Source organism: Drosophila kikkawai, chromosome 3L (genome assembly GCF_030179895.1).
Source record: "Drosophila kikkawai strain 14028-0561.14 chromosome 3L, DkikHiC1v2, whole genome shotgun sequence".
Taxonomy (NCBI): domain Eukaryota; kingdom Metazoa; phylum Arthropoda; class Insecta; order Diptera; family Drosophilidae; genus Drosophila; species Drosophila kikkawai.
Window position 1 is genome coordinate 17,635,091 of NC_091730.1, and position 276,907 is coordinate 17,911,997.

A 276,907-nucleotide genomic window follows, 5' to 3' on the forward strand; every position below is an offset into this window, starting at 1 on the left:
GGAGCTGGTGGGTGGGGAGGAGAGGGTGCATGCAACGTCAGTGTCAAGTTTACGCTAGGTTCACCACCTTCCACCAAAACCCACCTCCTGTGCAGCCCCTTTTCCACACACAACTCCATTTTCAATGGCAGCAGCACAAAAGCACTTTTATCTTTTATACGTTCAATTTGTGCAGTGAAAAGCGAGCGGGAAAAGCGCTGACAACAAGCGGGGGAGCTAGGGGGGGTTCGATACTACACTGATAAAAAATAAGGAAAAGCGATATAATTTTTGTAAAAAGCCCACAAAGATATTGTAAGAGAAAACTATTATTTGATATTCTTGGTGGCTTTGCCTTAATAAATACTAAAACTGGTTGGGAATTTTAGGGAAGAAACCTTGAAATTTATATAAATACACCTCTCTTTGTGCAGGGAATTAATGGTTACATAATTATTGTAACATTTTTAGTAATGTTAATGGGTAAATAACAAATTTACGTTAAATTGTCTTTAATAAATCCTAAAATTCTGCTGTAATTATTTTTTTATTTTTATAAATATTTATTCTTTGTTGCTCATCCTTGGTTTTAATCAAAAATCATCTATTAGGGTAAAATAATATTTTACTTAATTATGCGGTCAAAAATAGGTTGAAATATTTGCATATTATAGAATATATTTCAAATACAATATAAAGAATTTTTTTTATGTGTTCCCAAAATCTAGGAGGAGGTGGGTGGCATGCGAATGCGGCACCTAGCGGCCAAAAGCACCCACCGCCCCATGTCCCGCACAAAACAACAAAACAAACTCCACAACCATCTGCACTCATGCATCATTTATTCCGTCTTCCTCGCTCCCACTCTCTCCCTCTATCGCTCTCTTTATCTGCATTTGCTTTCGTGTGCCGCTTTGTGTGTGTGTGTGTCTGTGTGCTGGAGCTGCAGCAACAACAAAAAACGACAACAACAACGACAACTTGAACAACGCGGTGAAGGTCATTGCTACCAAAATTGTGTCTCCCTTTTGTCCTACTCTACTCTCGACTCGATTCGCTTCGTCTCACACGTACACACACACACACACATAACACACACTTGCAGACAGGAAAAGCAGCGTATCTGTGTGAGCTATCCATCCATCCTAGTGGTATACTCCACATCCCGAAACATAACTTGAGCGCGGAGTTGGGCCTTCGTTTCTGGAATGGGAGATGAAAATGGAGACAGAAAGAGAAAGAGAGAGAGAGAGAGTGAAGAAAGGAATGATGGAATGATGGAGAATGAAGGGAAAGGAGGAATATGGAAAAAAGAAAGAAGGGCAGAGGAGAACTGCAGTGGTCGTTCGGGGAGTTTTTCTTTATCACTTGGCATTTTCTTTTTTTTTTTTTTGTGCTTGCAATATGCACGCTTTTCGCTGTTTTCCAGCTCTTTCCTTATCATAAATATTTTATAAGGCATGGGTTAAGCGTAGCCAGATGGTGAGAGTATTGAAAAGCTTAAATGGAATGTTTTGATCATATAATTTCTATTAATAAAAATAAATTTGTTATTAAAGGTAACTTAAAATAAAGTTAAAAATTCCATAATATACTTTTAAGAGGCAAGGGTATTCAAGAGTAGAATCTATCACTATTATATTTCAAGGTAATAAAATGTACAACTATTAATTTACTTACTTAAAGAAAATGTACTAAAAAATATAATAACTAGAAAATATTTTAATGCCTAGTTGAATCTAGTCGTCACTGATTTTTTCATACTGATAGAAGTGGCAACCCTGTGTCGCCACTTGGCTTGCGATTACAAAATCGCAACTGCTTCCCCCATCCCCACCAAAACTCCACAATTGCAAACTCGTTCGCTTGCGCCCTCCCGTTCGCACCGCCCACCCGTCTCGCTCTGGCCGCAAACTGTGTCTGTGTCACTCAACCCACTAAACTAGCGTAAAATGCGACGATGACGACGACGACCACGACGATGCTAGGCAACGACCGAGCCGATGTTGTTTAGTTAATTCAGCACTTTTAATACTCCTTACTCCAACTCGATAAAAATTAAAATAAACGAAAAGTTGTTACCAATTATTAATAGTTTAATCAACATTAAATTATTAATAGTTTAATCAACATTTATGTGGTAATTACAACACTTAAACAATTTCTTCTTAAACCATTTATCCGGCTCGAAGTATTAAATACAAATAAATTACTTCTTTACAGGGTACTTGAAGAATCGTCACCGAGCTTTCCTGTTTGGTTTTCTCTTTCGCTCACCAAGGCAGACATTGCACTGCTTGTGCTTATTCTGTCTCCCTCTTACTGTTGTGCAAGTTACTCACGTGCTGCACGCTTTCTGCCCCAACCTCCACGATCCCCTTGACGAGCGGCTCTCTTTCTATTTCTCTCCGCATTTTCTCTGGTTAGCGCTCTCAACGGAAGTTTGCTTTGCTGTGTGTGTGTGTGTGTGTCTGTGTTTGTGCTGGGTTCAATGTCTGGTGGTTGACCTACCCCTACCGCTTGCTTTGGCCCCAGGAGTCGTCGTCGTCGGTTCTTGGCTCCCGCTGCACTCTGCTCTCACTCCTCCTATTGCCTTTCGCTCTTTTCCCTTTGGCTTATTTGCACTTTTGTTGTTGACTCATTTGATGGCTCCCCCACACTATTAGAAAGTGCCGCGCCCAGGAAAAAAGGGCACCGAAAGCCCCAACTCCAACTGCAAGTTAACCCCAAACACCCGCGTCTTCTGTGTGACAAGTGAAAACTAGAAAATTCTGCTGCTCACCACTGCTGCTCACTAAAGTAAAAGTTGTCTTATCAATGCGCCAGAGGACTTCTGGGTGGCTTTTGGGGGGTGGTAATTGGGGGGTAGTGGTTCGGTGCTGACAGCTCATTTGGCGTCATAGCGTCGAGACAAGGGCCCCATTAAGATGCCAACCAGAAATTGTATAGTTTTAATAACAAATTCGAAGCTTTTCTGGCAGCAATTGCATTGGACTTGACCAAGGGCATGGTTTTTGAGTTTTTTGGGAAAAGGAAAAATAAATGAAGGTCTTAGAGAAGTAATAAAAAAGATTATATTTTCGTAACTTTGAGCTTATAAACGGAGGTTAAATAATAGAGACTTATGTTAAGGACACTTTGTGAGCTGTAAAGCGCTAAACTAAGGGTAGCTTTGATCAACAAAGCACTTCTAATTATCTTTAATTAATTTCCCTTAATAAAAATATATACACAAAATTTGTGTAACTGAAATCTTTGGTGTACAAAAATTAAATAACATTATTCCCAAAATTATATTCATTTCCTAACAAGTGAAAAACTACATTTTCTAGCTTTGCCTCTGATCCACACCAACTGGTTTTTCATTCCACTTGCAGCAGATTCAAGGCTAAAAGCCTGTTGGGTCATTGCCATTGCAAGTTTTCCCCCTTGTTCTGGAAAAACTAGTTGCACTTTACCTGCAAGCGCAATATTTGCTTAGACAAATTTCCCGAGAGCCGGTTGGGCGGGTTTTCCTTAGACCGGCTTCATTTTCTTCTTCGTTCCAGAGAAAGTTCTGGAGCGAGAGAAGGTGTGTGTGTGTGTGTGCGCTAATACCGGGGAAATGGAGAAAGTTGCAAAGTGGCAAAAGACACTTCAGGCGGCCTATTGTGCAACTCCCTGCATTTCCACTCCATTTCCGCAGTGGAAACTAGGTGAGGTGAGTCACAGTTGCAGGTAGCAGGTTGCAACATGCAAGTTGCAACCCCCTTTTGCCACAATGGTGGGGGTGCTTTCAATGACAAATTATCCTTGTTGCAAAAATTACAGCTGGCAGGGGACTCACATTTATTTTTGGCAACAGAAATTGGAAAATAAATAGGGGAAAAGGGAAAAAGGAATGCTAGGAACAGGTGCACATTTTGCAAACGGAAAATATCTCTGTTTGATGGTAAATATGTGTGGCCAAAACCATTCTTAGGAATTGAAAATTGCTTAAAGAAAAGGTAGAAACTAAAAATTAGGTATATTAATAGTAGGAGTTTAGTAAACTCCTTTTAAAAATTTTAAATCATAAGATAAAAAGTTGATTAATAGACTTTATTTAAGGAAAATCGCTATATTTATTTTATAATTACATTAAGAGATGAATCACAATTTGTATTACTTTTTTAGATGATGAGAATATACCTTAGAAAACTATTTAATATATTATTTTTATTAATTTATATTTTATATATTTCTTTTTTTATATTTTTACTTTACTTACTTTTCCAATAGCTGCTTTTTTTTCTATATAAAAAAAATAAAATATATGCCAGTATTTTGTTTAAAATAATTTTGTTTTATTTTTATTTATTGCATTTGTAAATTTCCCACCTCCCCTTTGTTGCTGACGCTTTCCATGTGTCTGCTTTTGTGCTCAAAAACTCAAGTGCTATCCCTTGTGCAAGCTTTTCAACCCTTTTTTTGTGCAATTTAACGCCGATCCTACAAACATTCAGCATGGTTTATTGACCTCCATGCTGCACCGCATTGCGTCACCGTCTCATCTGGTCCGTCCTTATCACGCAACGGGCATCAAAAGTGTCAGCAAAACTGTACACATGAAGAAAATAGTATAAACTTGAAAGTTTTATATAAAAAATTGTGTTTATTCTTTTGTTTTTAACTTAATTTAAGAGTATTTAAACTAATATTAATATTAAACTTAATATTAATGGTTTTTTATTAAAACAAAAATATTCCAAAATTTGTTTTTGTGATCCCTTAACCCTGTACTCCTCCCTTAACCCGCTGCAGTTTACTGTTTGCCTGTGTAACATTACAAATTAGCGAAGTTTTTGGTTTGGGAAAGAAGGCCAAATTGTCTGGACTCAGACATGGTGGGTTGTTTGTTTGCAATTTTTTTGTCGCTGGCTCTAAGGTGTGGGTGTTGTCACAAGGGGTGGCTGCACAACAGGGGCATAATAACGGTAATCTACATTACTTTGCTTGATGTTTTTGGCCAAGTAAGTGGCCATAAAATGCAGTCATCAGCAAAAAAAAACTGTAATTAATAAGGCTGCAGTAAAAAATAAATACTCCGATTTCTTACAGGTTCAATTAATTAATAAATATATTTATTTTTTAAATAAAGCGAATATGTTTGGCATATTTGTTTGTCTTGGAAATCACCAAGAATTATGATGAAATCTTCGGTGCAACAGCACTTAAGCCTAAGAGCGAAGAAAGATTTCGTCTTACCTCACTCTTCTCTCTTTCTTTTTTTGTGTCTCTTAATTTCTGTGAGCTTCGGTCGAAGCAAAAGCTTTTCCGCCTCAGTTTGCATTGCACTCTCCGCCGAAGAGTACTACGATGGAGAGCCTACCGCTGGAAGTGCTCGATCTCATATATAAATACTGCCAAGTTTTAGCCGATAAAGTGAACTTGGCCCAGACCAATCGGTGTTTAGGCCAAGCCTTTGTCTACCACAGTCGGAATGACTTCAAGATAATACCAGCACTCAGTCCCATACGGTTGGAAAGCTGGCGCATTATACTGCCGCTCTGTGGTTGGAATGTGAATGAGCTCTCTGAATATATACACATTTCCAACGATCATGAGTTGAGAGATTTGGTGGCTTTGCATTGCTCCAATTTGCAAAGGATTAAATTGAGAATTTGCATGGAAAGTGTGGACTCTGTGATGTCATTTATTTGGTAGATGAAAGATAATCTGAGGTCTGTCTACTTGTGGTATGCCAGAGATCAGAAAATTCTACCAAAATTGGTTAAGGATATGCCGGAAATGTCCCTACTAAGAGTACTTAAACTAAGGAATATTCACATTGAAGATGGTAGGTCTGTGGGTTTAATAAAAATATATTTTCAAGTCTCAACTTGAATTTTAAAATAAACAAAAATCCTTATTTGTAATTGAATGTATAAGACTACATTTTTAATTTTATATTAATAATATTTATTAATTTAATATTGCTCTTTATTTTCTTAATAACAATTTCTAATATAGTTTTTATTGTTTCTCAGTTTTGCATTTACAGAAATTTATTAACTTAGAGGAGCTTGAATTTGAAGTTTTTAGACAATTCGACCCGAAAATCCCTCTGCGCCTTCAATATTTTCCCACTATTAATATTTTTCCATTTGTGCACCCCTAAATAAATTACGTTCTCTCAGTGTAGTTGCTGTTAGTATAGCCTCCGAGGACACCGACTTGAAGTCTCCCTTGATGGCCCTGGAAGAGCTGAAATTAGCGTATTGCGACATTGCCATGGACTTTCCAACTTGTCCCAAGTTGAAATCATTTACACTCAAAGAAAATTGGATATACGACAGTGAGGGTTCAGTTCGAAAATCGATCTTAAATCAGGGAGAATCTTTGGAAAGACTAGTCTTCTTTCGCCACTACACGCCATATGATAACCAGGGGTTTCTTGAGTTAATCCAAGGCTGTAGGAAATTAATATACCTGAAACTTGCCATTCGAAAGGTAAAGTTTACTCTAGATTTTGTGCGTGAAATTGTGGATATATTGAAAGAAAACGGTCTCCAACCTAATGATCCTTTGGAACTGGTGCTAGACCAGTATTTTAAGTTCAAATGGCTGCGACATTGGGTGAGTAAGGTTAGTCGAGGGCAAAAAGGGGTTTTCTAAACTTGGCTTTTTATTTATTTACAGCTCAGTCTAACAGCAAATTCGGAATTGATTAGGCTTCGACTTGAAAATGTAATATAAAATAAGATAAATAAATACATATTTTAAACAAGAAACTCAAAAGCAGATAACGACTTTTATTTGAATTTATTTACTTAAAAAGCCCAAGCTTTAGTATATAAAAGGTTCTATTTATTTTTGTTATCAGCTTTCTATTTATTTGATAAAATAATGTAGTTGACGCCATAAAAAGATTTTCTCTCTTTATATACCCTTGAAAAAGTTATTTAGCTGTGGAATTGATGTTTGTAAATAATTCTATTTATGAGAAATTTAAGAAATAAATGATCATCTCTATAGAATATTGATTTTTAATAAACCTAAGCAAAATCTTATAGTTTGCTGTTTTATAAAATCGAACGTTTACAATTTATATTATTTTTATTTATTCACTAATTTTTCAAGGGAGTTCACTAGTCGGTTCATTGCGGTTAGTTTAATTTCCATTCTCTCTATGACTCTCTATCTCTTCATTATATTTAAGTATATAGCCAGTTTATAACAAAATTTTTGTTTTTACAGCTTTAATTTATATCACATCCCGAATTAATAAAGGTTGAATATTTTATTCCAAAAAAGACTGAAGTAATAATATTAAATATTTAAAACATGAAATAAAATTAATGCCGAGTTGCATTTCTTATTTGAATTTATGTTTATTTTAAAAAGCCCAATTTGTAGTATTCTATTATTATATCTTATCAGCTTTTTTTTACTTGCCATTTTTGTTTTTGCTTAATTCCAGAGAATTGTATGTCCAGTGCCTATATATCGTTTCCTCTCTTAACATACACTACTAAAAGCTCTTTAGTTGTAGGATCAATGTTTGTAAATAATTAAATTTACGTTTTTTTTTTAAAACAATAACATTTTCGTCCCCGATATCAAATGAAGAATATTGCATATTAATTAACATAAACAGAAACTTGTAGTTTGCAGTATCATAAAATCGAAAACTTATCTAATATTTTCAATTTAATTTTAGTTTTATTATTGAAGGCAAGCAAGTGTATTGCCTCGTCGGCTTGCTTAATTTAAAAGAAACTCTCTCTAATTTAAAAAGACTTTTGTGTTTCGAGTAAGTCATGACCACATCAGTTCTCATTTCGCCAGCTCACAAGTGACACATTGAGGAAAAGTTCGGTGATTGAAATGGATTGTAAAAGAAATATTACGGACTTGCCAATAGAAATACTCGATATTCTATTTGAATGTTGTGGAGATATGACGAACAAACTCCATTTGGCCCAAGCTCATCCGTATTTGGCCCAGGCCTTTGCCTATCATTGTCGAAATTTATACAACCACATCTCAGAAGATGAAAAAAAAAGTTTGTGCTATTGGCGGCTGACTCTGCCAGGCTGTGGACCGAATATAAAAAAGATTGACAGAGTTATTCGGGAGAATGATCATGATGAAGTAGAGCTTGTCAATTTGATTGCACTACACTGCTCAAAATTGGAAAAAATTAAGCTCACCTTCGAAACGGACAGTGTGGCCTGTGTGAAATCTTTAATATGCCAGAGACAGAATTCTCTGAGGGCTATTAATCTTAGACTAACATCAGAATCTCCAGAAATTAATACTGTGATGCTTCATGAATTTCCAGAATTGCCCTTGCTGGAAGAGCTTAAGATTGTCAACATTCCCATTGAGAACTGTAAGAAAAATATAAATATATATATAAATGTCACATATTTTTATTTTTTTTTTCAACATAGATTATCACCTAAAGAAATTTGAAAATTTGGTTAAACTTAATATTGGATGTGATTATCCAATGTTTGACTGTGAGGGTCGAATACATATTGCTATTGATATTTTGGCCCTCTGTGCACCTCTAAAGAAACTGCGAATATTAACTTTGAGAGACGTAACCATTATCAGCTCTGAGAAAAATAATGTCCACATGACGGTATTACCAATGGAGAAGCTAAGCCTTATAAGATGTGTCATAGTTTATGAGCTTCCTGTGTGCTTTAATCTCAAAACCTTTATCATTAAGGAAAAAATGTCCAACGCAGTAGTTCACAGATTCATTTTGAGCCAAGGAAGTAGCCTGGAAAGCTTGTACCATATCTGTGACTATTATCCGGGTTATAATGAACGATTTCTAGAGGTTATTCGAGTATGCCACAACCTGCGATCCTTTCGGCCGCCATACTATAGTGTCTCCTTCAACCTTGACTTTGTTAAGGAATGCGTTGATATCCTGATTGAAAACGAGGTTACACCGAATAATCCTTTGGTACTTGAGGTAGACAGATATTTCAATTACGAGGATGTACTGAAATGGGTATGTTACACATTAATTGTGTGAACTCATTTTTAATGTAATATTTATTACAGCTCAAATTTACGCCATGCCCCGAAATAATAGGGCTCATATTAATAAACGAAACGGATGAAGATTGTTTAAATTAAGTTTAACATTGGCTTCCCTTAAGAGAAATTTTTAATAAGTGCTTTAATATGAATATTTATTACTTTAAATATACTTTGTTAAAATTTAATTATAATTATTATAAATTTACGGTTTATTCATACAATTTTTATTTGAAAAATTATAACTAATAATTATATATGACAGCTTTCTGTTTATTTTATGGAATAATACGTCAATATCAGATAAGACGCCAATAACACATATTTCCTCTCTCTATATACATACCCTTGAAAAAGTTATTTAGCTTTTGATGTTTGTAAATAATTACATTTATAAGAAATTTAAAAAATAAATGATCATCTCCTATAGAATATTGCTTTTTAATAAACCTAAGCAAAATCTTATAGTTTGCTGTTTTATAAAATCTAAAGTTTTCGATTTATATTTTTAGTTTTTCAAAATGTATTTTTATTTATTCATGAATTTTTCAAGGGTATTCACTGGTCGGTTCATTGAGGTTAGTTTAATTTCCAGTCTCTCTATTTCTCTCTTTATTATGTAAGAGTATATAGCAGTCTCTGTTGTGAGTATATGTATATGAAATATTAGATGCCGAGGAATGCAATTCAGTTCTCATTTCGCACAGTTCACAAGTGAAACGTTGAGGAAAAGTTCGGTTATTGAAATGGAGAGTAAAAGAAATATAACGGATTTGCCATTAGAAATACTTGATCTTCTATTTGGATATTGTGGAGATAGCACGAACAAAGTCTACTTGGCCGTAACACATCCGTATTTAGTCCAGGGGTTTGTCTATCATTGTCGGAATTCGATCGAATATTTATATTTCAATGCAGAAATAAGCTTGAGCTTTTGGCGGACTATTCTGCCAGTCTGCGGATCGTATATAAAAGGAATTGTCAGATGTATTGCAAACAATATTGATGATCACGCAGAGCTTTCAGACTTGATTTCACTACACTGTACAAAATTGGAGAAAATTAAGCTCTTTTTCGTTATGGACGATATATCCTGGGTGAAATCTTTAATATGCCAGGTACAAAGCACTCTTAGAGATATTGAACTAAAAGTACTCTTAAATAAAATGAATTCTAAGATGCTTCACGAGTTTCCTGAACTTCCCTTATTGGAGAGGCTTTGTATTTTCAACATTCCCGTTGATAACTGTAAGTCCTAAGAAAAATTATAATGTACTAAATTGGGATATATATTCATTTATATTTGTGTTACTTTCTTTATTTCCCTCGTACATAGATTATCACATACGGAAATTTGAAAATTTAGTGGAACTTCAAATTGGATGCTCTGATATTGGAATTGATATTGATATTTTGGTACTCTGTGCACCGCTAAAAAAACTGCGAATAATGCATTTGAGAGACGTAAGGATTATCGCCACCGAACAAAATGAAGTCCATCTGTCAGTTATACCTTTGGAGGAGCTACTCCTTTCGGGTTGTGAAATATTGATAGAATTTCCAGCGTGCTTCAAACTCAAAACCATAGATTTAATGGACAATGTGGAAAAAAATGTTGGAGCTTTGGAACAATTAATTTTCAGCCAAGAAAGAAGTCTGGAAAGCCTTAGCTTTGAACGCTTCCTTAATAATGAAATATTTATAGATATTATTCAATCATTCCCAAAATTGCGATACCTTTACCTACCTGTCCTAAATGTCAAGATAGACCTTGAATTTGTCAGGCAAATCGTTGATATCCTGCGGGGAAACGGGGTTACACCGAAAAATCCTTTCGTGCTCAAGGTAAACCAATATAACAGAAAGTATAAGCATCTACTACGCTGGGTATGTTATACTCTAATAGAATATATATAATTTTTAATTTAATATTTATTTTTACAGCTAAAATTTATATCACATCCCGAATTAATAAAGGTTGAGTATTTATAATTACAGAAGTAATGCAGTACGTTTTGCAGTAATAATAATAAGATAAATAAATTATTATGTAAAACATGAAATAAAATAAGTGCCCAGTTGCATTTCTTATTTGAATTTATATTCATTTTATTATTATTATTAATTATTTCTTATCAGCTTTTTTTACTTGCCTTTTTTTTTTTGCTTAATTCCAGAGAATTGTATGTTCAACGCCTATCTCTCGATTCCTCTCTTAACATACACTACTAAAAGCCTTTGGCTGTAGGATCAATGTTTGTAAATAATTCATTTTAAGTTTTTGTTAAAATCAACAACATTTTCGTCTCCAATATCAAATGAAGAATATTGCATATTAATTAACAAAAACAGATACTTGTAGTTTGCAGTATCACAAAATCGAAAACTTATCTAATATTTTCAATTTAAGTTCTATTATTTAAGGAAAGCAAGAGTATTACCTCGTCGGCTTGCTTAATTTACCTTCTGCCTCTCTCATTTCAAAAGACACTCTTTCTAATCTAAGTAGACTTTTGTGTTTCGAGTAAGTCATGACCAGTCCATCAGTTCTCAGTTTGCCAGCTCTCGAGTGATACATTGAGAAAAAGTTCAGTGATTGAAATGGAGTGTTCAAGAAATATAACAAATTTGCCGGTTGAAATTCTCGATCTTCTATTTAAATATTGTGGAGATATGACGAACAAACTCCACTTGGCCCAAACCCATCCGTATTTGGTAGAAGCCTTTGCCTATCATTGTCGGAATTTGTTCGAATGCATCTCAAACGATAAAGAAATAAGTTTGAGCTCTTGGCGGTTTATTTTGCCAGTCTGTGGATCAAATATAAAAACAATTCACAAAAATATTCGAGATAGTTCTGATGAGGAGCTTGTCAACTTGGTTGCACTACACTGCTCAAAATTGGAAAAAATTAAGCTCAGCTTCGAAACGGACAGTGTGGATTGTGTGAAATCTTTAATATGCCAGAGACAGAATTCTCTAAAGGCTATTAGGCTTATACTGATGTTAAGATCAGAATCTCGAGAATTGAATACTAAGATGCTTCATGAATTTCCAGAATTGCCCTTGCTGGAAGAGCTTAAAATTACCAACATTCCCATTGAGAACTGTAAGAAAAATATAAATATATATGTAAATATAGAATATTTTAATTGCTTTTCCACATAGATGATCACATACAGAAATTTAAAAATTTGGTAAAACTTGAAATTGGATGCTGGGGTTTAACGAAACATGTTATTGATGTTTTTGCACTCTGTGCACCTCTAAAGAAACTGCAGATTCTGTTCTTGAGGGGCGTGAGAATTATTGCCTCTGAACAAACTAAAATCCACCTGCCAGTATTACAATTGAAGAAGCTAAGCATTACGTGTGAGCAACATAACAGTCACGCTGAAGTTCAACGATTCATTTTGAGCCAAGGAAAGAGCCTGGAAAGCTTACGCTACGATTGTGAACTAGTATCATATAGTAATGAAGATTTTCTAGAGGTTATTCGAATATGCCGAAGCTTGAGAATCTGTATGCTGCCAGTGCAAGACTTCATCTTCGACCTTGAGTGTGTTGAGGAAATCCTTGTTATCCTGAGGCAAAACGGGGTCACAGAGGATAATCCTTTCCTACTTGTGCCATTAGATTTATTCGACAGATATGAAGAAGTAGTAGAATTGGTAAGTTAAGACTTAATTCCATAGATTTAAATGTTGATTAAATATTTATTACAGCTCAAATGTTCATCGAGTCCCGAGTTAATAATACCCTGTATACTTTCTTTACTGGACAACTAGTTAAACAAAGACATTCCTTAAGATGAATTATTATTTCTTGTTGCTTAACTATTGTCAAAGAATAATATAATCAAAATATGTAATATTTTAAATATTGTTTAATAACCTAAAAACAAATTAAAAGTTATTAATGCTGGATATCCTGAATTAATAAATATTATATTTATTCAAAACCATTCCTCACCCAAAAATAAACTTTTAAGTAATATTTAAACATTTTATATTTGAATTTTTCTAATAAACACGTGCTTTTATTATGTTGGAACCAGATATATACGACAGCTGCAAAGGAAAAACAAGTCAGAGTCATAAATATATATTTCCAAAAATATATATTAATCTTACCCAGTGATGCAGCCAATGTATTTTGCTAACTTCATCTAACACCAGCTCCAAAGGATCTTCTTTAGTTACTCCATTTTCCCTTAAAACATTCACCAGTTCAGTCGCATAGAGCAAATCAAATTTAATTTTCCGAATCGGTACATTAAAGTATCGAAGTTTACGAAATTTTTGTATCACTTCCAAAAGACTTTCATTATCAAATTGCGATGGTCGACTCTCAACGATCAATCTTTCCAGATCTTTGCCCTGTTTAAGAACCGATTTGCAGACCAGGCCTTCAATGTGGCACTTAGTGCATGATATATCAAGGATCTTGAGCTTGGGACAGCTTGGAAATTCCATCGATATTATACAAGAGCTCAGTTTAAAGTGTTCCAATGCGGGAAATTCTGGAATTGCCTCGTCCTCATCTGTCTCAGAAATGATGTGTACCCCAATCACCGTCAGTATTCGGAGTTTCTTCAGGGGAGCACACACCTTAAACAGATTTAATGTCTTGAGATCTTCTATATGGGAATAATGTGACTGCAAGAAGAGCTCTTCTATGCTCAAAAATCTTTGTATCTCATAAGCTGCACAAAAAAGAAGTATTGAAGTTTCTTAATATTTTAAGATTTAGGATAAATTAAAACACTCCTTTAACTTTAAGGACAAAAGATTGTTAAATTAAAAAAATAATTTTAAAAGTACTTTTTACCTTCGTCAACTCGAAAACTATCTAAGGTTAAGGTTTTTAGCAGCGGCAGCTCTGGTATTTTGTGCATTATATTCGAACCTATTCTTAGGGGGTCGTGGCTGGCATATCCAAAGTCCAGGCTTTTGATGGCATTCTTTGCCTTGTGTATCAGAGATATTAGGATGTCGCCATTGTCCAAGTACACTTGAAATCGAACCCTTTGCAAGTTGGGACAATACTGGCCCACTGCCTTGGCCACCTCAGCGCTCCAATTGCAACCCGGAGATCCGACATACTCCACTGCCGTCGAGCCGCAAAGAGAGACAATTACCGAATAGTCTCTTTCGGATATATACGGGGATGAACGGTCATATATAGCCTTCTTGTAAATATCGCGACTGTGATAGGCAAAAGCCTGGCCCAGATATTCGCAGGTTTCGGCCAAGCTTAGCTTGTCCTTTGAGTAATGGTAGACGGTATACGGTGGCCAGCGGCCGCGAAGGTCCTTATAGGCCAGAGCCTTGAATATCAGATCGAGGACCTCGAAGGGTAAGTCGGTCAAAGTCCTTTGCGGTTCCATCTTTCGTTGCGTGCGTCGAAGAGAGCCGGCCGAGAGCTTAACGACAACTGAGAAACTGCAGTGCAATGTGCGAATCCAAAGCGAGAAAGAGATAAAGAGCTTAAGAGTTTAAGAGTTTAAGAGAGCTTTTAAATAAAACAAAGAGAGAGAGAAAGATGAAGTAAATTCATATTTCATGCAGCTCAAGTCAATTAATTCAATTGATTTTTGATTAATTCTTTTTGGCAATAATATTTCATACAAAATATCAAAATATATTCAGGTTTAAAGGTATTTTAATGAAGACTTTAATCAATTAATTAATCTAAACACCATTTTTTTTCTATGATTTTTAAAATTTATAAAAAAATTTGTTGTGTTAAATAACCTATTTTAGATTAACTATTATTTCCTTAGCACAACTATTCTTGACAAACTTTTTACAAATTTGTAAAATAATTAAATTAATTAAGTTCATATATAAATAATTTGTAATTACTGAAATAATTTTGATACAAAATTTTTTAAATCAAGAAAGCCTAGGCCTTTGCCTCATTGATTTTAGAATCTGGAAGTACCAAGCGAATTGGCCACCTAAATCAAATCTAAAAGAAACTGATTATATGCCCAACGAGCCATTGAGAGAAATGTTTATTATTATAATAATCAGAAACCCCTTGTCTTATATTAAAAAAATACCTTAATCCGTTAGATATCCTATAATAACAAATATTATTATGCTTATTCCTTTGTCACTTAACAAAAAATATTTATTTTCAAAACTTTTAGGGTATTAACTCTTCGGCTAGTTTAATTACCCTCTCTGTCTCTCTCTTTTATCTACAGAGACTTTTGTGTTCCGAGAAAGTCGTGACCACATCAGTTCTTTGTTCGCCAGCTGTGAAGTGACACATTGAGGAAAAGTTCGGTGTTTGAAATGGAGTGTAAAACAAATATTACGGATTTGCCAATAGAAATACTCGATATTATATTTAAATGTTGTGGAGATATGACGGACAAACTCCATTTGGCCCAAGCTCATCCGTTTTTGGCCCAGGCCTTTGCCTATCATTGTCGGAATTTATACAACCACATCTCAGAAAATGAAAAAAAAAGATTGTGCTATTGGCGGCTTACTCTGCCAGGCTGTGGACCGAATATAAAAAAAATTAAAAAAAATTTTCGACATAGTTCTGATGAGGGGTTTATCAACTTGGTTGCATTACACTGCTCAAAATTGGAAAAAGTTAAGCTCGTCTTCGAGACGGACAATGTGGATTGTGTGAAATCTTTAATATGCCAGAGACAGAATACTCTGAGGGCTATTAATCTTACACTGAAGTTAAAATCAAAATCTCCAGAAATGAATATTAAGATGCTTCATGAGCTTCCAGAATTGCCCTTGCTGGAAAAGCTTAAGATTTTGAACATTCCCATTGAGAACTGTAAGAAAAATATAAATATGTATAAAAATATCGCATATTTTTATTTCTTTTCCACTTAGATTATCACATACACAAATTTAAAAATTTGGTAAAGCTTGAAATTCGGTGCTGGAGTTTAACGAAACATGTTATTGATGTTTTTGCACTCTGTGCACCTCTAAAGAAACTGCAGATTCTGGCCTTGCAGGGCGTGAGAATTATTGCCTCTGAAGAAACTAAAATCCACCTGCCAGTATTACAATTGAAGAAGCTAAGCATTATTTGTGCGCAATTTAACAGTCACGCTGAAGTTCAACGATTGATTTTGAGCCAAGGAAAGAGCCTGGAAAGCTTACTCTACGATTGTGAACTAGTAACATATAGAAATGAAGATTTTCTAGAGGTTATTCGAACGTGCCGAAACCTGCGATTCTTCGAGCTGCCAAGCCGAGGTGTCGTCTTCGACCTAGAGTTTGTTGAGGAAATCGTTGATATCCTAAGGCAAAACGGGGTCACACAGGATAATCCTTTTTTACTTGGGGCAAGCAATTATCACAGATATACAGAATTAGAAAAATGGGTAAGCTAAACTTAATTTCATAGATTTAAATGTTGATTAAATATTTATTACAGCTCAAATGTTCAACGAGTCCCAAGTTAATAAAGCCTGACTGCTTTCCGTCCCGATATAATTAAGCCTGAACTCTTTCATCTTTTCTTAAGATGAATTATTACTTTTTGTTGCTTTTTTGTCAAAGAATAATATAATCAAAATATTTAATATTTTAAATATTCTTTAATAACCTAAAAACAAAGTAAAAGTTACTATTACTTTAAAAGTTTTTATGAAAGTTTTATTCTTTCATTTAAACATTTTCCAAAAATATATCACTTTGAAATTAATAAAATCTCTAAAACTGAATAAATCAATAAGCATTCATTGTCTGCCTAAACCAAACTAATATTTCACACTAGCACGCACACGCCATCGAAATTACACAGACACATACACCTCTTCAGCCAGGACACTCGCTTCGAGGAGGTTCAACAAATTCCCTAGGCTTACTCATCTGGTGGGTTGATTTTTAGGGGGCTAAGGTAGCCAGTTTATGGAACAACGATTAACTTTTGCCATCTAACAGGATAAGCAGGGCTAAGAGAAATCCAACAAAGAATGTTTGAAATGTTGGATATCCTGTATTAATAAATATTATACTTACTCTAAACCATTCCTCACCAAAAAATAAACATTTAAATAATATTAAAAAATTTTATATTTCGTTTTTCTAATAAACACGTGTTTTTATTAAATTGGCATCAGAAATATTAGACAGCTGCAAAGGAAAACAAGTCTAAGACATAGATATCTCTTTCCAAAAATACATTAATCTTACCCAGTGATGCAGCCAGTGTATTTTACTAACTTCATCCAACTCCAGCTCCAAAGGATCTTCTTGAGTTACTCCATTTTCCCTTAAAACATTAACCAGTTCAGTCACAAACCCCATATCGAATTTTATTTTTCGAATCGGCACATCGAAGTGACGAAGTTTTCGAAATTTTCGAACCACTTCCAGGAAACTGTCATTATCAAATTGGGCTGGTCGACTGTTAACAATCAATCTTTCCAGATCTTTGCCCTGTTTTAGAACCGATCTACAGACCAGGCCTTCAATGTGGCACTTAGTGCATGATATATCAAGGATCTTGAGCTTGGGACAGCTTGGAAATTCCATCGATATTATACAAGAGCTCAGTTTAAAGTGTTCAAGAGCGGGAAATTCGGGAATTGCCTCGTCCTCATCTGTGTCAGAAATAATATTTATGCATACGACCGTCAGCAGGCGGAGTTTCTTCAGGGGAGCACACACCTTGAACAGATTTAGTGGCTTGGGATCTTCTCTAAGGGTGTAAACTGAACACAAGTAAAGCTCTTCTATGTTCAGAAATCTTTGTATCTCGTAAGCTGTTCAAAGAGAGGAATTGATGTTGCCTATGATTTAGGGCTAGCTTAAATTCAAGGATAAAAGGTTGTTTTTTAAAAAGTGTTTCATTCTTACCTTCTTCATTATAGCAACGATCGATGGTCAAGTTCCTTAGAAATGGCATATCTGGCATCTTATGCATTATAGGCGCACCCATTCTCGAGGGTCTACTGGAATCGTATCCAAATTTCAAAGTTCTAATGGAGTTCTTTGCCTTGTGTAAAATAGATAGTACAACTTCGCCATTGTCAAAGTACACTTGAAATTGAACCCTTTGCAAGTTGGGACAGTACTGGCCCACCGCCTTGGCCACCTCAACGCTCCAATGGCAACCCGGAGAGCCGACATACTCCACTGCCGTCAAGCCGCAAAGTGAGACAATAACAGAATATTCCCTTTTAGGTATATTAGTATAACAACTGTCATACATCACCTTCTTGTACACTTTGCGACTGTGATGGGCAAAAGCCCGGCCCAGATATTCACAGGTTTCGGCCAAGTTTAACTTGTCCTTTGAGTAACAATAGACGGTATACTCTGGCCAGTATTCGTAACGGGGCTTAAAAGCCAGAGCCTTGTATATCAGATCAAGGACCTCAAAAGGCAAGTCGGTCAAAGTGCGCTGCGGTTCCATCTTTCGTTGCGTGCGTCGAAGAGAGCCGGCCGAGGGCTGGGCGACAACTGAGAAACTGCAGTGCCATGTGCGAATCCAGAGCGAGGAAGAGATAAAGAGTTTAAGAGTTTTTAAGTGAGCTTTTAAATAAAACAAAATGAGAGAGAGATGAAGTAAATCTATATTACATGCAGCTGAAGTCATTCCAAGTGGATTGAACGTTTCACCAGAATCAAATACAAATGAAACTGATAATATGCCCAACGAGTCATTGAGAGAACGGTTTATTATTATACAAATGAGAAATCCCTAGTACTATATTAAAAAAATACCTTAATACGTTCCTCCTTATATAAAAAATACTATACTTTTTTTGTGTTACTTAAAAAATATAAATATACAAACCATTCCTTCCCCAAAACAACTTATAAATAATATTAAAACTTTTTATATTTAGATTTTTTCAATAAACACGTTTTTTTTGTTAAATTGGCATCTGAAATATAAGACAGCTACAAAGGAAAACAAGTCAGAGTTTTATACAGATCACATTTTAAAAACATATATTAAGCTTACCCAGTGATGCAGCCAGTGAATTTTACTAACTTCATCCAACACCAGCTCCAAAGGATCTTCTTGAGTTATCCCATTTTCCCTCAAAAAAATTCACCAGTTCAGTCACAAACCCCATATCGAATTTCAGATTACAAATTCCAGGCTAAATTGGTAAAGTAATTCCCGAAATTGTCCTTGCTTTAAAATTCCCATTGAGGATACTATTTCAATGGGTTTAAAAAAAGAAAACAATCTTCCAAGCCTGAACTAAAGTCTTATTAAACATATTATAATTAATATAAAAATAGATTATTCGAAAAGATTATACGTACTCGGTTATTGCAAGTTTACATTGCTGCGGTACTGGGTGAGTGATTCATCATTATAGTCAATTACCTTTTCTTATTTGATTTTATTTATTTTTATTTTATGAAGCCCAACTTTAAGTATTATAATATAAAATCTTATCAGCTTTCTCAACTTCCTATTATTTGTTCTTAATTTCAGCGATTTTTTTTCGCGAGTCTCTCGTTTCCTCTCTTATATAATATAATATAATCTCGTAAAAAATCTTAAGCTGTCGAATTAATATTTATAAAAAATGTATTAACCCTCATCGATATTAAATGATGAATATGTATGTTAATTAACATAGCAAAAACGAATAGTTTGCTGTTTAATAAAATTATAGAATTACTTAATTATTTATATTAATTTTCAAAACAATTAATCTTGTTAAGTTAGAAAGGGTATTAACTTTTCGGCTAGTTTAATTTCCCTTTGCTTCTCTCTCTCTTTTATCTACAGAGACTGTTGTGTTCCGAGTAAGTCCTGACCACATCAGTTCTTTGTTCGCCAGCTCTGAAGTGACACATTGAGGAAAAGTTCGGTGTTTGAAATGAAGTGTTCAAGAAATATTACGGATTTGCCGATAGAAATACTCGATATTCTATTTGAATGTTGTGGAAATATGACGAACAAACTCTATTTGGCCCAAGCTCATCCATATTTGGCCCAGGCCTTTGTCTATCATTGTCGGAATTTATTCAAACACATCCCAGTCTATGAAAAAAAAAGTTTATGCTTTTGGCGGCTGACTCTTCCAGGCTGTGGACCGAATATAAAAAAGATTGACAGAGTTATTCGGGAGAATGATCATGATGCAGTAGAGCTCGTCAATTTGATTGCCTTACACTGCTCAAAATTGGAAAAAATTAAGCTCATCTTCGAGACGGACAGTGTGAATTGTGTGAAATCTTTAATATGCCAGAGACAGAATTCTCTAAAGGCTATTAATCTTAGACTGAAGTTAAAATTAAAATCTCCAGAAATGAATACTAAGATCCTTCACGAACTTCCAGAATTGCCCTTGCTGGAAGAGCTTAAGATTTTCAACATTCCCATTGAGAACTGTAAGAAAAATATAAATATATATATAAATATCGCATATTTTTATTTCTTTATCACATAGTTTATCACATACAGAAATTCGAAAATTTGGTAAAACTTGCAATTAGATACAAGAATTCCAAGCCAGTTGTTATTGATATTTTGGCACTCTGTGCACCTTTAAAGAAACTGCAGATTCTGGCCTTGAAGGGCGTCAGAATTATTGCCTCTGAAGAAACTAAAATCCACCTGCCAGTAATACAATTGAAGAAGCTAAACATTGCGTGTGAGGAACATAACAGTCACGCTGAAGTTCAACGATTCATTTTGAGCCAAGGAAAGAGCCTGGAAAGCTTAAGCCATGACTGTCCACGAGAACCATATAGACATGAAGATTTTCTAGAGGTTATTCGAACGTGCCGAAACCTGCGATTCTTCGAGCTGCCAAGCGGAGGTGTCGTCTTCGACCTTGAGTTTGTTGAGGAAATCGTTGATATCCTGAGGCATAACGGGTTTACACCGGATAATCCTTTGGTAATTATGGCAAGGGATCGTCCCCGGTATACAAAATTAGTAAAATGGGTAAGTTAAGACTTAATTCCATAGATTTAAATGTTGATTAAATATTTATTACAGCTCAAAAATTCATCGAGTCCCGAGTTAATAAAGCCTGAATACTTTCGATACTGGCCAACTAGGTTAAACAATGACTTTCCCTAAGATGAATTATTACTTTTTGTTGCTTAACTATTATCAAAGAATAATATAATCAAAATATTTAATATATTAAATATTGTTTAATAACCTAATAACAAATTAAAAATTATTATTTTTTTTATTCATTCATTTTAATAATTTCAAAAAATATATCACTTTGAAATGAATAAAATCTCGAAAACTGAAAAAGCCAATATGCATTATTTGTCTGTCTAAACCAAGCTAATATTATAATCTAGCACAGGGCACTATGGTCCAGAATCCGTTTTTTTTGGCATAAAGTCGAAAAATGGAGCTACAGGGTTTAAACTTCGCAGATTTTATTGTTGTGGCATTAACAACTTGTGTACAAAAAATTGGGCCAGTACGACCACGCCCACTCTTGCCGCCCTTGCAAACTGATTGATATTTAATTTATAATTTTTATATATGTACATAATTACCATTTATTATATACATAATTAACGCATATATAATGAAAAAGTTGTTAAAAAAAGAGAGATATTTTTCCGAATTTATAATTAGAATTATTGGAAGAAATTAACCGTTCAAGATCGTATTTACATTTGGGAAGATATTTATGAATATCACTATAAAAATTACTGCATTTTTAATCTATTTCCTTCATTTTCTTGTATTTCACAGTGTCTTTATTAATTTTGGTGCATAGTCACTTCGATACAGATTGAATTTTTCGATTGTTGCTGCTCCATAATTTAAAAAGTTCGCTGTGAATAAACTATGTATATTACCAAAATATTAGAAAAGGGGGACGAACGGGGATGAGTTTTTTGTTTGTGGTTAAAGACAACATCCAGGAGTACAATCTGGACCAATTAGTTGCTGTCAGCATGGAGAAGCTTATTAGTTATACTCCACGAAACATGGAGAACGCATGATAGTTTTCTAACAACATACACATAAATTTGACATTACACAACACTAAATACGTAGAACTACACAAAAAATTACAATATACATTAAATAGTGCATACCTTGAAGATTATTTTCCATATTTTAGTTGATTTTTTTGAACCAAAATAACACGTCTGACACAACATAAAGTAACTAAATATTTTGGCGCGAATTTCTATTCGGAAATGAGCTGATCGCAATCGCATTTTTAAAAGCTCTCAATAGGCTTTGGTGGCACATTTAAAGCTTTTAGTTAACATTTTTATAACGTATGATGAATTTACTTTAAGATTAAAATAAGAAAACAACGATATATTAACATAAAAAAATCGACTTTATGCCAAAAAAAACGGATTCTGGACCATAGTGCAGGGGGTAAATATTCCAACAATTCGCACCAGGTGACAACTCAGCCAGCTGCAGAGATATGACTAATGCCCCGGCAGACCCAAATCCGGCACGAACTTTGAACTTGTTGCCATCGAAATTACACAGACGCACACACACACCTCTTTAGGCAGGACACTCGCCGCGAGGTGGTTCAACAATTCCCTAGGCTTACTCATCTGGTGGGTTGATTTTTAGGGGGCTAAGGTAGCCAGTTTATGGAACAATGATTCACCTTTGCCATCTAAAAGGATAAACAGGGCTAAAATCGAACATAAAATGTTTGAAATGCTGGATATCCTGTAATAATAAATATTATACTTATTCGAAACCATTTCTCACCAAAAAATAAACATTTAAATAATATTAAAAAATTTTATATTTCGTTTTTCTAATAAACACGTGTTTTTATTAAATTGGCATCTGAAATATTAGACAGCTGCAAAGGAAAACAAGTCTAAGACATAGATATCTCTTTCCAAAAATACATTAATCTTACCCAGTGTTTCAGCCAGTGTATTTTACTAACTTCATCCAACTCCAGCTCCAAGGGATCTTCTTGAGTTACTCCATTTTCCTTTAGAACATTCACCACTTCAGTCACAAACCCCAAATCGAATTTAATTTTCCGAATCGGCACATCGAAGTGTCGAAGTTTTCGAAATCTTCGAACCACTTCCAGGAAACTGTCATTATCGAACTGCGATGGTCGACTCTCAACGATCAATCTTTCCAGATCTTTGCCCTGTTTCAGAACCGATCTACAGACCAGGCCTTCAATGTGGCACTTGGAGTATCCTATATCAAGGATCTTGAGCTTGGGACAGCTTGGAAATTCCATCGAAATCATACAAGAGCTTAGTTTAAAGTGTTCAAGAGCGGGAAATTCGGGAATTGCCTCGTCCTCATCTGTGTCAGAAATAATATTTATGCATACGACCGTCAGCAGGCGGAGTTTCTTCAGGGGAGCACACACCTTGAACAGATTTAGTGGCTTGGGATCTTCTCTAAGGGTGTAAACTGAACACAAGTAAAGCTCTTCTATGTTCAGAAATCTTTGTATCTCGTAAGCTGTTCAAAGAGAAGAATTGATGTTGCCTATGATTTAGGGCTAGCTTAAATTCAAGGATAAAAGGTTGTTGTTTTTGTTTAACTATTTTGTTCTTACCTTCTTCATTATAGCAACGATCGACGGTCAAGTTCCTCAGCAATGGCATATCTGGAATCTTATGCATTATAGGCGCACCCATTCTCAAGGGTCTACCGGTTTCGTATCCAAATTTCAGAGTTCTAATGGAGTTCTTTGCCTTGTGTAAAATAGATAGTACAACTTCGCCATTGTCAAAGTACACTTGAAATTGAACCCTTTGCAAGTTGGGACAGTACTGGCCCACCGCCTGGGCCACCTCAGCGCTCCAATTGCAACCCGGAGAGCCGACATACTCCTCTGCCGTCGAGCCGCAAAGTGATATAATTAAAGAATAGTCTCTTTTGGATATAAATGGGTAAGAATTCTCATACATCGCCTTCTTGTACACATGGCGACTGTGATAGGCAAAAGCCCGGCCCAGATATTCGCAAGTTTCGGCCAAGTTTAGCTTGTCCTTTGAGTAACTATATACGGTATACCCTCGCCAGTATTCGTAACGATCCTTAAAAGCCAGAGCCTTGTATATCAGATCGAGGACCTCAAAAGGCAAGTCGGTCAAAGTGCGTTGCGGTTCCATCTTTCGTTGCGTGCGTCGAAGAGAGCTACCCGAGAGCTTAACGACAACTGAGAAACTGCAGTGCCATGTGCGAATCCAGAGCGAGGAAGAGATAAAGAGTTTAAGAGTTTAAGAGAGCTTTTAAATAAAACAAAGAAAGAGAGAGAGAGATAAAGTAAATCTATATTACATGCATCTCAAGTCAGTGATATTCATATAATTTTGATAAATTCACTTTGGGAATGATATTTTTTAACAAATCTTAATATATATTCAGGTTTAAAGGTATTTTAATTAAGTCCTTAATCAATTAATTAATTTATAAACAATTTTTATTTTTCAAAAATTGTTAAAATTTACCAAAAATTTTGTTATGCTAACCTTTTTTCGATTAACTATTATTTTAACTATTCTTGACAAACTTTACAAATTTTCTAAAATAATTAAATTAATTAGGTTTAAATATATTTTAGGCTAAATATATTTCAAAATTAAGAAAGCTTTAGCCTAACCTACTTTGATTTCCAAATTAAGAGGTACCAACCGGATAAGCGATAAGGAGCACAAAAGTGGATTGAACTTTTGGCCAGCCTCAAATCCAGAGGGAACCGAAAATATACCCACTGAGTCATTGACCGGGGACTGCTTTCCTCCACTGCCATAAATAAAGGAAAATGCCACAGCTCCTACTACACCCCTCAGTTAGTGTCCTTGTCCCGATGAAAATTAGTTTCAATGAACTCTCTCCGGAGGCGACTGACTTATAGCACACTTTGTGCTTGGCCAGTTTGGCTTTCTGGCCAGAATTGACCCAGTAATTGGTTCGAAGTCCTAACCCTCTTTTTGGTTATTTTCAAAATTGATATGTCATTAGGCGGAGGTGGGGCTTGTGCACATTTGCATATCTTATTCCAGATTGGTCTAGTCTGGCACTAAAATAATTGCTTGATTGTTTTTATATATTTGCCAAACCCAAGTACTGTTTTATAATGTCCTCGGTATGTCTTAATCCATATCTGGACAAGGACTTGTGTGTGTGCACTGGCTGACCTTTTCAATGGCCATCGAGGCAATGCCGAATTTCAGGGCTTGCGTGAGCGTGGGTGACACGTGTGTGCCATATATCCTTGCACTGCCATGGGGGGCGACTTTGGTTAAGCAATTGTCAAGGAAATGCAAAATATCCCTGAAATTAATCTGCTCTCACCTACGACCCCCCCACCACCAATGTCTGTCAACCATTATAAACATATATAAATATGTTTGTATATATATTCCAATGTCATTTGCAGGAGTTTTTGGCGGCTGCTTCATTAAACAGAATCCGCAGGACAGTGTTTTCAAGTTGGTTTGTATTTTAAGGATAATTTTATTTACTTTCTGTAATTATTTTAAAATTTTTATTATTCAAAAATATATATTAAAGATATATATTCTTATAATTTTAAAGAATTTACGAATTTTCTCTTATGTAAATATTTAAAACTTACTACTTCAATCTTTATAAATATCCTTATAATATAATATATATTTATTTAATTTAATTTAATTAATTTCCCAACTAAAAACCAGACTTCACACCACTATCTTGCTCCCCCACGCAGTCTAGGGACCTTGGCAATGAGGGACTTTGAGCCAAGGATCCGAATGCGAGACCGTGTCCGAGCCAAGGACCCGACTAGCGAATGCGGAAATGCGCATGCCTGCGTGTCCTTGCCCTTGGTCCTTGGTCTGCGCCGGCTAGTGCAGTTGTAATTCTCCTGGTGTTGTCGTAGTGCCCCTGAAATGCTTTTAACCTTCGTGCAGCCGTGTGGCATGTGCAACATTGCAGCTCCCAAACATGCGCTTTTGCACCTACGCTCTTTGCAGAGAGACTTCAAGAGATAGAGGGAGAAAGAGAGAGCTCAGGGCTTCCCTGCCCCCAGGACCTAGGGTAGTGGTGTTGTCTGGTTGCCCCTGCCACGTGCCGCCACGTTGCAAATTTCACGGCGCTGTCATTGACCATGATATTTGGCCGCTATATATGCATGTAGGAACCATAACCATATAGTTGGCTGCTGCCAGGGCCAGCGGCGTCTCAATGCAATGGCCTCAATGGAGAGGGAGGCTGCAACGTCTAGGGTTCGGCGAGGTTAAATGATATTAATTCAGGGATTCATTTGTTTACAATGAGTAAATATATCCCTACAAGGGTCTAAGCTGGGTAATTTTATGAAAATATATGTGACTTTGTTATGATTTTTTGTATTTTAACTTTAAAATGTTTTTTAATATGATAAAAATAATAAAAAATATATAATATTTAGAACGAGCTCAAGAAAAACGTACTTTCTTTAAATAAACTCGATTTTTTTTTTAATATTTTTCAGATAAAATAATACAAAATTCGAAATACTTTAAAAAAATCAAGTACTTCATTGTAAAAATCACGTAATAAACTTTCTCATACAGACATAATGGGGTGTTTTTCAAATCAGTTCTAATAAGTTTGTGAAAGCTTAAGCTTCTTCTGGCAAAAATGGCAAAAGAATCAAGGTTACAAGGCGCCTTATGCCTGCAAAACATACCCCAAACGGAATGGCAGACAAAGGAAGCCAACTCCATTAGAGTGCAACCCCCGTATGGAGTTGGCTAAAATCGAAGCTCGTGGAGGAAGTATCTCTGGCTCTCGGCCCGACCTTACCAAACAAAAATGTAGCCCAGCGAGTGTGTGTGTCTAGGAAACCACTCGTTCCCTTATTCCATTTCCGTCAGCGGCTCCTTCCTCCTTCCCCCGAATGAGAAAGAGTCTGGAAGTTTGCTTTCATTTCGCACTGCCCGAAGGGTTGCAACTCCAGGCAGACAGACAGACGAGGGCCAGAGATGCGGAGAAATCCACCCACTCGGCGTCTTTTTGCAATTATTTTTAATTTCTGTGCTACGTACAACTCCCGGAATGCCAAAAACTTTTTGCAACCCCAAAAAGGAAGCACTGAAAAAAAGGGGCAAACAACTCTAGACGGGAATGAGCGCAGAAACAGACCTGGGAAAATGAATGTTCGCTTTGCAAAAGTACAGAGTACAGTGGAATATCCTATGTTGTTACTGCTACTGTAAAATTTTAATTTCTCAGATTTTGTATAAAAAGTGTAAATATTAATTATTATTGTATTTAATTTTTTATATTTGTTTTAGAAATATTCTTTCCACCATAAAAAAAACCTTGTTCTGTAAGGCAACTGCTCGATGTAAAAAAATCGTTGCCTACATTTTGGCGCTAAACAGGTTTCCCTTTGCCTAGCTTTTAAAAATTAATTCTGCCTAGCTTTTAACAAATTAATTTGTACCTTTAGATATTAAATAATTTATATTTTTTCATAGAATATACTCACACCATAGCTGTCACTGTAACGGCGTCCATGTCCGCGTCTAAGTTCCACGGCCCACACGTCCATTGCACCCCCAATCGGCTTTGTACATTGACTTCTCTGGGCTACGCTTTGTTTTCTGCATTCGCTGCATGTTCAGCTCTCGCTCGGGTCGCTCTCTCTCCCTATCGCACTCACTTGCTCTCCTCTCAAGGTTCTGAGCTCTCTCTTTTTGTGGGCTGGCGCTCTCTCCCATACCACGACCTACCTTACCCACACCCACAGTGGGCTGCGTTTTCTGCAATCGCTTGTGCTGCTGCTTCTTCCTCTTCTTCTTTTGGTTCTGGCTTTGCCATGCACAACTCCCGTGCGGACAGCGCAGTCGGCGTAGACGCTGCAGTCGACAGCGCTGCTCGTTTTCATATTGAAAGTAGAATTTTTCACTTTTGCGAAAAATGTGGAAACTCAGAACGAGTCTGGTCGAACTCAGTCATTTTGACGACGTCATGTGGAACGCACCGTCGCGTTCCGTCTCCCAGTCGCGCTCTTCGTCTTCTTCTTAGTCTTAATCTGCGCAATCGTCTTAACTTTCGTTTGTTCAGAAAAAAAAAAAGAAGAAATCTTAGTGAACTTAATGTAAATCTTATTGTAAATCTTCGATCGGTCGAAATACGAGTAATCCCTCGGATGCAGATGCATCGCAAGTATCTGTGGAATGCGCGACGCGATTAAGTGGACTCTTTGTAAGTGAAAATTATATAGAAATGCCTTGGAAATCGGTGCGATATCTGTGTTGTGAGAGCTTTGAGTGCCAATTTAAATATTTAATTAAATAAGGAGATAGTGATCGTAAAATAATGATAAAAAATTTAAAATTTTGCCGACAAGTGATAACAATCTGGAATTTTTAGAGTTATGAAATAATTTTTCGAAAAAAAGATTGACCTAAGTTTAAGGTTAAATTAAACACATATAAAGGAAAAATTAAGCTGAAACTTGACTATTTGTGGGTCATATGAATAAAAACAAGTTGTGCTAAAAATGAATAGAATTTTCAATTTAAAACTAATACATAATTTAAAATAAATACCAAATTCGTAGTTATAATAAAAGTAACATTGAAAGTGGTTAAAATAGAGCACCCAAAAGGACTTTTTACACACTTTTTAAGTGAAAATTAGAAAATGTTAAAGAAAAAGAGTGAAAACCTAAAAAAAAATCATTAAAAAGAAAATGTTGAACAAAAAGTTGTGCCAAGTTCTATTTCAAAAAGTTAACATTCATTAAAAATTAGCTTTAAAATTTCTGACAAAAAATGCAAATAAAATAATATAAAGCTTCATAAAACAGTGTGGAAGTGCATACGGATTATGTTTTAAAATTTAATCAAAACCCAAAATAAATACAAAAATCACAATAGAAGCTTCATATCTAAGCCTAAAATCCGAATTAAAAAAAGATAAAACGAGGCTAATTCCGGTATATCTTCCTTCAAAGTCTTAGGATAAAAACGGTAACCCTCTTGACCTTTCACTCTCGGAATCGACTTGTAACTAAGCCTTCAATTAGATGCTGAAACTCATAATCATCACTATTAAAATCACAATCGAAACCTAGCTCCCAGCCCTTTATTGGCCCCCATTCCCCCGGCTGTCTGACTCATTCCACTTGGCCCGTAACTTCGTCTGGAGTTGCAACCCTCATTAGAGCTGGAGCCACACCCCCTGCAAGTGCCCCCCACCCGCTCCGCTATCGTGCAACTCCGCAAAAATGCAGATACCCCAAAAAAGCTGAGGGGAGACCAGTACATGGCGGCAGAGTATCTACAGAGCGATAACAGTGCGCTGCTTGCTCAGCTGTAGACACTCTGTTAGGTTGCTGCTGCGCTAGCTAGCCTTGCCTTGGTGTGGGTGAACTTGAACATGCACACGTGTGTGTGCTCTCGTTCTGTTTCTCTCTCGTCGTTGCTTGTGCTCTCCTTCTAATCGCACTCTGCTCTCTGCCTTTCTATCTTCCGCTCATTTCATTCTATTTCAAGTTCTTATTTTGCAATACAAGTACGAAAACCCGCCTGTGTGTTGGCGTTCAGTGTTAAGGTCAATACATTTGCCGCCTTTGAATGGGGTTGTGTGTGTGTGTGTTTGTACTTTTTTTTGAGGCCTATGTGTGCGTGCTGCACTTGGAATAATGAAGAGAGTGTTGGGAAATTAAGAATAGAATAGAAAGAAATATTAATGAATTATTTTAACTAAAAAAATAATTTAAATCTTGTCCAAATATTTGTTTATTAAATGGGAAAAATATAACTTTTTGGACCTTTAAAAAATATTTAATAATTTTATTTTTATTAACTTAAATTATATGTATTTAATTATATTATTTCTATTAGAGAAATCCTCTAGATTAACATATTAAGTTCCCATTTTGAAAACCTTTTAAATTTAATTTTTAATATTCATTATTGGGAGCAATATTTTGGGAATATATTTAATATTTTCCCCTGTAGATTTCCACGTGGTTGCCCCGCTTGTGAGGTTGCGTTTTGTTTGTTGATTAGTCTGCTATTGAGTGTTGTTGCCATGCACACTGAATGTCAGCGTTGCCTCTGCCGCTTTGCAAATAGCGGTTTATTTGGTGCACAATGTTATTGTAATGTTTGTTGTTGCTTTTATTTTGGAGGTCTTTCCACTGACGTTTGCGGAAGCTTCCACTTGGCACGATGCATCATCATCTATCTCATGGCCTTACGGAAAATGCATTTTGCTTTTCACTTGACTTTACGTACAAACAATGTCACATGTTTGCTCTGGTTTGCTTTTTACTGGGCAGGTGACCGAGTGAAAGTGAGTGAAATTATGCGATTTACATGACTATTAATGGGGGAGCAGGAAGGTCATTAAATGAGGCTGATGTTGTGGCTTTAAATCACTATTTTTACTTCCTTTTTAGAAAATAGAAAATAGTTAAAGGATCTCAATGAATGCTTGAGAAACTAAACTTTCAATATATACTAGTAACAAGATTTAATTAAATACAAATTTAAACCACTTCTAAGAAAACCAAGAAAACCCAAAAACCACAGTACTTCCTTCAGTTGCTCCAACTTTGAATATTTATGACTCTCTGCTTGACACTCCACCAGCTCCACTTGTTTCATCAATTACACACAGACCGAACCTACCTCAATGCGTAACCCTGCCCTAACCCAGGAAAACTCAACCCAAACCCAAGGGAAAACCCATTCCCCCGTCCAGCAATCTGCCCCGCACGCACATATTACTCATACGCACCCGAAACGCGGAAGTTGAGGCCCAAAAACGCAACCCCCAAAAAGCAAAGCAACAACCCTTAGAAACTCCATGAAAACTCCCCCATTGAAATGCCCCAGTCCAGAATTTGTTAACCCCCCCACAGTAAAAAAAAGAAAGAACAAGAAGAAACGCATAAAAGAAGCTGAAAAGCATTATTATGTGCGTCTTTTGCTTTTGCCTCATTCGCGTTTATTTTTGTTTATTTATGTTTTGCTTGTATTCTTCGCCTTCGCTTCCTAGTACGCAGTCGCCCTCTCTCTCTCTCATCGCTCATTTCCGCTCATTTCCGCTCATTCCTGCTTATTTCCTCTCATTTTTCACACGGTTTTCACTTTCGTTGTGCAGCTTTTTCAGCCAGAGAGAGAGAGACACAGAGAGAGCGTGAGAACTCGGTTCCTCTCCTCAGGTTCTGTTCTGTCTGGCTTTCGGAACCGAAGCTTTTGCAGTTTCAGTCGAGAAAGTACGGCCAACGGTTGCGATATATATTCCAGCCAGCCGCGATTTTAGCAAGACCACAATAAAAAAAAAAAAAAAAAAACAAAACACCAGCCCCAAACAACAGCTGAGGAAAGCAGAGTGAATTTTGCAACTGAGAATAGAAAATTGCCAAGGAAATAAGGAAATTGTGCTGTTAAATCGAAAAAATAAATAATGTGCAATAATTATGGGACAGCGCCGAGCTGCCTTACATAAGCCGTAAGCGGTAGCAGCCCATTGTCAAGGGCGCCAAAGTGTGGGCCACATTTGAGCCGTGACCGTGGCCGTAACCGTGTCCGTACTCGTGTCCGTGTATCGTCTCCGTCTCCGTATCGTATCGCATCGCCTGGCATCGGGAGCGTCCTTGTCCTTGTGCAGGCCGAGAACAGCTGCTTGGGTCCTTCTCCCGCGTCCTTGTTCTTGAACCGAAAGTCCTCCGCAGAAATAAAAAAAAATAACAAAATATCCGCAAATCCGCCTCCCAGCTGTTTCTCTCGCCACCCCCCAAACCGTCTAAACCGACCCTCAGCTGTTGGCCAATTATTCGAGTGAAAAAAGCGTTACAAATTTTGAGATATGAAAATGTGGGAAAATTGGTAAAACAGCTGTGGCATTCCAAGCGAGGAAATTATGTGCTTCACAATGTGTTTCAATAAGCTGTTCCTAATAAACAAATCTGGCAAGCGTTCGCCAGGCACAACGGTCAAAAGTCAGCAGAGACAGGTGTAAAGTCCTGCAAATCGTATAATAAAATATATAAAAAAACAACTGCAAATCAAATTTAAATCAAAGAAAATTAAAGTGAAGAAAATAATATTAAAATTGAATCCTTAAAACAAGTTGGCACTTGAAAAATTCTATCAAAGCTCCCACAACGCCCCCCAAAATATAAAAAAACCTAATTAACAACCATAAATATATATTTTTCTAGAGGTGTTTAAAACATAAAAAAGAAATAACCAACTAAGCCTACTTCCAAGGAAGAAGAAAAACGGAAATCTAAATTAAGAAAAGCTAAAAAAAATCACTGCTCAGGTTTAAAGAAAATAAAAAGTTTGTAACAACAAGTTTATAACAGCGTTGTGTTTCATGTGCAAAATCTATAAATAAATAACTCATATATATATATATATATTTTTGGAATATAATAATTAATAAATCTTGTGAATCGTGTAACTTGTAACTTAAATAAAAAATATAAAATAGTGTACGAAATCGATGGGTAAACAAACAAATTAAAGGTTTAAACTATATACACTCACACAAATACGATCATAAATATATATTCTTATACATATTATTCAACGATTTTAATCAATCAATACATCAATCAATCCAACAATCAATCGATATACTTCAATTTGCAAATAAAGTGAGTTACTCTTTCAAATGACTTTTATATTTAACGATTTTTTTAAAGGATTTTGAATATATTTTTTTTTTTCCATTCCCCAGCTACTTCAAGGAAAATACCTACAAACATACTCAGCCGCTGGTGGTGTGGATCGAACGGAGCATAAAATCAGCAAACAATAAACCATCAAGTATTATTAGCAACTAAAGCAAACTCAGACTCCAATAATTCATTCAACTCAACTCAGTCGAACTCATTGTCATTGTCAACGGAAGAAGCCTCAACCAGAATACAACAGAAACAGATAAAGATATATATATATTATATATTTATATGGATATATGGTAAGAATCGGGCAAACGCTAAGCTACAACTAAGGACAACAAAAAAACTCTCTAGGATACAATAGCATACAGAATACAAAATACAAAACGGAACTTGCAACTTTGAAGGCTGACGAAACAAATATTTTGATAATCCAAAAATCCAGAAGCAACAAAAACAAATTACAAATTACCACAACAACAGCAACAACAAAAGCGTTAAGAAGAAGAGACTGATTTTAAAATAAATAAAAGCAAGCAAAGGAAAGGATAACAAGGACAGCAGCAGTGAGGCAAAAGTGATTCAGGATCAAATCCACAAAAACAAAAAAAGAAAACCAAGGCAACAAGCAACAACTCTTTCCATACAAAGAAAAAAAACATATTTAGATTATATCTGAATATTAAATATTGATATTTTTGTGCGACTTTTCACGCTTTTTTTTTGGATACACATCATGTTGAAGAAACTCAAGTGCATGGAAGCGGTCCAGGCAGCAGCTGCCGCGGCCTCAGGCGCCTCCTCCGGAACCGGATCATCCTCAGTTTCCGGCTCCAAATTGATCAAAACCGAGCCCATCGACTTTGAGATGCTGCATCTCGAGGAGAGCGAGCGGCAGCAGCAGCAGCAGGATCTAGAGCGGGAGCGAGAGCCCAGCAGCAGTGCCCCCCAAATCCCCCAGAGATACACCCACGTCCAGGTGCAGACTGTGCCGCCACGCCAGCCCACGGGTCTGACCACTCCCGGTGGCACTCAGAAGGTCATTCTAACGCCTCGCGTGGAGTATGTGCAGCAAAGGGCCACCAGTTCCACGGCTGCTGCAGTAAAGCATATCTACACAACACAGCAACAGCAGCAGCAGCAATCACGTTCTGTGCCGCCCGAGGGAACAGCTTTGCTGACCACCGCCTCTGGATCTAGTGCTGGAACCCCACAGATCATCATCACCCGCACCCTGCCCTCCAGTCAGCACCTGTCGCGTCGCCATTCGGCGAGTCCTTCGGCCCTGCATCACTATCAACAGCAGCAGCAACAGCCACAGCAGCGGCAACAGGTGTCCCCGCCGCCGTTGCACCATCAGCAACAGCAGCAACATGTCCGAGTGATCCGCGATGGCCGCCTGTACGATGAGACCACTGTGGTGGTGGCCACCAGAAGACATTCAGTGTCGCCACCACCATTGCACCACCACTCCCGATCGGCGCCCGTTTCCCCGGTGATTGCCAGGCGAGGCGGCGGCAGCTACATGGAGCAGCAGTATCAGCAGAGGCAGACGCCACCGCTGGCGCCACCGCCGCCTCCTCCTCCGCCACCACCGCCGCCACCACCACCCCAACAACAGCAGCAGCAGCAACAGCAATATATCTCCACTGGAGTGCCACCACCCACGGCGGCGGCTCGCAAGTTTGTGGTCAGCACTAGCACGCGACATGTAAACGTGATTGCCGCCAATCACTTCCAGCAACAACAGCAGCAGCAACACCAACAGCAGCAGCAACATCACCAGCAGCATGTGATTGCCAGTGTTAGCTCTAGTAGTGGTTCCCCCAGTGGCTCCGCCAGCTCTTCTTCTGCCCACATCTTTCGCACGCCCGTGGTGTCCAGCTCTAGCTCTAGCTCCAGTTCGAGTTCCAGCAGCAATCTGCAACACCACCAGCAACATCAGCAGCAGCAGCAGCAACAGCCACAGAATCTGGGCAGCTCGGTGATGCGGCCACCACCGCCTCCGCCACCGCCCAAGGTCAAGCATGCCTCCAGTTCCAGCAACAATGGCAGCAGCTCCAACTCCAGCAGCAGCAGCAGCAATGGCGAGGAGCCTTCCAGCTCGATTCCTGATCTAGGTAAGTCTCTGTTTATTTTTTCTGCCAGCAACTCGAACTGTTAAACCAGCAACCCGTTGACCCTGACGGCACTTGCCGATTGCTATATGGTTGTATATATATGGATAAGTCGGTTGACAGGTTCCTACCATAGCCATACATAAATGTATAATATAATATGATATAGGGGGGCACTGAACAACAGAATTTTAAACTAAAACTTATATAAGGAATATATATTTCAGGTAATTTTATAGAAAATAATTTTGGACGGGTTTTTGGTGGGGATTTTTGACTTTGTTAAGGTTTCTTTTTGATGGTAAATGTGAGAGTTCCGACTTTAGAAGTATTTTACTGATTTTCAAGAACTATATACTTTTTAAAAACTTTTAAAACCAAATTATTCTATGATATATTTATAGGAATTATATTTCTTCATTAAGATAGAGCAAGCTTATTACTTGCTTATAACGTTTATTAATGATAAATAAATCGCAAAAATTAATTAAAATTAATAAATTAACAAATCTTAAACCCTCTCAACTGTAGCTTAGTGTAATAACTGGGCCCAGACAAAAACCTGGCGCATGTAGGAAATCAAAACAAATTCAGACACATGTGAGTCAGCAGTTAATAGAGCTGTTTGTACAGTTACACGTATCTACATAAATGCATATAAACTATAGTAAAAGTGAGAGAATAACGGTAAAGCTGCAAGCCAACTAAAAGGTCAAACTAAATATGAGTAATATAACTTTCTACAAAGATAAAGAACAAACACATGCAGCACGTTTTGAAAGTGGGGATTGGGTCAATGGGTAAAAGTCTGATTTAAGAACCGCGTTCCGTTGGGATTACCTCATAACTCTCAGATTGAAATGATATATACCCACTTATGTCCAGTCCCCCAATCAGATGCTGCACCTCAAAAGGCACAATTTTTATTTAAATTTAATTATCAATTTAAATTGAAATTGTTTTCGGGGGTTGGTCAACAATACACACAATGCCAAGGTTGTGCGTTATATGTTATATATACTTCTATATGTTTGTATTTCCTTTTTTGTGTTAATTTTTTGTGTGTGTTGAGCAATTGCTTGGCTGCTCTCTCACCTTGAACTTCAACTGGAATAAACTTGCCGCTCTGTCTGCTGCTTCTCAGCTCTTCTCTGACGTGATGTCTGACTTTTGTTGGTGATTCGGATACGAATTGGAATTAAATCTGCATATATGGGTGAAATGCGTATAAATGAAATACACTCTATATATATATTCAAAATCTACATCTGTTATGTGTTGTTTTCAATTTATTTATGAATAACTTTGGCTAGTTGCATCTGCATTGGTGATTTTACTTGGCTTACTTCCGTTGTGAAAATTTTAACTTGAAATGAAATAGAATTAATTGGGATTTTTATTAAAAATATTCTTGTTTAATAGCTTAATATTAAGTTTATTTTTGGTATAAGTTCCTGAAGAGTTATATAATCAATTGCGTTTTTATAACCACTTTTAATTTATGCTCTTTTTTAATAGATTTTTTCTTGCCATTTTTATGCAAATACTTGAAATTAATTTCTATGATTGTCCCCTAATTAAAAAATATTTTATTTTTTATTAATTCAAAGTTCTTAAAAATTGTTTTGTATTTCCATAAATTATACACTTTCAATTTTGTTTTGCTTTAAGCCTGTAATTAATCAAACTTTTGTTTATTTTTCCGCGTAGTGCGTTGATTATGTATTATAATTATTTTTAGTATGGATTAAATCATATGTTGGGTTTCCAGCTAAGCGAGGGAACCTGTTCCACGAATCCCCCCCGAGACTCGAGAATGAAAGTGACAGTTAAGAATGATTTTTTTTGGGGTCTGAGAACTCTTGGTATTCTAATGATTTCATAAGCTTGAGCTGTGTTATTTTTTTTATTTATTTTACTTTTTTCATTGATTTCTTTTATTTATTTTTTTTTTTTTTTGCACATTTCTCAAGATACTCTCTAAGCGTTATACAACATATAGACGAGCGTGTGTGTAGAACTGATTTCTTGGACTTGTCGGCTGTTGTTGTTCTTGTTGCCGTTCTCCTTTGTTGGCCTGGCTAATAAATAAACGAGTCTGCGAAATAAAAGTCAAGGCCAACCAGTGGCGGCGTGGATAGATTTATTTGCATTTTTCCAAGCCAAAAGAGAAGAAATCTGTGCGAGTGTGAAAGTGATTTTGAAGAGGGAGAGAGCTTACCAATTTGCTACCTGTTTTCTTGTTGTATTATTTCATTTTTTTTTTTGTGTATTGTGAGAGCCTCGAAGTTTTCAATGTCAATGCCAAACCGAACCATATAACAACATATCAGTAGCAATGGGTCAACAATTCGTATGTGTGTGTGTGTGTATACCACTCATAAACGTCTATATTCCCCATGAAATGTATTTATATTCCATTGTTATCATTTTGCGCAAGTGACAGGCAGCAATTGTCGCACAAAAATAAATACAAACATAGAAATACACAGAGGCACACACTTGAGGGAAAAATCAGGGGAAACGTGAGGAAATTAACACAAAAAGTTTAATGGGAAAATCAGTAATTATAGTAAAGAATATTTCTTATTTTTAATATGTGATATATTAATTATCTAAAGATAATAAACTACTTTTTTGAATGTCTGTGATTATAGGTTATAATTTTTATAATTTTTTATTTTATTTTTATTTATTTTTAATATCTTTATTATCCCTAAATAATTACTGATCAAAACACTTGACTTTCGTTCGCATTTCAGGGCAAAAAAATACATTGTTTATTTGGTTTTTATTTATTTACTTTGTTACCTCAAGCCCCTCTACTCTTGGTTGTGTAAAAATAAAAAAAAAAGTTAAGTAAGGAAAGGGGGCAGCTTACGCTTAGTGGGAAATAATTTGCATACGCTCGAGTTAGCCAACTGTTGTGTAAACCGTTCTACTAACTAGTATATAGAGTGTTACGCAAACTGTTATTTATGGTGGCAGTTTAAATGTAGAAGTCAAACTATTAATTCTGTGATTATACATTCCATAAATATTAATTCCTTTTAATTATTTCCTGTTATATATTTTTGTTTTCTATTGAGTTACCTAAACTTTTCTGATAAGTTATTACCTCAACTGTCATTAATTGTGTACGATTTTTATAAACTATTTAATCTAAAAAATCAATTGACTGCAAACTATAATATATCCCTTTCCCAAGAATTTCTTTCAGTTGCTTTTAAATATAATTTAGTGGCCATAATTTGATTAGCAGGCCAACTGATTGACAGGCTATACATACATATGTATGTATATGTAGGGTAAATGCATTTGGCTTATTGCGTTCTGGCCAACTTTCAATTGACTCATTAGCAGCGGTGTTTATTTTTTTTCGACTTATTTTTCCGGATTGCCTGGCCCAGTCCCGGTCATCCATACGACCTTGCCAGTGAAATCTCGCTCTCACTGGGCTTACATAACACCCATAAAGGGGGCGATACTAAATGCAATTGCCACTTGTACTTATTATTCAATAGAATAAAAATCAAACGCGTAATTTGTTAAGGTTTGGTTTGAACTATTTGCCATTGCAAAATATCAATTGATTATGGCCCATAAAAACCAACGATCGTTGGAGAGAGAATCAATCGAAAAGGTGAGAGAGAGCCAGGGCAGGGTGGTGCATTGGGGGTTCTACGACCTTGGGGTTATACAAAAACTAATAATAAATATACCTATGTATTTGCTGCTAATTTCCCATCAATCGCCATCGGAAAGTCAAGTGGCCCAGAGTGTGTTTCATAACCGAATTGAATATTGATAGAAAAGTCTAATGCATATTAATAGCAATGTAAATTGACTCGTCAAAATGTGGTACTATGTGACTTTCATTAAAGTTGGATGAACAAATATTAAGAAAATAAAATAACCTTGAATATAAACAAATGAAAAAGGTTTAAGGATAATTTAAATACTCCGAAAGCATTTAAAATTAAGAAAACCTTTCCTGTCTAGTTTATGATTTCTAAAAACATGCCTAGTCTTTTACTGTTTTAAAATATTAAATATAATAACTCATATTATTTATATTTATATTAATAATTCCCCTTAAATTGCAGCATTAAAGAATGTCTTAATGTTAATTACAAAGCAAACTGTTACAATTAGTAGTACATTCTTTTGACTAAACATGTACTAGGTACATTCTTATTGCCCTTCCCTTCCGGTTGAAATTCCTTTAAGCCAACTTGCTGGCCCTGAATGACATTCTTTATATATATTTTCGCGTAATTACCCAACAGTTGGATTGATTTATAACTGTTGTACTAACTGAACTATGCTCAATTCAATTCCTAAACCCCTCCCTCACCCAACAAATTAAATTTAAATCCGATTCTAAATCAACAAAACATTGACACAAAGTCACGCCAAGTCCAGTCTGGTTATAACTAATTTTTTCAGTTACTTAACTGAACGCCGATAAACTGGCTTAAATAAAAACAAAAACAGTTAACAAAAGTATCTAGCGGATAAAAAATGCCACATAAAGCCGTGCAAAACCTGTTCTAATAGCAAAAACAAAACAAAAACAGCAAAATAAAATGCAAATAAAATACAAATAATATTATACAATGTGCAATTGTATAAAAATGCGAATTACAAGTGGGCGAGAGAGCAATAAAAATGTTAGAAAAAAAGAGAGAGAAAAAAAAACTAGCAACAAGGTCACTTGGAAGCGGAAGAAAAATAGCAAAAGGCGAAAAGCAATAGCAAAATAGCAATAGAAACAAAAACAAAAACCAGAGAAAAAAATAACACAAAAAATGTGACACACTGAAAGCGAGAACACAATAATTACAAACACACACACACACTCAGATGACTGAGAGGCGGGTATGTGCGAGGGAGAGGCAGACAAGTGCAGGCGTAACGTGAATCTAGAACACTTCCTCAATGAGCGAGCGAGACCGGTGCCAACAATTAGCGAAAAGCGAATTTGATTACAGTTACAACGGGGCGTATGGGTGACGTACTTGAGAGCGTCGCATCGCATCGCATTGCCCATCTCGCTCACTCCCGGGCGCTCATCGCATCTGCTGCCCTCGCTGGCAGTACCGTTACGATCGCATTGAGACGGAGGCTGCCTAACGGTAATGCCACTAGGCCAACACACACAAACACACACACAAGGTCCCTTTGGTAATCCCAAACCCAAGATTTTGCATTTATGGATATGGATTTACAGAAAAATTTGAATAGCGGTATTTATGGCTATAGCCTTATTCCGTAAATAGAAAATAGTTGAAGGGATTAACGATTTGTTTGTTTTTAAGAAAGATTAAATCTGCAATGCCAAAGAAATCATAGCTAATTTAAAGGCTATTTCCTTGGTGTCAAAAAATCTACAAGGCATACAATTAAAAAAAAGTATAATAAGAACCTTATCCAATTATAGGACAGAACCACTTGGGAATTATAGAGAATTTTGGTGAATAAACACTTTTTTCATTACTTTTTTTTTTGCACTTCTACCAATATATTTATTATTTTATTTATACTTCTTATTAAGAAATATAAATATTATTATTTTTTTTAGTTTTAATATTATTAATATAATATATTTTTGTATTATATTATTAAAAAATGTATATAATCCATATAGAATCTCTAGCATATTCTACATAAATGCTTTTCTTTATATATAAATATTAATTTGTATAACATATATACACCCTAGATTTCAATAATTACTGCATTTGTTTGTAGTGTTTGGCCCTGCTCTTGAAGTCCGACTCTGACATTATTTCTATTCAGATATTTTTTTACATTGACACGTGCCGCTTTGTTGCGAAGGTTGCCCGGGTCTAAGTCTGAGTCAGTTGGTGGAAAGCTTTAAATTTCTTATAGCTGGCACCGAACTGAATCATGTTTGTTTGGATATTAGATGACGATGTTATAGAAAGCACCGATGGGCACGCAAATACTAAGATATAAATCCGAGTCTTCTTTCAAGGCAGCTTTATACTAAAGTGAAGGTCGGAAAATGCTACTCAAAGAGTGAATCATATTTTAGAAATCCGTCCAAAGTGGCTAATACTATATAACCTTTAACCCATTATAATCTGAAACTTTACTGTACTTCAGGATCATCCCCAACAAAATTTCATTAATTTGTGCCATTGTTTGGCGAACTTTTAATTCCCCCTGAGTCATAAGAGACACAATGACTTGCCTGTCGTCCCGTAGTATTTATGCAAATATCAACACCATCCACTCTTTGTTCCCTGCCCCCCAATGCCACCCTGGAGTTGCCCTAAATTGCACATTTAGGTCATGAACCGGAAACGTCTTAATTACATGGAATAAGTGAAGCTCAAAGTCAATTTAAATGCACCACAAAAGTGAAAAAAATGCAGAATGAACAAGAAAATCAAAAGTACAAAAATAAAAAAAAGGAGTGCAAAACAGGCGCAGACAGAAGAGAATTGCATACATATAAAACTCGAATCGAGAGTTAAATAATTAAGCTGGCCAGCAGAGCAGAACAACAGGAAGGGGGACACAGGAGGGGTACCTAAGGGAAGGGGAATCGGTGGACAAAGGGCCCGGCTGGACTCTTTAAAAATAAATAAAAAACAAATTGGAACGAAATCCGTGCAGACAGCGGTCACCAGCCAAAAAAAATAAGGGTAGGAGATAAAGAAAAGTAATTTCTTAAAAATATAAAAGTATTTTAAATATTTCAAAAATTTATAAATATAAAAATAAAATATATAAATTATATAAGTGGAAAATCAGTTATGAAAATTATCTTATACTGTTTATTATATTTAACTGATTTTATATTTGTTATAAAAAAAAGTTTTAAATATTTATACATACCTTCTTATCATTGATATATTCTCTGATTAAAAATATTTAAATATTTCAAGTTTAAAAATATATAAATATAAAAACAATATATACAAAATATTTAAGGAAATGTCAAATCAAATTCTTTATTATATTTAGCTGATTTATATTTATTTATTTTTTTTATTTATATTTTTAATAAAATATTTAAACATTCATTAAGTATGAAGGATATATTCTTTGATTAAAATGGCATCTTCCAATCTTAAAATGTACAAAATTCCTTTGCTGCCTTACGAATTCCCACTGTACCCTCATAAACCCAGGCTGAAACGATAAATCGAAGACCTTGAACTTTTGGTAACAACAACAGAATGCAGAACAGTTCAAAACGACGAAGAAATGAGCCTGGAAAAAATCAGAACCAAGCTGGCGAAGGAGCAGAAGCAGAAGCAGCACCATTAAATCAAGCAGACTATGGGTCCAAGTCCAATGTAGGGCAGACAGAAGAGAGCGGCACCATCCAGAGGGAGTATATATATTTATATACATATATACGTCTGGTTATTAGCAGGATCGGGGCAAAAAATACAAAACTGGTTGGCAAAAAGGGAGCGCGCGAAAAGAGCCCCTTTGCGCCTTTTGCCTCTGCTCAGGCTTCGGCAAGTGCCATTGACCTACAAGCAAAAGTCGTTGGCTTCTTGTGGATCGCGAAGAACGCAAGGAGAGACAGAAACAGAGAGAGGAAAAGAGAGGGAGGGAGTGAAAGAATAAGAGAGAGAGAGAGAGAGAGAGAGACAGACAGCACGTGAGACTGGGAAGGGAGAGGAAATCGACAGAGAAATACTATATTAAGAACTAACTCGGGGAATATTAGAAGGAAATTATGTTCTTGGATTGATCCTGATTCTTCTTGGTCCTGTTCTGAGCTAGATAGTATGTAATATTTTTATATATTTATAATTTTTAAAAACGAAATATAAAGGTCAAAGAGCTCAAAATTAAGAATCAATAATAAATTTTATTTTATTGTCCACATTTTTGAGCTTCAGAATAAAAAAAAAATATATACAATTTATAAACAAATATGCATATAAATATAAAAAAATATAAAAATATTTAAAATAAATTTTATTAACATTTAACAAGGATTTCATTAAATTTTGTTTTCAATACTACATAATTGAACTTTTAAAAATTTATATTACAAATAAAATCTTTAATTTAAACAATCCTAAACACCCACCTAATTATTTCAAGTGTAGTGTATCTTCTAGGGTTGATAGGTAGGTGGGCTTGGCCTTGATATTGTCAACGACATGACTTCACCCGAACAAAAAACAAAAGCAACAAGCAACTCCACGAACATCAACAGAGAATTTAAAAATACAATATCAAAAAAAGAGAGAGGGATATATAGGCCCTAAGGAAGGCGAAGGAGAGAGAAGGCCATAGAGCGTCACGCTTGGGAAGCTTGGGGGCGCTATTTATACCTTTTCTTCCTCCCTCCCTCTGAACCGCCTTTGTGATCCACCTTTTTGTTTATTTGCGCGCCTAAAAACGTTCACGGATTCTGCAGACTCCTCTCTGGCCCCCTCAAAACTCCTCCACTCCAACTCGCTGCGATTCGAATCGCGGCTGTACTCCGATCTGCAATCTGCATTCCCGTCTATATGTTGCTCTCTCACACTAGGGATAGGGGGATATATAGCCCAAGTGCAGTGCCCTTGACTGAGGTCAATAACATGCACGATCTTCTGGCTGGGTAATAATGCAGGGTTTCGTTGGGATAATGTGGATCAGGAGAGCGTTTTAAAGGATTTTCTTTAAGATTATAATTTGGTAAAAATGTTATTTGAAGGAGGAGGATAATAAGGGGTAATTATAGTGCAGGATCATAGGACAATTTGGTGTAGAACTAAATTCCTCTTTGAAACATATGTAACAAATTTCTGGGAATTTATGAAAATATTATTTTAAATCTCCTTCTTTTTTAGTTCCTTAAAATAAATTATATTAATAATAGACAATCCTTTAGCCTTTTTTAACAATCCTTGTTAATATTAAATAAAACAGTAAGACATTTAAAAGTTAAATAAGAACGATTTATATAGAAATATAGTATAAAGTTATATAAATTTATCCAATTAATCATTAAAACCCCCCTCAATAGACCACATTGATTGACTTTCCCCTCAAAAGCTAGTATATCCTTCCAGCGAGGACCTTATTAACCCAAAATAAATGCCAAAAATGCACACGTTGCCACTTTAAATAGCTTGCAACCAACGACGCCCGCTTATCCTTGGACATGCCATTGCCACTTGACAGTGACCTTACAACCGCCGAATGGCACCACCCAATTGGCCATCACCATCCCAAAAATTTTAGCCCCATCAAATTCCCTCCCCCTGCAACTGCTGCTGCTGCTGCTGCATAACCTTTGCCTTGCATTTGGAGGCGATGCGCATGAACCTGACATTGAACGTGAATGCGATGGCAATGAAATTTTCTTACACACTTCCGAGAGTAAAAGAGAGAGAGAGAGAGAGTGCACAAATATGGGGGTTTTCCTGTGGAAAAAAATAACACCACTCCGCCCCGTTGGCCGAGCATTTTTGATGGCATTCTGTACATTGTTGCTTTTGCCGGGTCTGCCAGTTAGGAGGGGCTGGGCCATAGAGGGGTTATAGCGTGGGCACCCGACGTTGTATCGGCGGAGGTCAGGTCAGGGCCAAAGCACTTGACATTTCTATCCCCCCACCACTGTTGCCGCCTCATAAATATTCAAGTGCAAAATAGTTTTCTTTTGCCTTTCACTAGCTATATATATGGGTTAGTGTGTCAGGCAAAAGTTTGATTGGTTATTTCTTATAAACAACATGGATTGTCGGGTTTCAGTTCCCAGTCCGTGTCATTGACCCATGCGGGGAAAGCATATATTCCAGAGAAATAGTTTGATCTAATTACAAAAACTCGAGTATTTCGTAGGAACAATCACATATTTACTTAGGTTTCGAGTAAGAACTCTTTTATTTGTTTATAAATGAAGCATGTGGTGGCTTTGGATTTCTTTGGCCTCAATAAAAATGTTTTTAACGGAATTTTTAGAGAATTGTAGTTTTTATGGTTATTATACAAGACGTTGTTTTAATTTCAATTGTAATATTTGATTTTTTACTCCACTTAAAACTCTTTTTAGTCTTACCAAACTTATCTATACTGCATCCCCTGTCAGCTACCGTTTCCCCATTGTCATATCAATAATATTAACAAATTATCCTTGATATCCTCAATATCTCCAGTGCAATTTTCTTTCATTAAAATCATTATAAATCTCCTATTAGGGGAATTTACCCCTTGAGCGGCCAATCAAGCCCTATTAAAATCACTTAATGGACAAGACAGAAGGGTTCGATCTCTATATCCTTTGAGAACGATTATTCTTGGTTTCATAATTCCTTGAACTCGAATTGCATCATCAATGAAGTACACAAAGTGTCACCAAAATAATAACTTTTCACTTGCCTAATGCAATTTTTCTTAATAAACTTTCCCAGAATCGGGGCTACTTTTAAAAATGTTGGGGGGAGCGGAAAAGCAAGGCAAAATATGTTCATAACAAAAAAATTAAATTACGTTGGCTACCCTCTCGCTCTCTACACTCACGTAACAAAAAAAAAAGGGTTCCTGCTGCTTTTTCGCGTTCTCATTCACTCTTCCATAGTCCTTTTTGGCTTAACAGCAGTTGCCACTGTAAAAAAACTTGTTTACATTTATTTTAGATGAATATAAATTGTTTATAAGATAAATATGATATATTTTAGATAAATATTCATAATTTTAGATAAATATTTATTTATAAAAATTGCTGTTCCTCTATTTAGGTTCAAAATAATAAGCTAGGAATTTTTTCTTTAAAATATTACTCATACGCAGTGTTGTCTTCGGCATAATATCTTTCAATTCCTGTAAGAATTTTACTTTGAAAAAGACAAGAACTTATATTTGAGAATAACAAATTCCAAAAATTTAGGAATTCATGGGATTAGGCTCAAATAATATCATTCATACGCACTGTTGCCATTAATAATTTGGATTATTAGAAGGAAATTCCGTTTTTCTTGATACTATTTTTTTTATAAAATTTATATTCTTGTAAAGTAAGAGTAAATTAAATATATTTCATTTTTTTAATTTATGACTTAAAGATAAATAAGTGATTTAATGCCAAATGTTCAAACTTTTATTACTCATACGCAGAGTGAACTTTTTATTAGGTGTAAATATGTAAATACTAAATATTATTTATTACTCTTATTCTTAACCTTTTAGCAAAATATTAAAAAATGGTTCATTTTCAATATTTTTTGTTAAAGAAAAATAATTAAACTTGAAAAGGGTCTCCTATTTTTTCGCAGTATATTGTTTCTGTTGAAATTGACAAGTTCTTGTTCATGGTCAGGGCCGTGCTGTGGGCCCTGTTTATGTGTGTGTGTTTGTGTGGACTTTGTGGACTGCAAGATGGCAATGAAATGTGCATGCGTTGACAACTACACACAAACACAAACACACACATATAAGGCAGGCAGCAACAGCGGGCTGAGCGCGTCGTGTGTCTCGGATTGTATAATGAACGCACAAGGACAAGGATAAGGACAAAAATGACAGGCTGCCTCGGTCGCTCTCTTTCTCTCTCCCCCTCCCTCTTTATCACTCCCTCCCCGGGTGTGTCCTGTGTGTGTGTGATAAGCAATGTCAATGCCAACTTATAATTGCCATTTTGGCTTCAATTACCAACACTCTTGATGTAATGAACATTGATTTACTTTATTTTCTGAGGCCAATTTGTCAGGATTTCCTTGTTGGTATACTAACCCAATTTTCGATACCATTGTCTCGCTGGCTTTTTGGCTTTCTCTATCCAGCTATATTTGGCCATTTCTCCTACATCAGTTTAGCTTAGTTATTATTTATTATATGGCGAAATTCGGTTCGGTTTGACGAGAAGCCTTGGCTCACTTCCGTGCCTTGGGTAATTTCCCTGGCATCTTGCCCACTGTGCTGGCAGAGTTGCCACCACAAGTCCACTCACTCACTCAATCATCAATTGTGCTTTGACGTAGCTCCCTCCCAGGTCTGGGGTCTGCATTGACCTCACCCACATTGCTCTGTTTCATAGGAACACTCACTCTATGTGCTTATATATATTTAGACTTCCCCACGCGTCTGTTTGGTTCTGTTCTGCTCTGTGACATTGAAAATGTGTATATATTTTCGTGTTTGAGTGCGAGACGGCATTATATATGGTACGTTTCGATATCGGTTAGTCGACCGCCAGTTTCCGCATTAAGTTTTCTAATGAACTTGCTCGTCGCACAGGTGGAATTACAGGTGCGCACATTTTTAGAGGAAGCAAAAACGAAATACGTATACAAAAGGGGGATTTAAATAAATTATTGACAGGTACAGCAAATGAGGAAATATTTATGGGTATTTAATTAAGTGATTAATCAGCTGTTGTAAGAAATGATAAAATAATTACAGGTATTTATTATTAAATATATTGTCCCTATAAATTCATTTTTAAAGATGTATTTCAATAGGAAGAACACTCTTAGAATACATTTATTTATTAAACATTTAAGCCTATATTATTTAATGTAGCATTTTTTTCTTTGTAAAAGTTAAAAATATTTAAAAAGATTAAATAAGAACTTTTTTGAATTTTTAAAACCATATTTAAGGAACAACTAAACAAAGGAAATTATGAAAATAAGTTTAAAAATATAAAAAAGCTTTTAAAAAGTATTTCTATTATTTTCCTTAAAATTTAAAACTTTCTAACAACTACATTTGTGTATTAAATATATAAAATAACATAAATCTTTAGCATAGCATTCACATATTTTATTTAATTTCCCATTTAATTTAATTATTAATAATCTTGGCTGAGCTAAGGACATTTTTAAGCCAAACTATTTCCCGATTATTATGTGCTCGATAGAAAATCACATTTAGAAGAATGCCACTCACACTCGCACAAAAAATTATAATAATAACGAAACAACCACAAAAAAAAAATATATATATAAAAAAAGCAGAGAGAGTGAGTGAGAGAGAGGCTGGCCTTGCCTGAGGTCTTGTGTAAGCGACTAAATGGGGACCTACGTAATGTGTGTCACTCGCTACACACACACACACAACCCGGAGAGGGAGGCAAAAAGTAAAATGAAAATAAATTGTGATGGTCAAGGTCGTTGGCATGTGCGCTCTGCGCAATAAAAAAAAACAACAACAAAAGTGGCAAAAAAAACTGTGCAAAGAAATGGGAGAAACGAAATGTGAAAAACAAACAAATAAAAGTTGCTGAAACTCTCGACACAAAGTCTGCAAATTACAAGAGATATTCCTATTACTATATACAAAATTATTATTAAATAAAAATATCTATAAATATTCTATAATATATTTTTCACTGTGCTTTCCCAAAGGTGACCCATATTTATAATTAATCTATTTTTTGTTCTCCCTCTTTCGTTGCAGGTATGTAAAGAAATACTTCTTGTTTCGGCTGTCAGGTCCAATTAAATGTAAGTCACTCTCGGATGCCAGTTAATGCCACTCAAAGTCAATTAACTGACAATTTAGCCGGGGCTTACCTTTTACCGCTTTTGGCCCCCACCAAACAAACCAATTACCCCCACACAAGGACCTATTCGATGTCCTTGCAGCCCTTGTTCTTGTTTCATTTTTTTCACAGTTTTGAGTTTCAAGCGAAAGCTTTCGCCTCTGCATGAAGGTTACTTGCGATCAAGGGCGGCTCAATGTCGGATCCTTGGTGCAGGATGTGACTGCAATGCAGGGAGAGAAAAAATTTATGGAACGGTGTGGAGTTAAAATTATAACGATTATTTATTAGAATAATATTTTAATCTTTCTTTAAGAAGTATGGAAAAGGTATACAATTATTTTTGAATGAAAGAAAGTTTGAAAGACGTTTTTAGTATTGAATCTTTGCTGTAAATTATTATTTTTAAAAATTAAAATTCACCTAGGAGTGTCACAAAATAATTTTATAGAAAAACTTGATTTATTTATCCATCTATATTTCTAATAATTAGTTTTTCTTTTTTTCCTTTAAGGCCTTCCTATATTTCCATCCCCCTTTTTGCAACAGCTGTTCGAGGATTCCTCTCTGCCGCTGCAACTGTTGCACTTCCCGGTGGCAACTTGTGGCTTTTCACCTGCAAGAAAACCTGAAAAGCTGTGCTTTGCTCACACTCTCTCTCTCTCTGAGTGCACTCTCTCACTTTCTCTCTCTCTCTATGTACAGGGTTGTCTATAATTTGTAAATTATACTTTTGCAATAGTTGCAACTAATTGCTAGAGCTTTTGGCCCCAAGTTTTAGCTGCAAATGCAACCGGAAAAGCGTAAAATGCATTTTACATAGCTTTACAATGCAATAACAGCTTTTTACAATTTTCCAGTAAAGAAAACTTTTGTCTAATGCAAGTGGAAAATGTATGAAAAAGCTTCTTAAAAGGTGCACTTTTTGCAATTTAAATTCAGTTTAATAAAAGGTGGCGCTGAGCCTTTTAATTATTTTAGAAACTTAATGGACAATTATTTAAATTAAAAAAATCATTAATAATACTTAACAAATGGATATATCTTTTATAAAAAAATATTTGAACTTTTTAAGCTACATAAAATTATAAATTTGCTGTTTAATATTTCGTGTTTAATTTGTTCCATTTTCAAATTATTTATATTACTGAAAAAACGTTTTTAAAATTATTTTTAAGCTTAAATAACACTTTTTTAAAATAAAAATTATAATAATAGTCAACAAATCATGTATACTATATAAAAAAAACTTGATCTTGTTAAAACTTTTAAAAATGTACATTTATATTTATTAATTCATGTTAGACCTTATTTATGTACAAATCATTTTTTTAACTGGCTCTCTGCTCTTTTCATAATTTATTTCCTGCACCTCTTTGTGTCTTTTTTTTATGCCTTTTATTATAAATCCTAAACTGAAACCTAAACAAATACCGCCGCAATTGCCTGGATACACACGCACACACACCCCCCTTAAAGGCGACCTTAACCTTGAGCAAATGAAACCATTAGTTTCTGTTGTTGTTTATTTTCAGCTTCTTTTCCATTTCCATTTTTTTTTCCTTTTTTTTTGTGGGAATTTGCGGGCAGCAACAAATTTAATTAAGCATTTCACCCAACAGTGAAAGAATATTTGAAATATTTCTGCCGAACTTCTCGGTCGTTTTGCCTCGGGCTTTTACGACCCGAAATGTTTCCTTTCCTTACAGCCATTAAGTTCGGTTTTCTGGGCGGGGGGTGGGGTGTGTTAGCCAAGTTGATTGCCGCCAACGCCAATACAGAGTGAGAGAGCCAAGAGCCTATAAATTTGGCACATAACTCTCACACGCATTAGCACTTTGTCAATGTGCCAGCTGGCCGTCTCTATCGCACTTGTGGCCTACTCTCTTTCTTTGCTTTTCTTTTGCCTTTTTTCTATCGCTTTCTGGCCCGAACCACGGGGCATGTGTCGAATTTCGTTCGGTGGCCTTGACTTTTAGTAACCTTTCGGTTAATTCTAGTGTTATTAATGGAGCAATTCGTGGAAATTGTGCTTGAGCTGGGCTCTGGCTCTCAATCTCTCTTTCGCCTGCTTAGTCTTTCCTTTTCTGTCGCATTATTAGGGGCTCTGTTTTCATGGTTTAATTGAATTTGCTGTTCGCATTGACAAGACCAAAAGCTGTTTAGCTTTTTGTTTCGAAATTATGATAAATGATTTTAAGCCGCCACTCGTGCTGATAAGCGGAAGGCATGGCCAAAAGCTGACAGGATATACAAATTTTCCGTTAGCACACCTGCAAACTTGGAGCATCTACAGAGGCACTGAAAATAATGGGGTGCTTTAAAAATACCATTTTCTATTTATTTTATAATTTTGTAATATAATATACATTTATTAACATTGTTTAGTTATATTTTTATAAAAGGTCTGAACCTTAAAGTTAAATATTTTAACGAAGAAATCATTCCAGATACTTAAAAATCATTTATTAAAACAAAAAATCAATCGAAAGACTTAAAAATAATTTATTTAATTGGTTTCAAAAGTAACTTATTTAAAATAAATTGTAGAAATATTATATAAATTTTATTTTGTAGAATTTAAAATTTTGTAATAAGCTTTAAGCTGTAATACAAATTTTTTCAGGTAAATTCATTCATACTTTACCCTATTTATTTGTAGCATTAATCTTTCAGTGTATTCATTTCCTCGCCTCTCCTTTCTCCTTTCTCCTCAACTTGTTCTGTTCCTAAAAGCAAATTCATGGTCAATGTGTCAAACCCCCTTGGGCAAAGTCGAAACCCCACACATAAGCTGCTTTGCAAGCTGTGGGGGAGGACCTGTCAACGCAGCTTCACCCCCACCGCACCAAAAACATCCCCAATGTGGCTACATCCCCCAAGAACTCCCCACTCAGCTGTGTTTGAATCTCTTGCAGCCTCAAGTTTGAGCCTGTTGTGCTAGGCCATCTCTCTCTTGGCTTGCGCTAAAAATAACTCATACGCCCCATTGGCCCACTCAGAATTTCCACGAAAGTTTCTTTTTTTTTCTCTCTCAAATGCAAAAGCACTTATCTTTCTCTAGTGAATTAATATAAAAAATTTGGTTGGTTTTTTTTATTTTGGCTTTTGAGAAATGTAAAAGTTTGTTCTATATAAATACAAGATCTAAGAGGAGAAGAGAGGAGGGGAACAAAGCAAATTATTGATTAATGCTGAGGGATGCTTAAAGTCAGCTAGGCACAAAGTATCCTGAAATGAATGCGTAGGTCCTGCGGGAATACTCATGTATGTATATTTTTTTCGGGATTTTTTTTGTGCCTATTTGCGATTTACTTTTAGGCCTTAAAAGAGAGATATGTCGTTTTGAGTACCGATTTTAGTGGAATTAAGTCATAATTTTGTTCTTAATAAATTCAAGGGAATGGATATTTCTTGGTTTCCTGTATTTTTAAAAAGACTATTGCAACAAGAATCAATTTTGATTTAAAACAAATTAATTTAAGCCAATAGTATATATAAAATTCGTCAAAATTCACACTTTGTTAATTCAAACAGAAAAAGAAAGCAATAAAATATATTCTGGTAATTGTTTATTAATTATTTCTTAAATATTATAAGTTTTTTCATTTTTTCTATTTTTTAACCACACTTTACCTTTCTCTGGCTTAAATACGATGCTTCCCGATTATATTACAGTCTGCTTTCACCCCTCTCTCTTTCCCCAGAGACCCTCCCCCCCCATCTCTCCCTGTCTCTCACTCACTCGTGACCTAATGACCTAACTGTATACAAGCTTTCGTCGTCGGCCTACTTTGCCAAATGAAAGAAGATACATAACCTCCCTCACTGTCATCTCTCAGAGCCACCCCCTCGCAATTTCCCACCACCTTGGCCCGTTACACTCAAAAATTGAATGTTCCACATATGTTTTAGCTTATTGAAAGCCAACAAATATATGCTGCCCCCCGCCCCCGCCATGCGTGTTTATTAACCTCTTAAGTATATTAGTATTTGTAAAGCGTTTGTTTATATTTCGCTGGCTCACCTAATGCGCATTAACACGACCGAGAGGAGCTCACAAAAATATAATGGCGAAAAGTCTTGGTGTATTTGGCGGACTGCCTCAATACTTCCTGCGAAAGCTTTTCCGTATAATTTTCTCGCTTCCTTTTCCGTGAGCTTTTCCCCCAATAAAAACACAGCAACAAATGTCGCACGCGCGCGCTCCTACCGCAATAAAAGCAACAACAGCCGTGAAAACTGCTGATTAAATATACACCTAATGTCAAAGACAGTGACTACAAACATATGTATGCACCTATATATGGGTGTTTATATATTATATAAAAAGCAATACGAATTGGGTACAGTAGAGACTCGAAATTAAATCAAAAATGTTTTCAGATAAGTAAATATTTTAATGTTTAAGAACAAACCAAAAGAGTGTTTTAAAAAATATTAAAAAATTGAGTATTTTATAATTTGTAATATTATTGAAAACATATTTTTATGAATAATATATCTTTTTTTGTATTTTTAATAAATTTTTAAATCAAATTGAACCCTTAAAACTCTTTCAAATAATTCCCAAAAAAACAGTCCTAGAAATCCTAGATTTACTGTATGTACAGGAATATTCATGAATTTACATACATCTTCACATAACTGCGTACATGTATAGAATATATGAACAAAACAGACTGAAAAGAAAGAGAGGAGAATGAAAGCAAAAGCCCAAAAAAAAAAAAAAAAACGAAAGGCAGAGCCCACCCGCAGTCGACGTCGCTGCCGCTGCTGTGTGTTGCCTTTGTTGTTGCCTGCCGAGTAAATAGGTGAACGACCGTCGATAATGCGCGACCTTCAAAATAATCTGGGCCAAGTGCTGTCCCAGTGTGTATCTGTGTGCGAGTGGCTGTGCCTGTAAGTGTGTGTGTCGAGCATTCACGCACTCTCACTCACTCTCTCTTACTCTCTCTCCCAGCTGCCACCAGCCCCCTCTGGGGGGCCCTCCCTTTTTTGTGTGAATTATTTTTTTATTGCCTCTTCTATTGTTGTCTGCTGATTGGGGAATACAAAATATATTTATGCGCTTTCTATCACACAATTTTTGTTAGAAAAATATATCCCAATAAATTGGTTTAGTCCCTGGAACAAAGGCATTATATTTATTATTTATTTACCTGAATAATTTGTGGGCAGTTAATAAGAATTTATGGATGTGAATTGATAGGATATTATTATATTTGTTACAAGTCTTAGGCAGATTGTTATTAAAATCTATTAAAGATAAGCATGAAAGAACTCAATAAAATAATAATAAATTGCTACCAAGTAAAACATAGAACATAAAACACAAACTTCACTTAAAAAATAATCATTAAGAAATATTTTTAATCATTGTTATATATTCCAAAGAAAATTAATTTCATATTAATTCAAATTAAACCCAAAGTTGGCCTATAAAACCATTTTTTAACAACGAAATTAAAGATCTACTAATTTTATAGCATACTTTCTAGCGCCCTTTTAATAGATTTCAAACGCTTAGCAATTTCTGTGGCATATCTGCATAGCTTTTCTCAACAGCAGAAAATCTTTAAGCTTTTTGCTCTTAAAAGCCCAGCTCAGTAGCTTTTCCTTTTAGCTTTTCACGCACTTTTCGTGACGTTCCATTTTGAAGGGCCAAAGTCGTTGCACTCTATCCAGGACAATGACACGGCACACATACGCAGGCCACAATACAAGTGCCCAACTATATGCTTACTATGTATATACGTACATAAATGCCGTTAGGTGGCCATTAGCCGAAAAGGAATTCCAATTCGATTGCTTTTATTTTTGGTTTTAATTAAAATTTCAAAATGTGTTTGTCTGAGTTTTTCTCTCTCGTTTATTTTTATTTGATAATTTTAAGAGATTGCAAGGTTGCCTAAAGGGGGCGGTGGTCTACATTTAGCGGCGCCTTCTGTTCCATTTACATGGAGCCGAATCGCGTCAGGGGTGAGCTAAGTTCATGTCCTTGGACGAATTTCCACGAGAGTTGAATAGACATTGAAGGTTATACCCACTATAAATGTATATGTATATGTTTGTGGAAGTTTGGTAAGAGTGTGAGGATACCACGTCAGCGGATCAAGCGATTTTTGAGTGTATATAAATGTTTATTATTCAAAAATGATATATACAGAAATTCAAAAGAAAACTGGGTTAACTAATTGTAATGTCTTAATGAATTTGTATATATTTCTTAATAATTAGGATTTAATAGAATTTTAAAGGGATATAAAAACAATGTAATAAATACTCTTAATTAACTCACTTTCCTTTTTCATAACAACCACTGGTCATCTCGCAGAATCAGTAACCTTGTTTCTTCTAACCAAATAAAGTGTCTCTCTTAACTTGGCCCATTCCCCTTGCCTGGCTTTGTGTAGTTTCCAGCTCTCAGCGGTGTGTGTTTGCCTAATCGAATCAGCGGCGAATTGCTGGTGGGTTAAGTGCTTTTTATTTTCACACCGTTTGGCGCCTAACACGTTTAATGGAGCACTGGTGGCAGCAGCAGCAAACCCAAGCAATGCGAGGAAAAATACAGAGAAAATAATCCAGCACACATTTAAAATTTTTTTATAAATTAAAATAGAGAAGTAATGATACCTAAATTATAGATAAATGTTGTAAATTACAGAAAAACAGGATGAATATAGTTTATGAAATATTTAGTGAATTTAATAGCTGAGAAACGACGATAGAAACTAGTAAGTTATCCTTAAGATATTGAATCCTTTATCAAATTATCTGTAATTTACATGACAAAGTAACCCCCCAATATTTCTGCAAGTGCATCCACCCAAGTGTTTCAACCCACACCCAGTTTTTAGCTGCTGGGCGCTGAGTGCAACGCCAACTGACCCTGAACTCGTGCAACGACACCGTGCTGCGACTGCTGCTGCTGCTGCTGGCCGGGATTGTGCAACATGGCAGCCGAATCCAAGTCCAAATCTGTATCCGAATCCGAATCGAGGGCAGACCCAGAGGCACGGCCGGCCTCTCAGTGGGCGGAGATGCCCATTCCCCCCTCCAGTTGCTAATTTTACGTGGGAAGTTTGGCTGCTGCTGCTGCTGCAACAGCAATGAAAAGTTCAAATGCGTTCGCTGACATTTTGCCACAGTGCGACATTGGGGCTCTTTGGGTTATAGAGAGAGGGTGCTTAGTTGTTGTTGCTACCAGCCAGGACAAACCCAATGTAGCTCAAGGATTCTGGCGCCACAGACGTTGACTTACCTAACAGAACACCAAGTCAAGGGGTTCTTCGAATGGAAGGGATTATATAGTTTTGCTTTTTTTATAGTTTTCTGTTGTATAATATTCTGTAACTGTGACTATTAAATCATAGTTGCTAGTATTAGATAAAATCAGAGCTCTACTTTATTGACTTCTGGTTTTCATTAATTTTTCTTTTAAGTTCCTTCCAGCTCCTTTTAAAATAATTTTCTAAAATTTCCTTAAAAGCTATAGGCTTCTTAACTATCCCCGAAGCCTTTCTTAAGCCTCGTTTTATTCCTCGTCTTGCTTTTCGTCACTGCGGCCTTGAATAATTCTTCTGTCATTGGCATTTTCACAGTTCATTTAACTTTGGCCCGCTCTGCTTTTGGGCCTTAATGTTTTTGTTGCCTTTGTTGCTTTTATTGCTTTCAGCTATTGGGCTCTCAGCTAGCAGGACATCGCTTTTGGAGCTTCTGTTGCCAAGCAGAGTGGCTATTGGAATTCGGCTAACAACATTTTTTTCTGTTTGCTGAGCTCCTTAATTCCCTCGTTGGTTTTGTTTTTGGCGGCCACAATCTGATAGTTTCCCATTTGTTAGAATGATTGGGCTTTAACCTGAAGCCAATCACTTTTGTCTGGGCCAACAATGAGCGGTTCAACTTGGCAACGAGTTCTGAGAGAAAGGAAAAATTGTTTACAACGAAGTACTTTGTACTTTGTAATTAGTTTAAAGGAACAAAAATAATTTCTTCTGGCTTATTACAAGTTAAAAAAATACTTAAAAATTATTCATAGTTCTTCTAGATTTTCCTTAGCTGAAATGATTATTTTTGAATCTAAAAATTTAATTTAAATACTAAAATGATGTGTAATGTAATGTGTGTTAAATATAAAACTTTATTTTCAGGGTATTTTTTACATTAATTTAGAGAAATTCTAAGAAAAATTTAAATCTAGAAATATTTTACTTATTAATTTTCCTTGAAATTATATTTTAGGAAGTCAAAACAGGCTTAGAACTAAAATCAAAAGGATATAAAAGAAGTAACATTTACATTTGTTAATGTAGTTTTTAGACTTTTTGGACTTCTAAAAAATTTAAATTACTCAGAAAAGTAGTCTAGAGCTTACGCTTAAATTTGTAAATTTCTTTTAACATTAATACTTTTAAGAGAAAATTTAATTATAAATAAAACACAAAAATTCCCTTATTAATTTCAAATCCCAGCGCTCTGGCAAAGCTCTACTTGCCAAAACCACTTGCAAGCAGTGCAAAGCTTCCGGCAAGCAGTTCATTGGCTACCCACATGGCCGGCCCCAAAAAAACAGCAAAAACAAAAACAAAGACAAAAGCAAAAACAAGAACAACCATAAGGCAAAGGCGAACAGCTGATAGAAACTTTTGCCATGCGATTTTTTGTTGTTTTTGGCTCAGCTTCTGGCATTTCGGCTTTGGCGCCCCGCTTTTGTTGTTTTGCTTATTATTCAGCGTTCTTCGCTCGCTGCGCGAATACCGAACGAACTCTGAACACTGTTTGCCCGGCGCTCAAAAAACCCAAAACCGATTGTCGTAATTTTCACGTGAATTCTGAAAAAAGCCAAACACACAAAATAAAACACAAATCAAAAGAATATATTTATATATTTTTTGAGTATTCCTGAAAGTGTCATAGAAATTAATGAGAGTGCAAAGTCTTTTCTAAATGTTAAATAGTTAAAAATGAGTAAACAAATTGTGGCATTTATTAGATGAAAATGCATAAAGACTTGGCCAAAAATAAAACACGTAAAAAATCCTCAAACATCATCGCTGCTGCTGCTGCTATCTTGTGATATTTCCCGTGTGCACACAAATATTTAAATAGTTAAATTCAAACAAATTAATTAACTAACTAAAGAACTTAGGCCATAATAGCTAGTGTAGTTAGCTCAAAAATAAATTCTAAACACTCACAAAAGGTGCCATACGAAAGAAAAGCCTTAAGTAAATAATATTAAGAAAAATATATAGAACAAACACTTTGTACAAATCTTAGCAAATCTATAGTTCAATCAAAACGAATTCCAATCAAACTATATAGTTGCATTAGGTTATATTCAAGTCCACGTCCTAGCTTCAATCCAGAATAATGACAGTCGGCAGTCGGGAGGATCTGTTTGCCCAGGCAAAACATATAGACGATACGGAACGTCTGATTGGACGTGTCTTAGCTGGTGAGTGAGTGAATCATGTTTATATATATGTACATACATATATAAAGTGGTTTTAGATATAGAGAAACACCTTCACAAGTATTAATCTTTGTTAAGGGGAAATGGGAATAACTAATGATCCTGATTTTCGGTTGGGTTTGGTAATTACATCATTAGTTTATTTAATAAATGGAAAAAAAAATAATATTAATAATTTTTAAATATTTTAAATTATGCCTTTTACCAGAAACAAAAAGTATTCATACGATTTTTTATTAATTCCCAAAAGTATGCTATGATTTACTTTGAATAAGTATTCCCTACAATTTGTTATTAAATATATTAGAATAACTAATTAACTAATACAAGAGTCTTCAGAAAAATAATATTTAATTACTAAAAAAAATGTGTTGATCCCTAAATATTTCTAATTCCAAATTTCTAATTCTAATTTTTTACTTTGCAATTCTATTGAATATCCCAAAATTCTGCACTTGCCCTATCCCCACCCACACACGCTCGTGTGCTTTTCCCTAAATTCCACTAAGCGCCGTAAAAATTTCCCCCGTCTCCTCAAATATGATTTCACTTTCTTTCTATCTCTTCTATTGGCTCCATGTACTGCGTGTGTATTTTTGGCGCTTCCTCGTCGGTCGTTGAACTCATTAACCTAAATTTTTCCTTTTTGTGCAAAAACAAGAAGCAAACGCAACAAGCCGCAGATAGAGGAGCGACGATGGCGGGGAAGGAAAAGCGAAGAAATTGGGGGGCGGCGGAAGGCACGTCATGACGACGATAGCAATAAGTTTTTTTTTTTGTATTTGTATTTGCTTGCTCTGTGTGGTTTTTGTGTTATCTCCGAGGAGGGATTTCTCGGCAATAAGAATTTTATTGGCGTATTGAAGGGACATATCCTGTGGATGTGAATGTGACTGTGTCTGTTCCTGGGGTAGTGAATATTTTATGGAAGTGCAAATTATGATTAATATTTGCCGCATAATTGAATTACATATTTATGTTTTTGGCAATCAAAGGAGGAGTAAGGAGTGCAGCATTTATGTTTAAGCGAGGCTTATTTTGGGTAAACTTTAATCTGATTGATTGATTCAAATATTTTTTAATTATAACCTTATGCAAAAAAATATTCAACTAAAAAAAAGTGGTTTTTATTTATATTTTATTCATTTATATTTCATTATTAATATTTGTTTTCGGTTTACCGGAATAATATTTGTTTAGCTTCATTATTATAAAATTTCATTAATCATTTTACTGCCCACTACATTAAATAATAGTTTCCGATAAATTATAAAGTACCTAAGTTATTTTATTTTATTTACTTATTAAATAATACATTTTTTATTGAAATGCTTATTTTTTTATTACCAAATATTTTTTAATATAAAACCATTTAAAAACTTTACCAAACAAAATTCTTTTAATAGTAATAAAATCCTTCAAAATTTTTATTTACAAGAAAATATTATAATTTAAATATAATTCTTCCTATAAAGTCTTTGATCAAAAAATGAAATTAAAATCATAAACGAATTTTGTATTTATTTATATTAATATTATATATGTTAATGTTACTTAATTTGGTTTTCTTTTCCCTGAACATATATTTTTTTAAATTTATTTATTCTTATTTTCTTTATAAACTATATTTTATCTTGGGCATTATTATCTTGAAGCTCGGTGGCATGAACTTCGTGTGCAAGAGAGCGGGTGCCCGAATCTAAGCACCAATCAAACCGAAGCCGAAGGCAGCGCCAAAAGCCGAAGTCGCAACGAAAGTAAAAGCACGAACGGCAATATCAGCAGCGTCTGTTGCTCTGCCGTTGTTGCTGTTGTAAAATCTAGGCCAGGGACTCGTGCGGTCGTTGAACTTGGCCAAATGTACGGGACGAATATTTCGGTTGCTTGGGTGAAAGGGGGGTTTCACAATTGAGGTCAGAATATTAGCAATTAAAATTAATATAAGCAAATGAAAAATTAAAAAAAAAATGTTAAAGCCTTGGGATCTTAATATTTTAGTAGAAAAATTTTAGATAAATAATTGTTTTATTTAAATTAATAGTTAGAGTTCAAATCTCACCACCTTTACCATACAAAATGGTCTTTACCAATTAAATAAAATACTTTAAAAAGAATATCTAAAAATCTAAAAATACAACAAATATTTTTTTTTAAATTTTAACCTATCTCTAAATATTATTTATTCATATATTATTTTTAATATATTTATTTCTTTTTATTATTCCTATTTACCCTTATTTTTATTACCCAAGATCTATTATTATTACCCCCACTGTACACAGCAATGATTATGTCGAGAGGGCGATGAAAGTGAATTTCGCTTTCAATTGATAGCGTTCATAGATGCCACAAAGATAGTGTCATGGAATTTAGTTTTTAGCTTCTTTTAGTTAATTTTTTTTTTTACCTAATTTTTTTCGTAGCTGTGGCAAGTGACGTGTTTCGGTCACACTCACACACTCTCACATGCACGTGCCCCAAGTATTTGGGGCATTTGTTGACATTTTGTGGCATTTACTCTGTTGTATTTATATTTTTCCGCTCTTTTTCTGGTTTGTCTGTTGCCAGTTAGAGATTTATGACCGACAATATTAGGTTTTTGCGTTTGAACAAAATGCTTTGGTGTCGTTTGAGTTTTTTTTTTGTGGATAAATGGGTTTGTCAGTTGTCAGATATATTTGTGGGAATTCTATTAATTTGTGGACCTTTTGAGAATTCTGTTTTTGGGAAATAAATAAGAGGAAATACTGAAAGTTTTTATGGGAATATGAAAAAGATAAGGATTAAGGTTAAAAATATCTAAGATTCTACTAAAGAATTTAATATAAATTTGGAGTAAGAAGAAAGGTTGTACTTTAGATAATGATTAGGTAAAAGGTTCTCCTTAAGTATTAAATATATATTTTAAAAATAAAACAAGATTATCTTATACTTCAGATCCTCAACCTGTAAAAGTGTCTACTAAGAAGCAACATAATAAAAAAGTTAATAGTATAACAAAACAGATTAATAGATTCCTTAATACTTCAGATCCTGATTAAGCATTCTAATACCTGTTATTTTCTCTGATTTTATTTGTAGTTAAAGCTGTATTTATTGGTTTTACTAATATTCTATCATTATTTATCAAAAAGAAAAGTAGATATCATAATTTACAAGACTATTTGAAAGGCTTTACTTTGATAATACGCATAACCAAAGCAGCTCTTTAGCTTTTCTGGAACTATTTTATTTTATTTAAGTTTTATTCATATCTAATTTTTTTATATTTTTTGCCATTTGTCCAAGTCTTTTTTCTGCTGGCAAAGCGATTAGATAAGCAAACCGACAGTTGCCGGCATTATAAAAGAAACCCATGATAGCCGCTCAGTTCATTTGGCCTTATTAAAGAGCCTTCTCTCTTTCTATTTCTGTTCTATTCTTTTCTCCAAACTACTTGAAAGTGTCCAAAAGTTGAGAGAGTTGGTAGGATTTTTAGGGGATTTTATTATGTCTTAAGGGTCCTTTTTGTAAGCCTTGCCACCTGAGATTAGGCGAAGGCAACATGAGCTTCCTCTGCCTCTCTCTCTCTCTCTTTGATTTCCCCATATCTTCCTCTCTGATTTCTGGCTTATCACACTCCCTCTCTCTCCCTCTCTATTTTTTTGTGTGTGTGAGTGCTTCTCTCCGGGGTTCTAGGCATTGTGGCTTTGGCCTTGGAATTGCCAGGGCGTTCATTGACCTGCCGCAGCTCGGGTTTGTTTTTTCATTGCTGCCCCCTATCTCTACGGGAGTGTGTATGTGTATGGGTGTGTGTGTGAGCGATTGTTGTGCGGCCGTGTGTGTGTTTATTTCTATTATCGCCATAGTCGATGTACGCGGCGATATGATGCCAGCCATATGACCTAATAAAATTTTTTTTTGTTCTGTTTTGCTTTATTTTTTGCCGCTCTGCTAACATTTGCGTTTTGCTAAGGGGAATGCAAAAAAAGGGGGTGGTTGAGGGGGCCAGGCGGTTTCGATTTCAATTTTGAATTTCATTCGTTTGGCATACAGTGCGTATACTTGATCAGGATCAATTCTATGAAATGTTTACTTTATTTTGGTGTGAAAATATAAATAATGATTTTAAAATTTTGTTTTATTTCTTTTTTGTTTACTTATCTAAGATTAGGAAAAGTTGGGGTGAAATATATTTTATTTATAATACAAATAATTAGAATGTTTACTTCAAATAAGATATAAGATATACAAATTGTATAAAATATATTTATTTAAAAAGAAAACAAGCTACAAATATTATCAAACATTGGTTATTAAATCAATTTAACAGCACACTTTAATTTGTTAATATCTTAGTTCAAAAAATAGCTTAATTAAATATTTTTAAATATTAAATCTAACCCACTGGAAGCTTTATTTGTGCATCCTTCCAAAGTGCATTTGTTTACGTCGTCTGAGAAATCACATTTGCCTGTCAGAGCCAGCAGACATATCAACATTTGCTGTTGACATAGACAGCCAGCGGGCGAGCGAGTGAGATAGAAACGTATATTACTCATACGCAACGTGGCCGCCATAGAGAAAAAAGCAAAGTGTGCGAGCAAGAGCGAGAGCCAGAGAAATATAACGTCAAAATCATGCACAGCGACTGCAGTTTTTTTCTGGGGTAAATGCATCAGTCGGTTTGGGCCAATGTCCGACCTTCAAATTGGCCCGGTTCTGGCGCCCAAACGAGGGGCTCCGCCGCAGCATGGAAGCTGCCAGCGAGTTGCCTTGATCCGCTCCTGGTCGAGTTGGATTGGATATATATGTATATAGTATGTGCCCCTGAATGAAAATTTGCTTAACTGTTTTATCGCCGTGCTGGGCCCCGAGTGAGCGGATGATGGCTTAAAAAAGTTGGTTATATGCTTGCCAAAGCGAAGGCTGAAAATGTTGGGAAATGCTTGATTTATGCCTTGCCTGCATTGAAGATCAAAGATTAATTGGTTTGGAAAAGTTTTTGGGGGCAGAAGTAATTGGTACTCTGGGTGGATTTTCATTGTTAAAGTTATATGACATAATTTTGGTGGAAGAAAAGGCCGCAAAAAGTATGCAATGGTATTTTTAGAAAGATTTCTTTATTCCTTTTTGGAAATGAACAATTTTAAAGCAAATCTTTCTTGAGCTTGTAATGGGATTTTAATTTATAAATTAAAAAAATATAATATAATTAAATTTATATATATTTAGGTTGTAATTTTGGCATTTTAATACAAAATAATTACCCGATTTTTAACCTGTCTGCTTAGCTATTTATCTTTTATATCTAAAAACTTATGGCTTTTATAAAAATAACTTTCAATTACTTATCAAATTTTTATTCTCCTTTCAGGTAAGTCAATTGCAATCGATCAATTCCCCGCCACGTAAGTCGCAAGTAATTAGCTAAGCAAAATCAAACTCAAATCTCAAGCTCACAATATCGAATGTCATTAAAGGTTTTTCACCTGGTTAAAGCATTTCTCGTGGGTTAGCAGCCTTGCCACCTGGCTGAAACTGAGTCAAATAACTCATAAAAATAAATGTGATTCTAAGCGAATGCAACTTTACGATTTGCATCGAGAGAGCGTTCTATGCAATAAATAAATTCAACATAATTTTTTTTAATTCAAGTTTTTTGTATTTGTTTTCTATATATTTCGCTCTCTGTCTGAACTGAACTCCGAGTTGAATGCACCGGCAGCATTGTGAAGCAATAACCTCGATCTAAATTTACACACAGATACACACGCACACAGCTGTAGGCCTATGGGTGTTGTGTGTGTTGTGAACTTGCACTCAATTTGTGTGCCACACACACACACACACAAGCATACTCTCAGGGGGCAAAGCTTTGAGCAGAAAGCTTTCAATTTTGGCGATGGCGAACGGAAATGACAGCGGTATGAGAGAGAGAGAGAACAAAGCTGGTTATCTGTCTCTGTTTCAGTCTGTCTCTGAGTTTCAAATTTATTAAATTTATTATTATTATTAAAAATTTATTAAATATAAATAATAAGGATTAAACTAGGTTCTCTACAAAAATGTACTTTATGGAATTTTTTTTTAAGAATTATTTCAACAATATAAAAGAATCGCACTCAAGATTTAGTACCAAAATAAAAGGGAATTGTAGTAGGATATATATTTTTTAAAATTATTATAGAAATTTTTAAATATTTCATGCATTTATTTTGGGTATTTATTAAACTAAAAACTTAAAAATAAATGCATTTAGAGAGTATAACAAAATTTCTTAAAAATGAAGCCGATATATATTTTTGTTCAACTAAAACCACCTAGGAAATCCAACTATAAATAGCAATATATAATTATTATTTACAATATATAACCAAGTCACTGAAATTCCAATTAATTCACTTCAAAATCAATGAACAAAAGACCGACCGCCCACACACACAGCCCCATCGCCTGTCGCTTTCAGTAGAAGGAATATCACGAGCAGTAGACAAAAAACAACAACAACAAAAACGTTGCACAAAACACTAACGCTCGCTGAGCATTTTTTTTAGAGGTTACACCGAAGCGGGTCAGTTCAGTTCATTCGCCCTGCCAGCCAGCGACAATGTCTCGCAAATGCATTGGCAACGGGGGGACGCGGCAGGGGGGCTGCAAAAAAAAGGGGGAGGTGCAACCTTGCCGGGCATTTTCATAGAGGAGCCCCCGAGAGCCCCCACTCGCTGCTAGTATCTTGCCTCTGTGTGTGTGTGTGTTTTTCTGCGAGTGTAGAGCAGCGCCATATTGCACTGCACGTGACCTCGTTGCATGTCTCTCTCTCTCTACCTCTCTATCTACCTCTTTATCTCTCACTCTATTTGCCTCTCTGTCACTCACTGCTGTGTGCATTTTATGCACATTTTCTTGCCTCTCGCTTAGCGCCTAGCCTAGCGCACAAATTGAAGTCGACAAACGTTCATGAACTCAATTTCGGATTTTTCCTTCAAAATCTGCAATGACGTCAAAGAGTGCAACTGTAAATTCTGTAGGCAAGTTTTTGTGGGTCCTCTTTTGGCCAGCCAGAAAGCTGTCATTAATAATTATTGTCTCTGAGATATAAAAGAATTAATTTTATTTTTTTCTTAAGATTTTAGATATTTATTAAGAGAAAAGATATTTTGGTTTTGAATTTAACGAACATTTTCGGTAGGGTTAAGTAGCGCCATCTAGCGGTTTTTTTGCGTCATTTTTAGGAAACTCAACGAAAGCTTTGAGTTTCTGGTGCTGCCCGCTAGGTGGCAACACAGTATATAACCTTTTTAAAAGCTTTAAAAATTGTATGATTTAAAAGAAAAATTGTTTATATATATTTTATTTATCGCTGGTTTTATATTGTTAATTTTAAATTATTAACAAATATTGGTTGCTGCAAAATAAAATATTTGTACTCTTTAAACTGGGAAATGCTGCTCCCAAATGAATTTTAAAAGAAAATAATTTACATGGTGCTTAAAAAATAAATTAAAAAATAAAACAGAATTATGCCTTTAAAATAGAACTATCTGCAAATATTTTATATTTTTTATTATGAAAAATAAGGAAAAATAATTGAAAACAAATATGTATATTTTGGATAATTGTACATTTTTCCTAAGAAATATTTTATACTTAATTTTGAAGAGTTTGAAATGTATTTTTTTTAACAAAATATGTTCTCCCACTTAAAAAAAATTTGGAAAATAAATGTATGTTTTCTAAAACATAGGCATCCTTTCATTATTATTATCTGCTATAATTTAAATCACAACAAAGTCTGCGCTGTGCAAATTCATATTAATATATCTTTACCAACATATTCCCAATTGTATATTCCCATTTCTCCTATTCAACTGCGCACTGGCCGGGGGTATCTAAGCGATCTCAAATTCAAATCGCTTTGGCTTTTTGATTGGCGGCCAAGCGAAACCCTTTATTATTGGTTTTGAATTTAAAGAATTTGTTTTTAGGGTGGGCTCTCAGAATCGGAATCGAAATCGGAATCAGAATCAGAATCTTATGCGCATTGCAAATTCCGCCACGGCTCTGGGCCCTTACACTTAAGTGATTCCCTACCTTTCGGGTCTCCTTCGGATTCAACCCTTTCCTCTCTCTTTATTTATTTTTTTTTTTTCGAGCGGCAGCGCTTTTCTCCTTTGGCTTCTTTCAAGGTTGTTCGGACATTGACATTTTCATTATTTTTGGTGGGTTCTTTTTTTTTGATACTGCCAAAAAAGTTTTGGTTTTTCGGCTTTGCTGCCGTCTTCTTTTTGTTCGCTTTTTGGTGCGTGTTCTTCACCCTCTGCTTCTTCTTCTTGTTCTTGTTCTTTGTGCTTCTTTTTTTTTATTGTATAAATTTTTTTTCTTTATTTTGTTAATGTTGCCCGCATAAAATTTGAGTTGATCCAAAGTGGTTTTATTCAGTGGTCGCACATTTCTCTTTCGTTTTCTTCGTCTTTTGGGGCTTCCTACAAAATGGCGCCCAACGTGACACGAGCCACGTAACTCCCCCGAACTTAAAAAAAAACACTTCTTATTTTCTAGGGCACTAATTTGTATACCCAATAATTGTAGGGTATATGAGGGTATATTATTTTTATATATGAAAATAAGAACTACGAAAAAAACAAGAGCTAAAGAGACATCCTCAAAAGACTAAGGCATTGCCAACATGAAGTAAATTTTTTACTTTCTAAAATAGTTTTTAATAGAACTTAAATTTGTGTATAAACTTGGGTATTTAAGCTTTAAAAATAGTAGGTATTTCTTAAGTAATTTAAAAGAAATTCTCTTGTAAATATGTACATTAAAACACTGATATGAATGTAAATTGTTTTTCTTACGGCATTGCCAGCTCTTAATAACTTTGGTACTTTTTAAAACTGTCTGCTATGTAATTTAAAATTTTACGTAAATTTAACTAAGTTTTGTTATTAGATTTACAAATAAAATCTAATTAAATTTTATATTTATTTTTGAATTTAATAAAGTCTAAATTAACCTAACCTAGGTATCTTAAAGTCGAGGCAATCCCTTGAAACCTTTTTACTAGCTCAAACTTATCTATTTAGGGTAATTCTGAATTTTGAACACGTTCGCCCCTTAGCCCTTGACTTTGAAATCGAGTTGGGCTGGGCTCGGTGTTTTTTTTTTAGGGTCGTCTTGGGTTTTGCTTGGATTGCGCTAGGTAGATAATTCGGGCCTACTTCCTCCTTCTTTTGTGCTGAAGTTCAAGATCGTTTTACGCATTTTAAATGCTGCCTGCGTTCGCGCCGTGTATAATCATTTAAATTTTGTATTTTTTTGCGCCCCTGAGGCAATTGTAATTGACACTTGAATATGCCAGACAGACGCAGAGAGGAGGGTGGGGTCTCTGTTTTTTTTTGGGCACCTGGCAACTGAGCCATGACATGGCCAAAACTAAGCACACTAAACAAAAGTTACTTGAACTCGCCTAATTACGCGAATTACGATTGTCTAACTTCGGCAACCAAAATATGACTCTGCGAAAATATTCTCATAAGTTTTTATAGGCTTTTTGCCAGTTTGTTGTCTTTAAAACTTGAAAAACTGTTGGCCAAAATGACATCACCAGTCATCAGTTCAAATTCTCTTAATCATATTAATCACGGCAAAGCCACGCACTCGCATTATTAACAAAAATAAAAACAAGAATAGCTTCTAACAATAATCATTAGAACAAAAAGCCGGGCAAAAGTCTAAACAAGATCCGCCAGCATTTTTTTTAAAGTAATTTTGAAGAAAAGATCATTATAAATATATAGATTTTGGGAGATTTTAGATAAGTGAAAAGAGCTAAGAATAGAATTTTAAGGAAGAACAAGGCAATTATAACAAAATAAATTAATAAATGGAAATGAAAATAAGCTACAAAAACAGCAAAGAAAATACCCTTAAAATTTCTATAATACAATTTCATAAGAATGATGCAGCATTAACCTTATAAATTCTGATCAAATCTAAAGAAAACAAATCTCAAAAATGCCTACCGAATGCACTTCAGAATAATTCTCCAAAAACCAGAGACCAAAACAAACAATCGTTGTAAAAAAATGCCCATTAACCCATTTCACTTGACCAACAGGCGGGCCAAATAAAGAAAGCAGGCCATGGCCATGGTCACAACCACATTACATAAACCGAGGAGAGCGAAGAAAGTAGCAAAAGAGAGACAGAACACACAAAACCAGAAGAAAGCAGAGAATTCCTAGAGAAAGAAGGAGAGAAAGGCGGCACTTACAGCGATCCCAACTTTTGATTTCAGCATCAGCTAAGAAGAACGCTTAGGAAATTTGTTTTTGTTTCTTGAGTTTCAAGGTGTGATTTCTGTTTTCCAGCTGAGCGGAGCGAGTGAGCCAGCATCAATTTGGATGAGGTAACTCTAATAAAAAACTAACAAAAGAGAAAAAGTTGTTCAACAACTTTCTGTTTTTTTGTGCCAGTAAACATACGAATTAGAATTCAAATTGGTTTTTTTGGGGAAAAAGAATGTGACTTCGTGATAGGAAATAGCCACAATCCAACCAGCAGTTAACTCTGACCTTCCCAGCGTGTTTTGACCCTTGGTTTTGCCAAATTATGATTCGGCCTTTGTCTCCGTGGTTCGATCATCGGTTAGAAGTTTGGCTTGAACACGTTTCAACCGATTATTTTTTTTTGTTAATTAACGAGAGTTGAAACTGGTTCTTCGGGGCATCAGATCATCAAGAGATCAGACCCAGGCTCAAACAAATCAAGTTGATATCTTTTTAACACCCGCACACACAGGTCTCAAATTGTTACCAACTATTTCCTAAACTCATTCCCAGGAAATACTCTTTCAAGGGGGATGGTTATAGAGCAAGGAGAGTTTTCGATTTATAAGAACTTTTTGTTATTAATGAGGTTAGTTTTTGATAGGAAATATCTTAGAAAATCAGCTTTGAAGAGGTGAAATATTGATTGGTTTATAAATGAATAATTAAGTATAGATTATATAGAGAAACAATATCTTCTATTGACTTGTGATTTGAGTAATTGTCAATCTAAATGCTCTAAAATATTTTAGTACATTTTTTCAAAAGGTTAGTTAAGAGTTTCCAAATATTTTCTGAACACTAATACATTCTAATCAGTAAACAAAATTTGTTAAAAATAGATTCATATAGTTTTTTAAATGGGTTTATTTCTTTAAATATTTTTAAAATATTTTCTGATTACAAAATAGTTTTAATAAGTTTATATAATACTTTAAAAATAGCTTTAGATAGTTTTTTATATAGATTAATTTCCTACAACATCAATCTCAAAAGAGTATATTAAATTTATAATATTGTTTTAAGATCTTTCCTTGTTCCAATGATTTCCTGAGTTCCTCTCACCTTCCAACCATTTGATCCCCTGCCTGTGCTGTCTCTCACACTCTCTCAGTATCTTTCAATCTCACTTCCTCAGAGCAGCTCTGAAATTCGTTCTAGTTTCACAGAAACCCAAAAGATACAAGAGAGCGAAAGAGAGCAAGAGAACAAGAGAGCGAGGTTCGTTGGTATTGGTGCTCGGCTGCCTTCGTGCTCGGCTGCCCGCACTTCGTGCCTCTGCTGCGCCGTCCGCCCCATTGTGCGTGTGCGTAGCAAGTTTACTGACCTTGAACTTCGAAATAATTTCTGTATTTCTGTGCATGTACACCGAAAATTGAGACCACCAGCCCGGCACGACGGCACACTGGCGCACACAAATATAAGGGCACCCAAAATATACAAAAAAAAAAAAAAAAAAAAACTCGCACACGCATTTTAAAATAGAGAACTTAATGTTTTTGTACTCGCACTTGAGGGCAGAACTTTGTCCGTCTGTGTACAAAATGTTCATTGTTTTTCTAGTGAACGCAAAACGCACACACGCAGCCCATCCATCTATTTGTGTGGCTAAAAATAGTTAAATGTATCTCATGGATACGCGATTAGTCGTTTGCCCCCGCTGCGCCATCTGTCGGGGGTTATACGCCATTATCCATTATCCAATAAAAGCAAGTTCAATGAGGTTCATGTGATTTTGGAGATAACCTTCGATGAGGAACGGCTGTCCTAACTGATTATTACGATCTGGCGAGAGATACTGTATTTTCAAATTGAAGAAGATATCTCTGGGAGAAGGGGTGATCAAGCAGTGAAGCCGGGGGTATCAGCAGCTCTCAAAAAGTGCCAAGAAATACGGCTTCTTCTTCAGAAAAGGGTTTAATTACTTGTATAATTTCGACTCTACATTTTAGAGTTAGAGTTTAAAAATCTTACTAAATTTATCTAGTAATTTAGTGTTATTATTTCTAAAATCTATCTAAAATCTTCTTCCGCCTTAGCTGTAATAACTAGAACATTTTCTTTTTATATTTCCCTAAACTATAGTTCCCCCATCCCACATGTTTCTTATTATGCTGCCTTGCTAACCATTATGTTTGTCCAGTCCATACACGTGCTCCTCAATGATAAGATAAGCCATATGCCTAAGGTTCCGACTATATACTACCTGTCGCTGAACTCTGGCAAGGGCCTTTTGCTACGCACTTGGTTCTCCCGCGTGTTGGTGGGTGCCCCTGGGGCGGTCATAAACCCAAGCCAAATCAGACGCAAAAAAAAGCAAACACGGAAGTGATCTAAAATAGGGAGGGAGGGCAAATGTTTGATTTGAGCATGTTTTTTTTATTATTGTTACATGCCATATATATGTATACTGGGTTGACTAATTTTGCTGATAATCTATTCTCTGCTTTTTTTCTGTCGTTCCAGGTGAGTTATACGAGACCCCGAAACTGAACCCTTGAGAGTCGAGGAACTCATTTGGTATGCCAACGAAATCGAGGAGTGGCCGAATCATTAAATTGTTCGGCCACAGGTGCCCTTGCCTGTACCGTTCTATTCTGATTGGAAATGTCTGTGGTATCCCTTAGAGCCTGTTTTTCTAAGTGCGTTAGGTTATGGTTGGTTCTTGTGGCAGGTAGAAGAGCGGGAAAAAAGGTTTCTGGTGATGAATGAACTGTCAAGACCATAGCATATAGCCTACCTTTTTTTTTTACTTTTATAGGTACCTGTTGTGGGAATAGGGAAATAAGGTGGTAAGAACTTGAAAGGGTTTGGGGTTTTGAAAAGTTGGTCAACGATTTTGGTTGGTTAATTTTCTAGGAATTTTGAGGAGGAGTTTCTTACATAATTGTTGAATTTGTACATTGTAGAATCTTAAATTTTCTGTAATATTTGAGGGGTTATACTTTGACTTTGTTATACTTTGACAAGCTGTCTGTAAGCCCCTAAAAAATTATCAAAAAAATACACAAAATTGCTTTATATAAGCAAAAGTGTCATTACACTCTACTTAAAAAAAAAGAACTTAAATAACCCAAGAAAATGGCGCTGCCCAAAATAAATAATAAGCGCAAAAACTCAGCCAAAGTCAAGCAAAAAATAAAAAAAAAAAGAAAAAGCTAAAGCTAAAGCAAAGAAAAACAAGCATAATGGTGTGTGAAAAGCCAGAAATTATATGGCCATCTCCCTTTGACGATCGACCAAGTGACTTGGAATCGGACTCGGACTCCGCCACCACCTTCTCCTCCTCCTCCTCCTTCTCCATTCGGACTACGAACCTCGGTTGTTGCCTGGTCGATGCCACGAATCTAGGTTATTACGCCGAAAATAATTAAAAATACAATAAACCCCGGGCAGAAAAAAACAAAAATAAAAAATAAATAAAGAAAGAAAATAAGAACCAAGAGAGACTCCCCGAAAATTTCGTAAATCATGCAAAAATATTACAAAAGAAGTCCCTACCTTACCGTCTCTTTCTTGGTTAACGTTAACGCTTTCTTGGCTCTGTCTTTGTCTTGGCCAAAAAAATTATTCATACCTCTTACACGTGTTTCAAGTTCATTGCCAAATTTCAGGCACAACCGAAAGAGATGGCCTCTGTGAAGTATATACATGTTTATAAGAGACGGAGATACTATATGGCACTTTTGTACAGAAATCTTTGTTGGCGGTTTCTCTTTGCCCGGTTTTCGCTTTTCTGGTTTGGCTTACCAATTCCCATTCCGTCGAGCTGAGTTGGCCGAAAGCAATTTCTGGTCTCCAGGTCTCCGGGACTGACTGACTGACTGACCGAGCTAGGGAAACTGCTGATCTGGCAAGAAGATATATATGTATGTATAGCAAGCAAAGTATTTCAACATCAGATGGCTTATGTAGATTCGCCAGTCCAAGAATTGGTTGCTAGTTCAAGTCAAAAGCGATTGGGTTAGGCAATAGCTGAGAGACTTGGAGAGATTGCAGAGAAGATTGGAGATTGTTGAAAGAAATTTATCGTAGAAATCTAATAATGGAAATATTTTGAATAAATATATCTTATTGATATTTTTAGTAAATCTTGAGCTGAAAATATTAAGAAATTTGTAAAGTCTATCTGTTTTATACTTCCTTTTTCTACCCTTCTTTTTTAAATCGATTTTTTAAACCCAAAGGCTTGCCCTGTCTCTTTAAAGCCCCACAGAATCCCACGCCTCGAGTGACGCATATTATTATTATTGTTATTTGTTGTTGTTTCTTTATTTGTTTATTTGTCGCACCGCCAACGTCATCGCCACTGCCCACCGAATCCGGCATTCACTGGGGAGGGAGACCCCCCCTTTACCCACTTTAACCCCTTCGTGAAACCACTCGATCTGCAGCCTCGTTGCGATCATTGCACTTTGCGTCTGCGGTCGTCGTGTTGCAAATTGTGTGTTGACTGTGAAACGAAACCAGTTTCGTTTGGTTTTTCTCTCTTTTGCTGAGTTTTGAACTCGCCAAACTGGTAACGATCGTGGCTAGCGATCTTCGTGTTGCAAGTTGCAATGTCGGTTTGCATTGGAGAGCTTCGGCATCGTCTGTCTTTCTCTGGTCGGTCAATGGTTCTCTGGTTCATTGCCATTGAGCTGGGGGTAACTAACCCAGCAACGAGGCATACCACACAGCAACAATAACAACATCAGCGACTACAACAACAGCAAGTTTTGCAGCGTCATTTTGCCAACAACTTTTTTTTTGCTTTTTATTTATACATTTTTTTTTTATTTTTACTGGCATCTTGTTAACTGAAGCAAGGACGTTGTCGTGGCTCTTGGTTGGTGTAAAAGTATTGCCATTGGTGTAAAAGTATTGGTGTTGGTGTAAATGTATTGGTGTTGGCTTTCAGGCCATGTTACTGATGCCGCTCGGGGGGGCCATTCACTCGCCCATGTGCGAAAATCAAATAAAATAAAATGAAATGAAATGAGATGACTAAACGATAGATAAATACTCCATGGCTGGAGTTGTTGGTAAAGTTGTTGGTGTTGTTGTTGGTGTTGCTGATCCTCTTGGTTCGTTGACTTACAAATGGTTGTCTCAAGTTGTTATTGTTGTTTTGTTGATTGCAGTTTGTTTCTTACTTATTTTTTTGGCATAGAGAAAACTGTTTAGCTGCCAGGAAAAATGGGAAAAGTGATAGGGAAAAAATGTAAAAATAGGCAAGCAAGAAAAGAGTGTTTTTTGCTATATTGTAAATGTAAATGAAGCCTTATAAAATAGTACTTTATTAGTATTAAAGTATTTAAAGTATTTGAATCGATCTTTCTTTTACTTTTCATCTGCATAACCCTGATTCAAGTTTACTCATCTTGGTAATCGCTTTAACTTAAAACTGAACTCAAAAAATGTCAACAACCTGCTCGACTTCCCATTGTGACTCACTTGCTTTATAAAAAAATATCTCCAGGCCCAAACTGTGTCGATCGATTTGTTTTTCTTTTTTCGCTAAACATTTCATAAGTTCTTCTTCCCAGAAAGCTTAATAAAATGTTTGCAAAATCAAATCGTTGAGGAGACATTAATCAGAGCTGAAAAAAGTACCCCCCCGCAAATACAATTATCGCTCTGGCTTACATTCATTCTCGATTGGAATTGTGGCCCCGTCACGATTATACAATCAGCTATATATGTTTGCTTTTTTTCGGATCGGCGGCATTCGTCAGCAGTTCCCAGTTCACGAATGAAATTTCACAAGTTACCCAAGAGGCAGTTGACCCGCGTGAAAAATGTATACAAAATACAATCACAATCCTGATGACATTCACCCCGTTTACGAGCCGCAACATGTGCCAGGCAGTCGAAGGAGAGCGCAACAGCAATAATAATCTCGCTGAATGCAATTTAAAAACAAACAGAGAAAGTCCAGAGACGGTGTGGGTTTAGAGTAGGATTTTAAGGGTTTATCTCTAAATAATAATAATAATGAGTTATAATAATTATCCTTGATAGATTGTAGAGATTTTTAAGGCCTAAAGGGAGTTATTTCACTTCATCTAACAAATATCCCTTTACCTTTCTTTGGGTGAGCCAAAAAGTAGGCTATGTTTGTTGGGCAAAGGTTTCCCAGGTACTTTATAGTCAGTTTTGTTCACAGAGCTATTTTATTTATTTGTAACACTATTTTTTTTTAATTTTCCTTTCTTACTAACAGAGAAATCCCCCTTTCCCAGCCCCTGCTGCATTTCCCCCAAGAGTCACTCCGCACTCTGTCTCAATTCCCGGAGTATTCGTCACTTGTTTAGCTGTGACGTTTTGCAACACAAATTTCTTTTTTTGTTTAAACGCTTTCCGTGTTGTTCTGAATGCAAAAAAGTAAGCGGGGAAAAAAGATAAAAAACCAAAGTAAAAAAAAAAGAAACAAAAGATTCTTTTGAACTTGTTGCGTCGCCTCACTGGAGATCACTGTTTTTTTCTGGTTTATTTTTTCTGCGGGCGTTGATGATAATGATACATAAAGCATATAAGGGAAGCAATATTTTTGGGAATTAACTTGACTCTTGGTTTGTTTGTTACTCCTGGCCCCGTTTGTTGTTGAATCTTAAAGGAGATTCATTCTTTTTTGTGCGTTTTTAGTGCACTTTTTGTGGAGGGAAGGGCAAACACGCGTCTTTACTTGGGTTGCTAAAAGCGCTGGCCCAGCGATAAGATCGAAATTGCATCCGCTTTGTATATATCTTTTCTTGAAAATGCAGCTGTCTTTATGGGAGTTGGAAAGAGTTTAAAGTTAATAAAGTTAATGAAGAGTTTATCGAGTGTTTACAGCGATTTTGTATACAAATTTTCATTTCAGATGTAATTCCAAATAAAAATTGGTTAACTAAATTTTAAAATTTTATATTAAATGTATATCTTCCTATTATTCAGTATAAATTAAGTTTGTTCTTAAAACCCTAATTAACCTCTACTTAATTTCTGGCCTTAAGTCAAAACAAAAATCACTTCTAAATATTTTTTGCTTAGTTTTTTTGTAAGCCTCTCTAGCTAAATACCGTTAATAGACAATTTCTTTTGGCCATCTCTTCTTTCTGGCCAAATTCTGTTTACCAAAGAATCGAGCGTGGAGAAACAACAAACATTCGGTCATAATAATTCCCCAAAAATGCCGAAGACAGCGGCAGTCAAAATAACAATAAAAGAATAGACCATTACATAAGCCCAATTCCCATTCCCCAAACTTTTCCAAAAACTACAAAAACAAAAACCAAAATAGGAGAAAAAAAAGTAGAAAGTCATTAAGTAAGCAAAAAAAAAGAGAAACAGAAACCGGAAAAAAGAAAGAACGAAAAAAAATCAAAAGTTGTAAACAAATATGAGCGTAAAAGAAAACGAAAATCAAGAGGGGTGTAGGAAAGGGGGGTACTCTCTCCCCGGATTCTTCTGGATTCTTCGGACTGCCAGTGAACTTGTCCCAAATAAACAAAATTCCAAACGGTCCAAACTCGGTTGGGCCACCTTTCCTCTCTTTCTTCGCCCTCCGCCCCCAGTCTCCAGTCTTCTGTCCCCCACCTTTCTCCCTTCTTCATCTGTCTTTCTTCGCTTTACTCTATTCTTATTGCGTAGTTTTCGTTTCTTTTGTTATTCTCTGGCTGTTTACATGCCAAAAAGGTGTCGGTGTCAATGGGAATAGCCAAAAAAAATACAAAAAAAATAGTTAAGGTTTTTTCTAGTTTTTATGCTATTGTCGTATGATTTTTCCTAGAATTTGAGGGTTCAACAAGTTCTTTGACCAGATTAAGTCACTTCAAAAGACACTTTTCATAATGTGTAATGTAAAGTGCGTAATAAAAATATTACTAGCTAAAAGATAGTTTAAAAAATTTAGGAAAAATACCTCAAATTAAGCTAGAATCATAAATTAACTTGACTATATTTTTTAGTCAAATAATAACTTATATTTTCCCTGACCTTTCTTGAATACAATTTACATTTCCCAGCTTATCTGCCTTCACAGATCTCGCTTTCCTTTCAACACCCACTCAAAGCGCCCACCCAGCTGGAGTTTTCCCTGAATTTTCCTCTCCCTTTTAGGCAGCTGCATACATATCTCTTCCTCTCGACAAGTCACTCAACCCTCTTGCCATTCCTTGCCAGCTTTAACCGACTTTCACTGCCACCCACGGCATTTAAATGACCTCCAAAAAAGTTTACAAAAAATAGTAAACAAAAAATACAAAAAAAAATTGATTTCGAGAGAGTGGCGTAGTTTTTCCCAGAGTCACTGCTCCCCCATTGATTTTCCAGTCAATGCACTCGCTCCATAAAGTTAATAAACTATAAATTACTATCAAAAAGCCATCGAAGGAAAATGCCGAAAAAAAAACTTTCACAAAATTTTCAGCTGAGCCAATTTCGTTGGCAATGCTCGTGCAACACGTGGAAAATCGAATTTCCCGACCCACCTCCTCCTTCATACGCTTCCCACTAATTTCAACTTCGACTCTGAATAGCAATTTCACTTTGTTTGGGTTGCTGTGGGTTAAAGTCCTGCCATCGAGGTGTCAGTCAACTTGCCTTGGCTGACGTTGCATGCTGCATGTTGCTAGTTGCAAGTTGCACGTTGCAAGTTGCCAGTCGCTGCTGCTGTGTATCACTAGCATAGTTGCCCACCAAACTCACTCGAATTGCTCCACTGAGTTTTAAGTACAGAGAGGATGATTAGGGGTGGGTTTAAGAACGTTATAAATGAATTATTTATTTTTTATGAGATCGTTTAAAAGCGTTTTTTATATTTTTAAAGCCATAAGATAATTATTATAAATATGTTTTCAAGTTGTAAATTAAATATACATAAATTATAAATATTTTAAAGATTTTTTAGGTAATTAAAAATGAAATTAAAACATTTTTAAAGCTTCTATTAAATTCATTTTGAAACCAGTTAGCTAAAGTAAAAAGTTTAGGGCTTAAAAAGCAACTTTAAAATTACATTTCCTGGCAATTTTATCCCCAATATATACACAAAATATTAATTTTTCATTTAGTCCAAAGTAAACCCCCACTTTCTCTCAGTGCTTAGCAAAAAGAGAGGTGCAGCAGACACAGAGAGAGAGATGGCAAGAGTGCAGCGACCTGCGATCGTCGACCGAGTCAACAACACTCACCGCATACTGAATCATGGATGGGAATTGCCAAAAGGGGGGTTAAAAGGGGGAGTCATGTGGAAGGGGGAGGGGGGGGTTTCTCTTTGACTTGGCAACGTCATCAGCTGTCGGGTACCTTACCCCTCCAATCCCCCTTTCCACGCCGCATTGCAGTTGCATACCAGTTTTTTTTCGCGCTATTTTGCATGCGATCGCTGCTGCTGCTGCTGGGAGGAAACGGGGGTAGAAAATTGAGGAAAAAGAGGGTTGAGGAGGGGAATTACAGAGGTGAGGTGGGATTGGGGGGGGGCCACATATGTGGTAGAAAGCGCCAATGCACTGCCAACTGCCATGCCATAGTATAATGAACTCTCCCGAACAATCTCGTCGTTGTCGTCGTCGTCGTTTGGGGTGTTTGACTTCTGTGCCAGGCACCACCGAACCACCGATGGGAGTTGGGGGAATACGACCTGGGGAATAACCAGGTAATTGCTAGAGGAAGATCACCTATTAAGGGGATAGAGTATGGAACTGGGAAATATTATTGGGTAAGGGGGAGAAGAGCTGGCTCTGGAGTCTACGAATTTCTGGGGGGGTTTCTTGAAGACCTATTAAGCCATTGATCATAAGTGATAATAAAGAATGCCAAGGAAGTTATAGAATACTTAATATTATATATATAATTTGTATTATATAAGCCTAAGCCTAATACTCAGAACACTATTTTAGAATTTTATAATCATATCTAAACCTTCTAATCAACTTGTCACACTTCCTTTTTCTGCTATCATCAATGATCGAAACCCCTTGAACTGCCTTGACTTCTAGTGATAATTGTCAGATTTCCTAACCACTTGACCTCAAAAGCCACGAGGGTCTCTGCCTTAGTCTCTGCCTTGGGTCTCTCGACCCCCCTCTATATCTTCCTGCTTTTGGCCTGGCTTTAGCTTTTGGGGGCGTCTCTAATCTAATCAGAAACCAGAAGCTCGGAGCTCGTCGATCGATTTGCCACCTGATTCCGATGGTTACTCTCGATAGCTTCATGTTCTATGGCCCTCAGATCGTGCATTAAACTCCACTTCCTTGTGTTTACCAGGGGAAGGGGGCACTGGCACTGGCACTGGCGCTCATCGCTTCGCATTCATAAATTATCAGACGCAAAAAAAAAAAAGACAAAAACAACAACAGAAAAATTATGCTAAACACGTTTAAAACTCAAGCAACTCAAACAGGTTTCAAATTCCCCGACGACCAACAGACCAATTTCGGGGGGCCTTTTATGCGTATGTACTCTCATCCAGGCCCCAGTTTCTTATTATATACATACTTGTATTTTTTGTCTCACTAATTATTATGCTAAGCCCCAAAAAGAGTAGTAGGGGAGCTAAAAAGGGTTGCGAATTTTTCAAAAGAAACGAGAAGAAACAGCAACGCGTTCGCGGCTGAGGAGAACGCACAATTCTACAGAAGACACACACAAGTCTCTTCGGTTAATGGAGGTCATTCACTTTCGCACGAATTGTTTCTCCAGCAGAGTCAAGTCCAAGTTTCGTCTTACCGCCATATATATATATATATATGTATATATAGGTATATCGCATAATCTTATTACGTTGCCAAAATATACATCGGCTTATATATCTTCTGACTTTTGATTTTCGCTGTTCTTTCGTTCAGTTCGGTACGGTTTGTTTTCTTTTCGCTTTTTCTTGCTTTTTTGATGGGTATTTTTATGGCTTTTCTGCACTTATTACCAACTGAGATATCAATCTGTTTGTGCCCCGACAGCTGTCAGCCTATTGACCAAAAAAGTGGTTTGAAATGGTTCGAAATTATGCGGTTTAAGTTCAGTTTGCTTTCTGTATCTTTTGTGTCTTTGATTCGCTTTGGTCAAGTGGCGAAAGCTTAAGGCTTAAAGCAGAGAGAATTGTTATAAACTTAAGGTTGAAAGTTGTGTAAAGAACAACTGGAAAGAACTAAAGGTTTATAATACATTCTAATAAGATAGAGTCTTCCTTAAACAGACTGAAAAAATTATTTTTAGAACCAAGAAGAACCCGATCTAGGCCTCTACTTTCTATTCTATTTCTTTAACTAGGTTTCTTCTTGGGGAAAAGGTTAATAAATTAATTTATTATTACATAGTTACTTACCCTAAACTAAAGTAGTTAGTTACAAGTTTTTATGATTATAGAAACCTTTCCCTCAGTTTCCCATTTAAAGACCTCAGTCATTCATAAATCATCATGATGATCATTTGCTGTGTGTGACTTAATATTCTCCAAACATATGTTAACCCTCCATTAGGCATCATCATCTTTCTGTAACTCTGTTGCCAACCAGCCCAAGTATCTATCCATCCCAATCAACTACCGTTTGAATCTATCTGTCCATCTATCTATCTATCGAATGCATAGCCATAATTCATGGCCCGTTCAGGTGCTTATTACCGACCCCGAACCAAGTGCAAATTGCCAATTAAACAGGTAGTACTTACAAGGAGAGTGAACAAGAGGTGCTGAGGGGCCTCGGGTTAAGGTATTGTGTCTCTGCTGGCATAATCATAGAAAGCACGTGTGGCAATTACCAATTTTCACAACAAAAACACAAAAAAAAAAAAGGAAAAACATGGCCAAAAGTGCATTCAACTTGGCCAACTGTGCACATGCGTGGCGGCAATAGAGAGCCTCATGGAGGGAGACAGGGAGCGAGACAAGTCAATAAACTGTGGAGCTTATCAGACAAACTAAGCACGATCGCAGAACTAAAACTGCAGCTGCGGAGTGCGAATTCAGTGCTGTTCATCTGGTAGTTTTCCCGCTAAAAAGGAGTTGAAAACTACGATAACTCATAGATAAAGATAGAACAATATTTAATTCAATTTATTTTAACAATTGAGAGTGTAAGCATTTAAAAAAGAGCTTGATAAATGCGAAGGCAATAAATTGATCGATTTTTTACGATAAGTTCAATTTGCACTTTATTAAAACAATATTTAATATTTTTTAAACATTTTTAAACATAAAGTATATACATTCATTTAAGCCTGATCTTAAGGGTCTTGTAATTTCCTAAATACAAAATATCGTAAAATAACGATTAATCGAATTTTATCGATGGAAACTTAATAAAATTAATTATACGTAATAGTAGTTCGATTTTTTTAGTATAACATTTTTATATGAGTCAAATTCGATATATTCTTTTTAAATAAATTAAAATAAAAGTGTGGGACATTTATAATTTTATTTATATAGAATTATTATTTATTAAAAATATTTTTATATTTAAAATCCTAGCTTGTCTGAAGCTCAGCATTGCTGAGTGCGAATAACCCTCAATAACAGTTACAAAACTGTAAGCAGTCGTAAAGCCATTCTCCTCCCAGCCCACCTCCTCACCCCCCCTTTCTATAGCCTACATATATGTGTATGTGCGTATCTGTGTGTAGAGTCAATGCACGCAACTAGGCATAGATACGCGAATGCAAGTGCGAATGCGACGACGACGACGACCAGAGAAGAATGTCCAAGAAAAATTGCACTTAAGACTGCGCCGGGAGAAACAGAGACAGAGTCAGAGAGAGAGAGAGTGAGGCAGAGACAGTGACTGAGACAGCAGGAGAGCGGAGTGCATTGCACTGAAATGAAGGGTTAAAGACCCTCGACGAGCTGCGATCCGCTGCGAGTGGAAAAATCCAAAAGATCCACGCACACCAACGGAAATTGGAATCTGTGCGGCGGGAAAGCAAAAGTGCAGCGCCAGCCTCAGCCTCCTTTTCCTCTCTCCTTCAAAATAGAAAGAAAAATACAAGAAAAGTAAAAGAAAAACATCAAACACAACAAAGCCACGCGAAACGAAACGAAACGAACCTACATCAACATCCATCGGATCGCAGCAATCTCCGTCTCAGTGCAGCAGCAGCAGCAGCAGTGGCTTTGAACTTCACACAGATTCAGATACAGTACGCTCTCTCTTTCTCTCTGGGTCTTTGTTGTAGATACTCTATGAAGTTGTGGTATATGTACTTTTTATTATGATTGAACTAGGTTTTAAATTGAATTATGATATTAAAATCGTTTTGGTTATAATTGTTCTATAAAATATTTAAAATATTTTACTATTAAAAATATTTTAGAGGGAAAAAATATTTTATTTAAATGTAGAGAAATAAATTTCTTAAGAAATTAATTTTTAATAATATAAAAATTGTATAATGTATGTATTTCTTAGATCTCTTGAATATTCAGTAATATTTCAAGAAACTTTTGCTTAGCTTTTATTCTCAATATTTAAAATATTTAAAAAAATTCTAAAGAAATTATGTTTCTAGGAATTTCTTTGATAAAAGCACAGTGACCTGCTCCACTTAATTGCTTTGATTTTATTTTATTTTTTTTTTTATAAAAAGAAACCAAGCAGCGGAAGTAGAACAGACCACAGGAATGATAAAATGTCTATACTTATTCCGGGAAATATTTTAATCAAATATTTTAATGTATTTTAATGTTTAAAAATATATAAATTAAATATAAATAAATATATTTCATATATTTAATATATTATATATTTCAAAAACCATAAAGAGCATTTGAATCTTCGATCTGTGAGATACAAATTACCCCCCTCTTGTCGCAGAGGCTAACTAACAATGTTGTGTGTGGTGTGTTGTGTTTTATACATTTTTTTTTCAATGTCGAGTTCACTTTTTAAAGCGGAGCATGAGCACTGCTATTGGGATAGATCATTGAACGTTCAATGCGCCTTGATTGAAGCGAGTCGAGGTTTGGGCATGGGTTTGGGTATGAGTTGAGTTGAGTGATCATCGATCGATCGGCATTGCCTCGCTCAAGTGGAGGCGTCTGCTCCAAGGCACTTTTGATTAATTTTCCCTGCCCACGGCCCCTGGTTTTCCCCCCCGATAAGGGAATGCGTTTCCTGCACTTGCATGTCAGCAGATAATAACAATGAGGGAAATGGGTATTAGAAAATGGGGGGGAAAATAATAAGAAAAATGGGAAAAACTTTACCAAAAAAGAACCGACTCGAATTGCTCGAGAGGCAGATAAAAACCAGAAGAAAAAGAAGTTTGCAAAGAAACGAGTTCAAGTACATTCTGGAAAAGAAAGAGAGGAACAGAGCAAGAAGGAGATAGGTATAGAACTTAATGGGGAAAATGGAAAATGCTATGAATGCTAGCAGTAGCAAGCTCTGGAAATTTCCTTGAAGAGGCAACGAGGAACACAGGCTCAAAGAAAATACGAGTGGGAAAGCTATAAGAGTTTAATGTTAGATAAAAATAAATAATATATTATTTTATTATTTATATATATTATAATAACATAAATACTTAATTTATAAATACCCTAAAATTCATATTCTCCAGTTTTCCAGTTCAATATCTTCTACAACTTGACCTCAAGACCTTCCTTTTGAAATATTTTGCATATCCAAACACTTTTCGTTTCTTTGATATTTTTATTTGTATTTTTTTTTTTTTTTGCACTAATTGTTTATCCCCCAAACAAAACTTTATAACTATTGCGTTGGGTTCAAGCAAACACAACAGAAGGAAGTGCCTGAAAATTGGAGGAAAGCAGTTCAATAGACTCATTTCGGGCCATGGTCAAGAGATGGTTGTTGTTTGATTTAGAATTTAGCAGTTCCCAACTGGCGATAAATAAAAAAAGAAAGAAAAAAAACAGCAAGCTAGCGCACACGCATTGGCGAAAATTCCAACCACGGCGACCTTGGCTAATAAAAAGCGTGGGCCGGGAAAGCTTTGCATAGATTATGTAACTGTACCCGAACTATCAGCTGTCGGGGACCTTGAAAATCCCTTATCGAATCTTCACCTTTTGCGAAAACTACAAAAATACAGCGAGTCCGGAATAAATAGAAATCAACTGCTGATAAGCACACCTGTTCACCCCCCAACCACCCAACACCCACCCACCCACTAGCTGTGGCTTGTTCTATTAGCTATTTTTGTGAAAGAAAAAAATGGGAAAACATAGGAAATTATGGAATATTGTATACTCTTTTGAAATATTTAATTTAGACATTTTTTATATATTTATTTAGTGGAAAAGGTGTTATTTTTTATTTTTAATTAAAATTCGTATTTTCAATACTTAAAAAAATATTTAAAAAAAGGTTTTCAGGTGTAAAAATTTAATAATGCCTTTAATTTTGTTTTTTAATATTTTTCTAATACGTAAAGCAGCTTTAAAAATATTAAAAGAGTTTGTAGAATGAAAAAGTATCTGTAAATGTATCTTATAATGTATCTTTAAATGTATCTTCAAATGTATCTTATAATGTATCTCTATCGTGGTAATCCAAAGATCTTTATAAAATCATAGAACTCCAACTCATAAAGAACAAAATATATATGACGCGGGGGAACAAAGCCCACAGTAAGAGACGGCTATATACCGTGCAAAAGAGACACACTTATTGAGGAACAGAGATAAGAGAGGGCCTGGGGCCCGAGGAATTTGTGCTGCTGACCTTCATTTTGGTTTCGTTGCTGATAACAAACACAAACGAACCCAACACCACCACCGCCAACGATAACAGCAGACTCACTGTCACTGTGTGTTTATTATTATTATTTAAGTTTGCTGGGATGGTTACGTCGATAAGGCGCATGTTATTCCACTGTACACCCCGCCCGTGCCCACTGTACCCCGATTAGTTGTCATTATTATGGCATATTATGGGTCCCGAAACTATTACGACCTAACTGAGACCGAGAGCCTTTATCTATTTCACACGTGGGTGGGGTTCCTCTTGAAAGGACTTACCGCGGGGGTTTAGTGAGGGAAAAGTGTCTAGAAAAGTGAACAAACAGTGAAATATTATGTCAGTCTCAGTGCGATTAGAGGTTTTATTGCTCAAATGGTATTTTATAACAATAAAGAGCCTTGGGGAAAATTATTATAAAATATTGCGATCATTTTTAAAGTGATTTCTTTTATTATTTTTGTAGGATTTTTAATACTAAATATTAAAAATATATAAATATAAATATATATAAATTATAATATTAATATTATCAAATATTTTGTTATTAGAGGGATTAGTTCGGGGGTTTTATTTAATAATTTCTTAAAATTAAGATCTTTTTTAGGAGTATTTTTCTAAAAGTTTGAAATAAAAAATTGTCTTCTCATAAATTCTAAATTTAAGCTAGTTTTAAAATTATTTGTAATGAAGCTAATGGTGTTATAATTTTTGGGAATAATTTTATAATTTTTTTCCTAATATATTAATAAATTAATTAATAAATTACCTTTAATTTCTTGTAGGATTTCATATACCTTTTAAGTAAATATCTATTATTTTCTATTTACTACAATTTAATTGCAAAACCTATTCGTTAACCCAGAAGTAAGGTAGGGATAACCTTCAGGAAACGTTCTTGCCCCGTTCACCCCCCTCTTTTGCCCATGACATCATGAACAGGCCCGAAAATTATGCGTAATCAACGACACAATCCTAGCAGAACAACAATGCCGACACAAAGAAAAAAAAAAAGAAGGCACGCAAAAAAATTAAATTACTCGAGTACGAAAATTCGAAATAAAAAAATACCCGAAAAAAAGCGCGGCACAGCTAAAACGAATAAAGAAAAAAAAACAACAACAACTCAGACGGAATACACACATTTTCAATGCGTAAGCCGCAAAATGGTTGGCCTTCAAATTGACCGAGTTCATGAACGCGGACGAACTCACGCACCTTCTCATTGTGCGTTAATTATATAGATACAGATACAGATACTCAAACTCACAGATACTAGATGGGCTAGAGAGCAATAGACAGCCGGTAGAGGGGGTACGGGGAGTTACGCAATCCAAAACTGGTTTCGGAGTTCTAAAAACTACTTGCCCAAATTGTTAACAACTTATCGAGGAAGTTTTTGCTGTCGTACGAGTATTCACTCAGTTTTTTGCCAAATTAAATACCAGCCACAAGGAAAAACTTATAAAAGAGTCGTTCAACTTGATCAGGAGAGTATGTCAGCGAAGAGACAGAGAAAATAAAGAGTAGCACGGAAGCCTTCAACTGCTTGTCAACCGATTAACAATTGTCAATGATTATGAAAATTAAAAAGCAAGACGAAGTTTAACTACTCTTGGAGTTAATTTCAATCAAAGATGTTAAACATATATGAACATGAGTTATTAAATTGTTTTTAAATGTTGAGATACTTTTCCAGGCTTTGGAAGATAGTAAAAAGTGATATAATATTTGAAGAAAATGTTTATTAAAGTTATATAATTATTGTTTTATTATACCACCCTCTGCTAGGGTATTAAAAACAACACAGAAAATATAATAATAAACCATTTCTCTTGTGCCATGTGCGTGCCAGTGCCGGCCCTCATTCTCAATTTATCGGTCAATTGTATGCCGCAGTTGAAGGCGACTGCGTCAGGGACACCGCTTCTTTATCGGAGCACTTTGATCCATCTGTCGTCGTGACTAAGTGACTAAGTAACCGCCATGCTTACCATACATGCTGATAAACGAATTGAAATTTTTCGCAACATAAAAAGCGAGCGAGAGGCCTTTGAAATGGGGGAGAAAGCCAATGACATTTCCAAGGAGTTCACTCGCCCCACGATCGCGGGTTGTGATGATCGCGAGCAAGATCATGACATGGCGAAACTCTTTGGTAATTGCCAAATAAAAAATAAAGTTATAAAAAGCAGAGAAGGATAGGCGGGTTTTTAGAAGATTTTATATGATATAAATAAAATCCCAACTATATAATACTAAGAATCTTAAAAAACAAGGCTAAGATCCCAGAGATTTCTTTTGTATGCATTAGCTTTGTTAACAAGAAAGTCGAGTCCCAAAATGCAGACTTAAAACTTCAAAACTACAACTAAAATAAAATTTTAAAGCAACTTCTCCTGCTGTCATAAATTTTCACAGCGTATTTATAACCTCTTGAAGAAAGGGATCTAAAAAAAAAAGGAAATTATCTCCCAAAAACCGATAATAATAAAATTTTTGGAGAGTTCACCATGCTCATTGAACTTGACCCCCACTTGAACTCCGGGATGAAATCTCCTCCTCCTCCTCCTCCTCCTCGAAGATTCGGTTCCACTTTCGTTTTGTCTGCTCGTTAATATATCTCTCCAGACTCGAAACTCTCTCGGCTGGGATCTGGCGGGGGACTTGACTCTTCGGAGCTGCCTTGGGACTGTTGTCATTATTGAAATTGCATTAATAAGGAAGTTCAATGTTTATTTTTGTTTGGGTCTGGCCGTCTGAAGGAAAATGTGTTTTTTATTCATATTATGCCGTTCGAGTTACTGATTAAGGGGTCCGGTGGTCGATCGACGTCAGCAAACCGATGTGAAAGTGATCGAAGATCAGTGGGCTTAAGGTAACCGGAGATATTATATATATGTATGTATCTCCATCTTTGATGGGAGGATGATTGAAAATATGATTCATGTAGGGTGAGAAATAGTATCTAATAGCTTAATATAACAAGGACATTTTCTTAAATCGATATATTTAAATAATAAACATCTAAACATTTTCAAATACTTTTTAAAACCCAACTTTACATGTTTTTAAAGACTTATTGCCTGAGTTCATTTACCAAAGATCCCTCACAGAGCAATTCTTCCCCCTTAAAAAAATAAAACAGCGCTAAACACATTGTCAATTCTGTTCAATAAACATGGGTATTAACAGCTAATTTAGCCCAGATCCGAAAGCAGAACATTTTCCACATTTCCCGCAAAGATGCCCCCATAAAGACGCAGAAAATGGGAAAATCTTTGTGTTTTTGTTTGGAGGAAAACATGTCGTGGTCCAAAAAGAAAACAAAAACCCTCCCCGCTGCTGCCCAAGAAAAATAAATGTATGTGTGTGCGCCGAAAAAGTTGAGGGAGAAAAATAAAATGGAAACAAGGAAAACTCAGTCAAAGATTATTTTTGGAAAAAAGGCAGAGCGAGAAGGCATATGTCTAGCCTTGAATGGGTCAAATGTGGGGGCGGCATTGGCCAGAGAGAGGGGGTTAAACCAGGCAGGGGGTTCGGGTGTTGCTGCTGCCTCGCTTTAACCCACACGTGGCGCTGCGATCCAGGAAACACAGATACTCGGCATCGGCATTGACCTAGGCGAAGTCTCCGTATAGTTTATTGCCTTCTGGCCGTGTAAATATTTGATTTACATTGTACATCTTTTCCGCTCAGTGTCAACGACTGCAAGTCAACGATCCTATCCGAACTTTAATAATATTATTATTATTTTTACTGTTGAGAGTGATATAATTTTTAATTGCATGTAATTTCATAAATTTTCACTCCTCTGAAGTTTTATTGAACTCCGCTCTCCCACTCTCTTTGGCTCTCTCACACTCTGCCTCTTGCTCTCTGCTCTTTCTCTTTGTGGCTTAGCCGACATGTGTTTCGCTCTCACAGCTGTTGCTGGCTCTCGCTCGCACCCCCACGATAAGTGCCAGCACATGTTTTGCTTTCCTGAGAGAGCAAGAGCAATGGCGGCAGCGAGCTGCCGACGTCGACGCCGACGCTCACTCGAGGTCGGCTGGTCGAAAAACTGAACAAGATCCAACGCCAGTGTGATTTTCCTTTCAGTCGGTTTTTTCACTCTGCTCGCTAAGCTCACGAATTTCGCTCCGATCTCCGATCCGTTTCGTTTCACATCGTGGCGTGTGTTTTTAGCAGTGTAATGTGCAGGATATAGATATATCCCAATAAGTGAAATACTTCCCCCATTTAACTACAAGAGGTTCGGTTTCCTAATGCAAATTTCCCATAAAGTGCGTAAAAAAAACCATGCAAACTAAATAGAGCGTAGAGTCTCTTCCTAGGATAACCCAAAACAATGCCAGTGTAAGGCTGAGAGTTATAAAACAAAAAAGAATATAGATTTCGCGTTGAAATTTAACCTTGAAAGTGCCGAAAATATAAGCCCGCAAAGCAAAATGCTCATGTCCGCGGACAGTTCGGACAGCGCCAAGACCTCTGTGATCTGCAGTACAGTGGGCGCCAGTATTATAGCGCCAAACCACCCACAAGCACACCCTCCACCACCACCGCCCCCCGAACAGCCCAGCACCACAGCGCCGGCCCCATCGCCCATTCTGGCCGTGACCGCTGGGCGTTCGCACCTGGAAAATGCTTTAAAGCTGCCCCCAAACACCAGCGTTTCGGCTTATTATCAGCACAACAGCAAGCTTCAGAGCTACGGACCCACGGAATTCAGGAGCCTGGTAGCACCTGTCACAGATCTGGATACTGTGCCGCCCACAGGTGTGACCATGGCCTCGTGTTCCTCCAATTCGAGTTCGTCCTCGTCCTCCTCAAAGCTACCGCACAGCAGTGTGATCTTTGTAAGCAAGTCGAGTGCCGTTAGCACCACTGAAGGCCCCTCTAGTGTGGTGGTGCAGCAGCAGCAGCCACAGCACTTTGAGTCCCTGCCCCACCACCCACAACAGCAGCAGCAGCAGCAACAGCATCACCTTCATCAGCACCACCCCCATCCGCATGCCATGTATCCCCATGGTTATCCCCAAGCCAATCTTCACCACCCCAACGGTGGCATTGTGGTGGTGCCGGCGGACTCGAGACCCCAAACCCCGGATTATATAAAGTCTTACCCAGTTATGGATACAACTGTGGCCAGTTCGGTGAAGGGAGAACCAGAGCTCAATATAGGTGAGTGAGGAAATAGAATGGGATAGTTGGGGAGTTCCAGAAAAGTCTAGGAGCTTACTGCATAATCCTACAAGTCTGAAATTTAAGATTTTTATATATTATAGTGTATAAAGTTAGCTGGTGATCAAAATTGAGAGATAAAAATGTTCTGTGAGATTCAAAGAGCTGAAGAAAAGTTTTTAGGTCTTCAGAAATCTATAAAAAAAATATATAAAAATATCATTGATCTTTTAAATTTGATAAAAAATCACCCACTTATATATTTATAAAGTCTAAAGTTAAAAAGGAAATATTAAATCAAAGAACTTGGCATTTATTTTCCACCAATAAGGCAATACGTTCCAATAAGAAATCCGTTTCGATCTCATAAAACAATCTCAAGATTTTCTTCCGTTTTAGCCAAAAAGTATAGAAGCCTTGGCAAGCCAATGTTTGCCATAAAGCGCTGAGATATATACATAGTATATATATTTGTATTGCCAATATGAATATATATAGGCGATCTGATTTGATTTTAACCTTCCCCCGCCCAATTAGCATTAGGACCAATTGGCCCAGGGCAAGGCGGAAATTTGCGAGGTGATGTTTTAGTGGCGCCTGCGAAAAATGTGACTGTGATGTCACTGGCATGGCAATCGTGTGACCATCATTATCAACGCGATTATCATTATCAGTGCGTTGATCGCCGTTTAGTCAGTCACTCAGCTCCAGTCATCAAGGTCGTTCCGCATCCGAAATCATTTTCTGTTTGAGTTCAAGTGAGTTCAATTAACTTGGAGCAACCCGCACACACACATTTCGGGTTTTTTTTTTGGTCGTTTCATTATTATTATGTTTCTTTTTTGTTTAACCGAAAATATAACTGTACCAATGTCAGGCTTTTGTTTTATGACTAAAGGAAGTTAATGCACTTTATGAGTAACAACCGGTTCAAGATCGTATCGGGGCAATTGCAGTTCAAGCGATGAGTCAAGGTAGTTCTTCCTATAAATGGGGAACTGGTACTGGTTGAATGTGTTGTCTCCGTTTTCCTTTTCATCATATTCAGGGGGGCTAATCTCTGTGGATTCCAATGAAACCCGTCGTAGGGAACCTTGAAGCAACGGAAAGTGTCGTTTTGGGTTCAAAAATGGTTTTTGCCTGCGGTTGCCAACGGGCTGGACTGTGTTCCCAAGGTGTTTGTATGATAATGGGGGCCCCGGACTTGGGGAAAACGGTTTGAATGTGTTTATGTTGAAAGAACTTGGATAGTTGTCAAGTGAGTTGAGCCTAATGAATGAATTAAGAATTTTACAACCTAGGTTAATGGATGAACTATGAAATATATTAAAGTATCTTGAAATGAAGAGCTTAAAGATTTATTTTAAAATAATTTTATTGGATATTTTTCTTTATAAAATCCTATAACAAATGTATCTGAAGACCTTTAAATTTCCTTAAAATATCTCTTAGTTTAATATGTATTTTAAATAATATATTTTGCTTTTTTAAAACCATTACAAATGTCTCTATAACTCCACCATATAATCCCCATTTCTTACTCGGGGAAGACCCCTCTATTAAATCTCAATTTCCATCTCCATATGCACAGCTTAAACCAAAGTATCTTTTACAGCCATTGCATTTTACACTCACTCTCCGCCTTGTGCTGTCTTCGAATCGAAAGTGAAAACCAAAATAATATTTATATGTGTGTCTCGATTATGTCTCCAATTTCCAATTCCCCAACCATTTCTCACCCACTCGCCATTTTTATTTGCTTTACTTAGCAAAAGTTTGTGTATGTTTCGATATTTATTTATGCGTGTTGGCATTGCATTTCACTAAGTGAAAAACCGGGCGATGACAAAGTCTGTTTCCAAGTTCATTGCTACCCCAGTGGAGCCGCTGGATTTCTTTTTGAATTCGCAAATGCATTTCTTGGCCGGTTGCATCCGTTTGCCAAGTTTCGCATTTCAATTGCCGACAAACGAAAGTGAAAAGCCAACTGCAGGCCAAAATTCACTTTTCACCAAGGCAACTGAGCATGCGCGGCCAATTTACGGGCAGCAACAAAAAAAAAAAAAATACAAACAAAATAAATACAAATAAAAATAAATAAATAAATCTAAAAAACCGGGTCTAAGCCTCTTTTGACATTTTTACATAGCGGCGGGTTAATGACTCCTCCTCCAGTTGGAAATGTCGGTGAAAGTCAAGCTGCAACGCTACAATTGTCCAAAAGAAAAGTTTCTGCTCTCCGCAATTTATTTGTCTCTTTTTTTATTTACTATTTTCTTTGTTGTTGTATTTTGTATTTTCTTTCTTTTGCTTTTCGCCAGGCGTTTTTTTCGATTTTTCGTAGGCGGCAACTTGAACTTTTGCTTGCTTCGAAAGTTAAACTCCATTCGATTTTATTTTATTTTATTTTCATTTCATTTGAGCTTTGTGTGTCCGCTCGTGTTTATTTTTATTTTTATTGGCACAATTATTTGTGCATTTTAGAAATTTATTAGGCGGCCAAAGACCAGAAGAAAGTGAAAACCAGCAATGAATCGAAAGTAAAAAAATACTTGTGTTGTGTTTGTGTGTGTTTTTCATTGCAATTTATTTATAGGCAAAAGTTTTGTTTTGAACTTTATGAACTTGGCTCTGGACTTTTACTTTTGGCTAATTGGTTTAAGAGGAAATATCAGTCAATCTTGTCAACTCTGAGATACTTAAGTATCTTTAGTAGCTTTTTAAGATCTACTTGCTTTTCTTCCATTGAAACTGTATTGATCTAAATATTTAAACATTTTAAAATGTTATGGCAATGACCCAGGCTCACTTTTTAAACATTCCCACGCCTCGATCAATAACCTCTCCAGAAGGTTTCATAAATTGATGATCTCCCCCAAAAGGGCAAGGCCCGCAAAAAGCGAAATGAATTCCAAGATCATTGCACTCGCTGCAAAAAATTCTCAAAAATTCAGTTTAATATTAATTTGAATTCATTGCATAATCGAGAGTTGACAAGCTAAATTTTAGGAGGCAGCAGCAGCTGTTGATTCAATGAACCCAGAAAACACACGCCCACTTTACAAGGTACTCTACACAAGTCGCGACTTTTTCGGCTGACCTCAGTTGCGTTTTTTGAACTTGACGAGTGAATTTTGTATTCTTGACTTGATTAAGCGATACATTGAACTGGCGCTAAATAAAAAAATATGGCAGCAGAAATTAAGCGAACCGAAGAAATAATAAAATAAAAACCTGTCTGAACATTTCCGCATTGAAGTTCGTTCTCCCTCTCTCGCACGCGCAAAATTTTTTATTGATTAACTGTGAGAGCGAGAGAGCAGCAAAAATTTCAATGTCAAATTTTAATTTTGTAGTTTTTTTCGTATTTATTTTTTTTGTACTCTCACAGAACATTGCCAATATGGCGATCCTCTCTGACGCTCTTTTCCTCTCTTTTTTTTGAGTAGCCAAAAATTTAGCCAAGTGTGTGTGTGTGGTTTTTGCGGGTGTGTATGTGTGACTGCCATTTGTTTGGTTTATTTCTAGTATTTCAGATAGTGCCCGTTTCCACCTCTTCGCAGACACCCCCCAAAAAAGCCCCCGCACCCTCTGCCTTTCAGCCCACTGTCTGTGTTCATGTGAAGTGAATGAAACTTTCAAGGTCGCCTACGTTCAGGAGTGTGTGTGTGCAGAGTGCGTATTAGATAATTCCCATATATTTTTGGCAGGGAAAGATTATTTTGTTAGCTAAAGTATTTCATGGGGAAAATAATATTTAAAAATTATTAATAAAAGGAAAAATTATTGGAAAGTAATATTTGATAAGGTAAAACTTGTTTTGTGTTTATTTACTACATTTAGGTTTAAGAAAAACTAAATATCCACCAAAATTTCTTGAATGTTCACCTCTAGGTACAAGTAAATGGAACCAAGTGATCTCTTATGATTATAATATAATATTGAAACAAGTAAGATAAAGAACAGTTAAATTAAATTTAAAGTCATGTGTAGAGTCTTCATTACATTTCCCTTAAAGTTCGCACCTCAAAATCTAAAAACCTTTACTTTCAAGTACTTAATTTTCAATCACTCTGATTCACAGTCGTCCAACTAACTTAATCCCCTAAACAATAGCGCTCAAGTTCCAGCTCGACCTTAGGTGAATTTCGTGATAGATCGCAAAAAAACAAACCAACTTTATCATATAGGGAACTATCAGCAACTCGTATATTTTATTATTACACAAAAAAGCCTAGAGAGAAAAATAGAATTTCATTTATCAGGAGGCTATTACACGTGTCGCCGATTAGCGAATGCCAACAACTCACTCAAAAGTTCCCAAGGCGATGGCTAGATAGATAGAGATAGCCACAGAGGAAGAGAAAGAGATGGTTAGACAGGGCGGGAGGTAGGGAGGTAGGGAGGGCCTCTGCACTGACCTTGCCTGGCTTGCTTTTGTTTATAGAATTTGGTAACACCCGTGAGCGAATCCATTACAAAAGCAAAGTTCTTGCCAAAATAAAATGATATTTTTATATAAATCACAATGGCAATGACGTAAGCCAAAGCGATTCCGAATCGCTTTCCGAATTAGGAATGAAAGAGAGAACCAGTCCCCCAGCTCGAGCGAGATACCTACATATAGAATGTGGCATTCTTTTTGCTCTCAAACACCGCCCCCTCCCATTGAAATATTTTTAAATGTGTGCCACGAAATTCCCCGAAAAAAAAAAACAAATAAAGAAACCAGAACAACAACAAACTTATTTTTTATTAAATAAAGACACAGCTTGGGAAAATTTGTTCTCTGTCTTTTTTTTGCTCACATAAACATGCCTGTGTGATTGTTTTCTTTTTTTTTTCGATAAGAGCTTCAATTACGGCTACTACAGATAGTTCTGTTCTGTAGCAGATAGTTTTGTATCTTTATCTATGAGGAAGGGAAGAAGCGTATTATTGTGATGTTTTTTGCTTCCTAGTTGTGCATCTGTCAGATACAAGTGAATGATTAATTATTGGAATGAAGTATGAAATGATCAAAAGATCTTTCTGATTGATAAATAGTTTATTAAGTATTTGAATTTTGTGTATTTATTGTTTTGTAAGCTAAGATACTTTATGTATTTTAAGGATCACTGATCTTGAAATTGTTTATACTGAAATAACTCACAGATCGACCCTAAAAACCATACTCATTTGCAGCTCATTTAATTGGCAAAACCGCTTTAAAAGTAGATCACTGATCTGCACTCTCAGTCGATCATTTATGTATCTGCTGGCTGAGATCTTCAGTGTGGAAACTTGAATTCAGTCAGTGGCGTGCCTAGAGATCAGTGCCAGTTACCCTCCTGCTGCTCCTCCTCCTTCCCTCCTCTCTGCTGTTGTTGTCCAATGCAAAAGTGCAACGATCTGCAGTGCAAAATGTCAGTGAACTTGTCGGCGTTGCAGTCTGCGAGTGAGATAGATATAGATGCTGTCCATGTGTGTGTTTGTGTGACTGGCACAGAAATAGCAAAAAAGATACAGATACAAGTTGATCATGATCACCGCAATAATGATGTTGGCCGTGGCAGCGTGAAGATCATGAACATTGTTTGCCATTTACAATTGTTTACAAAGCGTGGCGTGTCTGATTGTTAGACAAAAAGAGGAAGTTCAGAGAGAGGGAGAAGAGAGAAAGATGCAAAGAGAGGTTGCGAAGAGTGAGGTGCAGAAAGTGGGAGGGAAAAGAAAGATGCAGAGAGAGGGGGTGAAGAGTAAGATGCCGAAAATGGGAGAGACAAGAAAGGTGCAGAATTCAAAAGTAAGAGAAAGAGAGAGAGAGAGTGAGAGAGGGTACCTTCTACCACTAAGAGAAAGCCTTTCTTTGGAGCTTCCTCAACGTAAGGAAAGAATCAAAACAAAACACGTTTAAAGAAGAAAGTCTTTCACCCAGCATTCAGAACTTGTTTTTTTTCTCCCATTAAGAAAGAAAGTCTTTCTCTCTGGCTCTTGGGTTCTCTTGTGTTCTTGGCTGCTCTCTTGTTTACTTTCTTCTGGTTTGGCTGCTTTATTTTTTTTTTCTGCTTGTCTACCCTACCTGCCGTGCCGGTGAAAGTTACGTAACATTTCTTTGGCCAAGAACGAGCTCAAGTTCAGCAACAAGTTTTTGTTGTCTCGACCATTTCGTTTTGCTGCTTTCTTCGTCTTTGGCAATGCCATTGCGCAGTGTTGTTTATTATGAAGAAAGTATTACGTATTTTTGATGTCTCTGTGTGTATCTTTGGGAATTTCTTTTGATTGTTTATAGTTTGAAGTTGTTGTTTAATGTTTACGATCATCACCATTCTGGGTTGTTAAGTGGTTTTTTTAATCCTCTAAATTCTTCAATTACTTTCTCACTTTTTTCATATATTTTTCCAGCTTTGCTAATCTTGAATTTCCCATCTTTTCTTCCAGAATTCGATGGCACTACGGTGCTGTGTCGCGTTTGCGGAGACAAGGCCTCCGGTTTCCATTACGGCGTGCATTCCTGCGAGGGTTGCAAGGTAAGTCCTGCATACATATACTATATATTATCCTTTTGAGGGGTAAACTATACTGCTGGCGGGGGTGGCAAGGCAAAAGTGTGCTTGCCACGTGCAACTTGATGTACAACCACCGACTTTGGGTCTGACATTGAACTCATTTGACCTCCTTTGGCTGGACAAAAAGAAAAAAAAAAGGGAATAAATAAAAGGGATCGGGAATTACTTGAACAGGGGTTCAGTTTCGCCGGGGTTGATTTCCCTCTCTCCAACCAGCAACAGGCTCTCATATGCCCTTGCCCTTCACACAAAACCTGCGACGTCGTCTGGCGAATTGTCCTTGCATTAAATTGCGTCGCAATAAAATAAATCAAAATGTACAACAACAAAAAAAGAAAAAAAATACAAATAAAAACGAAATACAAATAAAATAAAGCCACCACCAAACCAGAACGAAACTTTCAATACGTTTTCTGTAGATGATTCTTTTGATTTTGCACTGAACTTTGAAGGATAAAGTATTTCAAAATGTTTCCAAATAATATTTTAAATATATATTTAGGCAATTAGTTTATTATACCCTTGCAGGGTATTATAATTTCAGTCAGAAGTTTGCAACGCAGTGAAGGAGACGTTTCCGACCCTATAAAGTATATATATTCTTGATCAGCATCAACAGCCGAGTCGATCTAGCCATGTCCGTCTGTCCGTCTGTCCGTCTGTCCGTCTGTCTGCCTGTCTGTCTGTCTGTCTGTCCGTCTGTCTGTTTCTACGCAAACTAGTCCCTCAGTTTTAAAGCTATCTGAATGAAACTTTGCATATAGTCTTCTATATGCTCTCACTGCTATATATGTCGGAACGAGCCGGATCGGACGACTATATCATATAGCTGCCATACAAATGTTCAATAAATTTTTAGAAAAAAAATTATAACTTAGCTGTTTTTCAACATATGTGCACTATTTTTTACATATGACCATTTTATATTATTTCTGAATTTTGGTAAAAATTTTATGAAAATCAGACGACTATATCATATAGCTGCCATAGGAACGATCAGGAAATTAATAGAAAAAAATTATAACTTCGTTGTTTTTCAACGTATTTTCATCTACTCTGAGATATAGTCTTATTTTATTATTTCAGAATTTTGGTATGAATTTCATAAAAATCGGACAACTATATCATATAGCTGCCATATAAACGATCGGTAGATGTAGATAAAATATAAAGCTGGGAATGCAAAACTGTAACTGTCAAACTGTAAACATAATAAGTATACGTAGGTAAAATGTAATGAAATAATATCTGCAAGGGTATAGAAACTTCGGCGTGCCGAAGTTAGCTTCCTTTCTTGTTAAATTTTATTATAAAATATAAATTATTTTAAAGCACTATCTTTATAGTTTAATATTCAAGATTTTTCCACTGTGCATTTCTTGGTCTCCTGCTGCTTTTCAAGCCTCCATTGCCATCGGCCCTTTGTCGTCTGTGACATTGAAAATGCCGGTCAGTTCATTCGCCTGGACAGAGTCCAGTGATTCTGAATATTCCCTTTTATTCAGAGATGGCGAAATATAAGCTTGTGGTGATCGTGTCACGCTGCCATCCCCGCCAGAAACTCACTCTGCACAACCTTGGCAAAGTAGTTTGCCCTATTCCCTTATATTCGCACTCCTCGGAACTCGGAACTCTCGGGGTTCTCGAGCAGTGTGAGTCGGGTTTAATGTCTCAATGACGTCCTTGAATTGGGTTAACAGCCAGGTTCCAGGTTCATTCGTTCTCGTTCTCCCTCTTATGCTGTCTGGCCCTTGGCGATCCTGGTATTTGTTTTTGGATTCAATCTGTCTGCGCTTCTGAAATTTCAAACGTTGCGAAATGATAGGCACAGTGATTTCAAGGAAATTTGAACATCAAAATTTTTAAAATATATATCAGAAAAAAATATAGAAAGTTTGGAAATGGTTGTACATAAATTATAGTTATTCTTCAAAGAAATGGTAAATATGACCTTTTATAAATCTAAAACTTGGCCTTAACAAGATTTAAAACTCTAATCTAAATCTTGGCCTTTAAAAGATTTAAACCCTTGTTTCCAAAACTCCTTGAAATCAACCACTGTGTGTATGCCCAAAAAAAGGGGCTTTGAATCGATCTTCAAAGGAAGAAGCAGAAGTTCATTGACTTTGGACCAGTTTTCAAGTTTCGTGGAACGTCTTTTGTTGTGCGCTAATTTATATGTTTATTATGTGAATGTAAATATATGTTTAACTGAATAGGTAGGCCTACAAATTTTTGTGTGTGCGCCGTTTCCTCGCGCTTTTTTGAAGTTCAAGGTTATATATTCCTCCACACTGGAAACCCGTCTCGGAGCTCACGCACTATTATATCTCATATTGCTCATACGACGCGTGGAGCGGTGGCTCGTTTTCGGCTGATATTTCCGCCCCAGCCATTTGTGGTCGGTCTGCCTGCCTGCCTGCCTACCTACCTGATCTGTCCGACGGACCTTCGTCTTGTCTATTGACCTCTATTTTCAGAGACAGATTCTTGGCGTTTATCTTTTCGATTTATTTTATTTTGTATTTTCTGCGTTTTTTGAGCTGACGAATGACTTCATTCGCTGTTGGCCAAGAACTCTATTTGGAACTTGTTTATTGTTCTTGGTCGTGTTTTATGGCTTTTGAGAGCCGCTTAAGGGTTCTTCAGGTTGATTAATTATGGCGGAAAAGGTTTAGAGCCAAGAAGCGTTTCGAATATTTAGAGAACTTTTTGAGGTTTATAATTTTTGAACCTTATGTAAAGGCTTTTAAGTTCAATAGGAAATCGAAATTGATATATAATATATTTATATTAATTAATTTCATGACTTCATTTCTCTTAGCCTCTTTTCTTGAAGATCCCTAAAATACTTTCCAATTTCCCACATGACTCACTCGCGTCTATAATGGATATTCCCCCTTCTTTCCGGTATCCTTAACCCAACAACTAATTATCGTTACTCACACATTCTGTGTTGCCTTAATGACCCAATTCCCGATTTCGTAACTAACAAAAATTGTTGGTAGGCAGGTGATATTAGTTTGCTGTTGTTTTTGTTTATTCTAAAAGGTAAAAAGAACGAGAAGAAGCAAGCAAAGCGGAGACGCTAAGGAATAGTCAAATAGATGTTAATTTTCAATAAAATTCCGGGGGATCTTTCTTTGTGATGTTCCATTGCTTTCTCTTGTTCCTTTTTCTGTTGCTTTCGGGACGGGACTATTATCTAACGCGTTTGTTATTCTTTTCACATTATTTAGCATATTTATTTATTTATTTAAACACACACAGGCGCATGAATAAATTCGGTTGTTCTTTTTCAGTGTTTTCTTTTTTCCTTTTTTACTGTGTTTCTTTTTTTTGCCTCCCTCTCTTTCCATTTCGCTCCGGCTTCGGTTGTTGTTTATGCTTCGTGTAGTTTTTCGTGCCAGTGTATCTGTGTGCTCGCTCGCTGCAGCTGTGTGCGTGCAGCAAATGTGAATGAACTCGTTCAATGTCAAAGCAGAAAACAGAAGCAGCGTACGCAGCATAGGCCACAAGAAAGGCAGTGGAGAGAGGGCGAAAGACAGAGAGAGTGCAAAAGAGAGCATAATCGTTGGAGAGCATGATTTTATTCGCTCACTCCCTCGCTTAGTTTGCTCTCCCAAACACTCCGGGGGATTTTTCTTTCTTTCGTTTTTTTATTGCATTTTATTTGTAGGTGAGACGGGTGGATATAGAGGAAGATACAGAATCTAGAACGTTTCCTATCATCGGAAATGATTAAATACATTGCTTCAGCTGCACACAGAGCAAACAAACAAATAATAAGCCAAGTTAATATTTGTCTATAATTCCCAAATCTTTATTTGCCTCCTACACCTCCCTCTCTGTCTTCAGCTATGTGTCTCGCTCCCTCTCTCTGGGAATAGACCCTAACCTGCATCAACTTCAGAATGCAGGGCAAGATAATGATAATGATGTTATATGTGGGCACAAACAAACGAAATGCACTTGATAATCTCAAAGGGAAAAGAAAGCAACAATAAATGCTAGGGAAGAAAATATTACGAAATAATTTTGGGCTAGGTTTAATAAGATATCTTTTCATAATCTTGATTGCTCTGCTTGTAAGGAAAATAGTTTCTTAGGTGATAATTACTTATAGTACCAACATTTTATTTATCAAGAAACACCATATTTATCTTTATTTTTTGTGGTTTTTGTAGTATTCTAAAGATACATTTTAAATTGTTTGTTTAATTATTTGTGCCCTATATTAATTAATTTATAAATTTAAACGGGAAATAATATTGTTAATGGTAATAGAAGTTCATCTGTATTTCCATCATTCCCTAAGATTTTACCACAAGACCTTAATACTGATTTTGCTTTCGCGGTTTTCCACTTGCCTGCACTTCAAATTGGAAAACCAAAAGGAAAAGCCAAGGAAAACCAGAGAGAGAGCTCCAGGGAGCAAGAAAGAGAGGCAGAGAGGAGAGAGAAATGTTGTGCTAGGACACACACACACACACGAAGACTGAAAGGTTAATGCTCTGAAATGCACTTGAACGACTGACTGCAGTCGCTGTCGACGCCAGCAGAGACGCCGCCAGCGACGCAGCGTTGCATGAAATTGTCTAGGCGTGTTGGTGTGTGCGCGCATGTGTGTGAGTGAGTTAGTGAACATGAGGTGTGGCAGAGGGGTGAGAAACAGAAACAGAGACTCAGAGTCAGCGAGTGAGAGAGGGGGAGGTTGTATTTAGGTTGTTCGAAATTCAAATGGGAATTTTCTGTATCTCCAAGGAAAAGTCTGGAAAATGCAGTTCCTATTTGAAAATATAACAAGGAAAGAAAAAAAATTATAATTGTTATTTTTGTTTTTAATTAAGATCTATGAATTTACAATAAAATAAAAATGCATCGTTTTAATGCAAATGTATTAATGGTATTTGATACAATAGATATTTAATTTGTTTTTAAAAATTATTAAAACAATGGCTTAATTTTTGTTATAAAAAAATACATTAGTTAAACGAAAAAATTGCTTATACGCACACACTTTCACACATTTTTCGCCCACTTTTTTTCCTCTCTTTCACTTACGCATCGCTGGTGACGTTTCGTACTCCGCTTTTCATTTTCCCGCCAGCAGTTCAATGCACCTTGCAATTTGGGTCAACAACCCAAGCCTATTTGGGTTACAAGCCACAGCACAACACACAGTAGAGATAACGTTAGTAATAAACGATTAATATTTTTACGAGAAAGGGAAGTTGCGAATATTAGCACTTAAATATAAAACTTATTTTAGGATTTAAGACAAAAAATTAAAAATATTGAAAAGATTTTTTTTTTTAGTTTATATTTTTTAATGTTTTTAATTTTGTTTTAAAATTAAAAATAGATCTTAAATCACCTTTTTACATGCCAAAGTCCCTTTTTACATACTTTTCTACATGACTTTTGCCTGGCGCCATCTGGCGTTAGCTGTCATTACGATCGAGCGCTATGCTTCCAGCCTGAAAGCAGGCAATGGAAAATGCTAGATGTCTCGAACCCAGAGCAGCGAGCTTTTGAGAGTGAATGGGCATGAGAGGGAAAAATAAAAATAAAAATGTTTAAAAGTAAAATTTAGCACTTAAAACTAACTTAATTAAATTCTTTTAATTGTAGATAGATTAAAATAACACTTAAAAATTTTACAAACAAAATTAGAATTATATCCCACTTTAGGAATGACCATTAAAATTCACAGAAAACGAATTATTCCAATCGCTGCTGCTCATCCAAGGCCATTTCGAATTCGTTTTATATTTTCCAGCGAATGAGTAATTAGCACTGCAAAACAGAATCAAATGGCGGATTAAATTAATGGCCAGGCCACGCCCACCCTGCGTTGCCTTTTTTTTCGGGCTTATCTGCGGGCCAAAGAGAACGTGGTGCAGTTGCAGCTGCAAAACTCTACTACGAGTCAATGTTATTTTTCTGCTTTACGAGCGATAGTAAAATGTGTGTGTGCCTGTGTGTGTATTTGGTTGAGTAGCTGGGCAAACATATATATATACATATCGGAGTATATAGATGGGGTAGGAGTAGGGCATGTACCTGAACCACCCCCGTAGCTGGCTGAGGGACACCAGCCACTTTTGCTGACCCAGTTAAAAGTCATTCACTCCGTGCCACGTGCCGCTTTCTGGCTTCAAGTCTTTGCTTTCATTCGAGGTTACTTACCCCTTTTTCGGTGGGGGGGTTGAGCTGGGTATCAAGGGGGTAGAGGGGGTGGTGGTGCGACTTAGTTTGTTTCACTTTTACCACAGCTGCTACTGGAGGTGCTCCTCCTACTCCTGCTGCTAAAGCCAAAATATTTGTTTGTTTAGACTGCTGTTTAGAGCGTGGGTGTGGGGAATGGGGTTTTGTAGGGGTTGTGAGGGTTCAAGGGTTATCTTATTTTATGGCTAAAAAATGAAATATTGAAGCAAAATTTACATTAATTTTGCAGTTGAAACATGTTATGTGATTTGAGTAACTAATCATAACAGTGCTTAGTTGGAGATTTTCTTAATTTAAGTAAACTTTAAGTTTAAATGTGATAAAAATGAGACGTTTTTGAAATATAGCGCCTTAAAATCCTTTTTAAAAAGCCTCTAAAAGTAGGCAACACAATTTTTGAGTCACCAAACGTAGTATTATTTTTAATGCAACTTCTTATAGCATACATTTTGAGGTCCTTTTCAGGGTTTTTAAAAACCTTCAATATTTAAAATATTTAAAAATATATATATTTAAAATATTGAAATAAACTTTTTCTTATTTTAAATATATTTCTTCTATATAATTTATATAGTTATATAATTTCCTTTACCTTTCTTTTGTTTGTGGCTCTAATTTTTCCTTAGCCATTGCTTCAACATGTTGCACATGTTGTTGCTTTCTCTTTCTCCGCTGCAATCTAGCTGCAAACTTTGTTCCCAGTTCTCGACGAGGCAACATTCTAGAACACACACAACACACACACACACACACTCGCATAGTCACACAACTGATGGCGACGTCAACGAACTTGCAACGCAACGAGTTTTCTGCTGCTGCTTTTGCTGTGCTTTATTTTTGCTTTTTGCCGTTCGAGCAATGAAAGTACCGCAAGCTAGGGAAATGGCAAAAGAGAGAGAGAGAGGTGGTAGGGGGTGGGGTGTGCAGATTGTTGCAACAAAGTGCATTGACTCGGTGCTTTCTTTGCCAAGCCAAAACGTTGACGTCAGTCAGTCAGTCGGAGGTGAATGCACTCTGCTCGAGGGAAAAACCCGAGCCCAGTCGAGTCGAGCCCGAAAGCCGAGCAGCGGATCACATGTTGCAAGCCGCAGCCAAGTTGCAACTAGATGTTTGCCGCAGCAACATCATCAACGGTAGCTGCCACTACTAGAGAAAGAGGAGTTCAATGCGCCGATGGTTTGGCAGCTGCTGCTGCACCCTGGCTGTAATTGTCTTATGTCATAAGTCACAAAAAAACAAAACAGAAACAGGCAGAAAAAACAGTCTGACATTTTGCCGTTGACAGTTTTATGTTGGCAACTTTGCTTTTCGCCTTGACTTGGCCAATAATTAAGAGCGAATTATTTATGTGGCCAAAGGGCGTGCCATCTTGGCCAGGATTTTGGTGTGGCGTGGGAATGGCTCACGACTTGTTAATTACCTGCCAAGGGAAACGTTCTTTTATGTCTTGTTTTTTTTATTTTTTAAGGGAGCATTTAAGATAGAGTTAATTGAACTTTTGGCTTGGTATTTAGACATAACAAGGAAATTGTTGGGAAACCTAAGTTGTAAAGCAGTTTTTGTTTTGACATATTTTGACAGACAGGTAAAGAAAAACTTAGTTATAATAGATATATCCGAGTTAAACCAACGTTAGTCCAAGACATCTCTTATAATTTACCTTTAAAATCTTGTATCTCTTATTTAAAACAAAAATCTCTAAAATCCTTCAAGTCAAACCTTAGTTATCAGAGATTTCCTAAGATATAATAAGACCTTCCCCAAGACATCTCGAGTTATTCAACTCTAAATCTTCTTATTAATTTAAAGAACCTAAAACCCATTTAATTAGACCTACCCAAACCAAGCTAACTAAGTTATTTTCCAAGACTCTATGTTCTTGGCCACCCAAAAACCGTTGCAAACGTTGGGTGTAGCCTAAATTAAGTTGCATACCAAAGGGTTCCGCATTTCCTCTAGCATTATTCTCCCACCCCAAAGCTCTTTTGGGCTTTGATTCGCTCCGCTCAATTCCCAATTTTCCTTTGTACGGTTAGTAAGTAGCGCCCAGCAACAAGCCTTCAATTATGCCTTAAAAAACAAAATGGGCGCCCTTCCATCTCCTCTACCCCATCTGCTCCCCCTCCTCAACTAATTGATTTATGTGGCGCAGAGCATTTTGAGGCGCGATAAGCAGCACGAAGCAGGCTTGAGACCCACCTCCAAGGCAATCCAAGCCACGGTAGTAACAATGCAACTTTGCCGGGGCACGCGAGGCGAATGGGGAATGAGGCTCTCAGTTTGGTTTTGGTAAAGAAAAAAACCTTGCAGGCGTTTAGCTTTAACTGATTTACCCGCTGCCTCTTTTTTTTTTATTTTAGCTCTGGCACTAACCTCGCACAAGCTAGCAAACGTTGTGGCCTCGTAATCCTTCTGGCTACCTGGCTACCTAACGGTTGCTGTTTCGCCGCGGTCAAAGACCGCTCCAAACTGCTGCCTCCCAGTAGCGCACAGCTGCTGCCCACCACCAACACCACCGCTCTCTCTTGTGTTTTTGGCCAGGTTTTGATAGCAATGGTCATGCCACGCACGTTTCGCTCAGAGAGTTGCTGGTTGCCGGGCAGCAAAAGGCCCACAGGCACACAGAGACCACAAAAGCCAGGGAAAAATGGTTGGTTTAAAAAAGGGGTGGATTGAGAAGTTTTTGCAGGGAAAAGCTGACTGTGATTTGAGTTTTTTAGAAATTTTTTATAGGTTACTTTCAGTATTTTTTAATATTTATTAATGTTTCTAAACTTTTTTGTTCTTCTGAAAACTCTTTACTCCCACCTCGCTGTGAAAATTTTGCGTAAAGTGCGTGACTAAGCCTAGCTAAGCTCCTGGAAAAGGGGCTCTGGGGTGGAGGCAACTCTACAAAACCCTCTCAGGCGTTAAACAACGTTTTGTTTTTGGCCACAAATCTCAGACACTCCACTGTCGACTGCCGCATGTTGCATGATAATTATGCAACCCGGCAATGCTGCAGGCCAAAAACATCAACAACGGGGTCTAGCTTTCCCTCCCCACCTCTCTTTTTGGTAGTCACTGCACGCGCTTTCAATGCATGCGTATGTGAGCATTGCGATGATCCCCCTACCTCCGCCTTGGGGGCATGCCAAATGGCACTAACTCATTTCCGTCACAAATTCTATATGAATGTGTGTGTTTACCCCGCCCTCTTTTCAGGGGGGGAACTATTTTTATGGCAATTAATGTGGAACAGGCTGCTTTTTTGGCCTGGTCAACGCGTCGTATGAGTAATCTAATATTTTGTTCTGTCCTCGGAATAGGATTTTAGCCTTTTTTCCCCCGTTTGGCATTGCTCATTGTGGGTTTTGTGGAGTCTCTGGATGGGCGTGGCCTTTGAAGGGGGTTTAGGAGGTGCATACAGTGCGTATGAGTAATATTGTAAGTGTAGGCAAGCATATTTTTATGAGTGTTAAGCGGGGGAAAAAGTAAATTAAAGTAGGTGAGTTATTTGGAACACAAAGGGAAGTAAGCATAATTAACATAATTTCCCACAGAAATTTTTATAAAGATGAAAAATCTAAGTTATTTTATGTACTCCTTCACAAGTTACTTATTATATTTTGGTTTTAATAATCCTTAGCCTTGGCTAACTTAATGCTGCAACTTTTGACATTTCCTCAGGGTTTTTTTTTAGCTTTTCCCAAACCCCTTAAATAGCTCCAAAAATGGAGACCCTTAGTGAGCGATCTGGTAACAACACCTTGCCTCATTTAATGGTGTCGTGTCGTGTCGAATCGCATAGACTCAACTCGAATCGAATTGAATTGAATTGAGTTGAAGCCGCCTCAAGTCAGGGGCTGTTGTCATAACCTCAAACATGCAACAAACCAAAACTATATAAAGATATATATATATACATACAATATAAATACATATGAAAATGTCAAGCGTAGAACGAGAGATTAAGCTGCTCGTAATTTATGTTGACTCTGAAAGCAAAAAAAAAAATCGAATGTAAAGACAATTTGAGATAGATTTTGTTAGTGCTTTTCGCCTCAAAACTCGTTCGTTTGCCAGCCTTCAGAAATCCACGGCACGTACCTTGTTAGCCAGCCCGTACAATCACCTCGACGGAGTGGTCCAAATGCCCGCCCACCTCCCACCCACCCCCTTACAAGCGAAGTTAAAAAAAAAAAACGTGACTCGATTGGCGGACCCCAAGTCAAGTAGATGGAATTGCATTTAATGGGCCTAAAAACCTAACCGAAACGAAACGAAACGAAACCGAGCGAAGCGATCTCGTTGTTCCACCGCTTCTCCTTACAATTGCAAATTCTCAGTTTTACTTTGGTTAACGTTTCAGATGATATTTTGAATATATTTCCAACTTCGACCGACACGACACCAATCCATAGGCATTAGGTGTTTTTTTTTTTACTTGGACAAAATTTGTATTTTACGACAACAAATTGAAAAATCAGACGTCGCTCTCAAGTGGGTGACAGATGCAACGAGTCATTCAACTTTGAGAGCAATTAATTCATTTGCAAATCGATTCCATAGACTCTATAAACTTGGCTTCTAGTTGTTAAAGTGTTCTAGCCATTGAGTTTTAAGTGTTTGCTTTGCCTTTAAGAGCCATGATTTGAGTTTTTTTACAGAGTTAATTTGAATTTTCTAATGTTACTTCACATTATAAACATTTTATTCCAACTAGAACACCTAGAAATCCCTAAGATACTTTTGTATTCACCAAGATACTTCTGTGAATCTTTCGAGTTCTAAAATCTAAATGCTAAATCCCTTTTTTCTTTCCCTCAGACAGTCTGCTAACCCATTTTCCTTTACATAAAAAAAAAGAAAAATTAAACACACAAAAAATACTCCGCCGGCAAAGTTTTTGTCTCATTTTCCAACATAATTTTTTGATCTAATAATAAAAGTTTGGGGCGACAAATCGTTTTTCAAATGCTTAAAAATTCGTGTTTCCGTCAGAAAAGTGTCAGAATATGTCTCCCAAAAAAAAAACTAAGAAAAATAAAAGAAAAGCCTGGCAACGAGGCGATGTTGTCAGGAATTCACTTCAAGAGGCGAAAACTATTTTTAATTGCTTTTAATTAACAGAACCTACAAAATTTTAAGTGACAAGCATAATAATTACCGCTGCCATAGTGTGTGTGTGAGTGTGTCATTAATGCAATTATTTCGACAGCAGAAATGTGGCAGAAAAAAGAAAATAAATAGCAAGGAAAATGCAAATGCAAGGAGACTCTTTTTTTTGGCAAAGGCAAAGGCCTTTCTGCCTCTGTTTCTTGTGGGTCACACAGAACAAGAGAAGATAAGAACAAGGCAGTCTCAGTCTCAGTTTCAGACTCTCCGAGAAATAACTAAAAAAAAAAAAAATAAGAAAAAAAATCTGAGAGAGAGAGGCGAATGCAAAATATGCCGCTATACCAAGTGCAATGAACTTCGGGTGGGCGCCGACGAACGACAAAAACAGCCACTGGCAGCAAACTGGCGATGGAAAAACGACAGAAAAGGCTGAAAAGCAGAAAAGCTGAAAGGCAGAGAATCAGAAAAGCAGCGACGAAGTCAAGCAAGTTCTAGTTGAGGCAGGCACACACACACACAAACACAAACAAACACACGCACACTCTCTTGAAGAGACGAAGAATCGAGCAGAAGAGAGCGCATGCATGTCATTATAAAAGTCTAGAAATATCGTTTGGGGGCACTGGGAGAAAATTCTAGAGAGAAGAGGAAAATTAATTAGTATAATTATAAAAATAAACAAAATAAAATTAAAAAATAATAATAATAAAATAAAAACAATATAAAAATTCAAATTAAAAACAAATCATAATAAAAAAGAAATATATAAAAATAATAAAATAAAAAAATAATAAAAATGGAAATAAGATTACATAAAAAAAATATGAATAATAAAAACAGAATAAAAATGAAAACTAAAAACCAATAATAAAAACAATAAAAATAAAAAAGAAAATATATATATAAAAAAAATGCAAAAAAAGTACATAAAATATTAATAATAATATTATTAAAAATACTTAGTTAATGCTTATCTTTCTTCAAAGTCCCTAAACTTCAATTTTAAAATATTTCTTTAACATATTTGTTTAGTAATAATTTTTCCAAATATAACCCTTAATTATTGTTAAGCTTATCATACCATAAATAATTTATATTATACATATAATATTTTGTTTATATTCTAAACTCATTATTTATACACTATATCTTTACTAATTCTCTCTCTGCACTTTTACTTGTATGCCCGCTGATTAGGCCTGAAGATTTACAGCTAATCTATATTTTAGAATTGTATTAAGTTGGAGCCCAGTATGATGAGAGGGGAGGGGAGGTTAGCTAGTCAGGGGAATACCCTAAGCCACGAGCAAGAGCTGCTCCAAACCCCCCTGCCCACACCCCGCGTTCGGGTTTATTGAACTCGCCGAATTGGGTTAGCGTAGGTTAGCTTTGGGTTAGGTTAGTTACTTGCTGCGGCACTCGTACTCACACTCACACACTCATACTAGCACTCATACTAGCACTCACCCTCGCACTCGTATCTGAGAGCTCGTTCTAAAATTGTGAAATGCGATAACGACGCTGAGACCCCAACACCAGCACACGTGGTGGAGCACGAGTACTAGGCTCCTCTATGCTAGCTTTGATTTGGTTTAATTGCCCAAGAAGTGAGGAGGAGTCAGGGGGGTGGTGGTACAGGCAGGTGAAGTGGCAAAGAGAGTTCTTAGTACTTGTATATTTATATAGGGTTCGAGTTCCCTATGATATCCCTATATGATTGAGTGCCTGGAATGGTTGAAAATGGCCCGGAGATGACGCGGTTAAGATTGCCCTGCTGTTAATTGGGGTCTGTTTCTGTTTCTGTTTGTGTTTGTTGTTGCTGCTTGTTTTTTTTTCAAGAGATCTTAACTGGGCCGTCTGCATGCAGGTGAAGTGAGTTTTAACTGGGGTTTTTGGTGGCGCGTGTTTTCATTTGCTTTTATTTTTTTTTTCTTAGTTTCGTTTAATTGGTATTGACATGTGAGATACTTTGATTTTCTGGACAGTTTAAATAAGTTGAAGAGGTATTTTTTATGGAGTGTAAGGGAAAGTGCTTAGTGAGAAGTTTGGTGATAAGAAAGAGTTAGGTTTAAGATGGTATAATAGTGATACTAATAATAATCATAATACTAATAATAATAATAATAATAATTAATAATGGGAAATATATGTTTTATTTAATAAATTTCCCCATGAATAATCTCTTTATTTAAATTTAACATCTTTATTAAACATTCTTCTTTTTTCCTCTATTTTCAGGTATGTTTATCTTCTAATAAAAAAAAAATAAAAATCGTTTAAGAAGTCACCTGAGTAAGTCATTGGAAAACCAAGATAAAACTCTTATTTTTGTATACCCCAACCCTTTAAAAAACTATATATTTAGTATATATATACATATATAGTACATATATATAGTACCCAGAAAATTCCCCACACACCGAAAGCAATTACCACGCAACGGACAAGAGCGAGGAGCGACGAAAACAGACGAACGGACTCGACCGATTAGTGTTCTGGCGTGAGTGCCTAAGTGTGCGTGTGTATCTGTGTGTTGTAGTGTGTATGTGTGTGTGCCTTGTGTGTTGTTGCCATGCTCGTTGACTTCGTTGGCTGCAATTGCAATAGCTTTAGCAATTGCGTAGAGAGGCTCTCCGCAGACACACTCGAGGTTATTGAACGGCAGCGACCTCACTTTGCATCGCACAAATACATACATACACACACACACCACACACACAAATCGCTTACATTAGATTGCTGTGCAATTTTCTTGTTGCTCTTGTCGCCGCACAAAATGCAATTTATAAATTAATCAAATAAATTATTGCCATTGGACAAGCGGCAGTCAGCACTTGTGATATCCACAAAACATTTTTGCAGTTCAATAATGTGAGGCAATGGTTTTCGAAAATGTTTGCTCCAATTTTCTGACATTATATCGCCCACTCAAAAGGTGATTATAAAGTGGTCTAGTTAATGGTTACTTAGTTAATTTTTTTTTGGGGATTTATTAAAGGCGCCGTCTAGACACAAATGCTTCCCAGACTAACCTCCTTTAGAAACACATTTTTAAAATACTTACAAAATATTTAAATACCCCAAAATTCCCAGAATCATAACACACACTCGTTACTGTTGCCAAACTGAAATTCTTTTTTTGCCTCAGCCCCAAAATTTGATTAATTCCCTATAATTTGATTGAACACCGAAATATTGCCGATAAAGATCGAATCATGATAGATGACTGTAGCGTAAAATAAAATTACTACTATATTCCCGACTGCCTAGAACTCTGAACTCAATATTTCAATTATAGTCTGTAATCAACTGTGGTGCCACGCCCACTTCCTGTAGTGAGAATTTGATTTTGCAGGCGTCTCTCGCTCGCATATGTATATGACTCAATATTGAAAATAATTTGCAATGACTTTTGTCATAAATTGTTCAAAGAGCTATTGCATAATATGACTCGAAGCTGCAGCTGTGCACTCAGGCACTGAGAGAAATTTTGATTTATATTTTTTAAATATAGAAATATTAATTATGCAATTTTTTGTATATTTCACAATATAAAAATACTTATAAAATTTATTAGGTATTTTGGAAACGTTGATTTCTTTTTACATTTTCAATATATTATATTTAAAATATTAATATGAAAAAATCGTTAAATAAAAGCAAAATTATTATGTTAAAAATCCACAAAGATAAATTCAAAATAAATCTATTTTCTGTCAAGAAACCTCCCTCAACATTACTATGTTTTCTGATTGATTTAACTTTATGTTCCTGCTTGCTTTTTAAAAGCAGTTTGTCGCTGAATTCGTACTTGGGAATTTTAGGTACAAATCCTCCAAAAACGTACTCTTTAAATAATAACTTAGTCTGAAAATCTTCTTCAAAATCAAAAGGATCACTGCAACGAGCATTTATTTTGTAAAGAATTCTTTTCTTAATTTTAAAAATATTTTTTGTATTTAAAATTCTTAAAATTTCTCCCAGTGTATGCATTTAAAGCGCCCACTTAGCCGAGCGAGATGGAGATACTGATCTCAATGCGTTGCAACTGAAACAAAATCAAATCACACTCGAAAAAAAGGCAACGAACGCCCAAATACAGCACGTGAGCTTGGGCTTATTTTTGTTTATTTTTATTTGTATTTTTTTTATTCTGGTTTTTTTCTTTAATCATTTTTGGAAGTCTGGCTTTTTGGCTTTTGGGTGAGTCATTAAAAGAGCCGCCGCCAAAGCAGCAGTGAAGAATTTATATGACAGCAAAGGCAGCCACCAAAAAAGGCGAAAACAATGATTGAAATTACATTAATACCCCCGCCATTAACAAAAGCCAGAGCGAGCGAGTTGGAGCAGCTTGAGCCTGAGTGGGAGTGGGAGTGGAGGCAGAGCTGCTGGGGGCTCCGCTTCAGAGTTCACTGCACTTTGGTCAGCTTGAGGCCGTCATCACCTGCTCGCCCCGTCTCGCTCTTCTGGCCTCGTGCCCTCTCTTTCTCGGTTTGCCAAATGGCAACGACCTGCGCAGAACTGCAGTTAGATTCGCAAACGTGGTTGCTGCTGCTGCTGCTGCAGTTGCTGTTGCACGCAAAAGACCTTGCCTCTCTCTTTTTTTTTCGTGGGTCTCCCCAAACGAGTTCTGCTCGCCGCCGTATGTTTGGTCAACTGTTTTAATATTTGCCGCAATTGCTTGACTTGTCTTGGATTAGATTTGAGTTGTTTGGCATTATTAGTGTGTTTTTTTTTTCTACTTTTTGTCTATGATTATTTTTGTTTGCTCGCTCACTCGGAGGCTCGCCTACCTAGAAAACCCAAATAACACATAACAATCGCGCAATAATGCTAGATAATTGTTTTGAGCGCCAAAAAAACAAAAAAAAAAAAGTTTCTTTACTTTAAAAACCCACTTGCGTCAATTGCCGGCCAAGAATTGGGTAATGAGGGAACTTAGTTAAGGTAAATTTAAATTCATTTGCCTTAAAAAAAAATAATGCTGCCACTCAGGTGTCATTAGAAGAATCATCACAAAATGGTTAAGAGTTAAGAGGCTTCTAACTTGGTTGCTTTTGAGCTATGTAACTAAAATTTTGAAATTTTTTTCAAGTTTGTCATAAAAAGATCTATCGAAATAATCGATAAGTTGACTTTCTAAATTATCAAGACTCCTAAGTTATATATTTTATAAAAATACTTTTCGACCTAATGCTTTGTTTTCTATTTTTTTTAACTGTATAAAAATTAGAAAATATATTAAAAGTTTGTCATTAAAAGCCCTATCGAAATAATCGAAAAGATCCCTTTTTAAGTTATCGAAAATCCCAAGTTATATTTTTATTTTCGTTGAATTTTGTTTTACGAATTTATAAATATACAAACGACCTGTAATAATATTAATCCCAAATTCAATTTGGACCCTAGCCTAGCCATGCGTGTTCCAATGCCTAGAATTTATCAATTGATAGATCATAAGCCAAGCCACACAAAAGTAATTGCAAAATAATTGCCGCGAGTTCATTGAACTTGTGTGTGTGGCACTTCCCTCTCTTTCTACGCTGGCTGCCATCGTCTCTTTCTAGCGCCGTGACGCACGACCAAATAGATGGGAACCTAAGTATCAACACAAAAAAAAAAAAATAATAATAAGAAAGAAAATACAAAACTAGCCGAGGGAGGCGGAGAATGTGGCTGTAGATATAAATATTCAGATATAAATATGAGACGTAGCCGTAAGTAGAGCACTTGAGGATGGCCAAAAATGATTTAAGAAAATGTAGAGGGACAGAGCTAGGCACTTCCTTCCTTCACACACATTTATCCTTCAACTTTGGCCAGGCTGCGGTCATTGCTCCAGCTCTGGAATCCCATGGAGCAGCAGCAGCTCCCAGAGCAACGTCGTCGTCACATGACCGAAAGCAGCCCCCAAAAATACTTTAAAGCCGAAACACTTTCGTTGCACCCAGAGCGTAACCCCTAAAAATTTCGTGTGCGCTACCCACAATCAACAACCCCCGGACCCGTAACCGAACCCGAACCCGAGCCCATGCATCCGGTTTTGGGCTCGGGGTTTCGCTTGCCTCGGCGGTGAGTTCAACGCACGGAAAGTGGGTCAAAGCAAAACCGAGACACCACCGAAACCACCCAATCCCAGCCACCCCCGAAAACACACAGAGGAAAAGTGAAAAGCTGGGGTGTGGGAATGGATGATGGTCTGACAGGGCACAGGTGTCTTCCATTCCAGTCCATTCCGTAACACTCCGTTTTCCCTGCTAAAAGCGCGCGCCAATTTCTGGCCTCGAGTTCATTGGCCTGGTTAAAGGACAGAGCTCCACTTCTTCTCCCTGTTTCTCGATGTCTCTGTCCCTCTCTCCTTTGGCTTTATCGCAACGAAAGTGTTTGAGTGGAAAACTAATCACTGCAAAAACGAGAAAATCATGTACAGGGTATAACTGATAGAGGTGCAGCAAGTCTTTGCCTTTGCCTTTGTAATGGAGTTCCTTTGTGGGGCTTTTAATCACTCAGTTGAGGGGGTCATCACCGAACCCTTAGGCATGCACACCTCTAAGAGGTTGAAACTCTTGAAATTTAAGAGTTTTCAGGGGTTTTAAAGAAGTATTTAGGTAATAAATTAAATTTAAAATAATTTAAACGGTTAAGAAATTTTGTAGATATTCCTTAGAATGAGAAATTAAATGTTGAAACCTTTCTAATAATAAAATCTAATTATTTTTACATTACATCAAACTAAGACCGAACCCTTTGGTATAGGTATATCTACAGGTTCTCCATAATATATTCACAACAAAAAAATTACAAGTTACTTTAATATATTATAAAAAACCTAAGAAAATCCTCTCTCCTGACTCATCTACCTTTTTAGTTGAATTCCTATGGCAACCAGGTGGTCGTATATAGCACCACCTGCCCATTTTGACCAATTAAATGCAATGCATTTCCTTCCTGAGGTCACTTCCTCACCGACTCTCCGCCTCTTCTCCTTATTCTTCTTCGCCATAAAGAAAGAGTACAACTGTTCCTAGGCACACAAATAGAACCCAAGAATCCCCCCCCCCCCCCCCCCTCCTCTAGTGCATATTTTGCTTATGCAAAAAAAAGCGCTTGCTGAGCGCCAAGTCAAGAGAGCGCCCGTTCTCTTTTGCTCCCCACTGCTCCCTCTCTCTCTCTCTCTCTCTTTGTGTTGATACCATTTTCTTTAAGGTTATTGCAGTGCAATGTCCTCAATTGTCGGTCGCCTTGGTGTGTGCTTTGCTTTTGTTGCTGCCTTTTTCGGGAGCTCAGATGCTGTCGCAATATCCCTTGCACTCGCTCTCTCTATCCTTCTTGGTCTCTCTCTATCTCTCACTCTTTCTGCTGCAGTTTGCCCTTCGCTGGCGCAAAATGTGAAATGTGAAAGGTATTTCCGTTTTATTGTGTTTGTGGCTCCAATTCCGGACTCCTCCAATATTGGTTTTGTATTGTGTTGATTTCTGATTTGTCATCGTTAGTTTTGTGGCTTTTGCGGTCCCATTTGCTAGCCGCCAGAGTGGGAAACGCATTAAATAATGGTTTAGCCACAGAAATGGAAGTTAATCTGTGTACTATGGCCACCCCGAAAATGCCTTAATTATGTTGATTGATGTGGGGAAAAGGAAATAAGGGTCGTAGATATTGGTTTTAGGTTGTGTTTATTTAAGCAAACAAATTATAGGTCTTGAAGTGAAGAAATTGGTGTTGTTTCTCTAGAAACTTTTTGTAGTTGTTAAAATATGGTGTAAGTTTTGATTTTCTATTGCAAGAGAATTTATTAATAAAAATTTGGAACACAAAATTATCAAATAAATAAAATATAGTATTACCCAATATTAGTTTTAAATATTATCAATACTTATTCTGAAATTAAACAAATTGCTTACTGGGCCACATACCCCCACTCCAATCCCCTTGCAAAACCAAAGCCAACAGCAAACAAGCAAAGGCAGGCGAATGCAAAAGCAATAGCAAAAGCAATAGCAATAGCAATAGCACAATAACAACTATTGCAAGGCGACCATGAAGGCACCGAGTTGAACGAACTGAGCCAAGCAGCGCAGCGGCAGAGACAGCGACTGCAGAAGTGACGTCAATGAGCGCGAGGCCAAATGGCGAGTGTGTGTGCACTGGGGGGGAGTGGGAGGATTGTTGTGGGAGAGGATGAGTGCGACTGCGACTCCTCCTTTTTTGTGCCTACGTGCGGCTGACCTCGTGTTGCTTTTACTACAGAGAAACAGAACAGGGAGAAAGAGAGCTGGGAGAAAAGGAATACGGCAAGTGAGTGAGTGAGAGGGGTGAATTATCCTTGGTGGCTTGGCTGGGGGCGTTGACCTCTGACCTGAATGGGCGGCCAGGCGCAGGTCGAACGGTTGTAATTCGAACATAATTTATTTACACATCATATCACACTTTTTGGGCAGCCAGCAGCAAGTATTAATCTACAGTAGGACTTCTCTAACGAGAAAGTCCTCTAGTTCTTAAAGGCATGCCACAGAAATTGCTTTTAATTTAAAATATCTAAAATAAAGGTCTAAAAGTATCCTTAGAATGTTTCACTTGCAAAAATATGCCAAAAAATGTGAGTTTTAAAATTTTGTAGCATACTTTTTGAGGCTACTTTTAGTGGTTTATAAATTGCCAAGCTCTGCATGATGTCCTACTTTATTTATTTATATTTTACATTTTTAGTATAAATTAATTCCTCACTCAAAGTAAAACAAAAAAAAAAAACATCATTCATATTATCGAAATTCGACTGTAACGCCCTCGTTGACTTATGAGCAACTGTCGAATAAGCCTCAAGACGAGCTTGACGAACGAGCGTTGAATGAACTGTAAAGCTAAAGCGCCATAAAGTTCCGGATCGGATTTGAAGACCCCGAAATGAGTCTCAAAACCCGGGCACGTGCTAATTGCTGACGCATCGAGTGAGTCCCCCCCATAAAGAAAACTGAAGAAAGAATGGGGAGTTCTGAAAGCCCAACAAACGATCGTCGTTATGACAGGAGATTAGGTATTGTCTGTCTTCTTATTCTTCTTTTCTTGTTCTTTATATATGTGGGCGGTTGACGCACTAAAGAGAACACAAGGAAATGGCGGAGAAAGAAAGAGGTGAAGATAGAAGTGGCCATAGAAGATCGGTGGGGAAGTTTCCAATAGATTCGGGAAAGTAACTCGAATTTGTATAATATATTTTTCGGAAATTTCAAGTGATTAAATAATTAATTTATTTCTGCAACATAAAACTTTATAATATAAACATATCAGGCAAACCAGAGATCCATAAGATCACAAAATTTCAACACCAATTTATACACGCTTTCCATTGATTTCCCATGAATATTTTTGGACCTGCTCAACAGCTCTTCTGGGACGATCGACCATCAATCGATCGATCGTTCGAATTCGTGTCAAGTTCTGACAGTAGCCCCCGAAAAAAATAAACCTGAAAGCAAAACAAAGAATGCAAAAGAACCGAAACAGAACAGAAATCTTGGTCAAGCAGTTGGAGCGGCGATCGTGCCAACAGGTAGGCGGTTTCGCAAAAAAAAAAAACTATACAGGCGGCGAAATAAACAAAGAACACCCTGCGGCATAGAACCATTCATGAAAAGAACCCAAAACAAATAAAAAAAAAAATTAAAAACAATATTACCAACAAATGTGCCAAAAGCAGAGCCCAAAAAGAAATTATTTAACAAACAAACAAAGAATGAATTATAAAATGACGTTGCGGATCAAAAAATGTGGGGAACCGACGAAGAAGAGAGGGCCATATGGGGATAGAGAGAGATAGATGTGCATAGAGAGAGGGAGAGAGAGATGGGGAGCAGAGAACGAGCCATGTCCCTGTGCTTGTGTGCGTGGAAGTGCTCTCACTTTCTTTTGAAACTTGTTATTCGCTTTGCCACCAGAGTTCATTCACATTTGGCCACGCCACCGGGAGAAAGAGCGCCACACAGAGAGGGAGCCAGAGAGAGGCAGAGGTGGAGCTGTTACGAGCGGGAGAGAAGTGGGACAGCTGTTTTGTTCCCGAAAGTTCCCTGCTGCTGCTGCTGCTGCTGCTGCTGCTGCAGCATTGAAATGAGTGCAAATCTCTTGACTCACTCACCTCCCCCACCAGTGAGTACAATGACCTCGGCTTTTCCCCAGCTTCAGAAAATCTCCGATTATAAAAATCGTAAAAATTCGGCAAAAAATATGTTTGCAAATTTTTTAATTGCCAAAGATTTCCTTGGACGCATTTCGACACTCCCTCCTCACAGTCGCCCCCTTCCCGTTTGAAGCCAAGCCCACCTGAGGTTTCTGTGTCGTTGACCGACCGCCACAGCTCAAAAATTGCAGCAAAAAAAAAAAAAAAAAACAAGCAAAGCCAAAGAAACAAGAGAACATATCGACGCATTTTCGCGAAAGTATCGTATGTCGAAAAATGCAATTTTACAGGAGAAGCTTTTTTGTGCTTTAATCTCTTAGGAAGCACTATAGAAAAGACAAAATTGAAACTTAATTTTTATCGGAACTATAAGGTTTTCAGTTATAATATTTCACAGGGTAGTGAGACATTAGGTGACCAACAATTTTGCATTAAAATCTCAATTTCGAAAAAAGCGACATACGATACTTTCGCGAAAATGCGTCGATATGAACTGCAAGCGAATTTGCATGCAAAATGCTCTGGGGCGAGCTCTCTCGCTCGCCTATCGCTCTTTCGTTCGACTTCGGGCTGGCGTTGGGGTTCGGCCGCGTTCGGCTGCGAATGTAGCTCTCTCTCGCTCGGCAGCTCCACATTCGAAGGTGGCTGACCGAAATGTGGGTCACGACAATGGCGATGGCGGGTTCGTTGAACTGAACCACCGCAGCCTCAGTCTCAGTCGCTGCCGCTGTCACCGTCACCGTCGCTGGCCGCGTCGCTGCTGACGTCGTTTTGGGGGCTTTTTGGTTACGTAGCTAGTGTGGGAAAGGGACGGAGTGAGCGTATTGTGTGTGTGCATTATTTGGCCCCAAAAAAAGCGAACAGCAAAATGACAATGCGCACAAAATATTATTTAATACATTTATTAAATCATCTGGTCCCGCACTCTGGATGGAGTTCATCGAACTGGGGAAACGATTGCGGCAAAAATATTTGCTCAAGCGAATTGTTTGCATTTTGTTAATTAGGCGGGGATTGTCTTACAATTTAGGTCATATTTGTTAATTAAAAAATAAAAAAAAAACGGATGGCAACAGCTGGCAAGATATATTTTCAATTTTTGAAAGGTAAAAAAGAAGTTACTTTTGATACTTTTATTCCATTATCAATATTTTAATCTACCCAAAAAAATATCTGGAAAGAACACCCCCATCCCTCGCTTTGGTGACCCCAAAAATAAGTCTGTGTGCGGGAGCCATCGCTCCAGATCTGGGATCCTCTTAGGCCTGTCACAGCGCCCCCATATCAATTAATCTTATTTGTCACTCATTTATATCGGAACACGAGCAAACACAATACACAATCGAACACTGAACGCTCAACGCCCCTCTGTTGTTATCAAACAAAGCTGATCAGTCAGGTGGCAGTGGCAGCTACCTGAGATGCCTGGGCTACCTGGGAAATCAGGGTGTCGCGTGGGTGTTCCAAGAATTGTTTACCAGGCGCCCCCGCTGCAACAGCAGCAGCAGCAACATCTATTGTTAGACGCTAGCGTCGCTGTCGACGCTTTGGAGTGAATGTCCTCAGTTGGCACACAAAAACAAAAACACACAAAACGACAGAAACAACCAGAGAGAGAGAGAGAGAGACTGAAAGAGAGAGATTCTCTAGAGAGAAACCCGAAGTCGCACGAGCAACCGAAACGAACTTCGGCTGGCTAGATTGCTGCTGCGGGTAGCTTTGTGTTGCTCGCTGGACGCTGGCGCTGCTTTCATTCGCAAATTGCTCGTCGTTGGAAACGGTTGTATCGAGCAGCAAAAGCGCGCGAAAAATCATAATCACAATTTAAATAAATCAAGCGAAAGAAAGCTTAAGAGAGAGAGATAGCCAACAGCAACACATGTTCAATAGCAAATAATAGCAATTATTTTTGTTGGTGCCAGTGAAGTGAGATCTAAGTGAAGTGTGTGCAATGTTCCTTATTAGCAAATCGTAGAGCAACCAACAATCGAGAGTTCAAGTGTCATTCTGAAGCCAAAAAGCAAACAAAATCTCTAATTCTAAAATGGTTTGTGCAATGCAAGAGCAGCAGCAGCAGCAACAGCAGCAGACGTCGCAGCAGACGCCACAGCAACATGCCACAACGATAGTGTTGCTGACGGGCAATGGCGGCGGCAATTTGCACATTGTGGCCGCACCGCAGCAGCACCAGCAAATGCAGCAGCAACATCAGCATCAGCAGCAGCTGCAGGTCAAGAGCCAACAGCTGAAGCAGCAGCACTCGGCTTTGGTCAAATTGCTGGAGTCGGCGCCCATCAGCAAGCAACAGCAGACGCCCAAACAAATCATTTACCTGCAACAACAACAGCAGCAGCAGCAACAGCAGCAGCAACCGCAACGCAAAAGACTGAAAAACGAAGCAGCAATCGTACAACAGCAACAGCAAACACCTGCAACATTAGTAAAGACAACCACCAACAGCAACACCAGCAAAAACACGCAGACAACAAATAGTATTAGTCAGCAGCAGCAGCAGATTGTGTTGCTGCTGCAACATCAGCAGCAGCCACAGCCACAACCTGCAACACCAAAGCCATGTGCCGATCTGAGCGCCAAAAATGACAGCGAATCGGGCATCGACGAGGACTGCCCCAACAGCGATGAGGATTGCCCAGCCGCCGCCACTACGTTGTCTCTGGAAGACAGCGGCAGCAGCTACGAGCAGTATCAGTGCCCTTGGAAAAAGATCCGTTATGCGCGGGAACTCAAGCAGCGGGAACTGGAGCAGCAGCAGACCACCACCACCATCGCCAGCCAAGAGCAGCAACAGCTTCAGGAGCAACCACTAGATGTGAAACCCACTGTTATGCCCAATGGCAACATCAAGCAGCTGCACTGTGATAGTCCCTTTTCCGCGCAAACACACAAGGAGATCGCCAATCTCCTCCGTCAGCAATCCCAGCAGTCCCAGCAGCAGCAACATCAGTTGCAGCAGCAGCAGCAACAACAGCTGCAGCAGCAGCAGCAGCGAAGGGATAGCTCTGATAGCAACTGCTCGCTGATGAGCAACTCGAGCAACTCCAGTGCGGGCAATTGTTGCACCTGCAACAGCGGCAGCAGCAGCGATGAACAGCAGCTGGACGAGATGGAGGAGGCGCAGGACTCGGGCTGCGACGATGAGCTGTGCGAGCAGCATCATCAGCGACTGGACTCCTCGCAGCTGAACTACCTGTGCCAGAAGTTCGATGAGAACCTGGACACGGCGCTGAGCAATAGCAGCAGCAGTGCCAATAATGCGGAGAGAAATACGCCAGCCACACTATCAGCCACCGAAGATGCAGATGTAGGTTTTATATATGGGATTTTGGGGAAAAAAATTAGCCTTAAAACAAGCTTAACTTTATTGCTTTACAATTTACTCCAAATTATAGTTTGAAAATCCCCAAAATATATATAATAACTATTTAATATATTAGTTTACAATTTTCTAATCTTTGTTCTATATTTTTTGTCCATCTTTCAGGGCTTCTTTCGACGCTCCATCCAGCAAAAGATCCAGTATCGGCCCTGCACCAAAAATCAACAGTGCAGCATTCTGCGCATCAATCGCAATCGCTGTCAATATTGCCGCCTGAAAAAATGCATTGCCGTTGGCATGAGTCGCGATGGTGAGTCTCTAACCATATGTTACCTCTTATTAGCCATTAAAAAAAAAGACAACAAAAATTATGCAAAAATCTAGACAAAATTCGGGGAGGGGAACGAAATGAAATCAAGCTCAGAGACAAATATTAGCCAGCAGCAAGAGACGAGACACACGAAGCAAACACGAAGCTCACACGAACACCGCACGAAGTTCGTTCGCGGAGTTCAATGACCAGCCATGAACGAAATTTCAGCTCTGTACGAGTGTGTGTGTGTGTGTGTGTGAGTGTGCTGGGGTGCGTATACGTATTGCAACATTTAGCTTGGCGCGCGGATTTCACGGCAAAGTAAAAGTTGTCTATTTTGTTTAAACAAATTCCCCTCCGAAACGACGAACAACAAAGGGAGAAACAATAAAACTCAGAGACAGAGACACCCGCATGATAAATCGAGAGCAAAGAAGTGTGTGCGCCATTTCGAAATTGTGTTAAAAGTTGAATGAACGCACTTAACCTAAATCCATAATGGAGACAGCAGAGCGAGGCCATCGCTCTGTCGCTCGCCATGTTTTGTCTCTCTTGTGCTCTCTCTCTCTCTCTCTATCTCTTCGTTACGCTGACTGCATTTGTTATTATATTCGAGTTTTGTAATAATTTGTTTAAATTAAGCTCATAGCCCGGAAAATATTTACAGGAAATAGCGCCAGCGAGAGATTATGAAAGTCACACGCACACACACACACATACATGCATATTACACACTCCAACTCTCTCGCACTCTCTTGGGCACTCTCTTTTCCACGTTCATTGACTTCTTGGCCAGGCGGCCATGTTTGCTGTTTGCAGTGAAAACGAAAACGAAAGTGGTTCATGTTTGTGTGTGTGTGTTTGTAGAAGAGAGAGAGAGGTAGAGAGATGCAGAGAGGGACTGTTTTGTAGGCAACACGCAGACGCGGCCTTTGTGTAATAAATGTAGTATTTGTTGCTGCTGCCTTCGATGTTGTAATTGATGGATTAGATTTTGATATTTTTTATTTTGTATTTTCTGTTTTTTTGTGTTTGTATTTAGAGCGCGCGCGTGTGGGGCAATGGGAAAGTTAAAAGGAAATAAATAGTAAATATCAGAGGGAGTTATTAGTTACAAAAATAAATAAAAACGAGAGCTAGTAGGATTTGACTTATAAAAAAATATATAAAATTAAATAATTAAATAGGAGATGACATCAAAATTAAAAAAAAAAATATATTAGAGAAAATATTGGATAAAAATATAATTATTATTATTATTTAAATGATATAGGTTTTATTTATTATAGCTAGACTTCAAGTAAACTTATTTTTTCCCCAAAAAAAACACCACTTATACCTAATTATAAATATTAAAAATTTAATGCTTTTGTTTACCATAATGTCCAATCATTTGTTGCTAAAATCCCATCATTTATTAGCCATCAAATACAGTTTTTGTTGAATGTAGCAAATCCTTGAACTAGTTCTGTGTCCCAAAGCTAGTGCCAAAAATAAGTCATGTGAACCGAAACAAAAATTCGACCGCCAACCAAATAAACACAGGCAAAACTCGAACTCGGCAACAGCAATGAAATTAAATGAAATGAAATCGAAAAAAAAAACCGAGAGAAACAAAAGCAAAACCAACAAAAATTTCGAATTGTTTATAATAAAGATGACCGTGTGCTATTTAAGCGACGCCGACAGCGCGGCCAGCAGCGTTTGCCTTATCTTTCAAGGAAAATTAAAATAAAACGCACACTGAAATAAATAAATAAAATAAAAAACACAAGCGAGGGCCGATCTGCTGCTGCTGCTGCTGCTGCTGATGAACAATTTACAATTATAAAACAAGAGCGACTGACCTAGAAAAGGCCACGAAATCATATTTTACAAAATTTTGTTTAAACCAAGCAAAGAAACTACTTTCACTTTTAGTTAAAAAAAAAAACAAACACTGAGATAATTGGCGGCCATTTCGAAACACTTTCTTTTTCGGCTCGTTTCGTTACATTTTTGTTGTTGTTTTTTTTCGGCTGCTTTCATAATTTCTTTTGCCATAGTAATAGGCGCCATTTTGTTGGTGTTTTTCCTTTTCTGTTTTCTTTGTATTTTTTTGGTATTGCAAAGACACAAAAATAACGCAAGAAATGAAAACGAAACCGAAATTTAGCGCACACACAACAGACACAAGCGGCGCCCCCCACAAAAAGCAAAAAAAAAAAAAACAGAAAAAAAAAACGGGGAGCTCAGTTCATTGACCGCCGCTGACGTGCAACCAAACTGGGTCACCAGCGGCAGCGACGCCAGCAGCAGCGCGGCAGTGAAGGTGGTGGCGAGTGTGTATGTGTGTGTGTGTGTGTTGGTGATAGTAAACAGCGAACAATGCACACTCACACTGCTCATTTTGCATTTGATTTTTGTGGATTTGCTTGAAAATTTATAAGTAACAAAAAAGCAAACAAAAAAAAAAACTAGGAAAAAAATTCGAACAAAAAAATGTGGCATATCGTTAGGTTTTTCTCTAGCTATATGTAGATTTTCTATATAAATTCATTTGCAGCCTGTGCTTGTCTTTATTAGCTGGCACATGCACATGCATGTGTGTGCATTCTGGCTTTTAATTGAAATGAACTTAAATTAGCGCGAGGTTAGAGGCAAATTGAAAGTAAATATGCAACACGAGGCGGCCAAAGGCGCCGACGAGTAGAGGAATCGCAAGATAAACCGGTGGAAAAGGAGCTAATAGAGGGTGTGTTGGAGTTCTGAAATGTCAATAGTATGGAAAGGAAACTAAGAAATATGGAAATTTGGGGTTCATTCGAATGTTTTTTGGTAAAAGATATTATTTTTTACTAGAAAAAAAAAGATATTCAAAGAATTTTGGCACTAAAAGATACAACTTTAATTACAATTTTAACTATAAGCTTTTTTAGCTTAGTTATATAATAATACAATTATAATATTGATCTGGTATATATTAAAAAAAAATATATTTATAATTTCATAGGTTTTTTCAAGATTTTTAAAAATATTTCCTATTTTCAAACCCTTTTTTTAATTTTCATAAATATATAATTATTAGATTTTTCATATTATCTGTATTTTTAGGCCTTAAAATTATCTATAAACTATCTCCTAATACCTTGTATTATTTTTATTTAAACACTAAATAGATTTACATCTATTAGATATGTTTTACAACTTGAAAAGATAACCGCACCTACTAGCAGCAGCAGCAGCAGTAGACATGCACAGCAGCAATTAGTTGCTGCTGCTGCTGCTGCTGCTGCTGGTGTGGTGTCCCCAAAAGCACATAAAATAATCAAACAATTGTCAATTATCGAAGGCACAAGCATTATATATATAGAGAGGCACACATAAATATATAAGCTACGACGGGCGCATTGTTGTTGCTGCTGTTGTTGTCGCAATCATTATTATTTTGAGGCTACACACACACACATAAACGTACGGCATGCATGTAGATTTCGCCTTGCCTCGCCGCTGCGAGTGTTTTGAACTTTATTCAGGTCAATTACAAATACATTAAAATGCCAGTGCTACACACACACACACACATACACATGCCAAAGCTGTTGACTAAAATAATATTGGAGGCTACACTACACGAAACGAAACGAAACGAGCGACGACGACGACGGCGAGAACAAGGCGGACAAGGAGACTCGCCGCGTCGAGGGGTCGGTGGTCGTGGGAAGGGGTTCAGTGGCAGGGCAGGGGTGGATTTCGGGGCTGGGCCTTCGGTGGGAGTTGCTTTCGGGGCAGAACTTTGGAGCACAGTTCAAGGAGCCTTCGAGACGGGGTGGGCTGTGAGTGAGTGGGGGCGTTGCAGCTTCAAGTACAAAATGCTAATGATCACATTGAGGCTGTGATGATGACGATGATGTGGGTTTAAGTTCTATGATTTTGAGGCCTAAGGCTGTTCGATTTGCCATTGAGCTTAGCTACTAAATAGAGGTCTTATTAATATTTATATTTATATTATTTTAACTTTAATTTAAGTTCACATCTCTTTTTTGTCTTGTACTTCCTTTCTTTCAAGCCCAATTATTTACCTCCTTTGCTCGCTTATTATACAATTACTTGCTTACTTGTCCGCCAACGTCCATAAGTGAAATCATTTCACGCGTGTCATCCATCACCGAAAAAAAAACAAGACAAAAAAAACTAAAGGAATGAAGAAAAGAGAGCAGCAACGGCAGCTGCTTGACAACTTGAGTTTTTTTCAGCTGCCTGGCTGGAAGCTTCTTTTGATTTTGCTTCTCTTATTTTGTTTCTTTTTTTTGGTTACATAAAGTGGTTGTGTTGTTGTTGCTCTGCCTTCACCTGCCTGGTTAACGGTGAAATTGCGAAGAAAAGAGCGCCAAAAGCCAAAAGCAAACGTAACAAACTTGTTTTACACGAGACTCTGCTGCTGCTGCTGCTTCTGCTGGCGTTGCCTACTACGCAAGTTGAACCTTCAAAAGGTTCATTTACCTCGTAGCCAACGAGCCAGCAGCGAGCCAACGAGCACCAGCTACAGCTTCGTCTGGCTGGCGAGCAAGCTCTCGGGTTTATAGTTGTTGTTTTTTTTTTTTCTTCTGCTCGAAATAAAAAATGTACTTTCGCTTTTTTCAATGCCTCGGCGCCAAAAAACTAGTTTTCCAGCAGCTCTCCGAGAGAGAGAGCAGCAGCAGCAACAGCAGCAGAGAGCCAGCAGATGTTGCAGCTAATGTTGCAGTTGCAGTTGCCGTCGAGTTCAACGACTCTTGTAAAATTTCTCGAAGGTTTCGCATTGCAACATCGGCCGAGAGAGCAGACTCGCAACTTGTTCGAACCTGCATTTGCATTCGCATTCGCACTCGCTCTCTTGGTATCTGTATCTGTATGTGTATTTCTCTCTCTCTCTTGGCTTGGCGTGCTGAATGCTGTTCATTGCACTCGGCCTCGATTCGTTCGACTGCAATATTCGCAGCAGAAGAGAGGAGAGGGGGCAAGGGGGGCATACTCTTGCAGTTTGTCGCCGAGTGCAGCGACTCTTATTTGGGTCAGGCACGGTCATTCGCCTTTTGCCAAGCGTTCGCCTTGGCGCGCATTTTATTTGAAAATGATTAGACACGAAATGGAAATGGAATTATTTTTGCGCGTATGCATTTTCAAAGTCTGTTCGATTGCGGATCAGCTTGACCCAAATATGATTTGTAAACAAGTTGGTAATCATATTTTTTCGGTGGTAAAGGTCAAGGGGGATAACAGGAAACAATAAAGCATTGAAAATGCTTGCTTAAATGTTTTAATTTAATGAAAAAAACTAAAAATATTAAGTATACGATATTACGCATACGCCCTGTGTCTCATTTTCCCATGAAATCTGCTTTCTTTATAACAGGAAACTTTATATACTTAGCTTAGTTTTATTAATTTAATAAAAAATATTTAAAATATTAAGTATACGATATTACGTATACGCCCTGTGGCCCATTTCCCCTTGAAATCTGCTTTTCTTTGTTTTAATTTTTTTTGCTTGTATTCTCCACTTCATCGATGATATGACATGAAATGAAATGAAACGCAGTGCTCACGACCTTTTCGTGTAAAATTAATAACATAATATGGCACAGGGTCTATAGTCTCTACCCTGAACGATCCGAGCGATGTCATGTGCGGCAAGGCGACCTCCCCGACGTTTGTTTCATTGAAAACATTTTTTCATGACCCACAAAAACCGAACGACAACGAAGGCTCCAAATCGAAAATAAAATTACTCGAGCGCTGAGGGGGCTGTGTCTGCGCTTTCCTTTGTCTTTCGTAGAAATTTCAAGAAAACTTCAACAAAAAAAACAAAAAACTCGAGACGACTTTATTATTATTATTATTATTGTTATTATTCGGCCCCTTTCTTTGGTGTCATTTCTCTTGACTCTTTCCACACACTCTTCGATCGCGTTGTAAACAACTTACGCAAGCAGACCGAAAAACCAAAGCAACAGCAATTGTGTCGCTTATGTGACTTTACGTAAAACCACTCCGTCCAGAGGTGTTTTTTTGTGAATCACCAAAACCGAAAGTAGGCCCATCTCTCTCTATCTTTCTCCGACTCTTTCGCTGGCAAAGTTTAATGAACTCAACAAAAATCTTATGGTAAACAACAAGTTTGATTTTCTCGTTTATTATTTCCCCGTAATTCAGGAAGTCAGCCGTCGCACAAACAATAACAAGAGATCATAAACGTTATTTTAGGTTTAGAAAGCAACTTGACACAAGGCTTTACACACATGTAAAATGAGGACGCGACGCAGTGAAAGTGAAACTTGTTAATTGGCTTTTAATTGCCAGCATTATTGTGAATGTCAATTATGGCCAAAAGCGATGCTATTGATCTGGTTTGCATTGAAGAAAAGGAGGAGCTTATATAAATTGTTGACAGGAAAATACAAGGAAACTAAAGAAAATACATAGTAAATAAATATAGTAGAAATATAGTAAATATTAAAATTATATTAAAATCTTAAACTTTTATTAAATATTTTACCTAAAACATTAATTTTACACAACAATTCAGTTCAAAAAGAGGTCAAACGCATTACAGGAAATATTTTAAACCCTCCGAAAACCCGTTCATTTTTGGGGCCACCTTCGTCGTCCCCCCTTCGAGTTGCTTCCAGTTCGTCTGCCGCCCCAATCTTTGTTGCTTGTGTTATGCAACCTTTTTTTTGTAGGCCCAAACAGCGACTACCAATGTTGACCAATCGAGTGAGTTGCTTGCATTTTCACGGCACGCACGAAAATTTCTTGCTTGCTCCCCCCCTCTCTCCAAAAAAAAAAAAAATTGAGCCAAACAACTTTCACTTTTACTTTCCTCGCGTCGCGGAATGATTATTAAATGTTGCTTCGTTACGTTTCTGTGGCCTCATTCGAGCGGCTAAGTTCATTGACCAGCCGAAACCGAAACCGAAGCAACCAGAAACGTTTCGGCGATGACAAAGACCCACCCGGAGGTTTCCATGGATAAACAAACAAAATCTAGAGCGGTTGTGAGTCATAAAGGCAAAAAAATAATAATTAACGTAAATCTGCATGTAAATGCAGGCGTTGGGGTCACCTGTTGATGTTTGCCACCCTTGCCAACATGGCGGATGGGTGATGTTTGCTTTTCGCACATCACTCATACGCACTGTGGAATGTCGCCAAAATGCAAAAAATATTCAAAAATAACTACAAGTACGGCGAAAGCTCGAGAAAAGCTTTGGGGAATTCAACATGATGCGCTCTTAAGTGGTGAAAAGCTCAGTGGTTGTTAAGAGTGACAGCTCTTGGAGTCTACTCGAGTCTCTTTGAGTTTGTTGAACTTGTTTGTGGTAAAGAGAGAGACTTGCTAGCGCCCTTAAAAATATGAAATACAAAAGAGAGCCTTGACAAGCTTATCAGGAAAAGCTTATCAGTGCTTGAACTTGCTTTGTTTTTGCAAAAGGGTCATTGTTTTAAGATATTAAAACAAAAATTAAAATCAGTAAAATAATATTTAAATAAGCATAAATATTAATTAAAAGGTTTATTTTGTTTTGTGGTTGGCTTAAAAAGTTTATGAAAATTGGGAAAACGTAATTAAAATATTTAAAATATAAGAGCTAAAAAAAAATATTTTAAAAATATATATATTTCCATTTAAAGTTTCATTCTTTAAAGAATTCCCCGAAAAACCATAAATTGTTGGAGCATATTTCACAGCCTTATCACTGGGGGACTCTCTTCAATCTTTTGCCTTGTTAATCATCTGAAAAGAGCTTTGCCCTCGCTCTCTTTGGCCAGCTCATTCACTGCTTTCCTCTCTCGCTAGGCGACTTTAGCGGCTTTTGGCTCTCTGTGTGTTTTGTTCGAGTTTTCCGTCTGTTTTGTGCTTCGCTTTTAGCGGCTGAAGCTCAGTCGCCGTCGCAGTTGCCGTCACTGAGGTTCGCTCTCCGACACCGATATACCGATACCGATGCCGATGTCGATGTCCGATACCTCTGGGGTATATTCGTAACGCGCTTTGGCTTTTACAGTTAGTCGCGTTCGAGACCTTGTCGAGTTTTGTCATGTTAGCCAGCAGCGATCCGCGGGATCCGAAGTAAGCCGAGAGCAAGCAGCGCGCGAGTGCGAACAGTTTTTAACAACAAATAACACACAACAAATAATAATTAATAAATTAATTGCAAGCAACCAAAACAAGAGTTGTCCAAGTGTCCAAAGCCAGTTAATGTGAAGAAAAGTCGACCGAGTCTCCCCCCAAAAAAATTAAAACAAACACACACACACCACTCGTCTGTCTGGATTACGCGCTAAAAATAAAATATAAAATAATTTACTAATTTATTTGCTAAATATTAAAGAAAATCCAAGTGAAAAACCAGAAGCAAAGAAAGTTCCTCTCTCGCAAAACGAAAACAGCTGTTAATTAAAATATTTAACCGAGTTTTTAGTGCAAATAAGATAACAAATCCAAATATTTATATTGTACCTGAGAGTTCCAACCAAAGCTGTGTGTGTGCCAAATATCAAGAAAAAGAAAACCAAGAAAAATTAAGAAAATATTGCAAAGAATTATCCGTAAAAAAACAAAATACTTAATGACCGCGTTGAACTGAGTGGTTTATGTGCCCTCCAAGGGAAAAGTGACCAAGTCAAGACCCCCTAAAATTGTCAAAATAAACCCAAAAAGCAAACAAAAAACATAAAAAAATGGGCGAAGAATTGCCAATATTGAAGGGCATACTCAAAGGCAATGTCAACTATCACAATGCCCGTAAGTTTCTACCAGAATCCATGGACTTAACATACAATTTCCATCATCTAAGACAATGCAATACGAAAGTTAGAAAGTGAAAGAGCTGAGCTGAAGCCAATTTCCCTAAGCCCGACTGACACAGATTTGGCCAAAAGCGAAAAAAAAGAGTTAAAATTAAAATAACACCCAGCTTTCGGTTTCCAAACCTACCAGAGAAATGCAAGCATTCTGAGATTCTCTACTTTGATTCACTTTTTTTCTTTCTCCACTCATTTTGTTTACTTTTTTTTTTATCTTTAACCATCGATGGCTTCAAACAAATACAGTAAAGACTCTTTTCAGAGAAGCTACCCTTAGATTTTTTTAATATTAAAGAATTCTTAAATTTTAATTTATCTAGAATGATAATTTTCTTGCTTCTAAGAAATTCTTATTATCTTAAAATAATTTAATTTCATGTTCACATTGCCAGAGCCCTCACTGTGGCCGCAACTATCAACACGAAAAAAAAGCGAGCGCCATTGAAGTGTTGACCTCGTTTATAAACATACAATATTTTTTTTTTTTTCTTTGCCGCGGAAGAGCTTTAAACTTGAATCGAAACTCCAGCGAAGGCAACTTGGCTTTGCGTTGCGTTGCTATTTTCTACAAGAAGAGCGAAACCGCGAGAGAGCGGCGGCGGCGGCTTCAGCGGCGATATCATCTCCCGTCGCGTCGGCGCGTTGGAAAGTTGGAACGCTCTAATTTCTACGCGCAGCGCCAGCTGCTGCTGCTGCTGCGCCTGCGCAGACGCTTCATTTTCCATTTCGTTTGACCTGGATTTCGCTGCCCGCCATCTGGGTCACACTCTCTTGCCGGCTCTTTCTATCTCTCTCAGTTAGCTGTGGAAATGTTGGAAACGCATGGAAAACGCTGTTTCACTTTTCTGTGCCAGAGTGAAATTTTTTTTGTACAAGCGCAGATTTCTTTTGACATTGAAAAGTTGGCCAAACATTTGTTAGATACATTTTTTGTTTGTTTGTTTGAAGTCGGGGAAAAGTTTCACAAAAAAAAAGGGCGGAAGATGAAAAGGAGCTTGAGACAGAGGGAAATTTAGGGAAACGCCTTGAAGTAGTAAGAAAAACCTTTTGAAAAATTGTATTGTAAAGTATCTTAAGGATCTAAATATCTTTAACGTATTTTTTATAGTATTAAATTAGTTAAATTACCTTCCATAAATCTTTTAAATATTTTAAAAAATATTTACCAGCTTTAAATATTCAAAATTGGATTGATAAACCTTTTTTAAACCCAACATAAACTCAACTTGATCTCCTCTCTCTCCTCCCTTAAACCTTTTTACTTATTGTCCCTCCTTTAGTTCCACTTTTCATACTCTTCTCAAGTGCGAAAAACGTGACCGCAAACGTGCCTGATTTGTTTTTTCTCTCTTTATCTCTCTCTGCTTATTGGTGAAATGTGAAAGTTCACCCACATACAAATTTTTCGGTTGCGGCCAGAGGCAGAAATTAAAAATCTAAAAAAAAGAGAAAGTGTAACAGAGAAGAGGAGAGCGTAGATCGAAGAGAAGACAGACCAGACAGAAGCCGAAGCCGAAGCTGAGGTAGCTGAGAGGCAATGACCCACTTTGAAGGGCACTCTGGGTAAAGGGGGAACTTCCTGCGTGACAACAGGACAACCGAAACAACAGCTGTCCTCTTGCACCTGCTGTATGCACTCAAGTGTGTAATTGATGGGCCTTAATTTTTATGCCTAAATATATATGTAATATGACTTGCAAGGTTACTAACTTGGCTTCCTTTTTTTTTCGTTCCCTTCATTGCAGCTGTGCGTTTTGGACGCGTGCCGAAGCGCGAGAAGGCGCGCATTTTGGCCGCCATGCAGCAGAGCACCCAGAATCGCGGCCAGCAGCGTGCATTAGCCACCGAGCTGGATGACCAGCCACGCCTACTCGCTGCCGTGCTGCGCGCCCACCTCGAGACCTGCGAGTTTACCAAGGAGAAGGTCTCGGCGATGCGGCAAAGGGCGCGCGATTGCCCCTCCTACTCGATGCCCACATTGCTGGTAAGTTTTTTTTTACAACTTTAACTAAACTAAAAATATATAAATCAAAATCAGTTAGCTCATTGTGGATCATAAATAACCATTGACCATAAAATTATGAAAATAATAGAACGAAGTAGTTTATTCCGGCAAAGGTTACCGCGTAGGCGAAGTCACATTTCCGGGCCAACTTCTGTTGACATGCATAGATCAGCTCTAGGTAACAACAACAACAACAGCAAAAAGCATGCTTTATAGCCACTAGTTACTGCTGCCAGCTGTCTGTCTGCTCACTGGTAACTACCTTACTGGCGGCGTTAGTCATGCGCCAAGGTGAACCTGTTTGCACGATTCTAAACCAGGAAATCGCTGGCCGCACGTAGACGCGTCTACAAGCGACGACGACTCTTTTGGTTACGGATTCTTGCGGGGCCTCGGTGGCAAGTTTGGGGTCAAGTTCTTGACGAAAAGCTCACAGAGCTGTCAATGTCAAATTTATGACTGAGTGAGTGATAAATGCTTTTGGATTTATTTTACAAAGCGACGTCATGGAGGAAAATCAAATAATAGCAGGAAGTTAATGGATAGGACGGGACCCAGACCCAAAAAGCGATAAAGAAAGAGCACACACGAAAAAAAAAAAGAAAAAAATCAAATAATAAAATTCAGCGAAAAACGTGTCCCGGCACGGCAACAACAAATATACAATACAAATAAAGTTCTAAAGCTCAAGGTCAAGCGTAGCGTCATTATTAATGAAAGCACACACACACAAAGCAAGCTATCGCAGGTGCGAAAGAGATGGTGACAGCAGGATTAGAGAGAGAGAGAGAGATAGAGCTAGAGCCAGACACACATGCGTTGCCCATTTAAATAAATTATTATTAAAATATTTAAAAGCCAGTCGAGCAAAAATACAAAAGGAAAAAAAAGTAAAGCCAGAGAAAGCAAATAAAAATTCAGTCAGAGTCAAGTGCAAGGCTAAAAAAGTTGAAATTTGATTTGTTGATTCCAGTAAACAAAAAAAAAAAGAGAACACACAATGAAAGGCGATCGATTGGATCGACAGTTTAAGAAGTGCCCATAAAAAACACAAAAACAAGTAGAGAACCTTAGCGACCAACGACCTTGGGGCAAGTTATTTTTTAACCTTGGAATAATACACTGTTTGCCTCTCTTTTCCACGCCCCATAGCCGTTAGCAGTTGATATTTCCACTCGGACTCGTATATATGAGTAAACAATAATAACACTAAAAAAAATATGCATAAAATGTCATGAGTATGAGGAAGCAAATGCCAGACAAGCGGCGTCACAAAAATGCACTAGCAATAGAAAGAGAGACTAGAGACAGCACTAGCGAAAGAGATAGCTAGATGGGGGTTGAGAGCAAAATCTGTAAAATTGTCAGGTGGTTCATTTAGGAAGCGTCGTAATATCATCGCCACACACAAAAAGCAATTTAGTTTATGACGGAAGACGGAAGACGATGGGGCAAGGTGCAAGGTGAGGTTAGAATCGCAGTGATCTTGTTATGAGAAAAACGTCAAATATATATAGAAATTCCTTTGGTTCTAGCCAACAATTATTATTCAATCCCAATCTCTAGGCAACCCATATCAGTCGGTACAAGAAAGAATTCTGGGAATGAATTATTTTTGGCAAATACCAACAACAGACTCTCGCTTTGAAGGTCGCTCGGATTTATATCTTGTGATATGGCGGGAAATTCAGGAGGGTTCATAAATAGCCCCCGCACAACACACTCTCTCGCTCATTAGTATTTTCGCCAACTATTTCCGCTTTTGCGCAAATCACAGAGAAATGATACACGACGACGTCAAAGCGCCGGCAAAGAAAAGAAATTGAGAGAAATATTTGAAAAAAAAAAAACCCCGGCCGGTTGCCGGCTACTTGTGCTTGTGCTTTTTGCACTTGTCGAAGGCCACAGAAAGAAAAGAGCATTTTTCAAGGTTAATCAGACGAAAATCAAAGCAGATTTTGGGGTGCGAAAAAAAAACGAAATACATGAAAACGGGAAACGGGGGCGCCAGACAGCACAACGTGTGCTTATTGAAACAGAACAAAAAGATGGGAAATTATAAAGAAAATAAAATCAAAATCAAAACATGAATACAAAAAAGTATTTTATAGAAATACAAATTCAAGGGGTTGGGGAGGCGGCACGTTCGCTGCTGTCTGCGCCACTTGGCGCATGTTCATGTAACTCAAAACCCGGAAAGCCAAATGGTGAAATAGCATGAACATTCGCATGGCTTAGGCACCTCTATCGCCCACCCCCTTTTGGTATTTCCTCCCTATTTATATTTTTTTCCAACCCTCTAGTAAAAAAAAAACACGCGCCGGGACAAAACAAAAACAACACAAACACAAAGGCAAAAGCCTTGAACTCTGGTTCGTCGACCTTGGCTGGTAATGTCAGGCGGCAAAAAAGCTCAACACAAACTACAAAGGGGGAGGCGATAAAGAGAGAAAGGTAGAGCGAGAGAAAGAGAGCGAGAACAGCCCCTAGAAACTACCAGGAAAACTAATAGCTGACGTAGGCAAAGCTCTCCTCCCCCCAACGATTCTTGTCTCTCCACACATTGTGGAAAAAAGCTTCCAGCGGTGTTTAAGGAAATGCGACATTTGTAGGGGGAAAAGGGGGACAAGAGAGCAGGAAAAGGGGGAGGCAGGCAGAGTGGTGGGCGGTGCGGAAGTACAAATAGTTATTATTATTGATTTAAATGAGTGTGTGTGCCTGGGGGCGAGGTGAGCAAAGCGAGCTGGGGGGAGGTTCGCTGACCTTCGCGTGTGAAAAGAGCGATGACGTGATAATAGAGGGGATTACAGGGGGGGAAGGAAAGAAAAACAAGCCAAGCAACAGTTACGAGGAAAAGTTTAACATTCAGAGTGACAGGCCAAGGGGAACTAAGCATCAACAACACTTAGATTGAGCTACAAAAAACTAATAATCCTCCTAGACAAACACCTCTTTAACCCTTTTTCTTTATTTTTCTTGCTTTCTTCCAGGCCTGCCCCCTGAACCCCGCCCCTGAACTGCAATCGGAGCAGGAGTTCTCGCAGAGATTCGCCCATGTGATCCGCGGCGTTATTGACTTTGCTGGCATGATACCCGGCTTCCAGCTGCTCACCCAGGACGATAAGTTCACGCTCCTGAAGGCGGGTCTCTTTGATGCTTTGTTCGTGCGTTTGATTTGCATGTTTGACTCGTCAATCAACTCGATCATATGCCTCAATGGCCAGGTAATGCGGCGCGATGCCATCCAGAATGGAGCCAATGCCCGTTTCCTGGTGGATTCCACCTTCAACTTTGCCGAGCGCATGAACTCGATGAACCTGACGGATGCGGAGATTGGTCTCTTCTGCGCCATTGTGCTGATCACACCAGATCGTCCTGGTCTGCGCAACCTGGAGCTCATCGAGAAGATGTACTCGCGGCTCAAGGGCTGCCTGCAGTATATTGTGGCCCAGAATAGGCCCGATCAGCCCGAGTTCTTGGCCAAGCTGCTGGAAACCATGCCCGATCTGCGCACTCTGAGCACCCTGCACACCGAGAAACTGGTTGTGTTCCGCACCGAGCACAAGGAGCTCCTTCGCCAGCAGATGTGGTCCATGGAGGATGGCAATAACAGCGATGGCCAGCAGAATAAGTCGCCCACCGGCAGCTGGGCCGATGCCATGGATGTGGAGGCAGCCAAGAGTCCGCTGGGTTCGGTTTCTAGTAGTGAATCAGCGGATTTGGATTATGGCAGTCCGAGCAGCTCGCAGCCACAGAGCGTGGGCGTGGCCCTGCCGTCGCCACCCCAGCAACAGCAGCAGCAACAGCCCTCGGCTTTGGCCAGCTCGGCTCCCCTGCTGGCGGCCACCCTTTCCGGCGGATGTCCGCTTAGGAATAGAGCCAACTCCGGATCGAGTGGTGATTCCGGGGCAGCTGACATGGATATTGTTGGCTCGCATGCACATCTCACCCAGAATGGGCTGACAATCACGCCGATTGTGCGACACCACCAACAGCAGCAGCAGCAGCAACAGTCGCACCAGCAACTCCAGCAGCAGCAGCAGCAACTCCACCCGCAGCAGCAGCAGCAGATGCACCACCAGCAACACCCACAGCTCCACCATCACTTGACCGCCGGAGCCGCTCGTTACCGGAAGCTGGACTCGCCCACAGATTCGGGCATTGAGTCGGGCAACGAGAAGAACGAATGCAAGGCCGTCAGTTCCGGCGGCAGCTCCTCCTGCTCAAGCCCCCGGTCCAGTGTGGATGATGCCTTGGACTGCAGTGATGCCGCCGCCCAGGCTCAGGCCCAGGTGGTGCAGCATCCGCAGCTGAGTGTGGTAACCGTGTCGCCGGTTCGTTCGCCCCAGCCCTCGAGCAGTGGCCATCTCAAGCGACAGATCGTGGAGGATATGCCAGTGCTGAAGCGCGTGCTGCAGGCTCCGCCGCTGTATGACACCAACTCGCTGATGGACGAAGCCTACAAGCCGCACAAGAAGTTCCGTGCACTGAGGCATCGCGAGTTCGAGACCGCCGAGGCCGATGCCAGCAGCTCCACTTCCGGTTCAAACAGCCTGAGTGCTGTGAGTCCCCGCCAGAGTCCGGTGCCGAATAGTGTGGCCACGCCTCCACCCTCGGTGACTCCGGCTACCCTGGGGAATCCCGCCCAGAGCCAGCTGCACATGCACCTGACCCGCAGCAGCCCGAAGGCCTCGATGGCCAGCTCGCACTCGGTCTTGGCCAAGTCTCTGATGGCCGAGCCTCGGATGACGCCCGAGCAGATGAAGCGCAGCGACATTATCCAGAATTATTTGAAGCGCGAGAACAGCACGGCGGCCAGCAGCACCACCAATGGTGTGGGTAATCGCAGTCCCAGCAGCAGCTCCACGCCGCCACCGGCGCCACAGCAACAGCAGCAGCGGTGGGGCAGCAGCTCGGTGATTACCACCACCTGCCAGCAGCGCCAGCAGTCCGTGTCACCGCACAGCAACGGCTCCAGCTCCAGCTCAAGCTCTAGCTCCAGCTCCAGTTCGTCCTCCTCCTCCACATCCTCCAACTGCAGCTCAAGCTCCGCCGGCAGCTGTCAGTATTTCCAGTCGCCGCACTCCACCAGCAATGGCTCCAGTGCCCCGGCGAGTTCCAGCTCGGGCTCGAATCCCACACCCCTTTTGGAGCTCCAAGTGGACATTGCCGACTCGGCGCAGCCGCTGAATCTGTCCAAGAAATCGCCAACGCCGCCGCCCAGCAAGCTGCACGCTCTGGTGGCCGCCGCCAATGCCGTTCAGCGTTATCCCACACTCTCCGCCGATGTGACAGTGACGGCCTCCAATGGAGGTCCTCCATCGGCGGCGGCGAGTCCTGCTCCGAGCAGCAGTCCGCCGGCGAGCGTGGGTTCCCCCAATCCGGGACTGACCACCACAGTGCACAAGGTCATGCTGGAGGCGTAAAGGGGTGGTGAAGAGAGTGGGAGAGACAGAGACTGGGAGTGGTGAAGACAGTTCAGCGCAGGAGGAGAAGGATCTGCAGGATCGGCAGGAGTTGAGTTAAATTATTTTACCTTTTAATTGAGCCGTGTACAAAGTTTCAAAGCAAAAACAAAACAAAAAAAACCAACATGCATGCAATTTAAAAACTAATATTTAAAGCAACAACAAACAAAAGAACTACAAGTTATTAATTTAAAAAGAAAGAAAACAAAAAACAAGCTTGAATGGTATTACAAAAGAAAAAGAAAAACAAAAAAACATAAAATATATATTTTAACAGTTAAACATTTAACGTAGCAAGCAAACCAACCAGCAAACAAATGAAACACAAGGCAGCCGCCCCTTTTTGCATTAACTTTTCCTTCAGCTGCAACAAGCCCCCACGCCCCCGCCCCCCTCTATCGACCCCCCCTCTGATTGTTTTATAAGTTTTAAGCTCTTGTTGTACATATTAATTATGTTTAAAAATTTAAACTATGTTTAGTTCTTTAGTTCGTAGGCTGAGCAAAAACTACTTTGCTTTTTTGTGGATGTTTTTTGAAAAAACTGCAAATTATTATTATTATGATTATGATTATTATTAAATTAAAAACAAAGAAAAAAAAAACCTAAAAACAAAACAAAAATGTGTGTGAAATTTTTTATTGTGCGATCTCCGGAGCAGAATTGAAGTGCAGTTTGCAACAAATTTTAACTACGATTAAGTTGAGAACGATTCATTTTTTATGAATTTAACTAATTTTATGAATTTGTTATAGTTTTCCACCCTCCCCTCCCCCTATATATCTATGCATATATCTTTCTATCTATCAGATTAGCTATCCTTCCTTATTTCTCCTTTGGCACAAAGCTCTTTTTCTATGCTAAAGAAATCAAGTGGAATGAATATTGTTTTCTAATTTTAAAAAAACTACCACAAAACAAAAAATACAACAAAAAGTAAACTTGAAAATAAATGAAAATCAAACAAAATGCTTAAAGTTTTAGCAGCGAAGAGAAGCAGAGGAACCCAACGTTAAATATATTTGTTGTGTACATAGTTAAATGTTAAATTAAACAAAGAAATAAGAAAGCATATTTAAAGTACATATAAATACACATAAATATTAATGAGAAGAAAACCTAATGCTTAAAGATTCAACGTTTGATTGGCATCTTAGAAAACCAAGCGAAAAATACAAAAAAAAAAAAAGAATCAACAAACAAACAGAAATTATGATATATTATTTAAAAAAAAAACGTAACGTATACATTTATTATTAATGAAAGAAACAAAAAAGAGAAAACTTGCGGTAGCAAAAAAACTATTACATTAATTACCTTTTAATTACGCTGTACTATTATGATTATTAATTATTATGATTAATTAATTACTATTTTTATGCTTAGAAAACAAAAAACCAACAACAACAACAAAAACAAAGATGCAAAAACAAACAAACAAAAAAAAACAACAAAAACAAACAAACAAAAAACTACACTGGCGCAGAAATTTGTATTGTCAAATCAATAAAAAATTTGTTTAAAAATTTTCAAAAAAAAAATCTTCCGTTTTTTTCATTTCAATTTCCATTTTCAATTGCGAATTTTCAGTTTTTCAATTTTCAGTTCAAATGGTAAGCGATATTATGTTAACTTTTAAGTTGGATTTTTTTTTACTCCCCCCTGACTACCGCCCTTTGTAAAAAATACTCACAAAATTATATCTAAAGTATTTATATCAGAATTAAATCAAGAAAAAAAACCAACAATTTTACGTGTATAAAAATGAGCCACAAGGAAAATATGTAAAGAGAAAAACCCAAAAAAAAAAGGAAAGAAAAGAAAAGAACACTCTCAACGTTGTTGGAAAAGAAAAACTCCGAAGAGGATGAGAAATCTACAAAAAATATTATATATTCTTTTAAAATTTATGCAGCGCCGAGGAGCGTGAAAATTAACAAAAAAGATATCACTCTTCAATAATTGACTCTATATATATATATATATATACACAAGCATATGTACGTAGATGAAACGATTTTGGTGTCGTCTATGTGTATGTATGTATGTAAGCGTATTTGTCCGTAACTTTTAGCCAGAACAAGCAACAACAACAACAACAACAAGAACAGCTACAAAAAAGTATTGTAATTGTGTATCTAAAAGTGAATATTTTATGTAAAAACTATCTCAGATTTGAGCGATGATGATGATAATGATCGAGGTTTAAGACGAAGGACGAAGGGTTGGATATATGTGTAAATATCCAACCGAACGACGGCAGCGACAACTGAAACAATGAAATTGCGACAATTAAGCGTAACGTAACGTAAACGTAAATGTAAATCGTAACCGTAAACAGCCGTAGGAGTAACGTAATAGCAACTAAAATCTTTGATTGAAAGCAACACACGAATGCAACTTTCGAGGTAACTCCAGCTGAGGCATATGAAATACCATATAAATAATATCTATTAATATATATATACAAATGAATATATTTTCAAGGACAGTCACAAATCAAATTGCGGCAAAAAAAAAGAGTTTTTAAACACAAGAATTTGGCAAAAAAAATGTTTCGGAAAATTGATATTAAATCTCCATAAAAACACTAAAAAAAGAACAGCAAAAATTTGTATTTGTGAAATAAAATAATATTACAGTTTGTTTTAAATGCAAAAACACAATGAAAAAAAGGCCCCCCCATCCCCCCAGAATGGAATATGTGAATAAAATATTGAAAATAAGTATTTAAAATATATCAACAGAAATTATGAAAAAAAAACTAAAAATCAAAGTGTGTTTTTATTTATTTTGGGGGAAAATGTTTACAAAAGGTAAGATAGATATAGGATAGTGAAATCGGATCTTAACTTAGTAAACTTTAAATAAAAAGAAATGGCTAGATTGAATTTTGAATTTTAATAATATTAAGTATATTTCATATAGGGAAATTCCTAATGAAATAACCCTTGGACAACCCCCTTTCTTCACCACCCAACTTGGGATCGTACATCACTAGATTTTCTGTTGCCCGGAGCTTATCACACACACGCGGATTCTTCCTCGCTGAGAATAGCGATTATTTTCAATGTCGCGCCTGTCTGTCCCCAGTCTGTGTGTGTGTATGTGTGCGTGTGTTGGAATTTTGCCCGTGACCTTGAGGCGATAAGAGTCGCGAAATGAATTTGCCGAAATAATCAAATCAGCGGCCAGCCAGGAATATATAGAAAGAGAGAGAGAGCCAGCGAGCCAAAGAGAGCGAGGGGGTTAAGGCGGCGTCTGGGCAGCGTGAGTACCGCGTGTAGATAACAACAGTCGATGCCAGCGATAGCGAGACACTCATATCCCCCGCCTTTCCCTCTAAAGCACCCACTACTAGTATCTATGTGTGTATTATAATTTTAAATGTGTGCGACAGAGAGAGAGAGAGAGAGTGGGAGCCACTTGTACACACACAAAGACGAGTGCTTTGTTATCTTCAAAGTCAATGTCAAAGCCAAAGTGAGAGAAGATTGGCAGGGGACAGGCGGGGGAGACGAAGCGAGACAAAAACAGAATTAGAATCTGAAGAAGAAACAGGCGGGACAGAGAAAGAGAGAGGCAGGGCAGCAGGGAGAGCGCAACAAATTAACCAAGTGTGGGCACGGTGGCGTATGAGTAACGAGTGACAAGTGCGACAAGTGACAAGCAGGAAATGCAGTAAATGCACTGCATTCCGACGGGGTGGTAGTAAGGGGTGATAGCCTGGGAATCAATCAATGGAACGTCTTGATCTTTAAAATGTTAACGAAAGAAAGGGTATATTGGAACAGGCAAAAAATACAAAGATTCATGCATTCTTATTTTCTGGCAGGGTTTTGTAATTATAGTTAGAAGCTTAGTTCTACATTTTAAATGCTTTAATTTTCCCAAATTTTATTATATACAATTTTGGAAAAATATTTAAATTTTAATACCCTTCTTGAAAGTATTTTAATTTTAGTCAAAAGCATGAAACGCACTGAAGCAGTTATTTCCGACCCCATAAACCATATATATTCTTGATCAGCATCAACTGGCGAGTCTTCCTAGCCATGTTGAAAAGAATACAAATTTTTGACATTTTTTCAAAATTTTATAAGGGGTTACATCATTAAAATTTATAAAAATTGACTAAAAATTTCATTTTTAAAAATGTTTAATTTAGTAAACAGACTTATTAACCTTGTTAAAACTAAGACAGAGCAGTTTTCCAAATGGAAATAAATGCATTTTTGGCTTAGTTATGATAATTTTAGACAAACCAAAGTTTAAAAAATTTTCATATAAAATTTTAGATAAATTATCGATTTTAAGAATGGAAATATATCGGGTCTTCTTTAGGCAATTATTAAAATGTCCAAAAAAACAAAAGATTGCCAATTAAAATAAACATATTCCAATTCGCTTTTTAAATCTTTATTTATTAATATTAAAAATTGTAAGAAATTGGTTTAAATTTTAAATAAAATGTACATATTAAATAATTTCAGACATAATCTTCTTAATTATCCATTAATATCATAGAGTATCTACTATTCGATCTCCTCTTCCAGCATCTCCCCGCTACGACATCCACCTTTATGCCAGATATTTTTGGCAATTTCCTTTCGATATGTTTTTTTCTTTGGCAATTTTTATTTGCGCATATTTCACCTTGAAATAAAACAAGCCTCAAATAAATTAAAGGCGGCAATAACAACTCGCGCGTAGAATCAGTAGAACGAAGAAGAAGAAGCTGAAGCGGAGAGCAAATTCCAACGACGAAAAAAACAAAAAAAAAAAAACAGCAAAGAATAAATACACCCGCGGGATGGGGATGGGAATGGGGGAATAAAACAAATATTCAAGGTTAACTGATTAGACGAAATTAGCAAAAGTTCTGGCCTGAGAGATGATTGAGGGTGGCAGGGGGGTGCCGGTGCCGGAAAGCGGAAAGCGGCGACGCTTGATGAGAGCACGCGCTGAAATAAAGAACTCACGCAACGTTCGATCGGTGCGTGTGTGGGTAGCTCCGCCCCCTTGGCCCCAGTCCCCCTTTCGGCTCCATCAACCTGCACGCGTGCGTACGCATGTGATTGCTAGCGCCCTCTCACTCTGGCCACCCTCGCTCTTACTCCCTCTCTCTTACTCCCTCTCTCTAGATGTGTGTATGTGTATTATATATCACTCCATATAGCCATTGTCGTCAGTGCGTAGGCCTTTTGGTTTTTTATACACTTTTCGGGTATTATTGCCGAGTGCTGATATTCAGTATACGCAACGTTTGATAGGGGTATATGGAGATTTATTTTAATAGAATTTAATTATTATGTAATTTAAAATAAAATAAAAAACAAAATTTAGAAATAAATATATATAATATATATAAAAAAACTTAAATTAAATCTGTAAGTCTTTAAAAATTAATGCTTTTTATTTAGATAAATTATAAATAATTACCCATTTCTTTCCAACCAACATGGCTAGATTAAAAAATTATTTTATAATATATAATTTTAGAATACAATATATAATTTGTTTGAAGAAAACCTCCTTCTACGAGGTACTCTTTAGTCCACACTCTTTACTCTAATCTACGCACTTTTATTTGCTTTTCCCGTCTTTTTTGTTTTTGCTTTTATTTTTTGTTCTTTTTTTTTTTTTGAGCTAAGCCTTTGCTGATATATTCCCGTGGGGGCCGTGCTGGAGTAGCTGCCTGCGTGAAACAGGGACGGCTACACAGTCGCACCAAATAAATAGACAAAATAGCAAATAACAACAATAGCAAAAACAGCAAAAATCATAGAAAGAAAGAGGGAAGGCAACGTACACTTCCCGCCAACAAAATTCGATGGCAAATGTATAGAAAATTTTGCGCAGCATATAATAAATTTCATTTATGTGCCGCGTGCTCAGCACCAGCTTCAGCCCCATCCCCCTTCGCCTTTTTTTGCCGCCCCTAATGGTTATACATTTTATTTGGAATTATGCGCAAGTTGTCCTTGAGGGGCCTTGCCTGTGAACTTGCCACGAGGGGTTTTTTTTTTCTGTCGTGTGTTTGAGTCGGTAAATATTGCGATTTATAGGCATATTCCCCAGCCTGGCGACAGTTTCGGTTTCATAGGTTCCCATAGATTAGAGTGCGCGGAATCGATCCGGGAAGTGGGTATAATTTAATAGATACATTTTTAGGCTTATTTATATGTACATGCGTTAGCATCGGCATTAATATGCTGGAAAATATGGACAATTAAGTGATTTTAGGTAGCAGAGTTCATTCACATTTTATGGCTCGTTAAAGGTTTAATCTTGTTGATCGTTACAGCCTAATAGTTTAAAGAATTACAGGGTAGATTCAGGCGGGGATTTAAATTTAAATGATTCGGGGTCAGGTGAGCAGTTGGGGTTCGTATGATATTTATAAGATTAATCAAATGAGGAAGCTTTAGAAGTACAATATTTTTTTATTTAATCTTGTATTTATATACATTTATCTAAATCAAAAACTTTTATATTATTATTTACATGTATTTTAAATTGTTATATAATTTTTTTATATTTTATTTTTATTATCAATTTGTTATAATTTTAGACAGAAGCTTATAAAACATTGAAGAAGTAATTTCCGACCCTATAAAGCATATATATTCTTGATCAGCATCAACAGGCAAGTTGATCTAACAAGGCAGCTTAGAAAATTTTTTTTTTCAAATTTTTGAAAATTTTATAAGGGGTTACATCATTAAAATTCTCAACATTTTATCAAAATTTAGATTTTTTTAAATTTTTAATTTAGTATGCAGATTTATTACCCTACTAAAAACTAACATATAAAAGCTGTCCGAATTAAATTTCATAAATTTTTGGCTTAGTTATGATTGATTTTTGATGCAAATATCACAATCCCGAAGTGAGTTCTTGTTTTTTGTGTTCAATAATTTAAACATTTCCAGTTAAAGGTCGTAAATATGAACTTCTATATAAATCAAAATTGATTCACTCACAAAAACCAGCCGAAATAACAACACAAGACTATATATATAAAGTAAATATCAACAGAAATTTACGTTTATAGCTGAGCCAGAAGCAGAGCGAAAGATACAGCCAACACAAAGGCGGAGAATGTACACTCGAAAAGTATAAACACAGCGTCGAAATGCGCTTGACATTGAACTTGAACTGCAGTCGGCGACGCGGCAGAACTGATAGCAGTCCCAAGTGGATAGACAAAGGGGAGGGGGTATAGAGAGGGCCCCGCCAATGCCAAATGCAGCTGGCGAACGAACTCGGGCGTATACTTAATATATCTGGGAAATGGGGGTGGAGGAAGGAGGGAGGAGGCGAAAACAGTCGCGTCACAATGGGACTCGTGTAAACCATAATTGAAATTACAAACACAAATTTCCAACAGAACGAGAGAGAGGGAGAGAGAGAGAGCGAGAGCAAGTGCAAGCGTCGGTGGCGTATGAGTAATGTGCTTTCTTCATAAACTGATTCAGAGGGACCGAATTAAATGTATGAATTATAATTAGTTGATCTTGGAATATCTGGGGATTTTTTTTTAAACTTTAGAATTTATATACAGTAATTCGCTGTCCTTGAAAGAAAAGCTAAAAGGAATTAAATTAAATATGGAAATAAAAGTCTATTATTTTTAATTTGATTAATGTATTATCCTAGCACAAAAAACTTACAAATATTACTGCTCTTTTCCTTACAAATATTTGAAAATTATTACATTATTATTTAACTTTATTTTAAAGTATTTTAATCAAATCCAACCTTTTAGCTCTTCTTTAAATCTACAATTTTAGATTGACATTTCCTGGCTCACAGAAATATTTCCCTTTAATTATTCACATCCAATTCCATATTTTTCAGAGGCTGCTGCTCTTGACACCCTGTTAAAAAAAGAGTCCCTTTTGCCACCGCAAGAACCCTTAACCCTATGTTGCCAGCATAAACGACCAACATTTGATGAGTTCCATTGGGGATGGTCGTTAAATTAAGGCTCCGCAGGAAGGGTAAACACAATAAATGTGCCAAAAACTTTTCGAGGGCCTAAAAATATGCTAAGCGCGCAAATTACACACAAACAGGAGCAGCGATGGGGAGGCCTGAAGTGGAGCCTGAATGGCATTGACAGCTGCCAAGGTCACGCTGACAAGTGTTGCACGCGCCTGCCCATAGGGGGGAATGTGGGGTCAGAGGTCTCCCCCAAGTTTTCCATTTACTTTTCACGGTGCCCCTACTCTTACTTTTCATCTGGCTCTGCTTTCGCACTTGATTACCGACACGCGCTCCTTTTTTATAGTATATATTCGGAGATATATATACATATATTCCTGGGAGCGTGTGTGCGGTGGCTAAGTGATTTCTGATTTTAAGCAGATTTATTTAGAGACACTTGCCTCGATTTGTTTTGTTTGCTGCCGGGTAGTGTAAACAGTATTAGGGCATCCTCTTGATTTCGATTACGGTTCCTTGGCTCCTTTCGCGGAGTGCCTGAATGTCAACCGAATGGTAATTTCCACTGAACTGAAAATCGCTTAGAGGACTCCTCAAAAGATTCCTTATCTATGTTAGTATCAGAATTCCGATAAAATGAATTCCTTAAATTTATTGAGAAGCCAAACAAGTGGGATTCAATCACATACACAGCATAGAGAGAGAAATAATGATGGAGGAGAGTTACTTAAATTTAATAAATATTATTTATGAGCTTAGAAATCCAAGAAAAATATTAAAGTAAATATTAAGGGCTTATCTTTATTTGCTAGTTTTAGTTGTCTAATTTTTAAGACTGTTTAGTATTTAATATTATAGCTTAAAATATACCCTTTCAACTTGATTTATCTAATAAAAATAATTTAATACTCTCAATTTCTTTCTCTGTAGGTGGCAGCTCCTTCATGCTTGTGCAGTCAGCGGGGCTAACCACATCGAGCGCTCTGAGAATCTCCTTCAGAAAGGTCAAAGGCAATGCCGCAGCATCCTGGGGGAGTGGGTATGGCGGGCAGTGGGCCAGAAGATCCCACAAAGCTTGGCAAACAAATTGGGGGGGGAACTTGGGGGATTTTTTTGGGTTCGGGCGACAGCGACGCCGACGACGCGTGTGTTGTATTGAAATGTCCTTGACAATAACATTGCATGCCTGGTGGCCTCAGCTGGGACCCTCTCCGGGCCAGGGATCCGGACTCGTTTGGTCCCAGTCCCAGCTCCCAGTCCCGTTATCTGCCACGTGGCTCGTGGGCGGCTGGCGGTGCTCGACTTGCTTGATTGCTTATTTACACGTGGCGCACATTCGGGAATTCGAAACTGCGCCTCGGACAAGGACTAGGACTCGGGACTTGTGTTGGGTTCTTGTGGGTGCTAGAATTCCTGGGGGTCTGACACTTGTTTAACAATGCCTGGACCTGAATTTAAGCCAACAGGCTTAGACAATGGGTTAGTAAATGATTTAAATATGAGTATTTTTGTTTATAATTAATTTAAATTTAAAAGGAGAAATCTAAGGGGAGATAAAATATTGCTGTGGTGAATTAAATGTTTAATAAATTAGGTAAAAATAGGTCTGCTAAATATTTAATGATTTTTTAACTGTTTAAAAATTGTTCAAAGTTTTAAAACATTTAACATTTTCAGCCGACTTAACTCACTGAAATTATTAAAAAATTTTCTTTAATTTTTAAAAAAGACTTCAGCTATCTAAACTCAGCAAAGGTAAGGCACAGGTAAGCTTGAATGGTTTGCCATTGTAAGGTGGGGTTGTGGCCACAGTCCACCCCTTAGAATCAACCCAATTGCTGTCTGCTGCGAGTCCAGTTAATAAGAATTCCACGCCAAGTGGCCAGTCCTGGCGACGGCCCCTTGCGGCGATTCCAGTTAATTTTACAAATATTAAGCAAACATGGGAGCCGCGCACAAACACTCCCCCTACGCTGTTGGGGTGCCAAGACAAACAACCGCTGGGAAAAACAACAAAAAATATACACGCGCTCCTCCGACCCCCACGGATACCCACACACAAGCCAATAACCTAGAGCGTTTCGCTATTTACACAATTACAACAACGAAGTGCTCAGGGAATGACGCCGTACCCGCCACGCCCCCTTTACCCCGGCTATATGAAATTGCGTCGAAAATTTTTTCGTAGGGAATTTTTACGAGGAGCCGCCTCGGACAGCGCCCTGCTCCCCTTTTTTTTATTTGGGGATTCAAGGTCAAAGTTGAGAGCGGGCCATAAAAACAAAGGCGGCTGATGAAAGCTTTGAGAGGAAAAGGGAAAATAAAGAATATTAGATGCTCTAAGGTTTTTAAGTAAATTTAGTAAGTTAATTTAAGTTAAGGTTATTTAGAATTTAATAGAAATAATTAAAAAAGAAATTTAATACAGACTTGAAGGAAAGATAGTTGTATTTCTGTTTATATTATTCATTTCTAAGAATATTTTTGTTATATTTATTTATTTGTAAAATGTTGTACAAATATTTTAAGTTTTTTATAAAACTATTACTAATTTGTTAAATACAGTTTTTAAAATATTAAAAAATAAGTTTATTTCAAATTAAATTAAACAAGAAAGGAAGCTAACTTCGGCACGCCGAAGTTTGTATACCCTTGCAGATTGGTTTTGATGTTTATATTATAGATATAAATGTTGAAAACACTCACAAAACAGAGTTTCATTACAGTTTACCTATACTTATTATGTTTACAGTTTGACAGTTACAGTTTTACATTCCCAGCTTTACATATTTTATATATTTACCGATCGCTTCTATGGCAGCTATATGATATAGTTATCCGATTTTTATAAAATTTATATAATAAAAAAAGCTTATATCTGAGAGTAGATAAACATACGTTAAAAAACAACGAAGCTATAATTTGTATACCCTTGCAGGTTATTTTATTTCCAGTCCGAAGCTCATTACGCATTGAAGGAGTCATTTCCGACCCCATAAACCATATATATTCTTGATCAGCATTAGCAGGCGCATCTTTCTGGCTAAGTCCGGAAGAAAAAAAATTTTTATCAATTTTTTCTAAATTTTATAAGGGGTTACATCATTAAAATTCTCAAAATTTTATAAAATTTTCAATTTCTAACTAAGTATGCAGATTTGTTAACCTTATAAAAACTAACATAACACCGTTTTCCGAATGCAAATTAAGGCATTTTTGACAGAGTTATGCCTATTTTAGTTGTTAATTTGCTATTTTTCTCTGTTCAATTACAGACTTTCCATCGTCATTGCCATCGCCATCGCTCCTAGTCATCAGTATTAGTAGACCTGACACCCACCCTGGACAAGAACCAAGGGAAAGGACCAACGACACACGCAAAAGGATGGCGGATAAGGGATGGGAATGGAGGAATAGGGATCAGGAATCAGGGATAAGGAGAGAGCACCGCCAGAAGCCAAAAGTCAAAGTATCATGGCAGTTTCGATCCGGAATGTTAATCTGTCATAAATAGGACTTCCAGTCAGGTCTGCCGGCTACTTTTACAACAACAGCAACGAACACAACAAGCAACATTTTAATTTTAAAATACTTTATTTTATTCTATGTTACCTAAATAAAAACAATGAAATACATTATTTTATATTATTTTGTTTTATTTTATTTTTCCTATATAAGAACAATGAAATGAGCATCACTGGTAGTAGGTGAGATGGCATTTTAATGCAAAATAGCTAGATGAGCATCACTGCCATATAGCCCGATTTTATTGCCCCCCAATATTGCAAAATATAGCCAGATGAGCATCACTGATGCACATGAGCATCACTGATGCAAGTGAGCATCACTGATGGAAGTGAGCATCACTGATGGAGGTGAGCATCACTGATGGAAGTGAGCATCACTGATGGAAGTGAGCATCACTGATGGAAGTGAGCATCACTGATGGAAGTGAGCATCACTGATGGAAGTGAGCATCATTCAAATTGGCCGCTTTCCAAACTGGGGTAACAGGCGAACAGAAACCAGCTGCAAGCAATTGAAAACTGGTATAAACTGTTATAAAAACATTTCGGCAAAAATAATAATTGGTATAAACTATTATATTCCATTTTATGCATTTATACCTATTTGTTGCCGACAACAGCTTGATGGCAACAACAACCTTTTTACAACAACATCCCTACAGCAGCCCATCCAAATTTCCGAACATTTCCATGCAAATTGCCCGTTTCCCAAATTGGGGTAACAGGCGAACAGAAATCAGCAGCAAGCAACTGAAAACTGGTATAAACTGTTATAAAAAGTCCAAGTTTCAAACCATTCAGGAGCCGGCGCAAGTAAGCGCAGACTCAAACCTTTTGAATCCAAATTTAGGTGTTATTTTACAACTGCACCTGGTCACACTGAAACAGATCGTCGTTAAATTCAAATTCAAATTTGGCAGTTAAATTCAAATTCAAATTTGGCAGTTAAAAAATTAAAAAATATGTAAAAAATTATACATTTGAATTTGAATTTAACTGCCAAATTTGAATTTGAATTTAACTGCCAAATTTGAATTTGAATTTAACGACGATCTGTTTCAGTGTGACCAGGTGCAGTTGTAAAATAACACCTAAATTTGGATTCAAAAGGTTTGAGTCTGCGCTTACTTGCGCCGTCTCCTGAATGGTTTGAAACTTGGACTTTTTATAACAGTTTATACCAGTTTTCAGTTGCTTGCTGCTGATTTCTGTTCGCCTGTTACCCCAATTTGGGAAACGGGCAATTTGCATGGAAATGTTCGGAAATTTGGATGGGCTGCTGTAGGGATGTTGTTGTAAAAAGGTTGTTGTTGCCATCAAGCTGTTGTTGTCGGCAACAAATAGGTATAAATGCATAAAATGGAATATAACAGTTTATACCAATTATTATTTTTGCCCAAATGTTTTTATAACAGTTTATACCAGTTTTCAGTTGCTTGCTGCTGGTTTCTGTTCGCCTGTTACCCCAGTTTGGAAAGCGGCCAATTTGAATGAAAAGTTTTGCTCACTTCCATCAGTGATGCTCACTTCCATCAGTGATGCTCACTTCCATCAGTGATGCTCACTTCCATCAGTGATGCTCACTTCCATCAGTGATGCTCACCTCCATCAGTAATGCTCACTTCCATCAGTGATGCTCACTTCCATCAGTGATGCTCACTTCCATCAGTGATGCTCACTTCCATCAGTGATGCTCACTTCCATCAGTGATGCTCACCTCCATCAGTGATGCTCACTTCCATCAGTGATGCTCACTTGCATCAGTGATGCTCATGTGCATCAGTGATGCTCATCTGGCTATATTTTGCAATATTGGGGGGCAATAAAATCGGGCTATATGGCAGTGATGCTCATCTAGCTATTTTGCCATATTGGGAGGCTATAAAATCAGGCTTAACGGCAGTGATGCGCATCTAGCTATTTTGCATTATTGGGAGAAAATGGCATTTCACTAACGGCCAGTGATGCTCATCTAGCTATTTTGCATTAAAATGCCATCTCACCTACTACCAGTGATGCTCATTTCATAGTTCTTATATAGGAAAAATAAAATAAAACAAAATAATATAAAATAATGTATTTCATTGTTTTTATTTAGGTAACATAGAATAAAATAAAGTATTTTAAAATTAAAATGTTGCTTGTTGTGTTCGTTGCTGTTGTTGTAAAAGTAGCCGGCAGACCTGACTGGAAGTCCTATTTATGACAGATTAACATTCCGGATCGAAACTGCCATGATACTTTGACTTTTGGCTTCTGGCGGTGCTCTCTCCTTATCCCTGATTCCTGATCCCTATTCCTCCATTCCCATCCCTTATCCGCCATCCTTTTGCGTGTGTCGTTGGTCCTTTCCCTTGGTTCTTGTCCAGGGTGGGTGTCAGGTCTACTAATACTGATGACTAGGAGCGATGGCGATGGCAATGACGATGGAAAGTCTGTAATTGAACAGAGAAAAATAGCAAATTAACAACTAAAATAGGCATAACTCTGTCAAAAATGCCTTAATTTGCATTCGGAAAACGGTGTTATGTTAGTTTTTATAAGGTTAACAAATCTGCATACTTAGTTAGAAATTGAAAATTTTATAAAATTTTGAGAATTTTAATGATGTAACCCCTTATAAAATTTAGAAACAATTGATAAAAATTTTTTTTCTTCCGGACTTAGCCAGAAAGATGCGCCTGCTAATGCTGATCAAGAATATATATGGTTTATGGGGTCGGAAATGACTCCTTCAATGCGTAATGAGCTTCGGACTGGAAATAAAATAACCTGCAAGGGTATACAAATTATAGCTTCGTTGTTTTTCAACGTATGTTTATCTACTCTCAGATATAAGCTTTTTTTATTATATAAATTTTATAAAAATCGGATAACTATATCATATAGCTGCCATAGAAGCGATCGGTAAATATATAAAATATGTAAAGCTGGGAATGTAAAACTGTAACTGTCAAACTGTAATCATAATAAGTATAGGTAAAGTTTAATGAAACTCTGTTTTGTGAGTGTTTTCAACATTTATATCTATAAGATAAACATCAAAACCAATCTGCAAGGGTATATAGAAACTTCGGCGTGCCGAAGTTAGCTTCCTTTCTTGTTAAGAATAATATTTTCTTTTTAATCTTTATTTGTTGATAAAATGTTGTCCACATATTTTGGGATATTTTAAGAAATATTAATTATTTGTCAAATAAAGTTTTAAAAATATTAACAAGAAACAAAGCCTAAAAATATAATATTATAAGCACAGCTTGGTTTATTCCAGCTTCCCCTTAAACTTTATATTGTCTTGGTGTTAAGAGTATTTTTTTAACCATGCAACGCGCAGAATCCGCTGATGTGATGCCCACCGAGTGTTGGCTAGAAACAAAATTAGGCCAGCAGGGCTATTAAAAAGGCCACCCCCGAAAGTCAGCATAATTTTTGGGAGATATATAAACATACAAATATATATATACATTTTTTTATGTATTTCTAAGCCAACACTCGACCCAAATCAGAAAGAGTCTGCTCTTTGAACAATTCCAGACAATACAAATACTCTCTCCTGGGTTGACATTTGTGTGATTTTTGACTTGACATGGGTTAAAACTAGTTAAAGGAAATGGTTTTAAATACCAGCAAGAATCTGGAGATGATTTGGGTGTATCCTAGGCATCTGCATTTGTCATTGAGTGCACAGAATTGGGATCAGGGATACCATTATTAAAGTTCTCTGTTTTCCTCGACTGCAACTTATGCAACCAACCGACCCTCAAGGCCGTTTGAGTTCCGATCTGGCACATGGCAAAATGCGAAATCATAGTTCTATAATCGCTAGCCTCCGTCAGGGTATGTAAAATAAATCAAATTACGCATAAAACCTCATTTCACGAGGCAAATAAATAAACAATAAAAACACAAACTGAGTGGGTCGAAGCATTACATTTCATTCAATTTCAGACGTTGTTCGGGATAAATATTTAAATTTGGTTTCTTATTACGTACGATTTAATGGAGAACTCTGGCCGGATGACGATCATATTGAGGGGGATTTTAATTTGCCTTGATTTTGCCCTGATCAATGAGTGAGTTCTACGTGAGTTCTGTGTCAAGTGGCTGGGGTAGCCAAGGTTGTAAATAAAAACAATTGTAAATGGGAAAGGCCAATGAGTTCTTAGGGAAATAAACAGAATTCTAGTGTAGTTTACAAGGGATGAGTAATATTAAGGGGACTTGAAATATAGTTAATAAAATCTACAATTTATCTAAAAGATACTATTATAGTTCAGCTCAATTTTTATATTTTTAACGATTTTTTTTTAATAAATCCATAAATCATTTAAAGTATACATCACCTTAGCTTCTTGATCAAAGTCCCTTGATTACTTCATTTTTGATCTACTGAATTCAAGATCACTTCCCTGGCTAATCCGTATGCCATAAAATCCACATTATTCCGCTCTATTTCGTTTGTCAGAGGGAATAAATTAAATTCGATTATCCGAATGCTGTTACTTTTCTGGTTTTTATTTTCTTTTCGGCGACTGCTTCCTGTCCCACTCGAGTTTCGAATACATTAAACACTTTTTCGGGGATCAAGTGATCGCAATTATTCATTTTATTCAGGCGGATATATTGAGGCATTGCCATTTTGACTTTGGCATATTGAGCAGCACTTCCTGAATGATGCTCAGAGGTATGGACATGACATTGAAAATGTTTGCCATAGTTTTGCATTGCTAATAGAAAGTGGAAAAGGGGCAAACATCTTGCTGACTGAAGCTTTTCCCACTCCTGGAGAGGCTTCTTGGCTTCTGTCGTTATTGTATGCGCATTTCTTATTGCCACTGATGTGTCCTTGACAAGTAGAGCAGTCTGGAGACAGGCGACGCCGGCTTATCGTTCCACCAAGGGCCTCGCTCCGCACCCCCACTTTAGTGCCGCCTGTCGCCGCCAGTCGGCAACAGTTGGTTGCCATTCTCTATACTCCCTCTATATCTATATTTCTTTTTCGAGCAAGAGAGGGAGAAGGAGCAGCCATAAAAGAGGGCGGTGCCCTAAGCCCTAGGGCGCCCAAGGACAACTGACTTTGGGTTTATTTATAAAGCCATAACCCTTGGCTATGGCCTGGGAAGCCTTTAGATCTTCATCGCCTGTTTTGGTAGAACAAATTACTACCTACTTACTATACTATCGAAATAAACATTAAAGGACTCCGACTTTGATTACAGGGAAAATAAGTTCTGAGTGCTCAATTATTAATCGATATGAGACTCTATTTTTTATTGAAATATATCCTTCTTCACAGTCTTGCAAGGTTTTTAGCTAAATTGTAATATCCTCTAAGTTTATAAACATAAAGTTGATAGTTTAATCCTTTGTAAATATATTTATTGTCCCAATTTGGAATCCCCTTTTGTGTCCTCTTTCAAAAGGCTTGACGCACCAGTCTCATTTCAGTTGAAAAACGCAACCAGACGCCAAAGTGGCAATTGCTAAACAGGAATTTTTATGGGTCCTCCATAATGACAGTCCAAAAGGCAAAGTGAAACAGAAACAGAAAACACCCATAACAAAAATGATGGCGCCGTAAACACTGAGAACGCCTACGCTAGATAATTACAGGCTATCAGTTAGTCGAAACATGCACAGAGAAAAAATTGTTAAACCCTTTACTAGATTGGATTTTATTTATAAAAATTATAAAAATATGAAATTTGAATATTTCAGCTTGAGAAATAGTTTTAATTTGGTTTAAATAACGCAGTTTTAGGGTTTAAAAGAGTTTCTAAAGTTTAGGCATGAAATACTAATTAAATCGTAAAAAATAAAAATTTAAAATATATATAGAATATAAATGTATAAAATATAATATAGATATTTAATCTATAAAATATAATATATATATTAAAAAATTTATTGTTTAAGCTTCTCTATTCCCTACTTTTAATTATAAATTATTAAGATCTTATTAAGAACTAAGATCTAGATGTAAGTACCATCAATAAAGTGCACATAATTTCCTAAATCTTAAAGAAAAGCTTACAAATAAATATAAAATAAAAAAAATTATAAAATATATATCATAAAATATATAATATAAATGTAATATAAATTATACTAAATTTATTTTACAAAGATTTTAATAATAATATATTTTACAAAGTTTTAAACTGAACTGCAAATGCTTCAAAATGAAGCTAGCAAATAAAAGGAAAGAATAAAAATAAACTATAATAAAGTTAATAAAATAAAATATATACTTTAAAATAAATATATTTTTAACAAGACTTGATATACCCCTAACAAATTATATATATATTTTTTAAAGTAAATTCTTAACTGTGTGTATAAATGTGGAACAAATTGAGGGACTGGAGGAAAATTGACCCAAACCGAAATGAGGCATTTCTGTGACTGCGACGCATTTAGGGGAAAGGCAATGGGCCCAGCCCAACTAATTTGCAGGGTAATGAGGATAAAGGCGACCTTGAAATGCCAACAAAAAGGGGGGCGGGGGTAGTAGGAGTAGGAGTCAGACGGAGACAAAATAACAGGGAAAATTGATTGATGGGTAGATGGTTCCAGACCAGCAGAGAGTAAGCCTTACCTGTGATATTAGGCCAAGCTAAGCCTGCTACAAAAGTATATATATATATATATATAGATATGTATATAGATATATATATGGTTTATTGAAGACAGTTACGCCCGAGCCACCCAACATAATGAGCCCAAGCAACAGTACCCCAGACCCTTGGCAGTCCATCAACTGATTGAATTGCGCATCGGTAAACTCCGACTGTCTTCTATATAGAAGCATGTACATATATTTATGTATACCCTCTTTATGTTATTGGGCACCATAACCTTGGGCCTTATTTTGGTTAACTCTCAGCCGCCATTCTGCACCACCGCCGCCCCTCGTTTACATACATAATTGCTGGCATACGCGGCGTATACGTGACAATGTCTTCAACACTCCCCATCCTTGGCACCATTCTTTTTTTCCGTTTTTGAAGCAAATGAAACCACCCCCGATGATGTGAGCCTGCCGCAAATACATTCCTCTGGCGGTGTGTCCTGTGCAAAGCTCAGCTCGCTCGTTTTTATATCCCAATATTGAAGCCCTTGCGAGCTTATGAGCTTTTCCTATTTACATTTGATTGCAGATTTTATGCGTGAATTGAGGTCGAAAGGAGAGAAGCCCGACCCGGATTTGGCCAGGAAATGTGAGCCATTGCTCATCCCATAAAGCTTACAATTTATGAAGGATATATGAGGGCATCGTTCTATATAGACCAAAGCATTTGTCATCGCGGGGATTTATAGAAGAAAGGTATTTATAGGAAAAAATCTTTGAAAATTAAGAACTAACTGTGGTAATATGGAATTTAATTAACAAATTAATTAAATTAAGGATAAGGACATCAGGAAATTGGAAATTATTTCTGGCACCTATTTATCTATTTTATATATACATATATCCAGATTTAGTTTCAATAAATTGATCAAAAAACTATATTAAAAATGAGAAAAACCTAAAATTCTGGTAAACAAATTTAATAAATAATTTTAGTTGCCAATTTTTGTTTTATATTTCAATCTAATTTATTATGAAGCCTTATTTAATAATGCATTTATTTTTAAAAATTAGTTTATTGAAACTCCGATCAGCGAAAAAGTCTAAAATATTCAAAGATTTGTGTCTTTAATTTAATATCTACCGCAGAACTAGATCAAATTTCCATTAAAAACTATATCAAAATATAAATTAACCCTCTAAAATCAATCAATTAAACCTGTTAATCAACTCATGCAAAGATCAAGTGAACAAGTGATTCCAAAACTAACATAAACCCACCTGAAATAACCAAGATAAAACTTAAGAGAAGTGCGAAGCCATTAACTATGGCTGGCGGCAGGCCAATAAATACACGAAAAGCATTCAATAATTTAAGCGCAAATGCATAAAAATCAAATTGAATGCTCATAAATAAAATAATTTCACTTTTTCGCTAAGCAGCGGCTAACAAAAAGTACAAAAAATACAACAAAAAAAAACGACATTAACCGGCTCTAAGCGCCATCAATTTGTTACACCAATGAGCGGAGGGGAGTGGGGTTTTGGGGCTGGTACGACCCAATTTCTGTGTGCAGACCGCAACTGAAATTCACTTTCTTTGCATTCGACTTGGAGTTTCTCCCCAGGGTTCACTCAACTCCAAGTTACCAACTTCCAAGCCATCAACTCCAAGCCACCAACTTCCAAGGCACCAACTTTAAGCCACCAACTCCAATCTACCAACTCTCCTGACTCCCCGTTGCCTCTAATAATAATTTAAATGTCCAAATATCAAATAATTGACACTGGCTTCCATTTCCACCTCTCTCGAAAAAAAACACACTTTCCACACACACACTCTACACTCTTCTTCGCTGCTGACCCAGAAAAGGCGGCCAGAAAACCAGTTTTTGGCCCAAAAGAAATGCAACAAAAACAAGGCGGCTTCAAAACTAAATGGAGTACACTTTCGCTTATGAAAACGAAAGTCAACGGACTTTGTATGAAAACTGAAAACTGAACAAGAAAAAGCAAAACAAAAATAAAAGAAAAGAAACAAAGTGAAATAAAGTGAAATGAAGGAGAAATTTATCAGCCCTGAGAGCCGGCGCGCATTTTTTCGCCCCTGAAAATCGCAGTGAGCACGCGACTTTTTGCAAGTGACCCCATTTTCCATATCGCAAACATTGAAAACGAAATAAAAAAAAAAAATACAGAAAAAATACGAGCCAGCCGGCCATAAATATTTTGGAGGTTTCCCACATAAAATCTGCCATGTTTAGTCTCTGTTTATGTAAAAATCGAAGCGTATAAAAGCGCCACTGAAACTGAAACCGACACTCGAACTGTACATGAATGTATATTTTTTTTAGCGCTTTGTTAACCTTAAATCAAGGCGAAAACTATTTCAGTTAACTGCAAAGCAATTTGTGAATTTGTTGCGGCGACATTTGTTGTTTCTAATTTAGTTACCGAGGGTTGAGAGAGGGGAGTTGGGAGTCATCGATGACTGAAGTTCAGGGAGATTGCTAAGGAAAAAATATAGGGTATTTGCAGGGTATTTTAATTTCATTTAAAAGCTTACAACTTAGGGAAGGAGTCATTTCCGATCCTATAAATCATATATATTCTTGATCAGCATAACCAGGGGATTCTTTCTAGCAATGTGTGGAAGAAAACAAATTTTTTAAAAATTTCGAATTTCAAAATTTGATAAGGGGTACCATCATTAAATTTTTTGAAAATTGCCAAAAATTTGAGTTTTTTTAAATGTTTAATTTAGTAAACAGATTTATAATTCTGGTAAAAACTAGCACAAAAACGTTTTCCAAATTAAAATTAAGGCATTTTTGGCTTAGTTATGATATTTTTTTGAATTATAATTTCATAGAAATTGTCAAAAAATTAAAAAAATTTAATCAAAGCTTTAAAGCCTTACGATTTAAATGAAGATTTATTAAGCTAATAAGAAAGTGGGGAAGAGTGGTTGAAAATAGAACAGAAACGTTTTTTGAATTAAAATTAATGCATTTTCGGCTTATAGATGATATTTTTAAAGGTTTAATTTCTTTAAAATTGTCAAAAAATTAAAGAAAATGTATATATTAATATTCTGGGATACATGCAGATTTATTATGCTAATCAAAAATTGTGGAAAAGTGGTAAAACAAAGAAAAGAAACGTTTTGCGAATTAAAATTAATGCATTTTAAGCTTGGTTATGATATTTTTAAAATTTTGATTTCAAAAAAATTAAGTTCAAATTTTTAAAATCTAAAAATTTATATGCAGATTAATTATGCTGATAAAAAAGGCTAAAAAGTGGTAAAAACTAGAACCAAAACGTTTTCCAAACTAAAATTAAAGCCTTTTTAGTTTATTTATATTATTTCTAAAATTAAAATGGCATTAAAATTGTCAAAAAATGTAAAAAAAAAATTTATTAAAACTTCCGAAGGCCTTAAGATTTATATGCAGATTTGTTATTATTTATTTAGACTCTTTTTTCGTCTCTTAAAACTCCTATACTTAAACCTTACCTTCCCAGCCTCACGTGAGTTTATTCCCGGCAAGTCAATAACCTGCGATTTGAAACCCTAGGAGTTTCTCTTGGCTCCGAAAGCCCGAAATGCAGCCACACATGCGGCCATGGCAGATAGCGAAAGTGAAACTCTCAGGGGTTTTTGAACTTCGCCAAGTGAAATACCGAAAGAGAGGGAGGGGTGAGTATAACTGGAGCGGAACCAAAATTTTTACTTTCTTTTCACATGCTGCACTCGAAAGGCTGAACAGAAATATATATATAAAATATATATATACAATATATGTTTCAGGGGGAAAAAAGAGTCAATGAACGCTGGAAATGAAAGCGCCAGCCCGGTCGTCTGGTAACCCAAATTGAGAGGCAACTTTTGGTTTCAGTTTCGGTTTCTTTAATTTCTGTGTACGTGTATTTCCTTTTAGTGGTGATTTTTTTATATGCGCTCGGCGTGCCTTGCCACTGAAAATTATACAAAAAAAATAAATATATAAAAACGCCAAAAAAGGTCACAAACAATTAGCAAGTGTCGTTCGAGGCGGGCAAACACCCACAACCGCCCTGCTCCGCCTCTTGGCCAAGTCATCAGCGTATTGGCCATGTCCCACGAGCCAAGCTCAATGCTCAGAGAGCGCGACAAACCAACAACAAACGGAGGAGGCCAGCGATCTCGTATAGTGTAGAGTGTGTAGAGTGTGTGTGCTGTGTGTGCCGAGTGTGTGTGTGTGTGCTTGAATAACCTCATAATTGCCGTTGAGGGTCTTTGCAATGAATTATGCGAATTAACCTCAAATATACGCGTACAAAAACGTTTTCTGTTCGTGAACATGAAACAATTTGTTGTGCCTCTGCCTTTTTTTCGGCAAGTTCAACGTCAAATTTTAGACCAGACTAAAGGTATTGGTTAAACTGGGGGTAAATCAAAGTGGAAATAAAATGGGAGTATGTTTTCAAAGGTATTTTATTTTAATTTAATTTTATTTATCCCATTTTACTAGAAAGAAAAGTGCAAATGGAAAGGCTAAAAATAAGACTTTAAATTGTATTTAAATTACTGGAAAGCTTCAGATATTTTTGTAGATACTTTACTGAAGTTTAAGTATAATTTTTCTTCTCTCGGTAATTTAAAAAATACGTCTTGTATTTAATTTAATATGTAATCTAAATTTTAAGAAACCTTTGATATAAATATAAATTTTTCCTCGTCTTGTTTTTCATAGTTTTTCGTAATTTAAAATAACATTTTTATGTTCGTTTTTCATTTTGTACTCACCAATTTCTCTTTTAAATTATATTTAAAGTTCGATGACCCATTCCGGCAGACTCACTGATTTAACATTTCTACTGGCCAGCAGGTCCAATAAACATCAATTACACGCAGTCCCGAATAGATTCAGATACGTCCGGGGTAACACTGGTAAAAAATGAGGCTTGATTGAAATTAAAAAAAAATATATTGAATTCTGTTTTTATTTATTTATTTAGTTATTGAATTATTTATTCATTTAGTTTCTATAATCTATATATCTATCTATATAACTTTATATCTATATATTTATCGTTCTATCGTTCTATCTATCTATCTATCTATTTATCTTTCTATCTATTTACCTATCATCGAACTATTCATTTATCTATCTATCCGTCTGTCTATCTATCTATCTATGTATCTATCTATCCATCTATCTAACTTTCTATCTATCTTTCTATCTATCTATGTATCCATCTATCTATCTATCTTTCCATCTTTCTAGACATACAACTAAAATTGCCAAAGTAATACCTTTTCTATAAACTTCAGGAATTCAATAGTTTATAAACTTCTCTCAGTGTACCCTTTGCCAGAGAAGAAATAACAGCCGATTCAAAACTCGTGCCGCGCATTAAGTTGCAACGCATGCGCGACAGACAATCGAAGCGGGAAAGAGACAGATGCGGAGAAAGAGAAAGAGAGGGCAGAGCCAGCGTTTGAAATGAAATTGAAAGCAAAAGCGAAAGTGTATTTCTTTCTTTCTTGTATTATTTTTGCCTTGGTTTGTTTTTTGTTAGTGTTTCTTTTTTTGCCTCATTTTGCCGGCCACAATTCTTCAAATTTCTTTCGTTTTGTCAACGGTTTTCACTTTTTTTAACCATATTGAATGGCTTTATTCACGATCTGAGTCTTATTTTCAGCCCAATCTCCAATCATTATTAATGACAATTTGTTAGACACAACAATTGACGAAAGCCATCGAAAGACATTTCAATAATGAGAGTGAAATTTTCAATTTTGACCTCGTTTTTAGGCAGCAACTCCACAAGTTTAGAGTTTGAAGCCGAGGAAAGTGGCTTAGAGTTCTGGGACAGAAAGCGAGAGGAGCAGCAAAGCGAAGAAAAGAAGCTAAAAGAAAAGAAAAGTTTCTTTTCAGCCGACTTTTGGCTTTGCCATTAATTGAGTTAATTATGCCAGAAGTCAGTGGTTGGTGTTTCTTTGGGAGTTATTTTCATTTCATTTCACTTTTTGTTGTTTTTTTTTAGAGTGAGCGGAGTAAGCAGACCAAGAATTTGTTATATGCTGGGTAAAAGTGTATTTTCATTTTCCTCATTCCAGGGGTTAATTAACCCAGCATCTTGGGGGATGAAAGGAGGTCGCTCAGCAGGAAATGCTAATTTAGAGCGGATATTTGGGGAAGTATTAATTTAAATAATTCAATTTAATGGAAGGAATCCAAGGCAATGTAAGAATAAAATAATGAATAATAATAATTCTTATTAATAATATAAATAATTACAGTATTTCAATTATATTTTGCAAGCCAAGTTCTGTTTTTTGCTAAATGTAAGTAATTTATAATATTTGCAGCCACTGCAACATGATTTACCTGTACATAATTTCACCACATCCTGCCCGCCCCCCTTTCACTGGCTATGCAAAACATTGCACCTTGTGGCTCCCAGGGACTTTCACTCGCTGCTGACCCAGAAACTGCAGTGACACGTTGGTTAATGTTAACTTGGCCAACAGCCAGCAGGCAAAGACAAAATAAAACAGCATTTATGCAAGCGCATAAAAAACTGCAACTGCTGTTGGTCGTAAAGACCGCAAAAGCGATACGGAAATGAAGATGTCTCGACATCCTGTTGCCCTCCTTGCTCCTCGATCTCCGATTACCATTAACCCAGAGCAGCCGGCTTTAACTTTCTTAATGACCCTCGCCCGACTTTTCGACATTTAAAACCACATAAACTCGCAGGATTGAGTAGTTCTAGCAGCTGCCGTATCATAATCGAGGGTATTTCAATTCCAAGACAATTTTCAGCGCTTTCCTTTTACACATTTTCCAACCAAAATCAAATCTTTGCATCTCTCCATTAAAAGCCATTTAATGTTTGCCACAATAAACACGATACCGAATAAACGAAACCAAACTCTGAAGAAATTGAGACATAGTCGAACGAAAGTTCAACACTTTCTTTTCCCCGGTTTCTGCAAAAGACTCTTGTTTTTTTTTTGGGGAGATTCGGGTATACGGAACGACGAGGGCATAGTCAAACAGTGGCAAGTTCAAACTCTCTTTTGGGTAGGTGTCTGCCGGCAATTACCTGTCCCCGAGCAGAGAAACAAATCAGAAAACTATAACAAGCAACGATCCCAGCTCTAAACGATACAAGCGAGGGGGGTATTCAAGAACGAAGATTGTATACTCTTCTTTTTTGTGTTTATTGTAAGGGGATTTATAAAGTTTATTAAATTATAATACAAATTTTAGGGATATTCATAGGAATTTAACTAGCCAGAAACACAAAAAGGTACCCTTTGCCTTTTAAATATTTTTATATATATTTTAAAATAGTTTTTTATAATAATATTATTCTTAAATTGTTTTTTAATATATATTTTAGTTTAATTTATTGTTTAAGAGGTTTTAAATTTATATTTTGATTTTACAAAAAGGGTTGAAAGATTATTCTTTAATACTTAACAGGAAAACTAGGTTGCTAAGAATGAAAATATATATATAAAACATAATAAAATTAAATTAAACAAGAACGGAAGCTAACTTCGGCACGCCGAAGTTTGTATACCCTTGCAGATTGGTTTTGATGTTTATATTATAGACTTAAATGCTAAAAACACTCACAAAACAGAGTTTCATTACATTTTACCTATACTTATTATGTTTACAGTTTGACAGTTACAGTTTTACATTCCCAGCTTTACATTTTCTCTACATTTACCGATCGCTTCTATGGCAGCTATAAGATATAGTTGTCCGATTTTTATACCAAAATTCTAGAATAATAAAAAAAGCTTATATCTCAGAGTAGATCAAAATACGTTGAAAAACAACGAAGCTATAATTTTATTTGTATTAATTTCCCGATCGTTCCTATGGCAGCTATATCATATAGTCGTCCGATTTTCATCAAATTTTTACCAAAATTCTGAAATAATATAAAATGGCCATATCTAAAAAATTATGCACAAATGTTTAAAAACAACAAAGTTATAATTATTTTTCTATAAATTTATCGAACATTTGTATGGCAGCTATATGATATAGTCGTCCGATCCGGCCCGTTCCGACATATATAGCAGTGAGAGTATATAGAAGACTATATGCAAAGTTTCATTCAGATAGCTTTAAAACTGAGGGACTAGTTTGCGTAGAAACAGACAGACGGACAGACGGACAGACGGACAGATGGACAGACGGACAGACGGACAGACGGACATGGCTAGATCGACTCGGCTGTTGATGCTGATCAAGAATATATATATAGGGTCGGAAAGGTCTCCTTCACTGCGTTGCAAACTTCTGACTGAAATTATAATACCCTGCAAGGGTATAAATATATATTTATATATTTCATATAAAATATCTAATACCCTAAACCCCCTCTTTGGTTAGAGTATCGCAAAAGAAACACATTTAAATGGCCAACCCCGAAAAGAAAGTGAAAAATGTTGCAACAACGGTAAGCGCTCTATAAGACATCCATTCATCCATCCATCCATCTCCCTCCCTTACCTTAGCCCCCAAAAAACAGGGATGGACATATTGCACGTAAAAGAAAGTGAGCTCGAGTGCAGATCGTAGGGCCCTCAGCGAGGTAGGTGTCATTGCTCCGGATTGAGTTCAACGGGGTTTGTTGAACTGTGCCTAAACCGAATTCGAATGATTTTCACCGGCGAAAAGTGAGAGTTGGGAGTTGAGTTGAGAGATTTGAATGCCTATCGGGGTCACCCAGTCACTGCCAGACTAATGAAGATCTTTATCGATTTGGTATATTTTTCTATGAAATACTCTCAACAGTTTCTGGGCATTCATCTTGTAGCTTGTTTCGGGCCATGACGCATTTCGGGCTAAAAACTTTCTTCACTCTCTGGCCTCCGACTGTTTGGTGTTGTGTGTTGTTACCAAAAGAGGTCAGTGAACGGCTACAAGATAAAGGGCTAATATCAAATTACTGGCTGCCAAACGAGAGCAGCTGCTCCTGAGTCAAGGAGACAAAAGGATTAGAGTTGATGAGAATAAAGGATAGCCAAAGCTTTTATACCCTTTTGCCATAGGAAAATCGAGCATAACTCAGTAAAAAATCCATTAAATTTAATTCGGAAAGCTTTTTTTTGTTAGTTTTTAATAGGTTAACAAATCTGCATACTGAATTAAAAATTTAAAGAAATCAAAATTTTGGCCATTTTCCGAAAATTTTAATGATGTAACCCCTTATCAAATTTTGAAAAAATTAAAAAAAAAAATTTTCCTGCAAACAAGTCTAGAAAGATTTGCCTGTTGATGCTGATCAAGAATATATATGATTTATGGGGTCGGAAATGACTCCTTCTTTGTTTTTTAAGCTTCTGACTAACATAAGAATACCCTTAAAGGGTAAAAACTGCAATACGGTGTCCAGTTACCAACAGCGATTACCGTTAGCAAGCCATGAACTTCAAGGTCTAAAGGGAAGATTTCTGAAAAGGATAATGACCCTTGAGAATGTAGAATATTTATTAAAATAAGTATGGTATTTGTATGAAATTATTTTTGGAAAACTAAAATAAATTTTAAAAGATTTTATTCATATAATTAAAATAAATATTGAATTTTGATTAAATTATATATAATTTATATATATCAAAAGTAAAATAAATTTTGAAAGGTTTTCTTTATTTCAACCTCAATCAAGTTATTTTTACAGATTTTAGTTAGTAATCATTTAATTTTTAAAATTTTCTATAACAAACTCACAATCTTGAGCTGTAAAACCCAACTTTTCAAAACTAAAATCTTCAAACTTGAAGCTTGTTTCTTTACCTGTCTCACATATTCACCAGAATTCCTACATCTGCTCTGGACAGGAAAAACGTACATATGTATGTAATACTTGTTCGCCTTATCTTTCTCTGGTTTCTAATGAAACTGAAATCTGAAATCCAAATATTCCTGCTGACGTTGACCCACATTTTATGACCAGTTGCTTCCACTTTTCTCACGCTGCCCACGGGCCAATGGACTGGACAGCTTGAACTCGTAATGTTTTCCGGGGAAACTGAAGACGGGAAGACCACACGGCGAATGCATGACAAGAACCCAGTGAAAATGTTTACTAGACATTTTCTTGGTCTCTATTTTTATTTTGTTTTTATAAGCTACTCCACTTTACTTGGCCCTTTTTTGTTTAATGATTTTTTTGTTTATTTTTTTACATTTCTGGCAAATGAAGCAAAAGTTCACATTACTTTTGTCATAACAAAAGTTTTATGTAATTGCCTGCGCCGTTTTTCAAGGTTTCAGCAATTATCCAATGGCAAATTGTGCCAACGTCAACGGGACAGATTTCCAGGAAGCCTGGTTTATATGGAATCGGGGGAAGATATAGCATAAATAAAGCTCAAAGGGAGATTAGGGAATAACAATGAAATGGCTTATGTATACAGGAGCAGCCTTAGATATATATTTCTAGGGGTTTTCCTGGAAGAAAACGGGTAAAAAAAAAGTAATATTATTGATAAATCTACGTAGCAGACTTTTTATTCGTTTAAAAAATTAAACAATTAATGTAAATATTAATAAAAAAATTAATAAGTAAATATGTACATCTTATTACTTATTTTCACATCAAGAATGTTATATATCCAGTACATTTTACTCATTTACTTTAAAACTACTATGACATCTGTGTTAAAAAATATTTTAAAAATATTCCTAATTAAAGATCAGTATTATACACTCTCTCTTAAAACAAAAAATTAACTCAATTCAGACTTAAGAATCACTCACAACAATGATTATATCAAGCCCACATTGCACGTCTTGAATGCATGACGAGGTTTCAAGTTCAGCGAAAAATAGCTGACAAAGCTTTGGGTAGTGGAAGTGGCCACATGGGTGACGGAAAAGGAGGGGGTTCTGGTACTAGTTCTGGGGTGGGGGACAGAGCAATGACCAATGCCCAATGTCCGCCCCAAAAGTGAGACAATTGCTGTGCTAATGATGACGCACCGAGAACTGCTGAGAATGCCATGCGGCGGTCGTTGGTGTTCACGGGTCAGGCAAATGACCCAAAACTATTCCAAAAGCGGTGGGGAGGGGGTGGTGTTGCCCACACAATTGAGGCGCAATTAGCAGGGGGGCTGTGGGGTGGGGTGTGGTCATTGATTGCGCGGTATTCCACCCATCGTTTCCATGCGGCTCAATGCCTTCTGTAAACATTTAGCTAAAGACTTTGTTTCAATTTCTATTTGTTGTGATATTTCCACCACTTTAGGCTCACCCTGACCTTTCGGGGGGTTGGGCATCTAACCAATCTATCCGCCTGCTAATGGAGGCTATAGTTTAGTTTTAGTTTTGACATTGAAATTTCACTGCCAGGGGCCTTTGTTCTTATTGTTCTGTTCTAAGTTTGTTTTGCTTTTTGTTTAGTTTTGGAAATGTATACATATATTCTTTGTCTTGGTTAAATGTAAATTGCTTCTGTGGGGGTTTTTGGTTAGGAAAGCAGGTGTAAATATAGCTATTCCAATAAATACAACGCATTTATGGGTTTTACGGTAAAAATAGCATTGCTAATGATTTATGGGATTTTTTGTAATTAAAGGAAATTAATTGTAGTCAGAGAAGTTAAAGTGGAAATTAGATTAGGAAAGTGTAATGATATTTACTAATTGGTGATTAAGTTTTACCTTAAATATATATTAAATTCTTCTCGAAATTTCACTTAATTCTTAAGAAATCTAAACATATTTCTAGAGCTTAACTTTTCAGCCTCATTTCCATTTAAAGACAATACCCTGTCATTGCAAAGGTCACAACCTTAGCTTAGGCAACCGCCATTGTGAAATTCCAAGAATCCGGATAAAGTTACTTAAATTTACATAAATATACATACAACACAGAAATAATAATGATAGCAGCTCCTTCTCGTTCAGTCAGAGATAATTTTAATGGAAATGAAAGTGAGTGGGTGGTTTGTTTTTTTCGGAAAACTCTGGTCAATATGTAAACGCTAATTCATCAATTTAATGGCAGGCCAGGGAATGGGGACAAGCCACACGCCAGAATGTAATCATTGGCGGGGAAAAGTATAGTGAAATAGGGAGTGGAAAATGGAAAAATCATGATATGAGTGTAAGGGTATGAACACTTCCAGGCAACGAACTCGCAGTCATTGACCCAGCAGGATGTCCCATCCAAGAGATTTATGACCGCAGCGCGAGTTGAACGAACCCAAGGAGCCAACAGGAAAGCAGGAAAAGCAGCAGTAGAAAGAGAACAAGGAGCAGGGACTAGGAGTAGATTACATAATGCTTCCGCCAGGACAACGTGGCGCCCGCACAAGCCCCAAAAAGTTGGGCAAGGAGAAGAGCGAACAGGAGGAGCGAGCGCGAGGCAGTTAACCTTGAAGTTGAGCAGGCGGCGAAAGATTGGGCTCAGCAGGGAGAGAGTGAGTGAGAGAGTTTGGGGGGACCAACAACAAACTGCGCAGCATCCAAAAATCTGAACCCAGTACCGCTGCCATTCCATGCCCCACCATCACCACCACCACCATCAGGATGCGGAAGCATCCACCCCAGGACACGTGTTGGAAGTGAGGTGAACCACACGGCCAGAACGGAAGCTGGAAAATGAGGCGACTTGGGTGGGCAGGCATCCGAATCGGAATCCACTCAAGTGCGCCAGAAGTTCAGGGCAAACACTTGACATTGAATCGATAATAAGTTCAAATTTCCAAAAATAATACTTGCCAAATGCGGGCGAACTTTTACCCAAGAGCTGAGAGCCAAGAAGGAGGCGAAAGCTAAGACCACATCCCATTGTCTTATGTAAATGTTTGTCTTGGTGCTTGGCTAACGATTCCTCCTGGCACCGAGTGTTATCCAACTGGAGAGAGTCCACAAAATGGCAGATTTATGGGTGAGCAACCCTTTAGCCAGAAATCGAAGTCTCGGATAATTTGACATTAATAAGGGGTTTGAGGGGAGTAATCACTTGGCCAAGTAAATTCACAAAAACAAAATCAAATCAAAAATACAAAAAAAATATAGCCCTAATAAGTCAAAAATATATAAAACATAGTCTTGTATGGTTTAAGAAAATATACAAAAATTAATTTAACCCTCAAAAAATACCAAACTTTCCTTTTGATATCACAAAAATTTCCCGCTAATAGCTAAGACCTAGTAAACTAACCCAAACTAGTTCGTGGCAGTTAAACCCTCTCCACCAAGGTTACGCCTGGTCAAGGTTGCGCTTTTCCTTTTGCGTGACAAGAAATTTGTGGTTCGGCTTTCGTAATAATTAGAAACTTCCAGCACGGGGCAGTAAACAAGTTGACAAGTGCAAATAAAAGCGGGCTAGTGGGCTGAAAGATATCATCGGGCTGTTGGGTGGGAAAAGGTCTATAAATAGCCTCGTGCCTGACTTTGACCTGTGCCCGGAAGTTTTCTTTTGTCCAGGATCCGGTTGGCCACAAGAGAGGAGGTTTCTCTTCCTTTTCTTTCCAGTCACGTTGAACAAGTTTTCCAGCATTTTGTAAAAGTTAATTCACAAAACAGCCCTTCTACAAAACATCGGTTAATAATGACTTGAAGAAACAAGAAGACTATGTACATTAAGTTGAAAAAATTCTATAAAAAATATATCGTAAATGAGGTGTGGAAAAATAAAATAAGGATGGTTTATTGCGGAGTTAAGAACTAATGCCTACCCTTATATTTAATAATTTATGTTATGGTTTCCCTACCTAAAAGGTAACTCCATTTCTAAACTAATATTTATTCAACGAACTCCCACTCCCATTCTCCCTAAAAATATTATAAAAATAGCTTCTTAATTAAATAAACATTTTAAATGACTTTTAATAATTTTATTTATAGAACTTCGACTTAGTAACTCAAAAAAGATTTATTAATGGGGATAAAATTCCCCAAGAAAATGTATGCGAAAAGTCTCCTAATAGCCTGCCAAACCCCTTGCTGATAAGTATGCTATAGTTCTGGGGAGCTACCATTTCCAGGAAAAGTGTGTGTGCGTGGGCCCAAAGAAAATTATTTCAAAATGCAAATTGAATTTGTGTGAGCCCGGTTGGTAGAAGGAGGCTAAGAGGACCATGGCAAGTGACGAACTTTGGAAATGCGCAACAGCGAAAGAAGCTTTGCCAGCCACCTCATAGCCACCCACGGAAAATGGCAACAAACTTGCCGCGCGCGACCTTCGCAAAGAGAGGAACACAGAGAGGCGTCGAGGTAAAAGTTCAAAAGCGTGCAATGCCAAGGCAAAAGCTCCCCAATGCCAGGGAAGTACAGTCAACCCAAGCGAAGCTTTCGCCCAAGCCACTCCCCTTAAGGGAGAGAGTCAACGTTCTCTTTGGTAGCTTTTCCAGGGGGTTGCCCCATCCATAATCGTACTGGAGGAGGCCTGTGAAAACTTTCCACTCACATTACATTACGCTCAAGGACTTTTCAGGCAAGGTTAGCGTAAAAGCTCAAAAGGACACAGAGAAAGATGAAAGGTGGGAGAGGGAGAAGAAAGGAGAGACAGAGATGGCGGCTGCAGGCGTCACAAAGCTTTTGCCTTGGCAACGGTGAAGTTCAAGGTTAAAGCCTCTCTTCTCTTTCTCCCATTCTCTGCTATTCTCTATCTCTCTTCCTGCCACCCACACACGCACACGTGGCTTACCCCCGGCCGCCGATATCTTTGCATACTTTGCGGCGCGTGGAGATGCTTATTGTTGAGGGCTGCTGGACCTTTCTTACGCACCTGCTGCCAGCCTGACATTTGACCTTGGACCTCCCAGTCCTTCTCCCTCTCTCCCCCTGCAGCCTTCTCCCTTGCTCTTGCAGGCCTCCTCCTGACTGTTGATTACATTGTGGCGCGTGACTTTGATTTGATTTTTAAATGATTCTTTTAGCAGCTTGACTCGGGCCCTCCGCCCAGCCCCTCTTGTCAGAGCCATCTCGCCCAGGTTTTGGCATCGTTAAAGGTCAACAAAAGGACGACGCTTTGGCTGCTTTTTATCACCGTCAAAAAAGGAAGAGAGCGTAAGAGCGGGGGGCACGTTGTGAATCTGGTGTGGAAAATGCCAACAAAGTTATATTCCTTTAATGCAATTAAGCCACGTGTCGTCGTCAAAGTTTGTTTTATTAACTTGTCTTCTTGGAACTAAGTGGCCGAGATTGGGGGAGAAGGTGGCAAGGCCATCAGAGAGCTCTCGACTTTATTGGCTTCAATTTGTAGTTGTATACTAACAGGTGAAAATCATTGGGAGAGGAACTGTTGAAGAGTCCTGTACATTAACACTTAAAGTTTTGATATGAACAGAAGATTTCTTAAAGATGGTTTACAAGTTGTTAAGGGGGGGGTAAGGTATTTAATTTTTTTTTTCGTAATTTTTTTTTTATTTTTTATTTTGAAAGTTCAACATTTTAAGAATATTGTGTCCAAGTTTTACATCGAGCATAGTAAAATTGACGAAGTTATGCGGAGTTGAACGAAGGTCGGTTGGTGTTCAATGCATGAGAATCACAAAGTTTAAAGCGCTCTCCTGAAAAATGCCATTTTGAAAATCGGTGTACACGATAACTCAAAATCTACTGATCCAATCGGTTTGAAATTTGGAACAAAACTATTTTAGATAAATCTACAGGTATTAACGTCGAGCTTTTTTTAATTTTTTATTTTATTATATTTTTTATTTAACAAATTAGCAAATTTTTTGAGTCAAAAATCGGGGTTTTGACTTCAAATGTTGATAAAAAATCGGCAAAAAATTTTAAAAATAAAAACTCTTCGTGAATACCTCGGGACACTTATCCTTTACCGAATGAGGTATAATTTTTGTAGATCGGATGATTTTGTGGACAGTTAGGATGTACACCGCAAACCAACTTTTTTTGGAGGCGACTCGGGAGATTCCCTATAACTCCTCTACCTCTAAATATTTTTTAATACCAAATTTATCAAAAACTATTCAAATGTCGTGTTATTATTTGGTGTTTAATTCATTAACTAAACTTTAGCCGTTTTGCCATAATAAATGTTTGAAAAGTGGCCCGTATTGCACCGAATTAACCTTACCCCCCCCTTAATGGAAGATTGTCACGTCTAGGAAGAGACTCCGTAAACCTACATGTATAGTCAAAACAATCAAATTTCTTTCATAAACATACATACATATATATATATTGTTTTTAAAAACAACTTAACTTTATTTATGTTTATTGTAATTTTGTTAGCTTCTTTCTTTTGAAATGTTTTAGTTTATATTTGTTTTGAATAATTTATGCATATTCAATATTCAAAACTCCACCCAGATTGCTCTGAAAATAAAAAATAATTAAATAATTAGAGTATATTAGTTATTAGTTTTTATATTAATCAGCTTACCTTATCCACCTTTCCGAAGTCAGGACCAACTATAAGTACAAATGGCTTATCCGACCTAGGGGGGGAATTCTGTAAAGCAGTTACAGCTTCCTTGACCATATCGCTGTTAACCTGGTCGCATTTGCGAATGTTAAGATGTCGCAATTTTTTGCATCCTTTTATCACCATAATGGCTCCTCGATTAGTTATATTTGAAAGATGCAAGTTTAACACCTCCAGGTTCTCCAATTGGCGTAGATCATACAAACAATCTTTGTAACCCACACGGAAGTCGAGTTTCTTAAGAGCCTTTAGATTCATTATTACCCCGATTGTATCATTTTTTATGAAAGAAACGATAATTCTAGAAATATCCAGTGACTCCAAGGTCTTGCCATAACTGAAGACCGATTCTCCAAAAACATCGGTGATTGTATTGTCGGAACCGAAGCTAACGGTTAAATGTTTTAGACTCGGCAGGTAAGGCAGCGGCGTGCGGAAGGTCGCATAACTAAGTTTAAGTAATTCAATTTTCGGCAACAATTGTTCGTCACCAAGATCTTTAGGCATACGGACAACAGCTGAATGTAACTCCAAGCTATCAATGTTCTTTAGTGATCTGATGACTCTGAAGAAATCAATGGGTTCTATTGAGTTCACTATAGCCAATTTCGTCAGATTCAAAAGTTCTCCAAATCTTTCCACTACAGAGGAATACAGTGTTGTGAAAAATTGATTTTATTTAACATTCTCGCCTTTATAATACTTACAATCGGGATAGTTGTCGGATAACTTAAAGTGTTTCAGCTTGGGCATTAGCAGCAGCGTATCAACCACACAAACATAACCAGAACCAGAAAGATATTCAGAACCATAATTCCAAATTTCTATGTCTGACAGATTTTGAAGTGTCAAAAACAGCGACTTGATTTGATTCCAGGAACTGCTGCAAACGGAAAAGCTAAACTTTTCCAGGTTGGGACAGTGCATGAAGGCCAGCTTGGCCGCAGACACGGTATACTTGATATCTTCAGCTGTGATGCTGGTAACAGAGGATCCACACAGCGACAAAATAGCTGACCAATCCTCGATTGTTTGTCTCTCAATTACGATTTCCTTAAAAGTATTGCCGGCGTGAAAGGCGAATGCCTTTCCAAGAACGCAATGAGATTTTGCCAGATTGAGCTTATCTCTCATATCCGGAATGTACTTGTAAACCATATCCAGAATCTCTATTGGAAGGTTTATTATATCACAATGGGATGACATTTTTTCTAGCTCTGGATCAAGCAAATTTGAAATGAACCCTTTAAAAGTTGCAGAATAACTAAATCAGTTTCCCAAAGCCTGCTGTCAGCAAATTTCATTGTGAACACTAGATCAGTGCAGTCACATTTTCATTTTGTAGCTAATTTAGAGACTTTTAGAATAAAAAAGCTATTTTTAGTCAAATATTCTTACCAATAAATACTAAAAAAAAAATGGTTTAGCGTTTTTCTCATATCTATTGTTTGTGTATGGTACGAGATAATTTCGGGGAAGTACACTTTTCAGACAAAATGATGTATTGCAGTATTTTTTGCTGGTGCGTGAAAAAGAAAAAGACTACATATGTATGTACATATGTATGTACATACATATATATGGGGTTTTTTTTTACGAAATAAATATATACATATGTAAATACATTTGTACATATGTATGCATTGAGAAAATCTTTTAAAAATTCGGTTTTGTAAACCTCTTTGTCCACAAAAAGATTGCAATTGTTGGGTAAATCATGAAATGTACAATACTTTTTTAAAATATAGTACATTAGTACAAGTTTAAAAAAAACCCCTAATCTTTCCCACTAAAAGTGCTTCTCCCCTAAATCTAGGGGGAATACCCCTAGTCTGGGATGACAAAGAGACACATTTTCATTTCGTAGCTAATTTATCTATTTTTCGATATAAAAAGCTACGTTTCCTTTTTCAACATTTTTGTTTTAGTTCCAATGTATCAATTTTGTGCTCAGTGTAAATGTTCAAAATCTCGTTTTGTTTTTGAAAACAGGCTGTTAAGATCAATTAAGATGTTAAATTAATTGCTAAAAATTAATAATAGATATACATATGTGTGTAAGTAAAATTGCAGAAAATTAACCCCATTAAATAATAAAAAAATCCCCTTTAATTTATGAAAAACAACTCCTTTACCAATTAATCCCCAAAGTTGCAAGCTATTTGTCATGCCACCACCTCACCGCACACCAAAACTCCCTGTAGAACAACTCCAACCATTCATTCAGCCAAGTTTTCCCAGAAAATTCCGTTAAGTTTCAATTAAAATCAAATAAATTGCCCAAGTTGGCCGCGTGACGTTGATAACCACAGGTGGAGGCGGGAAAATGGGTAGAAGAAATGCTTAAAAATAGTTTGCGCGCCGCGATGACCATGAGAAAGTTTTCCCAAAGCCGCCGGCCGGCTCAGAATTCCATTAGAAAACCCAGGGAGGAGATGATGTAAGACGGGGGCGCCAATGTGGTGGGCGGTGGGTGGCCGGCAGACTTGATGAGCAGCTCGAGTAGTGACCATGGGGACTTTGGGGACGACGACACCCACACGGCAAACACAAACATGGGTGGGCTTTTGGCTAATTTCTAGCCCATCGGAGAATGAAAACTAATTTTTTTATAACTATAAATATATAAATTATTCAATATATTTTTTAAATATTTTTCTTTACAAGTAATTTGCAGGTTTATTTCACATTTAGTTTGAATATTTATCTATAACTTTGTAGAACCCAAAAGCTGTCATCACTAAGCCCTCTCAGCTATAATGGCCATGGCCGTGACCGTGGCCGGTACGTCAATGCAGCGAGGTGTGCGACTTGGCAAGGTCACTGAGAATGCCGAGTGGGTGACTGTGGCGGGGGGGGTGGTGGTGCAGCAGTCCTTGCACTTGAACTTGCGCACGCGGCCATTGCATGTGCCCCTTTTGCCGGGTGGGGTTTTTGACCTTCAGCCGGTGAGCTTTTGCCAACGAGCTTATTTTTAGTAACAGATTCGTTTGGATAGAAACCCCAGCCAGGGGGGAGGGGGAGAGGGAGGTTCGCTGCACTGAAAGGTCATTCGTTTGCCGCTGGATGTTGTTCAAGGTCGTTGCTGCAGCCGGCAATCGTCGCAATCGTTGCCCCGCACAACGGTAATTGTCCAGCCCAACGCCCCTTTTTCGGGGTGGGAACATGGGCGTTGAGGGTGGGACAAGGGGCGTGAGTCTTGGGGCGTTGGGCGTTGACATTGACGCAAATTGCCGAGGGTCAAGTGCAGTCGAGCTCTGACTGCGTAATAAGAATGAATCAAATTAGTTAAGCGCCACTTCTGGGGGAAGAACTTGGGTGAACTTGGGGAAATTCCAATGCCCCTTAGGGTCAGCTGGAGGGGATTTGGGGTAATTTAAAGGCTTGGAGGTTAAGGAAAGGTTCTTTAAAAACCACGTTTAGTCTTACTTATTCTTAAGAGTTTCTAAAACTGATTTCTCAGATATTAAATATTTATTAAAAATTCCAAACCCACAGCTCTTGGCATTAAAATTCAAAAACCCATTTAAGGACTTATTTTTTGTTAGAAATTCAATTAGTTATAAGAATCCACAACATGCCCAAATTTATGATAATTTTTTATTTATAACTTGACATCCCCCCCATTCGCTGTTGTATTTATTTTTCAAGCTACTTATGACTTTTGAAAAGGCATTAAGTCTCAACAAAAGTAAAGCCCAAATGGGTTTCAATTGCTTCTTTGCCTTTTCAAGTCATGGAGATAAGGGTGTGAGTCAACCCCCTGGAAAAACCTCAACACATCCGTAACACATCTGGTTGCCCTAGACGACAGCAAAGCCTCTTTGCCAAGTCCCCTCTTCCCTGGAATAGAGTATGAAAAGTCGTTTCGTACAAAGTTTGCTCCTCTCTATGTGTCATATAGGCAAGGGGACTTAATCATCGGTCTGAAATTAATCAGAGGCAAACAAAAAGGCCACAAGGAATCACTCCCTGACGCTATACAAAGCTTATATGTATATAGTATGTGCACATTAACGAGTTCTTTGTACCGCATGGGCATATATTTAATATCAAATGATATGCAGAGAGCACAATTAAAAATGTTGACGCTCGTGTCAGGTCATAGACCGATGGAAAGACCATCGAGATTCCGATGGGACCCGGGCATTGTACTCTTTATATAGAAAGAAGGAGGAGGATGGAAGAGGGATCTCTGGTCAGAGGAAGTCGGCACTCGCGATCATGACGAAACAAAGTACTTAAACGACCTAATTAAGCGGTCAATGAGCGGTTCAAGGGTGCTGTATTCCAGATCCCTAGGGGAACCTTAATGCATGACACGATTCTTGGAACCTTCAAACTGATTAAAAAAAATATATAAAAAAGTTCTAAAGATAAATAATATATATTAATATTTATTAACTTCTTCAGAACTTCTTTTAATATATTTTATTATCATTTTTATTTCCTTTTCATTTAGAAAACACTCTTATAAAACTTTAGGTATTTATGTTGTTCCCTAACATTATATTTAATAAATTAATAATATTTTTTATACTAAAAATATATTCCAAAAATCTTAAAAGTCACATTTTTTAAGACATAATTAACATAAAATAAAAGCCTCTCTGAATCACGTCTGGCTCTCCTCCCTGGTAATGCATTTAATCATTGGTTCACTCACTCGATTCAAGGCAACATAAAAAAAATAAAAGAAAAAAATTATAAAAAACAGAATAAAGAATAAAGAGTTCCCGGGGACCAAAGCAAACTCTCAAGTGCAGCGGCGACAAAGAAATAAAGGGAATCTGGGAACAAAATATGGGGAATTGCAATGCCAGCGTCAGCGACAAAGTTCAGGGTCTGCCAGCTGCTCTGCTCCTTTGATTTTCCACGATCTTTCTTTTGTCTGTGCATCAGATTTCTTTAATTTATTTTTTATGTATTTTTTGAGGTTTTTTTTTGCTGCAGAGGAAGCGGCTAATAAGTGCAGAGCAAAAGACAAAAAGTCTGCCGGAAATACGTTGGCGATGCCGGCGACTCAATCAAGTTGTCCTTGATGGCTTAAAGTGCGTTAAGGACTTGTGGTCAGACCTCAGAACGCCTCTGTAATTTGAATCTGGTGTATATAGCTTTACGGAGGAATTTTAAAATTTAATTTACAGAGAAAATCTTAAATTTCAGAACACTTAAAAAGTCTTAAATGATAGTTTAAGCAAGCTTAGCATCATGATTTTGTATTAAAGGTTTTTAAATATCAAAAAACGTAACAATCTAGTTTTAAATTAATTCTAAAATAATTATAATAAATCAGAAAATCTTTAAAAACTTACTTCTTGACTTAAAATTAACTTAAAATTTAAAATAACCTAAGACATTTTTTAATATACCATTTTTCAAGCAATTTCTTTTGCAATCTCAGCGGTGAGACATGAGACACATGGCCTTGGCACGAATCGTGGAGGATACCATACCCTCCTTTCCCTCTGAAACTCCCCAAGAGCTCATCTCTGTGTCCTCTGGGGGGCATTCTTTTTTTTCGGGGATTGATTTACGACGGCTTTTGCGATGAGTTATGAAAACAACTCAGCATTTCAACAGCCTGAGTTCATTGCAAATGCGCTGCACGTTTCTCTGCCCGCAGAGAGATGGGAATTATGCTGGCAAATTACAGGGACAGACACGCCCAGATCGAAGACCAGAGAATGCAGATCGAAGAACTCCTCTTGGCTATGCAGATTGCAGTCGATGAACCCATCATCCCATCAGTTCCCATAAATAGAAATAGATTTCCAGGCAATTCCCCCAAGGAGTTGGTCCATTGACTTCCCCGAGGGTTCTGCCAGTCACACTTTGTTTACATGTCGGTTAGCCTGCAGATTTGTGTTTACTGCCGAGGGTTTTTCTTCTTTTTTTTTTGCCATTTCATCGGCTCCTTATCGGCCACTTGGCGGTTATAATAAAATAACAATAAACATGGCCAGCTTCCAGTCGGAGTTGTGTCAAGTCGTTGGGTGGAATGAACGGCATCAGTTTGTTGATCTCAACTGGAAGCCTAGCGCTGAGATAGCAAAAATCTGACCAGAAGATCAGACGGGAAATTAGACTTTTTATTACTTTATTTTGTTTGGGGGGATGAAAAAGATAAGGAAATTAATTAGTGTTGAAGAATCAAAGACTTTGGGGTAAGGGAGAGGAGATTAAAGGGATAGTTCCTATCTAGGGAGGTTGATCGGGGATTCCTGATTGTTTTAAGTAAACCTTCTTGCAGATATACTATAAATCATAAAGAATACCATATCTATACTGTATTTAAAAATATGGTTAACCAGAAACATACCCTATTAAACCCAGTAAAGCCTCCTCCCATCCCATTCCAGACTTGGGTCAGGGTCACACACACGCATCGAAGGCACTTTTATGCCAGACAATGGTGAGCGCTTTAGGAGAATTGGGTCAAGTTTTTGGTGGCTCCACGGAAGAAAACGAGCTGCCACAGAGCACAGCAACAACCATAAACCTAAAACAACAAAAAAAAATCTAAAGGCAGGCAGGCAGGCAAACAGCGGCACACCAAAAATTGAAGTCAAGGTGTCGCGCCACCGAAGGTTTTTCCGCACTGCGAGGGCTCGGAGCTCGGGCCGGGCTCTCGGTCTCTGCGGGTATTTAGAGCGTCAATATTTGGATCTGGGCGTTGCTAAACAGTCTCATTCCGTCTCCACCGGCAACGACTGACCTTAGGTCTTTCGGTCTTTATGTCCATCTGAGATCTCCGACGGATTTGGGTTGGGCGCTTGAACTTGAACGGAATTGGAAAACCAAACTGAAACTCCGAAAGAAGCTTTCGACAGTCGCCCGCATAAACGAATCACGGCCGATCCGAAACCGATCGGAACCAGTTTTCCTTCGCATATCTCGGCGATTCTCTTTCGTTTGCTTTTTTTTTTGCCATTCATTCATATGGATATGCACGAGACACCGTTATAAACCGTCACTTCCGATTTCAAGTTTGCTTATTTGTTCATCCGATTTACGATTCGGATTTCGATTTTCCCTCGGCCGCCCCCAATGACAAGTGACAGCCTTAGTTTCAGATGTCATCGATCGATCGCTGCCGAAACTTCCTTAACTTCCTCAACATCAATCCGGGCCAATTAATCACAATCCAAGTGGCGAAAATTATTTATTAGCCCCTCCAAAAAGCGTCAACAGAATCAGCAAATAACGCTAAGTGATCTAATATCGGGGATTTAATTTGCCAAATACGTTTTGGGGGATAAACACATTAGGACTTGAGCTTAGCTAATTTAATGGATTATTATCTGGGCATCTTAGCATTATATATAATAGGTAATAACTGTTTGGTTTTTAAGTTTATAATAATTTATTTAGAGGGATCATTTTCTTCGATAGGTATCAAAATTTTCATTTTAAGATCATTTTTCTTGACAAATCAAAGTGAAAAAGTGATCATAACTTAGCTGAAAATGCATTAATTTCAAATCGGAAACGTTTTTTATGCGAGTTTTTACTTGCTTAATATATCAGCTTATTACATTTAATAATCAAAAACATTAGACTTTTTTCGAAATTTTGCAAATTTTAATGATGTAACCCCTTATAAAATTTTCAAAAATTGAGATAAAAAATTTTTTTTTTAATTTTTTTTTTTATTTAATTCAGATTTTTATAAAGGTTTAGAAAATACATGACATTTGGCATTCAGAAGTTTTTTGAAAAAGATATGGAACCAAAAAGAGCTGAAATATAAGCATTTTAGGGGTTTTAAATCGATATTTATCGATCATTTTATAATATGAAAAAAAAATAAGATAAAATAAACAAACATAACTAATTTGGACAAGTAATAAGAAATGAGTTACTCTGTTAGTTATATTATTAGTTAAATAAATACCTTTAAAAGTTAAGTACAAAATTTCAAATAAATATTTTATGCCCATATGATAAACTTGGGATATGTTTATATTATAGACTCTATAAGGTATGCCTTAATCTTAAGTATTCCCCAGATTAAGGGCCTATCAAGGAGCAGCTTCAAATTATAATTATTACTTTCATCTGAGCCAGTTTTTTTTGTTATATTTCAGAAGCTCTTTGCAGGTTCGCAAATTTATCGACGTTCTGTCTGGCACGGCAACGGACGCACACACAATACACACTCGCACACACACACACCTACCAACCGACAAACGTCCGTCTCACAAAAAAAGTACAACAAAAACAAATTCAAAAAAAAAAAGAGGAGGAGAGAAAAAAATGTAACCTTGATCTTGGCAACGTGATAACCTAACCTTGAACAACGTTTCGTGTTTGATTTTTTGTTGTTTTCTGCCTTTGGCTTTTTGTTTGTGCTCTTTGCTGGCTTGCTGCTGATTTTTGCTTTATTTGTTATTTCTTTTGTATACATTTTAATGCCGTTTTACTGTGTCTCGCTGCTGGATTTTATTTTAGAATTTGCTCTTTACTCGGAGGCTGTCTGCACTTTCAATTAAGCGCCCCTCCATACGCCCCGTAGTACGCCGATAAACGATAGCGATAAACGATAGCTGGTCAAGCTATTTCGGCTTCCGCTTTGCCATGGACAGACAGTAAATGACAAAAGCAAAGTAAATAAAAAATACAAAAGCAAAAACTACTCACCGCAGTCCAAGTTCAGCTCATTAATTAAAAGCACGAGCGAGCCCCCAGCGTTGATTATTCAGATCTTTTATTTTATGACTATGACTTGGCTGTGATTTCGATTCGAACGGAACATCAGATGCTGTGAGCTGAGCTCTGTCTCTGTCCCGCCTTGTCGCCGTGATTAATAGAGCCTAAAATTGATTCTTCAGATACTTCTCACACGATCTTGGGTGATTTGATCTGGAAAATGTCAAGTTCGCCGATCAATGATATAGCCATGATGCATGTAATTTTTGTGGCACAATGACCTAGGAATGCTCTTTTATTACAGAGAGATTTAATCTAAATATATAAAATGAGATACATTTTGTGACATAAAAGGTAAGAATTTTGTTATTTCGGATATTTAATTTTTGTAATTAATTTAATAAATATTTATTTGTCTTTTTAAGTCAATATTAAGCTCTGCCTTTTAAGCTATTTGTGCTCAATTATTTATATTCTTACTGCTAAATTGAAAATCGAGATCATTTAATATAAAAAAAATGTTTAAATTAAAAATTCGGAAACAGGTATTTAATATCTACTTTGAAATCGGTAACAAATTGATTAGAAATTATTATTTTAACTTAAGAATCTTGGTTTTTGAACTAACTTATTCCTATTAAAGCTTCAGGTGGCCAAGTAATTTTTGTTATATATGAAAATAAATAATAATTAAACCTTTAATTTATTATAAAAATATATAAAAATATCTCACAATATAAAAAAAAGAGTATCCCACAAATCCCCCATTGCTTTCTTCTCTTTTCCCTTTCACGTTAGACATTTTGACAGTCTGCCTCATAATCAGTTTGATTTTATTTCACTTTGCCTTGCTTATTCATTGTACTCGCCTTTAGTTTTTCTTTATTTTCTGGTTGTCATGACGCGTCCTTGACCTTGACCATAAACCCGAATTTTGAGCTTCATTTCGTTCCCTACTTCTCCTCCTTTCAAAGCTGTTTTCGAGTCTCTGTTGGGCCTGCGAGTGTCTAAGTGTTTGCCAAATTATCGCTTAATATTCTGAGCGGCATTTGTTTATTTTAATTTTGTTAATTAGATAAATAGAAATTCGTTTTTGGGGACTTTCCTGTCTGACCTTCACCTTGTTTGTGTTTTGCGATCTGTTATTTAAAAAATATTTTGGCAAATAAATCCGTTTGCGTGCAAATTCTAAATAAATAGAAAAACAAAAAACAAGATTAAAAGGAAATATTATTAAAAAATAAGCAATAAATAAATATATTGAAAATACCCAGCCATTGCTTGACTTTGATTTCAATGCACTTTCGCTGGTTGCTATTGTTACTGCTTATTTTTTGTAGATATTTTTTTATTTTTTATATAAGGTACAGAGTTACTCCAGACAATAACAAAACAAAGCGCGACGTCCTTGAAAACGCGACAGGCCGGTAAACTCGAAAACGACGACGGCGACGCAAATAACTCACAATGCACAGGGCAAAAAACGGGAGGGAACATCGCCCCAGAAAGAGATGGAAAGCGGGCGGTAGAAAGAGAGAGAGGTACATACGTAGATCAGATCAGTCCCGCAGGAATGCAAAAAGCTTGCATATCAATATGCACTTTTATTTCCATGACATTTCCATTGATTAAGAAAGCCCTGATGCAAATATATATATTTACCATCAATCTAGTGCATTTATATATTTTTTTAATTTTATTTTTTATGGGCAACGCCTCTGCACATGCCATGCAAATTGGTGGCGACCGTGTGTAACCCTTGAATTTGAACTGATTGTAAAATTACACACGCCAATACCCATCAAGCCCTAAGGGAAAATGGGGTTTATGAGTTTCTCAGCTAAGGAAAAATATATATTATGTGAAAAATAAATTTAAAAAAAATATTTCTAAGAGAAAGTTATATTTTTTATTAAAAACTAACAATAGATTTTATTTTAAAAATAAATTAAATATAAATAATTCTTAGAGAAGTCATATTTGAAATATAAAAAGAGAGGTCTACAAAATAGTCGTTTAAAAAAGGAAATACAATTTATTAGGAAGGGTAAGGGAAATTTTAATTTTAAAAATATCATAACTAAGTCAAAAAATCTTGAAATTCAATTTGGAAAGATTTTCTGTGCTAGTTTTTAGCAGGTTAACATATCTGCAAACTAAATTTTTAATTCTAAAAAATCAAAATTTTTGTCAATTTTTAAGAATTTTAACGATGTAACCCCTTATAAAATTTTGAAAAATTTGAAAAAAAAAAATTCCCCCAAATATGTCTAGAAAGATTCGCCTGGTGATTCTGATCAATAATATATATGATTTATAGGGTCGGAAATGACTCCTTTACAATTTACTACCTTCTGACTGAAATTATAATACCCTGGAAGGGTATACAAATTGCATACACTCGTATAAATTACTTTAATTCCAATTTTTGTAAATAACAAGGTTACTTTAAAAGTCGCCAGCTTTCGTATTGCACCTTCCTTTTGTTCCATTTCATTTAATATTATTTGCATTTTAAGGTCTGTATGATAATTCAAAGAGTTCAAGGATTTTTCCCTCTAGGTTCTCCCCAGACTGTAAATTTTTCTGTAACAGAATAAAGTTAAAACCAAAGTTCATGTTTTGTGGTTTTCATGTAGAAATTATTTGCTAGAATTTTCACACAAAAATCAACACGTGTGAGCTTTAAAATAATTAATTTAATAAAATAGTTTCTAATGCCGATAATTGCTAATGAACGACTTTTGGCGTGCGCCAAAATCGAACATGGAAGAACAGAACAAGTGGCCGAGAAACAGGAATTGAGCGAAACGCACAAAAATCCATAAACACAATAATATAGCAACATCAACACAGCAACAGTATTAATAAGCGATAATTGCCCAAGGTCAACGGGCGGAATCTGCCTTAGAATATTGCCAAAAACAAGCTGCTTTTGGAGAGCTTCAAAGGGGGCGGAGTCATCCCCCCCCACCTAGCAGGTGGATATAGTATGTTCCGAAATGAGCTTGCACTTCTGCAAGTGTGAAATAACATCAACAATGAAAAACCGAAAAACCCATAAAGAAGTTAATGGGAAATTGTGCTTAGGTAATTTTGCCAATTTTATACCAAAATGGGGTTTACGTTGGCTTTTTGCGATGTGTAACCAGTTGTGACTAAACTGTAGTTCTCAAAAGGAAAATAAATTAAATGAATGAAAATGAAAAGTCATTAAAAGTGTCTATCATAGATTTATTTTAGGAAGACTAGGTACAAGTTAAAATTAAATTGATTTCAATACTTTTAATGTTCTATCTTTTACAATCTTTGCATCTATCTAACTATTATATCTATCTATATATCTATCTATTCATCCTTTAACTACCTTTAAAAAGTACCCCTTATTTCAGCATTAATATATTTTAAAAATAATACAAATAAAATCCCAACTAACTTTAAAGTACATAGAATAGTTTTATATCCATTTTCCCCTCACATTCCCTATAGGGTATACCCAAAATCTTGCTTCGCTCATCAACTGCAAGACGTACGTCCCTGTGAGACTCCCACATGTTCTAGTGATGTCACTTGATCCCCACACACAGACACAGAATTCCACTGCAGTCAGCACCTTTTGCCCCAATTGCGCATTATTTTCATAGAAAATTCGAAATATCTAAATGCGATGGCCCGTTGTCCGTCACAAGATCCAAAAACTATTTTCGAAAACTTTTGTTTTGGTTACGCGAATCTCTACAATGTTGCTCGGTTCTGCGTTCTGCGTTCTGCGTTCTGCCTTCGCTTAGCTGTTCTCTGGGTAATAGATGTCCGAGTATGATCAAATTTTGTGTGTTTTTTTTTGTGGGCCCCGCCTTTTGTTGTTGCCGGGGGGGGCCCAGAGTCGTTATTTGATCGCAACCAGAAACGAGTAAGCGAGGGTAGAGGGCGGCGTCGCGACGGAGGCTGCCGGCCAAGGTCAGCGCGCTTCTCTCAGTCGCTCGGCGCTCAATAATTAAGTGCGAAATAAATTAATTTCGGTAGAACTTTTTAGCATGCGTTGTGTGGCATTTTAGTCAACACAGCGAAATATGAAAATTTATCCAGCGGTCTAACCATTTCGAATGGCAAACAAGAAATTATGGCTCCTAATAGGCGGGCAAGGTCAAAACGGAGCCAAGACTCATGGCCAAAAGTGCGTGGGCGGGGATGGGGATTCAATATTAAATAATAGTAGTAAATATAGTAGTAAACATAGTAGTAAATAAAGAAGTAAATATACGAGTAAATATAATAGTAAATAAAGTAGTAAATATTGTAGTAAATATTTATTTATTTATTTATTTAATGCTAACTAATAGTTATAAACTAAAAAGTTAACAAAGGTTAAAGAGCAATGGCTAGTAAATATAGTAGTAAATATACTAGTAAATATTAAAATAATTTTAACATTATTACGTGATTTCAAGCCTAAGAAAACATGACAAATTCTTATTAATTTTGGGAGAATTAAGGTAAATTAGACGCTTCCTTACAATATTTTTGAAATAAGTCTAAAAAAAAGGTAATTTTTCCCTTTAAAAAATTTAGTTAATTTTTAAAACATATTTTTTTTAGTTCTGTAAAAAAATGTGAACTGTTAAAGGCTCCCAGCTTCAACTTAAGAGGTACTCAGTGACCGAGGGGCTCCAATAACTCCATGTGAAAGTCTCAGAGCGAAAGTGAAAACTGTTTTGAGACTGGAAAATGTTGCGCCGACGCTCTGGAAACCCACTGACATCGTTTGGAATGACTACCTCGGGGGAGGAGGGAAAAATCAGAAACAAAACTGGCAGCTAATAATCGAGTATCCAAATGTTTGGGCAACTGGTGTGTGCCTGCCGCCTTTATGTCACAGCAATTAAATTATTTCAAGCGAGCGCTCGAAAGGGGCAACAAGTAAAAATAAACACTAAAACAAATTATATTTATTTGCATTTATTTGCCATAACAAAAGCACACATACACAATGGTGAAAAAAAATATATATATACAATATTGAAACAAAACCCGAACGACCTTGAATGGCTCGCAAGCAAAACGGGCAAAATAGGAACATTAAAAGCGTTGAAATTCAAAAAATATAAATTAACCAAAATGCAATTAAAGCCAGCAAAACAGATATAAATAAATATAAATAAAGGCGGTGAGATGGCGGCGGTTACGGAGCAACTGTTTTTGTGTTTAGAACTTCAACTTTAAATTATTTATAAAGACCAGTTAAGCAAATAAAAAACATGACATGACTTTTCTCTTAAAAAATTTAGCTAGTTGAATTTTTGAATGCCCTTTTTTTAAAGTTTAAAATGTTATTCATAGGGAACAATTTCAATTAAAATAATAACAAAAGTAAAATGCTCTTTAGGATTAACCATAATTTTCAGCAAAGGTTTAATTAGACATTATTTAAATTTGTGATCTAATTTGCTAATTTTGATTTTTTAAATAATTTTACAAATATATCAAGAGTATAAATAAGCCCACAACAATACAACTGATAGTAAATTCCTCTTATAATGGAAATTTTTTCTTTTCTTGTTAATATCTTTTGCTTGCGTCATTATTTTATAAAGAATAAAGCCTTTAACCAGAAATTTATACATGTCCAAGAAAGGGTACACATGTAAGTCTGATTCGTCAAGCTTAAAAATAAATTCATAAAAGAAAAACGCTTCGATAAGAATTAACGTCATTTGTTATCTGAAGTATATTTAATAACGACATACCAAGTTGGATAAATTTGTTTAATTCAGCAAGAAAACAATTTAAAAATAAAATAAAAAGCTACAGATAGAAATGTTTTATTAATGAATTTTTAATATGACTCAATAATCTCGAGTATTATTTTTTTTACATATTATGAGCAATTAGCTATAAAACTATGTTTTGTTTATATATTTGCAGATAGAATATTAAATATTAATAAATACAATATTAAATATCTATCTATCTATCTATCTACCCTTCTACCCATTTATCTATCTATATATATGTATGGTATATCTACATATCTATCTATATATCTACCTATCTAAGCTCAATTAATAAGTTCCCATAAATACTTTGTTCTTTCAATCCCAACTCTGTACACTTGCAATAGAAATTTGGATCTTGTATCTGTATCTTGTATCTGTATCTGCAGTATGTAAAAGTATCTGCATTATTCATTGCTGACGTGCAGCTCGGCATACGAGGCAGCTCAGCTGCCTGTTTTGGGTCATGATGACGTTCACACCGCAGCCGCGTGCCGGCTTCAATTCGATTCTCCAAGCGGATTCCATGCTCAGTGCAATTTGTGCATGGGCCATGCAACGCCGGCATGAACGAGAGCAGAAACTGGGGATTGAGCGAAAAGTTTAATAACAATCGCGCCAAAATATAGCACATGGCAAAAAACTTGCAGGCGGGTGACTAAGCCAAGAGCAAAGCTACGGGCCCCAAAAGAGATCCAAAGAGTTTCAAAACAAACTAAGAGATATATTTCATTTTTGAAGAGAAAATCATGAGAAAGCTTTGCTTTTCTTACTCTTTTTACGCTGTGGTGAAATTGAATATTTAAATGTTTTTAAGAGTATTTTTTTGCGCAAAGAATAAACCGTTACAAAAGCATTTTTCGTTTATTTTAAGATAACAAATATGGTAGGTGCTAATATCTAAATAAATATACAAATGAATTGTAAATAAATATGTTACAAAAATATATTTTAAAAATGTCAATAAAGGGTTTGTGCTCAGTCAATTTTTACATCAAATTAGCTTAGCTAGGCTAAGTTTTCTTAAAAAGAGAATTATTTATAAAGTCTTTAACCATAGTACTATAATTATTTATAAACTAATAACATGGACCTTAAAATTTTTATAAATAAGAAAGAAAAAATATTATTTTAAGAATTTGTGAATGATTTTTAATTTTCAAATATTTCATCAGCAGTTACTTATATTAAAATTATTCCTTAATTGCTTCAGATTTTGAGTCCAACCTTTGGCCCAAAATTTCATTCTAAATATTTTAATTATGGGAAATGCCAGGCTTATCTATCTTCGAAACTCTGATTTGTTTTTTTCCCCATTGACAGCCTTGAACTGGGGCAGATTCCTGTTCGACGATAAGTGGCGTCCACAGATAACCCCTCCACAATGCAACGGAGGAGGGGGGCGGGGCTCTGATACCAAATACCCTCCATTATCGCATCTCGTGCTATCAAGTTTCGCTAGAATATAACGCATACAAAACGTATCTGGCAGATACGATTTCTTTTGTTTCTCCGCCAACGCCAACTGTACTGTGTTCGGTGGCGCTGTTTTCGAGTCACCACCAGCACCACCCCCGCCAGCGCAGCGCCCCCCAATCAACCCCCATCGGGTTCTCCGATAGCGACGGCGGCAATCGACGACCTTGACCGTGAAATTTAAATTTAGAAGCTACGGCTGTGGCGACGGCGGCTAAGACGTAAAAAATAAAATACCCCACAAGCTTTCCGAAGCTATCTTTCGCGTGAGTATTAGTCATTCTGTGTATGCCGGTAATTGCAAAAAAAAAAGGAATATAATAAAAAAAAAGCTACGCTCTATCACAGGTAATACTTTCATATTAGTCTAGGCGTCCGAAAATAATTAAGTTTCAGATAAAGATTCAAAGGAAATTTGACCAATTCACGAGTCGTCTGCATGTGCAGTTATGTAAATATTTATGTGCCGGCGAGCACACCTATTTTTAAAAGACTGAACTTGCGTGCTGGCGCCGTCGGGACTTGGTCAATGATGTAAATCCGTCTAATTACTCGAAATTAAGTGTATCCCTCGTTGGCGCTGGGTTGCAATTGCTAAAAATAAAGTACTCGTTTCTAGTTAAATGTTTCGGCGATTATTTCAAAAATGCCGCCAATTGCTGCGATTGCAGGTGGATGAATATCGATGTTTGTTATCGTTATCAGAAAAACGTGCATCAATTTTATGGTGTGACCATAAAATACTTGAAATACCACACATTGTTTCAATTTTTTGGTATTTTGATTTAATAGATTGCAAAACTTATTTATTTCAGACACAAATTTTGTTTTTGTTTTAATTCAGCAGTTAAACAAATAAGAATTGCTATTATTTCGCACAAATAATTAATTAACTCACCCTTTATCCAGCCAAAGCAAAAAGTTTATATGAATTTTGTTTAATAAAGCCGAATTCGATAACAAAAACAAACCGGCTTTCGGAGCACGTGGAAAAGATTGTTTATTCTAGAATCTTGGCGATTTCATCACAAAAACACATGTGATAATGGTTTCCGAGGCTTTCAGTGAATTTTACCTATGCAACTTTAATGACCAAGTGGCTGCAGAGGGTAGGAATTACCTAAAATAATATTTAAAACATAAATAACAATATTAAAACCCTTTAGATCTGCCCGCCGATGAGGCACTGCGTCTGTTATGGACCCGCCAGGAGCTGTGGACGGTCGAGGACCTAAGGGAGATCCTTCAGCGCTGGCGGGCTAAAGGCAAAACAGACCTAAGGGACTTCCTGTGCCTTATCTTTGCCTTTGTCCAGAATAACTTCACTGGACCCTTTGACAAGGCCGCCGATTGCCAGCTGCAGCTCAATCTGGATGTGGATGCCTCGGAGAAGCTAAAGGCCAGCGGCGAAGAACTCAATCCCAATGTCAAGACGGCAGAACTCCTGTTGGTGGCCAGGGAAATACTTGAGGGATTGCTGAAGACTCACCCCGACTCAAAGGTGCTGACCTGGTGGCACTTGCGGTTGATCTGCCTGCACCAGCATGTCCTGGATGATCTGGCTGCTGAGCTGTATGAGCAATTCAAGAAGGCAGCTGTGCTGCTTCAGGCCCAAATACAGCAGTTTGAAAGCAGGGAGCTGCAAGCTCTGCTGCTGCTTGAATTGGCCAATGGTTACCTGCAGTTCCACCGCTCCGATACGTCCTCCCAGCTGCTGGATCAGCTCTGCACACACCTGGATGTGGAGCTCAAGGTGGAGGGTTTGCTGGGTGTACGCACAAAGTTTCAACAGAAGGCTCTACCCCAGCTCTGCCTTAAAGTGGATCAGCTGAAGGAGCAGACAGCCTTGACTGCTGCCAGCAAGACGAATGAAAAGACACAGCTGCCTAAGCTGCTGCTCCTGGAAGATGACACCCGCCTAGAGCGCATACGATTTGTGGAGCTGAAGGACAATGAAGTGATGACACTGCCCAGCGTGCTGCAAGCTTTGGTCCTGGCCAAGGTGTGAGTAAGGTCTCTGATCAACGAACTTCACTCACTTTTATCTGTTTATTTTTTCCAGAAAACAACTGAAACGCTCACAGCCCAAGGATCGTCTGGCGGACGAGCAGCTAGAGCCCTACACCCAAACGCTTCTTTATCAGGAGCATGGACCACTCCAAGTGCGTCAGGCAGCTCTACTTTTAAACTGTCTCCAGGAATCCGGACAGCGCAGAACGGTTGAACGCAGCTGGAAGCAGTGCGAGGAGTGCGTTAAGCTATTGGACCGCTCCGAAGAGGAACTATCCCTTCGCTCTCGCCTTTCCTATGGCTTTGCGGCACATCTGCAACCCAAGTGGCAAGTGCAGCTGCAGCTGGTGGACTTGCTCCGCTCCCTGGGCATGACCAAGACAGCGCTGGATATCTGCCTGAAGATTCATGCCTGGCAGCAGGTCATCGAGTGCTATACTAGCCTAGAGCTGCGCCACAAGGCAGCGGAAATCATCAGGCAGGAGCTGGAGAAGAAGCCCACAGCCTTGCTTTACTGCCTTTTAGGCGACGCCATCGATGATCCCCAGTGCTACGAACAGGCTTGGCTTCACTCCAAAAAGACCAGCGGCAAGGCCCAAGCCTATTGGGGCAACTACTTCTACAGGAGAGCGGAATACGAGAAGGCCATGGATCACTTTGAGGTGTCCCTGGAGATCAATACGCTGCAAGAGGCAATCCTGCTGCGCTGCGGCTATTGCGCCATTCAGCTAGAGCGCTGGGAGGCGGCTGTTAAATCCTACCTGGCCTACACCCACCTGGAACCGAATGGCTTCGAGTCCTGGAACAACCTGGCCAAGGCTCTCATTAAGCTGGGTGACAAGCAGCGAGCCCACCGCGTCCTGGGCGAGGCCCTGAAGTGCAACTACAGCAACTGGAAGGTTTGGGAGAACTACATGCTGGTGGCCGTGGACACCTCTCACTGGGAGGATGCCATGCGAGCATACCAGCGCCTGACGGAGCTCAAGCAGCACTACCTGGACCAGGAGGTGCTCACCAGGATCGTCTATGGTATTTCCAAGGAGGATCCCGCGGGTTCTAGTGCCCTTATCAAGCGGCTTGTCAAGCTTCTGGGATTGCAAAGCATCCAGCATGGGAACGAGCCTCTTGTTTGGGAACTGGCCGCCTTGGTGGCTGCAACGCCCCTGAAAAAAGCCGAGAAGCTTGTGAAATCCTATCGAGCATACACACCCAAACATTTAGGTTGGGAAACTAAATCAGAGCATGCCCTGAAGGCTCTTGATTTGTGTCTGGAGGTCACAGAACTCTCCTTGGCAGCTATTATAGAGCACAACCAGGAGGAGAGTGAAGTGATGATTACATCGCAGTTGAATTCGGCCAGATTGGCGGGTACTTCATGTCTGAATGCTTTGAAGAAGGTGATTAACGTGGAAGTGACAGCAGAGCAGAAGGAAAAAGTAGAAGAGCTGGAAAAACAGATTGAAAATCTGACAAAAATAGTCCAAGAGCGAATGAGTGCGCCGCGTTCGTAGTTGTAAACTATAGACGTACTTTTTTATTTGATTAAATACTTTTTTAACTCTCTGGTAATAAAAGGTATTTTTTAATCAATCATTTCGGTGCGATAAGCTTACAGGAATCGGTAGCTGCGTCTAGAGAATTTGCCACATTTTGTGCAGAGCACCAAAGAAGAAAACACACTAATACATTTACTGTGTAAAGCTAAAGTGCCTAAGTTTATTTTGATTTAATAACCAAAGATCTGTCCTTTTTTTATGCACATCTCTGATCACTTAGCTGACTAACTCCTAGAGTAGTGGGTGTGCAATTATATTGAGAAAAAATATAATAAATCTACGTGCATAGACCCATGAAACCGATATCACAAGTATTAAGCGTCTTTGTTGATTTTCGGATTCCCTAATAAGTGTTCAGCTTGGTGGTGATCAGGACCCTTACACTCTGATCAAATGCTCCGCAGATGGCCAGGCCCAGCTTATCCGGATGCCAGTCGAAACAGTGAACGGGCTGAGAGCTCAGAGTGGCCGCACTGACCATGTGCATGGTCCCAGCCACACCCAGCCGGTTGCCATCCGCATCATCAATGACCCTCTTGTCGGGGTATTCGTAATCCCACAAACGAATGGAGCCGGTGCCACCGCCAGTCAAAAACAGATCCCTATTCTGGGGCAAATGACGAACCACCCACACGGTAGCCTTTGGTCCGCTGATCACACCATTTGTGCCTACACTACGCCCGGCATTGCGCTCCTCCACATAGCTGAAGCCCTTGGTGGGGTGTTGGGTCCGCATGTCAAAGACCAGAAGTCCGCCCTCCAGAGTGGTCACGGCCAGCTTGTTCATGGGAATGTCGCGGCGATCGAATTCCAGGCCGCAAATGCCGTTCTTCATGGTGGCCTCCCAGCGCACGGAGAGCGATCTTAGATCGAAGATCTTTAGATCGCCGTTGTCGTAGCCAGCGGCCACGATCCGCTCCTCGGCGTTGTAGGCATTTCCAAAGGCCACGGCCCAACAATCCCGGCGGGCGCTGTTGACCCCATCGCCCATTTGCGGCGGAGGCGACATATCCACCACTGGGGCCTGCCCTTGACGGATGTCCCAGACCTTAACGGCGCCATCCCGGCTACCAGTCACAATCTCTGGAGCTCCACAATCAATCTGTGTCCCTCCAATGGCGTCAATGGTGTTGATTATGGCACTGTGGGCCTTGACATTGTAGACTGGCAGGTCCGGCTGCTCCAGATCCCTGTAAACTACCGCATGAAGGAGTATATATCGAAAGAAGGATTGATAATCTCTTACAGCACTTGCAGCCTGCCCTCGAAATCCCCAATGGCCATGTGCCGGTTTCGCAGCGACGCGGCTCCAAAGGTGCCACACTTGAAGGCCACCTTCTTCTCCACAGATTTCACCTTCTCCAGTTTATCCTTGTTCAGCTCATAGATGTCCATGATTCCATGGCCGTTGGCCTTGGCGCCGAGCACCACAAACTTGGCGGAGAGCGGCACCCATTTCGTGTCGTAGACGGTGTAATTGAGGGATTCGTGGAGGTGCTCGATCAACTGGGGCTTGTCCATGCCGAGAAACTCTTATTCAGAACTTAGTATCAAAGTGACAGGTGAAAAATGAAGGAATTATCAGAAACAACTTGTTTTGTTGTCATGGCTTCGCCTCCTCTTGTTTGCCGGTAGGCAGAGCTGCCGCTTTTTGCTTGCCACATAATGGAGCTGCCAACCTGGTTTTCAAACATATTTCGCCAATTGATTAAAATAAAACAATTAATTGAGACGCCAAGGAATGCTCCAATTGAATAAAAATTGAGTCTTGCAAGGCTAACATGGGTTTTATAACAGTAATTGGTTTTCGTTGATAGATGTTAAACTGTGTTTCCCATTGGGCCACCGTTTTCCGTCAACGTCTGACTGCCCACATGGGCGTATGCGATAATTTAAAAAGGGGGTTCTATCAGTGATTAAAACGTGTTTATATTAGTTTTCCTTTATATTTTTCAATAAAATTGTTTTAATAAAATCGGTGCTTAAGGAAATACATAATAATTTCAAAACTACTAATACATATTATTGACTACCCTTTGTAGAGGGGCAGTTGAACCACCTGAACCCTCCCACATGGCTGCCTAAGCCTCTCACTCACAGCTGATGCCGCAAGCAAAGCGTCAATTGCGCCCGAAATTTAAAAAAAAAAACATTTGGCTGAACATGAAGTTTTAGTTATTCTAACTAGGAGGTAGTTTTAGATAATTGTTAATCATCATCATCGTCATTGGTGTCAGTCAAAAGCTGAACCAGCAGGGAATGCAACCGATTCTGCGACCTAGCAATGTACTTTAAGACCTTCATCTGGGCCCGTCGGTGCTCTCTATTGAATATCTGCTCCTGCCTCTGTATTTGCAGTTGTTCGCGAGCTATGGTGAGGAGCTCAGTTTGGGTGTCCATTTCGATCTCGGGCTCCTCAAAAAATGACTCGGAATTATCTACAAAGAATCTTATTTAATTAGCTGTAAGGCAAAAGGTTTCCTTGCACTGACCTTCGACCTTTATTTTTTTTGCTTTTGGCAGTTGACTCGGTCGTACGAGTTTTCTGTCGGAATTCAATAGGGAGTGAATTTTCTCAAAATGCGGCCATTGCGATGGACTTCCATCGTTGGCAGTGACTTTGTCCTTCTCTTGCCTGCGATAGCGCGGAAAATTATATAAAAATAACTGCTTTTGTTAAGCCCCAGGAGCAACTACCTGTATTTCCGGGTTAGGTTCTCAATCTTGTTGCGCACATCAGTCCACGAGACCTCTAAGCCTTCGGCTGTTATTCTGTCAGCTATGTCCTTGTATACAAGCGTTCTTTTGCGCGGTCCGTAGTAGTCGTCTATGTTTTCCTCCCAAAGGTCTACTATCAGATACTCCATCTCCATGGACCACCGCAGTCGGCTCAGTTGGAAGCCGCTGCCCGTCCTCTTTGCTGCAAAATACTTCTGCTTGAATGCAACTGCTTATATTTTAAGTAAAACACTTACTGCTGCTCGCGTCTTCATCTGCCCAGTCCATTTTCTACTTTGTTTATGTTTTCGAATCGCCAGTTAGAGATGTACGTAGAAGTTATCGATTAAATATCGCATGCAGGCGATACGATAGGCGACGTTTTAAATAAAGGGAAACCCGTTAAATTCAAAAAATAATAAGTTAGTAAGAAGTTAGCGGCTTTCTACACTCTACAACAATTTTTAATCCATTCCTTACATACAGAAAATGTTAAAAATATGCTTGAGCCTCCTCGATTGCTATGAAAATCGACTACCTTTGAGTTCAACTGTCACCACTAGCAACAAAATGAATATTAATATCGATTAGTTAACATATCGATTGCTTTTCTAACGGATAACAGCTGTTCAGTCAGTTTTGAGTAGCTTTTGGGTAGCTTTTTTGCTTAGAAAAAAATGACTGGTTGCTCAGTTGTTTTTTCTCAGTCGAACGCCCCATCGCGGCTGCAGCTGCTTAACTTAACTTAATTCCTTTTGGCGCGAGCATCTTTTTTTGGCGTTCGACCCCTCGACTAGCAACTGCAACAACAAAGCGACGACACAGTTTACGTGTGTGTCGCAAGCGACGCTTTTGGTATTAGAAAAACATCGAGCGTGTGCGGTTAAATAAGCGAAAATAAATATAAATATAAATAACGAAAGATTCGGCTATAATAATAGTTTATTAAAATTTTATTTAGCGTCAATTTACGAGCTTTTAACAAGTTTTATATACGTGATAATTGTGCTGGCAGAATAGCAAACAAATAAAGAGTGCTTGAAGTTCAATCAATTCTCGATGCATGCGCCAGGAAAGTGTTAATCACATATTTTTTACTGGCAACAAGTGATACCGTAACGAAAGCAACAACCATTGAACAACGGCGGGCGCTATCAAAAGTTGAAGGTGACAAGAAATAACAAGCAACAATAACAACAACAACAACAACAGCTGCACTTGTTTGGCAACGAATCAATTGCCAACAAAAATTAATTTAGTTTTCTTAAGGTAAAATACCAACGAGGATTCTCAAATTCTTTTGTTTCTATGTGCGCCAAATGTTGTCCGTCTTCTCTCTTCCGTTTGCTTTTCGATTTCTCGTCAATTTCGGGACAATCAAATTAATTGTATATTATTTCAGCTTTTTCATTGCCTTTATTGTTTTTATTATCACTTCTCTCTCTCTCTTACCCAATCATCCCCTTCCACTCTTTTGTTCTTAATGGGTGCATTTGCACTTGACTCACAGTCATAGGATTTACAGTGTACGCCCCAAAAGACGAACATGTCTTGAGTTAATATTTTACTTCAACAATTTTTGTTTAATAAGCAGTTATAAAAAAATTATCAGCCTTTAGATTAAGTCTTTTCCAAATATCTTTGTCAAAAATTATGTGATTGCCAAGTTATGGTTATTCTGGGCTTTGAAAAAACTTTCCATATTTGAGCTCTCCTTGACTGTTCTTTATCTGAGGAATTTTATATATTAATTATTGCTTCGTTAATAATATTTAAATGGACTTCTATTAGATAACACCTTTATAAAATTCTAATCTTTTTTAAAGCCATTTTTTTAAGGAAAACCTTTTTATTGGTTGACCTTATGGAGTGTGCACAGTATATAGTATATGGGTATGATTTCATGCTTTTTATATACTATATTGGATGTACACTGTACATATGTCTCCGGCTATGTCGTTCTTCCGTTTGGCGATTTTTTATATTTTTTTTTTTGCCAACCTGTCGCGTCGATAGTTGAGAATACCCTCCACATATTTGGTTCTGTTGATAAGCCGACGCTCTGGCAAAAACAAATAGTGGAATGGCGCTTAATTGGTTTTGCTTTATTTTTGTCTAAACAAAAGTGTTGAAGATTATGCAATTAGCCGTGTGAAGGCTTAGGTACTTGGTGCATATTAACAATAACTATAAACAAATTTGTGTAGAAAAGGAATTTTAAAAGAAATAATTAAATTGAATATAGTAAAGCTGCTATTTGCCTTGACTTTGTAACAATGCATAATCTTAGGCACTTAATTAATTAATTACTTTTTGATTAGCTTGAAATATAAGAAACAGAAAATATGCAGAAAGTACTTAACAGAAGTTTAAAGTTAGTCACAATCTGATTATTTCAACATTATCAGTCATACGTGAGTTGTAAAGATTGCCAATAATTCGAGGCTATGAACACGAAAACTCTCCAATTTCACACCTGTTGTGGATCAACCCTTGCCAATACGCTTTTCTTCCGAGTTTTGGGTCTTAAAAGTGTTATAAGTTTATAGCATTTGCACGATAATTGTAATAAATGTTACTTTAAAATTGCGAAAACCCGGAAAGAGCGTCCGAGTGGGATTAAGGGATTTCTGATAGCGCTTTAAAAATACTTTTTAATTGAATTTAAAATACCCTATGAAAAAACATTGAAAAGTGGATTATTTCTTTAAAATATTGTTTTAAAATTAAATATATTTGATTCTATGTTATGACTTTGAACTGGATTAACATAATTCAAGATATTTTTAAGTTAAATATATGTTTAAAGTCATATTACAAGCACTTCCTTACCTTTTAAATTTTTAAAATCATTTAATTATATTTTTCCCCATTACAAAATATTCATTCAATTATTTACAAAGCATTTTTTAAATTACAAATCAAACAAAATACATTTGTAGAAGCCATAGAACCTTACTCTGCTGTGTACATACAGTTTTCAAATTAAACACGATAGTATTGCGTTCTCAAATATTTTCATCAATTGAACTATATTCCAATTGATTTTTATTTTTATTACTTCCACTGCGCGATGTCAGAAGTTCGTGCGTGCTTGGCGCACACATTGAAGGAAAATTGGAAAATGTAGCTCTGTGCCCGCCCTCTGTCCTCCGCCCACTCCCTTGCTACTGCTCCTGTTCTGCTGCTGCTGCTTTTTGCCCTACCACAGAAAATAAATAAATGCCGCACAATCGAAATCTAAACAAAGAGAGATATAAAAAATCTGCCAACTGCCTCACCAGCACTTCCCTTTCCTAGAAGCCACACAAAGGGGAACTCAAAGTCCAAGCCATAAATGCAATTCATATCTAACGGAAGCTAAACATTAATGTGTGGAATATAGCTGTGAATCGTTTGTGCAGGTTTGTGCTCAAATCGATTGGGAAACTGGATTCCATCGGCAAGGGTTAAATGCAATGATAAGAAGGGGTGCGACCTACATATATGTGAATGTAAATAGCTTCCGATACAATGTTTACATGGGTTTGAGCTTTGACCTAATTAAAGATGGGAGTTATACGTTGGCTCAAGTTGGAAAACTTTGTATAAAAAAATATATAAAAATATATATAATAGAAAACATCTCTCCTAATTATTTATTAGAATTCCCAAAGCATATTATTTACAGTCTAATTCTGTAATATACAATATCTATATTACTTTATTTTGATCTAAAATCTTATATCCACTTTATCACAAGTCCAAATAAAATATTATATATCTACATACCATTTTATTTTGGGCTTAATAAAAAGTGATTCACTTACCACTTGAGATATGTGTGTGGCCTTTGCTTTGGCACGCTTTATCGAAACTGAGTCACGATTTACTTTTAAAAGGCAACTCGCTTTCTAGTTAAATATTCCTAAAAATATTTAAATGGACCAACAACCCTTCTGTTTGTTTTTAGATTTTATTTTTATTTTTTTTTATAATATTTAATTATAGCTTTATGAAGAGCAAGAGACGAACCCCTGCTTAACTCTCTGATGTATGTTAGTTTATAAAAAGCTCGCGTGCGCCATAAATTTTGCAGCCGAGACAGACAAATATTTTGCCAAGAAATGCCCGTTTATGTACTTCAACGTCAGTTTTTATCAGATCAAGCAGAGACACAGCATCAGCTGAAATGGGAAGAAGAACAGGGCCCTGACCAGATTTTCTTTTAGTTTTTCCCTTAAGTTAGAGCAAAGAAGTCGCCGCCAGAGCGGGTCAAGTGCGTCAGTTAAAGCCACAGCGAGTCAATCAACATGATTGAAGTATGTACCACATAAATACCAACCTCAGGCTCCAGCTCTCTCCTTTCCATCAAAGCTGCCTGTCTGCGTTATCTACTGGGACACAGGGTTTATCACTTACGCAATAAATGATTTGATATCGAAAGCACGGCATATGGTGGCTGAAAAAAAAAATTGAGAATGCTCACCGTCATGGTCACTGAGTTTTTATAAGAACAGGGTCACCCCCAGGAGAAAAAAATTATATTAGTAAAGTAATGTACTTTGGGGAGCGTAAAAAACAAACAAGTTTTAACGTCTGTACTTTTCCATTGCCAGTTCAAAGGCCTTAAAAACTTAAACACAGTCAGACAATTTGACTAAAAACATTATCTTAATACCTTTAACTCTCTGAAAATAATTTTAATAATTAAATTTAGTAAAGACATGTGTCTTATCTGCTTGGTAGTCTTAAAATTTAAACGCTTGACACTTCAATTTTATTGGAAATAAAAGTAAAAGGTGTTTAACTTAATCAAAAAATGAAAATAAATTCAACAAAATTACCTGGGCTTAGTGTGTATTTAATTTCTAGTCTGAGTTACACAAAAACACTAGCTAAATTATAACTGTTACAAATATCAACAAAGATTTATTTAAGGCTAAAAAGCCTGAAAACATTTAATTTGTTATGAAAACCTATATAGTGTTTTGTGGCATTCACTATTTCCTTTCCAAATTTGTCATCCAAGGCAGATGGCAACGTGTTCTAGTGCTGTTCTGTCTCTGTTTCTAGGTTAAAACATCGATTAATGAGCGCTGATGGAAGTGCCTGTGGCTGCTGATAAGCAAAAGTGGACACTTTCGATAAGAAGTCGCCTGTGCGGGCCCGCTTGCTTACTATACACAAATATTCCGCTATATAATTATATACTATATGTGATTCTACCCTTTCCCACCGGCTCCCTTTTTGGGGGGCTAATCTCGGTTTGGTCATGTGCGATCAGGGCCATTGCATAAGCCATTTGGTTTGGGCCAATTGTATGTAATCCCGTTTTTTTTTTGCACTCCGTAAGCGGTTTGCTGGTAGAACTAATGAGTTACCGCTACAACAATGCCCCAGGGGCATCACAATTAAACCGGATTCGAGGTGTTTGTTCTATATATTATAAGCTCACTTTTTTTTTATGGATAAATACTATGTATTAGTCATTACTTTCGAAAAGTGAGCGAAAAATACGGAGAGGCAATTACGATTGAAGCTTCAAAGCTTTGCTAACTGAATTTGGGAGCTCGAAATTGTATAGAGTTTATAAATAAATTCACTGTTATATTTCTGAGAAGCTTAATTTATACTTGTCGTAAATATTATTAGTCATTTGTGGTTTATTTACTTTGAAAACGGATAGATCTTGCCAATAAATATTAATTATAAGCTTGGGTTGAGTTTATAAATGATGAATAGACATTTTACAAGGCAGGTTTTCTTCTCAAAAAGGAAAGTCAAAAGTAAAATGTACATAATAATAACTTTTAATTTGTAATATATATAAAGCTTTATAAAGCCTAAAATATATATCTGGACTCAGATTCACACGGTCTAATTTGAAATGCTAACCCAATTGAGTCATTTGATCTCTGGCTCAACCAATGATCTTTTGATCTCCTGATTGATTCCAGCTAATTTAAATATTAAATATAGATATTTATTTTCTTCAACCAAGCTTTGAACTTGACATTCGACTGAAAAGCGAAAAAAAAAAATCAGGGGAAGTACTTTATGCAAGAGTATGAGTTTGTGTTGTAATATAGCTTTCAAAATCTGTCTGTATTTGTTATTTTTTAACAGAGAGTGTAAATCCGGTTTCTGAAGTTGCTTGCTTTGGTTTTATGGTCACTTAGCGGGAATTGTGTCAGTTGGTAACAAGTAAAGACTGCAGCTACTATTTCTGGTGGGGATTATCGTTAAACCACTTGAGCCAGGGCAGTTGTTTTAAGTTATTATGGCTTATTAGTATTTCCATTAAGAAATAAATACCTTTTCCAATTGAGCCTGCTGCTGCTTGAGCTTCTCACTAACCAAGTAAAGCAGATTTGTTATTAATAAATCTGTGTTTAGATGCCCTTGGATCTTAATTATTCTATTATTATTTCAACAAGTTAACTGTAGCCTTTTTTGTTATTCTTCTATTCACATTGTTTGCTTTTTATAAAACTGTGCTGGCCCAGACATCGGCCATAAAAGTTATCTACCATGAACCGATTATTATAGGTGATTATTGCCTGTGCCAATGAAACGAATGACAAAAAGCACAGAATAGTCTCTACAGTTATCCCATTTATCGCAAGTGTACGTTAGTTTATTGAGCACTTAGCAAGTGGCTTTCGCTGGCCACTGATAGATGATGAACATCTTCTCTTGGGAAAATACGTCAGTAGCCAACGCTGCGTATGCGTAATCACAACTGATAGCGAATGCCTCTTCAGGGAATTCTATACTACAAATGTCTCTGCGGTCACCAATGGAACGCATGTTTATCAAATAATTTAGGCAATTAGCATTGCCTATGAAATCATTATTCATTAAATAAATAACCGAAAATGTTCACGAATTCCGAGGGGAACAATGGATGTTATTTAAAGACCTCAGTCACTGATGATCGATGCTTCAGTTTGGCAAAGTTCTCCGATGATACTGGATCGAAGGGGTTGTTAATTACTCGGTTTTCGCGAATGTTATCTAAGCGAAGTTGTGGCGAAATTCTCGATTGTCTCGGTTCAATGCCTGAGATTATAAGCTGCTGTTGTCTTAAGTGGAGTCTCGAAAGTTTTCCACCATTTAGTATCACCTGATTAATCAGATTTTCGTTTACGTTATAAAGAACGTGATAAGACCAAACATATACTTGAAGATCTTGGCAAGATTTAATACAGAGTGTAATTGGGGGAATCAAAAAACTCATTTCCTTGAGTACTTGAGATAGTGTGACACTAAAGAGGTGATTGTTTTCTTTGGATTTTAATATTTTAAATGATTTAAAAAATATTTTAAAATATTTTAAACGATTTCAAAATTAAATGAAGTTTATTTTTCTTTTTTAGAAACCGAAACATCATCTGAAATCTTTATCCAAAGATGCCTGGCAGCGCTTAAAAAACTTGAATGATCGCTCAAATAGGCGACTTCACTTAGAGCTACGGAGGAGTATATCCCAGGATCCTTTTATAGACAATAACGAAGCTGGCACCTTGCTAATACCCATAGTCCCTGAAGATAAACCCCCAAATCGATCAACTGGAACTATACCCAAGAAACCCAAAGAAACTAATCTTGATTCAGAGAACCAAACTAGCCCAGTGACTCGCTTCAGACACTCACAATTTCAACGCGACCTACGCATCCATCCTTTTACCGACACAGAACCCAATGTGGACAGAAAGCCAAAGGACACAGAAGTAGAGGAAGACATAGCCAAAATGCCAAGTGATAAAGAAAGCCAAGAGTAAGTTCTATTCATTCCTTGTAAAGTTTAAATTAATTTAATAAAACCTGTAATTTTTTTTAGAACAAAACCACTGAACAATAACAACACAAATGGAAATGGCAGTGCCTCGAGCAAGCCGAAGATCCAGCCAAAATACAGCATCCATCGGGATGTTCTCACCCACGAGGTGGTGATCAAGCAAACGGGCTATGCGGCTCGGGACAAGAGCATACCCTCCTCGCTGCGCAACTGCTGGTATACCTGGAGCTTCTTCTCGCTCTTCACCGGCGTAATACCCATCCTGCAATGGCTGCCCAAATACTCGCCGAGAAGGGATCTGCCTGGCGATATTATTGCTGGCTTCACGGTGGCCATCATGAACATACCCCATGGCATGGCGTATGGTCTGTTGGCTGGAGTTTCAGCCGGAAATGGACTCTACATGGCCGTGTTTCCGGTGCTCGTTTACATGTTCCTAGGCACCTCCAAGCACATTTCTATAGGCACTTTTGCAGTGGCTAGTATGATGACCCGCAAAGTGGTGGACACGTACTCCAATGTGGAGGATCATCCACATTACGCGGTATCTGTGACGAATGCTCCGACGTCTCCCCTGGCCCTGCTTAATGCCACGGCTACTATTCTGCCGGCGGATCCCATCACAAAGCTGGAGGTGGTCACCTCATTGGCCCTGACCGTGGGCATTGTAAACGTAAGCTCCAAATACCTTGAAGATTATCCTTTGTATGTCTAAAGTTTATATCCCTTTCTTAGCTCCTCATGGCCTTCCTTAGACTGGGCACCTTGGCCTCCCTGCTGAGTGATCCTCTGGTCAATGGCTTTACCACGGCAGCAGCTTGTCATGTGGTCACAGCCCAGCTAAAGGATGTGTTGGGCATTTCGGTTGCCCGCTACAAGGGCGCCTTTAAGATTATATACACCCTGATCGATGTCATTAAGGGCGTGCCCGACACCAACCTGGTGAACTTTGGTTTCTGCGTGGGAGTCATAGTATTTATGACCATCTGCAATGAGTGCCTGAAACCCTGCCTGAGCAAGCGTTGTCGCTTCCCTTTTCCCGCCGAGCTAATCATGGTTATTGGCGGCACCCTGATCTCCAAGTGGTTCGATCTGCACGATGAGTTCGATGTGAATCTGGTGGGAAATATACCCAGCGGTCTGCCGGAACCTGTCATGCCTCGTTTGGATCTGGTGTCCAAGGTGGCGGTGGACTCGATAGCAATTGCCGTTGTCACTTATTCCATAATTATGTCCATGGGGCTGACGTTTGCCAAAAAGCATGGCTATGAAGTGCGGGCGAATCAGGAACTGTTTGCCATGGGCGTTGGCAATGTTGTTGGTGGGTTTTTCTCCTGCATTCCCATGGCGTGCTCCTTGTCGCGTTCTGTTATACAGGATCAAACTGGAGGAGTGTCGCAGATTGCATCATTGGTTTCCGCCTCGCTGGTGGTGGTCACCCTCATGTGGATTGGTCCTTTCTTTAGCAGTTTGCCCAGGGTGAGTTCGCTGTACATTTTTCTAAAATTTTTGAATTTTTGTACTAACTTTTAGTTGCTGTTTTCAGTGTGTCTTAGCTGGTGTTATCATAGTGGCCTTAAAGCCCATGTTTATGCAGGCCCGAGAGCTTAAGAAGTTCTCTAAACAAGGCAAGCTGGAAATGTTCACCTGGATATCCACCTTCCTCTGCGTGGTACTCATCGACATTGACATTGGGTAAGCCTTACCTCATTTCTTTCCTTAAGTTTCCCATAAAAGTAATAATATTTCCTTCCTTCTAGTCTCCTGATAGGCATCTGCATCTCTCTGCTGGCCCTGTACATCAAGGGTTTGAAGCCCTACTCCTGCCTTTTGGGCTACATGCCCGAGGCTCCAGGCGTCTACATGGATCTCAATCAGCATCGCAATGCCATGCAAGTGCCGGAGACTCGCATTTTCCGTTACAGTGGATCACTGAACTTTGCCACAAGTCTGTTCTTCCGAAGAGCCCTGTACGAGGCCGTAGGCCTGGACAAGATTCCCCCCACCAAGAGCAGCGATAACAGCAACAGCAACAGCAAAAGTCCCAGCAGAGGCAGCAAGTCCAGCTACTCTCCTGTATCACAGAATGGCGGCAAAGCTGTGAGTGTCCAGTTCACAGAGTCCACGCCCAGTGCCTTCAAGGTGCTCATCCTGGATTTCTCGATGCTGGGGCACATTGATGTGGCCGGCTGTCGTACTCTCAGCGATGTGAGCAAGGAGCTAAAGGCGAGAGGAGCTCGCCTGCTGCTGGCCAGTCCCGTGGATCGGGTGTACGATACCCTGGTGCACAGTATGGCCCTCAGCGAGGGACCTTTTGAGATCTTCCCCACGCTGCACGATTGCGTGGAGTATGCCAATGCCTGCCGAACGGCGTGAGAGGATGAAACTGCTCCTGGGTCTTCTGAAAATGAGGATCCTGGGGCCAGTTTGAAGTTTTGTGATATGTCCAAGTGATAGCTTGTGAATCGTAGCACCAAAACCCCTTCCTAGTTGCTAAAGACGTATATTTTTTGTAGGAAACTGAATAGAAACAAAGTCGCCGTCTACAATCAAGCAGATTAAGCTAAGTTTGTCTAAGTGCCTCCGAAACCCAAAATGTAGATTTTTGTACTTAAAGCATACACACAGAGCCCACCAGTTAAGGCAAGCGAGGAACTTGAAGCGATCAGGGATCGAGCGATCAATGATTTCGTGCAATTGGTACCAAAATGAACAATTCTAATTCACACACACACAAGTAGCTTTTAAGGTTCATATACATATGTATGGAGATGTATAAACTGTACATAATTATTAAAATGAAATTGTTGTACTTATTGATGGTTTTTATTCACTTGCAGGGTAAAGGAGTCATTTCCGAACCCCTAAATCATATATATTATTGATCAGCATGAACAGGGGAGTCTTTCTAGCCATGTCTGGGGGAAAATAATTTTTTAAGCCATTTTTTCAACATTTGGTAAGGGGTTACATCGTTAAAATTTTCGAAAAGTGGAAAAAATTTTAATTTTTTTAAATTTTACATTTAGTATGCAGTTTTGTTGGCCTACAAAAAACAAACACAGAACAGCTTTCCGAACTGAATTCAATGCTTTTTGGACTTAGTTATGATATTTTTAAACAATGATTTATCCAAAAGAAATTCAATAAAATTCAGTATAAATATTTAAATTTATTTTGATGGTTTCAAAATTGGTTTTTATTTCTATTATTTTATTATTATTATTATTACTTATTCATTATTTATTTACAATCAGTTTTTGTGATTTTTGACCATTTTCAATTTAATTTTAATATAAATATTTTGAAGCATACTTTTGGGCTAAGGTTGTGAGATACATTCCACATCGTGGACCGGAAATTGAGGCTGGAAATACGAACGGGTATTGTGAGGGTGTTTATACAAAATGGAAAATATTTTGAATAAGTTTTCACTTTGCTTTTTAATATGCTTAAAGTTAATATTTATATATAAAGTATAATAATGAACCCTCGACTTTATTCAAGACAAACAAATGGGCTAAATGTTTATATATTATATACAAAAGATAACAAATTGCAGTGTATAAATATTGCAATGAATTATAATTCATATATTGGGCATATTCTTGGTTGCTGTATATCATCTTAGGAGCCATAATTCATTGCTTATTTAACATAAAAACATAAACTCTAAATTATAGTGAATGTTTCAGATTTATGCTTTAAATTTTATCATAATAAAATTACTTAATAGATAACTGAAATGGAAGCGATTGGTCAGTTTTTACAAGAGCCCAGAAAAGGTAACGAGTTTTAACACATAAATATCTTTTGTTAGATTAAAAAGATGCTCTAAGAACATTTGTTTTTAATTAAAAAATATATAAACTGAAATGTATTTTTCTAAAGGTTTAGTACATATTATATTTTTGTCAAAATTTAATGAATTTTCGGCAGGAAATACCCCAAATGAAGCGAAAACGAAATATTGAGCTGTAGAGTCTTGAGACTGACGCACCCGCATCGCCACGTACAATCGCTGGAGCTGACACCGAGCAATTAGCGGGCACATGACTAAAGTCAAATTTATTTTATTTTTTGGCCAATTGTTTGCCCAAAATATATGCTATGTGCGGACGGGAAGGAGGAATGCCCTTAGCGGCAGGCAAATAGGGAAAACAATTGTTCGGCCTAGCGGCTGATTAGCCATTATATGTAGTATGACTCCTGGCCCGAGGCCACAGAATGCACTTGGAGCGGCGGACATGGGAAAACCTAAGCGACTTGAGTTGGTCAAGAGCTGAGAGTCGGTTGCGTTTTTTGTGGTTGTTTCTGTCCACCAAAACAATTGCCCACCGTCAAGTTCGAATTCCCCCAAGGTGACTTTAGCTTGATAAGAACCAAAATGCTATTTAATATATTAATTTTTAAGCCTGGGAAACTGTTCAACTTAACAAGTGCATTTTTGTCATGGGTATAGAATCATTAATTTATTAATTGAATATGCTAATGATTGATTGAACTTAGATCTCGATATTAGCAAATGGATGGGGGCATATGTCGGTTTATTGCATTTATTATAATGCTTGTATCGATGGGGAGAGAATTTCAAGGGTAGCTGCTTTAATGAAAGAAGTTTAATATATTTATTAAATATTAATAAGAATTAAGCTATGATTGTAAGAATATTTCTTTATATATAATCATTATATACCTTAAATTCCTTACATATTCTGATTCTGTTGTACATTTTAATTATCGTTTGTCCAAAAAACTGTTGTCATTTACTTGTAGCCTCCATCTTTGACTCATTCTAATCATTTTTAAGTGCTACAATTTATCGCTTTTGAAGCTTCTCACCTTCGACGAGCTCAACGAGGCTTTCAAATCGCACACACTAATCACATTTCAGATCGGAGTAAACGAGTGCGGGTATATTCAGGTACACTTTGAAAAATAATATATGAAACAAAGATTCCTTAAGAAATTTTTAAAATATTTTAAACCACTAATAGCCTATTATATTTATTGGTTTAAGCTTTATAAAATATCAAAAAAGTATTTTTTAGATTTAGAAAACAAGGAAAGACTAGTGCCGGAGATGGAATCTTCGACTGTTTTGATATTTTGTATATTAATTATGTTTTAAATATATATTTATTATGCGTGGTTTTCTCTATTAAATCCATAACAAGACTTGGAGCTCTAGAATATCAGCGTCTGAGCTCGGCTGATTCGCTGATTCTAAAACCCTTACCCAATTTTTCCAAGTGTCAAAATTGACTTGCTTAAAATCAAATTAGAAATTACACTTAATCTTAATGATACCCTGGCCACTTGAAGAAAGATCGCACAACTCTAGCCTCCGCCTGAGATCATGTTTCGATCGTTTTTCGATTTTTGTGCAATATTTTATCACGAGAGTCCGCCTGCATAGTCGTCGTATGTGGAAATTAATTTTATGGCAACTATAAAACGCAAAAGGTTCCCACAGCGAGTGTAAGATGCAAAATCAACAGGCCGAGTAATTGTTTTTTCCAATTTTTATTATTTATTTCTATTACCGCCATGCAACTTTGACAGTTGCTGGGCTATTGGGGGGGCTGCTTTCCGGGCGGGGTGGTGCCTCGGTTAACACAGCCATAAAAGTGCTAAATAACCCAACAATTTGTGGAGCCAACCTCAACAACAAATAAACATAAAAAAAGAATACAGAAAACAAATTGAACGTTTTTCAACCGTGCCGACAACGACGACGATGAGTGTAACTGAAGCTTGCCTCGGGGGTGGAGCTACTACCAACTCTGACCTTAGCTCCCAAAATTGCTTACAAAATTACTCAGTTCAGCTCAGTCAAAACTGTTTGTTTGGCCAACAAACAAAATTAAGCCGTTAATGGTCGAAGGTTGTCCGCAAATGCAGCTGTTTGAATGGCAATCACAGAGCTAATTGGTGGAGTTAAAGAAGGCTTTATTTGAAGGATTAAATTATGCTACTGTAAAATAAAAAATGAAATAAATATTTAATAGAAAAAGTCTATATTTAGAAACATTCCAAAAATATAAGATAAACTGTGGAGTCCTTTCTAGAGAGAAGTTGGAATCTTTGGCCTCTGGGAGCATCCCCATTTGGTTTTAAATATTGAAAAATATTAATATTTAAAGTAATGAATATCTATAACTTTCAATTGCTTACTCGAAATTTGTTATTGTCGAACAAAATATGCCTAAAAAATATTTATAATCGAAATTTGTATCAACATTGTATATTTTATTAGATTTTATAAAAGTCGAAAGAAATTGCATATTATTTATAAATATATACTTTAGTTTTTTTTATATATTTTTAAATATAAAGGATGCAAAAATTTTTAAATTTAACTTAATTCCTCAACATATTTTTGCTTTGATTTATTTTATAGTTAATTATTTTAGTGACTGCTTAAATAATTGTATAAAGGATGTGCTAGTCCCAAGCTAAATACCCTTTCCAAAGCCACACGCGCCCAAAATCAATATGCTGCCCTAAGCTAAATTCTTCCAAAATATGATAATTCTTGGTTAAAAATATTAAATTTAAATTGCTGATCTATGCTTCTTTTTTAAACCTGAACAAAGCCCCTGGCTGTGGAAGGAAGTGTGGTGTCGAAGGCGAACACATTCTGTTTGCTCAGCGCATTTTCACATGGCAAAAGTGAACAACAAAAAAAATACATTAAAATAAGGTAAAATAGATGAATCAATAAGAGACAAGTACGAAAAAACATTCAGAAGTATTTGCGGTTTGTAAGCGAGCAGTCTCTCTTGCTCTCGCCCGTAGGTCTAAGCCGCTCCTCAAGACGAAATTGTTGTAATTTCGAGAGGCATTTCAGAAAAAGCCCAACAACGAAGCTCTTTGTGAGCGAAAATAATAAAAAACCGATCGCAGCGACTGTTCCCACAACCAGTTCCAAGCCATCCACCGAGCGGTGGAGTCGTCGCCATCCGCCATTCCCCAGTCGCCTTTCGTCGCTCTTTCCCAACCACGCGCCCCTGTAAGCCTAGCTTAAAAGCTTAAAAAAAAACAAGGTTTAAATTAAAAAAAATAAAAACAGCAAGTGTATATAATATTCCTGGACCTTAGTGATAACCCTAGCAAGGATATTAAGTGGGAGCCTAGAGCAAATGTGACGTAACTTGAAAACCAAATGCGAAAAGCAAGGCGGCAAAAAAAAAAAAAGTGGTTTGCCATGGGAGAACTGCAATTGACAATAACACGCAGCCGCAGCAGCAGCAGCAACAATCGAAAAATAAAAAATAAAAACTCAATAACAATTATCAACTGCTACGAGTGACGCTCAAAACAAATGCAAGAAACCTGTATTAAATATACAAAGCAAAAAAAAAAGTTTAACAAAAATCACAAAGAGACAATATTAACGAATATTGCATAAATTGCCAGGGCAAGCTCTAGCAAACTGAATGAAACGAAGTGGAGCCAAGAAAACCAAACAAAAACTTGTTAAATTAATAAACAAATATGGTTTTTTTAAGAAAAAGAAAGTTATTTGTAAATGAAAATGTTACTCTAGGAATATTTCATTATATTATATATTAACCAAATTTAAGCTCATGTTTTCAAGGTGTTTTTCAGTTACTAAAATTAATAATCGAATAATCTAAGGCCACAAATCAACGACTTTTTCTTTCATCCTTGAAAATATACTTGCTGAACTTTTACACAAATTTTCAAAAGTAATATTAGGCTCAAATAAATTGCTTTAAATTAATTTCCCTTTTACGTTTTTCGTTTGTTTTTATGTGCAGCCTACTACTAATTCCCATCTACCTAAGCTTCTGTGCAGTCAAGTGCAACCAAAAATAAGTTAAGCTTAGCTTAGCTTGTTTTTTGTTTTGTTTTTTTTGCAAACAACCACAATTTAGAGGCAATTTACATATACGCTGAAGCTGGGAAAAGAAAACCGCCAAAATTGGTTACCTAACGAAAACTTCGTTTGTGCTTCGGGACGGCAAACTTGTGAGTATATTAGTGTTCATTAATACTTTGTGTTAAGTTTAAGTAAGTTATGTTATGCTAGTTTACAGGAAAATGCAAGAAAAGCTCTTGCCTAATTTATTTTTAATTTTATAAGAATTAAATGTTGATTGTTTTTTAATTTCTTTGACAAATATCTGTCGGTTCTTCTTTGTTAGTTAGTCAATGGGCCATTATTAAATTATATTTAATTGAAAAATGTATTACAAAATAAAAAGGAAGTTCTATATTATTTTTATGAATATGTTTGTATCATATATCATAAATTCTAGATAATAATAAGTTCCATGTGCATTTCAGCTATAATTATGTATGTATATAAACATCGGTTTCATATTATTTTCACAAAAAAACGAATACTACAAAGTTTAATAAGATATTATTAATATTACAAGCAATCTTGAACCCTGTTATTTATATTAAAATATGCTATATAATTTCAAGATTTAAAAATATTTCAATATTTTAAAAAATATATAATTAGATTTTCTAAATTTCCTAAAACCTCCCCTAAAATAAGATCTATTATGATGTGTAGCACGTATTGCTAGAACAATTACCATAAACTTAATTGGTTTCAGCTAACAAGCAGCCGATATAGTGAGTCGTCATTAATGGCGACTTTCAGATGACTTACTGTCATCTCAGGCACGATTCCCCCGGGTCATGATAACGTCGTCGAATGAAAAATAGTGAATATTCAGACAGTGTGAGAATATTTTTTTTTAATAACACCCCCCGACAATTACCTGGCTTACTCTACCTGCAACTCTGCGGCGTCTTTTTTGCATTTGGCGAGAATAATGCTCGAAATGAGATGTCGCTTAGTTGGGGTGAAGGGGGCGGGTCTCGCTGGCTTAGCTTGCAATTACCTTTAATTAGCATTTAGAGAACATCGCAGTTCGCAGTTCGCTGATGTGACTCAGAGATGGGGCGGCACTCGTAAATAAGGTACTCTAATTAGCCAGGCTATTACTTTGATTTACTTATTTTGATAGACGTCGGGATTCGTCACGAAAAGTGAACCCTTGAAGTGTAATCGCCCAAAAGTGTCTTTTTAAGAGCCGTAACCAACCAAAGCCCACCGAAAGCTACCGCAGTCCGAGCCGATAATGAACGCTTGTCTAGGCCCATTGCGTTGGTTGGCGCTCACAAAAGTGGGTCATGGTTAAGAGTACTTCGGCTCGAACCCGGCTACGAAGCGCTCCAACTGTCGCTCAAGCTCAGTCACAACCTCAACCGCAGCTGCGCATGCGCAGTAGTCTCTCTTAGCTTAGATAGTGGTTAGTCAGTTAACAGATATTAAAAATAATTTCAATATAATTGTTATAATATATAAATTACTCTGAAATGTAACTAGGATCTTAAAAAAAAAGTTAACAAAGTTATAACACTCGAAAAAACATTATAAAAGTAAGAATGCCAAAAAAAAATGAGGCTCTTTTTGCCTTAGACCCTATCTCTAATGTTCTAAGATCTTTTAATTAAATCCTTGAATGTTTTATTAAATTTCCTAAGAACTATACTGAATATAATTTTTATTATTTATTATTTTTATTTATTATTTAATTTATTATCCAATAATTCATATCTCTGTTTACCATCTAGAACATCTCGAACCTCCTGCATCTCCTCCTCTCCCAAATCCTTTGCATTATTTTCCCTGCATTAAAATTACCTTTTGGGACTCGTCACCTATAGAAAAAAGTAAAAACTACATCAAGATTATATACCCAAAAATAAGAATTAAATAAATATATATAAATACTCATTTTAGGAAGACGACATGGGCTTCAGTTCGCGCATGGACTGCTGCGGGCAGTTTGTAAAGTACAGCCTGTTCATAGCCAATTTTGTTATATTTGTGAGTATATCTGGAAATATTTGTAGTGGATTTTATAATAAATAAAATATACTTTAATCCAGGTTGGTGGAGCCATTGTCTTTTGCCTGACACTGTGGACTCTAGTGGATCGCAGTTTCGTCAATGAATTGCTGGGCACAAATCTCTTCTCGGGAGCTGTCTATGTGCTGCTGGTCACCTCTATCATCATCTGCCTGGTGTCCTTTTTGGGTTGTGTAGGTGCTGGAAAGGAGGTTAAATGTCTGCTATTAACGGTACGTAAAATAAAGATTTTTAAAGAAATTTCTTATTATTTTTCCTGCTATTCTATGAAGCAATACCCTCTTAACATGTTTATTATTTCTCACTCTCAGTATTTCATAATTGTGGCACTGGTTTTCGTCACCATGCTAATTGGCGGCGTCTTGGGTTATGTTTTCCGTGAAAGAGTGCAGCAGACCATGCGGCAGGTAAGGCAAACCCAAAATCCTTTCACATTCACACCTTTAAACCGATATAATTTTCCTCTAGGAAATGAGATCCACCATGGCCTTGTATGGCAGCCGAAGGGAGATCACCCAGGCCTGGGATCTCACCCAGGAGCGTTTGCAGTGCTGCGGCGTGGACACGTGGCATGACTGGAACCGGTATGGACCCGTGCCCGAGTCCTGTTGCCAGGAGCTGTTCGGAGGACAGCGCAAGGAGTGCACCATCTTTCCCACCATCACGAATCTGTACAACCAGGGCTGTCTCTATGTGACGACCAACTTCATCAGGGATCATGCGGCGGTTATAGGGGGCACCTCCATAGCGGTGGCCATTCTTATGGTAAATAATACTCCTTAACATTAAATTAAAGTACTAAATTAATTATATATCCTTCTTTATTACAGATATTTGGCATGATATTCTCCTGTCTACTATTCAATATGATCGAATAGCGCCAAAGAATAGGGGAATCCGTTGGCCATGCAGAAAAAGCGGCCACTCCCGAGGAGACCCATTTATAAATGTCCCATTTCCGCTGGAGTTATCTTAAGAGTATTATCCGAGTGTACGATATTCCGTTTGTATTATGTATATGTATATACGTGATTAGATACGCCTATCTAGTGAGTATTGATGTTGAGTAACCGATCGTATTGTTATCATCTCTGTTGCATAATCTTGTATTATTTTTATATAATTCTGTAAAACTAGCCATAAGTTCCCATAATCAATACCCCAAAAAATGCAATTGTTAGTTTTAAGTGAGCTTATTAATTGCTTCTAGAGAATTTAGATGTCTGTCCATTGTTGTTTCTAATAAAATTAGTTGAAAATATGTGAATTTGTATTTTATTATATTTGTTATATGTTTATTTATGTTTTTAAATTATTTTGTGGCATACTTTATGGCTTTATTTGTAAAATCTCTCAAGTCTTTAAGTCTGGCAACGCGGATAAATATAATAATCAAGCAACGGATTAGCAATATAGGTCACAACTTTCAGCCTTTTGTGCTACTTTTAGAGCAAAAAAAGCTTACATTTTTTATTAGCAAGTAAGCCGTGATGACAAAAATTATGATCTACGATCTACCAGCAATTGAGCATTTGAGAGAGAGATTACTAAAATAACTAAGAAAGAAACAGTTTCCATAAAACTAAAGTATTTAAATTTATTTATAATTAAACTACTCACAATTTACCTTAAAAACTAATAGAACAAATTAAACCTATAATACTCCCCATAATAATCCATAATTTAAGCGAACAAGTGCCGGCACCTGACCCCGTATCCGTATCATTCCACCACTCCCAGTTTCCATTGTGGAACACCGGATCGGCCCGATAATCGGTTATGGGAACGCGGGCCGTGGGAATTGCTGTCCGCCGGAATTGCTCCACCTCTTGGGCGAGCTCCTCTAGCTGGGCGGGATATAATTGGGCCAAGTTATAGCGCTCGCAGGGATCCTTGGCCAGATCGAAGAAACAGTGCTCCTTGAGGGGCTCACACTTATACTTGGGGTCCTGCGGATCTTCTCCTGCCAGCACGGGACACTCTTGCGTGGCTTCGCTTCGCATTTGCAGGATATGAGCCTCCGTGAGTCCTCGATCACCCAAGATACTATGAACGTCTGATGACAGAACCTGCTGTCCGTAGTTATCACTCAGGGGATCATCTTCATTGGATTCCAGTTCTCCTAGCCAGTGATCGTACTGGCCCTCGAAGGTGCTCCCATTTACATATTTCAGGGTATCCCTCATGTACGAGGAGTAGCCAAAGATCTCGTCGAGGGCGTGTATGAAGCTCCTGGGCTTGGGCTCCTCGTTTCCACTCAAAGCTGGCCAGAGATTAATACCATCCAGTTGAAGCTCCTGCGGCAAGGTTATCCCAGCAGCTCCTGCTAGAGTGGGCAGCCAATCGATGGCATGGATAGCCTGATTGGACACATAGCCCCGTTCTTTGAGCAAGGGACTCCACAGAGCACCGGCAGATCGAATGCCACCCTCCCAGGGGGATTCCTTTTGCTGTGATTTAAGGGGAAAATATTTAGTTTTTTAAACTGTTTTCCTGGCAATACTTACCCCTCGATAGGGGTAGTTAGAGCCTGCATTGGAGTGTATGCCCACTGTGGGAGCTCCATTGTCAGAGTAAAGCAAAACAATGCTGTTGTTCAGCATGCCATTATCCTTCAAGGCGCGCATAGTCTGAGCCACACTCTTGTCCAGACTGGATATCATACCTGAAAATAAGAAGTATTAATATTAACAGATATATAAACTTCCAAGTAAGTTAACCCACCCGCATAGGTCCTTCGCTTGGGATCCTTGATGTGGGCAAACTTGGCCACCTCTTCGGGTGGCGCCTGCATGGGATCATCCTCGTTGCCCGTGTGCACAGCCAAATGGCTGAGAACCATGAATAGAGGTTTGGTCTTATCATGCTGCTCAATGATTCTTTTTGCCTCCGAAGTAAAAGCCTCTGTGGCATAGGTACCATTGGCCTCGGGACAGGGCTCTAGATCTCTACGGAAATCAAGGCCTGCCGTGTAGTTTCTGTCCAGCATGCGAACTTGATGATCATAGTAGTCAATGTAGCCATTGTAATAGCCAAAATGATGGTCAAATCCCCGCATGGTTGGTGTGAGATCCTTGCGCCAGAAGCCCAGATGCCATTTGCCCACCAAGTGGGTGGCATAGCCCGCCTCCCGAAATAGTTCAGGCATCAAACGCTCACGCTGGGGCAGGCTCCAGGGCTCATCGGTTATGATTACCCAATGTTGCATGCCTGGACATATATTATAAATATTTTAAATAATTTTAAATAAATTTAAATAAGTTATTATCTCACCTGTATGTATGGGATATTTTCCTGTTAGCAGGGTTGCCCTTGAAGGCGTGCAGAGATTTGGCACATAATGCTTATTCAGCAGGACTCCATTATAGGCCAGAGCATCGATGTTGGGCGTTAGGATCTGGTTTGAGCCATGGAAACTCACATCATTCATGCCCTGAAAAGGCAGGCAATATATAATATTATTTATTTTCTATTTCTAATTCTAATTAAACTTACCATATCATCAATTAGTATAATTATTATATTTGGCTTGGCGGAGCTGTCGGCTGCTTTTCCTAAGCTGAGTAGGACACTCACTAGCCACAAGTATAGGAGTCTTCCAGACATTTTTGAAGACATATTTAAAGTCTGCTAAGTACAAGATAAAATATATAATATATAATTAATATTTTGGGGACTATTTAAACTGCTTTCAGTCTAAACTTTTTATTGTTTAATAGTAACTTAGTCGCTAGTAGCTGCCTGTCTTCTCTTATGTTGAAATCCCTGGCATTTCCCAATCAGCTCAATTACCTACTATATTGCACATCCCATAGGAAAATCTGCCGAATTTTGTTTACCATAATTGGCAATTGTATTATACAATCTCCCCGATTTGTGGCCACCTGACCTATCCCAGAGAGTCTGCCTGCCATATGCCATGTCTGGCTGGCCGCAAAGTTCATTCAACCATTCGGCCATGCTACTTTGTTGTTGTTTTTGGGTTTTTGCAACCATTGTTAAGACATTGTATAAAACACGAAAAACACTTGCCTGCTCGTACTTGGGGCTTGCCTTTCGCACTGAGGAGTGTAATTTCTTTTTATCTCGGCCAAAACTCTTGTTTAATTGTCGCAATGGCCCATAAAAAAGGCTAAATATAATGAAATCGGGCCTAGATAAGCAAGACACGAGCCGTAAAAATCTAACACATGAGCCTTGTCTTTAGGGGTTCCAGTCAAATTCCAAATGGGTTAATAACTCCACATAAACATGATATAATTTGGTTGAAATAAAAAAAAGTGATGCGAATTGCGAGAATGGGAAAACGCCCTGGGATCACCACCTGGTGACCTTGACAGCTTGTTAAAGCGGCAACCTTGATTTAGCACATGTGAAGTAATCGGCGGCATCCAGTTTGTTGTTCATCAATGGAAAGGTTCTTGAGTGTAAATCCCCCTATAAATGCATCGAAACTGGTTCAGTTCGATGAGGCATGAAAATTTCCCAATTCTGAGCTATGGAGAAACTTTATTAACTTTTAAAGTCATATTCTATTGTTTACGGATTGTAAAGAACTGGTAGTTATGCCAAGGAATAGGTAAGATTTATGATCCTTAGATTTATAGTTAATATAACTAAGTATTATTGAAAGAAGCTGTAGAAATACCTTTGGTTTTTAGGTTATTAGGAAATACTCAAAATAATTATTTCACTGATATTTTTTATTCAAAATTGGCATAGGGGAAAATTATAACTAAAACAAGGAGATTAAGGGCGAACTTCTCTTCTATTATAATAAATAAAAAATAAAAACTTAAGCTATTATATTTTATTTTATTTAATTAACTGATTTTGGGCTATCTATTTCCTTAGAATTATTTCACTTTTGTAAATTGTCAATTAAGGAAATGTTTCTGATTATATTGCACCAATTAGACTATATCACAAAATCAAAAATAAACCTTAAGTGCTCTTGAATTTCACCTTTAAAAGAGTTCTCACATTTCATGCCGACCTAATAAAAGTAGAGATTGCTTTAAGCCAACAAATAAAGATCTGATTAGCGGGGCGACAAACTGGTTCAGACTTCAATACGTTTGCACTTGAATATACAAGCTAATTAGTATTATTTTCGGAATTTATTCACTTTAGATATAATGTTTTTAATTTAAAATTTAGCAGCTGGTGAACGGTTTGAATTAGATTCTATCAGATATCCTCAGGTATCTATTGTATACCCACTTGATCCACGTTGATTAGAATAGTTTAAAATATTTAAAAGGCCTTCACTGTGTTTTCATATTTTTTTGTTAGAAATCACTTGCTTAGTTTCATTACCAAAGAACTTCCTAATTTCACTCACTAACTAAACACTAATTTTTCTCTTTTTTCCGGCTTCACCTGTACTATATAAAGATGAAAAGCGAACACTGCCCAACGATCGGTGGGGATCCTTTCCCCAGCGGGTTCTCCGCGAGACTAAACGCTCCGCTGGCTGCTGGCGCTTTTAAAGTGACAACCTTTTTATTCGCCGACTCCGCAGCGTGCGCGAAAATCGCATAATCGTATAACAGCCCAGACCTTACCTGCTAACTGCTATAAAATAGCAGAAAATACAATCGCGAACGGGCGAAAACACAGCCATAAAAGCAAAGCCAAAACGTGTTTTTGCAAAGGCAAGCAAAGACAGTAAAAACATTTACAATACCTATAACTTACCTTACAGGTAAAACTAAAGCTAAGACCAAGCTTTGCAAAGGAACTGAACTGTGAACTAAAGAGCTTTCTTGTGGATTTGTTGGCAAAGGTCAGGGATCTTGTGCCACGTTCAGTGATAACAACAGAGCTGATAATGCCTTATAAACGGGTTTTCAGCGGTCTGATTAAAGTGATTAGTATTCTCGGAAGACTGTGACAATGGCGAGCTACGAAGGTTAGCTAATTTGCACGACTAAAGGTAGTAGAATTCTTTTAAAAATATTTAGTAAAAAGAATTACTCATTTTCAAAATGAAATATTACTAATACTACAAAATAGTTTCAATCTTTCTTGAAATATAAAAAAATCTTTTGATTGTAAATCATTTTTAACGATAAGACTGGACAACTGATTATTTTTTGGGGAACTCTTTCTATCATCTAATCAAGAAACACCAAGATCAAAAGTTAATCATCAATCTAAAAAAAAATAAACTATATCTAATCTTTAAAATGTGTCCCAAAGATTAAGACCACATGGAAATGGGATCTGTATAAAAACAGGCTGCAGGTGGAGGCTTCTACCACACCTTTTCCGTCAACAGTCCAAGCATGTTCTCCGCCAAGAGCTCCGTACTGATAGCCGTGATCCTCGTCCAGCTGGTCGCCCTCATCCAAGGTGGCATCTACAGCAGGGAGGACAATTGGGTGTATGTGGACAAGTCCATGGATCTGCCTGAAGGAGTCGTGCTCGGTGGCATCGATTCCGATGGTTACTACAACTACGTGGGACGTGTGGCCTCCGGCTTTAATATCCTGCCTGCTCGAGTGGTACCTGAGCTGGCAAAGGCCACCTACAACACCGACACTACCGGCTACCAGACCACCTCCTCCTACGAGGTGCTGGTGGGCAATGCCACCGTTAGCTACCACTGGATCCGCAGCTTTGATGGTTTCCGGGAGAAGAACGCCGTTGCTGTGGGAACAAATGCCGCCGACAATCGAGTGTACATCTGCCGCATCCGTACCGATAGCGGAGTCTTCATTGGAACCCTGTACCTGATCAAGCGGACGTGCATCGTCAAGTACGAGAACCTGAACTTCCGGGAGTTTGACAAGTATGAGATCCTGGTTAGGGAGCGCCATGTGATTGATTACGTTCCATACCATTTGTAGATTTGCACTTTGTATGAGGTGGAAAACTAATAAAATATATATTTATTTATTGAACGAAAATATTGATTTGTTGTTTTTGATACAAGAACTGGGAAAACTTTAATTATAAATATTATTTAGGTACACTACAGAGAGTAAATTCTTGTTCAAATGCAAACTTAGATGTAGATTTTATATGCTTTCAAGGATATATTTTTATATTATGTGTTCTATATTTGATGTAAATTTAAGGGAAGTAAACCCTTAGATTTTCTAAGTTTGTTTTTAAATTTTATTCGTTGAATGAATATTAATAATGAACACAAGAATACCTATAACGAATAAAATAAAATGATTTAGAAAAAGCATTGGGTGTCTTACATGATTTATATACTTGGATATAAATTATATTTTGAAATGTCTTTAATAAAAATAACAAAATAATTATTTTTCAAATAAAAACATTGACTAAATATAACATAAGAATATATAACAAGTATAGAAGGTTCCAATTTGTATGAATAATACTATTAGAACCCGCTTTATAGAACGAGGATAGAATTAAGATCCTTTAATTTAACCTATTTGAATATGTATAATAAAAATGTATCAAAGAAAAATTTAAATTTATTAATTTAAAAATTATTAAAATATAATTTTAAAGCTAATAGGTCCTTTATGAGCTGTAAAGCTGGTATCCTTAAACTGGAAAAGCAGCAAGAGCCTTTCAGGTCCTATAAACTTCATTAAAATCTTATTTACACAGTTTCTTATAAAAAAGATTAAGTTATAGCTAAAAATAAGTATTACCACTAAACTCATATTGTTTAAAAACATTTAAAGACCCCAAAATGTAAAGTCCATTACATTTTTCTAAGTCATTGTTCATGATAAGATTTAAGCCAACTTGACAATTGATTATTTTAGGGGTTTTATGGTTTTCTATACCGGGAACTCGGCAGATCTCACTATCAACCGACCACCGAGCTTTCAAGTGTTAATCACCAATCTAGAAAAATTATCTATATCTAATCAATGAAGTGATCCCCCAAAGAAAATATACAATCAGTCTTACTAGGAACAGAAACCTCATGGGGGTGGGACCCAATAAAAACAGGCAGCAGGCGGAGACTGCCACAACACCTTTTCCGTCAACAGTCCAAGCATGTTCTCCGCCAAGAGCTCCGTACTGATAGCCTTGATCCTTGTCCAGCTGGTTGCCCTCATTCAGGGTGGCATCTACAGCTTAGAGGATAAGTGGGTGGTTGCGGACAAGACCGTAGACCTTCCTGAGAACGCGGTGCTCGGCGGTTTCGATCCCGAGGGCTACTACAACTACGTTGGACGTGTGGTGTATAGCAGCAATATCCTGCCCGCTCGCGTGGTTCCTGAGCTGGGAAGGGCCAACTACAACACGGACACTTTGGGCAACCAGGGCACGTCCTACGAAGTGCTGGTGGGTAATGCCACCGTTAGCTACCACTGGATCCGCAGCTTTGATGGCTACCGGGAGAAGAACGCCGTCTCCGTGGGAACCAACGCCGCCAACGACCGAGTCTTCATCTGCCGCGTCCGCTGCGATGAGGCTCTCTTCATCGGAACCCTGTACCTCTCCAAGCGAATGTGCATCGTGAAGCACGAGAACCTGCCACTCCGCCAGTTTGACAAATACGAGATCCTGGTCAGGGAGCGCCATGTGATCGACTACGTTCCTTACCTTGTGTAGATCTGCATACTGGGCTCCAAGTGAAAGCTAATAAAATAAATATTTATTGAACAAAAACATTTCTATTGTGTTTTTTGGGGGAACCTATGGCCATTATTTTCTAATTGACTTATCATGTTGCTAAAGATAAGAACTCGGTACTGATAAAGTCAACCCTAACTTCGTTGGTAAACATTCGGAGAGGGACTCCCCAAAATGAATACATTTTGATTTAGATTTTAGTTGTTAATTAGGGATTTCTATTTATAGTTTTATGAACCTTAAACTAATTGTTTTTCGAAACTGTACAGGTCACTTTCGATTGATTATTATTAATTAATTTAAAACTGTTCTAAAAATAATTAAAACAAGAAAAAAAGCTAACTTTGGCCAGCCAAAGTTTGTACCCTTGCAGGTAACAATTAAAATAGATCATAACTAAGCCAAAAATGCATTAATTTCGATTCGGAAAGCAGTTTTGTGTTAGTTTTTATTAATTTAAAAAAACTGCATACCAAATTTAAAATTTTAAGAAATCAAAATTTTTGGACATTTTTGCTTATTTTAATGATGTAACCCCTTATAAAATTTCGCAAAAATGGCCAAAAAATCGATTTCTTCCGGACATGTCTAGAAAGATTCCCCTGTTGATGCTGATCAAGAATATATATGGTTTATGGGGTCGAATATGATTCCTTGACTTAGAAAAATATTATTTTGTATTATAAAATCGGATTTTTTATATTAAATAACTTCTTAATTTTTTTTAAATGAAAAATATCATAACTCGGCCAAAAGAGCATTAATTTTAAATCGGAAAACTGTTCTGTGCAAGATTTTCTACAGTTAATAAATCTGCATTCTTTATTTAAAAATTTTGAAAATTCAATTTTTTATCAAAATCAAAATTTTTAATGATGTAACCCCTTATAAAATTTTGCAAAAATGGCAAAAAAAATCGATTTCTTCCTGACATATCTAGAAAGATTCCCCTGTTGATGCTGATCAAGAATATATATACTTTATATGGTCGGAAACGTCTCCTTCACTGCGTTGCAAACTTCTGACTGAAATTATAATACTCTGCAAGGGTATAAAAATTTATAAGATGGATTTATTTCTAAACAATAACTAATGCTATCTAGCTTTGAATTTCCTGAATCACCGAATTAAAAGAAGATATTAGATTATGAAATAAACCAAACTTATGAAATAACAACTGGGAGCTGAGGGGACTTTTTGGCTTCCAAATAACGCTTATTTTTAGTGGGTGCAATAAATCTACTATGCGTAGCCTCACTCCCAAGAAGGTTAGTCACCATTACCGATGCTATCGATGCCAATCTTCTGATAGCGATAACTGTAATTGGAGTCGGGAGATAAGGAGGCGACTATAAAAACCGTTACCTAGCTGGGCAGTTACTCAAAGCGAAACCACCAGCTCCTTAAGATGTACAAAGCTGCCTGCCTCGTCTTGGCCCTGTTCGCAGTGGCAAACGCTGTTCCCTCGACCTATGGTGAGAATTAAAACTGAAAAAATATATCCAAAGCCGAGGATAACACTCCATTCGTTGACCTACAGATACCGAGCACGTTTGGAAGGCTGGAAACCTCTCGTACATCGTTCCTCAGGACGCCATCCTGGGCGGCTTTGATCCCTATGGCTACAACACCTATGTGGGTCGCGTAAAGTCCGGCAGCGACATTCTGCCCGCCCGTGTGGTTGTGGAAACCGGCACCGCCTACTTCAACACCGAGACCGCCTCCTCCAAGCTGCTGGTCTACGACATCCTCGTGGCCGAGCGCAACCTGAGGTATGTGTGGGTGCGTAGCTTCGATGGCTTCTACGAGAAGGGAGCCGTGGCCGTTGGAACCAATGTCAAGAATGAGCGAGTCTACTGCTGCCGTGCCAGGACTGACGGCGGATTGCTGATTGGAACCCTGCTGCTAAGCCAGAAGGTCTGCATCATCAAGCACGAGACCCTGGCCCTGCGCAAATTCGACAAGTACGAGGTGCTGGTGGCCCAGCAGTTCAATGGTACGGTATACTACTAGATTGAGTTACTTCTGATGCCTACTTACGATCTCAGGATCTCTTTTAAAGAAAAATAAAATGCAAATATTTATATTTAAATGAAATTTTACAACTGATTTGACTCTATTTAGGGGGGTTAATTATAATTATACATAAATAATTACAAAAGTTGATCGGGCCAGCGAATTTTTATGGTTGCAATTGCTTTGATTTTGTCTGGATGGATGGATGGAAATTAAGTTCAAATTATATTATAATAATTTCAGTTTTGATATATGTTATTTGTAATAGAGTTTACTTATTATTCACAGCTTTTGGATGAACATAAACTTAATTATTATGTTTTTTAATATAAAAAACGTATTATACAACAAAATATTTTATCTGAGTGAAGGAATCAACCGACCCCATAAGTCAAATATATTCTTCATTAATTCCGAATAGGCGAGTCATTTTGGAAATCTCCGTGCTTGTTTTCCGGCTCGTTTTCTTTATTGTCATCCACATCAATGTCATCTTCATTGGCTAGCCCTTCCTGTTCCTCTTCCTTTTGCATTTTACGCAGTTTTTCTATACGTTTTGTGGTCAAAGTCTTGAAATACTCCTGCATTTTGGTAAGAATCCTGAAAGAAGAACCAAATATTAATAAAGTTTCTTTGGCAAGCTGACAGGTTACCCACTCGACATCACCGTTTAACAAGCTCCATTCCAGCTTGGGCAGCACCAACACCTCCGTTACAAGACGTTCCTTAGTTGATGTTGTCTTATTAGCTTCCAGTGAGGTGGAAGCACGGGGTTCTTCTTCTGCGAGAGCATCCTCCTCCATTGGTTGGATGGCTAACTCTGGTGCGCTTTCTTCCTCCTCTTCCGTCTCGGATTGGGTTTTGAAAAACTCCGTGGCCTCCATTAGTTTCCTTTAAAGTAAAGCTTATAAAAGGGCTTAATTTTTCCTTAAGTCATAACTTACACAAAATCTTCTAAATCCTCGCTGGCCAAGCGCAACCCCACCGACTCCCTAGGCTGCTTGTTGGGCATGGGACTGCCGCCGGCCAAGTGGGTAGCCAGGGGCGCATTTATGGTGCGTCGAGCTAGAAACTCCTTCAGGATCTTTGGCTTCGCCTGGTGGTAAAACACATTGATATGGTCATCGCGGTGCAAATTCTTCTTTCCGCCTTCCTCGTCCAACTTCAGTTTATCCATAAAGTCGTCTGCCAGCTCTTCATTTTCCGCCGCCGCTGCAGCTTCTGCAATCGATTCGCTCATATTTTTGGGTCACTTTGCTGCTGTCCGTTTGTTTGTTGTTAATAATCAAATTGCAATTGACTTTTAGAGCAGAATGCTGAAAATAACGTGAGCCAAATCAGCTGTTTCTAGGCAGTCAACACATCGATTGTCGCTGTCAGACTGAAGACAAGGGGGGTTCAAGGGTGGAGGAATCATTTTTTACCCTATAAATCCCATATGTACATATGTTCTTGATCAGCATTTACAGACAAGACTTTTTTAGAAATGTCTGGAGGAAAGATAATTTTGTTAGAATGTTAAATTAAGTATGCAGATTTGTTACCCCAATAAAAACCAACATAGAAATGCATTCGTAATGAAATTAATGCATTTTGGTCTTTATTATGGATACTTTTCAGTTTGAAAAATCCAATAATCAGCTTAAATAATTCAAACAATTAATTTAAATTCATACATTTTATTACATAAATATTTACAAACAACAAATAATCTTATTAACTTATTTATAATTAAATTGGCCTTGAAAATAAAGTCTGATTAATTTTGATTTAATGTGTTTTTGATAGCAAGCACGCCAGCCTACGGAATACTGAATTTAATATAACTCGTAAATCTCGAAGACAGATTGTATCGGGATTACATTGGAAATGAGTCCAAATTTAGCTGCCTTAAAATGTGACTCCGATAAATACCAGTTAAGACCCTTTGATTGACGGAGATCTGCGCGCTCTCTGAAGTTTTTCAAGGGGGTTTTGCAAACTATCAGAGTTCGCAGAAGGGATCGATAAGACAAGCAAATTGGACACTTGACATTCTCAGGACTGATTAGGTTTTTACTAAATAATACAAGCTATAAATCAGCTTAACAGGTTTTCATCAACCTTGATGATGAATCCTGATAACAATTAATTAATTAGTGTTATTCGTTGGACTCAATATATTTAATGCATTGACTGGAATCTAAAATAGTTAAAAATAAGAAAAACATTGATTAAGATTCAATTTTTAAATATTTATATATTTTTTACTTACTCATCAAAATATCCTTTGCTCACAACATCGTTAAACAGCACAGGATGCCCATCAGTAACCAGCTGAAATGGTTCATCACCGCCGCTGTGGAAGCCTTCTCATCCTGCCACCAGGTCCACTCATTTCTATATAAACGAGGATCGCATTTTGGATCCGCTGGCTTATTGTTGGGAGGATGGGCATTTCGGGCAAACTGCTGGATCCTTTGCCACAGATCCAGAAAGACAGTCGAATTGCGGTACTCCTCATAGAGATTACTCCGCTCACAGGGATCAGCCTCAATGTCGAAGAGACAAGGTGCCAACAAAGGCAAACAAGGCCTGATGCCCGTAGCAGGTTCCGGACACTCAATACTGGCATCTGCCCTCAGTCCGCTGATGTTGCGCTTCCCAGGATTAACCTGCTGCAACAACTGCCAGACGCTAGTATTCCTTATAAGATCTTCATAAGCCTCGGAGCGTGGATCCACCTCGCCACTGGTCACCCGCTCGCCTAGCCAGCCATCGTAGTTTCCATTCACGGTGGTGCCGCTGATGATCTTCCACTTGCCGCGCATATACGAGAGGTGTGGCTCCTCCTCATCCTCGTCGATCGCATGGACTATCTCACGCTCCACCGACTCATAACCATACTTGAGGGCAGACCAGAGATTCAAGCCATCTAACTGGAGTTCTGGGTCCGGGGATATGCCCGCAGCATTAGCCAATGTTGGTAGTAGATCACCTATGTAGATCTGCTGCTTCCATACGCTGCCCAGGCGTTCGAACTCTGTACTCCAAATAGCTGCCGAGGAACGCAGGCCGCCCTCCCAGGGGGAGTTCTTTTGCTAAAGGGGAAAAATATAAATAAATATATATAAAAAAATATATATCACATATAAAATTACTCACCCCCCTCAAAGGATAGTTGGAGGCTGTGTTAAAGTGCTGCCCTTCAGTTGGACCTCCGTTATCAGACAAAAAGAGCAGTATACTGTTCTCTAGCATTTCCTGTCTTGCCAGAGCTTCTATGACCCTGCCCACGCTCTTGTCCAAGCGAGAAACCATTGCCGCATAGTAGCGATGCGTCTTGTTTTGGATATAACCAAATTGGGCCAATTCATGTTCAGGCGCCTGCATGGGATAGTCATCGTTGGCGGCATGAGGAGCCAGGTGACTCAGCAGCAGGAACAGGGGTTGAGTACTATTCTTGGATCCATGATCATCAATCTCCTTGACAGCAGCGTTGGTAAGGACATCGGTGACATAGTGACCCACTTGGTCATGGGTGGGTAGGAGATTCTCTCTGAAATCGTGGCCGATGTAACCTTTGGACTAAGAATAAATAATTTTTAAATCATTTTTAGGGTTTATAGAAGGCATTACCCTCACCTTTTGCTCGTAACTCTGATCATAGTAATCCACATAGGCACCTAGATAGCCCAGATGATGATCGAAGCCCCTCTCCGTGGGTGTAAAGTTTCGCTGTGACATCCCCAGATGCCATTTCCCAATGAGACTGGTGCGGAAACCCGCCTTTTTAAAGACCTGCGCCATGGTGGTTTCGTTGAGGGGCAAACCCCAAGGCTGATCGTTAACAATCACATAATGCTGCATGCCTACAAAATAATTATTTTTAATAAATAAAAATTTATTTAGGATATAATTTAATAATAGCTTGAACTCCTTACCTGTATTAATGGGATATTTGCCAGTTAAGAGAGCTGCCCTGCTGGGAGTACACATAGGAGCAGTGTACAAATTATTCAGGATTACACCACTATATGCCAAGGCATCGATGTTGGGGGTAAGGAAATTGTTAGAGCCTCGAAAACTCACGTCATCGAAGCCCTGTTCAGAGAATGAGTTACAGAGAAAGTGTCTTAATAAATCCATTAACCTTACCAGATCATCTGCCATTATAATAATGATGTTGGGCTTGACGGATGCTGCACTAGATAGGCCCATAAAACCGGCTAATCCAACTGTTAACCACCAAATGATCGAGGCATTATCCCTCAAGCTGACTAACATTGCCATAAATGGTTGTTGAGGAAGATGTGGGCCAGCTACTCCTAAAACAAAAACCACTACAAATTAGTGCAAATAAGCGTTTAAAAAATTAACATATCGAATGGCTGAACAATCGTCAGTTGGTGACACTCCGCCTATGATGAATGAGCTCGCCCGTTCCGGATATATTAGCAGTATAATGGCCACAATCTAATCTATTTGGTTTAGCATTTTACTCGTTAATTTTCGGAAATTTCTACAGTTTAAGCTGTTTCTTTGCCGCTCAATTAAATTACAAATTGCTTGGCAAAAATAAAAAACAAACATTAAAAACAAATGCCTGTCAACTGTCCAAGTAAACATGTATCCAGAGCTCCGCAATATGCACTTAAACAAATATTTTCAACAATATTTACTGGCTAAGTAACACGATGATGCCAGGCAAATAAAGAAGAAAACAATTACGAGAAATGCAAATGTGATGAGGCTGGGAAAGAGTTAATTAGGAAGTTATATCTGATCTCTGTGGTACTGAAACTTTTTTCTGGGGAGTATGCAAAAAGCAAAGCAGCAATGCCTCCTAAAAATGCTAATATAATTATATTTTTTGCCATTTATCTGTCAAAAACACGAAGTAAAATATTATATTTTACAGACTCACATGCCATAGCGATAACAAATAAAAATAGTTCATAATGGCAAGTCATAATCGTAAATTATTAGCTACAACTTTTTGTTCCCAAATAGAAATTCAATTTTTGCTTCTTTATGTTGAACTCTTACGTCAATCAATAAATACAATAAAAACAACTACTTTATATTAGAATAAGTGGCGGCTACTTTATGCCAAATCATTTTATTCTGCTCACACGCTTTTGTTATCGTCTCAGACAACCAAGCAAACAAAACATATGTACATAGTATGTACTATATTACGGTTTACAATCAAACAAATCCAAAGTCACAATTCACTTATCTTTAGTTGGAATAATGCATGCCGCTTTCACTCACAAAAATTAAGTATGTATATTAAATATTGCCGTGTTCTGATCTCTGATCCACCAAATTCGAGGCGCGGAGAGCTACTGAGTTGGGTTCCAGAAGGGGAATCTAAGCTAAATGCGTGCCTTGATCGGGTGTCTCTATAACCCGCTTTGTTGTGGGTGTTTTGCTCCAACTAAAGAGAGGAGAATGAGATCGTAAGAGAACGGATGAGCTTGGCCAGCATTGGATGAGACCTTTTTATGCTGCATACTTTCAGGAGGAAACTCTTACTTGAAACACACGACCCTTGAAAACTATTGATCCCTTGAGAGTAGTACACATTTAGGTTTACATATATTTTTGAAAAACCAGCAGAATAAAGTCCTGGATTTTTAAATATTTTTGAAGAAAGAGGGATCTAGGATCTTTTGGTATGATCCGGACTCCATCCGGGCTACGGCCACAACATCATGATGGTCGACGAGATACTTCTTAATCCATTTATGCTAAATTGAAATAACCATATCATTTTCATTTCTAGACTAACTATAGGGCTTATCATTAGTTAGCCCAATCAACTGCAAAGCCCTCTCCAGGTTCCTTGCTTATTAAATGTGTAGAACTTTGTATACCCTTGCAATTTACGTTTTTACTTTACCGATTTCGATTGCATAAAAAGAAGCATTACTGCTGATATATAAAAACACAGGTTTTTCAAATTATACTACATTTTAATATACATTTTTGAATGCTACTTAATATAATTATCAGATTTTGATCAAATTCAAATATTTTAAAAGGGTAAAAACAAATAAAATATATACTATTTATAATTTATTTTATGTATACTTTTTTATGTCTTAATTAATTTATTTATTTAATTTCCAAAGGTATAAAATAGTGAAAATACATTTATTTAAATCTCAAAGGAAATAAAAATATATAGAAAACGAAGTTATAATTTTTTTTTCTGTGTTTGCAATCAATCCACTGAGCTAAAATAAAATAACAAAAACAATTAAAAGTCGAGTCCAGAAATGAGGCACATTAGTCATCACATTATTGAATCGAATTTCTTGCTAATGTTCATGTGGAAATGTGATAAGTGTATAGAAAGGAAAATACATTCTTTAATGTAAATTTTATATACTTTTTAAATTGTTTTAAATTCTAAAATAATAAATGTATAATTTAATAATAATAATAATAGTCGTATTATGTTTATAAATATATTTAAATTTAAAAATTACTTGGCTATATATTATATATATTTTATTTATATATTAATTGTTAAATATTGTCACAGTTGCCCTGAAGACGATTGACGCAGATCAACCGAAATATATTGGACGAAATCGAAATAAAAGCTTTTTATTTATTTTGGTACTCCAGCCCCTCCCTGACCTCAAGCCGGCTCAACAACATATATTTTATTTAAATTTTATTAATTAATTTTATAACTCCAGATATTAGATTTGTGATGGTTGAAAAAACAAATATTATTTAAATTTTAACATTTAAAGTATTATTTAATAAATTTGCACGTGATTCGTAAATAACAAAAATTATGTGACCAAATATTCCAAGAAGTTCCCTTTATGGTGAGAACTGAGAGGGCTGATGAAATAGAAATGGCTATGAAATAAGCACAACCACAACAGTTTGGAGAGCCAGCCAAAGAGAGCAAATGTTTGATTTTTACCGGCCAAATTCAGAGCTGCCAGGCCATCGCTATGGGTCTATAAGTGCCAGGCAGCATATCTATAGAGCTATAGCTCTTTGGGATTCGAAGAAGTCGACTACCCACCGAGTTACTCTCTCGACGTAAGCAAAACAATGGAATAACGTCATGGGTGTAGCGATCCACGGGGACCTAAAATGCTTGAAATGTATTATAAAATATATTGAATTTATGAACTCAAAAATAAAAATAAACCAAAAATGTTAAACAAATAAAATTATTATTTTTCTTAGTTTTTAAAACAATAAACGAGTGCCTAAAAAATATATTTTATTAAATCAATTTGCTTTAAATTTTATGTCTTAATTCTTAATATTTGGGAAAAAAGCTGGAAAAATATATTAAAAAAAAATGTAAAAGACGCTGAGATCGAAATGTAGAAATGTTTAATATTCTGTATAATTCGAAATGTATCTATGTCACAGTAATCGATATAGCTAACAAATAAATAGAAAATGTGTCAAAATGTGAACAAAAAAATTGTTTAAGTTCATTATTATTTTATTATTATTTGAATTATTAATTAAAATTTCTTTTAATATTACTCCTTTTTTTTAAGGTGCAACTTTTTGAGGCATAATCTTATTTAGTTGATTAAAATTTATTAAAAATACTCCTGGTATCTGTGATACCCCCTGAAATTTCCCAAATTTTCTCTGACCACGTCCATGCCACAAGTGAGAGCCTGAGCGAGAGAAATAAAGGTAAAACGAGAGCGGCAGCTGCAACGTGTGTTGCGTGAATGGAAATGTGATTTTATGGCCGGCTGACAAGAAACCCATACACATGGTTTGCCACAGAACAGTTATGTGAGGAGCCGATAGCGGACGCAAATTAACAAGCGGCACAGATTTAATTGAATTTAATCGAATCGATTCGGATGACAGCCATGGAGGAGTTCGCCGAGTACTATGGGTGAGTGAAAAGCCCCAAGAACACGCGTGCAACAAGTATCTAAAATTAGCACTAAATGCAATCAAATACAGAGGCTAATTTTAGCCACGATTTAGCACCCACCTATCGCCACACATATCAGCTGAACCGAGTATAAACAATAACCAAAAACTCCACGCGTCCATGTCAATGAAAAGCTCAAACAAAGCCTATAAAGTAGCGCCGTATGAAAACAAAATGATTCGGGGGGTTAGCATCGATCGAACTGAAGAAATACTCTTTAGAGGGTAAAGTTTCAGCTGCCTTTAATTTTTTTGGGTTTACCGCGTAAACTTTATCCAATTAGAGAGAGTTTGGCGTGACCTTTTGGGTGCAAAATGGAACGAATTTCCCTTTTTAATAAATTTTTTATAATATTTAATTCAATTTGTTTTGTTTTTTATATTTAAAACTATATTAATTTATGTATATATTTTTATTTACGGTTCTTAGAATGAAACTTGATAAGAAATCATGATTTTTTATTAAACTTTTCTTAGTATTCCCTGTCTCCTAAGCCTTAATGCTTTTATTGAACATTTAAAAGAGATTTATGAATAATAAATATGATTTTACTTTACACATTCTCTGATTCATATTACATATTTATTAAAATTGAGTTTATTTTGCTTGGTTGTTACTAAACAATAATTATTCAAGCTGTATAAAAAATCAAAATATTAAATATATTATTTAAATTTAAAGTCAAAACCATAGGATCCAAATACAAATCTATATACCCTTCTGTTTGGAAAATATAAAAATAAACAGAAGTCTGTAATTATTGAAACCGCTAATCGAACAAGACAATTTGTTAGGACTTGTGGTAAACTTGGCCCAGCGACCTGCTCAGTCATACGGTGAATCCGAGAATTCCCACATATAGTAAATATATAAACATTGGTGGGAGGCAGCAGGAGGGATCCACAGAGGTGACGGACTGGCAATTAGCATTATCAGCGTCAGAGACGTGATTCCACCACATTCGTGCCCGGGCCGAGGATGCGACTTGCCGCCCCACCAGTTCGTGGGGGGTGGTAGCTCGGGCGAAAGCTTCGCTGTCCGGCTCCACAACTCACCACGGTCCCCCGGATCGCCGTGAAACCCAACCGCTATTTAATGGCAACCGCGATCACGGCGTACGCTCAGAAATAACTGGAACGTTTTCTGACGCTACACGCAACCCCGATCAAATTTCAAATTGCAAATTCCTAAAAAACCCAAAATCAATTGAGTGGGCAAAACGATATAAAGACAATTATAACTATTTGAAACTCGATTACACCCATTCGAAGCGAAGATGGCTTGTAATTTGTGATATTCAGGGCTTCAAACTAGGAAAAACAAAGTGCCATACGAAATTAATTAGGAAAAAGTGATTGTTGTTGAAGAGTTTGGATTAAATCTTAAGGAAAGCAGGTGAGAAGATGAGAAGGAATAAGAATTATAATAACTTAGGTATCAATTTTGAAGTTTAATATTTCCTATTTGAAGTTTAAATATTTATATAAATTGTTTTCATTACTTTTTATATTTTTAAACAATTTTACAAATGTAACTAAGAGTCTCTACCTCTGGTTAAACATTCTCCAACTCTCACTTTAACTAAAAAGAATCCCTACCATTAGGTAAACATTCTCGAAATCTCCCCTTAGCTGGCATTTGCATCTACTTCAGGGAGATTTCCCCCACTTAGTCATCGGGGGATTAATACCCATGATCACAAGACTCCAATTTAGATCAACTTTGGCTTTGGCCTGTCATAAAACCGTTGTCTACATTCGCACATTAACAGACGCCCACTAATTTTCTTATGGCCCATAAGCCATAAGCCCAACTCTTCGAAACTCTTTCCACAAATTGCGAACGTGTTAATATGTGGGTTCTGTAAACATCGAGTACGGATAGTTATATATAAAGCACGGGTCAGCAGAACCCTCAGCCCTCAGACCCAATTACATGGCTCAGTTTACCCATAATAATAATAATATTAATAATTGCTTAATGGACTTATTCCAGAATGCCCAGCTGGAGCGTGACGAATGCATTTCGCGTGCTCACACGCAAGAAGCCCCTGGAGGACTCCAATGAATCCAAATTGGCCAAGGTATTGTCTGCCTTTGATCTGACTGCACTTGGCATAGGATCCACCCTGGGTGTGGGTGTCTATGTCCTGGCTGGAGAGGTTTCCAAGCAATATGCAGGTCCTGCCGTGGTTGTTAGCTTCCTGATTGCCGCCATTGCCTCGATATTTGCTGGTCTTTGCTATGCTGAGTTTGGAGCTCGTGTTCCCAAGGCAGGATCGGCGTATATCTACAGCTATGTGACCATTGGCGAGTTTATCGCCTTTCTCATCGGCTGGAATCTCATACTCGAATACGCAATTGGTGAGTTTCCAATTGATGGAGCAGTCGCCGCTGTCTGATTGATTTGTTTTAATTGGCCAAAAATTCTGTTTGATTGCCGTTAGGTTCTGCCAGTGTCGTCAAGGGTTTAAGCACCTATCTCGACCAGCTTTGCGGGAATCCAATGAGCAGCTTTCTGGGCACCCACATGCCCATCAATATCGATGGAATGGGAGCCTATCCGGATCTGTTTGCCTTTGTGGTCACCATACTTTTCTCGCTGGCCATTGCTGTGGGAGCCAAGGAATCCACCAGGGTGAACAATGTCTTCACCATGCTGAACCTCGGCGTGGTCCTGTTTGTGATCATTGCTGGGTTATTCAAGGGTGAGCCTTTTTATTAATTTAAATATTTTAAAATTAATATATTCCTGTTCCCAGTTAATCGCAGCAATTGGTCCATACCCAAATCGGAGGTACCTGAGGGCTATGGCGATGGTGGCTTTATGCCCTATGGCGTTTCGGGTATCATCAAAGGAGCTGCTGTCTGCTTTTATGGCTTCATTGGCTTCGATTGCATCGCCACTGCCGGCGAGGAGGCCAAGAATCCCAAGAAATCCATTCCATTTGCTGTGATCGTCTCTCTGGCCATGATCTTCTTGGCCTACTTTGGAGTCTCTACGGTGCTGACCATGATGCTGCCCTATTTCGAGCAGGACGAGAAGGCTCCTTTGCCCCATGTCTTCCGGATCAATGGCTGGCATGTGGCGGAGTATGTGGTCAGCATTGGAGCCATGTTTGGCTTGTGCTCTAGCATGATGGGAGCCATGTTTCCGCTGCCCAGGATTGTCTTTGCCATGTCCAACGATGGACTATTGTTCAAATTCCTGGGCGACATAAGCGATAAGTACAAGACGCCTTTTAAGGGCACCATGATCACCGGGCTACTTACGGGCATCCTGGCGGCTGTTTTTAATCTCAGCCAGCTGGTCAACATGATGTCCATTGGCACCCTGCTGGCCTACTCCATGGTGGCCAGTTGTGTCCTGATGCTGCGCTACGAAGTGGATGATCGTCGGGAGAGTAGAATCGTGGGAAATGGCCGGGCTATGGGCCAGGATCAGGACCAGCCCTGTGCCTTGTGGAGGCGGGTATTTAATCTCAATGGCCAGACTGTGCCCACCAAGCAAACGTCAAGGATAGTTACCTACAGTGTGACTTTGTTTTGTGAGTTTAAAGTGTACTTCTATATCAAACAGGAGACTTTATATAATCAGTTCTTTCTTTCAGCCCTTTGGTGCATGGTCTTCTCGCAGATACTCACTAAATTCGAAGAGGATCTGGCCAATGTTTCGTCCTTTGACGGAATCAAACTGGTGCTGGGTACCATACCCCTGGTTGTCCTTCTGCTAATTATCTCCCGCCAGCCCACCTCTGGGGTCAAGCTATCGTTTAAGGTGCCCTTGGTGCCCTGGTTGCCCGGCATTTCTATTTTAATCAACATCTACCTGATGATCAAGCTGGACATCCTCACCTGGGTGCGTTTCAGTATTTGGATTGCCATTGGACTGGCCATCTTCTTGTCCTACGGCATCCGTCACAGTCGGCTGAGGCAGCGGGAGCAGCGTAACAATTCCATGGCCATAATGCGGGACTGCAGCAACTCGGCCTTGTTGGGGGGTCAGGAGAACTCAAAATATGGCAACGAGGTGCCTCTGATCCTGATGCACAGTACATCTTAAGTGTACACTGATATTTATCTAACTTATACATTAACCATAAAATATATTTATATATAATTATATAATTATTTATAATTATATTGATATAATTCTCATCACCCACATGCTCACCTTTGTAACTCACACACCTGCACGCAGCTTCATACCGTAAAATAGGAAACCAAAAATCAACGAAAAGTACAATAAGTTAGCTGAAAGCAATAAACATGAATAATTAAAGGATAAAGCCGATCTTTATATATATTATATAAGTATGGAAAAAATCTATAAGCATAAAAAACACGATATTAGACCCATAAAATGTATTTCACATTTTAAAAACTTATTTTGTAGGGCAAGAATAATTTTATTTCTAATTTTTAAAAGCTGATTTTTAAGTGCAGGAACAGTACTTTATAAAAAAAATAATTCTTGTTGAAGTTACATCCCCTTAAAATACCTAAAACCGTATTTTTCCCCTTCTAAATTAAAGTATCTTTAAAAAAAGTCAATTCTGTTTTTAAAAAAATCCATTTAATTTAGATATTGTCGATCTTGTGCGTAAAATAATAATTTAAGAAGTTGACATCAAGGTACAATTGACGCATCCTAGGATCTAGACATTAAAATCAAGAAATCGACTTGGGACTACACTTAAAACTATTGCAACATTTCCCAGCAAAAAATCTAGACTTTGGTCTTCTCGTCGACACTCCACTCATCACTCTCCCACTTTTCCTCCGCCTCGGACTCCTCTTGACTATCCTGAGAAACGGCCAGTTCCTCCCCGTGGTCGAGTATGATAACTTCGCTGTCCTTGGCCTCCTCGTTGAGGGGCGGTGCATAGAAGCCACTGTTTTCCAGGTTGCAAGCAAACTCCTGCTTCCTGGGAGCATTTACTTCGCGTGCTAATATAGACACCGCACTGGGAATCGCATTTTGAACAGGCTTAAACGAACCCAGGATGTCTGAGGCGGATAGATTTTTCTGGGTCAGCCCCTCGGTACCCAAGTTGGTCACCAATTTCGGGGCAATTTTGAAACCAATATGAGGTGCATTCCCGCAATCCATTTTAAAAACATGTCGTGGTCGGGTGCTGCCCATCTGCTTTTCCACGCGCAGTGTCTGAGTTGGCACCATGGGCGGACGACGAACCAATCGCCGGACCCTGTGTTGACGGACCTCCGGCAAGGGCTCTTCGGTGGCTGGTTCCTTTGAACCACCACTCGGCGTCTCCGTGAAACCATACATCCGCTTGTGTCGCTCGTTGGCATTGGCATCGCCCACATTGGACATCAGTATGCTGGCAGATGTCTTGGACACCTCAGGTGCCGCCAGCGGCGCCAGCTGTATTGCTGCTGGCATGTTGCCACTGGTGCCCAGCCCCAGGCGCTGCTTCACATCGCTCAATGTGTGCTGTGCCTGCTGGCGGGCCTTTGAAGCCCCCACCTCCAGCAAGTGGATCATCTCGTTGCGCCTGGCCAGGTGGTGCTTAATTTCCTCTCTGATCGGACTCAAGTGCTCGATGACAGCCTCTGCAACTCGCTCCTTGTACTTGGCCGTATCTAGTGTGGTGGCCTCGTCCACCACCGACTTGATGGTCTGTCCAGTGACCTGCGAATGGATGGTGACCAGGTTGCTCACTCCAGGACGCTTGTTGGGATTGTAAGAGATGTCCGAGGTGAAATCAGTGACCGCTGAGTTAATCTTCTTTGTTATTAGGTCTGGAGAGTCAGCCAGGTTGATTGTGGCCAGCAGATCGCCAATAGATTTGGACATCTTTTGGCCGGGATCTTGAAGGGATAGAATTCGGGAGGCCTCTCCGTTCTCAACAATTGCCTCGCACACAGGAAAGGTCTCGCCATAGCAACTGTTGTATGTCCTGGCCAGGTGCTGAGCCAGCTGAATGTGTGGCAGCTGGTCAGCGCCCACAGGAACGTGGGTAGCTCTGCGGGAAAAAGATATAAAAAAACGAATATCTAAGGGGAGTGTCATCCTACTTGTAGAGCAAGATGTCGGCAGCTTGAAGGACCGGATACACGAACAAACCCAGTGGGATTTCCTTCACCAGACGGGTCTTCTCCCGAAACTGAGGCAACTGCGCCAGGCGCGGCATTGTACTCAATGAACTTAGAATCCAGTTGAACTCGGTAAGCTCGGGAATGGAGGACTGGACGAACAGGGTGCTCTTCTCAGGGTCAATCCCGCAGGCGAGGAGTGTGGCAGCCATGACAAAGATGTTCTCCCGCAGATTTGGCGGATTGTGAGGCATTGTGATAGAGTGCATGTCCACAATAGAGATGGTCACATCGTCATGGGCCTCCTGAAGCCGCACCCAACGCCTCACCGCGCCCAGATAGTTGCCCAAGTGCAGGGAGCCAGTGGGTTGGATTCCACTGAAGATTTTTCGTGGCCATGCCTGCTAGGACAAAGTAAAGGACAAGGATATTTAAACAAGCCAGGTTACCCACCATTTCAGAGCCAGTGCCGCTCTTCGCTGTAACTGGCGGCTGGCTTGGCTGCTTTGGATTCCTGTTACCAATTATCTCCGAAAAGTCCCTCAAATTAATGCAGCGCCTCTGACGAAGGAGAGTCGAACACGGACCCTTCGTGGCCGCGACGCTTCTTAGTTTGCCAGCTTGAAACATTGCAAAGTTTTTAATTTTAACCTCAATCCTTTAAGCAAAATACATATATGTATATGTGGTGAATGGAACGAGTTGCCGCCGAAAATTTATTATAATTGTTATTTTGAAAATACTGACTTTGGCAACGCTGTCACCCCCCTTTTGACAAAGTATTTAAAATCCTTATTTCTTTTTGTGTGGAAGCCATAAAAACATTTTCATTCATTATTTTTAATATATATATAAAAATATATGAGGGGTCTGGAAAGTGGTTTGTGGTGAACATCCTAACTGTTAAACCCCCGAATGTTGCGATGGGTTCAGTAAATTTTGAGTTATCGTGTACACCCACTTTCAAAATGCCACTCTTCAGGACTGGTTTTAGTTACTTACATATGTACAATTAATTAAAATAAATAATATATATAAGCAGCAAAGACACTTTAATTTTACTTTTGACATTTGATTTTGATTTGCCATTAAATCAATTACTTATATAACCATAAATTTATCAAACAATTTGCATAACTACAAATTTAACAGAGGATGATATTCGCTACGTATTACACTAACAACAATTGCAATGCTCCTTAGGCCTAGATCTCGGCTTTGGTTTGCTCGGCACCTTTGCGCTCCTCATCTTCCCATTCTCTCTCCACAGCCTCTTCCTCATCGTACACCTCGCCTTCATCGTCGGACTCTTCGCTTTGCTCCTCAGACACAGATTCACGCTGCTCCTCAACGGCGGCCTGCTCCTTTGACTCCTGGGCCATAATAGCAGCCTGAGTGTCCTGCGAACCACTCCGATTTTGACTGCTCCACGCTTCGCCTTTGTTAAAAGATCCAGGAGCGGTGAGTCCGTGTGCACTATTGGCCATGCTGTAAGTGAATTCCGGTTTTTTGGGGGCATTCATTTCGCGCGCAATCATGGACAACGCACTGGAAGTTGCAGTTGGGCCAGCACTTGAATAATGCCCAAATCCTAGGCTGCGTGAGACGGACTTGAGGGTGCCGCGCTTGCCCTTTATCAGCCCCCCAGTAACCATGTTTGGTGCCAATCCAGGGGGATGCTTGAATCCCATATGCGGAGCATTGATGTTGTCCATCTGAAAGACATGCTGAGACCTTGAGCTTCCTAGCTGCTTCTCCACCCGCAGGCTTTGGGTTGGCACTACGGGCTGACGGCGTATCAAGGGCTGTGCAATTGATTGCTCCAAACCAGAAGCCGATAGCTCCCCAGTGGCCGACTGGCCTGCATCACCACTTGGCGTTTTTGCAAAGCCATACATCCGTTTGTGTCGCTCATGGACATTGGCATCGGCGTCACTAGACATCAGTCTGCTGGCCGAGGTCTTGGGCACCTCTTGGGGCAGCAGCGGAGCCACCTGCACAGCAGCTGGCATTATGGGACTAGTGCCCAGGCCAAGGCGCTGTTTCACATCGTCCAAGGTGCGCTGCGCCTGTTGACGTGCTTTTTCCGCCCCCATCTCCAGTAAGTAGATCATCTCGTTGCGCCTCGTCAAGTGGTGTTCAATCTGCTCCCGAATCGGACGCAAGTGCTCCACCACAGCCTCTGCCACTCGCTCCTTGTACTTGGCCGTATCCAGAGTGGTGGCCTCGTCCACGACCGACTTGATGGTCTGTCCAGTGACCTGGGAATGGATGTTGACCAGGTTGCTCACTCCAGGACGCTGGCCGGGATGGTAAGAAATATCTGAGGTGAAGTCAGTGACCGCTTTTTTGATCTTCTGAGCGATTAGATCGGGAGAGTCGGCCAAATTGATGGTGGCCTTGGGGTTGCCATCAGACTTGGACATTTTCTTGGAGGGATCCCGAAGGGAGAGCACGCGAGAGGCCTCACTCTCTTCAATGATGGCGTGGCAAATAGGGAAGGTCTCGCCGTAACGGCCGTTGTATGTCCTGGCCAGGTGCTGGGCTAGCTGAATGTGTTGCAGCTGGTCCTCGCCCACAGGAACGTGGGTGGCTCTGCAGGGGATAAGGAAAATCAGATACAATATGGATTATCCAAGTGAAAACCTACTTGTAGAGCATAATGTCGGCTGCTTGGAGAACCGGATACACATATAAACCCAGTGGAACATCCTTCACCAGGCGGGACTTCTCCCGGAACTGGGGCAACTGCGCCAGGCGCGGCATGGTTGTCAAAGAACTCAGAATCCAGTTAAACTCGGCATGCTCCCGAACTGCGGACTGGACGAACAGAGTGCTCTTAGCGGGATCAATGCCGCAGGCGAGGAGTGTGGCGGCCATGACAAAGATGTTCTCACGGAGCTGGGGCGGATTGTGAGGCATTGTGATGGAGTGCAAGTCCACAATGCAGACGGTCACGTCATCATTGGCATTCTGTAACTGAACCCAAGGTCGCACCGCGCCCAGATAGTTGCCCAAGTGCAGAGAGCCGGTGGGCTGGATTCCACTAAAGATTTTTCGTGGCCATTTCTGTTTTGGGTGAATTAAAAAGAATCAGTTATATAAACAAGCCATGGTAACCAACCCACTCACCGTTTCGGAGCTAGAACCGCTCTTCGCCACAGCTGCAGGCTGACTCTTTTTACCGCCGCCGATTACCTGTGCGGTAGCCGAGGGCGCACCCATTGACCGGGTGGCCAAACCACGCTGCAGGCTCCTCCATTCCATGCTGCGCCTGTGGCAGTGGGGAAACGCAGACGGACCCTTCTTGGCCACCGACGAAACGCAGCGCCGTAGCTTGCCAGTGCAAAACATTGCAACGAATTGAGAATTTTGTACCCCAAAGCTTTAGGAAAAATATTTAAGGAGTTAAACAAGTAAATGCTTTTTGCTAGTCCGAAGATGAATTTGTTATTCTTTTGAATTTTTTGACTTTGTCGGCGTTGCCAGATCGTTTTCGGAAAGCCGGAGCTTGCCACAGCTGTTCACGGAGATGCCCAACCTTTGGATTCCCGCTGAATCTGGCTATCTTTTATGGCTAGAAAAAGGGTCATTATTATAAGGATATAGCTAGAAAATGTCCTTTATAATAGACTTTTAAATATCAAATAAAATATTTACATTATTATATAACTTTTTAAAAAATGTACATATAAATATATTGTTTTTAATCAAAAAACTCTTAAAAATACTTTAAAATGTACATAAATCTGGCTTTATTTTAGAAAAATCTTTAAGAAATTGTATGTTTTAGATACTATTTTTTAAATTATCAATTCAATTTAAAAGCCAGTCTACAAAAATTGAATAAAATAAAATTAATAAATTAAGTAAATAATAAATAAAAAATATTTTAAAATCTTAAATATCGAGTTTTTCAACGGTGTTGTATTTATTCTAAGCCTAATACACATAGTACATTGCATTTAACGCCTGGCGTCATTTTCAATATTTATGGTATGGTTTCCACTTTTCTGTTTCTACATTGAGAAGTAAAAATATGCAAAGACTTTCGCTTCGGCTGTCAGAGTTGTTTTCGATTTGAGGGGATTTTTGCAGTAAATGTTCAACGCAGTGCAGATTCCATAGCCTGGCGGGGGGAGGCTGTTAATGTTGCTTAAAAGTTTATGGGTTTGCCGAAGGCAGCAGCCACATTTGCCTCACGCAGGGCCTCAGCACATGTCTGAAAAAGCAATTAAATTTAAATTAAATATAAATATAAAAAACATTATTTAAAATGTAATAGATCCATGAGATCCTTCTACTTACGGGATGTGCATGGCAGACGCGGGCAATATCCTCGGCAGCTGCTCCGTATTCCATAGCCAGGACAGCCTCGTTTATCAGCTCGCCGGCAGCTGGTCCAATGATATGGGTGCCCAGGACCTTGTCCGTGGCCTGGTCAGCCAGAACTTTGACAAATCCGTCCGTCTCGTTGTTGGTCTTGGCACGAGAGTTGGCCAGGAAGGGGAACTTGCCCACCTTGTAGGCCACACCCTCCTGCTTCAGCTGCTCCTCGGACTTGCCCACCCACGCGACCTCCGGATGTGTGTACACCACACTGGGCACGCAGTTGTAGTCGATGTGGACGTGGCCGCCATTGATGCCCTCGATTGTGATCAAGCCCTCATCCTCGGCCTTGTGCGCCAGCATGGGTCCGTGGATGCAGTCACCGATGGCATAGATGTTGGGCACCACCGTCTGGAAGGTGGCGTTGACGGGAATCCTGCCGCGATCGTCCTTAACAATACCAACAGCGTCCAGGCCCAGACCCTCAGTGTAGGGACGACGTCCCACACTGACCAACAGGGCGTCGCACTGAATCTCTTCCTTCTCGCCGGATTTGGCGTTCTCCACGGTCACAGTGACGTCACTGCCGCTGCGCGAGGCGCCAATCACCTTTGTGCCCAGCTTGAATTTCAAACCCTGCTTGGTAAGAACCTTCTGGAAGGTCTTGGAGACCTCGTTGTCGATGCCCACACCGCCGATCGTTTCCATGAACTCGATAGCGGTAACCTCAGCGCCCAGACGCGACCACACCGAACCCAACTCCAGGCCAATGACGCCGGCACCGATCACCACCAGGTGCTTGGGTACCTTGGCAAGCTTCAGGGCGCCAGTGCTGCTCACAATGACTTCCTCATCGATCTACAAGAGTTTAAGGTTAGGAATATAAATATTCAGAGGATTCCCTCACTTACCTCAATGCCTGGGAAGGGGGTAACCTCCGAGCCGGTGGCAATCAGGATATTCTTGGTCTTGACCGTCTCCGTGGAGCCGTCGGACTTCTGTACCTTCACCTCGTTGGGGTTGACGATGCTGCCGAAGCCCGTAAGCTGTGTCACCTTGTTCTTCTTGAAGAGCATGGCAATGCCACCGGTCAGGGCCTTGACCGCGTTCACCTTCTGCCCCATAAGCTTCTCCAGATCGAGGCTAACGCTTCCACAGTTAATACCACGGCTCTCCAGGTCACCAGAGTGGGCCATGTGATAATAGTGGGAGTTGTTAAGCAGAGCCTTCGAGGGGATGCAGCCCACGTTGAGGCAGGTGCCACCCAGTGTGGCCTCCTTCTCCACGCTGACCGTCTTCATGCCCATCTGGGCAGCCTTGATGGCGGCCACATAGCCACCGGGTCCGGAGCCGATCACCACAATGTCAGCCTCATGTGTGGTGGAGTAGCAGCGGGCGTTCAGAGCGCCCAGAATCGCAGCGTTGGTGCGTAGAGGTGTCTGGAAAGACAGGCGGTTAGTGGAAAATCTGGGTTTTGTCTGATAAGGAGTGGTGGGTCAGTGTTTATCACGCCTGTCGCACGCAGCTCGCACTAATCTCCGGCCGCGTATCAGCTGCTAATTGGCCCAATTAGCGACCTTGAAACATGGCCAAACAAATCACCAGCCACCAGTGAATCAGCCATGGACGTTTCCGACGAAGTGATTGCATTTTCCAGGCTTTTTTCCCCCTTTTCGCGACCCCCCAGTTAGGTTAGATTGCATAACTCCGGGGGAAAGGCAATCGGGAATCGCCTGATCCCTACCTTGGCAACGGCCGACACGACATGTCGAATGGTGGACTGCATGACTGGTGTGGCGGTGTGTACGGTGAGTTGGGATTCTAGTTATTTGACTATAAACACAACAATAATTTGATGTGTATTTTTTCGACTGTTTTTCGTGTTGTGGGGCTCGAGGCGGTCGCAGGGCTGGCAAAGGTTTTCCGATAGCGGTCATATGATTTCCCAGAATCGAGGAATCGATAGTTTGGAGGAAAATCCAATGTAAGAAAAAACAATCCCTGAATCCTATAAAATCCACTGGAAACTAATCTAAGAAATTGCGAAAATATATTTAATTTAGACCTAAATAGTGGCTTGAAAAAATAAAAACAAATAAATAAAATATTAATTTTATATTCACTGAATAATCGATAGACTGCTTTGCACCCCTGGGCGGTATTAATCGAACCTAGTATTTATGGTGCATTTTTGGTATTTTCATGCCGCGTTCACATCGCGTTTTCGGTCTAGCCTCAGTTTTTCGCCAGCTTTCGCAATGCGGTCACACTGGTTCGCGGACACAACAAGATGGCGAGACCTGCTCCCCAAATCAGTTAGAAAACGCCACAAAACCCGAAAACCGATCAAGTATTCGACCAGCCAAGTGTCCGCCGTAGTCCACCGCAGCCGGGGCACATATTGCAGTGTTAGCTTGGGCGGCGTTGCCTGCTAGCGAGTCGCGAAAGGCGCAACCTTCTGCTGGCCTTGTTGTTGCAGTTGTTGCTCTGCCTGCGTGTGCTTGTGTGCGTGTGTGAGTGCGAGGCGCGTGCAAGTGTGTGGGTGTGGGTGCCAGTGCCAAGATGATGAGCAACTACGGCAACATAATGATGGACTCGCCGAGGTCGTCGCCTCACGGCGGCGGTCGATCCCCCGTTGTGGCCCGCCAGGACTCATCCGGCACGCTAAAGACAACGATATCGCTTGGCAAAACGCCGACTATCATACACACGGGGCCGTTCTACTCAATGAAGGAGCCACCCGCCAAGGCGGAACTGACCGGCGACAAGGATCTCATGACCGAGAACGGGCTACACCACACGCTGACCAAGTTCAAGGAGAAGAAGTTCAAGGAGTCACTGGCCTCTTTCCTGCAGAATATACCCGGCATTAATGACCTGATCACACATCCCGTCGAGAATAGCACGCTGCGAAGCGTGATCGAGAAGCCGCCCATTGGCGGCAAGGAGCTCCTCCCGTTAACCGCTGTGCAGCTGGCCGGTTTCCGCCTGCATCCCGGACCGGTGGGTGTCTCACAGGGCCCTTTCAGTTTTCACTCTCGCAAGCTTTCACCTTTTTTTTAGTAACTATATAAATATTTAAAAAAAAAGTGGATGTAAATGTCCATAAATACATTTTTTTCGAAAAGTAAAGTTAAAGCGAATCGTGAAAACCATAACGGTTCTAAAAAAACATAATGTATCTATCAACCTAATTTATTCCTCTTTTTCAAAATTTTAATATTGGTGTAACTTTGTTGGTCTCATAACTTGATAAATATATTTGAATAAATTTAATAATACTTATGCTTTTAGAAAGTGTTTTAGTAGTTTGACTCCTTTAAACTTGGTTAAATTTCTTTGTTTTGAACCAAAAAAAAACCTATTTTACTTTAAAATATTAAATAATTTGTAAGTTCCTGTAATATTCTCGTTGAACCCTCTTTAATGAATTAATTATTAATCAACCGATTCCCCTGCAGCTGCCGGAACAGTATCGTACCACATATGTCACACCTGCGAGAAAACACAAAAACAAACACAAAAAGCACAAACACAAAGACGGCGTGACCACGGGACAGGAATCCACGCTACTGGGTAAGCTTTATATGCTAAAGTCTCGCTTAACCTGAATCATAACTCTATTTACATTATTTCAGATTCGGCCGGCCTGGAGACTTACGAGAAGAAGCACAAGAAGCAGAAGCGTCATGAGGATGACAAGGAGCGCAAGAAGCGTAAAAAGGAGAAAAAGCGCAAAAAGAAGAATCAGAGCCCGGAGCCGGGTGTGGGTCTGCTGCCCGGTGGAGCGGGCATGGGAGGCGGTGCAGCGGGTGTTATGGGCGCCACCAGTTTGGGATCATTGGGCGGAGGTCCTGGGCCCGGTTTATCCAGCTTGGGTGCCAGTATGGGTTCCGGAGTCGTTGGCGGCATGAACAGCTTCTCCTCGTCGATGCAAATGCAGCAACAACAGCAGCAGATGCCCATGCAGCAGCAGCAGCAGATGTCAAGCGGCGGCCTTCTCGGATCTGTGCTAGGCACGAGCGGGGGTCCAGGCGGCGGTGGGGGTGGAGGCAGCGGCGTTGGGAGCGGCGGCGGCGGCAGTGGCTTGCTAATGTCGCAGTTTTAGGCAGGATCCTTTAGCAAAATAGACTTGGCTCATTACCTCTCATCAGCAGACGCACCCCAGATGCAACGATGGACCTCTGAGAGTCCTCTAAATGCAATTTTCTCGATAAAAAAAATTCGTGTCTAGTTATTAATTTATAATTACTGTAACTGTAAATTAGTTTATTTTTGTAATTAGCCAACAATTTTTCGTTTGTTTTACATCATCTTTAGCTTAATGAGATTTATTTAAATGCAAGTTATGGTACAAAATGCACTCAAAAAGTTTCCGCTCTCGATTCCAGCTTACCCTCAGTCCGTTCCCCCAAGCACAGAACCCAAGCATCCCCTACAGAAAACAGCTTTTTTGGCACCCCTTTTCATTTTTTTGCTTATCTATTCTTTAATATTTTAGGGTCAGTATTTAATTTAAATATTTCTGCAATGGTTCGTTCTTCCAGCAAAGTTTATAAACCCCAGAGAAAGCTGAGATTCAACACAACAACAACAAAAAAATGCCTGTACTATTAGTAATTAATTTTAGTAATTAGCAGCCTAATAATACATTAATAAACAAGCAGACAAATGATCAACATGTGTTAAGAGTGGTATTTACTTAGTTATAAATATAGGGGACTTGATCACTTCAAATCTAGCGCCAAACACCTGTTAGTTTTATATATAAATGTCTACAGTTATCGATATATATTTAGCACCGATTAAATTTGACAGACGCAACAGTAACAGTGCCCTAACAGGCGCCAACAGCTGCTGTATTTCTCAGGGAGTTCCTCAATCGAAGAACCTTTATTCATAAATTAAAAGTGATGTGTAAAAGATAGCTGGTACACTGCGCATCAATTAATGGTATCTCGGTTCGGTTCACGGAAAGCAGCCATGACCATCTACAAGCAGACGTGCACGAATCTCCTGGAATTGTCCTCGGCCAAGGTGACCGAGTGGATAGCAGGCTTTGATTCTGTTATAACAGACTGCGATGGTGAGTGGGGGGGTTGGGTGGAAAAGGGGGCGAAAGGATATTCACCCAGGAAGTTGCGTTACATAAAGATATGTCTACACCAATTTATGGGGTCAGCATCTGCCCATACGTCACCAAGCGAATAGAGAGCTCTTTGGTGTAGTTGTTGTTTTTGCTGCCTCGCCAATTTCAATGTCAAAGAGTGAAGTGCGTGATAAGAGCGACCGCGTCGACTTTTGGATACCCTACAAATAATATCAGAAATTAATAATATCCACAATTAACTAAGCAAAATTAAAGCTAATTAAACTTTTCCTCCCCAGGCGTCCTTTGGATTTATGGCCAGGGCCTGGAAGGCTCTGCCGACGTGATGAACCAGTTCAAGGCCATGGGCAAGTCCATCTACTTCTGCACCAACAACTCGACAAAGACCCGATCAGAGCTCCTGAAAAAGGGTATCGAATTGGGTTTCAACATCACCGAGAGCGGCATCATATCCACCGCCCATGCCACGGCCTCTTATCTGAAGCGTCGCAACTTCAGAAAGCGTGTGTTTGTGATAGGAAGCGAAGGCATTACCAAGGAACTGGACGCCGTTGGTATTTCCCATACCAAAACCGGACCCGAGGTCATGATGGGATCGCTGGCCGAATTTATGGCACAGCATTTAAAGATGGACACGGACATTGGCGCCGTGGTCGTGGGCTTTGATGAGCACTTTAGCTTTCCCAAAATGATGAAGGCCGCCTCGTACCTGAACGATCCCGAGTGCCTGTTCGTGGCCACCAATACGGATGAGCGTTTCCCCATGCCCAACATGATAGTGCCCGGCAGCGGTAGCTTCGTCCGGGCTATCCAGACTTGTGCAGAGCGGGATCCCTTTGTGATTGGCAAGCCAAATCCGGCCATTTGTGAGTCGTTGATCAAGGAGAAGAAGATCAATCCGGCCAGGACCTTAATGATTGGCGACCGGGCCAACACGGACATCCTGCTGGGCTATAATTGCGGCTTTCAGACCCTTCTCGTTGGGTCTGGTATCCATCAGCTGAAGGATGTGGAGCAGTGGAAGCTGAGTAAAAATCAGGAGGATAAAAAACTCATACCTGACGTGTACCTGCCCAAGTTGGGGGACCTGTTGCCCGCTATTGTTAATAGTCTGACGGGCGAAAAATAGGTGGATTTATTGTTCGTGTAAGAGGAGGCTGTACGTTAGTTATGTTTATGCTCAGCAATGGACAGGAAACAGATTCAGCCATTTTTTTAAATACCTAAGCAAATTTATAGTACAATTTATTCGGCAGAATACACAAAACATATTTAAATCTAAATAAATACACCAGCATTTTGTAGCAGTTCGCCAACCGCATCAGTGTATTGATATGCCCCAAGCGATTACCCTACTTTACGCCCCAGCAAGCTTTATTCTGTGAGAGGGAGGGAGAGGGCGATAGCAGTTTTCCCCAATCATCATGATGGGGAATCGCGGCTCCCGAAGTCGATTTAGTCGAGTCGCAAACATTTGGCGGAGCAGTCTACGCTAGCAGAATGTCCAGAGGCGGAGAAGCAATCAACTTGTCCGATTTGTCCGGGGAGCAGGTGAGCGAGTGGCTCCAAAGCTTTGACACGGTTCTCTGCGACGGCGACGGTAAGTTGTGGGGGGGGGGGGGGGGGGGTGTTGTGGGTGTGAAAGAGAGCGCGGCAGAGTGTTTACAAATTTATAGCTTTGGCCCAGGGTTGTCACCTTGTCGGGAAGCTAATGAACACATACCGGTCACTGGTTACATCGATAAAAAGCTCAATTGATCGTGTTTTGATCTTGGGATATATTAATTAAAATATTTCTTTATTTAAAGTGCTGATTTCCGATAATAACATTCCATTTATTGGCAGATATTTTAAGAAATTTAAAAAATTCTTTTAAAAATGGAAGAAAAAAGTAAGCATATGTTAAGGTCAAAATTATATCATCGAAAAGAAAGAAATACTAATAATAATAAGAAATTCTTAAAAAAGAAATAGAATCATTTTAGCAACAAATTGGAACAAATACTAATAATAATAAATAATTTAAGAAATAGAAGAATATTATTGAATTTTTTTTTAAATCGTTTTAAAAAATTATTGATAGTTTTTAAAAACACTATGAAAAGTAAATGGTAGAAATATATTTTTTAATATGGAAATAAGTTAAAGACTTAGAATTTATCATTAAAACTTAATATTAGTTTAGTTAGGCAAGGATTTAAAAAGATAAAAGATCTTTTGATGATAATATATATATACAGTACCAAAGGAAATAAAAACACATCCATATTCCTATTTTTCCCAATCACTTTTACAATTTTCCCGTAAATCCACACTCAATCACATTTACCAAAAGTCGTTACATTTCAAACAGACGCAAAAGCCAAACAAATCAAATATCCATTTGACACACACAGGCACCATTTGGCAGGATGACACTGCCATCGAGGGGGCACCGGATGTCCTGAATGCCCTGCAGCAACGCCTAGGCAAAGCGGTCTATATCATTACGAACAATGGACTGAAGACACGCCAGGAGCTCTTCGAGCGTTCCCAGCGACTGGGCTTCCAGCTGCCAAGCGACCGACACATCATATCGCCCACGGCCGCCATTGCCGACTATCTTGTCCAGAGTCCGGAATTCGATGCCAAGCGACACAAGGTTTATGTGGTGGGCAATGCGGCCATAGCACGGGAATTAAGGCGGCATGGCATCGACAGCTATGGAGCAGGAGAGTCAGAGGAACTTGCTCCGGGCGACAAGTGGCAGGACTTTGCGGCTCGCGAGTTTGGAAATCCCAAGGCGGCCGAGAATGTGGGCGCCGTGGTGGTTGGCTGGGATGAGTACTTTAGTTATTGCAAGATGGCTCGTGCCTGTCACATCCTCTGCAGCAATCCCAGCTCCGCTTTCCTAGTGACCAACCGCGATGCTGTTCACAAGTATCCTGGCTTCTGTATACCCGGCACCGCTGCCTTTGTGGCCGGCATTGAGGCTTGTGCGGAGCGGGATGCGCTCGAGATGGGCAAGCCAAATCCTTTGGTTCTGGAACCGCTGACAAAGTCCGGAGCTTTGAGAACGGAGCGCACTCTTATGATTGGTGACTGGTAAGAGGGATTAATGCATTCGTTTATGGCACTTGTAATGAGTTTCTTCCCGGTGCTCCTCCTCCCTGCTCCTTCTCCTTTACAGCCTGAAAATAGATGTCGGCTTTGCCAGTAATTGTGGCATGCTGTCGCTCTTGGTGGGCACTGGCCGATACAGCAGTCTGTCGGATGTCCAGCGGGAGAAAGGCAAGCTACCCCAGCCAGACGTTTATCTACCACGACTGGGCGACCTGCTGCCCTATTTGTGAGCCTTAAAAGGATCAGGCTTACCTCCCCCGCAGCTATCACCTTGTGAAGAACTTCTATTACATATTTAGAATTTTATTTGTATTTTATTAGAGTTTCTCTTTATTTTAGTTTGGCTGGCAAGTAACACTCTCTGCTGGATACTTTTTGTATATTAGATTGGGTGCCAAATCGAAGGATCGGAAATCTATCCATTAACGAAACTAGATTAAACCTTTCATGTGTATATACAAAATTAACAAATTGCATAAAAGACAATTAATAGTTAAATAAATAAATAAAAACCCAGAAAAAAGCGATTCTTCACTAACCATTTGAAGGTCTCAGGTTAAATTTTAAGTCTTAATTAATACTTAAATCATCCTTCACCTTCAATAACATTTTCTTAAGATCAGGCTAAACATTTAACAATATATTTTTATGTGGGCTTGTGCGGCTTATTTAAATATTTTCTTATAGACTAGTTATTAATCAGCAAAGACGGCATTTTCCTAGCAATTGTTTCTATTTTTTTGCATGATCCCAGTTTTCCTTTTGCAGCAAAATAAAACATATTTCTCAACTAAGCAAGCATTAAAATTAACATTAAACTTTAGCTAAAATACTCACAAGAAAGCAACTTAACTTATAGGCAACTGTACAAATTAGAAAGGACACCCTTTTTGTAAGGAGAAATTAATCATCCAAGGATGTCCTTGGTAGCAAGTCCTCTGATATGTTAGATTTGAATCTGTTTTCTGTACTTTAGCAATTTAGCGCGCAAAGAAATCCCATTAAGCGTTGTCGTTGTGTTGGTAGCAAATCAGAAAAAGAGCATAACTGAATCTGAACAGTAAATAACCATCTTATCCTTGTTTATTCCTTCCCAATCCTTATACTTTTTCCAGCATCTCATCCCAGCTCTTAGTTAACTGTTCGCCCCCGGCGATCGCTTACTGATTTCTTCGAGGACTCTGTCTAAATTGCTAAAAGGTAACATCAGGTGCTCGCGTCCGGCGTGCTGGCCAGGATTCGTGAGCTCCGCGACAGGTAGCCGTACCAGTAGAACACGTTGATCAGGAAGAACAGCAGCGGGAAGACAATCCGCGAGGCGCGGTCAATCTTCGACACGGAATTGTACTGTGGAGTGCGTTTTCCCTTTCGCCGGGCCTCCATCTCCTCGCGGCGATAATAGGACATCCTTCGCCGGCCCACATGCGGGGGACTGGCCTGAGCAGCTGCAGCCGCCGCCGCCGCAGCGGATGTGCTTGGAGCTTCGTGGGCTCGTAGTTGCGTCTGCTCGTTGTCCTCCTCCTCATCCGATGAGTAACCCACATGGGAAGGCCTTCCTTTTCTACGCCGCCAGTCAAAGAAGCTGAGCAGCTTCAAGGACCACAGGCCATGGCGACGATTGCGGGGCGCTCGATTCCTGGAGGTGAGCATGCCCAGGCGACTGCCTCCAGCCGAGTGAGGCGGGGGCATGCTGATGGCACACATGGACAGAGGTATAACCTCGTAGATCTTGGACTCGGTGCTGTCCCGAAAGTCCGAGGACTGCTGCTCAGTCTCCGACTCCCCCGACTCCGAGTCTAGCTCCTCAATGATGAAGTAGCACTCCCCAGAGCCATACTTGGTGAAGTAATGCACCACGGCAAACTGTAGGATGGTGGCGAAGATGAAGGCAAACGAGAGGAACACAAAGAAGTCCAGGGCCGTGGGATAGGAGACCTTGGGCAGATCAGTGCGTGCTTCCAGGCCGAGGAAGGTCATCGTCAGCACAGTGGTGATGCCCAGGGAAACGCGGTCTGCAGTGGCTTCCCGGTTCAGCCAGAAGGAGACCCAACTGAGGACAACCAGCAGGCAGCAGGGACCGTATACCTGGATAAGGAAATTGCCCATGTGACGCTGCAGGTGAAAGTTCACCATCAGCATGGAGTATTCCGCTGGAAAAGGACATCATTTCATGATATAAATTTTTAAATGTTTTAAGATCCCCCACTTACATGGATGATTGGTCTCCAGGGTAATGCTGCCAGCTAGATTCGTGGTGGATACTGCTCCACCGGCCGAATCCCGTCCGGTGCCAAAAGCACCTTTGTCCAGCTTTAGGCCCGTGCCACGGACATGCTGATTCTTGGCCGCCGGACCGGCAAAAGTGGTCAGCACTTTGCTGGTGGGCCTGGGACGACCCCCGACATAAGGCAGATCCTTGTTATTATACGGACGACGCTGTGGTGTCGGTGCTGCCGCCTTGTACACAATGTCCGTCAAATTGCCAGCCGGACAATCGACCAAATCGAATTGCGACAGCTTCATGTCCTCGGCTATGGCAACGGCGGGTCGTTCTTTGTTCCAGCGATAGATGACATCGGACGTGGTGTAGCCAACTGTTTCGATTATATTGTTGTTTTGTTTCGATTTTTGTTTATTCTGCACAGTATTGTATTGTCAATTAAGAGGGTGGCATGTGGAACTCAGTGGGTGTCGCGGTGGAATGGGTTTGATCCCCTTGTGGGGCTTACTTTTGGAAAGCACTTTCAATTGATTACAAATAGAATGCTGTTTTTTAAGGTACCTATGATAGGGATTAATTTTAATTGGAGTTTTCCAAAGATGATATAATTAAAAAATTATAAATAAAGGGATAAAAGGGATTAATTTCAATTCGGAAAGCTGTGCTGAGTGATTTTTTATAAGAATAATAACTCTGCTCACACTTAAAACAAAATAAAATTCATAAATCTTGAGCTATCTGTAACAATTTGCAGGACTCTAAAATTAATTCATTTAATTGTATAAAAATATTTCTTAAATAATCCTATAATCTCTAATAATTCCCAATCCTAGCTCACATTGAGCAGAACCTGCTACCCATCACAGCTCTGTTCATTCAATCATTTACCAAAAGCTATCTCACTAACCAACAGCACCACCCACTATTTTTCGCCCCTCAATCACTACCTCTCACGTGTGTTCAGTTATTTTATTTGGTTGTTGCTGCTGGCTGCTGCTGCTGCTTCTCCAAAATGCACAAATTGCCAAACATTGCGCCATGTGTGTGAAGCACCACCCTCCTCGAAATTCCCATCCGCACATCTTCATCCTGGCACCTGTCTCCGTCGCTGCCGCCGCGTCTGTTTGGCAATCGCTGACTTTGGCAATATTTTGCGAGTTCAGTTCGCTCGTCGCTTCAAATGGGAAATTGTCAACATTAGGCGGCTGGCGGAGGGGTAATTGAATTCCTCACTGCATACAGCCAGCATTATTCACAACAAATCGGAAGTAATAATACATTCCTAGCCCAGGTGGTTGGGGCGGAGGCTTGTTCATTTGCGATAAGCTGCCAAGGCAGTTAGCAGCAGGTCTTAACAGGAAGGCAGGAAAAAGGGGAAGAGAGGCACCAGCATTCCCCAAAAAATTTGTTGAACAAATATTTAACAATGTACATACATATGTATGAATGAATTTCTTTGAATACTTTCTATTTTGCATTTGAATAGGAGGGAAATGTGATGGAAATGCATCAAATGCCAGGAGATTTACTCATTGTTGTAGCCGGAAAAATAATGGAAATGTCATATGCAGGGAAACAAGTGTGCCAGGAGCACGAAGAAAGGGGGATTACTGGGTTATTCCTGGAATATGGTAATTAGAGGTGATTGCAGCTTGAAGATATACACTAGAAATCTGTGTTATTAACTTGATTTAAGTTTTAATAACATAAAGCAAGGGGATACTTTTAAAAGAAAAAAAGAAAAAATGTTTCCCCTGTTGTGAGTTCTGTTTAAACTTAGTTTTCAGGACACTTTTTATTAATATTTTCTTAATTGTTAGTAATTAATTGTATGTAAGTAATTGTAAGATTTTTCTACATTTTTTCACCACCTTTCCCTTTCGCCGTTCTAAATCCTCTTCTACTTTCATTCAACCTCCAATCTCCTTGTAAACTCTCTCACGGATTGTAAACCGCATTAGGATATGCCAATTAGCCATTACTTCATCTAATCCGCATCCATCATTCGGACGCTTGGAAACCACTTTAACATATCCGCCTCTTGTGCCATTTCTCATTTTCCTCATGCTTTCTCCCAACCAATGTCACGGCATTCAGGCGCAATCCCCCAGCTCTGTGTCGGCTTGGTCCTTGGCCAGAACAAGTGGACATTTTGCCGAGAAGAACAAATCATATCAAAGCGCAATGAGCGGCAATTATGCATAATAATTACCATTGAGACACCAAGCCACTAAATTCCACTTGGCATGCTTTTCTGTCAATGACGCCGCCCAAGGCATACATATATAGTATATATACTCACATGAACCGAACTTCAGGGGACACTTTTGTATGTCCATGGGAAAATCGGCCAGATTCATGGGGCAGCCGGCTTTAATTGTCAGACGACTGGAATATAGCACGCGTCCATTCTGATAGATCCGCACAAACTTATTTGGCGTGGTAATCGTGTGTAAATAGCTCTGCTTGCCATTGTAAAAGTACGTATCCGGTTTCCAAATCCTTGCCAGCATCGAGACGCTCAGGGCCAGCGTGTCCTGGGCACCCTCGAAGGCGAGACGTTTATCCACCCAGGATTGACGAAAATAACAGTCCATTGAGTAGGTCTGCAATGGAGAAAGGGAGAATGAAAAAATAAGGGAAGTCAGACAGGTAAAGGGGCAGGAGTTGGAGGAGGAGTTGGTGACCCTGCAATTTGAGCTGGAAGAGTAGCCTGTTGCATGGCTAAGATGGAGAAAAAAATATAGGGAAAAAGATAAATAAAGAAATAAATAATAAGAGAAGAACTTAGTATTAAAAGATTAAATGAAATGAGAAAAATAAAAGATTAAAAATAATAATGAAAGAAAAATATAAAATATTACGTATACGTAATAAAAATAGTACTAACGTTTAAATATATTTATCGTTGAATTTAAGGTTAGCTTCATTTAATTTATATTTAATTTCACTTACCATATCTACCTCTGATATGGGTCCCATGCTTCGAACCATTATATCGACTTCCACAGTGGCTGGCGGACCTAGAATATGAAAAATAAAGATGTACTTTTAATTTAAATGAAATAAAATTAATAATAATACATATTCTAGACGAATTAAAACAATTAAATTAAAGAAAAACATTTTTATACATAGTAATTATTGTATTTTTATACTAAAAAGTTCATTAAAATATAAAACCCATATGTATAAATTTTAATTTCTGCATTAATTTAGTAAAAAACGCATTACAAAATAGTTTACTATAGGAAATTCATTAGAATTAAATTCCCTAAATATCAAAATAATGTAATTTCATTCATAAGAAATAGTATAAAATTTAAATAAATCATTTTTCATTCTAATTTGATTAAAATTCCAAAAAAAAAAACCTTAAAAACTTGTCGGCTTAGCTTAGCTATGGAATATAGGCTTCCTTTTGAGCCGAAGGCCACGCAAATCCAACTATATAATCCACCTACCTACCTTACTACCCATATCGGTTTTTGTTCAACCATGAATATTCATATGCAAGTCGCGGTCCCTAAATGAAAATGTTAAATGCTCCTCCTCTGTGTGAACAATGACACTTAAGCCGCTTGGCAGACAGTCCCAAACCCTCGGTAGCCTGCCAGCCCCGCATCCACCCATTTTTATCTAGCTTTTCTGCACTAATATGCAATTTTTCAGGCCCTAGATTCGCCTCTCCGTTCCCGAAGCGCCCTCGAAAATCGTTTTTTTTTTTTACTCTGTATTTTGCCTATGCGAACAGTTTTTAATGACTTTGCTGCCAACGAGCTCAGTAGGCAAACATGCGTTGCGTTCGCAGGATGCGGATGTGCATTGCCACGTATCCTTTGAATCCTCTCCAGCTGGAGCCGGATGACAAGGGAAGGCGGAGAACAGAGAGCGAAGGGCCCATTCTTAATGAAGTGTTAAAAAACAATGTAATTTGGTCTTAAGCTGTAGGAGAGACGACACACAATTTTCGCCGCGTTAACCAAAATCGCGTTAAGCCTTCGCGTCCCTCGCCTCGCCTCTCATTGAGTGGATGGCATTTTAAATTTCGAAAATATTTAAATTTTTATTGCTTCGACCATTTGGCGAGATTGAAAGGAATCGAATTACCTCGAAATTGTCCTTCTTTGTGGAGCGAAATCGTAGGCAATAAAATTTGGTTTGTATGCAGGACAAATATTTGTAGGTTTTGACACTCACTATTTACCCAATGAATGCATGGCGTTGGGTGGAGGAGAGGCAATAATCAAGAGGCTTGAGGCCTCGTCCTAGTCACCTTGGTGCCTGGTTCCAATTTTTGTCACTGATGTATGTCGCCTGGCAGCGATTTCCGCTTCATTAAATGCTTCCGTTGAGCGGAAAATCTGCGAATCTGTGCTGATTACGCTGGAGAAGACGGCGCGTGGAAGCCCAAAAGAGGGTAAACAAGATTTTGGCATTTGACATAGACAGGATTTGCTAGGCTGTTTTGGTTAGAAAAAGGTCTAGGATTAAGGTAAGCCAACCTAGGTGTTTTGAATACTCCTCAATGAATTCATATATTTTAAGTATAAATATGAATTATTTCCATCTAAACTCTCTTTCTTATATTTCCTTTATAACAAAATATTTCCATAATTTATATATACTCAAGTACTCACCCCCAAAATCCGGTCTTATGCTATTGTCATAGCCACGTAGTAGATTATCCAGCAATTCGGATATATTTGCATGATTATTGCTCTGCGTGAGCCAAGCTGACGATAGCCCTGTGACTGTCGACGAGGATGTGTGCGACAGGGAGCCCATTTCATCCAGGCGATGGGCATCGCCGCGTCCCTTGATACTGCCGGCCATGACCCAACCAGATCCTGAACCGGGACTGATGGACAAGTGCCAGGCATTTGTGTAAATGCTAAGCATTAAAACGCAGCAGCTAATCAAAAGTTTAAATATGCGCAAGTTTAAGCGTTGTCCTTGGTGCCAGGAGCGGTTGCTCCTTCTCCTCTTGCCAGGACTTGGATCTCCGATGAGGTCACTTGATGCATCGCCGCTGGCAGAGCAGGAGACGGAGGCGGAGATGGAGCCGGATGCCACAGTTGTTGTTGTTCTTGTTGTTGTGCACATATTGTTCGGTTTTGTTTGTTGTTTGTTTCGCTGGCTGCAACTATTGTTTACTTGTCCGATGGCCAAGTCTTCTGCTAGTCTAATCTACACATCCGTTTGTCCAACATTTGTCGCTCCAACTGGCCTCGGTCTCGCCATTCCTGCCATTCCTCTTTCCATTACCCAGCCCCAGCTCCTGCTGGTGACAGCGATTCGTTCCTGAGTGTGTCTGTCTGTGTGTCCTGTGTTGACTCGCCTCTGTCCGCTCGTATTTATTCTCATTTATGCACCGGAAGTTGCACTCGGGTCGAGAGCAATTTCATAAGGCGGCGGCTTCTTCTTAATTTCTGAGATTCCTTTTAGACTCGCATTAGTTCCGTTTGTCTTGTCTTGTCCGGGGCCTGTGTAGTCGTTGCTTTGCTGTTTGACCAGGCGATGAGTTTGCTTAGATTTTTTTAATTGCTTGCAGTTTTTGATTGGCCAATTAGCCAGCGGCATCAGTTATCAGCTAAAACTATTGGGATTATCGCTTGGATTCCTTGGCAATGGATTCTGCATTTCTGTTTAACTATATTTTTTTAGTGTTTAATTTAAAGGGGTAGTTTTTACGGGGTTTTAAAATCATAATATTTTAGAACTCATATGTTATATTTATTTCTTATTAATTTCCTTGGAACTTATTATATTTAATATTTATTTAATATTTTAAAGGTATTATATTCAATCAAGAAAGCATTTATAGTATTTTATATTAATTCTTTATTAATTTCTTTGAAACTTATTATGTTCAACACAGCGTATGCGTAATATTTGATTCACAAATTCCATAAGATTTTATTTATTTATATTCCTTGAATTCATGGCCTTCATTTATATTATATTTCTTTATTACTGAAAGCATGGCGTATGCATAACGTTCGTTTAGTAATGTTTCCTTTTTGAAAACACGGCGTATACGTAACATTTTATTAATAAAACAACATCCAGGAATTCACAAAGATAATTAATTATAACTTTTTTACTTAGAGATCAGGCTTACATATTTTTTGCAAAGTTCCTTTCTCCTTCTTACTTCACACTTCAATCGTCACCACACGGCGTATGCGTAATATCGAGTTAAAAAATGACGCGCTGGGGAAAAGTTGAAGATTAATGAGACCCACTAGCAAGGAGGAAACATATAAAATGACGATGGCCTCATATTTTCACTGTACGCAAAAAACTTAAATATTAATCTTGACTGAACTCCCAGGGTTTTAATTGATGGCAAGTTATTAAGCGCAAATATGCCGGGGAATCGGAATCCGATGCCGATGCCGCTGCTCTAACCAGCTCGTCAGTCGGGCGATTCGTTAATGAAAAATCAACCGGAAAAGTCAAAGGCGCTGTATGAATAATGCTGACGACGACGACGACGACGGGCACAACCAAGGCTGCAAGACAACATCTCATTTAATTATGCAAAAATAGGGGTGGTGGAAAAATAATGCGACCCCATAACTTAATTATGTCTCACCCACTAACCTAATTTTATGCATGGCCAATGCCGACATCCCGACAACCGGACAGCCACATGCTCATCAGCTGCGCCACAGCGACACATCCGCATCAGGTTGCGATAACTATTTCCAATAATTTGGAGTGGTCCCTCGGCCACTTGCATGTTGCCTTGCCTTCAAGTCGGCCGTCTGATATCAGGGCAGCCTCATCTCTGGTGCATCTTCGTCAGCCTCGACGTCAATGCTACTTGCCACTTGATTAGACGCTTGTGCTGGCTAATTATGGCTTGGCTTTGCTTTTGATTTTGATACTGATTTTGGTCTGACACAAAGGAAATTCGCATTATTTTTAGTTGATTTGTCACAAGGCTGGGGGAAATGCTAACTAGAAATCTAACCCTGGCTTTATATGTCTTATAGCTTTAAAAGGGAGATATCCTTTTTCCTTTTTTTTTTTTGCAGATTGCTTAGGTTTTCCTTCCTAATTATCTGGGTAATATAATCTTCCAAAGACAGGAGTTATATACATTTTTTGTTTAGCGAAATCAGAGCCACATGCTTGGCTGTTAATTACACTCTTCACTTTGCAGCAAATTGCTGGCAGAAGCACAAACAAATGGTGCCCAAAAAGGACATCACCAAAATTCAGGCATCGCTTTTGGCTTATAATTTTGGGCTTTGCCTTTTCTTAGCTGCTGCGAACGGGTTAAAATTAAATGCAGGGAATACCCACTTTTCGCCTCCCACACACACACACACAGGATGCTTCTTGGTTTTGGCAGAGAACAACTTGAGCACGTTCAACGCATTTTCTCATCAACGTCGGAATTGCACTCAATTTTTGAAGGCTGCTGACGGTCCTCTTCTCGGCTTCCACTACCCTTATTTCCTATCCTTCGCCTGCCAGCGAATATTTGTTTTTTTCTGGTAGACTTTTTTTTTGGTGGAAATGCATTGTTAGGAGGCTTCCCCAGAAGGGTATGAAGGGTATCATGGTTGACGCGCGGAAATTTGTTGTGATTTATTGTTATTTGGGAAGAATGAGAACATTTTTATTTCAAATTTGAGTATTTATTTTTACTGAATTTACTTTTATTATTATTTATTTAATTAAAGAGATTGAGTTTACATTACATTAAATTTAATAAAATTATTTTATGAGTTTACAATTATTATTTATTTATTTGATTAACCAAATAACTCAATTTCTTTAACAACAGAAGAGTCAATCTAAAACAATGAGAGAGTCTGTTTAAATATTTTTAGGATTTTTAGAACTATTAAAGCTAACACACACTTAGACTTAAAATCAGTACAGATATATACAGAATTCTATAATGTTTTACTAAGAAAGTATCTTTATCTTTTGACAGGCATACCCAGCTGTACCCTCTTATAAAATCAAAGAGTTTCCTTTCCTTTGTTGATGTCCCAGGCAGCTGCTGCCTATATCCAAGCCTCTGAGTATGATGGGGTCGTCACTATATATTTTGTGAATCTGCGGAAGCGCCAGCAGCAGGTGGTTTATATGGGTCCAAAGAAGGCAGAATGCAGGCACTACTATTTGCCAGCTGTTCATGGAATATATATTCACATATAATACGTATTTTAGTTCAATTTTTCAGAGAGACACCAGAGGTGACGTCTTTTTCGTGTGAAATGGGATTGTCAGCGCCGGCGGCTTTCCGCAAGTTTTCTAGTTAAGCTAAGTAGCATTAAAGCCGCAATTTAATTAAATGCAAGTCAAAAAAATTTACTCTGCGGTCAGTTGAGAAAAGCAGGGCCCCCCATTTCGGCGAACTTTATGGCCCCGGGCCAATGCAATTGTTCTAATTATTTCACAGTTGAGCGACAGCGGACGGCACGTGCCGAGCTCCCAGTCTCCGGAATTCACGATCCCGGCTTCCCTTGGCCTTTGGCCCTCCTCCGTACGGATTTCCACACCCCCCTTGTTCGTGGATTGATTCACGTTTTGCGGAAATGTTTACAAAATGGAAGAGGCAGGCCCTGGCGAGGATTAGGGAAGCGTGAAATGCAGCTGAATCGTTCGGGTCGAGGCATTATAATGCACAAATGTTTGCACTTGTCTTTGCTAAGTGGGTTCCCTTGTTCACAAATGCCGTGATTTCTAGGGCAGAAAAGCTAATGTGGAATTTTCAAACTTATTAAAGGACCTTCGATACAGAAAACACAAGCTAAATTTTGTTGAAATTTGAATAAGCAATCAAAAAACACTCCATTTCACAAAAGAGTGGAGAAATTATCACTAAACTAGGTACTTTATTTATATTTCTAGAGCAAGCTATACATTTTGAACATATATTAAGTTTTTTTGAAGTTAATCAAACTAAACTATATTTAATTTAGAATTTTTATACTGTAAAAATTGTAAACTCAAATGGAAAAATATTTAAATAAAACCAATGATGCCAAGTTCTCAAATTGTTGTCATTAAAAGCCCTCAGTTTCGGCACTAACCTATTGTCCCACTGCAGGGAACCTTCGACTCATGTATAATTTTCAAACATTCAATTTGGCCAGGCCCAGATTCTGGCCCAGACTTTGCAGTTGTGCAAGTAAACAAAAACATTTCAACTTAGTTGCAAATTTAATGAACACAAATGCAGCCGAGGCTGCAGACCAGTAACGAGGGAAGAAAAAAATTAAAAAAAAAAACTGGGAAATGGAAAATGGAGAACGGAGAATGGAAAAGCCAAGTCCACACCGCTCTTCTCTGATATAATGACACACAAAACGCATTCGGACGACGCTTAAGTCAGCTCTGCCTCACCAGACACGCCACAATCTTGACTTGTGGGTCAACCAACAAATCCCCAAACCAATTCAATAAGAGCAATAGAAGCGAAGGAGGGACGAACGCCCCGAGAGTGGTGGAGAGAAGGCCTTCTCTCGACTGCGGAAAAAAAATCTACAGAAATTCAATTAATTTAAATGCAGTTTTTTGTGTGAGACTGTTTCCTTATGCTGCGGTATATGTATATGTGTACAGGAGCGGCACGGCCTGGAAGATAGAGGGGTGCCCAAACGGATACTTTACAATGTAAATCTCAAGAGTGCGATACCCCAACTGCTGCTTTTTGTGCTTTGCATTTTTTGCTATTTGAGAGATGTTTTGTGACCTGAAGCGGTGTCAGTGAAAAATTTGAGTCTTCTTCAAACACACAAAACAAAAAAATAAATAAAAAAAATTAAATACAAGATAGCAAAGATTTTAAAGATAAAGAATCTTTTGAAAGCCGAAATAGAAAAAAAATCTAAGGCCCTTTGAAACCTAAAACCAAGCGATAATTAAGAGGTAGGGAAGCTATTTTCTGGACAAGATGGAGACGAAGCAACGCTATTTGAGTAATAAAATAAATACTAATTGTATATCAAACTAAATCTAACTTTATGTATAAACATCCTATTTAGTAATAACTTCTAAGGTAGTTGAAAATATAACCTTTATTAAATAAAAGTATAATCTTTATTAAACTTTTAAACATATTTACCTACATGAAAAGACACATAAACCCTTTTTTTTAAACACTTGTAAACCCTTGAACTTGATTTATTTTGTGAAATAAAATTAATTTACTCGAATTTATACCACAATCGTATTTCTAGTTTCTGTTTTTTCCACCATTTCCCCCAATCAATTCCCTTGGAGTAAATAGTTTTTGTTAATAGCTCGTCTTCTTCCTTCTGCTGCTGCTGGTTGACCAGAATCCTCTGGTGGATTATTTTGCGGGCATTTGTGTAAAATTTTGTGCCCTTGCCATCCGCTTCATGGAAAATTTATGATTCTCTAATGCCCGTTTAAATCAGCGATAATTGCACTTTATTTGCACTCAATTGTAATTCTGTGTCATCCAATATGGAATTTCGGATGTGTCGCAGTAGTTGTCTCCATCGAAAATGTCACATTTGTGGCTTATTGTAAATATTTCGCATCGCTACTGACCGCATTTCAATTGATTTTTAATATGCGTTCATTTTGGTTTTTTAATGTATTTTTTGATAATTACAATTAAACAGGTTTCAATTAAGTATTCCCTTTAATAAACTGATTCTGATGTCTAATTACCGATATCAGTTTTTAAATATTTTATTTAAAAGTCGTGTGTGCATTATCAGACTCGCTAATTAAGTTGATTTAGACAGTTTAATTGGCGCTCAATTAAAGGGAAGAAAGGTAGGGGCTAGGCAATTACGGGTTGACAGTTCAATTAGGACCGGGCCATTTGAGTTGGTTAGAAAAATCAACCGACTTTTGTTGTTGCGAATCAAAGTTTTATGGGACTTCAAACAGCTGAAGCGAAGCACAGCACCCAGATGTTGACAATTACGTATACGCCTGGGTGGCTTGGCGAGGAATTGCATAATAATTATGTAATAATGTTTAATTAGTTAGAGATTTACTTCAGTTTTGGCTGTTTAGTACATTTTTTAACACTTTTTCAGATATATCATATTAATCACAAATAGAGATATTATTTTATATTTTTTTAATGTTTATTTATATTTATGTATTATTGTTGTTGATTTCTAAGAAGCATTTTTAATAAGTTAAATTTTACTTTAATTATGGTTTTATTATTTTTTTCTTTATTTTAATATTACTTTAAATATGTATTTAATTTATTCATTATGGTTTTTGATGTTACAGAAGGATATCACATACGCCACATTATTCGAATTTATTTTATTATGTTTAAAATTAATTTTATTTAGATAATGTTGGGGCTTTTATTTAATTTTAAATGTTTCTTAAATACTTGAAATTAAAACATTCTTTAAAAAATTCAAGTTTCGCAAAAAAAAATTAGAAATATTGTTTTTGTTTAGAAAACTTTTGTTTCTTATAAAAAAATATTTAAATAATTTTATAGAAAACTTTTACGCTAATTTCTAAAAATATTTCATTCAAAAATAAATACATATATATTTTTTTAGAGAGCTCTCTTAACATTTTATAATATAATTTCAAGATTTAAACAAATCGTTATATATTAAAGATTTGTTTTCCCTTTTTCTCAGATTATTTTCAAGATTTTTTTGTAAGCACTTTTCACAGCACCCACACACATTTTTCGAAATACTTAAAATTCAGCTGTGTTATTCCAGCCTTTGGCCACGTTGAACTGCTCTAATCGTATCCAAAATGCACACAGAAATCTCCAGGCGAAAATAAATAAACTTTAGGAGGACCAACCAAGGCGAAAACCAAAACCGAATCGAAATTGAACTAAAACGCGAACCCAGAGAGACAGAGCCGGAGGAGATTCAGAGATACGTCAAAACGCGCCAAGCGCGCAACGCAGACTGCGCCGAAACGATATTGAGTCCGGGCCAGAAGATTGAACTGGGCGACCAGGCAAAGGACATGCAAAAGGCGCAAAATCACTAAAGCCAGCGACGTGCCACCCCGGCTCAGAAACCATTAACGCCGCAGGAGGAGGAGCAGGAGCAGGAGGAGGAGGAGTGGGAGTGGGAGGAGCAGCAGTGGGAGGAGTCGCCCACCCATCTTCGTCTGGGTTTCATTCATAAATCCAACTTGCACTTTTGTTTACGCCACCAGGTCCTGCGCAGGCGCCTGGCCAAACCACTTGTTGCTCTTCGGGCCAAATGGCTTTTACCTTTTTTTTTTGCTTTTTTGGGTGAAGATGTCAGTTTGGCTGTTGGCCCAAAATTTGACTACCGCTGTCAATCTGAATTGGCAACTTGATGGCTGTCCCCAAATTTGGCTCTAATAACTTAATTGCCTTTGTTGATTTTTTGAGGCTATAAAAGGTTGAGACTTTTGGCTAAAAGGCAAGAAAGTGCTTAGAATGATGGATTTGGCTTTGTATCGACTGATTGTCTTCAATCTGCTTCAAATAAATTTAAGGAGTGTGATGGTATTTCATTGCTGGTCCTTAGAAGGTGAGCAGAGCTCTGATTTTGCATGTTCAACAAAGGGTTCCCTAAGGGCTCTGCCTATGTAAATATATAGAGGCTCTTCCTCTGGCCGAAATGCTGAATGGAAATGACATTTATTCGCAATACATTGACCTGAAACAAGGCCCTGAGCATTTGGCCAATATACACAAGGAGTATTTGGACAGTGATTTGGTCAGATTGGCTGTGTTTTTGGACTTGAGCTGTGAGAGAGCTGAGCTTATTACAAATCAGGTAAAATTTATAATGGATTGCCTTAAATTTATGGAAACTTTTTCTAAATTCTAGAAAATTTTACTAAGTTTTAGGATGATTTTCTTTTAAGCATAGTTATATATAAATATAATTATAATTATTATTAAAATATCCACAGTCAAGTCGTGCCCGTTTGTATAACAATAATTTCCATTGGCTGCTCTATGACTCTGGTGGCAACTTTACCAAACTAAGCCAACTCTTTGAGGCAGCCAATCTTAGCCTAAATGCTGATGTGACCTATGCCAGGCGTCAGGATGAGGAGCTCTTTATCCTTTACGATGTGTACAACAAGGGCAGCCACCTGGGTGGCAAACTAAACATAACCATTGACCAGAGTATGCTGTGCAACATTAGTAACTGCCAGGTTAAGGAATACCTAAGTAACTTGCATGAAGGAACCAGGCTGCAGCAGCGTCGAGACTTGTCCAGCATCACCTTTCGATTGGCTGCCTTGGTGGGTTAGCAAAAAAGTATACAAACAATGAAAAGAAAATTAAATAATAGAAAAATCTATTAGGTTTCAGTTCTACCCATTAACTCCAGCGAGGACGTACTCCTAGAATTTCTCAATAGCGATAGGGACTCCCATATGGACTCCATTTCTCGCATAGGCTATCGCCTCATCCTGCACACTCAGGAAGTGCTTGGTTTCAAGTAAGTTCAAATTAATACAGAATATATAAAAGTATCGTTTGATTTTTCTTTAAGGCTGGACTACATTTGGTGCGGTACTTGGAGCGTTCAGGATGCCTTTGGCGGTGCCATTGGCCTGTTGGTCAATGAGTCTGCCGAGCTATCCACTTCCCCTTTTGTTCCCTCCTGGAATCGCCTGCATTATGTGCATCCCATGACGGAACAGGCTCCCTTTCGGGCTGTGTGCATGTTCCGTACACCACACAATGCCGGAATCAAGGCGGCCGTGTTCTTGGAACCCTTTACACCCACCGTTTGGCTTGCTTTTGGTGGCTTGCTGCTCTTTGCTGGAGTTTTGCTGTGGCTGATCTTCCACCTGGAGCGGCACTGGATGCGGCGGTGTTTGGAATTCATGCCCTCGCTGTTGACTAGCTGCCTGATCAGCTTTGGAGCTGCCTGCATCCAGGGTTCCTATTTGATGCCCAAGTCATCGGGGGGCAGATTGGCCTTCATAGCCGTGATGTTGACCTCGTTCCTCATGTACAACTACTATACTTCGATAGTGGTGTCCACGCTGCTTGGGTCACCAGTGCGTTCCAACATAAGGACTATCCAACAACTGGCTGACAGCTCCCTGGATGTGGGATTCGACACGGTGCCATTTACCAAGACCTATCTGGTGGTGAGTTAAACAGTTCTCCTTTTCTAGATCTTATTCCCTAGATCTAATTCCCTAGTCCTCTCCACGCTCGGACATTCGCAGCCTGTATAAGCAAAAGGTTTTGACCAAGCGGGATCCCAATAGCGTCTGGCTTTCACCTGAAGAGGGGGTGATCCGTGTGCGAGATCAGCCTGGTTTTGTTTACACCTCGGAGGCCTCTTTCATGTATCACTTTGTGGAGAAACACTACCTGCCGCGGGAGATCTCTGATCTGAATGAGATCATCCTCCGTCCCGAGACCGCTGTCTATGGCATGATCCATCTGAACTCCACCTACAGGGAGATACTCACTCAGCTGCAAGTGCGCATGCTGGAGTGTGGCATCACCTCGAAGCAGAGTCGATTCTTTAGCAAGACAAAGCTGCACACGTTCTCCAATAGCTTTGTGATCCAGGTGGGCATGGAGTATGCAGCTCCCTTGTTTTTGTCCCTTCTAGTGGCCTACATAATGGCTCTGATGATTCTCCTACTGGAAATCTCTTGGTCGCGTTATGTGAGAAAGAAGCTGGCCAGCGTCTTTCCACAAAATTAGTCAAGGAAGATGTCAAATATATGTATGTAGTTGAGGTGAGTGCTTAGGGGTTTCCCCTTCCTTTTTATTTAGAATTAAGTTTAATTGTCTAGAAATTGCTATAATTTTCATATCAATTTCTTTTGGGCTTGACAGGTTGATGTCGTCAACCCATTAAGTTGTCAAGTCAAGTTCAAAATTCTTTTGTGTATTGATTATGTGTCTGATAGAGGCATTATGTGTACCCTATAAAAGCCCAAGTTGGCTCATAATCAGTATCATTAATTAGAAAGTTATTTGCCTGAGAATCAGCCATGCTGGAGCTGCACACTTTGATATTAAATAACTTTTTGGAAATTGCCAAGTTAAGTCATATTTTGATCTTACATTGCTGGTCTATGGATTGTGAGTGGGGTTTTTAGGAGGTAATTCCTTGATATACTCTTTGTTTTTCTCTTTTCAGCACTCTTGCACTTGGCACAGATGTTAAAAAAATCAAATGCTTTTATACAGTTTGAGCATTTAGACGCAAACTTTCAACCAAATAATTTAGTAAACAGCCAAATTTTGAAGTTGGGCGTTTTTTTGGATCTCAATTGTAATGATAGTGAGGTTGTTTTGAAGGAGGTGAGGAGATAAAAATGTGTTTACTACTTAATACAGGCATAAGTATGTTTAAAATTTAATTTAATTTAATGTAGTACTTACTTTAATTTGAATGAAATTTTATTTTACTTAATTTGTTGTTATTTAATTCAATTTAATTTTGTTTTATTCAATTTAATTATATTTAATACTGTTTAATTCTATTTATTTTTAATTTAATTTAATTCAATTTAATTTAAATTCACTTAAATTCAATTTAATTGAATTCATTTAGGCCAGTTCCAGACGTCTTTTTAGCCATCGCTACCATTGGCTGGTCTACGAAAGATTTGTGAATTCTTCACGCTTCGAAAAGACTCAACTCTATATAGATGCGGACCTTACCTACGTCACTAATAATCCCTCCAACGGAAACTTTATACTTTACGATCTCTACAACAAAGGACTTCAGCTAGGAGGAAAGTTGAATGTAACCGCAGATCGAGAAATTTCCTGCAATGAGCAAAAGTGTGAAGTCCAAAGATATCTCAGTGATTTATATACCAGGAGTCCCCTGCAGCACAGAAAGACCTTTACAGGACTAACCATGACAGCCACTGGCATTGTAATGAAAGCTCCCGAAATACATTTAGCATTTAAAAAATATTTCTTCCTCTTTCAAGATCACTGCCCTGCCCCTAAACTCCACCAAAAAGGACATATTTGCTTTTCTGGAATCCCGGGATCGAATTTACTTGGATATCTATTCACGATTTGGATTCCAATCACGTCAGCCCCTAAGGGACATGTTGGACTGCAAGTAGGGAGTTTTTTAAGATGATGATATGGATTTTTTTATAAACTATATATCCTCCAGATTTAAGTACATCATTAGAGATCGCTGGACAGATGGCAATGCCACTGGCGGCATGATTGGAGACCTCATTGAAGGACTGGCGGATATACCTATGGCCCCTTTTATTTACTCCCTCGAAAGGGGTCTTTTCGTACAGCCCCTCACCAAGTTCACCAATTTCAAGGAGATTTGCATCTTCCGTAATCCCAGATCAGTCTCCGCTGGCCTAAGTGCCACCGAGTTCTTGCAGCCTTTTAGCGGAGCTGTGTGGCTGACTTTCGCTCTTCTGCTCCTGCTAGCTGGCTGCCTTCTTTGGATCACCTTCTTGGTGGAACGCCAGCAAAAGTGGAAACCGTCTCTACTGACCAGTTGTCTGCTCTCCTTTGGAGCTGGTTGCATTCAAGGAGCTTGGCTGACACCACGATCGACCGGCGGGCGAATGTGTTTCTATGCCCTGATGGTAACCTCCTTTCTCATGTACAACTACTACACCTCGATTGTGGTGTCCAAGCTGCTGGGTCAGCCGGTGAAATCGAACATACGGACAGTGCAGCAGCTGGCTGACAGCAGCCTGGAGGTGGGCATAGAGCCAAATGTTTATACCCGCATCTTCATAGAGACTACCGAGGAAAAGAGCGTTCGTAGTTTGTACTTAAAGAAGGTGGTTGGAAGCAAGCGCTCACCGGAACAGATATGGTTATCCACAGAGGCGGGCATAAAAGCTGTGAGGGATAATAAAGGATTTGTCTATATAACTGGAGAGGCCACCAGCTATGAGTTTGTGACGAAGCACTTCTTGCCCCACCAAATCTGCGAGCTGAATCAGATTTCCCTGCGCGATGTCACGCACACTCAGACCTATACGATTGTGGTGAAGGGTTCGCCATATGCGGAGTTATTCAAGCTAATGTGGGTGGAGGTGATCTTTATATATCTTTATATATATTTATTATATTTCCCTCTTAAGTGACCTGCGCCTGATGGAGACTGGGATTCATTTCAAGCATGATCGCTATTGGTCGAAAACCAAGCTTTATTGCTACCAGCACAATCACACGGTGGCCGTGGGTCTGGAGTATGCTGCTCCTCTGTTTATACTGCTGCTGTGTGCTATGATTTTCTGTGTGGGCGTGCTGGGACTGGAGGTCATCTGGCATTGGCACCAGCACACCGTTCTACCCTAAGGTAGGAGACAGGCCAAGGACATTGGCAATTTGTTTAGCGATTTAAGGCAATTTAAAGCAAACAAACAACGCATACTGTTGACAGCTTAAGTGGGTCTAGGCAGGGACTTTACAACCCTATAAAAAGGGGAGATTTCTCATCGTGAGTCCAAACTTCAAAGTCAACAATGCAGCTGGTGCAATTGGCCAACTTTGTCCTGGACAATCTCCTGCAGTCACGAGTCGGATTCATTGTTATCTTTCACTGCTGGCCAAGAGATGAAAGTGGGCAAGGCAGCTCTCTTCATAGCTCATATTCTTATCGTTTATTTCCTTCCCTTACAGGTCTCCAGTTTGCTTTGCAGTTCATCAACCCCATTCATCCCAACCTCGTCTATCATCAATATGTTCAAATGCAGGGAGTCCAGGATTGGTCACATCTCGAGCTTAGTTACCTGGAGCACTTGCAGCCTACTCTAGCTATTTATGTGGATTTGAAGTGTGATCAGGCGGAGGCACTTCTAGAAGAGGTTGTTGTTAAATATAAATAATTATTAATATATATTATTAATCAATTCAAGTTAATATTTTTATAGGCCAGCCAGAAGCAGCTCTACAACCAGCACTACCATTGGCTTTTGCATGGCAACCAGTCTGCTCAGGATTTCTATGATTTCTTTTCCCCTTTCAATATATCTATTGATGCAGATGTCAGTTATGTTCAGGAATATGACCAGGCAGACTCCTCCTCGGTTGTGTATGCCATTTATGATGTCTACAGTAATGGCAAAATCATTGGAGGTCAACTGAACATTACTGGATCCTATGAGAGCACCTGCAATCCTAAAAAATGCCGCAGGACTAGGTACCTTAGTAACCTGCAAAAGCGTTCTAAATATGGTAATAGAGAGCAGCTCACAGATGTGGTTTTGAGAGGTAAAAATGAATATAACAATTAATATATAAATTAATGTTTATTTTCTTCTAGTGGCTACAGTAGTCACACAGCGACCTCTTACCTGGTCCGATGATCAGCTTATAGATTTCTTAAGTCAGGAGAATGAAACTCACATAGATTCCCTAGCCAGATTTGGTTTTCATCTCACTCTTATCCTCAGAGATCTCCTGCACTGCAAGTCTGTTGAGTAATCTATTAACTTAAACCCTTTTAATCTCATTTTCTAACCTTTTCAGAATGAAATTCATCTTCGCAGACAGTTGGAGCAAGTCGGATATTGTGGGAGGTTCCATTGGAGCTCTAGTCGACCAAACGGCAGACATCACGGCCACACCTTCTTTGGCCACCGAGGGCAGACTCAAGTATCTCTCGGCCATTATAGAGACGGGTTTCTTCCGTTCGGTTTGCATTTTTCGTACGCCACACAATGCTGGCCTTCGAGGAGATGTGTTCCTCCAGCCCTTCAGTCCCTTGGTTTGGTATCTTTTTGGGGGAGTTCTCTCTTTGATAGGCATACTGCTTTGGATCACTTTCTACATGGAGTGCCGGCGTATGAGGCGTTGCTGGCGCTTGGACTACCTGCCCTCGCTGCTCAGCACATTCCTGATAAGCTTTGGGGCAGCCTGCATTCAGAGTTCGGTTTTGATACCTCGCTCTACGGGTGGCAGGTTGATATATTTTGCCCTGTTTCTGATTAGCTTTATTATGTACAACTACTACACTTCGGTGGTGGTCTCCTCGCTGCTTAGTTCTCCAGTCAAATCAAAAATCAAGACAATGCAGCAGCTGGCAGAGAGTCCGCTGACCGTGGGCTTGGAGCCATTGCCCTTCACCAAAAGCTATCTCAATGTGAGTTTAACTTTATATATTTTAATTCTTTCAGCTTCTAAGGATTTTTGTTTTTATAGTATTCCAGACTGCCCGAAATCCATTTGTTTATAAAACGCAAAATTGAACCGCAGACCAAGAACCCAGAGCTTTGGCTGCCCGCCGAAGAAGGTGTCCTACGGGTGAGGGACAATCCTGGCTATGTTTTTGTCTTTGAAACCTCATCTGGTTATGCCTATGTGGAGAGATATTTTACAGCCCAGCAGATATGTGATCTAAATGAGGTTTTATTCCGACCCGAGCAGCTGTTTTATACGCACTTGCATCGCAACTCTACTTACAAAGAGCTCTTTAGACTTCGGTAAGTGTTTAAAATCTCTCGAAAGAAATCCAATTTGGATTGACTTTTAATTGATTTTAAAACTCAAAAGGATTCATAACGTTTGCCACTTTCTAAAACAAATATGTTTAATATTACCTTTCAAGAAATTCCTATTAATCTCCCTTTTTAATCTCCCATTTTCAGCTTCCTCAGGGTTTTGGAAACCGGCGTCTATCGGAAGCAGCGCAGCTACTGGGTCCACATGAAGCTCCACTGCGTGGCCCAAAACTTTGTGATAACCGTGGGCATGGAGTATGTGGCACCGCTTCTGCTCATGTTGATCTGCGCCTACATCCTGGTGGTGCTCATCCTCTTAATAGAGCTGGCCTGGAAGCGATTTCTCACCCCACAACCGCTTTAAAATCCCTTTAAGCTGCTGCACAAAACTATATACTTATTCAAAATATATACTATATGCAAGAGAAAATAAAAACACTTTGCGTTAACTTTTCGCATCGTGAAATTATGCAGGGGCCAACGCTTTTCCCTGCTTCCTGTTTTCCTGCTCTCACGTTTTTCCATTCTTCCGTTTTCCCGCCCGAAAATTGCAGCACGCCTCGTTAAACGGAGGGTTGGCTAGAGGATACCGGGGATATAGGGGCAAGGACGTGGCTGGTGGCCATGTTTTCATGAGATTTTCGTATTTGCATTAAAAACTTTTCATGTTTGGCGGTTACTTTTTATTCTCCATTTTCACTTTTGGCAATGATTTTATTCACTCTCCTTCTCAGCCCATTTTATTTGCATTTTAATGCTAGCCAAAAGGTTCTATTCGAATTGAAAACTATTGGGTTCTGGTGTTGTGTGAGATAAGTAAAGAACAGTCGTATTAAAAACAGATAAATAAAAGAACCCGGAGTTCTTTCTATGACTCAATCATTCTGCTCTCCTCTATGATTTATGTAGTTTTAATGACATCCGCCTTTGGCAAAACATATTGGAAGGGGTGTGTCCAAAGCCTTAGCCAAATTGATGGCAAAATCACCCAAGGAGCTATCCCCTTAAATAGGAATATAATAAATGTTATAAATCTGAATTTGATAAATAAAAAACAAGGTTTTTCTTTGACTAATATTAATATAAAAACTTATATAAAAATGTTTTAAATTAATAATAAAAATTAAGGCAGGAAAGATATTATATATTTGAAAATCAAATCAAAATCACTAAAAGTGCATTATGAACTTTAATAAGACGTAAGATAAATAGTCAAAGATATTAATTGAATATAAAATAAACCCTTTTTTACACCCTTGCAGGGTATTATAATTTCAGTCAGAAGTTTGCAACGCAGTGAAGGAGACGTTTCCGACCCTATAAAGTATATATATTCTTGATCAGCATCAACAGCCGAGTCGATCTAGCCATGTCCGTCTGTCCGTCCGTCTGTCCGTCTGTCCGTTTCTACGCAAACTAGTTCCTCAGTTTTAAAGCTATCTCAATAAAACTTTGCATATAGTCTTCTATATGCTCTCACTGCTATATATGTCGGAACGGGCCGGATCGGACGACTATATCATATAGCTGCCATACAAATGTTCGATATATTTTTAGAAAAAAAATTAGAACTTTGCTGTTTTTTAACATTCTTGCACCATTTTTTAGAATTTTGGTAAAAATTTTATGAAAATCGGACGACTATATCTTATAGCTGCCATAGGAACGATCGGGAAATTAATAGGGAAAAATTATAACTTCGTTGTTATTCAACGTGTTTTTATCTACTCTGAGATATAAGCTTTTGTTATTATTTTAGAATTTTGGTATACATTTTATGAAAATCGGTCGACTGTATCATATAGCTGCCATAGAAGCGGTCGGTAAATGTATAGACATTTAATTCGGAAAGCTGTTCCGAGTTAGTTTTTCTAAGCTTAACAAACACTGCATACTTAATTAATTTAAATAACTACCAATAATTTTAGGATCACCAGAGATGAAGCTGGAGGAGCGAGCAGCTGGCAGGACAGACCTCAACCGGATGGCAGTAGAGAACGGTGATCGGATCTTGGCTCCGGGCTATATAAAAGCCTGCAGCAGGAGTAGATAATTAAAATATTTATAAATGCAATTTAAATATGTAAATGTAATTGATGGAACACACAAATATGAATCAATAAAAGATGGTGAAATCAATGTGCAATTTTTTTGTGAAGGCAGCATTGATTTGGGATCGTTTGGGGAAAAATCTAATTATTTTGAAAGCTAAATCTAAACTAAAAATTTTTTTTTCTGAATTTTAACATTTTTTTCGAATGTTTTAAAATTTTACTACATTTTTAAAATTTTTGACTAAATTTTTAAAATTTTCTGAATTTTAAATTTTTTTCTGAATTTTTAACATTTTTTTCAGATTTTTTATTTTTATTTAAGAATTTTTTTAGAATTAAACAAATTTTTTTTAAATATTTTAACTGCCAAATTTGAATTTGAATTTAACGACGATCAGTTTCAGTGTGCCCAGGTGCAGTTGTAAAATAACACCTAAATTTGGATTCAAAAGGTTTGAGTCTCCGCTAACTTGCGCCGGCTCCTAAATGGTTTGGAACTTGGACAATTTATAACAGTTTATACCAGTTTTCAGCTGCTTGCTGCTGATTTCTGTTCGCCTGTTACCCCAATTTGGGAAACGGGCAATTTGCTTGGAAATGTTCGGTAATTTGGATGGGCTGCTGTAGGGATGTTGTTGTAAAAAGGTTGTTGTTGCCATAAGCTGTTGTTGTCGGCAACAAATAGGTATAAATGCATAAAATGAAATATAACAGTTTATACCAATTATTATTTTTGCCCAAATGTTTTTATAACAGTTTATACCAGTTTTCAGTTGCTTGCTGCTGGTTTCTGTTCGCCTGTTACCTCAGTTTGGAAAGCGGCCAATTTGAATGAAAAGTTTTGCTCACTTGCATGAGTGATGCTCATCTGCAACAGTGATGGTCATCTGGCTATATTTCAATATTGGAGGTCAATAAAGTCGGGCTTAATGTCAGTGATGCGCATGTGCATCAGTGATGCTCATCCAGCTATTTTTTTGCATTATTGGTAGAAAATTGCATCTCACTAGCTGCCAGTGATGAGCATCACTGATGGAAGTGAGCATCACTGATGGAAGTGAGCATCACTGATGGAAGTGAGCATCACTGATGGAAGTGAGCATCACTGATGGAAGTGAGCATCACTGATGGAAGTGAGCATCACTGATGGAAGTGAGCATCACTGATGGAAGTGAGCATCACTGATGGAAGTGAGCATCACTGATGGAAGTGAGCATCACTGATGGAAGTGAGCATCACTGATGGAAGTGAGCATCACTGATGGAAGTGAGCATCACTGATGAAAGTGAGCATCACTGATGGAAGTGAGCATCACTGATAGAAGTGAGCAAAACTTTTCATTCAAATTGGCCGCTTTCCAAACTGAGGTAACAGGCGAACAGAAACCAGCAGCAAGCAACTGAAAACTGGTATAAACTGTTATAAAAACATTTGGGCAAAAATAATAATTGGTATAAACTGTTATATTTCATTTTATGCATTTATACCTATTTGTTGCCGACAACAACAGCTTATGGCAACAACAACCTTTTTACAACAACATCCCTACAGCAGCCCATCCAAATTTCCGAACATTTCCAAGCAAATTGCCCGTTTCCCAAATTGGGGTAACAGGCGAACAGAAATCAGCAGCAAGCAGCTGAAAACTGGTATAAGCTGTTATAAATTGTCCAAGTTCCAAACCATTTAGGAGCCGGCGCAAGTTAGCGGAGACTCAAACCTTTTGAATCCAAATTTAGGAGTTATTTTACAACTGCACCTGGGCACACTGAAACTGATCGTCGTTAAATTCAAATTCAAATTTGGCAGTTAAATTCAAATTCAAATTTGGCAGTTAAAATATTTTAAAAAATTTTGTTTAATTCTAAAAAAAATTCTTAAATAAATATAAAAAATCTAAAAAATGTGGAAAATTCAGAAAAAAAATTTAACATTCAGAAAAATTTTAAAAATTTAGAACAGGTTTTTAAAAATTTTAAATGTTTAAAATTCTAGAATTGTGGTATAAATTTTATAAAAATCGGACAACTATATCATATAGCTGCCATAGAAGCGATCCGTAAATGTATAAAATACGTAAAGCCGGGAATGTAAAACTGAAACTGTCAAACTGTAAACATAATAAGTATAGGTAAAATTTAATGAAACTCTGTTTTGTGAGTGTTTTCAGCATTTAAATCTATAATATAAAAACCAAATCTGCAAGGGTATACAAACTTCGGCGTGCCGAAGTTAGCTTCTTTTCTTGTTCTTAGACTATCATTAATATATATAATTACTGCAGCAAAGATATCAGAATTATTAAAAAACAAGAAAGAAAGCTAACTTTGGCCAGCCAAAGTTTGTATACCCTTGCAGGTAACAATTAAAATATATCAAAATATATATATATATAGCCAAAAATGCATTAATTTCGATTCGGAAAGCAGTTTTGTGTTAGTTTTTATTAATTTAAAAAAACTGCATACCAAATTTAAAATTTTTAGAAATCAAAATTTTTGGCCATTTTTGCAAATTTTAATGATTTAACCCCTTATCAAATTTCGCAAAAATGGTCAAAAAATTGATTTCTTCCGGACATGTCTAGAAAGATTCCCCTGTTGATGCTGATCAAGAATATATATGGTTTATGGGGTCGGAAATGATTCCTTGACTTAGAAAAATATTATTTTGTATTATAAAATCGGATTTTTTATATTAAAAAAGTCTTGATTTTTTAAAATTAAAAATATCATAACTCGGCCAAAAGAGCATTAATTTTAAATCGGAAAACTGTTCTGTGCAAGATTTTCTACAGTTAATAAATCTGCATACTTCATTTAAAAATTTTTAAAATTCAATTTTTTATCAAAATTAACAATTTTAATGATGTAACCCCTTATAAAATTTTGCAAAAATGGCCAAAAAATCGATTTCTTCCTGACATATCTAGAAAGGTTCCCCTGTTAATGCTGATCAAGAATATATATACTTTATAGGGTCTCCTTCACTGCGTTGCAAGCATCTGACTGAAATTATAATACCCTGCAAGGGTATAAAAAGCTAGAGTTTAAATATCTTTAAGTATTTGAAGACTACAATTTTTATACAAGTTAAACTTCAATTTAACCTACTTTTTAACTCTTATAGAGCTTCCTAACTGACACCAATATGTGTCAAACCCCAAGCTATTACTATAATAAATGGGCTTAACAATTTGTCAGCTCAATCTGGCTGTCAACAGGGCCTGGGCCATAGTTTGCTCCTTAAAGGATATTACTTTCCCTTGGCAGCAACTTGAAATTGACAGGCAATTGTGAATTATTTACAACATTGAATCAGGCACTCTTTAGCTGCTATATTTTTTTGCAATTTGTCAACAACATGTTTTTATTGTTTTATTTTTTTTTTTTTACACTTTTTACCAAGCCATGCTGCAGGGCAAAAAGCGTTCCCTGCTTTGCGGCTGCGGTTCGAAATTGGTTTTGGCGGTTTCTGTACGTGCTAAATGAGCGCGAAATGGATTTGATTTCAACGGGTTTAAAATGTAGAAGCCAAAAGGAAACGAAACGCAATGAATTTATTATTGACAAAACTCTCGGCTAGTCCAATAATTAGATTTAACAGCACAGCGCGCGGCTAGATAGCCAGGCTTTATGTTTGTCGTTGATTGCCTTTGCCTGGTATCTTAAGATTTATACGGCCCAATGCTGTGAGCATCTTATCTGTAATTTAATCTGTCACCCCCTTCAACGATAATGATAATGTCGATTGCTGGCCGTCCCGGCTGTAATCTGAATACCCTAGTGCCCGTGCGTATGGACGACAAGTCCCTCAGTTGGTTTCCAGTTGGTCGGTTCGGTTGGTCGAGTTCCTAGCCGGAAATAATTCGAAAGTACGTACTTGGTTTTTGGGGAAAATTAACCAGTCAGCTGAACTTTATGACACTCAGTCTCGCCTTGGATTTATAGCCCCAGCTTAGCGCCTCCAAGTGTGTACTATGTGTCTCTCGTAAAGTGTTTCTGAAACGTCAATACATGCTATACTTATATATAAAATTGCTCTAAAATTAGCAGGCAAATTTCCAGTTAGTCGGGTAATTATTGTTTGCATAACCGACACCGTTTTGTGTTGACAGCTCGCGAGTTAAAGTTAAATAACCTTTTTAATAATGAGAAAGTACGAAGAAATCAGGTTTGATTTGCTTTCCTGGTTAATTAAATAAGCATTTTTCCTTTCTAAATTGCTATACATAATTTTTGGGCTTTCGTTGAGATAAGTATTGGTTACTAATAACCGATTTTGAGCTGTGCTTTTATATTACGCATACGCCACGTGCGCTTCTCTGAAACCATAAACCTGAGAAATACATTGAGAAACAAGCCATATAAAACGCTCTAACTTAGGAAAATACAATTAAAACTTGTTTAAAATGGTAATTAACAATTGTTAACACAAAGTGTATGCTACTTAAAAGCCCAGTAAAGTGGGAATTACCCTTTAGATTCTTTATTTCAAACAGAGAGAAAAGTAAAGGCAAGAATGTGGAAACCTTGCCACAATTATCTACACAATCTAATCGATATCAGCTAGATTGTGTTAAATTAGTAAGGATCACAGAATGTCAAATAGAGGTTTACGCCGATGGTTAAAGGCATCGGCGGCGGCGTAGAGGTCAAAATGACTCGGCGGCGGCGGCGTAGTAGTCAGAAAGAACCGGCGGCGGCGGCGCGTCAAATAAGGCAAAAAGGCCATTTTAATGAGTTATTTATTTTTTTTTAAGTTTTATAAAGAACAATGACACTGAAGGCCGCGCTGAAGCTGCGCCGATGCCGCACCAGCGGCGCGCCGCGGCGCGCCGTTATTTTCATAATTTGGCGGCGGCGCGTCAAATAAGGCAAAAATCGGCGGCGGCGGCGGCGTGGCGC

At 38.1% G+C, this 276,907-nt stretch overlaps 33 protein-coding genes and 2 long non-coding RNA genes across 47 annotated transcripts in view; 20 read left to right on the top strand and 15 right to left on the bottom strand.

Annotated features, from left to right (window-relative positions):
- Positions 1-5,515: 5,515 nt before the first annotated feature.
- Positions 5,516-6,740, top strand: LOC108080568 (uncharacterized). Of its 2 annotated transcripts, XM_041775373.2 has the most exons (3): positions 5,516-5,797; positions 6,143-6,576; positions 6,640-6,740. In XM_041775373.2, the coding sequence occupies exons 1-3, from the start codon at positions 5,665-5,667 to the stop codon at positions 6,694-6,696; spliced, it is 624 nt and encodes a 207-aa protein (XP_041631307.1). In that variant the 5' UTR covers positions 5,516-5,664; the 3' UTR covers positions 6,697-6,740. The 2 variants fall into 2 exon arrangements, 1 of the variants encoding a protein (XP_041631307.1); XR_011444903.1 differs by lacking the exon at positions 6,640-6,740 and having other exon boundaries at positions 5,663-5,797; positions 5,988-6,182.
- A 903-nt stretch (positions 6,741-7,643) lies between these two features.
- On the top strand, positions 7,644-9,465 carry LOC108080591 (uncharacterized). Its single transcript, XM_017175399.3, has 3 exons — positions 7,644-8,335; positions 8,397-8,971; positions 9,025-9,465. The coding sequence occupies exons 1-3, from the start codon at positions 7,828-7,830 to the stop codon at positions 9,097-9,099; spliced, it is 1,158 nt and encodes a 385-aa protein (XP_017030888.1). The 5' UTR covers positions 7,644-7,827; the 3' UTR covers positions 9,100-9,465.
- Positions 9,466-9,678: 213 nt separating this feature from the next.
- On the top strand, positions 9,679-11,101 carry LOC108080593 (uncharacterized). The gene is made up of 3 exons (XM_017175401.3): positions 9,679-10,248; positions 10,337-10,887; positions 10,945-11,101. Exons 1-3 carry the CDS (start codon positions 9,681-9,683, stop codon positions 10,990-10,992), a joined length of 1,167 nt encoding a protein of 388 aa, XP_017030890.2. The 5' UTR covers positions 9,679-9,680; the 3' UTR covers positions 10,993-11,101.
- Positions 11,102-11,540: 439 nt separating this feature from the next.
- LOC108080612 (uncharacterized) lies at positions 11,541-13,002 on the top strand. Its single transcript, XM_017175436.3, has 3 exons — positions 11,541-12,109; positions 12,169-12,671; positions 12,726-13,002. Exons 1-3 carry the CDS (start codon positions 11,602-11,604, stop codon positions 12,786-12,788), a joined length of 1,074 nt encoding a protein of 357 aa, XP_017030925.1. The 5' UTR covers positions 11,541-11,601; the 3' UTR covers positions 12,789-13,002.
- Positions 12,985-14,416, bottom strand: LOC108080632 (uncharacterized). Its single transcript, XM_017175456.2, has 3 exons — positions 13,831-14,416; positions 13,134-13,705; positions 12,985-13,070 (listed from the first exon to the last, which is right to left on the bottom strand). Exons 1-3 carry the CDS (start codon positions 14,387-14,389, stop codon positions 13,023-13,025), a joined length of 1,179 nt encoding a protein of 392 aa, XP_017030945.1. The 5' UTR covers positions 14,390-14,416; the 3' UTR covers positions 12,985-13,022.
- Positions 14,417-15,268: 852 nt separating this feature from the next.
- On the top strand, positions 15,269-16,706 carry LOC108080635 (uncharacterized). The gene is made up of 3 exons (XM_017175458.3): positions 15,269-15,813; positions 15,873-16,372; positions 16,426-16,706. The coding sequence occupies exons 1-3, from the start codon at positions 15,306-15,308 to the stop codon at positions 16,486-16,488; spliced, it is 1,071 nt and encodes a 356-aa protein (XP_017030947.2). The 5' UTR covers positions 15,269-15,305; the 3' UTR covers positions 16,489-16,706.
- A 342-nt stretch (positions 16,707-17,048) lies between these two features.
- Positions 17,049-18,436, bottom strand: LOC108080566 (uncharacterized). Its single transcript, XM_017175372.3, has 3 exons — positions 17,853-18,436; positions 17,187-17,758; positions 17,049-17,126 (listed from the first exon to the last, which is right to left on the bottom strand). Exons 1-3 carry the CDS (start codon positions 18,409-18,411, stop codon positions 17,079-17,081), a joined length of 1,179 nt encoding a protein of 392 aa, XP_017030861.1. The 5' UTR covers positions 18,412-18,436; the 3' UTR covers positions 17,049-17,078.
- Positions 18,437-19,785: 1,349 nt separating this feature from the next.
- LOC138928546 (uncharacterized) lies at positions 19,786-21,075 on the top strand. The gene is made up of 3 exons (XM_070285746.1): positions 19,786-20,357; positions 20,417-20,916; positions 20,971-21,075. The coding sequence occupies exons 1-3, from the start codon at positions 19,844-19,846 to the stop codon at positions 21,052-21,054; spliced, it is 1,098 nt and encodes a 365-aa protein (XP_070141847.1). The 5' UTR covers positions 19,786-19,843; the 3' UTR covers positions 21,055-21,075.
- A 1,658-nt stretch (positions 21,076-22,733) lies between these two features.
- Positions 22,734-24,458, bottom strand: LOC108080565 (uncharacterized). Of its 2 annotated transcripts, XM_070285548.1 has the most exons (4): positions 24,441-24,458; positions 23,522-24,135; positions 22,853-23,424; positions 22,734-22,792 (listed from the first exon to the last, which is right to left on the bottom strand). In XM_070285548.1, exons 2-4 carry the CDS (start codon positions 24,078-24,080, stop codon positions 22,745-22,747), a joined length of 1,179 nt encoding a protein of 392 aa, XP_070141649.1. In that variant the 5' UTR covers positions 24,081-24,135; positions 24,441-24,458; the 3' UTR covers positions 22,734-22,744. The 2 variants fall into 2 exon arrangements, with proteins under 2 accessions (XP_070141649.1, XP_070141648.1); XM_070285547.1 differs by lacking the exon at positions 24,441-24,458 and having other exon boundaries at positions 23,522-24,203.
- Positions 24,459-31,179: 6,721 nt separating this feature from the next.
- Positions 31,180-138,136, top strand: Eip75B (Ecdysone-induced protein 75B). 5 transcript variants are annotated; one of them, XM_070285760.1, is made up of 6 exons: positions 31,180-32,566; positions 32,650-34,713; positions 95,239-95,327; positions 120,371-120,515; positions 131,093-131,331; positions 134,343-138,136. In XM_070285760.1, exons 2-6 carry the CDS (start codon positions 33,330-33,332, stop codon positions 136,776-136,778), a joined length of 4,293 nt encoding a protein of 1,430 aa, XP_070141861.1. In that variant the 5' UTR covers positions 31,180-32,566; positions 32,650-33,329; the 3' UTR covers positions 136,779-138,136. The 5 variants fall into 5 exon arrangements, with proteins under 5 accessions (XP_070141861.1, XP_070141862.1, XP_017030951.1 ...); XM_070285761.1 differs by lacking the exons at positions 31,180-32,566; positions 32,650-34,713 and adding an exon at positions 57,529-57,641; XM_017175462.3 differs by lacking the exons at positions 31,180-32,566; positions 32,650-34,713 and adding an exon at positions 87,766-88,818.
- On the bottom strand, positions 54,924-55,572 carry LOC121502204 (uncharacterized). The gene is made up of 2 exons (XR_005990866.2): positions 55,446-55,572; positions 54,924-55,347 (listed from the first exon to the last, which is right to left on the bottom strand). It is a non-coding gene; the product is annotated as an uncharacterized lncRNA (long non-coding RNA).
- A 12,302-nt stretch (positions 138,137-150,438) lies between the features above and the next one.
- Positions 150,439-180,159, bottom strand: LOC138928551 (uncharacterized). Of its 2 annotated transcripts, none has more exons than XR_011444969.1 (3): positions 179,942-180,159; positions 159,661-159,801; positions 150,439-150,732 (listed from the first exon to the last, which is right to left on the bottom strand). It is a non-coding gene; the product is annotated as an uncharacterized lncRNA (long non-coding RNA). The 2 variants fall into 2 exon arrangements; XR_011444970.1 differs by lacking the exon at positions 179,942-180,159 and adding an exon at positions 164,687-165,067.
- LOC108080564 (uncharacterized) lies at positions 171,045-172,552 on the bottom strand. The gene is made up of 3 exons (XM_041775396.2): positions 172,006-172,552; positions 171,257-171,939; positions 171,045-171,189 (listed from the first exon to the last, which is right to left on the bottom strand). Exons 1-3 carry the CDS (start codon positions 172,502-172,504, stop codon positions 171,151-171,153), a joined length of 1,221 nt encoding a protein of 406 aa, XP_041631330.1. The 5' UTR covers positions 172,505-172,552; the 3' UTR covers positions 171,045-171,150.
- Positions 180,160-187,997: 7,838 nt separating the features above from the next.
- Positions 187,998-191,068, top strand: LOC108080670 (tetratricopeptide repeat protein 27). Its single transcript, XM_017175502.2, has 3 exons — positions 187,998-188,306; positions 188,364-189,201; positions 189,260-191,068. The coding sequence occupies exons 1-3, from the start codon at positions 188,243-188,245 to the stop codon at positions 190,716-190,718; spliced, it is 2,361 nt and encodes a 786-aa protein (XP_017030991.1). The 5' UTR covers positions 187,998-188,242; the 3' UTR covers positions 190,719-191,068.
- Positions 190,895-192,390, bottom strand: Wdr92 (WD repeat domain 92). Its single transcript, XM_017175503.3, has 2 exons — positions 192,010-192,390; positions 190,895-191,953 (listed from the first exon to the last, which is right to left on the bottom strand). The coding sequence occupies exons 1-2, from the start codon at positions 192,282-192,284 to the stop codon at positions 191,107-191,109; spliced, it is 1,122 nt and encodes a 373-aa protein (XP_017030992.1). The 5' UTR covers positions 192,285-192,390; the 3' UTR covers positions 190,895-191,106.
- A 344-nt stretch (positions 192,391-192,734) lies between these two features.
- LOC108080607 (uncharacterized) lies at positions 192,735-193,876 on the bottom strand. Its single transcript, XM_017175429.3, has 4 exons — positions 193,739-193,876; positions 193,461-193,683; positions 193,256-193,398; positions 192,735-193,201 (listed from the first exon to the last, which is right to left on the bottom strand). The coding sequence occupies exons 1-4, from the start codon at positions 193,767-193,769 to the stop codon at positions 192,972-192,974; spliced, it is 627 nt and encodes a 208-aa protein (XP_017030918.1). The 5' UTR covers positions 193,770-193,876; the 3' UTR covers positions 192,735-192,971.
- A 279-nt stretch (positions 193,877-194,155) lies between these two features.
- On the top strand, positions 194,156-204,080 carry Prestin (solute carrier family 26 member prestin). Of its 2 annotated transcripts, none has more exons than XM_017175511.2 (6): positions 194,156-194,750; positions 200,843-201,243; positions 201,307-201,937; positions 202,000-202,743; positions 202,811-202,959; positions 203,025-204,080. In XM_017175511.2, exons 2-6 carry the CDS (start codon positions 201,218-201,220, stop codon positions 203,638-203,640), a joined length of 2,166 nt encoding a protein of 721 aa, XP_017031000.1. In that variant the 5' UTR covers positions 194,156-194,750; positions 200,843-201,217; the 3' UTR covers positions 203,641-204,080. The 2 variants fall into 2 exon arrangements, with proteins under 2 accessions (XP_017031000.1, XP_070141535.1); XM_070285434.1 differs by having other exon boundaries at positions 194,156-194,648.
- A 4,008-nt stretch (positions 204,081-208,088) lies between these two features.
- On the top strand, positions 208,089-212,447 carry Tsp74F (Tetraspanin 74F). 2 transcript variants are annotated; one of them, XM_017175393.2, is made up of 8 exons: positions 208,089-208,279; positions 209,052-209,262; positions 210,889-210,987; positions 211,058-211,144; positions 211,207-211,398; positions 211,498-211,593; positions 211,655-211,951; positions 212,017-212,447. In XM_017175393.2, the coding sequence occupies exons 4-8, from the start codon at positions 211,067-211,069 to the stop codon at positions 212,062-212,064; spliced, it is 711 nt and encodes a 236-aa protein (XP_017030882.1). In that variant the 5' UTR covers positions 208,089-208,279; positions 209,052-209,262; positions 210,889-210,987; positions 211,058-211,066; the 3' UTR covers positions 212,065-212,447. The 2 variants fall into 2 exon arrangements, with proteins under 2 accessions (XP_017030882.1, XP_017030881.1); XM_017175392.2 differs by lacking the exon at positions 210,889-210,987 and having other exon boundaries at positions 208,093-208,279.
- A 214-nt stretch (positions 212,448-212,661) lies between these two features.
- Positions 212,662-216,662, bottom strand: LOC108080601 (arylsulfatase B). Of its 2 annotated transcripts, none has more exons than XM_017175420.2 (6): positions 216,569-216,662; positions 214,682-214,813; positions 214,460-214,619; positions 213,911-214,396; positions 213,694-213,851; positions 212,662-213,636 (listed from the first exon to the last, which is right to left on the bottom strand). In XM_017175420.2, exons 2-6 carry the CDS (start codon positions 214,802-214,804, stop codon positions 212,815-212,817), a joined length of 1,749 nt encoding a protein of 582 aa, XP_017030909.1. In that variant the 5' UTR covers positions 214,805-214,813; positions 216,569-216,662; the 3' UTR covers positions 212,662-212,814. The 2 variants fall into 2 exon arrangements, with proteins under 2 accessions (XP_017030909.1, XP_017030910.1); XM_017175421.2 differs by having other exon boundaries at positions 214,682-214,816; positions 216,569-216,634.
- Positions 216,663-217,466: 804 nt separating this feature from the next.
- On the top strand, positions 217,467-218,100 carry LOC108080618 (uncharacterized). Its single transcript, XM_017175442.2, has one exon. The coding sequence runs from the start codon at positions 217,477-217,479 to the stop codon at positions 218,038-218,040; it is 564 nt and encodes a 187-aa protein (XP_017030931.1). The 5' UTR covers positions 217,467-217,476; the 3' UTR covers positions 218,041-218,100.
- A 1,039-nt stretch (positions 218,101-219,139) lies between these two features.
- On the top strand, positions 219,140-219,804 carry LOC108080617 (uncharacterized). The gene has a single exon (XM_017175441.3). It carries the CDS (start codon positions 219,185-219,187, stop codon positions 219,743-219,745), a length of 561 nt encoding a protein of 186 aa, XP_017030930.1. The 5' UTR covers positions 219,140-219,184; the 3' UTR covers positions 219,746-219,804.
- A 1,347-nt stretch (positions 219,805-221,151) lies between these two features.
- On the top strand, positions 221,152-221,863 carry LOC108080616 (uncharacterized). Its single transcript, XM_017175440.1, has 2 exons — positions 221,152-221,241; positions 221,307-221,863. Exons 1-2 carry the CDS (start codon positions 221,175-221,177, stop codon positions 221,777-221,779), a joined length of 540 nt encoding a protein of 179 aa, XP_017030929.1. The 5' UTR covers positions 221,152-221,174; the 3' UTR covers positions 221,780-221,863.
- A 306-nt stretch (positions 221,864-222,169) lies between these two features.
- LOC138928642 (claspin-like) lies at positions 222,170-222,970 on the bottom strand. Its single transcript, XM_070286005.1, has 3 exons — positions 222,727-222,970; positions 222,440-222,673; positions 222,170-222,382 (listed from the first exon to the last, which is right to left on the bottom strand). The coding sequence occupies exons 1-3, from the start codon at positions 222,957-222,959 to the stop codon at positions 222,190-222,192; spliced, it is 660 nt and encodes a 219-aa protein (XP_070142106.1). The 5' UTR covers positions 222,960-222,970; the 3' UTR covers positions 222,170-222,189.
- Positions 222,971-223,441: 471 nt separating this feature from the next.
- LOC108080683 (arylsulfatase B) lies at positions 223,442-227,105 on the bottom strand. Its single transcript, XM_017175516.2, has 7 exons — positions 227,039-227,105; positions 225,920-226,089; positions 225,706-225,865; positions 225,407-225,633; positions 224,927-225,349; positions 224,037-224,862; positions 223,442-223,964 (listed from the first exon to the last, which is right to left on the bottom strand). Exons 2-6 carry the CDS (start codon positions 226,052-226,054, stop codon positions 224,056-224,058), a joined length of 1,752 nt encoding a protein of 583 aa, XP_017031005.1. The 5' UTR covers positions 226,055-226,089; positions 227,039-227,105; the 3' UTR covers positions 223,442-223,964; positions 224,037-224,055.
- Positions 227,106-229,507: 2,402 nt separating this feature from the next.
- Positions 229,508-234,000, top strand: LOC108080686 (cationic amino acid transporter 2). Of its 2 annotated transcripts, none has more exons than XM_017175520.3 (5): positions 229,508-229,667; positions 231,705-232,072; positions 232,156-232,416; positions 232,471-233,256; positions 233,320-233,999. In XM_017175520.3, the coding sequence occupies exons 1-5, from the start codon at positions 229,633-229,635 to the stop codon at positions 233,769-233,771; spliced, it is 1,902 nt and encodes a 633-aa protein (XP_017031009.1). In that variant the 5' UTR covers positions 229,508-229,632; the 3' UTR covers positions 233,772-233,999. The 2 variants fall into 2 exon arrangements, with proteins under 2 accessions (XP_017031009.1, XP_017031010.1); XM_017175521.2 differs by lacking the exon at positions 229,508-229,667 and adding an exon at positions 230,847-231,104 and having other exon boundaries at positions 233,320-234,000.
- Positions 234,001-234,262: 262 nt separating this feature from the next.
- On the bottom strand, positions 234,263-236,539 carry TrpRS-m (Tryptophanyl-tRNA synthetase, mitochondrial). Of its 2 annotated transcripts, none has more exons than XM_017175395.3 (3): positions 236,222-236,539; positions 235,751-236,172; positions 234,263-235,698 (listed from the first exon to the last, which is right to left on the bottom strand). In XM_017175395.3, the coding sequence occupies exons 1-3, from the start codon at positions 236,396-236,398 to the stop codon at positions 234,438-234,440; spliced, it is 1,860 nt and encodes a 619-aa protein (XP_017030884.1). In that variant the 5' UTR covers positions 236,399-236,539; the 3' UTR covers positions 234,263-234,437. The 2 variants fall into 2 exon arrangements, with proteins under 2 accessions (XP_017030884.1, XP_017030886.1); XM_017175397.3 differs by having other exon boundaries at positions 235,751-236,169; positions 236,222-236,537.
- A 262-nt stretch (positions 236,540-236,801) lies between these two features.
- LOC108080684 (tryptophan--tRNA ligase, mitochondrial-like) lies at positions 236,802-239,250 on the bottom strand. Its single transcript, XM_017175517.3, has 3 exons — positions 238,901-239,250; positions 238,419-238,837; positions 236,802-238,363 (listed from the first exon to the last, which is right to left on the bottom strand). The coding sequence occupies exons 1-3, from the start codon at positions 239,120-239,122 to the stop codon at positions 236,974-236,976; spliced, it is 2,031 nt and encodes a 676-aa protein (XP_017031006.1). The 5' UTR covers positions 239,123-239,250; the 3' UTR covers positions 236,802-236,973.
- Positions 239,251-239,675: 425 nt separating this feature from the next.
- Positions 239,676-242,019, bottom strand: LOC108080680 (dihydrolipoyl dehydrogenase, mitochondrial). The gene is made up of 4 exons (XM_017175512.3): positions 241,842-242,019; positions 241,009-241,536; positions 240,077-240,955; positions 239,676-239,990 (listed from the first exon to the last, which is right to left on the bottom strand). Exons 1-4 carry the CDS (start codon positions 241,881-241,883, stop codon positions 239,925-239,927), a joined length of 1,515 nt encoding a protein of 504 aa, XP_017031001.1. The 5' UTR covers positions 241,884-242,019; the 3' UTR covers positions 239,676-239,924.
- Positions 242,020-242,354: 335 nt separating this feature from the next.
- On the top strand, positions 242,355-244,780 carry MED19 (mediator complex subunit 19). The gene is made up of 3 exons (XM_017175498.3): positions 242,355-243,100; positions 243,559-243,673; positions 243,736-244,780. Exons 1-3 carry the CDS (start codon positions 242,660-242,662, stop codon positions 244,203-244,205), a joined length of 1,026 nt encoding a protein of 341 aa, XP_017030987.1. The 5' UTR covers positions 242,355-242,659; the 3' UTR covers positions 244,206-244,780.
- Positions 244,781-244,917: 137 nt separating this feature from the next.
- On the top strand, positions 244,918-246,523 carry LOC108080667 (glycerol-3-phosphate phosphatase). The gene is made up of 2 exons (XM_017175499.3): positions 244,918-245,183; positions 245,486-246,523. The coding sequence occupies exons 1-2, from the start codon at positions 245,048-245,050 to the stop codon at positions 246,334-246,336; spliced, it is 987 nt and encodes a 328-aa protein (XP_017030988.1). The 5' UTR covers positions 244,918-245,047; the 3' UTR covers positions 246,337-246,523.
- Positions 246,524-246,559: 36 nt separating this feature from the next.
- LOC108080669 (glycerol-3-phosphate phosphatase) lies at positions 246,560-248,833 on the top strand. Its single transcript, XM_017175501.3, has 4 exons — positions 246,560-246,807; positions 247,604-248,291; positions 248,377-248,582; positions 248,649-248,833. Exons 1-3 carry the CDS (start codon positions 246,708-246,710, stop codon positions 248,537-248,539), a joined length of 951 nt encoding a protein of 316 aa, XP_017030990.1. The 5' UTR covers positions 246,560-246,707; the 3' UTR covers positions 248,540-248,582; positions 248,649-248,833.
- Positions 248,834-249,515: 682 nt separating this feature from the next.
- On the bottom strand, positions 249,516-255,663 carry Grd (Glycine receptor). The gene is made up of 5 exons (XM_017175368.3): positions 255,171-255,663; positions 253,486-253,553; positions 252,833-253,136; positions 250,520-250,903; positions 249,516-250,459 (listed from the first exon to the last, which is right to left on the bottom strand). The coding sequence occupies exons 1-5, from the start codon at positions 255,634-255,636 to the stop codon at positions 249,516-249,518; spliced, it is 2,166 nt and encodes a 721-aa protein (XP_017030857.2). The 5' UTR covers positions 255,637-255,663.
- A 7,466-nt stretch (positions 255,664-263,129) lies between these two features.
- LOC108080562 (uncharacterized) lies at positions 263,130-267,802 on the top strand. The gene is made up of 11 exons (XM_070285061.1): positions 263,130-263,288; positions 263,428-263,766; positions 263,830-263,966; positions 264,021-264,627; positions 264,683-265,180; positions 265,543-265,582; positions 265,641-265,804; positions 266,058-266,387; positions 266,446-266,582; positions 266,640-267,527; positions 267,586-267,802. Exons 1-11 carry the CDS (start codon positions 263,130-263,132, stop codon positions 267,800-267,802), a joined length of 3,516 nt encoding a protein of 1,171 aa, XP_070141162.1.
- Positions 267,803-267,969: 167 nt separating this feature from the next.
- Ir75a (Ionotropic receptor 75a) lies at positions 267,970-270,370 on the top strand. Its single transcript, XM_070285949.1, has 7 exons — positions 267,970-268,066; positions 268,127-268,311; positions 268,378-268,717; positions 268,770-268,917; positions 268,976-269,588; positions 269,648-269,928; positions 270,094-270,370. Exons 1-7 carry the CDS (start codon positions 267,970-267,972, stop codon positions 270,308-270,310), a joined length of 1,881 nt encoding a protein of 626 aa, XP_070142050.1. The 3' UTR covers positions 270,311-270,370.
- Positions 270,371-275,806: 5,436 nt separating this feature from the next.
- Cln3 (CLN3 lysosomal/endosomal transmembrane protein, battenin) overlaps positions 275,807-276,907 on the top strand; it is a 5,286-nt gene continuing 4,185 nt past the window's right edge. The window contains exon 1 of the mRNA XM_017175403.3: positions 275,807-275,874. The gene's annotated coding sequence lies outside the window, so the exon portion shown is untranslated. The remainder of the gene's footprint in view (positions 275,875-276,907) is intronic.

Coding starts and splice junctions, on each gene's coding strand:
- LOC108080568 (XM_041775373.2), top strand. CDS start 5,665: ATGAAAGATAATCTGAGGTCTGTCTACTTGTGGTATGCCAGAGATCAG. Junction 5,798..6,142: donor GAATATTCACATTGAAGATG/GTAGGTCTGTGG, acceptor CTCTCAGTGTAG/TTGCTGTTAGTATAGCCTCC. Junction 6,577..6,639: donor TCAAATGGCTGCGACATTGG/GTGAGTAAGGTT, acceptor ATTTATTTACAG/CTCAGTCTAACAGCAAATTC.
- LOC108080591 (XM_017175399.3), top strand. CDS start 7,828: ATGGATTGTAAAAGAAATATTACGGACTTGCCAATAGAAATACTCGAT. Junction 8,336..8,396: donor CAACATTCCCATTGAGAACT/GTAAGAAAAATA, acceptor TTTTCAACATAG/ATTATCACCTAAAGAAATTT. Junction 8,972..9,024: donor ACGAGGATGTACTGAAATGG/GTATGTTACACA, acceptor TATTTATTACAG/CTCAAATTTACGCCATGCCC.
- LOC108080593 (XM_017175401.3), top strand. CDS start 9,681: ATGCAATTCAGTTCTCATTTCGCACAGTTCACAAGTGAAACGTTGAGG. Junction 10,249..10,336: donor CAACATTCCCGTTGATAACT/GTAAGTCCTAAG, acceptor CCTCGTACATAG/ATTATCACATACGGAAATTT. Junction 10,888..10,944: donor ATAAGCATCTACTACGCTGG/GTATGTTATACT, acceptor TTATTTTTACAG/CTAAAATTTATATCACATCC.
- LOC108080612 (XM_017175436.3), top strand. CDS start 11,602: ATGGAGTGTTCAAGAAATATAACAAATTTGCCGGTTGAAATTCTCGAT. Junction 12,110..12,168: donor CAACATTCCCATTGAGAACT/GTAAGAAAAATA, acceptor TTTTCCACATAG/ATGATCACATACAGAAATTT. Junction 12,672..12,725: donor ATGAAGAAGTAGTAGAATTG/GTAAGTTAAGAC, acceptor TATTTATTACAG/CTCAAATGTTCATCGAGTCC.
- LOC108080632 (XM_017175456.2), bottom strand. CDS start 14,389: ATGGAACCGCAAAGGACTTTGACCGACTTACCCTTCGAGGTCCTCGAT. Junction 13,706..13,830: donor TAGTTTTCGAGTTGACGAAG/GTAAAAAGTACT, acceptor TTTTTTGTGCAG/CTTATGAGATACAAAGATTT. Junction 13,071..13,133: donor TACATTGGCTGCATCACTGG/GTAAGATTAATA, acceptor TTTCCTTTGCAG/CTGTCGTATATATCTGGTTC.
- LOC108080635 (XM_017175458.3), top strand. CDS start 15,306: ATGGAGTGTAAAACAAATATTACGGATTTGCCAATAGAAATACTCGAT. Junction 15,814..15,872: donor GAACATTCCCATTGAGAACT/GTAAGAAAAATA, acceptor TTTTCCACTTAG/ATTATCACATACACAAATTT. Junction 16,373..16,425: donor ATACAGAATTAGAAAAATGG/GTAAGCTAAACT, acceptor TATTTATTACAG/CTCAAATGTTCAACGAGTCC.
- LOC108080566 (XM_017175372.3), bottom strand. CDS start 18,411: ATGGAACCGCAGCGCACTTTGACCGACTTGCCTTTTGAGGTCCTTGAT. Junction 17,759..17,852: donor TCGTTGCTATAATGAAGAAG/GTAAGAATGAAA, acceptor CTCTTTGAACAG/CTTACGAGATACAAAGATTT. Junction 17,127..17,186: donor TACACTGGCTGCATCACTGG/GTAAGATTAATG, acceptor TTTCCTTTGCAG/CTGTCTAATATTTCTGATGC.
- LOC138928546 (XM_070285746.1), top strand. CDS start 19,844: ATGAAGTGTTCAAGAAATATTACGGATTTGCCGATAGAAATACTCGAT. Junction 20,358..20,416: donor CAACATTCCCATTGAGAACT/GTAAGAAAAATA, acceptor TTTATCACATAG/TTTATCACATACAGAAATTC. Junction 20,917..20,970: donor ATACAAAATTAGTAAAATGG/GTAAGTTAAGAC, acceptor TATTTATTACAG/CTCAAAAATTCATCGAGTCC.
- LOC108080565 (XM_070285548.1), bottom strand. CDS start 24,080: ATGGAACCGCAACGCACTTTGACCGACTTGCCTTTTGAGGTCCTCGAT. Junction 23,425..23,521: donor TCGTTGCTATAATGAAGAAG/GTAAGAACAAAA, acceptor CTCTTTGAACAG/CTTACGAGATACAAAGATTT. Junction 22,793..22,852: donor TACACTGGCTGAAACACTGG/GTAAGATTAATG, acceptor TTTCCTTTGCAG/CTGTCTAATATTTCAGATGC.
- Eip75B (XM_070285760.1), top strand. CDS start 33,330: ATGTTGAAGAAACTCAAGTGCATGGAAGCGGTCCAGGCAGCAGCTGCC. Junction 95,328..120,370: donor ATTCCTGCGAGGGTTGCAAG/GTAAGTCCTGCA, acceptor TCCATCTTTCAG/GGCTTCTTTCGACGCTCCAT. Junction 131,332..134,342: donor ACTCGATGCCCACATTGCTG/GTAAGTTTTTTT, acceptor GCTTTCTTCCAG/GCCTGCCCCCTGAACCCCGC.
- LOC108080564 (XM_041775396.2), bottom strand. CDS start 172,504: ATGTCATCCCATTGTGATATAATAAACCTTCCAATAGAGATTCTGGAT. Junction 171,940..172,005: donor ATCCGACAACTATCCCGATT/GTAAGTATTATA, acceptor ATTCCTCTGTAG/TGGAAAGATTTGGAGAACTT. Junction 171,190..171,256: donor ACTTCGGAAAGGTGGATAAG/GTAAGCTGATTA, acceptor TTTTATTTTCAG/AGCAATCTGGGTGGAGTTTT.
- LOC108080670 (XM_017175502.2), top strand. CDS start 188,243: ATGGTTTCCGAGGCTTTCAGTGAATTTTACCTATGCAACTTTAATGAC. Junction 188,307..188,363: donor TGACCAAGTGGCTGCAGAGG/GTAGGAATTACC, acceptor AAAACCCTTTAG/ATCTGCCCGCCGATGAGGCA. Junction 189,202..189,259: donor GCTTTGGTCCTGGCCAAGGT/GTGAGTAAGGTC, acceptor TATTTTTTCCAG/AAAACAACTGAAACGCTCAC.
- Wdr92 (XM_017175503.3), bottom strand. CDS start 192,284: ATGGACAAGCCCCAGTTGATCGAGCACCTCCACGAATCCCTCAATTAC. Junction 191,954..192,009: donor GAGGGCAGGCTGCAAGTGCT/GTAAGAGATTAT, acceptor GGTAGTTTACAG/GGATCTGGAGCAGCCGGACC.
- LOC108080607 (XM_017175429.3), bottom strand. CDS start 193,769: ATGGACTGGGCAGATGAAGACGCGAGCAGCA. Junction 193,399..193,460: donor AACCTAACCCGGAAATACAG/GTAGTTGCTCCT, acceptor GCGCTATCGCAG/GCAAGAGAAGGACAAAGTCA. Junction 193,202..193,255: donor AAAAAAAATAAAGGTCGAAG/GTCAGTGCAAGG, acceptor GATTCTTTGTAG/ATAATTCCGAGTCATTTTTT.
- Prestin (XM_017175511.2), top strand. CDS start 201,218: ATGCCAAGTGATAAAGAAAGCCAAGA. Junction 202,744..202,810: donor TCTTTAGCAGTTTGCCCAGG/GTGAGTTCGCTG, acceptor TGCTGTTTTCAG/TGTGTCTTAGCTGGTGTTAT. Junction 202,960..203,024: donor CTCATCGACATTGACATTGG/GTAAGCCTTACC, acceptor CCTTCCTTCTAG/TCTCCTGATAGGCATCTGCA.
- Tsp74F (XM_017175393.2), top strand. CDS start 211,067: ATGGGCTTCAGTTCGCGCATGGACTGCTGCGGGCAGTTTGTAAAGTAC. Junction 211,145..211,206: donor TAGCCAATTTTGTTATATTT/GTGAGTATATCT, acceptor ACTTTAATCCAG/GTTGGTGGAGCCATTGTCTT. Junction 211,594..211,654: donor TGCAGCAGACCATGCGGCAG/GTAAGGCAAACC, acceptor ATTTTCCTCTAG/GAAATGAGATCCACCATGGC.
- LOC108080601 (XM_017175420.2), bottom strand. CDS start 214,804: ATGTCTTCAAAAATGTCTGGAAGACTCCTATACTTGTGGCTAGTGAGT. Junction 213,852..213,910: donor CAAGCGAAGGACCTATGCGG/GTGGGTTAACTT, acceptor TCTTATTTTCAG/GTATGATATCCAGTCTGGAC. Junction 213,637..213,693: donor CTAACTACCCCTATCGAGGG/GTAAGTATTGCC, acceptor CTTAAATCACAG/CAAAAGGAATCCCCCTGGGA.
- LOC108080618 (XM_017175442.2), top strand. CDS start 217,477: ATGTTCTCCGCCAAGAGCTCCGTACTGATAGCCGTGATCCTCGTCCAG.
- LOC108080617 (XM_017175441.3), top strand. CDS start 219,185: ATGTTCTCCGCCAAGAGCTCCGTACTGATAGCCTTGATCCTTGTCCAG.
- LOC108080616 (XM_017175440.1), top strand. CDS start 221,175: ATGTACAAAGCTGCCTGCCTCGTCTTGGCCCTGTTCGCAGTGGCAAAC. Junction 221,242..221,306: donor CGCTGTTCCCTCGACCTATG/GTGAGAATTAAA, acceptor GTTGACCTACAG/ATACCGAGCACGTTTGGAAG.
- LOC138928642 (XM_070286005.1), bottom strand. CDS start 222,959: ATGGATAAACTGAAGTTGGACGAGGAAGGCGGAAAGAAGAATTTGCAC. Junction 222,674..222,726: donor GAGGATTTAGAAGATTTTGT/GTAAGTTATGAC, acceptor TTTACTTTAAAG/GAAACTAATGGAGGCCACGG. Junction 222,383..222,439: donor TTGTTAAACGGTGATGTCGA/GTGGGTAACCTG, acceptor TTCTTCTTTCAG/GATTCTTACCAAAATGCAGG.
- LOC108080683 (XM_017175516.2), bottom strand. CDS start 226,054: ATGGCAATGTTAGTCAGCTTGAGGGATAATGCCTCGATCATTTGGTGG. Junction 225,634..225,705: donor CAAATATCCCATTAATACAG/GTAAGGAGTTCA, acceptor ATTATTTTGTAG/GCATGCAGCATTATGTGATT. Junction 225,350..225,406: donor ATCAGAGTTACGAGCAAAAG/GTGAGGGTAATG, acceptor ATTTATTCTTAG/TCCAAAGGTTACATCGGCCA.
- LOC108080686 (XM_017175520.3), top strand. CDS start 229,633: ATGACAGCCATGGAGGAGTTCGCCGAGTACTATGG. Junction 232,073..232,155: donor CATACTCGAATACGCAATTG/GTGAGTTTCCAA, acceptor GATTGCCGTTAG/GTTCTGCCAGTGTCGTCAAG. Junction 233,257..233,319: donor CTACAGTGTGACTTTGTTTT/GTGAGTTTAAAG, acceptor TCTTTCTTTCAG/CCCTTTGGTGCATGGTCTTC.
- TrpRS-m (XM_017175395.3), bottom strand. CDS start 236,398: ATGTTTCAAGCTGGCAAACTAAGAAGCGTCGCGGCCACGAAGGGTCCG. Junction 236,173..236,221: donor GCGGCACTGGCTCTGAAATG/GTGGGTAACCTG, acceptor ACTTTGTCCTAG/CAGGCATGGCCACGAAAAAT. Junction 235,699..235,750: donor GCCGACATCTTGCTCTACAA/GTAGGATGACAC, acceptor TTTTTCCCGCAG/AGCTACCCACGTTCCTGTGG.
- LOC108080684 (XM_017175517.3), bottom strand. CDS start 239,122: ATGTTTTGCACTGGCAAGCTACGGCGCTGCGTTTCGTCGGTGGCCAAG. Junction 238,838..238,900: donor GCGGTTCTAGCTCCGAAACG/GTGAGTGGGTTG, acceptor CACCCAAAACAG/AAATGGCCACGAAAAATCTT. Junction 238,364..238,418: donor GCCGACATTATGCTCTACAA/GTAGGTTTTCAC, acceptor TATCCCCTGCAG/AGCCACCCACGTTCCTGTGG.
- LOC108080680 (XM_017175512.3), bottom strand. CDS start 241,883: ATGCAGTCCACCATTCGACATGTCGTGTCGGCCGTTGCCAAG. Junction 240,956..241,008: donor CCCCCTTCCCAGGCATTGAG/GTAAGTGAGGGA, acceptor AAACTCTTGTAG/ATCGATGAGGAAGTCATTGT. Junction 239,991..240,076: donor GCGTCTGCCATGCACATCCC/GTAAGTAGAAGG, acceptor TTGCTTTTTCAG/ACATGTGCTGAGGCCCTGCG.
- MED19 (XM_017175498.3), top strand. CDS start 242,660: ATGATGAGCAACTACGGCAACATAATGATGGACTCGCCGAGGTCGTCG. Junction 243,101..243,558: donor TCCGCCTGCATCCCGGACCG/GTGGGTGTCTCA, acceptor ATTCCCCTGCAG/CTGCCGGAACAGTATCGTAC. Junction 243,674..243,735: donor ACAGGAATCCACGCTACTGG/GTAAGCTTTATA, acceptor ACATTATTTCAG/ATTCGGCCGGCCTGGAGACT.
- LOC108080667 (XM_017175499.3), top strand. CDS start 245,048: ATGGTATCTCGGTTCGGTTCACGGAAAGCAGCCATGACCATCTACAAG. Junction 245,184..245,485: donor TGTTATAACAGACTGCGATG/GTGAGTGGGGGG, acceptor TTTCCTCCCCAG/GCGTCCTTTGGATTTATGGC.
- LOC108080669 (XM_017175501.3), top strand. CDS start 246,708: ATGTCCAGAGGCGGAGAAGCAATCAACTTGTCCGATTTGTCCGGGGAG. Junction 246,808..247,603: donor GGTTCTCTGCGACGGCGACG/GTAAGTTGTGGG, acceptor TGACACACACAG/GCACCATTTGGCAGGATGAC. Junction 248,292..248,376: donor ACTCTTATGATTGGTGACTG/GTAAGAGGGATT, acceptor TCTCCTTTACAG/CCTGAAAATAGATGTCGGCT.
- Grd (XM_017175368.3), bottom strand. CDS start 255,636: ATGTGCACAACAACAAGAACAACAACAACTGTGGCATCCGGCTCCATC. Junction 253,554..255,170: donor CATAAGACCGGATTTTGGGG/GTGAGTACTTGA, acceptor TTCATATTCTAG/GTCCGCCAGCCACTGTGGAA. Junction 250,904..252,832: donor TCCCCTGAAGTTCGGTTCAT/GTGAGTATATAT, acceptor TAATCGAAACAG/TTGGCTACACCACGTCCGAT.
- LOC108080562 (XM_070285061.1), top strand. CDS start 263,130: ATGCTGAATGGAAATGACATTTATTCGCAATACATTGACCTGAAACAA. Junction 265,583..265,640: donor ACATTGCTGGTCTATGGATT/GTGAGTGGGGTT, acceptor TTCTCTTTTCAG/CACTCTTGCACTTGGCACAG. Junction 265,805..266,057: donor GTGAGGTTGTTTTGAAGGAG/GTGAGGAGATAA, acceptor GAATTCATTTAG/GCCAGTTCCAGACGTCTTTT.
- Ir75a (XM_070285949.1), top strand. CDS start 267,970: ATGCAGCTGGTGCAATTGGCCAACTTTGTCCTGGACAATCTCCTGCAG. Junction 268,718..268,769: donor CACAGATGTGGTTTTGAGAG/GTAAAAATGAAT, acceptor ATTTTCTTCTAG/TGGCTACAGTAGTCACACAG. Junction 268,918..268,975: donor AGAGATCTCCTGCACTGCAA/GTCTGTTGAGTA, acceptor TAACCTTTTCAG/AATGAAATTCATCTTCGCAG.